The 288,358-nt window shown below is 35.4% G+C and overlaps 2 protein-coding genes across 4 annotated transcripts in view; one reads left to right on the top strand and one right to left on the bottom strand.

Moving 5' to 3' along the window:
- Positions 1 to 113,002, bottom strand: part of ValRS (Valyl-tRNA synthetase) — a 464,082-nt gene extending 351,080 nt beyond the window's left edge. The window contains exons 1-6 of the mRNA XM_090401956.1: positions 112,633 to 113,002; positions 88,517 to 88,589; positions 62,371 to 62,471; positions 53,036 to 53,163; positions 22,756 to 22,920; positions 3,551 to 3,632 (exon numbers count right to left, since the gene is read on the bottom strand). Coding sequence (XP_090258082.1) covers positions 3,551 to 3,632; positions 22,756 to 22,920; positions 53,036 to 53,163; positions 62,371 to 62,471; positions 88,517 to 88,589; positions 112,633 to 112,839 — 756 coding nt within the window. The 5' untranslated portion in view covers positions 112,840 to 113,002. The remainder of the gene's footprint in view (positions 1 to 3,550; positions 3,633 to 22,755; positions 22,921 to 53,035; positions 53,164 to 62,370; positions 62,472 to 88,516; positions 88,590 to 112,632) is intronic.
- A 26,976-nt stretch (positions 113,003 to 139,978) lies between these two features.
- On the top strand, positions 139,979 to 272,091 carry LOC150100838 (serine/threonine-protein kinase Nek7-like). 3 transcript variants are annotated; one of them, XM_090401141.1, is made up of 9 exons: positions 139,979 to 140,085; positions 152,140 to 152,326; positions 164,417 to 164,479; positions 167,709 to 167,819; positions 174,725 to 174,833; positions 194,575 to 194,682; positions 248,322 to 248,416; positions 268,218 to 268,331; positions 270,811 to 272,091. In XM_090401141.1, the coding sequence occupies exons 2-9, from the start codon at positions 152,162 to 152,164 to the stop codon at positions 270,991 to 270,993; spliced, it is 948 nt and encodes a 315-aa protein (XP_090257267.1). In that variant the 5' UTR covers positions 139,979 to 140,085; positions 152,140 to 152,161; the 3' UTR covers positions 270,994 to 272,091. The 3 variants fall into 3 exon arrangements, with proteins under 3 accessions (XP_090257267.1, XP_090257269.1, XP_090257268.1); XM_090401143.1 differs by lacking the exon at positions 139,979 to 140,085 and adding an exon at positions 140,105 to 140,179; XM_090401142.1 differs by lacking the exon at positions 139,979 to 140,085 and adding an exon at positions 140,484 to 140,609.
- The last annotated feature ends 16,267 nt before the right edge of the window (positions 272,092 to 288,358 follow it).

The following is a 288,358-nucleotide window of genomic DNA, read 5'->3' as shown; positions in this document are numbered from 1 at the left end:
GGTGCGAAATAGTGACCAACGCAACCAAACATACAGTTGGATGCTGCTATAGGCCAGGGAGTACGGGGGGAGATATTGAATTCATGCATCAGCAAATTAGTGCAATGAGTGAAGGCTTAGTGATTATTATGGGGGATTTTAATTATGGTGATATCAATTGGAAGGAGGAAATATCACGTAGCAAAAAGGAAATGGAGTTCATACATCTTCTACGAGATAATTACTTGAAACAGCACGTAACTGACGGGACATGTGGTGTGAGAGTGTTGGACCTGGTTATTGGTTCAGAGGTCATATGCATAAGTAAGGTGTCCTCGTTACCTCCAGTTGGTGAAAGCGATCATGTGGTATTGACTTGGGAGGTTGCAAAATCTGTGGATTTTTCTATTAAGAAGGGGTATGTACGGAACTACAGGTTAGGCAATTATAACAAGCTTCGGAGTGAGCTTGCAGCCATCCCATGGCAGAACATATTGCAAGGGAAAGATGTTAGCAGTGCTTGGGATAAAATCAGCGGGTATCTGAGGAAAGCAATATCAGATTGTGTCCCCATGGTCAGGAGGTCAAACAAGGCAGGCATTAGATGGATGAGCAGTAGTATCAAGCTTGAACTGTAAAAAAAGAAAATGTTATGGAGAATTTACAAGGAGAAAGGCGATCAGGACACCCATGAGCAGTACAAGGCTCAAGCTAGGAAGGTTATCAGCATAGTAAGAAAAGCTAAATCAGATTATGAGAAGACCTTAGCCAAAGAGATCAAGGGTAATCCCAAAGAGTTCTTCCGCTATGTGGCAAGTAAGAGGAAGAATGACTTCGGAAAGATAACCTTAGTGGGTGCTGATGGTATTGAGGTGACAAAATCAGATGTAATAGTCGAGTTACTGAGTGATCACTTTTCAAAAGTCTATCACCCAAGCGAGGATATCTCTATACCTATAGCAATACCTAATGTGAGAATTGAAGCTAAAGAATCAGAGGTATTAAATATATTGCAAAACTTAAATGCAAACACTGCGGTAGGCTTAGATGGAATATCAGCTCGGGTGTTGCATGAATGTGCAAATGAATTGTCAACCCCTCTTACTTGGATATTTAATTTAAGTTTGAACTCTGGTATGGTCCCTAGGGAGTGGAAGTTAGGCAAAGTGGTTCCTTTGCATGAGGGTGGCTCTAAAACTGCGGTATTGAATTACAGACCAATCACCATCTCAGGAGTAGTGGTAAAAGTATTGGAAAAGTTGGTTAAAGACAAAATTCAAGAATGGGTGGATCAGGATATGATACTCTATAGAGGCCAACATGGTTTTGTTAAAGGTAGATCCTGCCTTAGCAATCTCTATTCATAATAGAATAACATCTGAGTTGGACAAAGGAACTGGCTACACAGTGGTACTTCTGGATTTTGTTAAGGCTTTTGACAGGATACCCCATAGAACACTGTTACGCAAATTGGAGCAGATGGGAATGGATATTAAATTAGTGATATGGATAGGAGAATGGCTCAGAGAGAGATACCATAAGGTGGTGTATGGAGGAGCCGAGTCCAGAATGAGGCAGGTGACCAGTGGTGTGCCTCAGGGCTCTGTGCTTGGGCCAATGTTGTTTAATTTGTATATAAATGATATAGGAAACGGCTTAAAGGGAGATATTCAGTTGTTTGCTGATGATGCAAAGTTGTGTAGTGCAATAAAAAATCAAGCTGATGTTGAAAGTTTGCAGGAGGATTTAAATAAGCTGGTAAAATGGGCAAAAGAAAATGGATGTCAGTTCAATGTGGAAAAGTGTAAAGTCATGCATTTTGGGATTAAAAGATTACCAGCTGTGTACTACATTGATGGAAAGGTACTCCAAGAGATTGATGAGGCTAGGGACTTAGGGGTATTGGTAGATAGGGCGATGAAGTTCAGAGGACACATTGCTAAGGTGTCCAAGATTGCACATAGGATTACTTGGTTGTTGAGGAACACACTGACATCCAGAGATAAAGAGGTTATTATTCCCCTTTATAAAGAATTGATACTTCCACATTTGGATTACTGTGCTCAGGTCTGGTCACCTGGATTCCTTGGAGATGAGGAGGCTGTGGAGAGGGTTCAGAGAAGAGTGACCAAGTTGGTGAGTGATATAAAAAATGCTCCCTACATTGATAGATTGAGAGCTTGTGGATTGCAGAGATTGGTTGATAGGCGAAGAAGAGGGGATATGATAGAAACATTCAAATTACTAAAAGGTTTTTATAGGATTGATGCAGGGGAAATGTTTCAGCTGTGTGATAGTGATGGAAGAACAAGAGGTCATCTCTGGAAATTAAAGAAGAGTGTGGTTAACAAAGGTGTCAGAACAAGGTTTTTTGCCTGGAGGGTGGTGAATGAGTGGAATTCATTGCCTGACTTAGTTGTGAGCTCTTCGTCTGTAAATGAATTCAAGAAGAGATATGATAGATATTGTTTTGCTAGTTTGGGTCTCTCGCGATGAGTCTACTGACTCCATGGAGATACCCGTAATAATAATAAAAAAACTGTTAGACAAGGCCATGTTGGCTGGGACATTGTCGCAGTGCAGCAACCAATCTCTGCTATTCCACATTTCTGGCCATTTTCATCACATGCTATCATGCATTCTTCTCATAATGTTAAGATAAAAATGTTTGTTCACTGTCTGTCCATGAGGAAACAGTAATCAGTAAAAAATTGCCAAACTTGCTTGTAAAGAATTAACAAAAAAGGAGCCAAAACAATGAACCAGTTCACACAGGATGACAATTGCATTGACTGGCACAGAAAACTGCACATAATGCCTAGCTGCATCATCCATAACTAGAAAATGTGCAGGTGCCAGTTCAGATTGCAGTTATTTTTGGGTACCCCATTGTATGTATATATATATATCTTTTATATATCTATACTGGTCTGAAACATACAGCAGCAAAATTCAGTGAAGAACATCAGTGTACAATGGACCTCTAAGAGGCCTGAATGCAGTTTATATGTTACTTGGTTAAGGAAGTCCAAGTAGCAGAGATATTGTTGTGTGTGTGGGTGGGAGGGGGGTATGACCTAAGGTATAAACTGGATTTGAAGTTTGAGAAAAAATACCGAGATGTTCTGGGGCTAACTGGGAAATGGATTTAGACACCATAAATTTATCACAATCATAAACAGGGAGGCATCTAGCAAGTCAACCTGGAACTGGAAATAATCTGAAGGTTGTACATTAAGATCACTGATTATTCATGTGTAACAACCAACCGATTATGAGATTTCTGAATTAGCAGATGCTTGGTCTGACTACCATCAACAGAAACTACTCTGGAAAATGATGTCAAAAATTCCAGGAATGACTATTTAGATAAAAATGAGTAAACAATAACTGTTTGGTTTCTGTAAACATAAAATAACACAGTAGTCATCTAAAGCGCCATTACACAAATATAAATTCCCACATAATCGATATTACAATAAATGTAAGGATTTTTATATCAAAGAATACTATGATTACAATCCATATAAATACCCTATAACAAAATATATATTTATTAACTATAACTTACTGGATCCATGGTGAAAGTTGCTCTATCCCAATCAACTGAACATCCCATTAGCTTCAGCTGTTCATAAATACGATCACCTTTTCTGGTGGGAAGAGAGAGAGAGAAAACAAAGGTTAAGCAGATATTAGCTCAACAAATGTAAAAGATGCAGACAGTCAGGTTATGTGATCTAATATTACTGTCGTAGTATTAAGAATAAGAACAGAGAGTGGGTTGGTACCTATGAACTGAAGAAATTCATTTAGGTATATGGTAATTGGCAAAGGTGTGGATTCCACCAGTATCTTGACAAATACAAACGAAAGTTAAAAAAAAAGCAGATGACTCAGATTTGAAGAAGTGACCAGGCAAATAGATATTCTGAAAGTTTCTGTCAATTCTCAGTGTTTAGACAGAATTAAGATAAAAAGGAGTAATGACAAGGAGAACCAATAAGAAACTCCAATACAAGTTAATAATAAGGGAGCAAAACATTAGAAAACTGTAATTAACCTGATAATAAAGCAAAATGAAGAGATGGCAAAGTACAATACACAGATTCTACCCTTCAAATGTTAATTCACTTTTTCATTTTTCTTTTTTTTTCTTTTCATTGCCTCAAAAATGAGGCAATGATGAGTGATTATGACCATTATAACTTTAATTTCACTAATAAAGTGAAATGGCGTTAAAAATGTCTGTCTAGAGCAGGGAGGCATAACATATGGAACACGAGATGGATGCAGTCCATTCAATAATTTAATGTGGCCTTCAGCATAAACTTGGGTGCTTAAGGGTCAAAGCTATATAAGTGAGAGGAGACCTCCACATAGCTTTTAAAGGAATGCGGAGAACCGACCAGGGCTTCAGACTAATGTTCAATCTTCACCTTCCCGTGGTGCACCCTGTTGGGTATCAACCTGGATATTGAATGATCGAGGATGGGCTGGCAATTTGGAATTTAGCTGATCAAATTGTATTCTTATTGGTTAAACCAAAATACAAAATGATGGTACAACATGACAAAATTTCATGCCGCGTGGGGCATCGCCCAGTTCAACAAGGCCACTGTTGTTTTCGCCAGGGAACCAGGGCAAACAGCGAAAAGTCAGCTACTTGAACAAATCTGAAAACACACCCCAACTCAACATCATCAGAGTTAAAGATCGGTACTATCAACATAAGAAGCCTGAATGGCAAAGAAATGGAGTGAGCTGAGGAATTAGATAAGTACCAGATCGACATAATAGGGGTTACTGAAACAAAAATGACAAAAACTGGTGAGATCTTTCTGAGCAATAAATACAAAATGTTCTATTCAGGCAATGACAATCAAGGAAAAGAAGGAGTAGCCATAGTATTCAACACAAAATATGAGAGTAATCTTCTTGAATGGCAGGCAGCCTCAAGTAGAGTGATGTGGGTAGATATCAGAATGGGGAACTGGACAATGAGACTTATTTGTGCCTATGGTCCCACAGAAGGTTCTACTAAGGTAGAAGTGGAGGAATTTTTTGAGGCTCTAGAGAAAGCTACTGACACAATGAAACAGGAAAAGTTGGTCCTTGTTGGGGATCTAAATAGCAGAGTAGGAAATGATTGTGAGACATACAAAAATATTTTGGGAAAATTTGGAGAAAAGAGCAAAGCTAATAATAATGGCAAATATCTGTTGGATTTCTGTTCAGGACATGGACTGGTTATTACTAACACCATGTTCCAACATAAAAATGTGCACAAATTCACATGGAGAGAAGAGGCTAGGAATAAGAAAAGTCTCATTGACTATGTTATTGTTGATAGCGATGATGTTTTCTCCCTGAGCGTACAGAGGATTTGAAATTGGAAGTGATCACTATTCAGTCTTGAGCAGGATAAAATTGAATTTCATATTCAAAAGAATAACATGTAAGAAAGTTTTAAAGCGAATAAAAGTTGAGCAGCTCTCATATGTGAACTGTAGACTAAAATACAGAAAGATTATTGAAGAAAAAATGAAAGTGTTAAAGAACAGGAAACAAACCTTGGAGATTCAGTGGAAAGCCTTGAAGAAAACATTGATTGATTGATTCAGCTAGAAAGGCATGTGGTGAGGTTCTCTGCAAGGATAGAAAAAATCAGAACACCATGGTGGACACAGGAAGTTAAAGAGGCAGTGAAGGAAAAGAAGAAAGCATAACAAAAGTTCCTGGCAAATAAGTCTGCTTGTGCTGTTAGAGAATACAGAGACAAATGTAAGAAAGCTAAACACCATGTAAAACTAGCTAAGCAAAAGTCGTGGGAGGACTTTAGCAAGAACATGGGAAAAAAATATATGAAGAAGGTGGTACGATATTCTGGAGGTTGTTGAAGAAGCTTAGAAATGGAGGAAAGTGTGCTGTAAAAGGAGTTAGAGATGATAAAGATGACATGAAAAAGTGAGAAAAGATATCCTTGAAGTATGGAGTAATTACTTTGAACAATTGCTAAATGAAACAAGCAGTGATAGCATAGTGGTAAGAAACACTCAAGAAGCATATAGTCAGGAATACTTGAATAGCAAAAGCCATCAAAAACTTGAAATGTGGAAAGGCAGCAGGAGTTGATGATATTAGACCAGAAATGCTGAAGTATGGTGGTATAAAAGTCTTACAGTGGCTGCACTGCATAGTTTAGAAAACCTGGACAGAGTAACGAATTCTCGATGATTGGAGTAGAGTTCTCATAGTATCCATATTTAAAAAGTGAAATAAAACTGAATGTCAGAATTACAGAGGTATTTCCCTACTGAGTGTTCCTAGCAAGATTTATGCAAGTATACTTGAGACACGGTTGAGAAGAATTGTGGAAGAAAAGCTTGGCGAAGAAGAAGCTGGATTCAGGCCAAATAGAGGCTGTCAGGATCAGATCTTCACTTTACGACAAATAGTTGAGAAAGTATGGGAATATAACAAAGATCTATATTTAAGTTTTGTCAATCTGGAAAAGGCATATGACAAGGTGCCAAGAGAGAAGCTATTCAATATGCTACGGTTATATGGTGTCAATGGGGCATTATATCAATCAATACTTAGTCTTTATTTGAGTTCTAAGTCAGCAGTCAGAATTGAAGGAAGTACAGGAAGATGGTTTAATGTTAAATCTGGTGTGAGACAAGGATGTACATTTTCCCATCTGTTATTCATTATCTATATGGATCACATTATGAAGGAAAGTGGTATTAAACATGATATCAAAATTGGAGATGTTAATGTCAGCTCTTTGCTTTATGCGGATGAAGTTATACTTCTAAATAAATCCACTACAAGTCTGCAAGATTCCCTGACTAAATTGAATAACTGTTGTAATAGATATAGTATGAAGGTCAGCAATAAAAAGACAAAGACAATGAAAATAGGTAGATTCGTTGAAAATATCAGCTGTGTTGTGAACGGAGAACCTTTGAAACAAGAAAACATTTCAGCTACTTAGCCACAATTTTTAGTGAAGATGGTAAATTAAATATGGAAATAGACAACAGAATCAACAAAGCTGGTATGGTAGGAAGTCAACTGAATAAATTCATATGGAATAAGAGAGAAATTAGTCAGAACACTAAATTATCTGTATACAAGACAGTGTTCAAACCAGATTTAACTTATGGATCTGAGAGCTGCATCAGAAGTAAAACACTTGACCAAAGACTAGACACCGCAGATATGAGAGTCCAGAGAATGATTATAGGCATGAACAGATGCCATCAATGGCAATATCATATTAAAAACAAGGATATTAGGAAAAAACTTGACATTGTCAGCATCCAGGAATGTGTTAGGAGAGCTAATCTCAGGTGGTAATGTCACTTAAAACAGAATGGGAAAGGAAAGATTAGCAAAAATAGTATTTTGTGCCAGGTTTATAAAAAAGACCAAGATATAGCTGGATTGATATGGTAAAAAGTGCCTTAGAAGATAGAAATATAAGATCTGATAATGTTGGAGTCTTGTCAAGTAACAGACTGATTTGGAGTTAAATTGTAGATAGGAAGTTAGTAATGATGCAAATTTTTCATGTTGTACTATCATATCCTGTACACCTCTTGAGGGTACGTGGCAGGAATTTGATGATGAAAAGCATAAACTGAATAAATAGAAGAAAAAATATTAGCACAATATTCAATGATTTAAGAAATCAGTAGATTCATATATTGTTATTGTTAATACAAATAAATACTTTTATTATGGAGAGTTTGTTTACATTCTCATCATCTTAACAGAAATCAAATATAGCATGTGTGCTAAACAAATACTAAAATTTGATTAGTCAGTTTCTCATCTTTGTACCAATGATTCTCACATGAAAACGATTCAGTATTAGTATGCAGGTACTCTCGTTGCCACCACATCATATGCTTATTAGATGCAAATTTGAGAGACATATTGATAACAGCAACATGTTATCCAATATCCAATTTACCAGTGGATATCCAAAAAATTGTTGATTCAAAATATATTGTAATATATCAAAATAAAATGCTATTTTCAATAAACATATCTATTGAACTTTATATATATTTTATTTTTCTGAAAAAGTCGAGTTTTAAAAATGTCTCCTGCATAAGTATAACAATTACATGATTTAGCCCATGGCAGCATTTATGTTGTGCATATCTGGTCTAGAGAATAAGATAGTAAGAGACTATCTAAGGTAGCTAGAGACTATCACTGCACTTATCCAGTGACAGGCAAGTAACTTGTTCCAGTTAGTTTTCAATCATTTCCCAATCTCAGTCAAACAAAAAACAGATAGCTTGTAATAAAATGAAACTGTCCTCTCCATAAAAGGTAAACAAAACTGGAAGATGCATAATTAAAATGGCAACCTGAAATGTAAGATTATATTGCATATGAAGTGAAATAGAAGAAATAAAAAAAGCTAAAAGATACAAAATAAACTAAGTATATATAAATTTATAATGAGTTAAAAAAAAGGAGGAAAGAGCAAACATTGACACTCTATTATGATATACAAAACCATAACGTTCTGTATACCTGATTACTGGAATAAAAGAATATTAGATGTAAGAAATGAAAACGTTATGACGCAATATAAAATAAATGCTTGTTATATGAACTTTTCTCTAAAAAAAATGCAGAAAGTGATAGTACAGTCAATAAAACATTACATATCATTTCAGGGGATCAAATGCAAGAACAGGAAATAATGTTTAAATCGAGTAGGTAATCCTGAAGATGGCACATGAAATCAAAATAGATACAAAATGAGATTGTGTAATATACAATAATGATAATATATGGGAATAGTGGATTCAATGTTTAAAAATAAAGACAAACAAACACATATGGTGAAGTCAAGGATATACAAGGATATATCAGTTTAACATAATACAGACTTTACTTACATAAATATGTTATGGGTATAATTTTGCCCCAGTCAAGGGCATCCTTTAGTATGATTTTCAAATTAAATCACTAAAAAGAAACCAGTAGATTCAACAATGAAAATGTGTGAACTTTTCGTTGCGAATTTTAATAAAAAATAAAATAAATAAATAAAATGGCCAAAATACAATAATTCACACTGGCAAGGAATTTGATATGCTCTAGGGTGAGCCAAAGTCAGAAGCTTATCTTTAGCTGAGCCTAGAATATTATCTTGTTAACAGAATTGAAGGATACTTATAGGCCAACAGATCTAAATTGTTGGGCTATATCTTCTGAGACACTTTCAACATAAGTAATGGTAACATGATGGACCACCTCTGTATCACTATCATAATGAGAGGCAGATCTGCACCCTCAAACACAGAGCCCTAACAATTTGCTCTAATGAACAAGCTCTCAACCAAGAATTCAAAATCATTAACCAAACATTTGTAAAAAATGGCTACAATAAAAAAATGGTTCACAAGATCCTCCATTATAATTATCAGTTATCTTGTTGACATAAGATTTGGTAAAGTCACTAGCAAGGAAGGTGGAATGATGTGATTTATTTCTTGAAAGAGCAGCATTTCAGCAGAGCAGATAGTGTGCTTGATGTACCAGAGTTTTAATGTCGCAGGATTTTTGACAATCATGGTGATGTGGAAGAGGACGAATGTAAACTCCAGTAAGTGTTTCTTTATTTCCAATCCTAATCGTCTAGATTAGGATTGGAAATAAAATTTCCAATCCTAATCTAGACGATTCGGAGATTATGATTAGTCTAGATGCTGTTTCTCTATTTACGAATGTTCCGTTAGTGGACAGCATTGAATTACTGCACCAAGAATTTCCTCCACGCACAGTCAAATTATTTGAATTTGTAATAAAGTCCGGTTATTTTTACTTAAAAAACCGGTTATACCAACAAATCGAAGGAACAGCAATGGATAATCATATTTCCAGCTACTGCCAACTACTTCATGGAGCACTTCGAACAATGTGTCTTTGACAACATTTCACTCAGACCTAACCTCTGTTTCAGATATGTGAATGACATTTTTGCCATATGGAAGGCACTTCAGAAGAATTATAACAGTTTCTCTCAAAAATAAATGCACTTCATCCAAGAATCCAGTTCACCCTAGAAGTAGAAGTAAATAAGCAGTTAGCCTTTCTAGACCTCTTAATTCTTCGCCAACCAGATGGTTATCTACAATTCAGTCTATAGGAAGGAGACTCATACAGGCCAGCACATCCATGCTGAATCACATCACCACTCCAGTCAAAAGGCAGGTACTATAAAAACACTAGTTCATAGAGCCCATTCCTTTTGTTCTTCAGAAGAACTATTACAAAAAGAATTACAATATAGTAATTCCTCCTTCATATCCAATGGTTATAAGAATTCCTTCATAAAAAGAGCTTTAAGTAGTTGTGCTTCAGCATCCGCTTCAAATACAGAAGAAACAACATGTATACCTATCCCCCATGTGCAAGGCATTAGCAAATGCATAGCTAAAGTGTTAAAACCACTAAATATTTGTGTTGCCTTTCGATCCATCAGAAAAATCTCTACATTCCTCACATCTCCAAAGGACAAGCTCCCACATCTCAGCTATCCAGGTGTCTACCAGATTCCCTGCTCTTGTTCGTTATCATATTTCAGACAAACAGGAAGATCTGCTCTGATCAGGTTAGAAGAACACAAGTCGTATATTCAGTACCTTGAACCTGAACAGTCTGGACTTGCAGAGCCTACCATCAACACTAGACAGAGTTCAGTGGAACAAGATAAAAGTCATTCAGAAAAGTCGTTCCTCATGGAACGGCTTTACAAAGAAACCTGTGAAACGTCACTTCACTCCCCTAACCTAAACAGATCCGATGGTCTACGTCTTTTCCCCTTGTGGAGATAGTGCTCTATAAATCAGTAAATCTTTCCTAACTTTTGTAATTGTATGCACATATATATATATATATATATATGTTTACTTTATTAAAACATTGCATTCATTCTGGTTACTTCAGATATCAGGACTCCGTTTACCAACAAAAACAAGGCCTGGCAATGGGCAATCCTTTGTCCCTAGTTCTAGCTAACATCTTCCTTGAAGATTTTGAAACGAAAGCCATATCTTCCTTCTCATTTAAACCAAAAGTTTGGAAACGATATGTTGATGATATATTCATTATTTGGAATCACGGGCACACATCTCTCACAGATTTTCTTCATCATCTAAACATCCAACATCCTAATATAAAATTTACTGCTTATCTAGAAAATAATAACTCTTTAGCTTTCCTGGATGTCATGCTTACACGATGCTCTGAAAGATTAAAAATCTTTATGTACAGAAAACCTACTCATACTAATAGATATCTGCATAATCTTTCTCATCATTTTCCACCACAAAAACTTGGAACTGTATCTACCTTAGGACACAGAGCACGCTCTCTCTTGAATGAACAAGATGAACTACAAAAAGAAATAAATCACCTCACTCTTATCTTTAAACAAAATGGATACTCTGAAAAAACGATTAAGAAATTTCTTCTGGATCCTCCTAGGCAGTGCACAACAGAAACTATTAGTTTTAAAGGTAGCATCTCCATTCCATACATTAGCACAGTCTCTAAAAAATTAGCTAAAGTCCTTAAAAAATATAATATCAGGACATTCTTCACCACACTTCCTAAAATCCGTTCTCTAATCAGCCATCCAAAACCTACTCATCACAACCTAAAATATCCAGGTGTATATAAATTATGGTACGACTGCAATATCCCTTATTTTGGGCAAACTAACAAATCTATTGAACAACGTATAGAAGAGCATAAAAGAGACATCTCTTACAAGAGATGTCTCTTGTAAGAGATGTAAGAGATGTCATAAAAGAGACATCTCTTTTGTAAGAGATGTCTCTTTTATGCTCTTCTATACGTTGTTCAATAGATTTGTTAGTTTGCCCAAAATAAGGGATATTGCAGTCGTACCATAATTTATATACACCTGGATATTTTAGGTTGTGATGAGTAGGTTTTGGATGGCTGATTAGAGAACGGATTTTAGGAAGTGTGGTGAAGAATGTCCTGATATTATATTTTTTAAGGACTTTAGCTAATTTTTTAGAGACTGTGCTAATGTATGGAATGGAGATGCTACCTTTAAAACTAATAGTTTCTGTTGTGCACTGCCTAGGAGGATCCAGAAGAAATTTCTTAATCGTTTTTTCAGAGTATCCATTTTGTTTAAAGATAAGAGTGAGGTGATTTATTTCTTTTTGTAGTTCATCTTGTTCATTCAAGAGAGAGCGTGCTCTGTGTCCTAAGGTAGATACAGTTCCAAGTTTTTGTGGTGGAAAATGATGAGAAAGATTATGCAGATATCTATTAGTATGAGTAGGTTTTCTGTACATAAAGATTTTTAATCTTTCAGAGCATCGTGTAAGCATGACATCCAGGAAAGCTAAAGAGTTATTATTTTCTAGATAAGCAGTAAATTTTATATTAGGATGTTGGATGTTTAGATGATGAAGAAAATCTGTGAGAGATGTGTGCCCGTGATTCCAAATAATGAATATATCATCAACATATCGTTTCCAAACTTTTGGTTTAAATGAGAAGGAAGATATGGCTTTCGTTTCAAAATCTTCAAGGAAGATGTTAGCTAGAACTAGGGACAAAGGATTGCCCATTGCCAGGCCTTGTTTTTGTTGGTAAACGGAGTCCTGATATCTGAAGTAACCAGAATGAATGCAATGTTTTAATAAAGTAAACATATATATATATATATATATATGTGCATACAATTACAAAAGTTAGGAAAGATTTACTGATTTATAGAGCACTATCTCCACAAGGGGAAAAGACGTAGACCATCGGATCTGTTTAGGTTAGGGGAGTGAAGTGACGTTTCACAGGTTTCTTTGTAAAGCCGTTCCATGAGGAACGACTTTTCTGAATGACTTTTATCTTGTTCCACTGAACTCTGTCTAGTGTTGATGGTAGGCTCTGCAAGTCCAGACTGTTCAGGTTCAAGGTACTGAATATACGACTTGTGTTCTTCTAACCTGATCAGAGCAGATCTTCCTGTTTGTCTGAAATATGATAACGAACAAGAGCAGGGAATCTGGTAGACACCTGGATAGCTGAGATGTGGGAGCTTGTCCTTTGGAGATGTGAGGAACTAACAAATAAAAACCTACTCATCACAACCTAAAATATCCAGGTGTATATAAATTATGGTACGACTGCAATATCCCTTATTTTGGGCAAACTAACAAATCTATTGAACAACGTATAGAAGAGCATAAAAGAGACATCTCTTACAAAAGATCTCATGCAACTGCATTATCCAGTCATGTTCTTTTTTCAAATAATCCTAATGATGATCAACAAAGCCACTCCGTTTGCTGGGATAGATCAGAAAATATCTTCGCTGTGATGATGAGTTTGAGAGGAAAATTGTAGAATCAAGGGAAATCCTGCTGAACCCTGTCCACTTAAACAACAATTTGAGTTATAACATCCCAGATAGCCATGCTGCAGTTATTCAATATTGGCGTTCACGTGAGCCTGCACGCACACTTGCAATTAACAATGGCACGCCTGTTAGAACAACTTGTAAAAATACGTTTTTTATGTATCAATTATGTGTGGCAATTTTTACCAGTAATTTCCAGTTTGTTGAGATACTTCAATGTTTATTACTATTCTTTTCCTTTAAGAATACCTGTTATAAGCTGAAACTAGTCGTATTATTCTTATTAAAATCTTTATAAGTTATGTCGGTTTTTAGTCATTAAATCTATGTTTTAAAATATATATATATAAATTTTATTTAATTATTTATTTTTATTTTTTTGTTGACATAAATTTAGGAAATTTAACCTTAGCTACTTAGGTGGTGCTTTGTGAATATATCAGTTATTGTTTAATTAGCCTTTGTACTTGTACTGATGGTGCCTGTGATACTCAGGTGAAAATTCTACTAATAAAGAATATTTTACATCAGTTAATTCTGTTATTATAATAGTAAGTAATATGTCTACTCACGGTATTTCCTTACTGAAACTGAAGATGCCCTTGATATGGGGCAAAAATTTTATACCAATAAAATATTTACAGAAGTAAAATCTGTATTATGTTTAACTAATAAATCAGCTTGCAGATGTGGTTTGTTGACAAATTCTGTTATATAATGTAAACAAGTTTTTTCCTAACTTTACAGGTTGTATCCCTAGGTTTATATGTATCTGGCTTTTCACTGTGTATGTATGTAGCATAGTGAATTTATATATATATATATATATATATATATATATATATATATATATATATATATATATATATATATATATTAGAGAGAGAGAGAGAAAATTGAATTGTATATTAAGAATATTAATGACTTTCTATTCACTTAACAATTAGAGACTGTCTCTCTGCTCTCCAGCCAAAAGGCTGCAGGTTCGAATCCTGCCATGGGCATGGATGTTTGTGACTGTCTGTGAAAATAATAGTGGTGATGGTGGACAGTAGAGGGTGTTGGTGTAGATGAGGTGGTTTGTGGATGAGGTTGAGTGGTGGAGACAGAGAGTTGTAGAGTAGGTGCCCTCCCTCGATGAGTCTTAGGACTCCCTAGAGGTGTCAAATAATAATAATAATAATAATAAAAACAGGTAAAAAAAAAAAAACCATTCAACTTTTACTTCATGAAATCAGCTATCCAGCACTGAAATAGAGTACAACTATTCTGGAATATTCCTGCATTTTTACTTGACAACTATTAGTTCCACAAACGCAGAGAATAGTTTTTATCAAATTTTCAATCAAAAAACCAAACATTACAATGGTGAAGATACATTAACTTCTCAACAGAAACTTGAATAATAAGGAATCCACAAAACACAACTATTCATTCCTTGTATTTTTCTTTATTTCTTAATGGGAATAATTCACAACTCTTTCTTTTTTTTATGTTTCTATCTTTAAATGCATTCTTTTTTATGTCCATCAACTGTTCATTTCATATCACAGTACAGCATGCATATGTATTGCCTTATCTATGATTGTGTGAATGACATCATGCCAGCTAGGTCACAGATAGCAGAGGGAAGCTTTAAGCAATGAAAAACTGAATACATTTCTGAGTGATGTGATGGAGTTTATTTTCCACGACTATTTCAATGCACTCAGTATAAAAAAACTTCTGAAGGTATTTATTCCATGACATAGGAATGGTATGTACATTTTGCCAATTCTTGTTGTTGTTGCTGCTAAACTGGAAAACTAATTCCACTAGTGCTCTTATATAAAATTTGTGTCTTATTCCCTAGGTCTCTGTGCTTAGTAGAGGTGGCATGTTCAGAAAGGCCAAGTTTAGGTTCGAGACCCTTGATATAGGATTTATGTTCCACATGACTGACAAAAGCATATCTTTCATTTTATCCAAAATAAGATAAACCACATAAGGGGATATAGTGGCTACCTAGAAAATGAAGTGAAGGAAATTTTTTTGGTGATGAGAGGAAGGTGAAGATTTTTCTGATAGGATGAAATGCCACATGATGAAATGACAGGATGAAATGCTGGGAGGCTTTAAAATTTTTGCAGTACATTCAGATATTCCTTTAACATAGGGCAGCAGAATATGAGTAATTTCTTTCTTCTTGAGCAGAAGAAGAAGAAGAAGGAATCCTATAGCTGTTGAAAATTTTGTTAGTAACGATTTCAATGAAACCATTTGTCAAGATGGTTGATTTAACATAACCACAATTCTTACGTTTGTGGTTATCATCTGTTGTGGTGAAATCATCTGTCAAACATAAAGCATGGGCATGATATATTAAAGTCTAACATTCCCAATTTTTTTAATAGAATTAATGAACATTCAATACTACACTGAATACATGAAACCTTCAGTCTGGTCTGGCACAGCATAGTATTGACATTAAAAGCATCCTGTGAGATGAAGCATACCTTCGCCATAGAAGCAGTTTAAAATATTAAACCTTCTAGGTCTGGCTCCCACTGAGACCTCAATAAAGATCAAAACCAGTCTGGATAGTGGCCCTTCCCATGATGCACAGCATTATACACACTCAGATGGATGTGTGCTTTGCATTGTAGGATACCATGGCAATTGATGTTAAGTCATTAGCCTCTATAAACAAGTAGCCCAGACATGAAGATACTTCATGTGCAAACTTTGTTTGCTTACACTTGGATAAAGGATTAAACCAGGATGTGATTTCTTGGCATCTTCAATTTATAGTATAACCAAGTGCACAAAGCTTTTAACATCCATCTCAGATCAAGAGTAATTTAATAATAAGGTGCTACACCTTTTCACTACTTGTATGTGGGTAATATATGACTTCTACATTACTTCACCCTTGGTATCCCTTCTGGGTCTGGCTCCCACTGATGAGACCTCAATAAAGGCCAAAACCAGTCTGGGTAGTGAATGAATGTGTGCTTTGCATATGGGCTATTAAGACAATTGATGTGAAGTCATTAGCCTCTATATACAAGTAGTCCAGTCATGAAAATACTCCACGTGAAAACTTTGTTTGCTCACAGTTGGATAAAGGATTAAACCAAGAAGATGATTTCTTCTAATCTTTAATTTACAGCTTTAAATATGAATGCTTTTTCAAAAAAAATTGTTAAGACCTTTTGCATCAGCCTAATCTGAATTGGAATGATTGTGTCTCTCTCTATCTACCAAAAGCTTGGGAGACTCATTTTATGTAAACATCAAAAGTAGTTTTAATATTATTTATTAATAATCATTTCTAGCACACACCAACCATTTTTAATTTATTTCAATTTAATTTTTAATACAGTTTCATGTATACATGCAAACTAACAAGATTTACACAAAAGAATGCAGTATTTTAAAAGCAAATTTTAAGAACAAAACTTCAGGTGATGGATGACATTTTTGTTGCCCAGAGCAAGGCCAAAATTTCACTTATTAGAAACTTGAAGTGGCTTAATTGTGAAGTGGCTTAAAGTGACAGAATTACAAAATTTATTTTTTACAAAGGTCACATGTACAAAAGTCAAACACCTACACCATTGAAGAAGCAAGTAAAAATGTTTTCATTCTGCACATGCATAAGATACACTTTTCACTTTTGCCACTAGACTAAGTACTGCACAAATATTACATGACAATTCAATCAGTAAAAAGATTTTGTATGATGTGCTTTCCTAAGAAATCTGTAAAAACTGTCAAAGACATTTCACAGGAAATGTTTGGAAAAAAGTCGCTAAATATAAGGTTGAACTCAGAAAAGCAGTGCAGAGATTAATTTCAGCATTGCCTTCAAACCTCATATTAAGCTAGCTGCTCTTATCCACTCTCCTAAAATTAACTGCATCACCTCTCTGTTCCAGATGTATACAAGGTTCCTTGTTCCTGCAACTTATATTATTATTACAACAGTCTTCAAAGGAGTCAGAAACTTATTGAGGAAGGCTACATATCACCCACACCATGTCATACCTTCTCTTAAATTTATTCACACTACCTGCACTCACCACCTCCAAAGGCAAAGCCATTCCTGTCACGAACTGCTCTATGATAAAATAATCTATCTCTCGCCTCTTTCTTGAATGTGTTTGTTCCAGCACTGTAATTATCCTCTGAGATGTGTTTGCAATTTTTGCTATATATGACCACTGAATTTCAATTTCCTATCTACTAAAACTCCAAGGTCCATAGCCTGCTCAGTTTCTGGAAGTATAATCACACCAATATATATACAAAACTGAATATCTCATTACACCAAAGAGCAAAAATTTACATTTAATAACACAGAACTGACAGCCATTCTTGCATACCTACAATTCCAACTTATTCAAATAATTCTGCAAGTACTGCAGGTCAGTTGCATTCATAATTACCCTGATTATCTCTGCATCATCAGCAAATAGCTGTGTCACCTGTTAAATTCTTCCCAATATCATTAATGTAAAGACTGAATAACAATTGACCAAGGATTGATCCCTGAGATCTTGCAGACTTACATTCCCCCATACGCCACTTTTCGGTATGTCACTCAGCCATCCTCTTCTCGAAATTATAGTATTTTATAATCCAATCCTATATTCTGCAACTTATGCAACAGTCTTCAATGCTGAACCCTGTCCAAAGTTTTAGCAAAGTTCAAAAGTATCATGGCATAACCATTCCTGGTGTCTAACTCAACACTGACATTATTATAAAATAAGTTACTCAAACATGACCTTTCCTTAGTAAACCCATTCTATTTATTGCAAAGTATAGATTCTCTTTCAGCCCCTTTCTGTATGTGATCCCTTACCAACTTTTCCGAAATATCACTACCACTCTCCAGAGATACTGATAAGTCAATAGACATGGAATAAGCTATTCTAAACTTGTGTTCCCGCATTTTTATCGTTATTGTGAGTGTTTTTCATCAAAATTAATCAAACAGAAATCTTAACAGCAGGTACTAAGGAACTAAGGATTACTTCTGCACAACCTGTAAGTACTTATTGTGCATTAAATCAGCTATCTTTCCAATTCTAAATCAGCCACGTGTAAGTGCCCACTATACCTACCATATGCAGCAAAGATGGCGGAAACAAAAGCCAACAGCGAATGAGCACCCCATGTCATGCCAGAACAGTGGCATCGATCGCAGCCGACAAACCCACTACACGCCGCAGCTGTAAAACTGGTGTCACAGATAAAAAAAAAGTATATTCTGCGAGTTCTGTTGCCACAGGTTGAATGCTTCCTGCGCCAAAATAGATGAATCAGTGCAAAAGCTATTTATTGAACTCAACCAGCCGTTTTTCTAATCTAAATAAATAAACATTCAAAGATTTGGGAAAAATTAATTCTTAGACCTCCCACGATACAGTCAAAGCCAACTACCAACATCCAAAGAGGATGCTCCTCTTAAGACTTTAGGCTTCTAGTCTAATATCTTCCAGTTATTGTATGTTATCGCAACTTTTATATTGTAATAACTGTGACAGACACAAAATACTGAAACTACTGAACCTGTGTTTAATAATTTATTGCACTGTGTTCATTCTAGTAAACCTAATGAGGGTTCATATAAAAATGTGGTTTTTCTGCAAAAAATTGTTTCTAGCATTTGTGCTTCTAATATTTATAGCTAAATGAAAATGCTAATTTTGAAAGGTAAGAGAAGTTATTTTAGTATACTATCAATTTAGTATCAATTTACAATGACATTTAGAAACAAATAGTATTGCAAAAAATGACTACTGTTTTTATAGTAACCAAACCCATGAAATTGCAGAGCCTATAGCACATCAGTGTCAAGTGTGGATAAGTGATTAGAAGACAGAAAAAAAAATTAATCGTGTTTTTAATCAGTAGTTCTGTCCACACAGGACATTAATCTGCTATAGATGTTGTAACCTCTTGAGTGGGTGAAGAGGAGTTAATATAAAAAAAATGCTGTAGAACAGAGGTACATGGAATGAAACAAGAGGCTAGCTGGCAGGCTTGAAGCTGAACTGTGAATTAATGTCAGCAAGTATTAATATTTTTACAGGCTTATAATGAAGTGAAGGAATAATGGAAACCAGTTCAAAAGAGCTGGTTCCTATGAAAATACCTACAGAAAATTCATAAGGAAACAGAATGTTTGTGAAAGACTGAGCGGGGGTAAATCTGTCAAATTCAGTTTGTTTTGACTGGAATTATATACAAGGCAACTAAGGCTATGAAGCCAGTATACTATGTTTGTTAACTGTATCTGGCATCTAACTGGTTTGCAAGATGAAAAATCCATGTTTCCAGGAGGAAAGACTGTGATTCTTCTATATAAGACTCAACAAACTTCAATTGAAAAGGCCTTATAAAGATTCCTACATCTTGTTGCTAGAAAATTATAACCAAGATTTTTCCAACTGAAGAACAAGTGTGGAGAGGGGGAAAGGGATCGTCAACTACCTTTAAAACAAACGAAACAAAAAAAAAAATTTGGGGAAGGCTTTGATGTACACTTCAAACAAGAATAGTTACATATGTAGAAGTATGAAAATTAATCAATAATTATATTTTAATACATTAAAATTACAATATTACAAATAGAGATTAAAAGTCTGTATAATCAAAATTAAACTTTGAATACATAATCTATGGGTGTTTTTTTTTTTTTTTTTTGGTAATCTCAAACACATTATAGGTTGTTTAACCTGTAGTTTAACACCGATTAACATGAATGGGCAAAACAGTAAAGAGAAAGGTAAAACCTGTTAAGAATGGATTTGAAGAATTAAGGGTAGCTGTTCTGAAGAATAGGAGTAAAAGAATTGAATGAAGAAACTAACTCTGCAACTTGTTTTAAGAAATTTAGAATAGAATAGGAACATTATTGATGATTGAAGAACTTATTTGCAAAGTGACTTATCTCCATCAAATACAAAATTTCAGAAAACAAATTTTGATAATAAGCTTCGATATCAAGAAATAACGTCAACTTTTTCATTCTGTTTTCAATGAGATTTACACCATTTTGAAAATAAAAAACAAATTGTGACAACATAAAGCAGCATCTTAGCAATGTGATGATGTAATCAGCTCATAAAATTAAAAATTGGAGATATGCCACTTTGGAAATAAATTCTTCGATTATGAATGGAAATTCATAATTGAAGAATTATGCAAAAATAGACATAGCAGAACTGACCGAAATATGTATAAGAGAGGAGTGAATTGCTCTTAACTGAAGAACCTGTGCAAATACAAGAATTTTTAGGGTGCCCTCAAAAACATAATTGTGAGAACTGTATCCAATGATTCAATGGATTGTGATTTCCAAAGAGTTAACGATTGTTTAGAGATTAAGTAATACCTGGAGCAAAAGAAAAAGAAACCTAATTTCTTGCTTAGGTGATATTTGCAATATCTTTATGCCAAGAAAAAGTGGAGATTAGTCATCAATGAAAACAAAATTTCATTTTGTTAGATTTTGATACCATCAACAGTAAAACTAGACGAGAAGTTTTTTTATGTGAAAAATAAGACAGGAATGAGTATCTCTGGCAATGAAGGTACGATTAATAGAATCTTGCTGAAGAGGGTTTGGAAATGAAAACTGTAAAAGTAGATATTCTAGAATTTCTGTTAATTTGTGCAGCATTACAGTTTATCAAATAAGAGAGAAGAATACAAGATACTATCCATTCAGCTAATCTGGAAAAGATGGTAGTATCCATTTGCAGCAATTTATGAGATTGCTTGATAGTTTGGTAAATTTCCAATAGATGCCGACACAATTCATTCATTCATACCAGTGTTGGCACATATCATCTTTATCATGATCCCTGGCAAAATTTTAGCCACGTGCGATGTGTAGTTCCCATTTGGCAATCGTTTAAAATGACCGTGTTCGCATTTTTCATAAAAATGGAGAAAAACGAGTTTTGCACAGTGATAAAACACTTTTATTTGAAGAAGTGGATGGCCGTGCAGATCAAAGCCAAGTTAGATGCAGTTCATGGGGGACTCTGCACTAGCATTAAAGACTATTTATTTTTGGATAAATGAGTTTAACCACCCAACCGGCCAAAACATATATATACGTCCAAGTAACCATGGATGCGAAGTGCATAATAAAATTGTAATACCATTCGTATTGCATGAAAATATATGATCGATACAAAGTGTAGAGGGGGTGATGTATTTTATCTATATTGAAGGCGACGTGATTAAATGTAGTCGTAAGTTTATCAAAGATGAAGCATACTCCGGACACCCGACGGAAGTGACTACAAAGGAAACGATTGACAAAATCCATGGTATTGTTATGGAAGTCCGCCAAGTGAAAGTGCATGAGATTGCTGAGATCATAGGCATCCCAACTGAACAGATGTATAATATCCTGCACGAAAAATTGCACATGAAAAAGATGTGTCCACGATGGGTACCGTCAAAAACACATGCGAAAAGACATTTTGATGCAATGTTTAATCACAATTTGCAGGATTTTTTGTGTCCATTCATGACTGTAGACGAAACTTGGATTCACCACTACACACCTGAGTCCAAGCAGCAGTCAAAACAGTGGACAATGCCTGTTGAAAGAGCACCGAAAAGCAATGACCGTTTTGTCAGCTGGGAAAATGATGGCCACTGTTTTCTCGGATTCCCAAGGAATTATCATGATAGATTATTTGGAAAAGGGTAAGAGTCCGTAATGCATCATTGTTGTGTTGGCCCATTTAAAAGAAGAATTGAAGGAAAAAAACTGACAAGATTGCCACACAAAAAAGTGCTCTTTTATCAAAACAATGCATCATCCCATACATTGGCCGTCGATGGCAAAATTGCACAAATTGATTCCACATCCACCGTATTCTCTGGACTTGGCCCTGTGTGACTTCTTGTTCCCAAATTTAAAAATTTGGCTCAGTGGAAAAAATTTTCTTTGAATGAGGATGTCATCAAGGCTGTCAATGACTATTTTGCACAATCTGACAAATCCTACTTTTTAGATGGGATGAAAAAATTGGAAACTCACTGGACCAAATGTGTAGACCTCGATGGAGACCATGTTGAGAAATAAAGGTGATTTTTTCCAAAAAAAAAATGTGTTTAACTTATTTTTTTACCAAAACCTTTCAAACAACCCTCGTATATATCCAAGTGAATGTGTGTGTGTCTGTGCTGAAACCTTACTAAAACCATTACTCATAAGCATCTATTGACCTCTAATTCAGAATATTGGCAATAATCATTTTCTTTGTTGATTTATAGATCATTCATTGTACTGGACAAATTCTGTACAAATAACTGAAACTTACTGATTTTTCCATTTCCATATTTCCTCAATGAATTTCTGTCTTCCTAAGTCATGTCTTGATTTTTTCTTCTCCTTCCATAACTTTTTTTCTACAACAACTTGGGTAGCAATTCCTGCATGATCACATCCAGGATTCCACAGAGTAGTTCTACCTTTCATTCTATTCCTGAAAAAGTTTAGCACAGTAAACAAAAATGCTCTTATTTATAAAAATCAAGTGGATATTAAATCCAACATTATTTCAAAGCCAAATACAGAAACTATAGAAGTTTTGTATGAAATTTGACCAGAGAGCTTACGGGAATACACTCTCTGGCATTTATGAGTTGCCCTAGCCAGACTTTATAGAAGACACGGACGTTACTTAAGCATCCATATATATTTGCCTCCTATTGGTCCATTTTGATAAGATTTCATTATAACAAATTTAGTTTAATCCTTTTATCCAAGTGTAAGCAAACAAAGTTTGCACCTGAAGTATCTTCAGGACTGAGGCAACTCGTAGTAAAGGTGGACCAAGCTCTCATCACTCCTTGTGTCTTAGTATAAGGTTTCACTGGCCTGACAGCTGTTTCAAACTGGTTGGTTTTCGTCAGAGACCAGGCAGAAACCTTAAGAGAGCAAAACTCTCTTCCACTATTAAGGAACTTGAAACATCGGAGAGGTATTTTTCGTAAGCAAACTCTCAGTCGGTGTATAAAAGTATTTACTAAAATAAAGAGCCAAAGGCTTCACAGTTCAGCAATGCAAAAATTATAAAAATCGAGTAGATATTAAATCCAACAAATCCCGTAAATGTCGGCAAGTGTATTCCCTAAGTCAGCAGTTCCCAACCTCTTTTGGAACGTGCCCCACCTCAATGACTCAAAGATTTTGATGCTCCCTCTAGCATGATAGTCACACAAGTACTGAAAAAGCATAATATAAATAGGTACTTCAAATAAAAAAGGAACATAGGTAAAACTGCTTTTAATTTGACTTTCTTCAATGAATATAAATTTTATATTACACTTTGTATATAAACATAAATCAAAACTCAACTCAGAAAAATAAAATCCAAGTTAATGTGATCCTTGAGCTTGATGTCTGCTGCACAGTTTTTATTTGAGATACTAATTTAGTCGATTTCAATCTCAAATCCCCACAGTTTGTGATATCCAGACGATCTCTTTTTTTCAGTAACAAGTCATTTACAGCACTAAAGCCACATTCAACTAAATATGATGACGGGAAGGGTAACAGTAATTTTTGTGCAAAACTAGTTGAATTTGGGTATTTCATTTCTGTCTCGTCACAAAGCCATGCCATTGTTCATTTTATGTTGAATAAAGACTCATCATTTTGCATTTCTGAGATTCTTCTTGATACTGCATGGCCACAACAATTAGGTTCACTAGTTTTGGCTGAGTTATTCAAGATGGAAAATAAATTTCTTTTAAATCAGAATATCTGTCATTTAAATCACAGGCCATTTTGCTCAGGTGATCAACAATAACAAGTACAGCAATATCAATTACCTCATTATTTAGCAAATAAAATTGGACAAATTTTTTGGCTGAAACATTATTTTGACATAATTGCAGAAACGGAATGAACAAAGTCATCAACAAAGGTCTTATTTGCTCCTTGCAGTTGTATATTTAACATATTCAGCTTTTCAAAGTTATCTTTTGGAGATACTTAATGAGCAGTTCATAAAGATCTTTCAATCTTGTGAATGTGATTTCATGGAGAGATTAAGAGGCAGTTGATGATGGGGAGGAGAGACTGACTGTAAGTGAGCAAGAGGTATTTGGGTAGTTGAGTAAACTAGATGTAAATAATGCTGTGGGACTTGATAATATATCACCGCGTATTCTGAAGGAATGTGCCAGAGAGTTGACACCTGCCTTGACATATTTTTTTAATACGAGTCTTGCACTTGGTCAAGTTCCTAAAGAGTGGAGGGAGGGCAAGATTGTGCCACTTCATAAAGGAGGTGATCGAACTCAAACAACAAACTATAGGCCTATCTGTGTGTTAAGTGCTGTGGTTAAGTTGTTGGAGAAGCTTGTGAGAACGAGGATCCAGAGTTGGGTTGACAACAATGGTATTATCTTTGATGGACAGCATGGATTTGCTAAAGGGAGGTCATGTTTTAGTAATCTACTTACTTATTACAATAAAGTGACTGCTTCCTTGGACAGAGGAGAAGGATACACAGTAATATACTTGGATTTTGCAAAAGCTTTTGATAGAGTACCTCATGATAAGCTGACAGTCAAACTAGAGCAGATGGGATTGGATATTAGATTAGTGCATAGGATTGGAGACTGGCTATCTGATAGGTATCAACAAGTTGTGTATGGGGGTGCAATATCCAGGAAAAGGAAAGTCGCTAGTGGAATGCCTCGGGGGTCTGTTTTAGGGCCATTACTATTTAACTTGTATATTAATGATATTGGCGAAGATTTGGATGGAGATTTCAGTTGTTTCCAGATGATGCAAAGTTAGGACGAACCATAAAGAGTAGCGAAGATGTTGTAGCCTTGCAAGAAGACTTGAATAAATTGAGTGATTGGGCAAGCAAATGGGGATGTGAGTTCAATGTTGCAAAATGTCATCATCATCATCAAATTCCTGCCATGTACCCTCAAGGGGTGTACAAGATATGATAGTACTACATGAAAAAAACTACACCATTACTAACTTCCTATCTACAATTTTCCTCAAATCAGTCTGTTACTTGTCAAGACTCCAACATTATCAGATCCTATATTTCTATCATCTAAGGCACTTTGTACCGCATCAATCCACCTATATCTTGGTCTTCCTCTGGGTCGTTTTGCTGCCAAACTGGCAGAGAACACTTGTTTTGCTAATCTTTCCTCTTCCATTCTGTTTAAGTGACCATACCACCTGAGATTAGCTCTGCTAACACATTCCTGGATGCTGACAATGTCAAGTTCTTTCCTAATATCCTCGTTTTTAATATAATATTGCCATTGATGCCATCTGTTCACACCTCTAATCTTTCTCAGGACTCTCATATCTCCAGTCTCTAGTCTTTGGTAAAGTGTTTTACTTCTGACCCAGCTCTCAGATGCATAAGTTAAAACTGGTTTGAACACTGTCTTGTATATAGCTAATTTAGTGTTCTGGTTAATTTCTCTCTTATTCCATATGAATTAATTCAATTGACTTCCTACCATACCAGCTTTGCAGATTCTGTTGTCTATTTCTAAATTTAATTTACCATCTTCAGTAAAAATCGTACTAAGTAGCTGAAATGTTTTACTTGTTCCACAGGTTCTCCATTCACAACACAGTTGACATTTTCAATGATTCTGCCTATTTTCATTGTCTTTGTCTTTTTATTGCTGACCTTCATACCATATCTATTACAACAACTATTCAATTTAATCAGAGAATCTTGCAGACTTGTAGCGGATTTATTTAAACATATAACATCATCCGCATAAAGCAAAGAGCTGACATTAACATCTCCAATTTTGATATCATGTTAAATACCACTTTCCTTCATAATGTGATCCATATAGATAATGAATAACAGAGGGGATAATGTACATCCTTGTCTCACACCAGATTTAACATTAAACCATCTTCCTGTACTTCCTTCAATTCTAACTGCTGACTTACAACTCAAATAAAGACTAAGTATTGCTTGATATAATGCCCCATTGACACCATATAACTGCAGCATATTGAATAGCTTCTCTCTTGGCACCTTGTCATATGCCTTTTCCAAATCGACAAAATTTAAATACAGTTCTTTGTTATATTCCCATGCTTTCTCGACTATTTGTCGTAAAGTGAAGATCTGATCCTGACAGCATTATTTGGCCTGAATACAGCTTGTTCTTCACCAAGCTTTTCTTCCACAATTCTTCTCAACCGTTTCTCAAGTATACTTGCATAGATCTTGCCAGGAACACTCAGTAGGGAAATACCTATGTAATTCTCACATTCAGTTTTATTTCCCTTTTTATATATGGGTACTATGAGAGCTCTACTACAATCATCGAGAATTCGTTCCTCTGTCCAGGCTTTCTGAACTATACAGTGCAGTAAATGTAAGACTCTTATACCACCATACTTCAGCATTTCTGGTCGAATATCATCTACTCCTGCTGCCTTTCCACATTTCAAGCCTTCGATGGCTTTTTCTACTTCAAGTATGGATATGTATTCCTGACTGCATGCCTGGTCAGTGTTTTTTACCACTGTGCTGTCATCACTGCTTGTTTCGTTTAGCAGTTTTTCAAAGTAATTACTCCATACTTCAAGGATATCTTTTTCTCCCGTTTTCATGTCACCATTATCATCTCTAACTCCTTTTACAGCACTCTTTTCTCCATTCCTAAGCTTCTTCAACAACGACCAGAATATTTTGCCACCTTCTTGATATTTATTTTCTATATTCTTGTCAAAGTCCTCCCATGACTTTTGTTTAGCTAGTTTCTGTCTCTATATTCTCTAAGAGAACAAGCTGACTTATTTGACAGGAACTTTTGATATGCTTTCTACTTTTCCTTCACTGCCTCTTTAACTTCGTGTGTCCACCGGGGAGTTCTGATTTTTTTATCCTTGCAGACAACCTCATCACATGCCTCTCTGGCAGAATCAATCAATGTTTTCTTCAGAGTTTGCCACTGAATCTCCAAGATTTGATTCCTGTTCTCAAACTCTTTCATTTTTCCATCAATAATCTTTGTGTATTTTAGTCTACAGTTTACATCTGAGAGCTGCTCAACTTTTATTCGCTTTAAAACTTTCTTACATGTTATTCTTATCAATATGAAATTCAATTTTATCCTGCTCAAGACTAAATAGTGATCACTTCCAATTTCAAATCCTCTGTAAACTCTGGCGTCCTGCACCAGGCAGAAAACATCACTATCAACAATAACATAGTCAATGAGACTTTTCTTATTTCTAGCCTCTTCTCTCCATGTGAATTTGTGCACATTTTTATTTTGGAACATGGTGTTAGTAATAACCAGTCCATGTCCTGAGCAGAAATCCAACAGATATTTGCCATTATTATTAGCTTTGCTCTTTTCTCCAAATTTTCCCAAAATATTTTTGTATGTCTCACAATCATTTCCTACTCTGCTATTTAGATCCCCAACAAGGACCAACTTTTCCTTTTTCATTGTGTCAGTTGCTTTTTCTAAAGCCTCAAAAAATTCCTCCACTTCTACCTTAGTAGAACCTTCTGTGGGACCATAGGCACAAATAAGTTTCATTGTCCAGTTCCCCATTCTCATATTTGCCCACATTACTCTACTTGAGACTGACTGCCATTCATGAAGATTAGCCTCATATTTTGTGTTGAATACTATGACTACTCCTTTTCCTTGATTGTCATTGCCTGAATGTAACATTTTGTATTTATTGCTCAGAAAGATCTCACCAGTTTTGGTCTTTTTTGTTTCAGTCACCCCTATTATTTCGATCTGGTACTTATCTAATTCCTCAGCTAGCTCCATTTCTTTGCCATTCAGGCTTCTTATGTTGATAGTACCGATCTTTAACTCTGGTGATGTTGAGTTGGGGTTTGTTTTCAGATTTGTTCCAGTAGCTGACTTTTCGCTGTTTGTCCTGGTTCCCTGGCGAAAACAACGGGGGCCTTGTTTAACCAGGCGACGCCCCAGCCGGCATGAAATTTTGTCATGTTGTACCATCATTTTTTATTTTGGTTTAACCAATAAGAATACAATTTGGTCGGCTAAATCCCAAATTGCCAGCCCATCCTCGTTCGTTCAGTATCCAAGTAGATACCCAACAAGGTGCACCATGAGAAGGTGAGGATTGGACATTAGGTCAGAAGCCGTGGTCGGTTCTCCGCATTCCTTTAAAGGCTATATGGAGGTCTCCTCTCAGTTATACAGCTTTGACCCTTAAGCACCCCGTTGCAAAATGTAAGGTTTTAAAATTTGGAAAACAAAGATGGGATGCAGAATTTATGCTTGGTGAGAATATATTGTTGGAAGTAGAGGAAATAAGAGATCTGTGGGTGATAGTGGATAAGGATCTAAAATTTAGAGGACACATTCCCAAAATTTTGAAGACAACACAAAGGCTTCTGGGAATGATGCGGAGGACACTGACATGTAGAAGTAGGGAGATTCTTGTTCCGTTGTATAAGGCTTTGATTAGGCCACACATGGACTATTGTGCCCAGATTTGGTCATCAGGTTTTTAGAAAAATGAAGAGTTGTTGGAAAGGGTCCAAAGGCGACTGACTAAGGTAGTTTCTGACCTCTGGAATGTTGAGTATGAAGACAGAAAGAGAAGATGTAATTTGCAGAGTTTGGTGGAGAGGAGGAAGAGGGGAAATATGATAGAGACCTACAAGTTGTTATGGGGTTGTTATAAGATCAATGGTAGAGAAGTTCTACAGAGAATAGCGGGAGATCAGGGGAGAACCAGAGGTCATCCCTGGAAACTGTATAAAGAGGGTGTGAGTAGGGGAGTGAGAGGCAGGTTTTTTTCATGCAGAGTTGTGAGTGATTGGAATGTTTTGCCTGAGAGTGTGGTGTCTGCAAGGAGTTTGAATGTGTTTAAGACACGGTATGATGAGATGTGTGTGTGAGATAAAAGGACCTCCTAGATGAGTCTTTGACTCCAAGAGGTCTTGTTTAATAATAATAATAATAATAATCTGTCAAATAGCTCACAAATGCTTGACAATCAACTGTTTTTGTAAGAATTTCATTTCAGGTTTGTCATTCAAAAACTCACTAAGAATATCAAATAGCTCCATGAATCTCCTCAAGCAATTCCCCTGTGACAGTCAGTAGTCTTACATGGTCAGCAGTTTTATCCTTGCAAAATTGTTTGAAGAGACGCTCACATTTGCCATTAGCTTAGATACTGTTGATACATTTTATAACTGAATTCAATATCTCATTTAGAACAGGTGAAAGTTTTTTGGAAACTAAATTTTCTCTGTGAATAACGCAATGGACAAGTAACGTTTCGGGATTGTCATCCTTCATTAATTTTAAACAGCCATGTTTCTTGACCATCAAAACAGGAGCACCATCTGTAGCACAAGATGTAATATTTTTCACTGATATTTGAGCTTCATCTAAATCATTTTTGAGTTATTGAGATATATATATATATATATATCAGTAGCAGTAGTGATGGTTTTCAATGTTTCACAGAACAACATCTCTTCAGTAAATTCACCATTGTCAATATATCTTAAATTGGTTTAAATCATAGTTCACATAAGCGCTATGTTTCGCCTTCAAATGTGCTTCAAGATGACCTTTTTTCATTGATTCGTTGATCAGTGTTTGCAGAATAGACAGAATGGTGATCATTCATCCTGAGGAGGGAGTATGAAACCGAACTTCAAATACTCATCAAATACTTAACTGAATACTGACAAACTTTTTTCTTGCTTGCATTACTCAATTTTATGCATGGGATTAGCAACTGAAAGGAAAAAAATAATAGGTTTATAAATATACTGTATTGTATGCATGTGTGGATTATACAAGGAAATTAATGGCACATAACCTGTATTTATACTTCTACCAACACATATAATAAATAAAAAGTTAAAATGATGATTCTATGTTATTTTCAACCATCTAAACGTAAAAAAAAAAAAAGTTTGGCTTCTTTAGGGTGAATAAAAGAGATACAAAACAACTTAAACACTTAAACTGTTCATGAAGGAATGAACCGAATACAATTGTATTTTTTACAAATACAGAAGAACGCATACATCAAATGCATGGAGCGTGTATGATGTTAACTAATGTTATGCAGGAAAGTTCTGTAATTAGCAGCGAAATTTAACTCTGGCATGCTTAATGATGTTATGAGGGTCTTTCAAATATCAGCTAAAATTAATCCTTGGTTTCTATTGAGGTTGTGTTTAGAACAAATGACTTATGGCTTCTTTTATGTATCGGGAGCGGAAATTTTCCTCTAAATAGGGCATGGAGCTTTTGTCCCATTCGATGGCATGGTTTCTCCTCAAGAAATGAAAGGCTAACCCATAATTGTCTTCTCTGTTATTGTTTACATCTCCTACATGTTCTTTTTTTCTAATTTCCAAACTTCTTGAGGTCTGGCCAATGTAATTTAATCCACATGAACAGGGGATGTTATAGACACCGGCATATTTGAAGAAGGCATGACTGTCTTTTGGAGATCTTAAAAAATGCAGATAGTCTTTAAAGGTTTAAAAATCACTCGTATTTCATGTTGCTTGAGAAGCATAGCAATCTTTTTAGAAACTATCCCAGCATAAGGTATGGCGATGGTGAATTTGTAATGCATTTCCTCAGATTGTTGTTGTGGGGGGGGGGTCACAAAAAAGTATCTTGTGGATCAATTTTTTTTGGATAACCATTGTCTATCAGGGTTTTTGATATGTGAGATAGTTCACCTTTGAGATCTTTATTATCTGTAGTGATGTGAGAGGATCTATTTATTAGCATGTGAACGATGCTTAGTTTTTGAGAAATGTGGTGTGAAGATGTGAAGTGCAAGTATCGACCTGTGTTGGTTGGTTTGCGATGGACTGCAAGGCTGATATGTCCATCCATTTGTTTCTTAATTAAAGTATCCAGGAATGGTAATTGTTTGTCCTTCTCAAATTCCAAGGTGAACTTTATTTTGTGATGGAAGGAGTTGATCTTGGTAAGAAAATCATAAAGATCTTTTTCTGTGTTTTTCCATACATTAAATGTCATCCACGTACCTCCACCACACTGTGGGTTTAGGGTCTAATTGAGGCAAAATGTCATTTTCCAGTTTCTCCATAAAGAGATCTGCACAAGGAGGTAAAGAGGGCTGCCCTTTGCGAGGCCTGTTAATTGTTCATAAATCGTTTCATTCCATAAGAAAAAATTAGATTTTAGGCAATGATGGAAAAGAGAAGTAATATCTTCGGGGAAGAGGTTTCTCAAAATGCTGATTACTTCTTTTACTGGAACATTAATAAATAAGGATATTACATCCAGGCTTGCAAGAATGTGTTTTGGAGATCGAGATGTTCTTCAATTTATCAACGAAATGTTGTGAATTTTTTTTTTTTTTTATGTAGGTATCCGAATTATGGACGTGTGCCTTAAGGAGACTTGCGCGGTGTTTCGATAATAAGTATATGTAGAAGAATTAATTATATCCACTATAGGGTGCAGCAGTTGGTATTTCTTACTTAGTATCAATTAAAATCCTTCGGCCAATAAAACCCAGTTTATGTCAATTTTTTTTTAAAGTTAAATTAATAAAAAAGTATAATTTTAAAACTCTACCATCACAAGCAACAACGAAACAACGAAATATGAGGCATTATGTTTATGTTTTCAGCTGTCAAACAAATCTAATACAATTGTAGCAAAGTGTTAATTTTATTTAAATTGATAGTAGTGCAATTTTTGGGTAACCGGAAAACTTGAAGCTAGTTATGAAATTTCTTTGCTCATAGCTAAGTCAGGAAAAAAATCATACTATAGGAGAGGATTTAATTAAACCAGCGATATCAACATTTCCCAAAACAATTCTAGAGAAAGATGTCAAAGGAACACTGTTAGCAAAAGAATAGATGAGATGGCTAAAGATGTGAAAACGCAACTTACTGAAAAGTTCAGATGAAGGAAATTCTCAATACAGATGGATGAATCAACTGTAAGAGACAGTGAAGTTGTATCGATGGCCTATGTAAGATATATTGACAATGGTGAATTTACTGAAGAGATGTTGTTCTGTGAAACATTGAAAACCATCACTACTGCTATTGATATATATATACACATCAATAACTCAAAAAGGATTTAGATGACGCTCAAATATCAGTGAAAAATATTACATCTTGTGCTACAGATGGTGCTCCTGTTATGATGGGCAAGAAACATGGCTGTTTAAAATTAATGAAGGATGACAATCCCGAACCGTTACTTGTCCATTGCGTTATTCACAGAGAAAATTTAGTTTCCAAAAAACTTTCACCTGTTCTAAATGAGATATTGAATTCAGTTATAAAATGTATCAACAGTATCAAAGCTAATGCCAAATGTGAGTGTCTCTTCAAACAATTTTGCGAGGATAAAACTGCTGACCATGTAAGACTACTGGCTGGCACAGGGGAATTGCTTGAGGAGATTCATGGAGCTATTTGATATTCTTAGTGAGTTTTTGAATGACAAACCTGAAATGAAATTCTTACAAAAACAGTTGATGGTCAAGCATTTGTGAGCTATTTGACAGATATCTTCGAAAAGCTGAATATGTTAAACATACAACTGCAAGGAGCAAATAAGATCTTTGTTGATGCAAAGGCTAAGAATATTGGTTTAATTGCATTTCTGCAATTATGTCAAAAGAATGTTTCAGCCAAAAACTTTTTTGTCCAATTTTATTTGCTAAATAAGTGTGAGGTAATTAATGTTGCTGTACTTGTTATTGTTGATCACCTGAGTAAAATGGCCTGTGATTTAAATGACAGGTGTTCTGATTTAAAAGAAATTTATTTTCCATCTTGAATAACTCAGCCAATACTAGTGAACCTAATTGTTGTGGCCATGTAGTGCCAAGAACTCTTAGAAATGCAAAATGATGAGTCTACGAGTCTTTATTCAACATAAAAGGAACAATGGCCTGGTAGCATTGCAGCTCAAAATACATTGCTACTACATGAGCACAAACAACACAAATTAACATCATCATTGTTGTTGTTGTAGTAGGGCTTTGTGACGAGACAAATGAAATACCCAAATTCAACTAGTTTTGCACAAAAATTACTGTTACCCTTCCCGTCATCATATTTAGTTGAATGTGGCTTTAGTGCTGTAAATGACTTGTTACTGAAAAAAGAGGTCGTCTGGATATCACAGACTGTGGGGATTTGAGATTAAAATTGACTAAATTAGTATCTCAAATAAAAACTCCGCAGCAGACATCAAGCTCAAGGATCACATTAACTTGGATTTTATTTTTCTGAGTTGAGTTTTGATTTATGTTTATATACAAAGTGTAATATAAAATTTATATTCATTGAAGAAAGTCAAATTAAAAACAGTTTTACCTATGTTTCTTTTTTATTTGAAGTACCTACTGACTTAGGAAATACACTCGCCAGCATTTACAGATTTGTTGGATTTAATATCCACTCAATTTTTAATTTTTGCATTGCCGAACTGTGAAGCCTTTGGCTCTTTATTTTAGTAAATACTTTTATGCACAGACTGAGAGTTCGCTTACGAAAAATACACCTCTCCGACATTTCAAGTTCCTTACTGTTGAAAGAGAGTTTTTGTTCTCTTAAGGTTTCTTCCAGAATTTCGCTCCTGGGTAAGAGAGGGGGGGGTGCCTTGAGAGAGCAGTTTGAGTCTCCGGGGAGAGTGTTTTCCAGAATAGCCCATGTCAGGCTTTGTCGGTGGATGCTTTTCCCTGGAATATGAGTGGTTCTGATCAGTGGTAGGGTGAGCCTGTCACTGAGTGGAACCAACACTGAGTTGGACAATCTTTTGGTCACTCGTGGGGAGTTGTCTGGGGGATCACCTAATTTTTAGAGAGGGCTTTACTTAAGTATCTGCCTGGTCTGTGATGAAAACCAACCAGTTTGAAACAGCTGTTGGGCCAGTAACTCTATGGGAGTTACTGGTTTAAATTAAAGTACTATCTCCCTTTATGGGAGATAGTACTTTATAAATCAGCTAATCTTTCCTAACTTTTTATTGTATATATAATTTTTTTTTTTTAGTTAGGAAATTTATTGACCTTTTTAGTTATCTTACATTAGCTACTTAGGTGGCGCTTTTTGGAATTGTCAGTTATTGTTTAATTTTAGCTTAAAATGTACTGAAGATGCCTGTGACATGCAGGCGAAAATTATACTATTAAATAATCTTTTTTACGTGAGTTTTTCCATTATTAATTTTGTATTTATATGTCTGCTCACGGTATTCCCTCAGTAAAACATATGCACGTGAATGTGTATGAAATCACCAATGAGGCGAGTGAGTGTAAGAATGACAATGACCTGTTTGTTAGATAGTATATTTGCTATCCAACCAACAGGATATGGATTTAAATCTTACCATGAGCATAGATGCATTATGATAACATTCATCTGTCACTTTAATAAAACCACTATTCTGCATATTGGAGAACAGTATGGTGTCAATAAGCCACTTATGTTTAGTCTCTAGACCAGGGTTTCTGACTTTCTAACACTTGGCTCATTCACAGCATTAATACAAATGTTCCATAATTAACAGCCTTTAATGGGTGTGATTCACATAAAAAAATAAAGAGATATGTCAAAACTGATAATTAGACAATAGGCTGCAAAGAAAGGTACTAAATAATTATGAAAAATATGATGAATTTGTGCTGAAAGGCCAAGATTTTTTTTTTGCCATAATGTTTTAAAATTTCTTAGAAAGAAATTTTTGCAACAGTATAGAAAAGGGAGTCCATGTAGATTGAACAACAGACCTTAAGAGACAATGTTCTTTATGAATCTTTGTCAAGTCACAGAATCAAAAGGTTTTCAATGTGCATAATTTTTTTCTTTAAATCATCATTCAGTCAGCTAACATCTAACAAAGTTTTTAATTATGTGATCTAACTATATTTAGGATTCTAGCTGATCTCCTAAGTGGATATATCCCATAGAAGTTTAATTTTCCTGCTTTAATCAGATCTGTCCATAACAGCTTTTCCTTCATATGTTTCAGAAAAGTGAAATAGTTGTTACATCTGAGTGACAAAACTGCAAAGCATGAAAACTCACAACAGGTTTCGGTTGAGGAAGCTAGCCTTAAAACACAGATGATAGTTAAAGTAATTTGTGGGATCATCATTAAGAAGACAGATCAGATGTGCTCAATAATGCGCATAAATTCTTCTAGCATGCAATACCAGCCCTGAATGGTTAATGCAAAGTTGTGTGTTTGGCATTGTTTTGAATTTGCCTAATTTATCACTAACAACAGATGGTTATTTTCTATCTATTCTTTCTATCTGGATGTATGATTAATAAACACTGTACAGAAGTAATTCTCTTGGGTTTACATGTTTATGTCAATGTAAATAAAGATGAGGAGACTTAGTGGTCTTTTTTTTTTTTTTTTTTAACTGTTGATAACACCAGATATCCAAGTGTATTTCACACAAACATATTTTTAGTAGTGGAATAAATAGAATTACAAAAGTATTTCAACAACATTAATCATAATGCAATTTTCTAAAACTGAATGGACACATGTAAAAGTCTGTTTGATTAATCAAACAGACTGTATATCTATCTCTAAGTTTTGGAAAATATTTGCTACTCCCTGGAACTTTGTTTCCTCCTATTTGCACTGTATGACTCATTCTTATGTTCATAATTTAAATGTTGTAGCCAATTATTCTGCTTTCTCCTTGAACAATACTCATGATATATTGAGAGAAATATATAGGAGTATAAATTCTAGTTTCTTTTATATGTGCGAAATCGTAATTTAAAAAATTATATTATGTCTTCCACATGTCTCTATTAAATGTCTAGTAATATTATTATATTGAATAACATGAAAACTGTATTTAGAAAACGAAGAATGTGGGGGGGGAGAGAAAAGAAACAACAAAATCCTTCCATAAGTATCATTTTCAAATTTCCATCACTCATCATTTTATCAGGTCTATGAAGCAAACTGAATGTTATGTGTGCGAAGGTTTCTTTGGGTCAGTAGTTTGAGAGATAGATTCCGGTATTGAGACCCCATGTTTATTAAATACGAACAGGATACGTGAAAACCCAACAAGTTCGTAAGTCGTATGACTTACATCATCAGAGGTATTGGTGTATAAAAAAGTTAAACACAACCAACAAAGATTAAAAAATCGTAATTTTTTTAGATTACGATTTCGCACATGTAAAAGAAACTAGAATTTATTAAATACTCCTATATATTTTTCTCAATATATCATGAGCACTGTTCAAGGAGAAAGCAGAAGAATTGGCTACAACATTTAAATTATGAACATAAGAACAAGTCATACAGAGCAAATAGAAGGAAACACAAAGTTCCAGGGAATAGCAATTATTTCCCAAAACTTAGAGATAGCTATACAGTCAGTTTGGTTAAATTCAATGTTCAACAAACATTCACGATGAATGTTTCAATTTTTTCAATGTTACAGTTGAAAACATATAATAGACTATGAAGTTAATCTTTGTTAGTTGTGTTTAACTTTTTTATACACCAATACCCCTGATGATTTAAGAAACTCGAGTTTTCACGTATCCCGTTCGTATTTAATAAACATGTGGTCTCAATACCAGAATTTATCTCTCAAACTGAATGTTAATAAATGAGCTAAAGCTTCACTACAAATAAAAGACAGAAAAACATCTGTAACCTATTTTCTTAATTTTGGTCTAAATCACAAAATAGAAGAAGAGAGACTGTCCTGCCTATTAAGAAAACAATACCAACGCATAGATAACACAATGAAATAATGGAAAAGTATCAGAATAAATCTTCAAAAAAGTAAGAGAAAACAAGTCTGATAGTAAAAAATCCTGTACGCAAACCAAATATTTGAATAGCTACTAAAATCATAGAAATTCAAAATAACGTAAATGATACATTTTTTCATTCTTATGAATGATCCCAAAATTTTATGCAAATTGGAAAATAAATTTAGACAAAAATTCAACTTCCAAATAAATTTATGAAATTTCTACTATGTACACACACACACACACACACGCAGCAGTTCTACTAATCAAGAAAGACAAAACATACATATTGTCTAAGTAAGAAAATTAGTTTATTCTCACTGCAGTGATCCTTATCCTTACATATTGTGCCTATGGTAAATAAGTAGTTTCAGTGGAACATGTACCCTAAACATTAAAATAACTTTCATGGTTTATACATGTAACAAATATTGCATTCAAAAACTCAAAAACATTCATCCAACGTTACATTGACATCATCATCAGGGAGAGGCCATTAACTACATTCAATACATCAGTCAAAATAAATGAGTCATAAATCATTTGTATATTAGCTTGTCTCAGTTGCAGCTAGAGTATATGATATCACACTATTAAAGTTCAAAGGAACAATTGTAGAAAATTGTAGAGATAAAAAATAATTTTAATTAATTATTAATTAAAAAAACTTCATCATCATCATCAAATTCCTGCCATGTACCCTCAAGGGGTGTACAGGATATGACAGTACTACATGAAAAAATTACATCATTACTAACTTCCTATCTACAATTTTCCTCCAAATCAGTCTGTTACTTGTCAAGACTCCAACATTATCAGATCTTATATTTCTATCGTCTAAGGCACTTTGTACCGTATCAATCCACCTATATCTTGGTCTTCCTCTGGGTCGTTTTCCTGCCAACCTGGCAGAGAACACTTGTTTTGCTAATCTTTCCTCTCCCATTCTATTTAAGTGACCATACCATCTGAGATTAGCTCTGCTAACGCATTCCTGGATGCTGACAATGTCAAGTTCTTTCCTAATATAATCATTTTTAATATGATATTGCCATTGATGCCATCTGTTCACGCCTCTAATCTTTCTCAGGACTCTCATATCTGCAGTTTCTAGTCTTTGGTCAAGTGTTTTACTTCTGACCCAGCTCTCAGATCCATAAGTTAAAATTGGTTTGAACACAGTCTTGTATACAGCTAATTTAGTGTTCCGACTAATTTCTTTCTTATTCCATATGAATTTATTCAATTGACTTCCCACGATACCAGCTTTGCTGATTCTGTTGTCTATTTCTATATTTAGTTTACCATCTTCAGTAAAAATCGTGCCTAAGTAGCTGAAATGTTTTACTTGTTCCACAGGTTCCCCATTCACAACGAAGTTGACATTTTCAACAATTCTACCTATTTTCATTGTCTTTGTCTTTTTATTGCTGACCTTCATAACATATCTATTACAACAGCTATTCAATTTAGTCAGAGAATCTTGCAGACTTGTAGCGGATTTATTTAGAAGTATAACATCATCCGCATAAAGCAAAGAGCTGACATTAACATCTCCAATTTTGATATCAGGTTTAATACCACATTCCTTCATAATATGATCCATATAGATAATGAATAACAGAGGGATAATGTACATCCTTGTCTCACACCAGATTTAACATTAAACCATCTTCCTGTACTTCCTTCAATTCTAACTGCTGACTCACAATTCAAATAAAGACTAAGTATTGCTTGATATAATGCCCCATTGACACCATATAACTGCAGCGTATTGAATAGCTTCTCTCTTGGCACCTTGTCATATGACTTTTCCAAATCGACAAAACTTAAATACAGATCTTTGTTATATTCCCATGCTTTCTCGACTATTTGTCGTAAAGTGAAGATCTGATCCTGACAGCCTCTATTTGGCCTGAATCCAGCTTGTTCTTCACCAAGCTTTTCTTCCACAATTCTTCTCAACCGTTTCTCAAGTATACTTGCATAGATCTTGCCAGGAACACTCAGTAGGGAAATACCTATGTAATTCTCACATTCAGTTTTATTTCCCTTTTTATATATGGGTACTATGAGAGCTCTACTCCAATCATCGGGAATTCGTCCCTCTGTCCAGGCTTTCTGAACTATGCAGTGCAGCCACTATATGACTCTTATACCACCATACTTCAGCATTTCTGGTCGAATATCATCTACTCCTGCTGCCTTTCCACATTTCAAGCCTTCGATGGCTTTTTCTACTTCAAGTATGGATATGTATTCCTGACTGCATGCCTGGTCAGTGTTTTTTATCACTGTGCTGCCATCACTGCTTCTTTCATTTAGCAGTTTTTCAAAGTAATTACTCCATACTTCAAGGATATCCTTTTCTTCCAATTTCATGTCACTTTTATCATCTCTAACTCCTTTTACAGCACTCTTTCCTCCATTCCTAAGCTTCTTCAACAACCTCCAGAATATTTTGCCACCTTCTTGATATTTATTTTCTATATTCTTGCCAAAGTCCTCTCATGACTTTTGTTTAGCTAGTTTTACACACTGTTTAGCCTTCTTACATTTGTCTCTGTATTCTGTAAGAGTAAAAGCTGACTTATTTGCCAGGAACTTTTGATATGCTTTCTTCTTTTCCTTCACTGCCTCTTTAACTTCCTGTGTCCACCAGGGAGTTCTGATTTTTTTATCCTTGCACACAACCTCACCACATGCCTCTCTGGCAGAATCAATCAATGTTTCCTTCAGAGTTTGCCACTGAATCTCCAAGGTTTGATTCCTGTTCTCAAACTCTTTCATTAAAACTCTTTCATTAAAAAAACTTATGAACAATTAATAGTGATCATTTCCCAAAACCTGGATATTGGTATGCTGTCTAATCAGTTGAGGCTCAGATGATTTCGTAGTTTCACATGTTTAAAAAAAGAAAAAAAATAATTGAATTTGAACTTGACAGACTGAAGAAGCTTTGTGTGATTCCAAAGAGTTCTTTGGAATCGCACACTCTGTGCCTAGTGTCAGTAGTGTGGGAAGCAAGGCCAATCCCTGTTGGATTCCAAAAATGTAGTTCTTCAGTTCTAATCAAGGCAGAATGGCTAGTTTGTCCAATTTATCAAAGATGACATCAGTAGAGTACTTGATAAACAACTAGTAAGGAAAGAGGTGGTAATGTATCCTTCATAGATGGTAAGAAAAAAGACAGTTTCTGAGCTGGTTTGAAGGAAACATATAGATTGAATTTATGAAGAATCCTTGCTATCTATTCTGAGGTTCCTTTAAGGTAGGGCATTGAAATTCTTTTCACATCAGAATGAAGTCTGGTAGAAGGATGATAATTATCAATTATTATATATTAGACTGCTTTTAATTTTATTCAGTTCAACTAACAAAAGGGAATCAGAAGAGGAGATCGTATGAGCACTTCTATGTACAAGAGTCTTAATTACACCATTTTCTGTAATGAATGATGGTGAGAGAATGAGTGAATGTACCCTTTAGTCTATCAGAAGCCAAATCAACCCAGTTTGGCTTCTGATAAACTGAAAATTCAACATGACTTATTGGATTAAGAATTATTAAGGTATCCAAAAATTTCTTTAATCCATCAAGTCAAATTCGATCATTTTTTTTTTGAAATAGGTGAAACTATGAAATCATCTGAACCTCAACTGATTAGACTGCATGTGAATATCCAAGTTTTGGGAGGTCATCATCATCAAATTCCTGCCATGTACCCTCAAGGGGTGTACAGTATATGACAGTACTACATGAAAAAATTACATCATTACTAACTTCCTATCTACAATTTTCCTCCAAATCAGTCTGTTACTTGTCAAGACTCCAACATTATCAGATCTTATATTTCTATCGTCTAAGGCACTTTGTACCGTATCAATCCACCTATATCTTGGTCTTCCTCTGGGTCGTTTTCCTGCCAACCTGGCAGAGAACACTTGTTTTGCTAATCTTTCCTCTCCCATTCTATTTAAGTGACCATACCATCTGAGATTAGCTCTGCTAACGCATTCCTGGATGCTGACAATGTCAAGTTCTTTCCTAATATAATCATTTTTAATATGATATTGCCATTGATGCCATCTGTTCACGCCTCTAATCTTTCTCAGGACTCTCACATCTGCGATCTCTAGTCTTTGGTCAAGTGTTTTACTTCTGACCCAGCTCTCAGATCCATAAGTTAAAACTGGTTTGAACACTGTGTTGTATACAGCTAATTTAGTGTTCCGACTAATTTCTCTCTTATTCCATATGAATTAATTCAATTGACTTCCTACCATACAAGCTTTGCTGATTCTGTTGTCTATTTCTATATTTAATTTACCATCTTCAGTAAAAATCGTGCCTAAGTAGCTGAAATGTTTTACTTGTTCCACAAGTTCTCCATTCACAACACAGTTGACATTTTCAATGATTCTGCCTATTTTCATCGTCTTTGTCTTTTTATTGCTGACATTCATACCATATCTATTACAACAGCAATTGAATTTAGTCAGAGAATCTTGCAGACTTGTAGCGGATTTATTTAGAAGTATAACATCATCTGCATAAAGCAAAGAGCTGACATTAACATCTCCAATTTTGATATCCGGTTTAATTCCACTTTCCTTCATAATGTGATCCATATAGATAATGAATAACAGAGGGGATAATGTACATCCTTGTCTCACACCAGATTTAACATTAAACCATCTTGCTGTACTTCCTTCAATTCTAACTGCTGACTTACAACTCAAATAAAGACTAAGTATTGCTTGAAAAAAAAGCCCCATTGACACCATATAACTGCAGCGTATTGAATAGCTTCTCTCTTGGCACCTTGTCATATGCCTTTTCCAAATCGACAAAACTTAAATACAGCTCTTTGTTATATTCCCATGCTTTCTCGACTATTTGTCGTAAAGTGAAGATCTGATCCTGACAGCATTATTTGGCCTGAATACAACTTGTTCTTCACCAAGCTTTTCTTCCACAATTCTTCTCAACCGTTTCTCAAGTATACTTGCATAGATCTTACCAGGAACACTCAGTAGGGAAATACCTCTGTAATTCTCACATTCAGTTTTATTTCCCTTTTTATATATGGGTACTATGAGAGCTCTACTCCAATCATCAGGAATTCGTCCCTCTATCCAGGCTTTCTGAACTATGCAGTGTAGCCACTGCAAGACTTTTATACCACCATACTTCAGCATTTCTGGTCGAATATCATCTACTCCTGCTGCCTTTCCACATTTCAAGCCTTTGATGGCTTTTTCTACTTCAAGTATGGATATGTATTCCTGACTGCATGCCTGGTCAGTGTTTTTTATCACTGTGCTGTCATCACTGCTTGTTTCATTTAGCAGCTTTTCAAAGTAATTACTCCATACTTCAAGGATATCTTTTTCTACCGTTTTCATGTCACCTTTATCATCTCTAACTCCTTTTACAGCACTCTTTCCTCCATTCCTAAGCTTCTTCAACAACGACCAGAATATTTTGCCACCTTCTTGATATTTATTTTCTATATTCTTGCCAAAGTCCTCCCATGACTTTTGTTTAGCTAGTTTTACACACTGTTTAGCTTTCTTACATTTGTCTCTGTATTCTGTAAGAGTAAAAGCTGACTTATTTGCCAGGAACTTTTGATATGCTTTCTTCTTTTCCTTCACTGCCTCTTTAACTTCCTGTGTCCACCATGGTATTCTGATTTTATTATCCTTGCACACAACCTCACCACATGCCTCTCTGGCAGAATCAATCAATGTTTTCTTCAGAGTTTGCCACTGAATCTTCAAGGTTTGATTCCTGTTCTCAAACTCTTCCATTTTCTTTTCAATAATCTTTCTGTATTTTAGTCTACAGTTCACATCTGAGAGCTGCTCAACTTTTATTCGCTTTAAAACTTTCTTACATGTTATTCTTTTCAATATGAAATTCAATTTTATCCTGCTCAAGACTAGATAGTGATCACTTCCAATTTCAAATCCTCTGTACACTCTGGTGTCCTGCACCAGGGAGAAAACATCACTATCAACAATAACATAGTCAATGAGACATTTCTTATTCCTAGCCTCTTCTCTCCATGTGAATTTGTGCACATTTTTATGTTGGAACATGGTGTTAGTAATAACCAGTCCATGTCCTGAGCAGAAATCCAACAGATATTTGCCATTATTATTAGCTTTGCTCTTTTCTCCAAATTTTCCCAAAATATTTTTGTATGTCTAACAATCATTTCCTACTCTGCTATTTAGATCCCCAACAAGGACCAACTTTTCCTTTTTCATTGTGTCAGTTGCTTTTTCTAAAGCCTCAAAAAATTCCTCCACTTCTACCTTAGTAGAACCTTCTGTGGGACCATAGGCACAAATAAGTCTCATTGTGCAGTTCCCCATTCTCAAATTTGCCTACATTACTCTACTTGAGACTGACTGCCATTCAAGAAGATTAGCCTCGTATTTTGTGTTGAATACTATGGCTACTCCTTTTCCTTGATTGTCATTGCCTGAATATAACATTTTGTATTTATTGCTCAGAAAGATCTCACCAATTTTTGTCTTTTTTTTGTTTCAGTCACCCCTATTATGTCGATCTGGTACTTATCTAATTCCTCAGCTAGCTCCATTTCTTTGCCATTCAGGCTTCTTACGTTGATAGTACCGATCTTTAACTCTGGTGATGTTGAATTGGGGTTTGTTTTCAGATTTGTTCCAGTAGCTGACTTTTCGCTGTTCACCCTGGTTCCCTGGTGAAAACAACGGGGGCCTTGTTTAACCAGGCGATGCCCCAGCCGGCATGAAATTTTGTCATGTTGTACCATCATTTTTTATTTTGGTTTAACCAATAAGAATACAATTTGGTCGGCTAAATCCCAAATTGCCAGCCCATCCTCGTTCGTTCGTATCAAAGTAGATATCCAACAGGGTGCACCACGAGAAGGTGAAGATTAGACATTAGGTCAGAAGCCCTGGTCGGTTCTCCGCATTCCTTGAAAGGCTATGTGGTGGTCTGCTCTCAGTTATACAGCTTTGACCCTTAAGCACGTTTTGGGAAGTGATCACTATTAATTGTTCATAAGTTTTTTTTTTTTTAAATTAACAATTATTTTAAATAATGTTTATCTATGCAACTTCTACAAATGTTGCTTTGAACTCTAATAGTGTAATATCATATACTTCAGCTGTGAATGAGACACGAGCTAAGACGCATGATTTATAACTGATTATATGACTGAACAGTCTCTCTTCCTGGAAATGTAACATGTAACATTGGATGGAATTCACTGATTTACTGAATTTACAAATCCTAAATAACTGAATAAAATTCTATATAATTTTTGCTACATATGTAAGCCATGAAAGTTATTTTAATATGTCTAGTGCATATGTTCAATTAAAACTATTTATTACAAACCCTTTACTAAAAGGAACACTGGAAATCTGTGAGAAGAAAGCTAATCTGTATAATAGATAATAAACGTGCTTTCTGTATGCACTACTGCACTGTGATGTTGTTCCTAATTAGGTTAAAATTAAAGAAACTATCCAGCTGCATTCTGCATGAAAGAGTTATCAAAAAGCAAGCAAGGCTTTATTAATACGAAGGTGATCTGAAAAGTTCTCGGCCTCGACCATAGATGGCAACACTATTGGCAAGCCTAAGTTGGTACATATGTCATAAGCATCTGTGTGAAATTGCCAGTCATTCTATCAAGTAGTTTGTTTTATACAGCTGTCTGAAGCAAAGTGTTGTCTGTATCCCTTGAAATGGATAAAACTGAGTATCGTGTAGTTATCAAATTCTTTGTAAAAGAAGGTTTAAATTCATTCAAAGTTCATAAAAGTTTATAGGCACTCTTCTCCTTCGTTTTCGACAATTAAGAAATGGGCTGCTCAGTTTAAATGTGGCCATACCAGCCTTGAAGACGATCCAAGTGAAGGAAGTCCAAAAAGTGTAACACCACCAGAAATCATTCATCAAGTGCACGATATGGTATTGGATGACTGGTGAGTCAAAGTGCATGAAATTGCTGAGACTATAGGCATAGGATATATTTTGCATGAAGAACTGCAAATGAAAAATCTTTACACAAGATGGGTGCAACGCTTGCCAGCAGATCAAAAACGCACTCACATGAAAATCTCTGAACAGTGCTAGGAGCATTTTAACAAGAATAAAACTGATTTTGTGCGTTGATTTATTACTATGGATGAGACTTGGATTCACCATTACACACCAAAATCCAAACAGCAGTCAAAACAGTAGACAGAAGCCGGTTGTTCAGCGGCAAAGAAAACAAAGTCGGTTCCATCAGTACGAAAGGTGATGGCATTGGTGTTTCTGGATGCTAAAGGCATTTTGTTTATTTATTATCTTGAAAAGGGTAAAACAATAACCGGGAAATATTATTCCGATCTTTTAACCAGGCTAGACAAAAAAATTCGTGAGAAAAGCTCCGATTTGCAGAAGGAAAAAAAAAAATCATCTTTCATCAGGACAATGCACCTGCTCACAAAGGTGTTTTGGCAATGGGAAAATTAAGGGATCTGCACTATGTATTATTGGAACATCTGCCCTGTCCCCAGTTTGGCTCCCTCTGATTTCTATCTCTTCCCAAAACTAAAACTTTTCCTCACTAGTCAGCATTTTTCTTCGAATCAAGAGGTGATTGCTGCTGTAGAGGGGATATTTTGCAGATCTTACTGAGAACTATTACAGGGTGGGATAATGGCGCTGGAGTATCGCTGAATAAATGTATTAGTCTTAAGGAAGATTATGTTGAAAAATAAAAATAATTTTGAAATTATAAATTCGTTTTTTCATTGTTAGGCTGAAAACCTTTCAGACCACCCTCATAAATCAAATACGTGAAATGAAGAAACATTTTTATTTCAATAATGCTTAACTTCTGGAACTTGAGAGTAATTTAAACGACATTCTCAATCAAGACGAGCCCATTTCATTCATAAACGTGGATTAATTCTAAGTTTGAAATATTAGAAGCAAGAAACCGCTACAATATTCAACTAATAACTAAGTTTAACCATCAGCTTGGTTATAAATTTAACCAAAAGACTCTTAACAAATGATGAACTAAATTTTTTCTCTAAACGTCCTGATTTTGTGTGGTCTCTTTGACGTATACCTAACAATTCATGGTAAATGTGAAAAATGAAATTCGATTATTACACACAGATGAAGCAAGTAAATTACATTTCGAGATTGCCCAAATTTCATACAAAGCAAAACCACCTCCTTTAAATATATCCTTTTCAGAAGTACAAGCTCTTTGCACCCTATGCCACAACACCAATATTATCACCAAAAAAGGCTGCTGACAAAGGTAATACTAATGTTGTCATTAATATCACTGAGTATAATCATAAAATATCTTATTAAGAGATAGGTCAACTTACAGTGTTATCAGTATGGATCCAACAAAAAAGTCAAATTAATAAATGAAATAAATTATTAGACAATATACAATCGTGGGATACCACTACTCTTGAAAGGTTACAAATTCATCATGCTGGGATCCATTTCGTCTCTATCATCATTGGCTTGACAGCCCCAGATGGGTCAAGGCCTTCTTCAGATTTCACCAGCTACCTTTATTTTTGGCTTTGGCACACCAATTTTTTGCATTTACGACTTGAAAATCCTTTTCAATAGTATCTTCCCATTGTAATCTTGGTCTTCCTCATTTTTGCCTTCCTTCGGGTTTTGCAAAAAATAATTGTTTTACAGGATTGTTATCATTCATTCTTATTAGATGTGCAGCCCACATCTTATAAGAATGAATGATAACAATCATTCTTAAAATGATGGATTTTAAGAAATTCGATTATATCTGGTTCTTTAAAATTTCTATAGAGTTCAAAATTAAAGAGTTTTCTCCACTGATCATTTTCCTTAATACCACCAAGGATGCTCCTGCGTATAAATTTCTTTCAAAAACGGCAATTTGCTTTTCCTCGTTCTTTGTCAATGTCCAAGTTTCAGAATCATATGTCAATACAGGGCGAATCAAAGTTTTATAGATCAGGAATTTATTATTTCTGGATATAAACTGTGATTTCATTATTTTCCTAAGACCATAAAAGCTTTTATTAGCAGATAATTCTTTTCTGTACTTCTAGTGAAGTTTTATTTTGGCAGTTCAATTCAGATCCCAAGCAGATAAAGCTATGGACACTTTCAAATGTGATCCTATTTCAATAAAAGGAAGATTTTTTTTGGTATTCATGTTTTATCTCGATTTATTTTCAAATACATTTTTGCTGCAGCAGCCTGAGGGGCAAGAAAGGCTTTCTTAAGAGCACTGATTGCCCTTGCAACCAAATCAATGTTGTCTGTGCAGGCAAAGATTTGTACAGATTTATAGAAGATGTTTCCTTCTGTATTAATTCCTGAGTCTCTTATGGCTTTTCCTAGAGAGATATTAAATAGTAAACATGATAAAGAGTCTCCTTGACAAACTCCATTTTTTATGCAAAGTACATTTGAAATGCCTTCTATTTGAATTTTGGATACTGTTTTCTCTATTATAGCCTTAACTAACTTAATGAGTTATGGAGGAATACAAAATTCCTGTACTGAATGCTGTCAAAGGCAGCTCTAAAGTCTACAAATAAATGCTGAGTATCAATACCATATTCAATAGTCTTTTCAAGTATCTGTCTTAAACTAAATATTTGATCAACTGTAGATTTTCCTTTATGAAAGCCACATTAGTAATCTCCAATTTATTGATCAACATGTGGCAGTAGCCTTTCAAAGAGTACATTTGAAAAAATTTTATATGATTTACAGAGGAGGTTAATACCTCTGTAGTTAAAACAAATCATGGGATCTCCTTTCTTTAGTATTGAACAAATAATGCTTGTGTTCCAGTCTAATGGAAATTTTTCTGTATCCCAAATTTTAACTATCAATTCATGTATCTTTTTAAGTAGTTCAAGCCCATAGTTTTTTTTAGCAATTCTGATGTTATTCCATTAAGTCCAGGTGATTTGTTTTGGGGTTTTTTGATGGCTACCTTAACTTCACCTACAGATAATGCCTGTTCATTAGGTTCTTCATCAGTGTTAGGTATAATAAAATCTAACTCTTGTGCTTCATTCATAAGTCATTAAAATGTCCATTTATTGAGCATGGGTTGTTTGCAACTAATAATTTCACCATTTTTACCTCTACAGAAAGTTAATCTAGTTAAAGTATCTATAGAGTATAAAGTTAATCTATAGAGTTAAAGTCTCTTTGACTGGAATTGATTTTTTGATAGAATGCTCTGCATTCGTTAACCCCTCTAAGATGTTCAATATCTTTAAAAAATCTCTGCTCATATAACTGTTTTTTTTTTTTTAGCCGCTGGAGCTTCTTTTCTAGTTGTATGATATTCATAGATACAGTTCTGGTGTTTCTTCGCATCTTTTTATATGCTTTATTCTTTTTCTTTGCGGCCACGGCACATTCTTCATCAAACCAATCTCATCTCTATAGTCTTCCTAAAATACCGAAGGACATTATGCCCAATAGTGGACTGCATTGGCTCTCTTACTAACTAGCTTGCAAAACACCCTCTTGTCATCTTCAGAATCTCACTGGCCACACCATCTCTTATATCAAAAACAGTCTTGACCTTAAAGAGAAAATTAGATCTATATCTGTACAAGATTATGGTTTCTTTTGATTTAGTTTTCCTATTCACCAACATACAAGAGACTCTTCAGTTTTTGCAATCTGATTTCCCAGAACACATTGTTAACCTATTTAAATTCACCATTAATGCAGGCTATTGTTGTTCAAGCAAATAGAAGGAATAGGAATGGGCAGTCTTGTCTCACCAGACCAGCCTTAGCTGATTATTTTATGGAACACCTAAAAAAGAACTCTTTGACACTATATTTCTTCAGCCTCATATATAGTTACATTTTGTTGATGATATATTTGTAGCCTGGTCCAACTGAGTCAGAATTACTTCAGTTCATAGAGAAAACAAACTCCTTATGCTCCCATCAAGTTCAATAGTGAATGCGACTCCAATAACCAACTACCCTTTTTGAATACCTTAATAAATTCGCAAGTTCACAGGTCATGTTGAATTTTCAGTTTATAAGAAGCCAACCTTCACTGGAAGATACATTCACTCATCATCCTCTATCGTTCATCATAGAAAATGGATATTATCAAAATCTTGTACATAGAGCTCATATGATCTGCTCTTGTGATTCTCTTTTGTTAGATGAACTGAATAAAATTGAAAGTAACGTATGTAATGGATTCGACCACCATTTAAAAAAATTATTGATAATTATCATCCTTCTACCAATGTGAAAAGAATTTCAATATCCCACCTTAAAGGAACCTCAGAACAAATAGCAAGGATTCTTCATAAATTCAGTCTATACACCTCCATCAAACCAGCTCAGAAACTGTCTTTTTTTCCTACCATCTATGAAGAATACATTACCACCTCTTTCCTTACCAGTTTTCTATCAAGTATCCTGCACATGTCATCTTTGCTAAATTGGACAGACGGGCCATTCTGACTTGATTAGAATTGAAAAGCTTCAATGCTATATTACATTTTTGGAATCCGACAAGTATGAGCTTTCTTCTCAAGCTACAAACACTAAGCACAGAGTTCTTTAGAATCAGACAAAACTTCTTCATTCCAGCAAGTTCAAATTCAATCATCCCCCCCGCCTCCTTGAAACATGAAATGCTACGAAATTGTTCATACCTCAACTGATTAGGATACATGCAAACATCCAAGTTTTAGGAAATGATCACTATTAATTGTTCATAAGTTTTTTTTTTCTTTTAATTAAAAATTATTTAAAATTAAAGTTATTTTAAATAATTTTTTTTATCTATGCAACTTTCTACAATTGTTTCTTTGAACTCTAACAGTGTAATATCATATACTTCAGCTGCGACCGAGACACAAGCTAATATACACGATTTATGATTCATTATCGTGATTCATGTTTTGAATACAGAATTCTATATAATTTTTTTTACATGTGCTAAGCTGTGAAAGTTATTTTAATAAGTTTTATTAAAATAAAATACGTGGTAAAATATACGGTATTACCGAGTATTATTATTACTGACAATTAACCTGACTGATTTTAGTTAACTAGTTTGTCTTTATGTGAAGATCACAAACTGGATACTGTGTAGAGCGAAAACTGGTAACTCAAATAGAAATGCATAAGATAAACCATAGGATGAGATTACAAGCACCAATCTTATATATTCATCATATAAGGTCACTAAATTTCACACAGTAACTGTTAATAAAGGGTTCAAATGCAGCTTCAGGTTTTGTAAAACCTGAAGCCTTTGTTAATGTGTCAACAGCCTTTTGTAAAATCCTGTATTAACTAAATATTTTTTAAATATTTAGTTAACTGTTATCCACTACATTTTGCCAAACTTCAGGCCATTTTGGGATCTATGATTTCAAATTTATATAGTTTTAGATCTTTAAATATAGTATAAGAAGGCAACCCACTGAAAAGGGAAGTCTAGGTAACATGTATGCCACTATTGGAAAGAGACTTTACTTTTGATGGTAAAATCGATTACTAGAAATTGAGAGATTATCTTTCTTATAATATGATTTTACTTTATTTTTCAAATGTAACCCTTTCGTCTTTTTTTAGGTTAAAAAAATAAGAATTGATATGAAACTAAATATGGACTTAACAGGTTAGTGATATGCAATATATATAACCTCTCCAGTCAAGTCAACTCCACCTTCTCATGGTATGGCATGTTTCCATAACATGCCTTATATGCATGTCTTCCCTAGTTGGTAGATGTCTTTCATCGCTTGGTGAGTGATTGGAGGAGTGAAAGGGCTTCTGACATGTTTCATCTCCAAGGTATTCCTCAGTTTCTGCTTCCCATCTTGCATGCAGCACAGGTGATGACTTTGTTGGGCATGCTAAACAAACACAGTATTATTAATGATTTATGGAGCCAGCACCTCTTCAATTTTACAGCAGTAAAGGCATTTCTGCAAGATGGCTACTATAGAGCACACAGACTGTACCAAATGATAACATGCCTCCTGGAGAATACTCCAGAAGACATGTTACCATTTGGAATGACAAATAATCCTACTACTGTATGCTCTGCCAGGTTGTGCCCAGGAGGAATCTGAGTTTAGCATTATGCAGGGATGCCATACTTCAATTGGAGCCTGGGCACTCCCCTCTAAGTTATGTGTGCAGCTTCCTCATCTCTGAATGCTCCTACTCTTTAAGCTTTAAGTTTCCTGCACCAACTATGCCACAAAAGATAATTGAACCAATGCTAACACTGTTGTGGATGTAAGACAATCTCCCATAAAATTTAAAAAAAAAAAAAAAAAAAAAAACCATAAATGCAACATAAGATAAATACAACAAAAAATAATAAAAAAGCAAAATTTCATCCAATAAAAAGCACTTCCACATCCATTCCACCAGTATTCAGGGAATCAATACAATCATTAATGATGCATATTCACTTAACAGGCATCAAAAGTGATCTGCTGTTCCTGATGAAATCCCAAATGGCATCAACCATGTCTACAGTCCACCTCAGCTATCCCAACCACATGTTATAGCATGATGTGTGCTGTAAGATGTAGTTGTAAATCAGACATTCTTTGCCAAAGTTTATCAAACTTGGAATCTCCTTTTCAATCTGCTCTAGATGATTATTTCCTGACCTTATTTTATAGCTTTAATTTGCTGCCTTTACTGCTCTCCTAATTTAAACACATGTTGCCCTTTCTGATTATCTCTAACAGTTAATTTCATACAGTCTAATTACTGAAACTGTGAGATTATCTTCCTAGGAGACTAATATTCATAATACAAACTGACTCTCCAACTTCACTCAATCTGTAAAGAAAGCCAAATCATTTGCCATCAGTCACACTCTAACACAAATAATCAACCTTACAAGATGATCCTCAGCATTCTTTCAACATTCCACACCTGCCTTTTTTTTAATCAACTCTCTCTCTCTCTCTTTCACACACACAAAATACACTGTAGATGTCTGCTCTCCTCTTAGAAAGTCTGATCATAATCTTATTAATGTCTGCTTTTCCACAGATTGATCTTCTCTCAGCCTAATACCCTAAGGCACTACAATGGTGTTAACTGGGATGACCTCTAGCATTTCTATGCTTCTGTTCCATGCTTAAGTTATTGTTTTTGCTCTCCTGATCCTGAGAAACTTTCACTTCGCTCAAGTTTGCCATTGTGGTGCCATTGCTGCTTTCCAGCATTGGACTTGAAACAACGAAGTTCTTTCTTCACAGTGAAAAAAAGTTTATTCAATTATAAATTCACAATGAAACAGCTAGAAATTAAAAAGCTCTTCATTTCACAATCTTGTGCACTAGGTAAGTTCATTTAATCACTTCCAAAAATATAGTGGTAGCCTTCCTTTCCCTTCCCTCATCATTTAACATTTTGTAAACAATGTTCATTTAGACAAACAACACTAACATTTCAATGTTTGACAGCAGATGCAAAATTACAATTAAGCTCTAATAATTAACTTAAATAGATTTATTTTATATCTAAGCAAGACTTCAGTAATTAGAGATAAAAATAACATCTCAAATAGTCTTGCTCGTGACATATAAAAAGAAACAAACATTTAATTTACAACTTTACAAATACCGCATTACTAATTTCTTAACTTTAATTAATTTTTATATTTTTAACTTGTGGGATATCTGAATTTTAATACAGATATTCTACAATACACAAATATTTTATAATAGACTCACCATCTTGTTATGCTATCTTCAATAGCATTTGTAAGGGCATGTCCAAGATGAAGGCTGCCTGTTACATTAGGCGGTGGAATTACCATTACAAATTTTCCATTAGGATTTGGCTCGTTAATATGGATCCTCTGAAAGTAGCACTGATTTTAGTCCAAATTATGATTTCAAAAATATAAGATTAAAAAATAAATAAATAAAGAGTATTAACCTCAATTGTATAAGAGTGACCAAAATCACACCATCATTAGTTTAATCACACAAATTATATTATAAAATATCAAGTCAGCAATCTACATTAATATCTAACCACAATGTCTCTTTCATAGAGATGGCAAACAATGTATTATTCAGAAATAAAGCTACTATAACAAAAAAAAACATGTTATTTGACTTATGGCATTACTGAAGTAATGATCTTGAAACATGAATCCTTTGAACACTACAAGATTGGATGAATGAAGAATATAAATGCAATATATTGTCATCAGCAGACTATGAATACCATGTGGTCAAGTGAGAAAAGATGGTTAATAAAAGAAAGGGAGGGAGTTGCCATGGGATATCAACCAATGTTATAGGAAAGTGCAAGAGAAATGGCAGTGCCCCTAAGCAAACTGCTTATCTTAAACTCTTTCTTTTAAGGTTACACGGTGATCAGCATTCATATTTATGAATTTAGGGACACAAAACACGTGTTGAAAAGATTATTTTGCCGATTAATAATAAAATAATAACTTTACGTTTCAACCCCCGTATTGAGGTCGTCTTCAGAAGGATACATGTGTATAAGAAACAAGCTACATGCTGTTGCACTCTATACAGGTAAGGTACATCTACGTTGTTAACTAATCTTATTTCTGAGCCTGCCCTCTAGTGATTAAAAATAAATAAATAAAATAAAATAAAATAAAAAAATAAATAAATAAAAAAAACTACAATAAACTCTGCTAAAGTCATCACGTGCTAGGATTCTTCTGAAATTATAGTTTATATTGTTATATTACGATTATCTTCAATACAAGAAAACTTGGTATAGTGTTTTTTTTTTTTTTCCTGAACATTCAATAGCAACATGTACTGTACAAATCCGGAAGATAATTGTAATATAACAATATAAAATATATAATTCCAGAAGAATCCTAGCACGTGAGGACTTTAGCAGAGTTTATTGTAAATTTTTTTTTAATTTATTTATTTTATTTTATTTTTTTAATCACTAGAGGGCAGGCTAAGAAAAAAAGATTAGTTAACATAGATGTACCTTACCTGTATAGAGTGCAACAGCATGTAGCTTGTTTCTTATACACATGTATCTTTCTGAAGATGACTTCACACTACTTGCACACACAACATCCAATGGCAATCCATTCCAATCATGCACTATTCTATCAAAAAAGAAATCTAGCCCTAATCCCCTTGTTGACAAAATTCATTCTCACCTTCCATAGATGCTCTTGCATCCTTTCCCCACCAACCATAAAATGAAAAATTCCATTTACTGAAATTCTGTATAACCCTTTCAGAAGTTCGTGAGTTTTAATCTTACCCCCCCCCCAATTTCTCCTTTTTGCTGGTGGCTACAAATTCTCAATCTGTTTACATAATCTGTATTCCATAATCCTGATATCATTTTTAACACTTTCTCCACTGTATCAGAATCATCATGGAAACCAGGAGACCAGACCTGTGTTCAATAGTCCACGTGAGGTCTTTATCAAGGCCTTATAAAGAGGCAAAATGATATCCTTATCTTTACATGTGGAGGGTTCATTTCAGCATTGCCATTATTCTCTGAGTTGTATTTACAATTTTTGCTATATGACCCTTAAACTTCAACTTCCTGTCTACTAAAACTCCAAGATCCCTAGCCTCATCAGTTTCTTCAAGCATAATTCCACGAATATAATACAACATGGATATCTAATCACATCAAAGTGATTGACTTTACATTTATTAACATTGAAATGACAAGCATTTTCACATGCCCACAAGTCTAGCCTATTCAAATCATTCTGCAAGTACTGCATATCAGCAGCACTCCTGATTATCCTACCTATTTTTGCATCATCAGCAAATAGCCATATGCCAAATCCTTCCCAATGTCATTAATGTACAGACTGAATAACAATGGACCAAGAGGACTGATCCTTGAGGCACACCACTAGTTACCTTGAATCTTGCAGATTCACACCCTCCATATACCACTTTTTGATATTTGTCAGTCAGCCATTCTCTTATCCATGCCAATAGTTTATAATCCAATCCTATATTGTCTAATTTATGCAGTATTGTCAAAAGCCTTAGCAAAATCCAAACTTTTTTATTATTTATTTTATTATTATTATCATTTTATTAATTATTAATATTTTATTCATCACATTTGTTGTCGTCTGAGCAATTTAGGTATAGGCTTTTTATGTCCTGCCTGTTCTGCAGATGAAGTTGATTGTTCTATCTTAATCTTGGACATCCGTGGTCTTTTCTTCCTGTAGGTTTATATTCTAGTTTAGGAATCCTATTGTTATTCATCCTTTCTATGTGGTGTAGCAAATTTTGCTGGTATTCTTCTATTTCTTGTATGATGTTTTTTTGTATCTAATCATTCTCTTATTTCTGTGTTTTTCTTTTTATCTAATCTAGCAAGTCCCAGGTCTTAGAAACTTCATCTGTGATGCTTCCAATCTTTGTCTGTTTGTCCCTCAAGGGCTCACTTTAGTAAGTACAGGAGCGGCAAACACAAGGTACCTAATGCTGGATCGTGCTTTCTTCATGTAATGTACATATGTATATTATCTGTAGACCAGTCCCTAATCTTCTTTCTTTCCTCTTGCTCCCCCCCCCCAATGTTATTAGAGTAGTCCTAATTAGGGCTAGGGGTAAATCTTTCCTATTATACTATGTTTTTTTGTCTCATGTAGTGGGAGTCTGCTTTCCCTCCCAAAAGGCAGGTTCGGAGGCCTTAAGGTGGTAGCCCCCACCAGTGAATTCACCCTGTGAAAGGTTGGTAGCCTATCCAGGGGAAATTTACAATTACTTGCAAAGCTCTGAAGAAGAAAAATAGAATGGATTTAATCGGAATTGATCTGGCTAATGGACAGGGACTTCTCTTTGAAAAATTAAAAATAGCTACTTGGAATGTGTGTGGAATCACATACAAAATTGACAAGCTAAACAGAGAACTAAAAACTATTTTATTATTTTTATTAATATTTTATTATCTTTAATTATTTTATTAGTAGTAATAGTAGTATTTAAAGTCACAAAATTACTTCCAATTTCTTTTCTTCAAAATCACATGAAGTTGATGAGAATGAACAATCAAACATAGAAAAATAGTTATTTATTTACACAAATGAATATAATGTGCACAATTATTTCTTTAATGTCTCTCAAATTATTTTTTCTCTTCTTTAAATATATATTAGTCCTCTTCTGTGTCCTTCGAGATGCAGCACAAAGATAATTTTTTAAAGTTTCCTTTTTCTTTTGAAAGCCTCTTCACTATCCTTGAGAGCATAAAAATTATTTCTTTCATGTAAAACTAACCAGAACAAGTTTGCTGCTCAAAGCATTTATAAAAGGAACTGTCTATCACTTTGGGAAACACTATATAATTCCTTTTTATCAATTTTACCCATATTTCAACTTAGCTTTGAAAGCTAAGTTGAAATATGGGTAGAACTGTTTGCTTCCCTCTTAACAATCTTCCATCTTTCTAATTATAAAAAAAAAAAAAAAAATAGTCCTCTCCTATATACTATATTTCTCCCAAAAACTTCCAATTTCCAGAATGTATTCTATTCTAATTAACAGCTATTCTCTTTTCTCTTACTACTTACTATATGAAACTTCCTATTTAGAAATATAAACTTCACATAAGCACACTAGTGCACATAGCATTGCAAAATACTACAACAGTGAAACCAAAAGCAAAATCATTTTGTTGTTAAAAAAAAATACAGTTTTTAAATGGCATGACAACTTAGCGAAGAAGATCAATAGTTTCTTCTCCTATTAATATTTTCAAGTTCTAGAAACAAAAGCATCCAGGAATGAGTTAGCAGAGCTAATCTCAGGTGGTATGGTCACTTAAATAGAATGGGAGAGGAAAGATTAGCAAAACAGGTGTTCTTTGCCAGGTTGGCAGGGAAAAGATCCAGTGGAAGACCAAGATATAGGTGGATTGATACAGTAAAAAGTGCCTTAGAAGATAGAAAGATAAGATCTGATAATGTTGGAGTGTTGACAGGTCACAGACTGATTTAGAGGAAAATTATAGATATGAAGTTAGTAATGATATAATTGCTCGTGTACTACTATCGTATCCTGTACACCCCTTGAAGGTATATATATCATGAATTTGATGATGATGAGAAATAAAAGCAATTCTAGGTTAGTCCTTTTTACTAGCTCAATACCAACAAATATCAAATCAACAGTTTGTGACAGGCCATAACTATACAAAGATTTCTTTTATACAAAATGTATACATTAATTACTAAAGAAATACTAATTAAAAGGAAGAAAACATTATTATACATGTTTTCTTCCTGTTTACATTATGTTTACATTTAGTTAAATGTAAACATTCAACTAAATATATAAATAATTTTGATTTTAAATCGATTGTCACTACCTTTAAAAGATATAAAAAAAAATCTGATATTGCTAAATAGCAGACATTCTACACAATAGCTTACTAACTACTCTATCTCTCTTCTTTCATCTAGTTTTCCCTACAGCTTATGGGTCTGCTTTGAATATATACTTTATCAAACTTGAACACCTCACAACTCAGACTAAATGATGAGAATCACCTGTTATTCTGCTTGGCAGTTGAACAATTTGTATTACAACTTTACTAACAGCATATCAGAATTTCTTCCAGTCTGATCTGAAGTTAGACAAGGGAAGCCAGTTTGAATTAAGAAGTCTCTAAGAAAGACGATCTCACTATTTGGATAGTCATCCATCCATCTATCTTCAAGGCCCACCTTTCCTAATTGAGTTGTGGGGGAAGCAGCTGCAAGAGAAACTTCCAATGGTCACAATCCTCTGCCACCAAGCTCAGGTGTTCTGGTGGGACTTCCAGACTTGTCCACCCAAAGTTTTGGATATAATCTATCCAGCAAGTCCTTGGCCTTCCACCGCCCCCCCCCCCCCCACTCTCTGGCTTGGCAAAGAGGGTCTACTGGGGGAGCCTCTCTTGTGGCATTCTGACCAGGTGCCCACATACCATCATAACTGTAATCTCTCAATATGGAGAAGCAGCAGTTGAGTATTGAGGGTTTCCCGAATTGACTTCCGACTCTGTCGTCGTCGTCAGCCCTGCAATCCCTCGAAGGAACCTCATTTCAGCCGCTTGGATTCATGTCCGCATTCTTTCAGTCATTACCCAGCTCTCGTGACCAAAGGATGGGGACATAGACTGTATTGAAGACAGCCAGCTTTGCCTTCTGGCTTAACTCCCACTTCAATACTACCGAACAGCCAAGTTCCCACAATATTGCTCTTGCTGAGCCAATTCGAGTATCTAGCTCTACGTCCCACTTTCCATCACTAGTGAATATGGACCCAAGATATTTAAACTTCTCCACCTGCTTCAGTGGGACGCCACTCACATGTAGAGTGCACTGGGACTTGTCTTGAGACCAGAAATATTTCTGTTTTGGCCACACTGATCTTCATCCCGGATTTTGCACAAACAGCTACAAATCTATCCAGGGTCTGCTGGAGGTCATCTGTGAAAGAGCTAAGCAGAACGAACTATGTCATCTGCAAAAAAGCAGATGTCCAGTGCTACATCTTCCAATTCTGACACACTCACTGCCTTGGCTGTGCCTATCAATCCAGTCCATAAATATTATGAAAAAAAAAAAAAGGCGGGGAACAGAACCCACCCTTGGCAGAGATCAATGGAGACTGTGAAAGGTTCAGACTTTGTGCTGTTAACCCTGACACAAAACTCCAGGCATTCACATACATGGACTTGATGGCAGCTAATAGCTGGCCATCCACTCCATACTCCTGTACTACTTGCCAAAGCTTATTCCATGGAAAATCCGGTCATATGCCATATCCAAGTCCACAAAACAGGTGTAGACATTCTTGGCATATTCCCAAGATTTCTCAAAGACTTGCCTTAAAGTGAAGATTTGGTCAGTTGTGCTTCTACCAGGATGAAAGCCACATTGTTCTTCCTGAACTTTGACTCAACTATGCTTCTGCACCGTCTTTCCAAGCACCTAGCATACACTTTCCCAGGCAGGCTGAGCAGAGAGATGCGACGATAGTTACTGCAATCTTTCTGGTCTCCCTTCTTGAAGACTGGTATTATTATGCCTGTCTGCCATTTCTTTGGTGCTCACCCAGATATCCAAGCAGCCTGACACACTCGAATCAGTCAGAGAACACCGTCTCGATTTAAGGCTTTTAGCATTTCGGGCCGAATTTCATCATCACCAGCAGCCCTGCCCAATTTTAGTGATTTTATTGTTAAATGGAGCTCTTCTGCTGTGAGACTAGTCATTGCCCCGATTTGCACCTCTTGGATGTCCACAGTTGCTGGGCCATCTGGGTTAAGAAGGCTCTCAAAGTATTCCCTCCATCTGTAAAGGATATCCTTCTCAGTTGTTAAAAGTGCACCATCAGAGGCCTTAATTGCCCTTGCTGTGCACGATTTCCTCCCTCGAAGGCAGGGATGATCTGTCAGAATACTTTGTTTGCATTTGCATAGGATGAGTCTAATCTTTCTCCAAAGGATTCCCAAGCTTTGCTGTCTTTACTGCCTCAGCAGCAGCAGCTTTTCACGCCTCAGTGTACCAGAAACACATCTCAGGTGACCTGATCCTAAGCCATGTTAGGTAGGCCTCCGTTTTTTCCCAGACAGCTTTTTGGACCTCTTGGTTCCACCAAGAGGTCATTTTCTCACTGCCCATCGCCACGGTGAGCCACTTTTTGCCACAGCATGAGAGTGCAGAGGCAGTGCCAGCTGTCTGCAGTATGTTTGGGAATCTCTTTGAACCCGTTATCTGTAAATTTCTTCCTCACAACCTGATTTTCCAATGCCTCCCACTTCACATGGTATAGCTGCTTAGGTCTGCATTGATGTGTGTGCAGCATTTGGTTTCTGTAGCCGTAGAGTGTAGACAACAAGGTGGTGGTCAGTTGATAGTTCTGCCCCCTGTCCAGCACTTAGGAAAATAGGTCTGCTGAGACTATAAAGAAGCCAATCAGAGACCTTTGTCCAAGTGTATCCCTGTACCAGGTATACTTATGGACTTCTCGGTGCTAGAAGACGGTATTCATTATGGACAAGCTGTTAGTACAGCAGAAGTCCAATAATTTCAACCCATTCGCGTTAAGGTCAGGGTCTCCATTCTTATCAACCACACCCTTCCATGTCTGATCATCTGTTCCAACATGTGCATTGAAGTGCATAGAAAATCAGCTTTTAGAAATAATTAAAAAACAGTCAGGAATGGTAATGAGAATTTGGAAAGTAAGTAAGTAAGAAACTGAAGGCAAGCAAACGTGCAAAGAAATTTTGAGCCAGAACACATAAAGAGAGGATTTTAAACTTGAGTAACGTCTGGTATATGCAAAAAAGACCCAAAAGACATGAATGTACCATATCTTACAGAAGTAATCATGAAGAATGTGATTTGGATAACTGAAATCGTTGAGTAGTTGAGGCTGCCAGGTGAGATGAAGTGAGAATTAAGTGATCAGGTTTTGATGTAATTAGGTGTATTACTGAAGTTTTAACTGAGGCCACAAATAGTACTGAAATAAATGAGAAAGTGCATTTTTTATACAGATTTCTATAGGAGCAATTGTTGTGTGCAATTTTTTTTTTAAATTCTTGTGGGTAATTTTTTTATAATCACAGCATTACTTTTATTTCTTTTAGAATCTTTCAGGATTGTTAATGTCAGAAACTTTTAGTGCAGGAGCATGCAGTGAAGATGAAAGATTCATCTCAAACAAGCAATGCCCAGTCTCATCCATGTATGGCAGAGTAAATGACACCAGGAGTATAATCCAGCCAGCTTAGGAAGCCTCCTGATGCATTATCATCAAGTTCAGTCCTGTTACTATATGGTGGACAGCCTACAGAAATGCTTTATTGTGATACCCTTGAATAGAGGAGACTTTGGATTCTCATAGTATGTTTGGCATGCCTTCAAAGAGTATCATCATAAGGAAAAAGGGGGGGGGGATGAAACCATAATCTCAGCTCCGGTGACCAAACATGGCATTAACTACTTTAGATCAATAAGAGTATTTCAATTGGAAATTAAGACATCTACCACATAATAGGTCTAGCTGAAATTTTCCTTAACTAGGGAGCATTATTATCCTGATGTATTATCATTAGGTTTGTACTATCTAGCAGCTGGTTTGCAAAGGTGTATTACTACTGTATTCTCAAAATAGAGGAAATACTGGAGCTCTGTTTAAATAAGGTTTGTAGAGAAGTATCTCCACTGAGATATGTCACCTGCACTACAAGTATAAAAGGGAGAGTGGAGAGGAGAAAATACTTCACTAAGTACATTATCATTCTGTATAAGGTTCTATTTATGCCACACAAACTATTTCTGAATGATACCTTAGTAACCTATCATATGCCTTTTCATACTCAGTTAAACTTAAATAGCGATTCTGATCACATTCTTAAGATTTTATGATTAGCTGTAAAAGTAAAAATATAATCTGGCAAACCCAATTTGTCTCAGTCTTTGCTCAAGTATGCTCGTGTAACTTTCCTGCATGATCAACAGGGAAATTTCTTTAAAACTTTTTTTTTTTTTTTAATAACTGGAATCATGAGAGTTCAGCATAATTAAAAGCCTTCTGAATTATACACTATAATCATATGTTAGCATTTTAGTATAACCATTTTATTCTCTACATGCTAGTATTTAGGGTTAAATATAATTTACTCCACCATATAATGACTCCTACCTCTAATGAGTGAAATGTATACATGATTGTATTCTTGATATTTTGCATTACAGCTCTATCACTGGCTATCTCATTTAATAATTTTCAAGGTACATCCATACACTTAACATGACATGTAAATTTCTCTTTACGCTAATATTGGCAAATTGACAATAAGGTTTTTAAGTCATTCAAAGAGAAATCTACAATCCATACTACAAAATAAAATATTTAATTGGGCATATGAAATAATAACTTGACTTAACAAAGTTAAAATGTTCATCTTTTATAAATGGCCTGCAGTAATATTTTTCTACAGTTTATGGTGCAGAGAAATGAATGGATTTTTAAGGAGCAAACAGAATTCTAAAACTATTCGTACTTACCCCATATTCAGGTTTAAAGAAACCCATTTTCATCCACCAATCATACCAAGCTGCTTCCACATATTTGGGACTATAAGCATCTGGTATCAAACCTGAGACATCTATCAAAATAATCATATTTCATTAAGAACTCATTAACACACTATGAATATAATAATAATATTAAATATTAGTCTTTAGATATATCAACTTCACATAAGAAATTACAAAAACTATAACCAGGGGACAGCTGACTGGTTGAAATGTCCACTCTCCAATAACAAGCCTGGAGAGTGGACATTTCAAGAACGGCAAGGATTAGGTCTGTGTTAAAGGGCATAAATGTTGGGAAAAGTTTTTATTATTATTATTATTGTATTCTGCCAGATTTTTTCTAATCCACAGTATTATTAGTAAGAGAGACTTTGAATTCATTCACAACTTGTGCACTCACCACCTCCTAAGGCAATCCACTCCAATCACAAGCCACTATGAGAGAAAAATCTAGCTCACACCAACATCTTGCCTGCATTCATTCTCAACTTCCAGAGATGCCCTCTTATCCTCTCAATCCTTCATAAAATGAAAAATTCTATCTACTGGATCCTGTATGACCCTTTCAGAAGTTTGTAAATTTTGATCATACCACCTCTCATTGTTTTACTAGCATGTGCAGCTCACAAATTCTCAATCTGTCTTTGTAATCTGTATTCCATGATCCTGATATCCATTCTGCACTCTATGCACTGTATTAATCTCAATTAGACTATTGTGTGCATGTCTGGTTTCTTGCTTGCCAGGGTAATGCTCAAGGCACCTTGTAAAGAGGCAAAATGACTTCCTTATCCTCATCAAGGTTTATTTCAGCATTGCAGTTATTCTCTGTGTTGTATTTGCAATCTTCACTATATAGCCTATCTACTAAAATTTCCACGATCCCTAGTCTGATCATTTTCTTTCAGCATAATTCTACCAATACAATATGACAGTGGACATCTCATTATACCAAAGTGCGTAACTTTACATTTACTAACATTGAACTGAAAGTCATTTTCACATGCATACAATTCCAGCCTATTGAATTCAAAACTACAAGTACTGCATATAATCGGCATTCTTGATTACTCCTATCTCTGCATTATCAACAAACAGCTGTATATCACCTGTCAAATCCTTCCCAATATCAATAACGTAAAGACTGAATAACAATGGATTAAGAAAAGATCCCTGGTGTATACTACTGTTACCTTAATCTTGCAGACTCACACCCCTCATATATCACTTTTTGATATATCAGTCAACTATCCCCTTATCCACTAATATTTTCATCTCATATTCTCCACTTTATGAACATTCTTCGATGCTGTATCCTGTTAAAAGCTTTTGACACAAGATGGCACACAGTGTAAGTTAATGAATATTAGCACTACAGAAAGATAAGTCATTTTTTCATAATTCAGTTTCATTGTAGTTTTTGTTTTATATGTGTGCATGACAGACTAAGTTATTTAGTATGAAATAAACCTTGCGTGTTTATTCAAATTAGATACTGTCGATATGGCAGCAATGTGTGGTAGAACAATGGCAGCCAAGTCTTCCTAAGATATCCTTGAGTGAATTGAATTTGTGTGATTTTGTTCAGTGTGTGTGTGTGCGCGCGCATGAGATGTATTTGTTGTGAAAGTTGAAAGATTTATGGGAGATGGAAATTGGTGTGTGAATGTAGTGTTTTGAGAATGAATGTCAGATGGGTGGAGAGAACAAAGCATGTATTAACAGACAGTATTGATGGTAGAATGGAAAATGTTAATGTCAAGCATGCAGTGGTGGACGGTCAGGAGAATGAAGTGGACCTCAATAAGGAAACAGCATGCTTACATGTTATTCTTCACAGAAATAAACATGAAATTGAAAAAAAATAAATTCAGAGACATTAAGAGATTAGCACAGCTGAGAGAAGAAAAAAAAATCAGGTCTGTGGTAAGAATCGAGATCAGATGAATAAACAAGACAAACAGGACATTTTATAGAGAGATTCTATGAATAACACTACTATGTGAATTTGTGCTAGGCTAGCCAGTTCATAAACATGATGGGCATTGGCAGAATGCAACATAATTTTAATTTTGACAATGTTCAGGATGGTATTAGCATCATGATATCTTTTTAAGAAAGCTAACCTGTTTAGTTGGTGTGGCAATTTCAATTTCCACTTACCAAATTGCTGTGTTCTGTGTATGATATCATCTCTGTGAAGAAATCCTCAAATGGGTAGAATGTGTGTCGGCAGTTCATAATTATTTTATTTAATGGTTTTAATTTACTATGTGAATAAATTAGCACTACTCGAGTGAACCTGTCAAAAATAAAGCTATTAACACCTCATACCTCCAAAACCGCAGCAGATAAGGATTTAAAAAAAGTCAAAAGCTCGAATCAGAAGATATTCGAAATACTCCATCGTAACACTACAGGATGACCATAGTTGCAACAGATTCGTGTCCTTGTAAATTTATCATCAGTAGTCTTAGCAGAGGAAGCTCAGCATGTTAAGTCAAGGCCATAATTTTGCCATTACACCTAGGCAAGCCCAAAAAAGTGGAAATAAAGCCATATGTTGAACATGGAGCATATGCCCGGCCTCAAGTTATACACAGTCTTGTCATAAATACTGTTACAACTTCTGCACGCTCCTGCACTGCCCACAGAATTGCACAAGTCTGGTTCCATTAGTGGTGCTGTGCACAGCCAACATTCGCATATTTATCAGTAGAGAGAGAGTTGTCTAGCTGCAACAGTACTTCACAAGGTTGGAATGCATCCACCTGTTATTTTCAACATACTTAAAACACTCAGGATCAGTAGGATGTTTATGTATTGGACTATTAACAATTATAATGTTAATAGTCCAATAGATACAGAAGATGCAGGTGACCACCAAAGAACAAGTCAATCATGCTGCATTAGGACAACACAGAAAAGAGATGAGCATTTTGCAGAGCATGATGTCACATGTACTAACTGATGATTTGGGGATGATAGCCTATCTTCATTTTACTGGACACTTCCTAACACCACACTTATGCAGCAGAGGGTAATAAAATCAAAAGGTACTTCTACTTCTCTGGAAGTATATGCAAACAACAGACACAGAGATATCCTCTTCACAGATAGGATTTTCATCATTGAAGATTTGTTTAACTGCCAAAACAATTGGTTATGTGCCCTGGATGGTTGCAAGATTCAGAGAGGTCATCACCCTGCGTCAGTGATGGTTTGGTGTGGGGGAAGGGGAGGGGATGAATTAGGGGGTATCCAAGTTGCATTTCTGTGAGAAAGAGGCCAAAGTATATCAAGACACCAATCAGGAACCTGTGATATGGTGCCTGAATGACACCTTGTTTCATGAAAGGCAGTGGATCTTCCAACAGGACTCAGACCCTACATACAAGGTGAGGACCACACAACAGTTGGAGACAAATGTGCCTGACCACATATCACCATCTGAAAGTCCTGATCTGAATCCATTGTGGTTGGAGCTTATGAAAGTAGTCTGCAAGAAATGACCTAGCATCGTCAGCATGAAGGTGGATTTGGAGTGAGCAGTGAAAGCATTTCCATTGGATATTGTGTGCCACCATCAATGTGGCCTCATAGACTTCAGGCATGCATCAAGGCAAAAAAGGGGACATTTCTAACATTGAGTAGTAATGTATAATGTGCTAATGTGCACATTATATGTGATTATATGTATGCATATATATGTGATGAAAGATGTAAATGATTTACTGATAGATTAAAGGTTATGCACTGTTCAAGTTGTAACAGTATTTATGGCTAGACTAGGTAAGTAGCTAACATCTTAACCAAATCCAAACCTACCAAAAGCAATATGCAACAAAAAGAGATCAATGCCTTAAAGAGCTCTAGAGTAATAACCAGTGTCTGCTAATTGTATGCTATATAACACCAGTTCTCTCCTTCAAGCCTGAAAAGCTTTTTAATAAGGCACTCTGCATCCTAAACAGGATTCAAAGCCAAAAGGGCATTGCTGATAACAAATGAGCTAGGGAAGATCAGAAGAACAAGCAATGTACATGATGAACCAATGTTTTAACTGTGCCAAATTTTTAACACAGAGTGGCAAGATTGTTTATAGATGTAATGACTATCAAGCTGATGAGAAATCTAGGATATCTAAGAAATGCAAACAAAAGTTTGCCTCTATTTCTGAAGTGATGTATCTTTGGACAGACAACATTGATAGTGGCAGCAAAAGTATAGTGCTCTAAGAACTCATCCAAATAATGAAGATATCAAGCTACTCAAGCAGCATTTATCCCATTCACAAATTATCCACTTTTTTTTTCATCAGTTAAAGAAAACAAGTCTAGTCTATTATACCTTGACCAATCTGAAAAATGTGTCTCTATTTGGTATAAAGAATAAAAATTATATCCAGTATCATGAACCCCCAATATTCATTAATATACAAATTGAACATCAGAGCCAAAGTACAACGCCCTGAAATCTGGTTTCAATAATGACCTGTTGTTGAAAAGATCTGGATGTGAATCTCATCTAGGGCATGAAGAACCTTCATTAAAGCTTTCAAATGAAGGCGAGTCATGCAAATCAGCCAGAACAACACATATGGATAGGACTGACCACCTATCAGAGCACTGAGTAAGTTTTCAAAGAAGCCAAATATAAAACCTTTGAAACCTTCATCTAACACATGAAGGAAAATGGGAATACCAACTTCAATAATAAGTGAGAAAAGATGAATTGGACTCTTATCACTAAGTCTGATATGTGTGTATATCAATGGAACTATCTCCAGCTGTGGCATCAAGCAAAAGAATATAAGGATGTGGCAAACCAGTTGTTGTATAAAAAATATAATGGCCAGTCAGCGGACATCAAGAAGGTAAAAATGTTTAAATGTGAAAGAAGGAAGCAAAGGAGCTACAACAGTTTTTTTTTTTTTTTGAGTCACAAGTATTATGGATAAAGAACCATAGTAAAGTAGTAGTAAACAACTGATATGATGGATAGAGACTAATTTTTTGTGCATTATGTGATCACATCAGAAACATGATCAGCAAATTTTATGAACAACAAACTTAGAATCTGCTAAGTGATTAACCAGTGGCATTATTTTCTGATGGATAGTGTAAGCTAAAAAAAAAAAGTTTGTTGTAGTAAGAATAACTGTAGATGAAAGGAATGAAGTATTATTTATTTTAATGGCTCTTGAATGTGGTGTGCTAAATTATTTTGTTTCTTAGTTTATCCACTTCAAAAGAAGATGTGCAGCATCAACTGGATTCAAAGATATAATGTTTGGAAGTGGGAGCAATGCATTTTACCACTCAACTACTAAAAGTAGAATCTATGCTGTTACCATCAAAACATGTATTACATGTCATACAAAACTATTGTGTAGAGAGAGAAATTTCTTCCCCTTCCTCCCCAAAAAATCCCTTACTAATCCAACTTTTCTTCTTCCTCTTTCATTCCATCAACCTTGTTTATAATAGCCTCCCTCAATCTGTCTTCCTCAGACTAAACCATCAGCTGTTCAAAAACCATGTTAACAAATGTTTATCTTCTCACTTAGTGAAGTCATTAGCCTCTCTATACAAGTAGCCCTGTCGTGAAGATACTTCACACACAAACTTTTGTTTGCTTACACTTGGATAAAGGATTAAACTAAGAATATAATTTCTTGGCATCTTTAATTTATAGTATAACCAAGTGAAAAACTTTGATATTCTTACTTAGATATTAAAAAAAGAGATATTTACTTACTCCCCCTTTCAGGGTGTTAGGATAAACATAGGTCAAGCAGCAAAAGGTCTTCATTTCTTAGAAAATTTTTTCCTTAATATGTATTAGTACTCGTGTTTAAAATCTGCTTGTGATATGTATTTTAGTTTACATTTCATGTGTACTAATCTACATAAAAGCGTGCACAGGATAGGTAAATATCATTGATGATGATGGTAATGATGTGCTGCACATCTGGCCAAAAAGAAGTAGTATGCAACTCAGGAGGTGAGAGACAAGTCTGTTAACCAGGAAGCAAAGAAGCTACAACAGCATTTATTTATTTATTTACTTATTTTTTTTTTTTTTGAGTCACAAGTATTATGGATAAATAACAAAACACAGATCCTGGGAGCAGTAATGTAACAGGAAATGTGCTTTTTTTTTTTACTAATTTTTACTAATTAGATTTTTATTAATTCTTTTAAGCACAGATCCTGGGAGCAGTAATGTAACAGGAAATGTAATTACACCCAAATTACTCTGAAGAAGCAAACACTACTCCACATCCTTCTTTCTGCCTAAAAGAATTAGTAAAAATCTTAATATAAGTGGTCTGCTATAAATGTGTGGTAGCTATCTAATGTATTTAAGGAACATTGTATGCAGAATTGAAAACTGCAAATGGATTTGTTAATTTTCATTATCTTTGCAACTTAACTTTTCACTCTGGAACAGAATATATATTTTGACTATTACTGCAGACAAGATGCTAATAATTAGAACTGGGATGAATGCTCACTTCTAATTTTATGCCTATTTTTCTCTCTCTTTTCCATCCTTCTCATTTTTCTGTTAGTAATGTTGCATAGAGAGTGAGAACCACTGTAAGGAATTACAGAAGTGTATCTTTTACATTTATGATAATCTCTTGATTATCCACTCTTATGGACTAATATACCTTGTTGTGGTGAAGCAACTTGAATGCTCCTATGATCATGAGAGCAACCATTGGCTCTTGCACACTGGTAACAGTGTGGCAGCAAGGTCAAGACCAAACACAATCCAAAAAGATCTCAATTGCAGAAATGACAAAAGACCATAGCAGTACAGGAATCCTTAATTGCCTTGCTATTCAAGTCACAGGAATTAGATCACTGCACACTGTCAGGTGTGCTAAGTCAGCTGTAGTACAACTTTTCCACACAGGCATCTTCCAAATAGGTAATATACCATTCATTCTTCTCAATATCTGCACAACTCTGGTAATTGGTAAATGGTAAGGAAAATGGGAATATGAATCTAGTAGTCATGAACTGACACATGGGTGATAAGCATTTGTTTCAGTCATCAAAGTAACTTGAAGATCGAAGAAGACAAGCATATCAGCAGTTTCACCTGCAACTTGAGCAGCCCTTTACAGGATTTCTTATCCCCTCCCTTCCAGGTGAAGACAAAGCTTGGTAAGGTGTCCTAAAAATAATCTAGCTTATTAGCCCCTAAATAGATAACTAACTATAGCTCAGTGGAATCACTATTCAGCAGTCAAAAACACTTTGGAACTTGGAAATGTTTACAGACATGTGGTTAACTATAATTGACAAATCTGTTGCCCATGAACTGAAGTACGTCAATAAAGCTTCCTCCCAGAAGCAATGCACATTGTTTCTGAGAGGAATAGATGAAATGCTTTTGGAAAGAAAGAGCAAAAGAAGAAAAACATTCCCAAAGTCAGTTTTTCTATTAAATAAGGAACTATTAGTCATCTGTCTGAAGTATGAACTAAAATAAGTGAGCATCTCATGTACATCTCGAGATGACCAAGAAATCAGCAGGCTACAGTTATCAGCATCTATGCTTTAATCCTTGATGTCAAAGACGCAAAAGATTTTATGACAAATCGGACACAATCTTGTGCAATATCTCAAAATAAGGCATTATTCTTCTTGGTTCTTCTTGGTGACTTCATCTGCATGTGCCACTTTGCCAGGTAACTATTGGGAAGAGAATCACAAAACATAAAACTCAAATGAAATTCTCATATTGTAAAAGCAAGATAAATGCAATATTTTTGTTAAAAGAAGAAATTCAGACATTGTGGAAACACCCTTACTCAGATCATTTGCACTTCATTAGCAATATCATTATGTATGAACATAACAATGTCCTTTTCACAAGAGTCATGATCAGCAATGATAGTTATGGGACTAATAATCTTTTATCTGCTCTCTCTACCACAGTTACTAATAATACACCTAAGAAATCCCACAGATTTATGCTGATGTAGTGAAAGATCCTGCAAAGTAAAACCAGTTATAGTAATATCTAACAACAAATTGGCTGGAGATTTAAGTGTCATTCTTGTTGCCAATGAAGAAACTGACTACCAATCTAAAAAACATGCCTGCTTTAATGAATGAATTGGTCTTTTCCACTTTGTAGAAAAAAAAAGTATACCTGTGAGAGATTATATTCTTGTTTTTATCTTTTCCCAAGCATAAGTGAACAACTATGTGTGAAGCACCTTCATAACTAGGCAATTTGACATTGAATTGCCTCAGTATCCCATAATGCACAGAACACCTTTCTGGACAAGAATAACTTGTTATAACTATTTCTCATCCAGAGTATTTTAATAATATGTTGATACACCATTTTGCTGCTTGTATAACATAAATGACTTCTGTGTTGATTAATTTCTTGATATCTCCATCTAGCTCCCACTGATGACTTCAAAGATTGAACACTGGACTGGATGGCGATGACCATTCCCATAAGCAGCAATACATATATCTGAAAGGAAGCGTATTACTGTGCATTATGAAATACTGAGGTAATTTGAATTTAAGTCAGCTGCCTTTACGTACAGAGTAGCCTAGTCATGAAGATATTTCACATATACAACTTTTGTTTGCATGCTTGGATAAAGGATAAATAAATAAATAAATAAATATATATATATATATATATATATATATATATATATAATTTCTTGAAAATATAAGTTACTTTGGTTTAATAAAAATGCCAGGGAATTCCAGCTTCTAACTGATAAACAGAAAATTTTCTTCCTGGAAGAATGAAGAAAATAAGCCTTTAAAATAAAAAAGAATATCAAGAAATAAAAGCAGAGGAATCAAGAATGGTCTGAAAAATCAGTGAAACAGCAATAATCTAAAGCAATACAGTGCTTTGTTGAGACAGTGTAACTTCCATGTATTTAATGTCAACGCATTATATGAAACCCCCCCCCCTCTACTTATTGGCTCAAATCCCACCCAAGCAAATCAATGCTGTTTGTCTTCTGGAACATTGCTTCTGTCAATGCTGGGTAGAAGGAACAAGATTCCCAAAGAGCCTATTAGACATGGTTGAATATACTATCAAGAATATAAAATCCAACTAAGGTCTGATGCATTCCCCGCTTAGATACTTGAGGAATGAGTGTTGACTCTAGTATCAGTTTTATGCTTTGTTTGTTCAGACTCCAATGATAACTTTAAAAATGCCTTCATTGTAACTATAAAATAAAAAGCTGTAACAATTATTAAAGTATTTCTTGCTGGAGAATCTTTGCTATATTCTTGCTAATCAATGTCTCCCTATTAACAAAAAACTCTTCCAGAATCTCAGTTGTTTCATTCATCCTTTGGAACAACTGACATAACTTCTCTGCATGGCAACCTATCTCAATGGCTTTAACAGGCCTTTAAGACCCACAACCCTCCAAGCATGCTTGGATTTCGTAACCGAAATACGAGGATAGAATGGTCACCCCTATGCCTCGAAGTATTCCTGGCTGTATCCTGTGTGTGTTCACGAGGCCGGTTTGCCTGCTTGTGGGATGAAAAACGCCAGATAAACAGGCGGAAAAAAACCCTGCTGTCCATGCCCAAGAGGAAAAAAGAGGAAGGGTTAGACCATCAATGAGATGGATGGATAGTGTGTCTAGAGCAATTGATCTCATGATCTTCAGAGTTGAAGCCTATAGAAAGGCATACAACAGGACGACCACATGGTGAGGATTGGGGAAATATGTAAAGAGAAAGAAGTGCAATATGTTAATGTGTGGAATGAGTTTGAAGGACAAACTGAACTGTAAAAGAATGATGAACTGCATTCAAATAGTTTTGATAAGTCATTTGGGGAGATTACTGCTGGGAGAGAGAGAGTAATGAGTGCAGAGAATGAATCTGAACAAGTAAAAAGCAATGTGAAAGAGCAGGAGATGAAGGAAGGACAGATTGAAGCAGTGCTTATGAATGAAGTAAATAGCATGAGTGTAGAGAATGAGAGAACAAGTGTGCAAGATAAACAGGAAAATGGGAAGACTCAGGAAAAGGGAAACACACCATGAGAAAAGTTGATGCCCAAAGAGGATATGAATGCATGCATAGACAAAAAAGGAATTGGATGGTCTGGAAGATAGTGAAAACAGTTGGATTGAAAGTTTTTCTGGAATGAGTAAGGAGAAAAAGAAATGGCTCGAGGAAGCTATGAAATCACATTTAATAAGTGGTATCAGAGAAATTTGTTATAGATTCAAGAATGAGTTATGAGAGTGATGAGGCGATTCGTATTTTTGTATACGAATTTTAGAGGTATCAGAAACAAGGAAAATGGAATGGGTGCATTGATTGAATTCATTCACCCAAAAATGTTGGAATAAGTGAGACATGGTTGGATGAGGATGATATCATGACAGGAATAGAGATGGAAGGGTATGATGTATTTCATGAAGTCAGAAAGAGTAAAAATGGAGATGGAGTGCTCTTGATGACAGAAAAAGAGCTTTGTCCATACAAAGTAGAGATGCAAGGGAGAAATAATGACAGTGGTTTAGGCAGAATGGTGTGAGATAGAGGTAAACAGAATAAAATACTTAGTTGGATGTAGCTATCGACCTGGTAATGTGGAGGGTAGTGACCATGAAATTATAAGCATATTAGCCAAGGAAATAGGAAAAGGTTGATCATTATGGGTGATCTAAATTATGGCAATATAGATTGGGATGATGAGAAGGAAGTAAAGAGGATGAGTGTCTTGAGTTTTTGAGGAACAACTACCTCAAGCAGTATTTAACAGAGGGCTCTTGGATTTGATCATCTCATCAGAGGATGTTATAAATTTGGTGTCAAATCTCTCTCCAGTTGGAGAGTGATCATGAAGTGATCACTTGGATGGTTGCCAGCCATGTGAGGACTTCTGTTAGGAAAAGATACATGGAACTACACTGGTGTCTCCAAAACCTAAGGACAAACACTATTTCTGAATATTACAATCACAAATTCAGACAAATCGGCTTGTGGCAATTTGTATAATTGATGGATTTTGAGTAGAAAGCAGGTATATGTTCAAATTTTCGAATCACACATAAAGGGGTCACGTGATAGCACTCAACAGGATAATGACTGCACTAAGCAAATTGTGTTTGAAAGAAGCTCTTTTCATGAAGGAATAAAATTGCAAACTTGGATTCCTCGTAAAGTCTCAAAGACTAATTTGAAAGCTTGAAGAAGGGCACAGAATTATGGATATTGTCAGAAAATTCAAGGGATGTGAAATGGTCCCAATGATTGAATTTATTCACCCAAGAATTGTTGGAAGAAGTGAGGACTTGGCTGAATGAGGATGAGATCCTGATAGGAATAGAAATGGAGTTGGAATAGATTCATCTGAATCCAGTGACAATATAGATTGGGATGACAAAATACCAACTGAAAGTAAAGAAAAATGAGTTTTTGAGGGACAACTACCTCAGGCAGTCTGTAACAGAGGACACACAAGAATGGAGGGCATTGGATTTGATCATCTCATCAAAAGATATTATAAATGTGGTATCAAATCTCTCTCTAGTTAGTGAGAGTTACCATGATTGGTTAGACTATAATAAATTTAGTTTAATCCTTTATCCAAATGTAAGCAAACAAAGTTTGCGCCTGAAGTATCTTCCAGACTGAAGCAACTCATGGTAAAGGTGGACCAAGCTCTCATCACTCCTCGTCTTAGTATCTCCCATAATGCAAAGCACATCTCCTTGTGGACATGTATAATGATATGCATTAAGGGAAGGGCCACTACCCAGACCGGTTTCGACCTTTATTGAGGTCTCATCAGTGGGAGCCAGACCCAGAGGTGGTGATACAATTAATGAGACAAACTCTCATCAGAGGTGAGAGTTTGTTTTTAGGAGAAGATAAAAAGTTATAGATCTGGTTGACTGGTTTGTAGGTAGCAGCATGTTTATATTTCTTCATAATTTTTGAAAGTGTTCGGAGATGCCTTTGACATAAAGTATGGGAATCCTACAGGCTGTTCTTGTCTAGGTTGATGTGTGGGGAAGTGACTGATGATTTTTTTTTTTAATTGTTTTAGGATTGTATCCATTTAGTATGGCTGTATTTTTGATTATTTCTAATTCTTGGTTTAGAGATTCTTCAGAGGAGCAGAATCTGTGCACTCTGGTTACTAATGATTTAATCATTAGTAATCATTGTAATCATGCACCCTAACTATATGTTATTCCTATTGTTACACCCTGATACCTTTGCTATGTGGAATTTTCAGTTATCATGGTGTAACATGAAGAGAAAATAAAATAAAACTTCTGTAGAAGAGTTAATACATAAATTGTTTAAAGAAAGAAAAATATTCTTGCATCCAAGTTAAAATATATAAAACAAAAGTGTTTGTTGAACTAAATAATAAAAGAAGGAATATATTACAGTTGTGATATGAAAAAATTAGTTAAGTAAGACAGAAAAGATTAGTCATAAGAAATTGTATGTGAGAGGCTAGTTTTAACACTTGAAATGAGAGATTAAAATATTAAGTAAATTCTTAGAAAATTTTGGAAGGGGGATTAATTTGAGGCTAGCAAAAGTAAAAGACTATCGCTCAGGGTCAATTCCCGAATTGAGACGTCATCACGTGTGAGTCGCGTGCTCACCGACTGCAGGATGTTTGGCAGAAAAACACCACCCTAATTGGTCGGTGAAGTTGAATCCAGTAAGGGGCGGAGAAAAGAAATTAAAGAAGGTGCCATTAGGGGTCAAGGTATAAAAGGGTTAGACCCCCCCCCCCCGCACTAGGCTTTTTCCCAGATAGTTTCTTCACGAGCTTTTTCGTATAGGTTTTTCACGCGGTTTTCTTGAGTGGTAGGGTTGGAGTTAATCTCCATCCGACACAACAAGGGATGAAAAGTGAGCGGGATTTCGATTCCGTATTCCTATGGTAAGAAACGAGGAATGCCATTTAGCTAAAGGAAAGAAGGTATTGTCTATGTGTTTCATCATTCTGTGACAACAATGAGAGAGAGAAGTCCGTAAAAAAGTCAGCACCCATGTGGCGAGTTTCACAGCCATTGTATAGATGATTCTAAGTGTGTCCTTAATTCAAGTACGAAAAGTTAAGATTGCAAAAGCCCAGTTTAATGCCAAAAGAACATAGGAGTGACAGATTATAGAGGAATTCATCCCAGGATAGTACAATTGGAAAAATGGTAGAGGCCAATATAGAAAACACAAGTCAAAAGGTACTGCAAAAATCTCATGTTAATTGAAATCATAGGTAATTGTAATCATGGTTCTATTACTGAACAGTTGAAGAGACTAAGGAATATTATACTAGGACTATAGTACATGACTGACTGTAATGAAAGTATGCTTGTTATTATTAATTATATAACTATTCAAGTGTCCTGAAATTTATGCATGTGTATTGTAACTTATAGGAAAGTTTTAAATGTCAAAGTTATGTATTAGCACAGTGAAAGGATAGTTTAATCTATATAGTTTTAGATAGTTAAATAGAGTGAACTGATCACATATGTCCATGTGCTACAGCATATAGCGTATTCAGACTAATATAGGGTTAACTAAAGTGTTAATTAGATCTGGGATTATACATATGATTGTATATGTTGAATTTGTTATGGTGGCATGATCGCAATACCCATATAGGATCTTAGCCAAATACATGTGATTAGCTAATGTTATTTTGTAAACGTTTTCTTAGTATTGAATTGAGTTATATATATTAGATATTGAATTGTACCATGCTAATGAGTTTAATAAACATTTGTTCATTGATAACACAGTTGTCTGAAATTGCTGCCCAATGCACCACTTGAAAACGTACGAACCTAATCACGCGGGAGGGGAGAATATTTAGATGAGTTACGAAATAAAGTGTCACGACTGCAATATTGGTTTTCATACTCAGACATATATTTGTAATTGCTCCTTATTTTTGTATTTTATATCTCAAACTAAATGTCCCAAAAGGCGCAGTATAATATAAATATTAGGGACACTAAGGGGAGAAATAGCTTAAATATTTGTATTTTGGGGTGATATCTCATACATAGATAAAAGTTAAATATAGATAAACAGAATTTCACTAGATGGAATAATAATCATAAATTAGGACACAACACTATATTGTTTAAATTAACTATATTGATGATGTCCTATGATTCTTAGGATGAAATATTTACTTATTAAAACTTATTACTGTGGTTACGTGTTTGTTTAGTGACTTTTAATTTATGTTTTAATTGTTTTAATTTACATGTAAGTATACACATAAATTAAAACAAAGCAGTATGGATGGTGACCAAAAAAAGCTGAAAAATTGCTTTGAATCCTAAAAGATTCAAAGCAGCTGAATCTTTTAGGATTCAACTGCTTGAAGAACTAAGTGGGCTGTATGTCTGCCATCCAAATTCTTGGCATTTTTATGTCACCATTATTGTTAAGATTAGGATTTTTTTTTTCCACTAGAGGTCAGTGAAATAGTTTTAACGGTTGACCAGTAACTTTAGCATACCATGTAGATTGTAGTGCAGCTTGTTTCTTTATATATAAGTGTATACTCCAGATGATGACCTTTAATGTAAAGGTCGAACCGTTGAGTGATTATTTTGGTTCATATTAAACTGATGTTTTGCACTAACACGGTAACTGTTTCCATAATTTTCATGATGCTTCATGAAGCATGAAGGAAAGGAATGTTGTTGAAAATAGGGCTGATATGGCAATGCTGAGGGTTATGGTGTGGGGGAGATGTTATGCTTAATGGATGCACCAAATTACAAGTGCTGGAAAAAGGGACTATGACTGGTGAACAATATTGCAACAAAGTTCTTCAACATCATGAAGAACTGTTCCGTGATTGTTCCGTGAAGAATTCATTTTTATGGATGACAATACCACACCATATCATACACAAGCAGTGGAGATACTTCGGAGACTGAGGATATTATTCGAATCAAGTAGCCAGCAGGCTTCTCAGAACTCAACCCCACAGAACACATTTTGGATGTAATAGGGAAATGCACTGCTGCTCAAAATTTCCCTCCAGAAAACAAACAAGGCCTTATCCTTGCTCTGAAGGAGGAGGAGTGGGCCAGTTTGCCTCAAGAACTCCTGAATCACTTGGTGCTAAGATGGCGAGAGCAGCATTACAGTTCAGGGTGGACATATTCCATACTAAAATGTCTCTTTACTGCAAGTACTGTACTTTAATTTTGTAACTTTTTGCCAAAAACACATTGCAATTTAATTTGTACAAAATTTATAACACATTTTTTGTGTAATATAATTTATTAGTATGCTAGCAATAAATTTACATCTACATTTCACTGTAGTCAGGAAAATTTTATCATATACAGGTAAAAATGCAGTTCATCCTTGGACACCAGTGTACAAGACTGGTGATTATGAGGAGCTCAGGAGACAGCTTGCAGCTGTAGCATGGAATGAGGAGTTGGGTGGAAAAGAGATGAATGCTATTTGGGTGATCCTTTCTTTTAGTGTTACACAGTGATCAGCATTCATTTTAATAAAATTATGGAAACTACAATTGTGTTAGGAATAATTATTTTAATTTCCAGACATTTCGACCTATATATTAATTAGGTCAACATCTGGAGTACACACACACACACAAGACAAGCTACATTTCTAACAGTAAGCCAAAATGACAATGATTTGATCAATCATTATTCTCCTGACCTGACCTCTAGTGAAAACAAAAACAATTATATCAAAGCTATATTCTATTTATACCATTGTCAGAGAACAAATTCATATAGATAGTTTTAATACAACAAAATAGTGGCCTAATCCATAATTTAACAAGAGTGTTATATTAGAGTTATGATCCTGAATTGTCTACAGTCCTAATTATAATTAACTCTTAGACCAAAAGGTTAATATGTGCCATCCATATTCTTGGGATTTTTTGACCACCATTATTGTTAAGATTAGGATGCCTTTCCAGTCAATTCTATGTAGAATATTTAGGGCATGATCAGAAAGGCCAGATTTATCATAGTTATTATATTTATCATATGATTTAATATGGCATTTTTCTGATAGGAGTTGTGTGTCCTGTTTCAAAAAAAAAATTATCAGCAATACCTTCTTGGAAAATACTATCAACAAAATTCTTCACAAAACTCCACTTAAAAACAAAAATAAACTAGATTACAATAAAATTGTAGCCATTCCATACATTAAAGGTATATCAGATAAAATAAAACAGAATACTACAGAAATACACCACCGTTAAACCTCCTGCAAAATTAAAACTTATTCAACTCGTCCAAGGATCCAATTCCTCCACTAGCCCACCCTGGAATATACCATATTCATTATAATTAACTTAGACCTTTCGGTCTAAGAGTTAATTATAATTAGGACTGTAAGCAATTTAGGATCATAACTCTAATATAACTCTTGTTAAATTATAGATTAGGCCACTACTTTGTTGTATTAAAACTATCTATAGGAATTTGTTCTCTGGTGATGTCATAAATTGAATTTTTGAAATTTGAATAGCTTTGATGTAGTTTTTTTTTTTTTTTTTTTTTTCACTAGAAATCAGGCCAGCAGAATAACGATTAATCAAATCATTGTCACTTTGGTTTACTGTTAGAAATGTAATGCAGCTTGTCTGTGTGTGTGTGTGCGTGCGCGTTCCAGATGACGGCCTTAATATGAAGATCGAAACATTGGGAAATTAAAATAATTATTCCTAACATGGTTGTAGTCTCCATAATTTTACTAAAATGAATGGTGATATTCAAGAACTATCTAGTAGAAGCAACGTGTAAATGTATTCCAAAGTCAGAAGGTTAAATAAGGCAGGTGTGTGAAATGGAAGAACAAATAGAATAAGCATGTAATGCACAGAAAGAAGGCATTATGGAGCCAACATAAGATGCGCAGTGATAACCAATTCCATGAGGAGTACAAAGAACAGGCAAGGAGGGTGACTTGGTTGGTAAAGGTAGTAAAAGTGCAGTATGAGTAGCAGTAAGCTAATGAAGCCAAAAAAATTCTACGGAGTTCTTTTGATATGTAGGCAGCAAAAAAAAAAAAAAAAGATTATGGTAGGATGACACTGGTTGGAGAAAATTGTATAAAGACAACTGTTGCACAGGATATAGTGGAGATATTTAATGAGCGGTTCATAAAAGTATTTCTTTCTTGTGAATCATGACATCATGGAGATGTTTGAAAGCAGTGGATGATGATAAAGACTAACTGATGATAAATGAGTGAACAAGAGGTATATGGGAAACTGAGCAAACTTTATGTTAACAAGGCTATGGGACTTCATGATATATCACCATGTATTTTGAAGGAATGTGTGAGGGTGTTCACATCTGCCTTGACATATTTGTTTAATATGAGTCTAACATTGGGTCAAGTTCCAAAGGAGTAAAAGTAAGGAAAGACTGTACCACTTCATCAGAGAGGTGACAGAACTCAAACAACAAATTATAGGCAAATATGTGTCACTTTGCCTATAAAAATGTAGTTTTTTTAGAGATGACAACAGTGGTATTATCTTTGATGGACATCACAGATTTGTTAAAGGGAGGTCATGTTTTATTAATCTATGTACTTATTACAATAAGGTAAGAGCTTCATTGGACAAGGTAGATGGATTACACAACAGTATACGTAGATTCTGCAAAGGATTTTGATAGATTACCACATGATAAGTTGATAGTCAAATGAGAGTAGATGGGGTTGAACATTAGACTAAGGTACTGGACTGGAGATTGGCTATCTGATAGATATTAGCAAGTGAGTATGGGAAAGCAATATCCCAGAAGAGGCAAATCACTAGTGGTGTGCCTCACGGGTCTGTTTTAGAGCCATTGCTGTTTAACATCATCAAATTCCTGCCATGTACCCTCAAGGAGAGTACAGGATATGACAGTACTACATGAAAAAATTACATCATTACTAACTTCCTATCTACAATTTTACTCCAAATCAGTCTGTTACTTGTCAAGACTCACATTACCAGATCTTATATTTCTATCATCTAAGACACTTTGTACCATATCAATCCACCTACATATTGGTCTTCCTCTGGGTCGTTTTCGTGCCAACTTGGCAGAGAACACTTGTTTTGCTACTTTCCTCTCCCATTCTGTTTAAGTGACCATACCACCTGAGATTAGCTCTGCTAACATTCCTGGATGCTGACAATGTCAAGTTCTTTCCTAATATAATCATTTTTAATATGATATTGCCATTGATGCCATTTGTTCACAAAACTTAAATACAGATCTTTGTTATATTCCCATGATTTCTCCACTATTTGTTGTAAAGTGAAGATCTGATCTTGACAGGTTCTATTTGACCTGAATCCAGTTTGTTCCTCACCAAGCTTTTCTTCCACAATTCTTCACAACCATTTCTCAAGTATACTTGCATAGATCTTGCCAGGAACACTCAGTAGGGAAATACCTCTGTAATTCACACATTCAGTTTTATTTCCCTTTTTATATATGGGTACTATGAGAGCTCTACTCCAATCGTCTGGAATTCGTCCCTCTGTCCAGGCATTCTGAACTATGCAGTGCAGCCACTGTAAGACTTTTATACCACCATACTTCAGCATTTCTTGTCGAATATCATCTACTCCTGCTGCCTTTCCACATTTTAAGCTTTGGATGGCTTTTTCTACTTCAAGTATGAATATGTATTCCTGACTGCATGCCTGGTCAGTATTTTTTTTTTATCACTGTGATGTCATCACTGCTTGTTTCGTTTAGCAAATTTTCAAAGTAATTACTCCATACTTCAAGGATATCTTTTTCTTCCATTTTCATGTCACCTTTATCATCTCTAACTCTTTTTGCAGCACTCTTTCCTCCATTCCTAAGCTTCTTCAACAACCTCCAGAATATTTTGCCACCTTCATGATATTTATTTTCTATGTTCCTGCCAAAGTCCTCCCATGACTTTTGTTTAGCTAGTTTTACACTCTGTTTAGCTTTCTTACATTTCTCTCTGTATTCTCTAAGAGCACAAGGTGACTTATTTGCCAGGAACTTTTGATATGCTTTCTTCTTTTCCTTCACTGCCTCTTCTTCCTGTGTCCACCATGGAGTTCTAATGTTTCTATCCTTGCAGACAACTTCACCACATGACTCGCTAGCTGAATCAATCAGGGTTTTCTTCAAGGCTTGCCACTGAATCTCCAAGGTTTGGTTCCTGTTCTCAAACTCTTTCATTTTTCCATCAATAATCTTTGTGTATTTTAGTCTACAGTTTACATCTGAGAGCTGCTCAACTTTTATTCGCTTTAAAACTTTCTTACACCTGGATGCGTTAGCAGATTAGCTCCGCTAACGCATCCAGGAATGCGTTAGCAGAGCTAATCTCAGGTGGTATGGTCACTTAAACAGAATGGGCAAGGAAAGATTAGCAAAACAAGTGTTCTCTGCCAGGTTGACAGCAAAACGACCCAGAGGAAGACCAAGATATAGGTGGATTGATACGGTACAAAGTGCCTTAGATGATAGAAATATAAGATCTGATAATGTTGAAGTGATGACAAGTAACAGGCTGATTTGGAGGAAAATTGTAGATAGGAAATTAATAATGATGTAATTTTTTTTTTTTCATGTAGTACTATCATATCCTGTACACTCCTTGAGGGTACATGGCAGGAATTTGATGATGAACTTTCTTACATGTCATTCTTTTCAATATGAAATTTAATTTTATCCTGCTCAAGACTAAATAGTGATCACTTCCAATTTCAAATCCTCTGTACACTCTGGTGTCCTGCATTAGGGAATAAACATCACTATCAACAATAACATAGTCAATGAGACTTTTCTTATTCCTTGCCTCTTCTCTCCATGTGAATTTGTGCACATTTTTATGTTGGAACATGGTGTTAGTAATAAGCAGTCCATGTCCTAAGCAGAAATCCAACTTGCCATTATTAGCTTTGCTCTTTTCTCCAAGTTTTCCCAAAACATTTTTGTATGTCTGACAATCACTTCCTACTATGCTATTTAGATCCCCAACAAGGACCAACTTTTCCTTTTTCATTGTGTCAGTAGCTTTCTCCACTTCTACCTTAGTAGAACTTTCTGTGGGACCATAGGCACAAATAAGTCTTATTGTCCAGTTCCCCATTCTGATATCTGCCCAAATCACTCTACTTGACACTGCCTGCCATTCAAGAAGATTAGCCTTGTATTTTGTGTTGAATACTATGGCTACTCCTTTTCCTTGATTGTCATTGCCTGAATAGAACATTTTGTATTTATTGCTCAGAAAGATCTCACCAGTTTTTGTCTTTTTTTGTTTCAGTCATCCCTATTATGTCGATCTGGTACTTATCTAATTCCTCCGCCAGCTCCATTTCTTTGTCATTCAGGCTTCTTATTTTGGTAATACCGATCTTTATCTCTGGTGATGTTGGGGTGTGTTTTCAGATTTGTTCCAGTAGCTGACTTTTCGCTGTTCGCCCTGGTTCCCTAGCTAAAACAACGGGGTGTTAAGTTCTGAATAAAACAAAAATTAACTTAATTTACGTTTCCTACAGGCTTAACATGGGCTTGCAATTTTGAATCAATTATTGATATATCAGAATATACTAAACACTTGTAAATTACCAAAATATTACTAAATTGAGAATCTTTCATTTATATGTTATAATGTAAAGTATTGTGAATTGCTAAATTGCTTAAACCTTACGGCTTAAGTGTAAGTACTTATAAATTGCTGGGAGAAAAAGATAATCCAATTAAATAAAAGTGGCTGGATTCTGAACATGTGCAACAAAGAGTACAGGTGCACCCTTTTGATAAACAAGAAGCTCCCCCCCCCACTCATACTCTCGGAAGAATACGCTAAAAATTCCATGTGTGGCGCTCAGTACTGGGTGACGTGAGGTGACACTGACAAATCTATGACGTAGTGTGAATGTGTGGCGCGCAATTTAAAAGGTCGTTCAGTGCCATAAAAACGCTCTTACCTTATGCTCTCTTACGCTTGGAATCTCTTGCGATCTTGCTGATGTGTGTGGAGCCTCCTCGTAGCATCCCCTCGTTCCCTGCGGATTCGAGACAATGACTGAGGAACTTTGCCATGGATTTCCCGAAAATTTACCGGTTGGCGCCCAGCCCAGCAGAAAATATTCACCGATGCTTGTGGAGATATCGTTACGATGTTGAGCCAGTTCACCAGAGAACAATGTCTATCTATTTTCAGCAACAGAAGTGCAGCTCAAACCCTTGAAGAATGCCTCAGAAAAAGCAGAAGGAAAGTGGAGTCGAAAGTAATTGTCCAGATGAGATATGTAAGTTGGCCAGATAGTTCCCCAGCATTTGGTAACGTACAGTCTATGTTTTTTATATATATATGTCTATTAGAAGGATATCTGTAAATTTTAGGAAGGACTCTAGAGAATGTTTCTTTTAATGATAGAGTAAGTTATGAGAATTTTGAAATATTTGTGAAGGAAATAGTGCGAGAGCATGTGGAGCCTAGGAATTGTCTCTTTTAATGATTGAATAAGTTATGAGGATTTTGTGAGAGAAATTGTATGAGAGCACATGAAGCTAATTTAGTAATTCAGCTAACAAAGTATCTTTAGTATTGATGAATAAGTGTGATCTTTCAAGTATAAGTTGTAAATCATAAATCAAGTTCTTTGTCATGCATGCTAAGATAGATATAGAGAATCTGAGAAATTAGTGGTCATTCATTAGCAATTGCAGATTACTTAATAAGAGTGAATTCGTAATGTGTATAATGTTTCAATTGAATTAAATGTTTTGTTCTTTTTGTTTAACTGATGACTTGCTTGATTTTATTCTCTACTGCACTTGCTCATAAAATAGGAACCACAGCGGGAGATTAATTTATAGAGAGGCTACGACTGCAAATGTAAATTATAGTAACTTAAGATTGTATGCTAACTGTGTTCTGGTTCCTTGATTCTACATTCTTTGTTAATCTAGGATTCGGGGTGGTGCAGTGAAAAATAAATTTTCCCTGAATCCGCAAAAAGGAATTAGAACCAGTGTGGAGACAAAGGAATTGGCATTAACCATTAGTATTCCCTTTGTCCCCCAAACCACTAGCATCGTTCTTATAAGTAAAGATCAGCCAAGAGAGATATTGAAGTTAAGAGAAATAAAGTTTTACTATAGAAGGATTCTACTAGGGCACAAAAATAAGTGCAATTAAGAATTAAGAGTACATTACGAAGAAGAATAAATAAGAGAGATAAAATTTTACAGGGAGCCTTGTTTAACAGGGCAATGCCCCAGCCAGCATGAAATTTTGACAAAGGGGTGCTTAAGGGTCAAAGCTGTATAACTGAGAGGAGACCTCCACATAGCCTTTAAAGGAATATAGAGAACAGACCAGGGCTTCTGACCTAATGTCCAATCCTCACCTTCTCGTGATGCACCCTGTTGGGTATCTACCGGGATACTGAATGAACGAGAATGGGCTGACAATTTGGGATTTAGCCGACCATATTGTATTCCTAACATATATGTTAAACAGCCATCATTTTGTATTTTGGTTAAACCAAAATACAAAATGATGGCTGTTTAACATATATGTTAATAATATTGGGAAAGACTTAAATAGGGATATTCAATTGTTTGCAGATGATGAAAAGTTGGGATGAAGTATGAGGAGTAGAGCAGATGTTGTGGCCTTACAAAAAGACTTGAACAGGCTGGGTGAAAGGGCACAGGAGTGGAAATGCCAGTTAAAGTCTTTGTGATATTCAAGTGTTATAATGTGTTACATTTTGTGAAATGTAAGGTTTCAAAATTTGGAAAACAAAGATGAGATGTAGAATTTACTCTTGGTGATTTTGGAGGCGAAGGAAATAAGAGATCTTGGGATGATGGTAAATAACGATCTAAAATTTAGAGGACACACCGACAAAATTGTGAGGACAACATAAATTCTGACAATCATGCAGAAGACACTGACTTGTAGAAGTAAGGAGATTCTAGTTACATTGTATAAGGCATTAATTAGGTCATATAAGGACTACTGTGCACAGATTTAGTCACCTGGTTTTCAAAAGGATGAAGAGATGTTGGAAGGGATCCAGAGACGACTGACTAAGGTAGTTTCTTCTCTGGCATGTTGAATATGAGGAAGATTGACACAATACAATTTGCAGTCTAGTAGATAGGAGTACGAGGGGTGATATGATAGAGATGCACAAGTTGGTAATTAATCCTTGTTATAGGATTAATATTGAAGAGGTTGCATAAAATGGATGGTAGGAGATGAAGAGTTGGGGAGAGAACAAGAGTTCATTCCTGGAAGCTGTATAAGGAGGATGTGAGCAAGGGGTGAGAAACAGATTTTTTGCATGGAGAGTTATGAATGATTGGATTGCATTGCCTGAGAGCATGTTGTCTGCAAAAAATTTGAATGTGTTTAAGGCTCGGTATGATGGTGTGTATGACAAAGGACTAGATGAGTCTTTGACTTCATGAGATCTTAGGATGATAATATAATAAATGCCTCACCAACCTCTCCAGTTTATTCAACACAGGTGCCTGTCATTCAGTCCGATAGAGTCAACACTGGAAAATGTCAACCATCTTCCCCAAGTTTAGTTGTCATCAATCAGTGAATGCCATTCACTGAGGAAATTCAGTGTTATTAAAAACACACATCAGTGCAGCTTTTGGACATTTGAGGAAATGAGTGTACGATGGCCAATATTGTGATGTGTCTGCTAGATGCTTTTTTAACTACAATTTGACACTGATTATAGTGATATATGAATTATGGTTTTGCTACATTTTATATATGTGAATTTTATATATGTTATAGAAGTGTAAGTTGTGAAGCTTGGTCTGCCTTTCTTCATTTTGTCCCCCCCCCCACCAACACACACACCATCTCTCTCTCTGTAACTCTCAAATTCTATTTACTGGGTCTTGAATAGGCTATTTGAAATACTCTCATTTCATTTGTTGTTTATGGATGTCACAAAACAACTTTTTATATGTTATAGGTTTTTTTTGATATTCTGTAACAAACTTATATAGGAGGTCCAGCACAAAAAAAAAAAACGAGACTAACTCTATAACATAGGAACAGAGAGTGGGAGGGGAGAGACAAGGAGGTGGTTATAGAGCATGTTCTAACCTGTCACCATGAGACAAGGCTCAACTCTATTGCTTTACTCAGTACAAGTGGACACGTTTTCAAATATAGATGTTTTCTTACAATCAGTCAGAAAATGTTGGAGTGCAAGAGCAAACAGCAAGTTAACATCAAGTTTCTTGTAAAACTGAAGAAATCTCTTATTGACTGAGGCTTATAGTGAACAGTGCATATCTCATGCATGCGTTTTTGAATGGCACAAACGATTTTTGGAAGGCAGAGAAAGCTTTAAAGATGATGATCATCCAGGCCGCCCATGCACAGCAGTTTCCGATGACAACATTAAAAAGGTGCAAGATGTGATTTGAAAATACAGAGGGTTGGGTGTTCGAGCTGTAGCTGAGAAAGTTCATTTGGACAGGGAAAGTGTTTGACGCATTTTAATGGAAGAATTGAACAGGAAAAAAGTTTGTGCAACAATGGTTCCAAAAATGTTGTCAGATGAACAAAAAGAACTTTGCAAGAAACTGTATGAATATTTTGCAATGTATTAAGGATGAACCAGATTTTTGAATTCGATAATTACTTGTGATGAAACTTGGCCGACAATCAATGCAGTGGAAGTCAGCAACATCTTCAAGACCAAAAAAGCATGCATGAGTCGTTCAAAGCCATATTGATTGTTTTCTTCAATATCCAGGGTATTGTAATGGGAGAGCAGATTCCCAGCAGTGGGATGGTAAATCAGCAGTGTTACCTTAAAGTCTAGACAAAACTGCCTGAACGTGTGAGAAGGAAACAACCAGAATTGTGGAGAAACAGACTTTGCACCAACACAATGCGCTAGCCCATAACCTTTTGTGAAGCAGTTTTTAGCTAATCACAACATCACTGTGCTTGAGCACCCACCCTATTCGTCAAACCAGACTCCTTGCGACTTCTACCTCTTCCCAAAGATCAAGTTGGTACACAAAGGAACCCATTTTTTGTCGGTAGAAGATATGAAAGCAAAAACAACGGAGATCCTCAACAGCCTTTCAGAAAATGATCTGCAGAATTGCTTTGAACATTGGTAGCATCATATGCAGCTGTGTGTCAACTCAGAAGAAAACTATTTTGAAGGAGATCGTAGTTGATTTTCTCAGTTTGTTAAATGAAAAGAAATATAGGCACAGTCTTGTTTTTCCTGTGTTAGACCTCGTATATATACAATTACGTAAATATTTTAAATAATTTAATATTTACGTTTATAGAATTTTATAGTTTCTGTAAACAGTTAGCAAACTAGAGAAGTAGCTTCATGTTTTTTTTCACTTAAAAAATGCAAATACAATAAAAATATACAGTCAACTCTCACTATAGCAAACTTGTAGGGGGGATCACAGGAAGAGTGTTATCTGTTTCAGTACTTTGTTATGGAGTGAATATTTTTGTTATGTTAGTTTACACACACACACACACACACACACTTCAGTTAATGTTACCTCTGGTAACGGCGCCTCGATATAACGAAGTCCGCAATTTCAAGCCCCATTTTATGTAAAAATATTAAAATTTTAAGGTCAACTCTCCAGCCAAAAGGCTGCAGGTTCAAATCCTGCCATGGGTATGGATGTTTGTGATTGTCTATGAAAATACTAGTGGTGGTGGTCAGCAATAGATGGCATTGGCGTAGATGATGAAAGTAGTTGTGGTTTGTTATAATTTGTGGATCGAGTCATGGAGACAGAGTTGTAGAGTGGGTGCTCTCCCTCGATGAGTCTTTGGACTCCCTGGAGGTGTCATGTAATAGTAATAATAATAATAATAATTTTCAGTTATCCAAACAGTGCCATTCTTCAGATCAGTAACTGTAACTCTGATGATCTAAAAAAGTAAAATAACACGTAAGCAAAACAGAAAAGCAGAATGAGTTACTTTGATAGTGTACAAAATACACAAAAAATTGCACATGATTTTGAAAAGCATGCTACCTTTTTTCTCTCCTGAAATTGTTGTCTTGTCATATATTATAACTTCTTTTTCTTTTTTCTCTTTAGGCTTTTTCTAAAATAAATAATGCCAATTAAAACTCCAATTTCAAATACAACTATAAAACCATTACTATATCTTTTACTTTATTTACATTTCATGTATGTGTCAAAATCTATAATTTTTATATATTATAGGTTTATATAAACATAAGTTATATAACTTTTATTTATATAAAAATATAAAATATAATATCACTATGACCTTAACGAAGAGTGATCAATAACTATGTCAGCACTTAAAGAATTTATTCCTGAATTCTCAGTCAGAAGTCATATGATGATCTGATTCTCAACAGTTACAAAACTACGAGTATTCGATATGATCAGACAGCATTAGTACTGTTTGTAGGCAAGCCAGTGCACCAATACTACTTCAGACAGTAAATAATCTTGTCTGGTTATGCAGTCAGATGTGTCAGATTAAACTCTAATATATGTATTTTGCATACATATTTTATGATGATAATTTAATTACTTCTGAGTGATAAAGAATCTCAGATTGACATCTGTACAGGGCTTGGTAAATTATGCAAAATCCTACTTGCCATGAAAAAAATGCACCTGCCCAGGACCCTTCTCCCCACCCCACCTAATTTTTGTAATATGCCCAGTAAGTCAACAGAAATTCCATGAAGTGATTAATAGCACTGTATCATTGTTTTGAGCACATTTCCATTGTGTGAGAACCATTCCAAGAAGAAGTTAATAAATAACAACAGGAAAAAACAGTAAAAACAACATTAACTTTTTAAATATACACACATACACATTACATTAATTTTTGTTACTAAAATGGCCCTTTATATTGTATGCATTCTTCTATGTTTTCTTAAAGTTAAATAAACAGTTTAGTTCACAATATGTTTTGTTACAAGGGTATTTGTTATTAAACAAAAAATAGTCTATTTTGTCCAGTCTACAGATACTTGCCAGCTAACAAAATCTGCTCACCAGGGCGAGCGTATTTGTCAAGCCTTGCATATGTACAATAATTTTTAACGTCAGCTACTTAGTTTGGAGTATGTCATCAACTAATGAACATCAATAACATAACATGGATAAGAAGAAAAACTATTTAAATGGCACAGCAATCCACATACTTGTAATAAAAAATTTCTGTCCATCTCCACATTTGGTGCATGACAGCCTAGGGAAGCAATACATAATGAAGGATTATATCTATGCCAAACAGCAATCAATATCCTAATGAATACTACTACTCTCATTGATACATTTTAACCACTGATGAAGTTTAATTTCATTCATAATCAAATCAGCAATAATAAGAATACCAGAAATTGTTATTATTATTAATATTATTATTAATGAGTAACTACATGGAGTCAAAAAATTCATCATGGGAGGCCCACAGTATACTATAGTTCACAATATACCTATCATACCATCCACAATCCAACTAGAATTCCACATGGTAGGTAGGAGGTAACCATTATTCACATAGTACCTATCCTTAGGCATCAATAACATAACTTTTGATTCACAGAAGAACTAACAACCACGGCAGGCAACCCTCCACTCATTCACCATCCTGTTAGCAAAAAAAAAAACACCTCACATCCTTGCTGAAGATTTATTCAACTTCCAATGATGATATCTTGTTCTATCCCCACCTGCCATATACTGAATAATTTCTACTACTTCCATTTCATAAAACCCTTTCAATTACTTGAATGCTTCTATTATGTCACCTCTCTTCCCTCTATCTGCAAATTTTGGTAACCCACAAATTTTCAATCTCTTCATACAGAACATTTCACGGGTCGAAAATCATGTTAATTACCTGCCTCTGAATCCTCTCAACCACTTCCACATCACCAAGAAACTCAGGCAATCAAATCTTAGCATGATAGTACAGATGTGGATGTATCAGAGAGTTATAAAGAGAAACAACTTTTTTTGTTCCTACTAGTCAACAAGTTTCATATTTTTGAGCATCCAAGTGATCTGAACTGTTTTGCCAATTTTTGCAATATGTCCTCTGAACTTCAATTACCTATCAACCACCATAACACCCAAATCCCTGGCTTCATCAATTCAAGCAATGAAACCTCATCAATAGAATACATAGACTGAAACTTTTTCAATCCAAGGTAAATAACTTTACATTTAGCACATTAAAAGAAAAGCAGTTATCCTTTGACCACAGTAACAGCTTATTCAAATCATCCTGCCAGATCATGATATCATCTTTATTTACTATATCTCTTCCCAATTTAGTCATCAACAAACAACTGGATATCACTCTTCAAAATATCTCCAGTATCATTAATATACAGATTAAACAACAATAGACCATGAAAAGAGCTTGTGGCACACCACTGGTCACTTTCCTAATCTTTGACTCCACTCCACTATATGCTACTCTCTGATGCCTGTCTGATAACCATCCATCTGACTAATCCAGCATCCATTCCCGTTTGATAACAGATTTGAGCGCAGTATTTTGTCAAATGCTTTTGCAAAGTCCATCAATATTACAGTATAGGCATTACCTTTATCCAACTCTAGCATTACTTTATTATAGAAACAAAATAAATTGTTAAAGCAAGACCTCCACTTAATAAAGCAATGCTGACCTCTAAAAAGAATCAAATCCTCCCATTCTTGATCTCCGGCTTTCTCCAACTTTTCCAAAACTTTAACTATCACTCCACTCTTGAGATAGTAATGGGTCTGTAATTTTCAACCACTGTTTTCAATCCATCTTTATGCAATGGAACTAACATACCTTCCTTTCATCTCAGGACTCTACCTAAGCAGAGATTTAATTTAATTAAAGTCTAGTCAAGAGTAAGGCCGATTCCCTTGCACATTCAAGCAACACATGAGCCGAAATCCCATCTAACCCAATGAAAAAATTCACACTGAGATTTTTTAGCATCCCAAGAACCTCCATGTTCATCAAGTCATTTTTCTTTCTACTCGCTATATGGTGAAAGAATTCTTTAGGATTCACTTTGGACTGTTCAGTCAGTTTCATTTCAGAATGTTTTTGCCTTCTGTATAATGCATGTTACCTTTCTTGCCTGTGCCTTGTGCTGTTCATGAGTTTGTTGGTCACATCTCAGCTTATAAACCCCTCCACAAAAACTTCTTTTGCAGCTCGTGCTTGATGGTAATACTTATTCATTTAATCCCAACTTTTTTTTTTATTCTCCTCACCCTAGGAATGCAGTCTGATACTGCTACCTTCAAATACCTTGAATTATTTCCCATGCTTCACTAACATCCTTTTCTTGCAGTATAATATGTGATGGCACTACTCCTAGTTGTCCCCTCTAAGCTTTACAAAATCACCAGATTTATAATTCCACAACTATCCATTCTTAACCAAGGATTCAATATGACTAAACACCTTCCAAGATAACACAGAATGATCACTCTCTACAATTCAAGGCAAAATGAGACGTGGATAAGGACAAATTCTCAGATGTTATCACCAAATCTAATATTCTCAATCCACGAGTTCCCTCTAAAACATGTCTCAAGTTATTGTCTCTCAGTAACTGCATAAATTCTAATTCCCTTCCCTACATGACATCTCCTCATTCCAATCTATATTCCCATAATTAAAATCACCCATAATAATTACACTGCCCTTACTCATAGAGCTAACTAATCTGCTGATGCATGTAATTTAAATCTACCCTTACACCCCTAGGTTTATAGCAGCAACCCTCAACAAACATGATTTTGTTGACCTTTTTATATGCAATAGATTCAAATACAATGTCCTTCTGACAAGGACATTGTATTTGAATCTCAAGCTTAGTTGGTAGCAACTCATCTGCTATCGTTAACAACACCTCACTATCCATTTTGTTCTCCCTGTGTTCTCTAAAAATAGAATAACCCTTACACTCTGCCTCAAACTGTATCATCCTTTGTCAACCAAGTGTCACTGATACCAATTATACCTGGCCAAGATGTACTAATCAAAGATTCACACTTGTTTCTGATACTTATAGCATTTGTATACAAACACCTGAGATAGCTAGACAACACCAGAAGCACTCACCCCTGTGACCCTGCCCAAAATTTTCCTGTTTCTGCATATCAGACCACACTTTACTTGATGCTTCCTTCAAGCACTGAACTAATTTATTTTGATGAACTGTTCCTCAAATATAATTCATTTTTTTCCTCAAATTCAATCCATAAATCAATGAATTGTGCACCATTCTTCCTACACAACTTATGAACTGATTTATCTGTGATCATGGCTCTTCTGTTCAATTCTTTACATCAGAAGTGGTAAAACTCTTCACTTTCTCTACTGCTTATTTCAACAATAGTTTCACATCCTCTCTCATTCCATTTCCCCCCCCCCCCTCCCTTCAGATCATCTGTACCTGCAAACACTATTAACTCATTCGATTTCAACTTGTTTTCTAATAACACTAATATCCTTGATTTTTGCTCCAGGAAATCATGAAAACATTTTGTCACATTAACATCATATACAAATTTATCATAGAATCCCCTTATAATATTGACCCCTTATTCAACCCTTACACAATTTTCCATATTCTCCTGACTCCTTCCATAAACCTTCCCTCTCTTATTCATCTGTCTTAGTCACTCAACCTTGCACATTAGTTAAACCTTCACACCTTTGACTATCTATCTGTTTCAGGCACCCTTCCTCTTTCATTCACCTGATTGATTATCTCTTGCTCTCACATCTGATCTAATGGCAACAGTTAATCATATATGTCATCATGTACTCTAATCAACTGAGACCTCACGCATTCCATCTCTATTCTTACCACTTCCAGGTTTCTTTCTAAATAATGAATCCTAGATAAAGATTTACCAGAAACTAATAATGGTTTGTCTTTATAGGACACTATATCTAAATTGAAAGTTGTTGAAACTGTTAAATCATCACCATCAGGAATGATTAGACATGTGGTTGGTACAATCTTCCTCTTCAATCTCTCTCTAGAAAGGAATTGAGACCAAGATTTGGGGATAATGAAGATCTGCTGACACAACTTCCTCCTTATAAAGAGATGATTCCTTCAAAATGTCAATGTCCTTGGGATGTAGTTCCAACCAAGAATGTTGCTTGAATAACTGAAAATTATTAGTAACTGGAATTACAGATGCATTCTCTCATCTATCATTTGACAACTAGTCTTGACATGAAGAACCAGAAACAGATAATATCAGAGAACCAAAGTTGGATTCTAGTGATATGATCTAAGAGGAGAGAAAGAAGATCTGATGTTAATGACTCAAGCAGTAACAGAAAAGGATGAAACGAATAACTGTCTGTCTCCAAAAAAATTCTGAGTGACAGCTGTTTCAGTATTTACAGGAATAGCGAACTGACTAGTAACTGGAATTAGGAGCATGCAACATGCTATCTGAAATCATATTTGTAGATTTAGGGACTCAAAAACACACATGTTGAACAGATTATTTTATTAATTACAAATAAAATAAAACTTGACGTTTCAACCTCTATATCGAGGTCATCATCGGAAGAATACAACTGTATACAGAACCAAGCTACATGCTCATGCTTTCTATACCAGTAAACTAAATCTACGTAGTTAATAAATCTTTTTTTCTAGCCTGACCTCTAGTGATAGAAAAGAAAAGCAAAAATAAATAAATAAAGAAATAAAATTATTAAAAAAAAAAAAATATATATATATATATATATATATATATATATATATTATAAATAGATAAATGCAACTACAATAAACTGTTAGCGTCCTCATGTATTAATATTCTGGATGGTTACAAAATGATTTCTTTCAGTTGCTATTGAATGTTCTAAACACTTCACCAAGTCACCAGGTTGTCTTCTTGTAGTGGGAATTTTTCTAATGCTAGTTTAGGATGTTATACAGGTTGTAGATGGGTCCTCCACATTCTTGAAATGGTGAGGCCATCATTTTTGTTGAGATTTGGCAACTTGTGTTTGAGCATTTCACAAGATTCTTTAAATTTTCTCTCAAACCAGGTTTTGGTGCGGTGTAGGGACTTGGTATTTTTCCAGTCAATTCTATGGTATGTTTGGAGTGCATGGTCAGAAAGGCCTGTTTTACCGAAGTGGAGGTATTTAATGTGTCGTTTGTGTTCGTCTTGTCTGATTGGGATAGTTCGCCCTGTTTCCCCTATGTATGGTATGTTACATGTGCAGTGTATTTTGTATACCCCTGGGTGTGCTAGGTGTGGAAGAGGATCTTTAGAGGAACTGAGTAGGCGTCTTAGCTTATTTGGGGGTTTAAAGGTAGTTTTAATGTTGTATTTGCAAAGTGTTCTGTCTATTTTTTCAGAAATGCCTCTAACATAAGGAATGGCAATAGCATTCTTGAAATCTTTTTTGTTCTTACTGGTATCTTTATGGAGGATCTTGTGAATAGTTTTTTTATTGTATCCATTTTTGATAAATGTTTGGTTGATGATTTTGTATTCTTGGTTTAGAGCCTGTTCATTCGAACAAATAGTTAGGGCTCTGTGTTTAAGGGTGCTTATGACACCTAATTTTTGTGTTGGGTGGTAGTAAGAATTTTTGTGTATGTATTGGCCTGTGTGTGTAGGTTTGCGGTAAACTGAGAAGGAGAGACAGCCAGAGGGAAGACGTGTGACAAGTGTGTCTAGGAAAGGAAGAGAGTCGTTTTTTTCCATTTCAATGGTGAATTGGATACGTTTGTGTTGTTTGTTTAGGTGGCTAAGGAATGTATTTAGAGCTTCGCGGCCGTGGGGCCAAATGGCGAAAATATTGTCGACGTATCTGAGCCAAATTTTGGGCTTTAGACATGCTGTCTCTAGAGCACGTTGCTCAAAGTCTTCCATATAAAAGTTAGCTATTGGGGGGAGAAAGTGGTGAGCCTATGGCTGTACCTTCTTTTTGAAGGTAAAAATTGTTTTGCCATACGAAATATCCGGAGCGGAGTACGTGGGCAAAAAGGGCCGTGATGTCATGTGGAAATATGTTCTGTAGGAGCAAGATCGTGTCATTGATTGGGACATTGGTGAAAAGGGAAGTTATGTCAAAGCTGACTAATAAATCTTGGTCGGTGAGTGTAATGTTTTTGATTTTACTGATGAAATGTTGTGTATTTTTTATGTAGGAAGGGGATTGACCTACCAATTCCTTGAGTGTGGCAGCTAATTTTTTTGCTAAGTGATAATTTGGGCTGTCAATTCCTTCAACGATCGGGTGAAGTGGTGTGCCAGATTTGTGTATTTTTGGCAGGCCATAAATTGTGGGTGCACGGGCATACTGAGATATTAATTTTTTTGTCGTTTCTTCTGGCCATGTTTGGACGGATTTGATTAATTCAGTTGTTTTCTTTTTGTTACGTTTTGTGGTGTTGTAGTTAACCTTTTGGTAGGTGTTATGGTCCGATATTAACTGGTTCATTTTTTCAATGTATGTCGTACGGTCTAACAGGACGGTGGAATTGCCTTTATCGGCTTTCGTTATTATAATATCCTGGTTATTTTTTTAAGGATTTTAAGGGCTAGATTTTCGGTTTTGTTTATGTTGATGTTTAGTTTTTTGTTAGAATTGAGTATACACGATGTTTCCATTCGTATTTTATCAGCCAGAATGGTGGGGAGGGATCGTAAACCTCTCTCGATATGATACACGATATCAAGCTTGTTTACTGACCTCGGAGCAATGCCGTAGTTCAAACCTTTCTTTAGCAGCAAGAGTCCACCTTCGGTGAGAATGTGGTTTGATAGGTTGATAACTGAGCATTGATCAGATGGTGGTTGGTGGCTCCTAACGTTGTTTGCAGGCGATTGGTTGCTCCTTATGACGTCGGTTCGTGGTTGGCTGTTCCTTTCGTAATGGCGTCTTGATGATCTTGTGCTTTTCTGTTGTTGTAGGGCTTGAAATTTCATTGTTAGTTTTTCTTTATTTTTCAGTATTGAGTGCTTGGCCGAGTCGTCAGTGATCCTATCTAGAATCTCCCAAATTTCTGGAATAACGTAGTCAGATAATACAAATTTAAGTTGCCGAACTTTGGTTTGGGTGGATGCTAGATTTTTACGTGCCTCGTGGATTTGTTCTCGTAACAAGGCTTTTTCCAACCGGGCATAAATACGGAGCGCTTTGGCTGATTTAAACTTCTTCTTTAGTTTAATGCAGTTTGGAATTATGTTGCTGTTTCTGCATCGTTTCAAAAAGGCTAGTCGATTCGTTAATAAAGAAACACGTATCTTCAGCTTACCGTAGAGGCTGCACTGCTTGTGGGTCACATCTCCATGGATTATGATGATTCTTTCTTTTAGGGTTACACGGTGATCAGCACTCATATTTGTAGATTTAGGGACTCAAAAACACACGTGTTGAACAGATTATTTTATTAATTACAAATAAAATAAAACTTGACGTTTCGACCTCTATATCGAGGTCATCATCGGAAGAATACAACTGTATACAGAACCAAGCTACATGCTCATGCTTTCTATACCAGTAAACTAAATCTAAATAAAAATAAATTAAATAAAAATTATATAAAAATAAACTAAATAAAAATTCCCACTACAAGAAGACAACCTGGTGACTTGGTGAAGTGTTTAGAACATTCAATAGCAACTGAAAGAAATCATTTTGTAACCATCCAGAATATTAAAACATGAGGACTCTAACAGTTTATTGTAGTTGCATTTATCTATTTATAATATATATATTTTTTTTTTATAATTTTATTTCTTGATTTATTTATTTTTGCTTTTCTCTTCTATCACTAGAGGTCAGGCTAGAAAAAAGATTTATTAACTACGCAGATTTAGTTTACTGGTATAGAAAGCATGAGCATGTAGCTTGGTTCTGTATACAGTTGTATTCTTCCGATGATGACCTCGATATAGAGGTCGAAACGTCAAGTTTTATTTTATTTGTAATTAATAAAATAATCTGTTCAACACGTGTGTTTTTGAGTCCCTAAATCTACAAATATGAGTGCTGATCACCATGTAACCCTAAAAGAAAGAACGCTATCTGAAAAACTATCTATTTATCTTTATAATACCTGATCTTGCTTCTAAAGAAATATCTTCTCTCATTTGTGGTCGACCTATACTTGGGTGTTCAACTGCTCCTTACCAAAATCTCAAATATTTCTGCTGAGCTTCAATCTGTGCTTTTAGCTAACATTTGATAACCAGTGACAAGAGTGTTAGAATTCCAAAACTTCATAATCTTTCTCCTGTGTAATGTGTAATTCTTCACTTCAACACTAGTTGACAAAACTTGAGTATTTGGGTTCCATCTGGACATATTCTGTTGCATAATACCGACACTTAAATGTTTAGATATGACTTTTGTCAAATCTTCCACTCTTAGCATCTTGGCTGTTTCCAGAAACATAGAAAGACAATCGTGTGAAATATTCATTTTACCACTGTACGTGAAGTCAAAAACTATTTTCATTCCTTTCTTTTAAGATTACACGGTGGTCAGCATTCATAGTTAAGAATTTATGGAGGCACAACATACGTTAGAATATTTACTTTACTTAACATTAAGCAAGTAACAATCAACGTTTTGACCTCTGCATTGAGGTCATCATTAAGAAAACATGCATATGTACAATATACAAGCTACATGCTGCTGCACTATACAAAAGTAAAATGAATCTAAATGTTTGTTAATCATTTATCCTAGCCTCTGACCACCGGTGAGGGGGGGGGAGGAACTACAATAAGCAATTTCTAAAGTCCTTTTGCATTGAGATTTTCTTCCGTCTGGGGTTGTTCTGGATGCTATATGGGTTGAAGATGGGTCCTCCACATTCTTGGAATAATTAATCCATCATTTTTGTTCAGATTTGGATGATGTTTCAGCATTTCGCAAGCTTCTTTGAATTTTCTTTCAAACCAAGTTCTGGTGCAATTTCCAGTCAATTTCCACAGAATTGACTGGAAAGGCAATTAGTGCCTTTCCAGTCAATTCTGTGGCATGTTTGGAGTGCGTGGTCTGATAGGCAGGTGGGCAAGGGACTGGATTTTTTCTTGATACACAATGGCTTTTACGTAGCCCCAAAAGAAGAAATGCATTGCAATCAAATCTGAACTGCTGCGCAGAGGCCAAGCAATGGGACCTCCTCTGCCTGTCCATTTTCCTCGAAATCAGTTGTTGAGCACAGTCTGCATAATGTGTGGGGCTCCATCCTGTTAAAAAATGAGGCCCTCCACATTCTTAATCTGGGGAAACACAAAGTTTTCTAGCATATCTTGTATGCCACACTTGTAATAGTCTCCTTGTGGAAGAAAAAGCGCATCAACAATGCAATCATGCATGATGCCTTATGAACAAAATCAACCAGTTCATGCAGATTTTCTGATCCCCAAGCTTGGCAATTATGGCCATTCATGACTCCATGCACATAAACATTATCTCATCAGTTGTATTTCAGTTTGTGACCTATCAGTTGGCTGGATACTGATGAACAAGCTGCAGTTTATAAGCATGAAGTTTCACTCTCTTGTGAACAATGGCATGCATTGTGCTTTTAGGAATGTTTAATAGACGATTCACACCACGACCTGAACATTTCAGGCTATGCTGGAAAGACAGTTGAATTCGTTCCACGTTTTCTGCACTTGTTGTAGGCTTACCTGGCGAGTGCACTTTTAAAACACTTACTGTTTCCAAGAACTGTCGATGCCATTTACAGATGCTTTTGTCACTCAATGCATTCCTACCATACTCCCACCTGAAGTTCCTTTGGACAGCTGTCACTGACTGTTGCAGCCCCACCACATTATACAGCAACTGCACAGACTGTGCTCAACAACTGATTCCCAGGAAAATGGACAGGCAGAGGAGGTCCCATTGCTTGGCCACTGCGTAGTCCCAATTTGACTCCAATGCATTTCTTCTTTTGGGCTACGTAAAGGACACTGTGTATCAAGAAAAAATCGTCCCTTGGCCACCTGCACTATAGAACAACAGCAACCATATGTCATTCCTATGCACATGCTTACCTGAGTGTGATCTGAGGAGGTGGAATTCCATTTTGACATCTGTATAGCCATCAATGGTGTGCACGCATGAGTTACACTAAGAGATAATCAAACTTGTGACATTGTACTTTAATAATATACGCTACATACATTTCTGCTTCAAAATGTCATAAAATAAATTTCATTGAAACCATGGAGTTCTTTTTTGAATACCCTGTACATATATAGAAAAACCTTGCTTAATGCGATTAATTAATCCATCAATTAATTGCACCAAGTGAAATCGCATTAAGTGAATACAATAAACAATAGGAATAATTATAATTCATCCATTAGTTAACGTAAATTTCAAAAAAAAAATTTATAAGTTATATTAGAGGATAAAATTATTGAAGTTAATAAAAATCAATTGCATAAATTTTTATTTAATGTCTAAACATTTGATGGAGCTACATTTTACAAAAAAAATTAAGTAAAGATGTCTGAATAGTGCTCGACTTTTTCATCCTGTCATGCAATTTGTGATAGCTGGTGATCGCTTTATCAAGATTTTGGCGGACTTCGAAACTTCGTTCCATATTCGTATCCGCATCAAACAAAATTTCCTTAGCATGCTCAATATGCATGCACTCCTTATCTTCTTCTTATTCATATGCACACTGTTCCTCTAGTTGAAGGAGATCATTCTCACTTAACTATTCTGAATGGAAATCAAGTTTCTCACATCTTCATTATCCAATTCATTAAATCAAAGTTCTTTCCCGATTGCGCTGATTTCTTCAATAATGTTATCAGCTGGGTTATTAAAACCAATGAAATCATTTGCACAGCCAGGTAAGACCTACCACACGACTCTCATATTGTTGGTGGTGACTTCCTCCCATGCTAAATGAACATTTTTTACTGCTTGTTGATATATTTTTTCCAAAACTCAGGTAAAGAAATTGCATTCTCTTTACTTGTTGCTTCAAGGCCTCGGCAATGGTTCTATGAAGATAGTATGCTTTAAACAATGATATGACCCCTTGATCCATCAACTGAAGTAAAGAAGTTGCATTTCGGGGGAAAAAAACAAACAATCTTCACATTTTCATTAAGATCAGCAAGCTCCTAGGATGACCAAGAGCATTATCCAATAGCAAAAGGGCTTTAAAGGACAAAAATAACAGTTGAACCACTCCTCGAAAAGAGTTTTGGTCACCCAAGCCTTCTTAATTGTTTTCCAAATTACTGGAAGTTTTTGTTGGTTACATCCTCTTAATGATCTTGGATTTTGCACACAATAAACTAACATAGGCTTGAGTTTAAAGTCGCCTTCTGCATTGCCTCCTAATAAAAGTGTAAGATGATCTTTAGATACTTTGTATACTGGTTGAGATGCTTCAGTTTTAGCTAGGAAAGTTTTTGTTGGCATACGCTTCCAAAAGAGACTAGTTTCGTCGACCTTGAATATTTGATGGTCACCATAATCATCCTCCTGAATTATCCTTTACAATTCTTCAGGAAACTTGGCCACAGAATCTTTATCAGCACTATCAGATTATCCAGTTACTCTTACGTTATGCAGTCTGGCTCGATTTTTAAAATGGTCAAACCATCCTAAACTCGCAGTAAAGCTTTCACATTCCTCTTGAAATTTGGTCTCTTTCAATGATGTAAAAATATTAAGAGCTTTTGCCTGAATATTCCTTGTATTAAGAGGTATTCTTTTTTGGTTACAATCCTCAATACGGAGTGATAGAAGACGTTCCATCTCGATCATTAAAGGCTTCTATTTCGGATGATTTGCATGCTTAAAGAAGCAGTAGCAACTTTTCCTTGTTCTTTGTATTCTTTGCTTTTATTTAATATAGCCCGAACTGCAGGCTCGCTGTATCCCAGGTCTCGCACAATCATTCTATTACTAGCACCACTTTCATGTCTCTTAATGACTTTTAGGTTTTCTTCTCTTTTTATTACTGCCCCTTTCTTTATCAGTCTTTCTCTTTTCCATATCAGGGATTAAATATAATAAAGTCTTATAGGTATCTAAATTAAAGTAAAATGAAGGAAAAGTGACTGAGCAGGAGAACAGAGTTGCACATGTGCCTGTGATGACAGCTTTGAGTCAACTGCCAAGTGTTGCCGGCCACTGCTGCTACATTGACAAGTGCCACCGCTCACTGCAGATTGGTGAGAAAAAATTTCACGTAATGCAAAACGATGCATAACATTAAAAAATTGAGGTAATTAATTAATCACTCATTTAAAGTGGGAAATAGTATCATTTCACTCAATCGTGCTGATTATCACACATATCAAATTCATGTTAAGCGAGGTTTTCCTGTATATATATAAAGACAGTTGCACTTTATTGAAAGGATCATACTGCTTTATAGTAATCTCGTTTCATTTTCCTTAATGTGTTAATCTAAATGGTTCTTTTTCCTCCCATTTTTTGCCTCAAACTATTTTGCTAATCTTTCATCTCTCATTCTGTTTAAATAGATACACCATCTTAGATAGACTCTGCTTACATATTCATGAATATTAACGATGTCAAATTATTTTCTTGTAACCAGAATACAAAAACAGATGGTCATTCATACCATCTATTTCTATATCAGTTTTTAATCAATGTTTTATTTTTAACTTAAATCTTTGATACAGATATGAATGTTGGTTTGAACAGTTTTGTATACTACTAGTTTTTTTGGCTGACTTATCTCTTATTCCAAATAAATTTAATCACTGGTTTACCACTATACCAGCTTTTACTTGGCATCACAGAAACCTTTCAGGACAGTTAATCTTATCTACATAGTATGATAGAATCTGTCATATGTAAGTATTTTCTGGCAGTTTATCTTGCAAGACAAAATATTTCTCCTCTAGAACAAATAATTCACACTCATCTGAAAGGAAACTGTTGACATGATTATTTACGTCCATGTGTATAATAAAATAATTAAAAACTGAAATGTAAAGTAGCATGTTTATTATTTCAGCTTATTTTGAGGGATATGAATGTATGTATGTATGTGAATCTATTTATGATGAGCTTATTATTCATTTATGTGTGTATATATACACCCTCAAACAAACACACTTTTTTTTTATTTATATCAGTCCCACACACACACACACACAAGAGAGAGAGAGAGGTCTCAAGACCTATGACATGACAAAGCCATGTGTAAGCAAGTGGTTAGAAAGAAAGGAAGGAAGAAAAATATGCTGATGTGTTTCTTGAAGATCTGGGGGTTGTAATCATTAAAAAAACAGCATGAGGAAGACTGTTCCAAAGAGGAGAGATGTAGAGAATGAAGGAGGATGAGAAGCTAGTCCAATAAGTTTGGAACTGAATTGTAAATGGGTATTGACCAGCAGCTGCTCATGTTTGTATATGATTAGAGGAAAGTGGTTGAAAGATAAGTGGCCAGTTCAGTGGAGAAGAAGAGAAGGAGGATAAGAAGTTGGTCTGATAAGGTTGGAACTGAACTGTACATGGGTGTTGAGCAGCAACTGCTCATGTTTGTACAGGATTGGAGGAAAGTGGTGGAAAGGTAGTGGACAATTCAGTGGAGTAGAGTCTTGTTACTATGTTACTAATTACGTCTTTCCAGTAGTTCATGGAACTACTGGAAAGCCGTAATTAGTAACATATCATCGATGCAAAAGCAACTGTAGAAAGAGAGAGAGGGGGGGGGGATCAACAAGTGGGTGTGCTGCTCTCTTCTGAATGCAATCAAACATTCTGAGGGAGGTCCTAGGCACCACTCCAAAGGTGAAAACAATATTCTAAGATTAGGCAGATCTGAGCTTTATAAGAATCAGGAGTTCAGCAGGAATGAAGTGCTATTCAGAACAAAAAAAAGAATACAAAGCTTTCTGGAAGTTGAAGAGTCTATGGACAGGATGTTCTTGTGATAGGATAGACTAGATGTGAAAGTCAACCCAAGAAGAAATAACTAATCTTGGTTTGCAGAATATTATCAGAAGTGAGGAAGAATGAAAAATAATCATTCTTCTGGGAAATGAGACAATGTGCTTTGGTGGTATTAAAATTCAATTACTTGAGCAATACGAGGTTTTGAAAATGAAAAAGAAGAGTGGAGAGTACTATCATCAACAAAAAAACAGAATTGGATGTAAGAAAGAGAAGATCATTTATGTATAGGAGGAAAGGAATAGGAAATCACAGAGCCCTAGGGAACACCAGCATTGACCAAAAAATTTGATGAAGGGACACAATCAGTCATGATCAGCAACAATGAACAACAAGAGGAAGATGGAAAATCAATTCACAAAAGGAAGGGGAGAATATCATAAGATGGTGGCATAGTGAGAAAGCCACAATGTTAGACTCAATCAAATGCCTTAAAAATATCAAGAGCAACACTTCAGTTTCTCCAAACTTTAACATGGTCTGAGTCCAAAGGTAGGTGGGGTTGGGCAGGAAATCTGATATTGAATGAGATAGAAATCAATACTTGACAGTTTATTAAGGAGTATTAAATCAAACACAGAATATAAGAAAATAATTATTTATTTAACTTATCTGCTAATATTTCACTGGTATTATATCTAGCATCTTCAGAGCACAAACACAGTTTGTCACAATACATGAAACTGAACAATTTGGCATAACAGTGGGACTAGTTTAAAAAAAATTGTAATGGACAATGCAAGGAACTAAAGTCCTAATTGGCACTACTTATTATTGGATAAAGAGAGAAAAAACAAGTATTAATATGATCTTAAAATGATTGTCTCCCAAATTTTTGGTAAACTGAAACAGCAATACTTGTTGAGGTTTAGAGAATGTTTAAAAGCTGCTACTGATTCCAAAAACAATCTCTCTGGGTTACAGTGACTTCTGTATAGCACTTTTGCTTTCTTCCATTTGATCCTGTGCAAAGAGGTATTCAAGATATGGCCTGCTAGTCCGAACTTGTGGTAAGGAGAGTGATGAATGTATTTTTTATGTTCTCCAAGGATGATATCAACAATTCTTCCTGTCTGTTCATAATAAGTCAGGTCACAAATACAGGGCACTTCATATACTCCTGGATGTGATAAAGGAGAGAGTTTGTGCTTAGGTAAACAGATGAGAGTTGCCAATTTGACATATGATTTAAATGTGGTGTGGAGCTGATATTTATTAAGCACTATAGATGCAGGACATATCTTTTCAGATGTGTCCTGAATGTATGGGATGGTAACAGTTTTATAGTAACCTTGTGTATTCCAGGGAGCAATTGGTATTTTTTCTATTCTTTTAAGGATTATAGACATTGGCTAAAAAAAGTGTAATACAAGTTTTATTTATTTATTCTTATGGCAAAAGGAATACAGAACAGCTTACATATCAATGTCCAGTATGGAAAGCCAATCCAAGGCCTCATCCGTCGCCTTGTGGTCTTGTAGGCCATCCACCGTGAAATTTGCACCTTGGGCAGTCGTTCACAATATGAGTAATCATCTGAGCCATGGGAGAACAATCACAATAAGGTCTAACAGCCTCCATTTATGTAGTAGGTAGCCAGCCACATCTGCCCTGGTTAGTTCTGATCCTGTTGATAGACGACCAAATCTTCCTAGGAAGAGCATAACCAGGTTGTGGAGCATAGGGATTTTCTACCAGGAAGCCGTCTGTTGGAAGATTGTTGGACCAGTATTCTCTCCACGTGTGAGGTGTTGATGGCAGGGCAGCTGAAGAGAGTTCATCCATGGACTAGAAAGGCTTTCTAGATTTTAGGCAAAGACTAGGTGGATTTATGAGAGTCTGGTGCAGGGGCAGGAGTGGGTTGCTCATTGCTTTATTAAATTCTTTAATCAAGGCTTGTCTTCTCCGTATGTTTGGTGGAGCAATGTTAGATAGCGTAGGGAGCCAGGAGAAAGGGGTGCTTCTCACTGTTCCACTAATTGTGCACATGGCAGAGTTTAGCTGGGTGCCTATAATGTTAGCGTGTGCACTTCTTTCCCAGACAGGGGCACAATACCACTCCCGAATGTTTAAAGAAGCAGCTACAGTTGCTCGCTCTGTTGATAATCTTAATAGGAACCAGGGCTTAATACTCTCAGAGATATGGAAAAATGGACTTCAATGCAAACTACAGAACGTTCCTTAGCAACAACTAGTTAATCATGTACATGCGATATGTGTATCAGTCACGTTCAATGCTATTTTAGTTTGCAACTATAATCGTTAGAATTTTACAGTTATTCATATTTGTGTAATGTTAACCTAAGTGCTTGTACCCTGAAGATGCCAACAGCTAAAGTTTGGTGAAACTAGTAGGTTTAATAAATATTTATTAGTTAACACTTGATCTATTGTCCAAATAATTACTCTAGTTAGATGATCAAGAAAATAAACATTCATTATGATATTATTTCTTGTTTTAATTTTGTTGGGCAGGTTGGTGATGTGCCTTTTATAGGCTAGGCTTCTGTCCAGGCTCACACCGAGGTATTTTGGGTGAGGCTCATGTTCTACCATTTTTCCACAGAAAGAAAGGTTGAGGTGTTGATTCGCCTCTGCATTATTCAGGTGAAATACTGTGGACACAGTTTTTGTTGGATTTGGCTTTTCAAGTACCACTGCTTGAAGTACTCTTCCAGGATGTTCAGGTCTGTGTTCAAGGTTGATTCCAGGTTGACAAAGGAGGTAGATTGAAGTAGGATCGCTAGGTCATCAGCGTACATACAGGGTGTTCGGGATAAATTTGACATATTTATAATTAATTATATTTTTCCGTAAGTTACATGTATTAACACACACTTCTCTTCATTTAAAAGTTTGGACCCTTCTTCATTCATATACAAGATGTCAGAAAGGATGGATAGCTGGAACCCACCTGAATCATGGAAGAGAATAACTTGTATCATGATGATTCGTGCCCGCCATCAAAATAAGGATATTACGACTGCTGCCCAATGCTCCCTGAATACAGTAAAAACAATCAGGCATGAACTAGAGACTTGCAATGGTGACTACGAGGATGTAGCAAGAAGAAAGATCCCTAGCAGACGATCTGATTGCGTTCGTACAGCAGAATTCCTCGCAAATCTGCAGGAACAGGTGTTGAAGAACCCTGGCATTGGAATTCGGGCTTTGTTCGTGGAGTTGCTAACTGTAGTCAAGCCCTGGATAACAAGGGTAGCCAATGGTAGGCCGTATGTATGGCAGCAGGATTCGGCCCCTTGCCACACCTCTGGGAAAAGTCAAAAATGGTTGTCTGAAAATTTCTACGACTTCACCAGTCCAAATGTTTGGCCTCCAAACTCCCCAGACCTTAACCCCATGGATTATTTTGTATGGGGCGCAGTTGAAAAAGACACCAATCGCACTTCCAGTAATACAAAAGCCCAGTTAATGGATAAAATTAAAACAGTTTTTGCGGCCCTTCCCAGGGAGACTGTAGCATCAGCTTGTTCGAGGTTCCGAAGCAGAATTGAAGCTGTGATCGATGCTAATGGTGGTTATTTTGAGTAAATCTTGTTGATAGTATTGTAATTAACTCTGCCTGTAATGTTTTTTTGTCAATTCATTAAATTTAATAGATACAAAGAAGATTTTCTTTTTCCTTACGAAACTGTCAAATTTATCCCGAACACCCTGTATATGTCCATACCACCTATCTCTTCTAATTTTGATTGATCTAATTAGCCTTCTTGTTTTGCTTATCTCTCTCTCTCAAGACTGTTCATTTGATTTTTTTTCTGTCTATTTCATTTTGTTCATGCAGTGCCAGCACCACATTTCAAAAGCCTCCAATCCTCTTATATCTCCTCTGCCTAGAATCTAGGTTTCACATCCATTGAGTGTATATTCCATATCAATGTCTCTATTAATTTTTTTTTCAAATGTAGGTTGAGGTTTCCTAAAATGCTTAAAGAATTGGGCGCTTTTGCATTATTTATTCTTGACCTTATGTCTTCCTTGCTCTGCCATCTTCTGTTATTAGGCTTCCTAAGTTTTTAAAGTTTTTTACTTGTTTTATTTGTTTCCCATTGATGTCTATATGATCTACATTGATAGGGATTTTAGTCTTATCTGTGATGATTTTCAGTTTATATTTTTCAAGGTTATTATTTAGTAATTCTAGAATTGTTTTTAATGTTTTTCTGTTTTCTGCTACAAAGGCTATGTAATCAGCAAATCTTAAACACATGACTTGCTCACCATTTATCTTTATTTTATCTTTAGTTTCCTAAATGGCATTTTCAATATGTAAATTAAATAAAAGTGGTGAAAGTATACATCCTTGTCCTACACCACTCTTGATATTTTTTTATTTTTCCTTATCACTGATTTTCCAAGTTTTAATCTGTCCATTTTGATTTTTATATATTTGACAAATTATTTTGCTATCCCTCAAATCTATACCTATATTAGTTAGGCAATTAAGAAGTATTTGCTGGCTTACTTTATCAAATGCTTTCTCTTAATCAAGGAAGCAAAAATGTAAGTATTTTTACTAAGGTCTATTCTTCTTGACCTTATGTCTTCTTTTGCTCTGCCATCTTCTGTTATTAGGCTTCCTAAGTTTCTTATTATTATTGTTCTTAAACAGAGTATTGCCTCACGTGTTCCTTTATTCTTTCTGAATCCAAATAGGTGTTCATCTAGTAGACAATTATTTTTGAATAAATTCCACTTTGAGTAATTTTCAGCAGAATTTTGCTGACATGTGGGATTAAAGCTATTGTTCTAAATTGGCTGCATTGGTATTATAGTTGATTTCATAAACTCCTTTCGTATTTCTCCTCTATAACAGATCTGGGCTATTGATTGATAAGAGTAAGATTATTGTCTCATTGCCTAGATTTTATTATTATTATTACCCCAAGACCTCATGGAGTCAAAGACTCATCGGGGAGGTCCGTTTATCACACACACATCTCATCATACCATGCCTTAAACACACTCAAACACCTTGCAGACACCACACTCTCAGGTAAGGCATTCCAATCATTCACAACTCTGCACGAAAAAAACCTGCCTCTCACTCCCCTACTCACACCCTCTTTATACAGTTTCCAGGGATGACCTCTGGTTCTCCCCTGATCTCCCGCTATTCTCTGTAGAACTTCTCCACCATTGATCTTATAACCCCATACCAACTTGTAGGTCTCTAATATATTTCCCCTCTTCCTCCTCTCCACCAGACTCTGCAAATTACATCTTCTCTTTCTGTCTTCATACTCAACATTCCAGAGGTCAGAAACTACCTTAGTCAGTCGACTTTGAACCCTTCCAACATTTCTTCATCCTTCTAAAAACCTGGTGACCAAATCTGGGCACAATAGTCCATGTGTGGCCTAATCAAAGCCTTATACAACGGAACAAGAATCTCCCTACTTCTACACGTCAGTGTCCTCCGCATCATTCCCAGAAGCCTTTGTGTTGTCTTCAAAATTTTGGCGATGTGTCCTCTAAATTTTAGATCCTTATCCACTATCACTCCCAGATCTCTTATTTCCTCTACCTCCAACAACATATTCTCACCAAGCATAAATTCTGCATCCCATCTTTGTTTTCCAAATTTTAAAACCTTACATTTTGCAACATTGAACTCACATCTCCATTTCCGTGCCCAATCACTCAATTTATTCAAGTCTTCTTGCAAGGCCACAACATCTTCACTACTCTTCATGGTTCATCCCAACTTTGATTCATCTGCAAACAACTGAATATCTCCATCCAAATCTTTGCCAATATCATTAATATATAAGTTAAATAGTAATGGCCCTAAAACAGACCCCTGAGGCACTCCCCTAGTGACTTTCCTTTTCCTGGATATCGCACCCCCATACACAACTTGTTGATACCTATCAGATAGCCAGTTTCCAATCCAATGCACTAATCTAATATCCAACCCCGTCTGCTCTAGATTCACTGTCAACTTATCATGAGGTACTCTATCAAAAGCCTTTGTGAAATCCAAGTATATTATTGTGTATCCTTCTCCTCTGTCCAAGGAAGCAGTCACTTTATTGTAATAAGTAAGTAGATTACTAAAACATGACTTCCCTTTAGCAAATCCATGCTGTCCATCAAAGATGTTGATGGACAGAAATACCATTGTTGTCAACCCAACTCTGGATTCTGGTTCTCACAAGCTTCTCCAACAACTTAACCACAACACCTGACACACAGATAAGCCTATAGTTTGATGCTCGAGTTCGATCACCTCCTTTATGAAGTGGCACAATCTTGCCCTCCTTCCACTCCTTAGGAATTTGACCAAGTGCAAGACTCGTATTAAAAAAATATGTCAAGGCAGGTGTCAACTCTTTGGCACATTCCTTCAGAATACGCAGTGATATATTATCAAGTCCCACAGCCTTATTTACATCTAGTTTGCTCAACTCCCCAAACACCTCTTGCTTACTTACAGTCAGTCTCTTCTCCCCATCATCAACTGCTCTCAATCTCTCCATGAAGACACATTCACAAGACTGAAAGATCTTTATGAACTGCTCATTAAGTGTCTCCACCACACATTCTGCAACAGCTGTCTTTATACCATTTTCTCCAATCAATGTCATCCTTCCATAAACATTCTTTCTTTTGCTGGCTACATATCGAAAGGCCTCCCTATGATTCTTTTTGGCTTCATTAGCTAACTGCTGTTCATACCTCTCTTTAGCTACTCTCACTAACCAAGTCACCCTCCTTGCCTAGTCTTTGTAGACCTCATGAAATTAGTTATTTCCACTTCTCTTATGCTGCATCCACAATACCCTTTTTCTTTGTATCGCATGCTTAATCTCTTTATTCATCTATCTCACACCTGCCTTATTTAACCTTCTCACCCTTGGAATACATTTAGACATTGCATCTACTAGATAGTTTTTGAAAATCCCCAAGCTGCATTGATCTCTTTTCCAGCTAACTCCTCATTCCACGCTACACCCGCAAGCTGTCTCCTGAGCTCTTCATAATCACCCCCCCCCCCTTGTACTTCCACATATACCCTTTTCTCACAGTGGTCCTCGCACAATTTTGTAGTAGTTTTATAGGAATATTGTCTACACCTGGACTTTTTCCCTTACTCATTTCTGACAGTGCTTTATCAAATTCTTCTTGCATTACTGGAGGTCCTAGATTCTCTTCATTTTGATTTTCTATGTAAATATCAACATGTAGTTCATCACCATTACAGAGATTTTCAAGATAATTCTTCCATTCCACTAATATGTCCTCAGATTCTATGAGTAATTTTCCATTTTCATTGTCCAGTACCATGTATCATATTCATGGTACTGGATAGCAGGAAATTGATGAGGCTAGTGACTTAAGGATAATGGTGGACTGATAATTGAAGTTCAGAGGGCATATTACAAAAGTTGGTAAAATGGCTACAAGAATTACTTCATTGTTAAAAAAAAATGTGTTAACAATTAAAGATAAGGAAGTTATTTTTCCCTCTTTATAAGGTTATGATTCAGCCTTATCTTGACTACTTTACCTAGAGTTGATCACCTGGGTTTCTTGGAGACCAGGAGGTGGTACAGAAAATTCAGAGATGAGTGACTAAACTGATGACTGGCTTGTGGAATGCTCCCTATGAGGATAGTTTGAAGGTTTGTAGGTTTACAAAGTTTAGTTCGTAGGCAGTGAAGAGGAATCATGATAGAAATGAAGATATTCAAGGGGATTTATAAAATCAATGCAAAGGAAATTTTTTGATATATGACAAATAGAGAGGTGGGGGCCATCCATGAAAGTTGTGTATGAGTGTGGTTAGTAGGGATGTGCAGACCAGATTTTTTGCATAGTGGTGAATGAATGGAATAGATTGCCCAAATCAGTTGCGAGTTCCGTAATAGTGAATGAGTTTAAGGAGATGTGTGATAGGTTTTGTGTATATAATAGTTTTAGTCTCCCACAATGAGTCTCCAGACTCCATGGACATATCATAATAAATTATTTTTTGAGCTGGATGATGGTGTGACTATTTGTGTAAATATTTCCCTGCATGTGTTGGTTTTCTATACACAGAAAAAGATAATGAACTATCAAGAAGGCATGTGATTACTGTATCTAGGAAGGGCAGACAGTCATTAGTTTCCTGTTCCATTGTGAAGTTGATTTTAGGGCGTTTGCTATTTAAATGCACTAAAATTATGTCTAATGTGTCTGGACTATGTACCCAAACACAATATCAATATAGTGCAGCCAAACCTCCGGTTCATGAGTGGCTGTATTTATAGCTAGATTTTCTAAGCATTCTATCTGGAAATTGGCTAAAGGTGGAGTAAGGGGGGAACCCATTGCTGGCCAATTTAGTTGCTTGGATATCTTCCATTTTCATGCAAAATAACCTGCATGTACTGCAAATTTAAATCATTTGTACTCAATTTAAGAATCCATACTGGTGATCACTAAAAAATTGGTAAGTATCCTACTGAAGCAGATGGCTGCTGATGATCTTTGATTATTTTCAAGTATACCGAAATCAGATCAACACAGTGACAGTTTGATTGTTGACTTTTACTTCCTTTTTTATATATTTATTTTATATAATTATATCTGCTTATCCAACTATTCACTAAATTTAATAGTAACATGTTTTCAAAAGTACATAAAAACATTTTAATAATGCTTCCAAGAATAAAATAAAATTACTGATTTCCTACTCTTGAACAAGTGGTCAGCATAATAGATTTAGTTTAATCCTTTATCCAAGTGTGAGCAAACAAAGTTTGCACCTGAAAGTATCTTCAGGACTGGGGTAAGGTGGTACATCACCAGAACAACTCGTTGCAAAGGTGGGGAAAGCTACCAACACTCCTGTCTCAACATCTCCTATAATGCAAAACACATCTCCTTGCGGATATGTCTAATATTATGCATTAAGGGAAGGGCCACTACCCAGACTAGTTGATGTACCACCTTACCCCAGTCCTGAAGATACTTTGTTTGCTCACATTTGGATAAAGGATTAAACTAAATTTATTATACTCTAACCAAGTGAAAAATAAACTTTCAACAAGTGGTCAGCATAAAAAAAAAAAAAAAAGGGGGGGGGGAGATGCTATACTGAGGATAAATGAAAGTGTAAAGGAGGAGGGGTTGAAATTCTCGTACGACATACCTCTGTTTTATTCTGCGATTGAAGTTTTTCTTGCTTCTGTTTAAACTTTTCTAACTTTTCTTTTTTCTTTGCTTCCTTTTTTAATTGGGCAGCACTTTTCTGCACAACAGGTTCTAAAGGAGAAGGAACATTGCCAGATAACTGGTCTGCTATGGAATTACAATCTGTGCCGGCATTGAAATTTAAATTACCTTCGCTGCTAGCCATAACACACGATTTATTATAAATGTCCTACAGATACCGCTATTTTAGATTAAATAACTGAGAAATGATGAATAAAAAATGTAACCAAATAAGCCAAACGCATCAATTACTCATTTCATATCAACTATCATGATACCACATGGCATGAACGTAAACCTGACATACATATGAGACAGACGACAGAAAAATTTCGTCAGCCAATATTAATACTAAGTCGGCAAAAACTTATTGAAAAAAAAAAAATAAAATAAAATAATAATAATAATAAATAAATAAAATGAAATTTTGAAATTAAAGAAGAAAAGAATCCAAAAGGCTTCAACTTTCTCTTATAAACTTTTTTTTTTTTTTGTAATGCATGATAATAGCTGTGTTCTTTATTCTTCTTCATCATTATTACTTTATATAAAGTGGAAAACAGTACATGCACTGAAAGCTCAAATAAATTATACTTCACAAAAGATTATATTATTGTATTCATCTTTTATCCAGGCGTGAGCAAACCAAAGACTGAAGTGATCACGACTAGACTACTTGTATATAGTGGCGGATGATTTCAAATTAATCATAATTAGTTAATAATGATAATCATTATTATTATCATTACCAGATCTCCAGGAAGTCATGAGATCATCGAGGGAAGCCAGCTGTCCTTCCTTTTCTTGAACTCCTCACACTACCTGCACTCATCACCTCTAAAGGAGCATTCCAATCTGTCTGTGAGTGTCCTATTAGAGAAAACATCTTGCTTTCACTCCATTCTTAAGTGTATTCATTTTCAACTTCCATGGATGTCCTTTCACCATCTTCCCACCTCCATGAAATATAAAATTCCACTACTGGTATCTTGAATTACTCCTTCAAAAGTATGTTAGGGACCCTATCATATCACCACTCTTTTTCTTTTTGCTAGAATCTCCAGTCCATCCATTCTCAATCTCTCATCCCAATCTCTCTATACACAGAAAAAGATAATGAACTATCAAGAAGGCATGTTTTTACTGTATCTAGGAAGGGCAGACATTCATTAGTTTCCTGTTCCATTGCGAAGTTGATTTTAGGGTGTTTGCTATTTAAATGCATTAAAATTATGTCTAATGGGGTGGCTGTATTTAAAGCTAGATTTTCTAAGCATTCTATCTGGAAATTATATATATATTAACAGTTCTAGTACCATATTTTGGAGAAATCACTGACCACCAGATAAGTCATATCAATAAGGAAAGCTGGACCACTCTTAAATCTTAGATATTTTTGTTAAGAGATTCTAGAAAACCAGTAGCCAGTTAATGCAATAAATAGGCTGTGCTCGAAAGTTACGTAATATGCTAATATCATACCTAAAGAAGTGGAGGTAGTAGTCCTTTAAAAATATTTCATGGTGAAGACAGTTCAACAGAACTGAAGTAGATGAAAAATATTACTGTGAGTAAGAGATTCGGATTGCATTTTAACAGTAAACGAAGTTACCAGCGGCTGCATGTGTTCCAGTAAGTTTTGAAGAAAATTAGCATAATCGATGCTGATACTGTTCAGCAACTTCCATGAAAATATCTGTAGGAACCATATGTTTTAAAAATTACAGCTGCGCTCCTAAAACTGTCACTGTTTTGCGAACGTATTCAAGAAAAAAATCCTTTAAAATACTTTTACTTCTGGAACTTTCTTTCTGACACCTTGTATTCTCGAACGGGAATAGGCAGAACGCTTCCCTAAATTGATAACATAAATGAGCAGCCAATTTCCATCCTCGATTTTGTTCATTTTTTGAATACTATACTTGGAAAGTATTCTCCTAGGCAATGCGCAATTTGTATAATATTAGTCTTGGCAGCCCATTCTTTCCTCTCGGAGGAAATTAGCAATTCTTTCATTGTGCATTAATAGTCCCTTGATGGAACACGACCTAATAGTGGCGGTAGGGCTTGCATGCTTCAGTTATGTTGAGAGCTATTCTGGCGGTAGCACGGCTGCCAGCAGTGCCACCCTTGTCAGACAGGTCCCGACTGAGGAGCCAGCCTGACAGTGTACCATCTCCCATCTTAATGGCGAAAAGTAAGGAGAAATCAATACTGGATCATTCGACACTTGGGTCATCAAGGACTGCGTCAGATGTTGGGCGATCCTGGGTATCAGCAGACAAGTGGACTACAGGAGCCAGCTCTCCTTGCTAGGCAATCAGGGTAGGAAGCTGAAAAGCAAGAAGAAACCAAACGTAAAAAATGGACTGTAGAAGAAAATAGAACGTTATGAAATGTTTTTAAAGATCAACGTCAAAAAATCGAGGTTTTAGAAAGCGTATGCAGTTAATTTGGAAACAAAAATTCCCAGAATCTGCAATAACAGAACAAAGATTTATGGACCGAAGAATTTCATTTTCCGTAACAAAATATTTACTCAACTTGAGCTACAAGAGTTATGTAATAAACCAAAAACTCCAGTAAAAGAAATCATCAGGAGACAGCTACACCAAACTTTTGAATGCAATTCGATAAACATCAGGTTAATGACATACCTCAGAAAGTTTTGACAGAAGTGCAGTTTAAAATGAAGTCAAGGATATTGGAACAAACGAACTCCATAAATGACCTTATAAGACTGCTACCATTAAAGGTTTTGCAAAAATCTAAGCTAAAACAGCTCCTCTTAGACACAAATGCCCTGATTAAAACCATCACAACCAACAGCATAAAGGAAACAAACCAACTCCTGTACAACATAGTCTATATCATTAGAGTGAAGCTTGGTTTCAAACCGAAAGAGCAAACGCCGAGGATGAAACATTCTGCACCATGGAAAGAAAATTCAACAAACTTCGAGCTGAATTGAGTAACTTAAAGAGTTTTAAAGAAAGACGGCTGAAAAATAATAAGATCAAAAGCAGATTGATTAACACATAATTTGGCCAACATAATAATTGCTGAAGTTACGAACGAGGTAAAACAAAGAATTATAGCGACTGCAAAGAAAATTAAAAGATATGAAGCAAAAATAAACCAATCTGTACAAACTATGCAATTTCGACAGCGCCTCCATAGCGCAATTGGAAGGACAACAGTACATTCCGCCCTTCGATTGGAATAGGCCTAAGTTCGATTTTCGTCGCGACAGGAGGAATCTTTATCTGGACGATTTCAATCGAAGGTGAGTTAGCCGATCTCATACGGAGGTAGCAGGGTTTTTTCTCCCGGAAACTCGGGTTTTTCATCCCGCATACAGACAAATCGGCCCTTCAGAACACACACAATTTACAGACAAAGAATACTAGTTGTGGTAGTGGTGGAGGTGGGCAGTAGATGGCGTTAATGGAGATGATTCGTAGTAGAGGTTCGGTGTAGTGATTGAGACAGTTGTAGGTGTCCCCCCGCGATGAGTCTTCAGACTCCTTGGAGTTGTCACGAATAATAATAATAATAATAATAATAATAATAATAATAACGACAGTTCTTTCAGTGTCTCCAGAGAAATACAAATGCTAACAATCATTCACCAGAAAAAGAAGAAACACTCAAATTTTGGAAGTCAATCTGGGATAATCCTGTTAAACTCTCATGGATTAAGGAAATAAATCAAAAATGAAACAAAAAACAAATGCAAAATGTGATTATCACTAAAGAAATGGTCACCGCACAAGCTAGAAAATTAAAAAACTGGAGTGCACCTGGCAAAGACGAAAAACATGGATATTGGTTAAAGCATCTAGCTAGTCTACATGATCGATTGCAGAACAATTTAATTATTTGTTGCAGTCAGGCTCAGTAGAGGACTGGGTGATATCTGGGTGCACTTTTCGCTTCATTAAAGATAAGGATAAAGGTGCAGACTCAAGTAACTATCGTCTAATAACATACCTACCAACTATGCTTAGGCTGATCACTGCAATCATAGCAAATTCCACATACCACTATTTATCAGATAATCAGATTTATTCGATTGAAAATAAAAAGGCAATTTTCAAAAATCCAGAGGAACAAAAGACCAAATCCTTATTAATAAAATTATTCTCAGAAATTCAAAAAGACGAAAAACTAACTTAACCATGCATGGATAGACTATAAGAAAGCATTCGATTCCATCCACACTAAAATCACTAAAAACATATTACTACAAACATTTGGAATTAGCAAAAACATATGTGCTACTTTCTGGCTGCTGCTATGAAATCATGGAAAACAATTTTAATATTGAAAAATGAAAGATTCGGAGATATCAGCATTAAACGTCCAATTTTCAAGGTGATTCATCATTGCTTTTCAACATTACTTTGATAACTTTGTCTATGATTCTGAAGAAAACAAAATTTGGATATGAAATTCCTAAATGAAACATTAAAATTTTTCATCTGTAGTATATGGATGACTTGAAGTTATATGGAAAATCGGCACAGCAAATAGACTCTTTACTGAACACAACTCGTATTTTCAGTCAGGACATCAAAATGGAATTTGGTTTAGATAAATGTGCAATTTTAGTTATTAAATGAGGAAAAATTAATGCCACCAGCAAGTTTAATTTTGATCAAGAGAAATAAAAGAAATATTAGAAGCCAGTGATATTCTCCATTTGAAAGTTAAACAACAGGAAGCATCAGAGTACATCAAAAAAGTTAGAAATATTCTGAAAACAAAATTATATGGATTAAACACAATTAGAGCCATGAATTCTTGGGCTATACCAGTGATCCGATACCCAGCTGGCATAATAGATTGAACAAAAGAAGACCTGGACAAAGTGGACCGCAAAACTAGAAAATTAATCATTATGCATCATGTATTACATCAACTTGGTAGGTACAACCGGTCAAAAAAAATGTTGATCGGTTGTACCTACCAAGGAGACTTGGTGGAGGCGGTCTACTTCAAGTGAGACAGACTACTTCACTTGGAAAGTATTCTCCTATGCAATGCGCAATTTGTATGATATTAGTGTTGGCAGTCCATCCGTTCTTCTCTGAGGCACTTAGCAATTCTTTCATTGTGCATTATTATTATATTATTATTATTATCTTTACAGTTGCTCAAGGGAAGAAATGTGAGTCATGAAATGCAGCAAGTGCCTGAAGGATTTATCGTCCAACGGAAGTCATATAACCTGCAGGAAAGGCCTTGGAAATTTTCACTTCGATGTTTCAGATTTTCAGAAACAATATGGCAACTCAAATTCCATGCTAAACGAGAGGAATGGGTGTGCATATACTGCAGAGAGAACAAAGAAACGCCGCCACCCACGGCGCAACCGATTACACCAGAGGGAGAATCTGACGATTAACTGAACAGACAAAAAAATAATGATGAATCTTGTCATTTGATTTAAGTAAATTTATTACTAGAAAAAGGTTTAAGAGAATAAAGCCAAGAGCTTAGTAGATCTTGTCCAAGAACTCTTTGATACGTAGAATAAACATATAACGAAAAAATTAGCGATTATGAAGAGTTTGTTGAATATAATAATTCAACAGTCGAGAAATCCTACAAACGGTGAAAGACATTAAAATCAGCATTAACGACTAACTGAGAGCAATACAAATTGATGAGAGACATACGAACTCGACAAGAACTTAATTCCCAAAAACTACAATACGAACTTTTAAATCAACAACATAATGAATACCTTATCATAAACGGTCTTTCAGAAACTGCATCCACAGAAAATCTCAGAAATGTAGTTTTAAAGTGTTAGGCCATGCAATTTACATCCCCCTACAGCATTATAATATTCAGACCATAAATCAGATTCCCAGGTAGAACAAAAAACAAGGCTTCCCACGACCTGCACCAGTCATAGTTCGTTTGACAAGCAAGTTCACAAGAGACAATCTCATAATTGCTAACGGACTTAAAAAATAGTTGCATAAGACTTACACGCATCACAAGACAATACACAAATCTTTCTATCTGAGTATTTAACACCATTCAATCAGAATCTGTTGTACTAATCAAGAAAAGTTAAAACAAAAAAAGTAATCAACTTTTGTGGATCAAAGACGGCAAGATATTCTTCAGAAAGTCACAAACTTCAAAGTCGATACAAATAAAAAGCTCGGAAGACAGAAATAGGCTGCAGAGTGAAACAAAAGACTCCAAATTAGTTCAAAAATAAGAACTCAACATAACAAAAATTAATATGAACCATCAGTAGATGTAATTACACCAGAATACATCAGCAATTGTATTTTTGACTCGCTTGATGCATGGAAACAACACACAGTACAAGCAAGAGGACTCTCCATCTTGCATATTAACATCAGAAGCATCCGAAAACATTGGTTATTGTTACAGGCTGAAGAATTACACCGGTGTTATTGATATATTGGTCCTAACAGAAGTGTCTATAATAATGAAGAAGCGACTGCTTTCCAAATTCCAGGCTTCCAACAACATAAATCATGCCACCAAACAAAAAGGGGGTGGAATATTAATATTTATCGAACACAGATTAATAGGAAAAGAAACTGTCTATCAGTTTGAGCATGTTGAAACCCTTTGCATCGAAATCACTAATACCACCAATAGACAGCATCACATATTATTAAATGCTATTTACAGGACAGCAAACTTAAACATGATAAAATTCTTGCACGAACTCAATTGCTGGCTTTCACGTCAAGAAATATGCTCAACCGAATACCTAATCGACATAAACATAAATATTGCAAACAAAAACCAGAACAACACTGTACAATACCTAGACACGCTATTCATGTATAACACGATACCAACAATAACATCATGTAGTAGAGAATAAATATTCGGAAATACTATCACTGCTTCCTGCCTAGATCTAAACATCCGAGCACCACCAAACAGTAACACTGCATCAGTCATAAAGTGCAAAGTAGCAGACCACTATTTCACCGCTCTAAACCGAAATATCCACTTGTTTGCTGATGATGCAAAATTACGAAGAGCGATAATCAATTCAAATGATGTGGATATTTTACAGGATGACTTAAATAGGCTGACGCTATGGACTGAGGTAAATGGCTGTCAGTTCAACGTGGCTAAGTGTAAGGTGATGCACTTCGGGACGATGACATCGCATGTTGTTTACTATATTAACGGAACTGAACTGCAGGAAGTTGATGAGACAAGAGACTTGGGAGTTATTGTGGGCAGAGAACTTAAGTTTAAAGGGCATATTGTTAAGATTGCCAAAACATCACATCATATTACATGGTTGTTGAGGAACACACTAACAAGCAGGGATAGGGAAGTTATTATTCCACTCTATAAGACATTAATAAGGCCGCATTTGGACTATTGTGCACAGATCTGGTCGCCAGGATTTCTTGGTGATGCGGAAGTGGTAGAGAGGATTCAGAGGCGGGTTACAAAGATTGTTGCAGGTCTGTGGGATGTTCCCTATGAAGATAGATTGATGATCTGTGGGCTCCAAAAACTAGCTAATAGACGTAGTAGAGGAGATATGATAGAGGTATTTAAATTGTTAAAGGGATTTTACAGGATTGATACTGATGATATTCTTAAGACCAATGCAGGATGTGAGAGAACGAGAGGCCATCCCTGGAGATTGTGTAAGAGTGTGGTTAACAAGGGTGTTAGGACTAGATTTTTTACTTGGAGGGTTGTGAATGGGTGGAATGCTTTGCCATAGGTGGTTGTGAATGCTTCAACTGTGAATGAATTTAAGGAGAGGTACGACAGGTATTGTGTAAATAATGGTTAGTGTGTCAATGTCGGGTCTCCCGCGATGAGTCTTTTGACTCCATGGAGACACCGTTAAAATAATAATAATAATAATAATAATAATAATAATAATAATAATAATAATAATAATAATAATAATAATAAACCTGCACACCAAGACAATATCCATGCAATGTCCCACAGAAGAAAAGCGACAGAAAACAATAATAGACGAAGAAATAGTCAACCACGAAATACGAAAAACAGACTGGGAACACCTGGCATCAGATTCAGCAGATATCTTATACAACAACATTAAACTCACACTGCAGGAAATATATAAGAAAGCTGCAAAGAAATTCAGAATTCGTTCAAGAACAACCCAAAATCCTTTGATAACACAAAATTTAATTGTAGAAATATACAGAAAGGATGCTCTATGGAAATAATAAAGCGATATCCAAATAACGCAGCTTTAAAAACTTGATATAAGATAACAAGGAATCGTCTTACAACACAAATAATATATGCAGAAAGAAACTACTACAGAGACAAATTAACCTCTGCACAAAACAACATTTAACAAACCTGGCATCTGATCAATGAGATGCTAGATTGTGTACCCAACACCACCGCCTCCGAAACCATAAAACACAGCTTCATGAAAGACACAAAACCTATCAAACAACTAGCAAATGACTTTAACCAATACTTTGCAGACTCCATCCAACGATACAAGAAGCAGAACTTCTCTTTGTAATACATCAAATCAAACCAAACAAAGGCCCAGGAATTGATGCTATAAGACCTAAGGATATCAACCAACATGCAAGTAGCTTAGGTCCTATCCTACTAAAATTAATGAACAAAATATTTAAAATAGCACTGATTCCAAGTATGCTAAAGAACGCCATAATCACACCCATATGCACACGTGGAAAAAGAAATTTAATCAGAGATTACAGACCCATAGCAACATTACAAATTATCAATCAAATTATGCAGCGGTCATTCTGAAGAAACTCACAGCATACACAGAGACCTTTCATATTATCCCAAAAACACAATATGGTTTTCAGAAAAATAAGGGAACAACATCTCTCTTGGAAGACTTTACAGACGTAATTAATACCTCCTTAGACAAAAACAAAATTGTCATGGTAGTCTTTATTGATCTAACTAAAGCATCTGATACACTCACACATGAGACCTTATTAGAAAAGCTGAGGCATGTCGGAATAGATGGATCTCTGTGCAGGCGATTTACAAACTACCTTCAAAATAGAAAAGCATATCATACGTATCGCGTCAAACTAGTAGAGAGCTACCAGTAACCTGTGGAGTGCCACAGGGAGCTGTACTCTCCCCACCTCTATTCAACATTTATATGCACAATATTAATCTACCTCTCAAAGATGAGATCTTCCAATACGCAGATGTTACAGCAATAATAAGCATTCATAATAACCCAAGCATAGTCCAAACATATATGCAACGTGACATAAATCTGCTCATAGACTGGCTCACCAAAAACTCCGTACACCTAAACTCAGATAAGAAAAAATTAATGATATTCAGAAATTCACTGACTCGACCAGTTGATAACTCAGATATGAATAGATACATAAACCATCTACACAACAAACTCCGAACAATAACTGGCAAACTCTACAAGTTAAAAGACATAGTTCCCACGCGACTAAAGAACGAATATACAAAGCACTATGCCAAAATGTACTAAGATACGCTATAACAACGAATGCTTTCTGTGCACCCTACAAACTAAATAGATTAATGTCGTTACAGTACAAAATGATAAAACTGATCTTTTGGGAACAAAGAGACAATAACTACTTTATATACACTGCAATGCCACAACACAAAATACTCACAGCAAAACACTTATGTCACTATGCAGCTTTGCTAAAACATTATTTCCATGCCAACTACAGGACAGAAATACAAACCGTACGACAAGACCTCAGACAACTAATTATATCACATATATATACAATAATCACTACGGAATGGCCACATGAAACTTCTACATCCCAGACATGATAAACAAATTACCTTTTGAATACAGAAATCTTACAAACTACAACAGCCTGAAAAGAGCTCTAAGAACATACTCTGAACAAGAAGCACACGCCTTAAATACCATGCAAACTTAATGAAATACAATACATTTGTTCAGGCTTCCAGTTCAGCAATGCATCAAGACATTCCAAGTTATCCTGTGTGTGTGTGTGTGTGTGTGCGTGCGTGCGTGCGTGCGTGCGCGCGCGCGCGAATTTCTCAATCAACGGCTGCAGTGGAAAACAAACCTACTAAACATCAGTCTACTTTCCAACACAGCAAATAAACCAATAAATAACTAATTGGTGTCATCCTCAGATAAGCTTAACAAATGAGCTTCGCGGATGAAAGCTGAGAAATTACATCTCGTGCAAGGTCAAAAAATAAAAATATAAAATAAAATAAAAATTATTATTATTATTTTCTTCGCCTCCATGAATTCTGATGACTCTTCAGTGAGAGGCAAGTCCAGTTAATACAGAGTCTACTCTATCCCTCCTTAAACTTATTCACTGTTTTTTTACCATCCTCTGAGATAATTTCCTCCATGCTTCTACCACACACTGTACAAAAAACTCAACTTATCCCTTTTATTAATTACTTTCTTTTCAACTTACAGGAATTGCAGTTGACTTTAATTCTTCCCTCATTCTACCACATGAAAAATATCCCCTGAGTTAATCCGATAATAACCCTTTTACTGCTAAAATATCTCAGTCATGTTCCCACCCCCTATTGTCGTCTATCCGCCAAACTGGGCAATTCTGTTCCCTCAGTCTATCATTAAAACCGACATCATACAGTCTGATATCAATTTGTTTATCGATCTCTGTATTTCTTCAAAACTACTTCAACCCTTATAAATTCCAATTAACAGATCGGCACGTAGAACTTCAGAAGTGATATAATAAAAACGTTCCACAATGCACAAACAACCTTTTTATCTCTCATGCTCAATGTCTTTCCCAATATTGTTCCAATTCTCAGAGTTGGTTCCATAATTTTCGTAGTATGCAAAGGGTACTTGGAATCTTTAACCACATTCATCTCAAGAGTAAACTGATATCCCATTCATTTGTCCCCATTGATAGTATTGCACAAATCTTGAAAAGCCAAAACATCAGCACAAGAACTAATACCCTCTCAAGCTTGATAACATCTAAAAACAACCAAATATCCATGACAACAGCATTGAGTTAAAAAATGAACAATAATGCTTCCTGAATTTATTTTGACCTCCGGGATTAAAACCTGGTTTGTTTGTTTTTTTGCAGGAAAACTCCACTTATCTTTGTCAAAAATGAAAGAAAATCAGAAAACACCGTGTAATGGAAAGCTTAGAAAGGATTTCTTTATAGTCTAGTACTATGCAGGAAAATGTCATTATGACAGTGCTATTGGAATACTTTTTTTATGACTAATAATAGCTAAGAAATTCTATATCATCAAGCCCTGAATTAATACCATGCTCTAGGATAGTGAAAGCTAGGTATAATACTTCTCATAATGAATAACAACACATTCTCAACAACAATTGCTTTTTCTTGAGCAGGAAGTATTAGAACTGCTTTGTATTTTATGATGTTACCCTTCTGAAGGCATTGCTGAGTTAAAAGACTACCAAATTTCTCTTCAATATTCTTCAAATAATGACCATCGAGTGCTTTATTTTCTCAATACCTGATCTATTTGCAATTTCTTACTTCTTGTACTGCTCTTTTGAATGTCATACATTCGCTACCTTTTCTTCATAAGAAAAAGTAGCGAATAATTGAATGAATGTTTCAACCTTCACTTATATGCTAACTTTTTTGTCATTTCCTTGACGTAATTATTCAACGGTTGCTGCTGTTTATCTATTGATTACTTGACTTGAAAAAAAGTAAATGTTCGCTAATTTTTCTCGCTATGTATTTGGTCACACATTTGATCTTCTGGGTTTCTTGGGGATCAAAATTTGATAGGGAAGATTAAGAGACTACTTAAGCTGATGAAAAGTCTACGAAAGTCACCCCTATGAGGACAGGTAGAGAATGTGTGGGTTACAAAGTTTAGTTGATAGGTTGCAGATTCTCCTTGTGAGGACATCTTGAAGGTTTGTGGGTAATAAAGTTTAGTTTTCAGGTGGAAAAAACGGGTTATGACAGAAACTTAAGATATTTAAAGGATTTATAAAATCGAAGGAAAGTAATATTTTCAATACATGACAAAATTAGAGAACAGAACTTCCACAACTTCCACGGATGGTTCCCATCTTTGTGGGTTTTGCTTTGGCCGAACTTACAAGCGAGTGTAAGAATGTTCTTAGTAGGGCTATCGTGATTTGCATAAGCGTAAATGAGAATGGATTCCCAGAATTAGTTTTGTATTCCCTGACAGAGAATGAATATTAGATGAGATAAGATTGGATAAGATTGGGACACCTGCAGTGAGTCCCTTTTTCGAAAGGTACAGAACCATCTCAATTCCCTTCATATTTTGTACGTTCTTGGGACGGCATAGCTGACGAATCAGGCCTATGGCTGGACCAGTATTCCTGAGTGTAATCCGTTTGTGTATGCTGTAGATTTGCCTGCTTGTGGGATAACCCCCCTCCCCCCGATAAATTGGCGGAAAAAACCCTGCTGTCCATACCCACGACCATAACTTGGCTATGGCTGAGGAAGATCCTTAAGTTACTCACCTCGTCGACGGGAATCGAACCTAGCACGCTACTTCTCTAGGCAAATGGTTGCGAAGCGCGAAGCCACTAGGCCAACCGCGCGGACGATTGGTTTTGTGTATATATTAGTTACATTGGGCCTCCCCGATGAGTTTTCATTCTCCATTTAGTGTGAACAATATAAATGGAGTATCTTCTTCTTCTTCTTCTGCAGCTTGTTCCATTTAAGTGGCGTTTGGTTCTGATGAGTCTTCTCTACATCCTCCTGTCTTGGGCTGTAAATACATTCTAGTTCTTCATCCTAAAGTCCTCCTACACCAGCTCCCAAAATCTCTTCTTTGGCCATCTGTGCTTCCTACTCTCCTGCACATCCATCTGCATGACCTTTCTTTCCATATATTCGTCGTCCCTCCTCATCACTTGACCAAATCATCTCAACTGTGCCTCCTGTATCATCCTTCTAAGTTCGTAACTTTCACCGTTCCCTCTCACATAGTCATTTCTCAGACGATCCTTTCTTGACATGCCACACATCCACCAAAGCATTCTCATCTCTGCTACCTCCATCCTGCTGATGTTATTTTTACTCAGGGCCATAATTTCATAGCATACGTCATAGCTGGTCTTACTGCTGTCCTATACATTTTGTCTTTAGATTGATTGGCACCCTCTTATTGCATAGTACTCCAGCCAGCTCTCTATCTCTCCAGTTCCTCTGTCCCGCTTGTATCCTGCATCGCAATTACTTTCCAGTATCTCCATCCTCTTCCACTGTTGAATCTAATTATCTAAAGTCCCTAACTTCTTGATGACATTTCCTTCCAACTCCAGATCTATCTACTGGTCGCTGTCTTTTGCAACACATATACTCTATCTTACTTCTGCTCAGTCTCATACCTCTCTCTCTCTCTTCCAGTACTTCCCCCCATCTGTCCAGTTTAGCTGCCTCTTCTCTTGATTCTGCACACAGCAAGATATCATCTGCATACAACATTGTTCAAGACGTGTTTTCTCTCACCTCCTCCATTACCACTTCCATCACAATATTATACAGGAAAGTACTTCATGCTAATACTTGATGCAAGCCAACTGTCACTTGGAAACTGTCCGTCTCTGCCAAGTAGATCCAAACTCTTGTCTTCACATTTCTTGCACCAACCTCACATATTTCTCTGGTAACTTTTCTCTTTCAGACACCTCTAGACTTCTTCCTTGGCAATCTATTGTTTGCTTTCTCCAAATCTATAATTCTCCACTCAAAGATAGAATCTTTTGTTGATTGACCAGTCATGAAACCAAATTGCTCCTTTGCAATCTCCACCTCCTTCCTCAATCTTCCATCAAGAACCCTTTCTAGGATTTTCATTGTGTATGCCACCTCATTTATTCCTCTATAATACTTAGTCTTTTGCATCCCCGTTTACCCCTGTAGATGGGGACAAGTGTACTTTCCCTCCACTCCTCAAGTATATTTTCCTGTTGGCAAACTTTTATGAACAGGTCCCATAGCAGGTCAATTCCCTCTTCCCCCAGTGCCTTACATGTCTCCAGTGAGATCCTGTCAGGGCATACCAATTTTCCATTCATCATCTTCTTCATGGCCTTCTTCACTTCCACTCTACTGATGTTCTCAACCATCCCCTCATAAAGCTGCCCATCATTCGGAAAATCTATTGATTGATATATCTTATAACAAGATCATCTCGATTGTCTCTTAGAGTATCTGAGTTTTCCACGTGTTCATGTCAGGAGCTGGGAAATTTTTAAGGTTTTTGCTAACTCCAAAAATATCTAGACATTATCTAGTCAAAGAATGCAGCAAGGAGTCAAACGCTTTCAGAGAATCAATCAATGCCATATACACTATATAAGTTAGCTTTTCATCTTTTCGAAAAACACAATTTCATTTTGTGAATTAACAACTAGTCCTTTGTTCCTCTTGTCAATGCAACAGCTCAAGTGGAAGTTTCTGTCCTGAGAAATGTTGTTTAATAGAAGCTGCTAGATGTCCGGTGAATAATTTAAATGCTAATGGCCAGCAAGTTATTTCAGAGTAATTAGTTGGAACATCTTTTTCTTTGATTCTCCTTCCGATTATCAGATCCTCTTCAATTGGAAAAGTTTTCAATAGGTTTATAAATTACTAAATCAATTGAATATGATTACTAGGCAAAAAATTGAATGACACCTCATACAATTTAATTTTGCCCACAGCACTACTGTTCTCTAGTTTCTTTACTTAACCCTGGATCATTTTTGTAGTTATGATAAGGACTTCCATCTGAATTTTTTCAATTTTTTTTTTACTTCTCTGGCCGAGTGGTTATCATATCCGCTTCACAGCCAACAGGCTGTGGGTTCGATTCCCACGTAGGCACGGATGTTTGTTATGTCCTCTCCCAATATGGCCTTTGTCATCGTGGGAGCAGTAGTCCCAAAACCTCCCACAATGGGAGAGGCCTTCACCCGGTAGTGGGTAGAAAAAATAGTAAAAATATATTTTTTTTATTTTTAATTTAATCTAGTTAACATTTTTATTCATTTCTTTCAGATTATTCGAGTGGTCCTTCCAGAACTTCCTGTCTTTTCAACATTCAGGCGTTCAACATTGTTTTCAGATTTTCTTTCGTTATTTTTTATAAAAACTGATGTCTGTTATTCTTAATTTAACCGTTTTGCCTCACTTGACAGTTTGCTTCCTAGCAGAGCATTATTTTTGGTGAGGACACAATTCTTTTTAATTCTTCTTGTACTTTAATGATTGATTTTCTTTCAAAGTTGTATCGCTTTACTAGACTGAACCTAATCTATTTATTATTATAAAAAAGCAACTAATACCTTTTATTCCCGTATAGGGAGCAGGCAAGGCAGTTTTACCCCTATTTAACTTTTGAGGACTAAGTGGGCAGTTCAGTCTCCACTGGTATCCAATCAGAGATAACTGGTCAATGGCTATGAGTAATTAATCGCATGCAGTGAGGAGACGGCTCATCAAGTGCTGCCATATATATTATTAATTTATTATTATTATTATTATTATTATTCCTGATACCTCCAAGGAGTCCGAAGACTCATCGCGGGAGGACATCTTCAACTGTCTCTACACCTTACCTCTACTACGAATCAACGCCATCTACCGCCCACCTCCAACACCACCATAACTAGTAATTTTTGTCTGTAAATTGCGTGTGTTCTGAAGGGCCGATTTGTATGTATGCGGGATGAAAAACCCGAGTTTCCGGGAGAGAAAACCCTGCTACCTGCGTATGAGATCGGCTAACTCACCATCGATTGAAATCGACCAGATAAAGATTCCTCCCGTCGCGACGAGAATCGAACTTAGGCCAATTCCAATCGAAGGGCGCAATGTACCGTCGTTCTTCCAATTGCGCTACGGAGGCGCTTATTGAAATCATCAAAAGGCCTGTGCAGCTCAATGGAACTGAAATTTGCTTCTGTATTGGTAGGCAGGCCGACTAAAGAAAGATCTTAGGTCTATCCTAGTTGCCGACTAGAGGAACTCTTTCTAAGCTTTCCTTCGAATGTTTCCCTTGTTAGTCGATCTCTTTCACGGAATAACGGTTTGTTTCTGTCGGAAACTGGGATTTTGATCCTGTGAACTCAAGGGCATGGCCTGTAGAACCCATACTGTTTCAGACAATAATATATGCTGCTACGATATGGAGCAGGAGATGACAGTACTTTTTTATCCTCTCTTTGCTCGATGCTTCTTACTGCTTCCATGTAGATATTAAACTGTCCAATCAGTCTCCAAGACGAACAAGAGCCAAAACGACACTTGGCACATATCTCATAAAGGAATATTCGGCTTCAGCTGAATTTTTTTAAATCATTAAGCAAATCCGCTTCCACTTTTTTTCTTTTTTTTACCATGAGGATATTAGTTGGGGAAAGATAAAGCTGGCATGTATCTTTACTTTGGAACAAGCATTATCTATTGTTACCACAAAATCTATTGTACCACTCGTTAAACCGAGGTTGTGTTTGTGTGTGTATGTGCGCGTGCGTATCAGATACTAAATTTTAAAAAAATTACTGCCTCTGTTACTGAGCAGTTCTTCCATGAGTATAATGGAAGCTCATTGCCTTGCTCTTTCCTCTTATTATGCCTTTTCAGAAACCTGTTCCCTAATCCGTATCCATTGAGAGGTATTTATTGTTCCTTACATTCCTCTCAACAGCATAAGTGTCTACATGGTATGATTCCTTCGTTTTCTACGTGGCAGACTCTGCTTATTGCACCCTCAATCTCTCCTTATAATCATCGTTTTGCCTACGATTCCTTTTAATGCCTTCTTCTGACTGTCTAAATTTTCTTCTGTCCTGTAAATATTGGTAACTGGATTTAAGCACAATAATCAACATATGGTACAATCATGGCTATGCATAATGTAACCAATCCACCCTTAAGATTGACAGCAGGGTGACTCTTAGTATTGTAGCAATCCTTTCGACTACAGGTGAGTTTGCCGGTCGCATACGGCGGTAGAAGATTTTTTTCTCCAAGAAACGTGGGTTTTTCGTCCTTCAGATCAGACAAATTGGCCCTTTGAAAACATATGGATAGACAATCATAAAAGATACGCGCTTAATTCCTCATTAGCAGGGCTCAATCAGTCCTAAGGGATGGTGAGGATAGTGGAAACCCTATACAAAATAAATAGGCAGTCCTCTGGGATTACTGTTATCCATATTCTCTAATATCCTGTGTATCTTTTCGTCTCTATTCTTACTTCGTCATGAATTCCTGTCTTATCGCTTACATAATATAAGCACTTTGATGATACACTCATGCAAATGATTACTCAACAATTCACGTATGTCGTCTGCTTTACACATCCCCTACCTTTGGCATTCTTCACAACCATTCTATTTTGTTCATTCTTTTTTTTTGGTTGCCACATATTGAAATAGCTCTTTTGGATTAATCTTGTCTCGTTCTTTTAATAATCTCTTATACTCCAATTGTGCCTTCATTTCATACCAGTCATTTTCGGGCTTGTGCTTTATACTGCTAATGGTTTGCTTGTCACGTATATCTATGAATCCCTTCCATATACTTCTCTTTCTTTTTAATTCCTGCTTAATGCTGTAACTCATCCATTTTATTCCTAATTTATTAATTCTGTTAATTTATGCAGTTAGTAATTTGTTTCTTCAAACATTCTTTTACCACCTCTTACGCACTACTAACATCTTTTCCTGTAGAATCTCCTCCCATGGTATCGCTCCAACTAATTTTCTAAGTTTGTTGTCGTCCCAGATTTGTAGATACACATCAAACTGTTCTTTACTGACAATTCCACATGCTTAGCCACCTTCCAGGTCAATACTGAATGATCGCTCTTGCCGATTGGCGGCAATATATCCATGTCAGTTATACACATATCTTCAGTTGTAATCATCAGGTCCAGCACTCTGGATCCCCTTGTCTTGTACCTTCCATTACATGCTGCCTTGGATAATTATTCCTAAGAACCTGTACACAATTCTATTTCCTTCATCCCACATGACATCTCCATTTTCCAAATCTATATCCCGATAATTACAATCACCCATAATAATTCCCCTCGCTCTACTTATTGAATGTATTTGCTGATACAATCGCCCACATCATCCTTTGCATTCCTCAGTTATATAGCAGCACTAAATGAAATATTTTCTCAGCTTAACTTGTAGCTCAAACCGACAGCCTGAAAAGCATTGCTTTCTAATTTACTGATTTCCTGTTGTGCTAACACTCTTTTAGGCCACAGCTCATTTGAAATTGTCAGTTGTATACCTCCTCCCATCTTATTTGCTCTATCCGCTTTAAAAATACTAAAATCATAATTTTCGCTGCTTGTAATTACATCATCCTTAGTCAGCTGATTGGAACTAACCTGTGCTAAGAAATACGCCTTGTTCCTAATACTTATGGCATTAGTGTACATAAATGTTATAAACTTCTAGGTTAATAATTAACCTAACGCTATGCACTCATACTCCCATTCTTATTTACCGCCTCAGTGACTTAAGTCTGCATTTTCTCACCAATCATGCACCCATTTGCTAAAGCAAAATGGTGCATGATTGTGATTACACCCTCATCTGCTACCTCTCGAAGAACTCTGCTTTCCCTGATTTTGCACATCGAATCTGCTATAGTGTGCCGCACTAACTACATTTTGAATTACAGTGATACCTCGACTTACGAACTTAATTTGTTCCTGACTACGGTTCGTATCTCGAAACCCAATTTTCCATTATATCTTATGGGAAATCAATTAATCCGTTCCAGATTCAAAATTCAAAAAAAAATTCAAAAAATAAAAAGCTATTTTCAACTAAATGAATAAAATGCGAAGAAATGGAGAAGGAGTGAGAAGGAGCATTTTTACACTATAAATATGCATTTTCATACCATTCTATCTTAATTTTTATTTATGAAATCTTTGGTTTCACATGATTATCATGAAAATCACCTTCCATTAAATTGTAAAAAAAAATCAATTTCCTTGTGGCTGGTTTTCTGGTTCAGGAGTTTTCGATTTTTGTCATCGGTTCCTTTTTTTTTGTCTTTTAGGTGAGGGAGGTTTAAAAAACCTATCCAACGTTTACTGAATCTGTCGTTTCCTTAACATCCTTCTAAAGTGATTAATGGCATTGTCATTGAAGATATTGGTAGCTCTATAAACAACACCTTGATTTACGACAGATGATAAAGACCTCAAAGATGAACCCCCCTGATATCAAATAACCTCACAAAGAATGGTTATCCTAGAAAATTGATCAAACAAGATACTTTTCTGTGACCTCCCCCCAACACACAACGACAGCCTGAAGATATATATTATAATTCCACTCTCGTAATTCCGTATACGGGGATAGTTTCCAATAAGATTGCCAGACTCCTCAATCCAAATGGAATACGTGTGGCTTTTAAACCTTTAAAGACGATTCTTCCAATTCTTAAGATCTCCAACAGACAGTCGTCCTTTTTACAAATATGCTGGTGTCTTCAACATCCCTTGCTCTTGCGGCTTGAACTACATTGGCTAGACGTCTAGAAGTTTTGAAATCGGGAAAAAGAACACATAGGAGACGGAAACCATAATAGAGAAGACAAATCGGGGTTAGCCTCTCATTTCTGTAAGCCAAACCATACCATAGAATGGGACAAAAGCTCCATGCCCTACTTAGAGGAGAATTTCCGCTCCTGAATGATAAAAGAATAACTTAAATAGAAACCAAGGATTAATTCTGCCTGAGATTTAGAAGACCCTCATTAGAGCTTTAAACTTGCCAAATTAAATTTTACTACAAATTATAGAACGTTCCTACATAACAACAAGTGAGATCATATACGCTCTATGAATGTGATGTACACGTTCTTCTGTTTTTGTAAAAATGCAATTATATTCGGTTCATTTACAGTTTTAGCGTTTAAGTGGTCTTACATCTATATTTCTTTTACCATGACTAAGAAAACAGCTATAGTTGGCAAAACTGGTTGGTATAACTTAGTTTGAAATAAATCTGACCTACAAACACAAATAGAAGTCTATCTTCCTATAGTTCTTGTGGTAAAAATTAACCGTTTCATCACTATGTACGCTTTGATTTGGCTGCTACTTGTTAGCCAAATCTTGCAATTCACTCCAGTGCTGCAAGATATTTTTTACCCACTTGTTGGAATTTCTCCCTTTTTTGTTGCTGTCCGCTTCGTCCTCTGAAGCCATTTGCTTTTCTTTATCATACCTTTCTTTTTCCTGCTCTCTTCTTAAATCCTCCAGCTCTTCATTGGTTAGCTGAACGTTGTGCTCCTCTACGTCTGCTTCATCAACTTCCGAATGAATGATCTCACGCAGGGAGACAACTGTTCGACAATGTCAATTTCTCTTTCAGGTCCTTCCAACGCAGTTCCTTGAACACAATCTGTCCATAACTTTTTCCAGGCTGATTTCAGAGTTCTCGCAGAAAGATTTTCCCATGCCTGACTAATAAGACGCAAGCAGTGAAGAATATTGAAGTTTGTTCCAGAATTCCCTGAGGTTTAATTCTGTGTGTGGAAAAGAGCTTTGGTATAAAGTTTTTTGAAGTTGGAAATAACATATTGATCCATTGGTTGTAGGAGTAGTGTGGTATTAGGAGGCAAGAACTTCATTTTGATGAAATTAAACTCTTCATCCAAATCTTCTTCCAACTCTGGTGGTTGTGCTGGAGCATTATCCATTATAAGAAAAATTTCTCAGGTAGACTCTTTTCTTGTAGATACCATTTCACTGTACGAGCAAAGACCTCAGTTATCCACTCACAGAAGAATTACCTGGTTACCTAGGCTCTGCTGTTTTTTCTCCACATAACGCTGAGTTTGTGCCTGTTAACTTTCTGCTTTTTAAAGATTCTACGATTTTCAGAGTGGTAAACCAACAGAGGTTTTATCTTCAGGTCACCACTGGCATTTTCACTAAAAAGCAAAATTAATCTGTCTTTCATTGGCTGGTGTCCTGGAAATGCCATTTTCTTTTTAGTGATGAACCTTTTCGTAAGCATTTTCTTCCAGAAAAGCCCAGTTTCATCGCAGTTGAAAACTTGTTCTGGTCTGTAACTTTCTCACTCCATCAGTCTCTGAAATTTCTTTACAAACCTTACAACGGCTTCTTTGTCAGCACTAGCACCTTTTCCATGTCTGACAACACTATGGATACCGGTTTTATTCTTGAATTTCTCAAACCATACTTCGCTAGCTTTAAACTCTTCGCCAATGTCTTTGCTACTGCTGGCGGATGGCAAGTTCTGTGAAAGATCTTTTTAAATAGTTTCAGCTTCTTTAAACAGATCATGTTTTGAGATTCACTATCTCCGTTCAGTCGCATGTCATTAATCCAGACGAGTAGTAAAGTTTCCATTTTTTCCATAACTTTATTTCTTCGAGATGACACAATAGATACTCCTTTGGCCACATCCAGTTCCTTACAAAAATCTGCTTTCTTCACAATGGTAATAATGGAGAATTTGTATAAGTCATACTGCTAGCACAGATCACTTTGCATGACTACTTTCTCTTATTTTCCCACAATTTTTAATTTTTTAATTACTATTTCTTAATTACTATTGTGATTTTCTTCTTCTCTTCTCTTCTTTCTTAGTTTTCTTTTCCCCATGTTGAAAATAATATGCTGATCAGTGAAGTGACGTTTATCTGGTAGATTATTCAGAAAATAAACGTGAAGCTACAATAAAACACGTCACTTAGAAAAAGAAATACATACAGTACACATAATAAATAGAAACTAAAAAAATCTTCACGAAGTGTATTGTTGGTTTACACAAATACCGAAATAGATACAAAAAAAAAAAAAAAAACGAGGGTAAGCCTGTGTATCTCAGTAGAAGTGGCGTTTGCACTCTACAGCGCATGTCTGAACGAAGAAAAGATTTGTTGGTTCAAATCTAGTCCCCGACCAGAGGAAGTTTTTCTAAGCCTTTTTTCGACTGGTTTCCTAGTTAGTCGATCTCTGGAACAGGCTAACGGGTTTTTTTTTTCTCCCGGAAACTCGGGTTTTTCGTCCTGTTAACTCAAGGAAATTGACCGTCGAACCCACACTATTTTCAGACATTAAAAATATTGTATTAAGGTTAGGGACCACGAGATAGCGACACTAGCTTGTCGCCTTTTCACTATGTACCGATGAATCAATGATAGCATTGGGCCAGCTATCTCTCTGATTGGCTACCATTGGAGATTGAACTGCCCACTAAGTCTCCAAAAGTTAGATAGGGTAAACGGCCCCGCTTACTCTCTATACGGGAACAAATAGGCGTTAGCTGATTTTTTTTTCTGAAAAGTTCTCGGCTTAACAATGAAAAAACGAATTTATAATTTCAAAATTATTTTTATTTTTCAAATAATCTCCCTTAAGACTAATGCGTTTATTCCTGCGATGCTCCAGCGCCATAATACCGTCGCTGTAGTGGGTCTCAGTAAGATCTGCAAAATACTCCTCTACAGCTGCAATAACCTCTTGATTCAAAGAAAAACGCTGACCAACGAGGAAGAGTTTTAGTTTGGGCAGAGATAGAAGTCAGAGGGAGCCAAATCTGGGGAATAGTGTGGATGTTCCAACAATTGATTGTGCAGATCCTTTAATTTTCCACATTACCAAAACACCTTTGTGGGTAGGTGCATTGTCGTGATGAGGATGATTTTTTCTTCTTCAAACTGGGCCTTTTCTCACGAATTGTTTCAAAAAATGAAATAATAAATCAGCTAACGCCTTTTATTCTCTTATAGGGAGTAGGACAATTGACAATTGACATTTATGTCTTTAGGGGGTGAAGCAAGATGCTTTTCATATTCCCCGCTATCTGTCCTGGTAACAGTGAGGGTAAAATTTACGAGCAGTTTGCTCGCCCTGAATGGGCATGGAGATTATGTATCGCTATAGGAGGCTAATATAGTTTTTGGTCTTCTATATTTAAATATGTCCGTTGGCTCGTATGCTGCAGCTTGTTGAACCAAATCGTTGGGATGTGTGGACGTCTTTGGAAAAAATTTGGAAGATTGTAGATAAGAGAGAATATAGGGAATATTTGTGTCTCTGTGGAGTTGGCTGTTTCTAACATACCACAGGGCGTTCAAAATCATTCTCAAGCACTTGTTCTGCACTCGCTGTATCTTAATAATGTTAGTATTAGAGGTGTAGCTCCAGGCTGGAGAGGCATAGGTGATTATAGGACGAATCGACATCTGGTATAGCTGCAATTTGATTCTGTTGCTGAGTTTGCTATTTCTATTAATTAGCGGGTAGATCTGAGCTATGGCTTTAGATGCTTTTGCACATGCAGACTTGATATGTTGGTTGAAAGATAGCTTTTTGTCGAGAATCACACCCAGGTAATTTGTTTCTTTCTGCCAGGAAATTTTAGTATTGAATAGTAACACATCTCCAGCAGGAGACATTGGCCTTTTTGAGAAGAGAACCGCTGAGCTTTTCAGGGGATTGACTTCCAATCTCCACTTGGAGAACCAGCCCTCCAGCTTTAGAAGATTTTCTTGAAGCTTTCTAGTAACGAAGTGGGGTCTGAGAGATCTGGTTAGTATTGCCGTATCGTCCGCATACAGTGCTAAAATGGAAGTCATCGGATTGTGTGGAATGTCTGACATGTATACAGAAAACAGCAATGGAGCCAGTAGAGATCCCTGCGGCACTTCAGCAAAGATATGGCGCTGGGACGATGTAGAACCGTTAATTTTAACTTGCATTGATCTATTCTGAAGATATGAACGGATTAGATGAACCATTTTTAGTGAGATACCGGCTGAGATAAGTTTGTGCAGGAGTCCAAAATGCCAGATTTTGTCAAATGCTTTAGATAGGTCTAGGAATACCGCACCTGTGCACTGGCGCCAGTTGTAGCTGGTGGTGATATATTCCACAATTCTGTGGATTTGCTGGGTAGTACTATGGTGTTGTCGAAATCCAAACTGTTCTTTAGGGAGGATGTCTAGGTCATTTACTGAGGTTTGGAGTCGTGAGAGGATGACGTTTTCTGCGACCTTACCCAGATTGGAGATGAGACTGATTGGACGATAATTCTGCGGTAAGTGTGGGTCTTTGCCTGGCTTATGTATAGGAATCACATCAGCCATTTTCCAGGTGGAAGGAAAATAGTGAAGTCTTAAGATTGTATTATATTGGTCAGATGCACTATAGCTTTCCGAGGCAGCAGCTTGATCACCCTGTTTGAGATGCTGTCTGGTCTAGGAGCTTTATTGTTCTTAAGTTTTTTAATAATATCATATAATTCAACAGGTGATGCGGGTGCAATATGATCGGCGCTGGTGTCCGGGAGGTTTAGTGCATGCCTAACCTGTCTGTGGATTTTGTACAGATGATTGAAATCAATGTTGTTATAAGGTTTGCACTGATCCTCAAGATTTTTAAGTATGGCTTCTGCCTTATCTGCATCTGTGTGGACTAGGCCCTGGTTTGAGATTATAGGGGGGAGGGATCTGGTTTTATTTTGATATTTCTCAGTAGGCCCCAGATAGAGTGATCAATAGGTGAGATAGAGGCTAACTTTTTATCCCAGACTTCGTTTCTATGTGTTTTAAGTGCATCTCTTACTTCTCCATTCAATCTGTTAAGCACTGTCTTATCCTGAGGTGCGCGAGTGTTATGAAATCTCTTCCTAGCTCTGCTCTTCTCTCTGATCAGGTCCATAATGTCCTCAGGCAAACGATCAGGCTTGGGAACAGGTTTCTGGTAGGATGCAACCATTATAGCGGACTTAATCTGTTGGGTGAAGCTAGTCACTGCAGATTCCACATCTTCTGGTGTGCATATGGGAGGGACGGGTCCTATTTGATCCCGAAGTGCTATAGACAATCTCTCCCACGATATGCCTGAATGAGAAGGAGGAGGCAGGCATTCTTGCTCACCCAATTGCAGTAGAATTGGGTTGTGATCCGACGACAGCTCGTTTAGTGATGTAAGGCTGTACTGTAGTTTAATGTCTTGCAGGATGGCTATATCCAGGATATCAGCAGTGCCAGATGTACTGAGATGAGTTGGTTCGGTAGGTCCAGCCACAACAGCATGGTTTAATCCTGTGTAGCTAGAGAGGATGCGACCATTTTTGTTGGTAAATTTACTGTTCCAAGCAGGATGCTTTGCATTGAGGTCTCCAGCAATGATGACCGGTCCTTTTACTCCTAGGTTGGCATCCAGATCTGAGGTCAATAATGTCTTTAATGGAGGGTTGTATGCAGAAAAAATTTTGAGGTTTCCAATTGTGTTTGTGAGAACATTGATTCCTGTGATTTCGAGGTTGGTGGTAGTAGGGTTGGTTATTGAGTGATGATTGATATTGTTTTTGATAAGGGTGGCTGTACCTCCACCTCTATACCCAAGCCTTTCGTTTCTATAAATCTGATACCCTCTGATTTTCAGGGTGTCAGCAGGCCTCAAGTGAGTTTCATTAATTAGCAGTATACAGTATCTGGATTGTATCTATTATTAAATTCCTGGATTTCTAACAGTTTGTTTTTTATACCGTTGGCATTCCAACCGATAATCCTAAGAGAATTTGGGACGATTTTTTTCCTATGCATCAGAGAGTGCAGATAATATGGATTGGGTTTGCTGTAGGAATCTTTTTGTGACACTTAAGGATGGATTTGAGTTACTGAAATCCTGCAGCATGTTTGCAAGAGAAGAGGTGATAACAGCTGATAGATTTGAGTGTGGATTATTCAGGTTCTGGGTTTGTACTATCTGATTGGAGCGGGCCACATCAGCATATGTTCTTACTTGATGTTGAAGATTCGTTTTATTAAGGGACTCAGTTAATGATGGGCGAGCACCTGTTGTCATGTATTCACTCTTGGAGAACTGAGTAGCCTGAGCTTCAGGAACTCTCGCACTAGATGACGAGGTAGATTGATGACTTGTATCATTCCATCTGTTTTTGGGGTGATGTATACACCCTCTATAATTAGCAGGGTGAGGACCCCCACAATTAGCGCACTTAGCCGGGGTGGATTTTGGCTTGGCGCAGGTGTTTGTGGGGTGATTCTCGCCACATTTTAGGCATTTGAACTGAGCTTTGCATAGCTTCTGGGCATGGCCAAATTTTTGGCGTCGGTGGCACTGCCCAGAAGATGATTTCTTTCTCAATGGTTCTGGGGTGATTTTGAGTCCACAGATTGATTTTAAATTATAAATGTCTTTGTAAATGTTATGAATTTCTACTAAAACTAAAGGCATAGGTGTCTTATTTGATCCAAACATTCTAGTAACCTTTATGGGGGGTAGTTCCTGTAGGTTAAGGTCAGCAACTATTTCATAAGTGTCAATATCCTCGGAGACTCCACTTTCAGATTTTTTTCGGAGGCAAGTGAAAATGTGTGATATTGGGTTCCTCTAGTGTCCAGTTCCTTTGTAAGATTTCTATAGTCAGCCACCGTGGTGGACTTGATACGTATTCCCTCGTCTGAATTTTTAGCAGACGTGTAACGAATCTGTGAATTAGCCATGATGGTTCTGAGTGATGACCATCTCTGCTTTTCCCTCTGTATATATATACAGAGCCTGTGTAGCTCAGTGGATGTGGCGTTTGCACACCATCGCGCTAGCCGCACGAAGGAAGTCTTGGTTTCGAGTCTAGTCGGCGACTAGAGGAAATTTTTCTAAGCCTTTTTTCGACCGGTTCCCGAGTTAGTCGATCTCTGGCACGGGCAAGCAGGTTTTTCCTCCCGGAAACTCGGGTTTTTCGTCCTGTAAACTCAAGAAAATCGACCGTAGAACCCACATTATTTCAGACATGAAATATATTGTGTTAGGGTTAGAGACCACGAGATGGCGGCACATTTGAGCCGTCTCTCTTCACTGCGTACCGCTTAATTAGTGATAGCCTTGGGCCATCTGTCTCTGATTGGGTACCAGTGGAGATTGAACTGCCCACTCAGTCTCCAAAAGTTAGATAGGGCTAATTGGCCTCGCCTACTCCCGTATATACGGGAATAAAAAGGCGTTAGCTGATTTTTTTTTTTTTTCTGATATATATATATATATATATGTGTGTGTGTGTGTGTGTGTGTGTGTGATTTTGCGGTTTGAGTAGCTATTTCAATTAAAATTGGGCTATATTATTCAATTTCTGATTGTATCTATCGATACTCTTTGAATCAATTAGCAATAACAACAGCAACAAAAACATACTCTTTTGAGAAAATAATGAAATAAAATAAAGAGGTGCATTCCAGTTACGTAAAGAGGTGCATTCCGGTTACAGCTGTTATCACAACTGTGTTGAAATGAAAAAGTAGTAGGAAACTAAATGCGTTGAATTATAGTACGTATTATGTATTGGTGCAGCTTGTATTATTTTAGTTCTTCTATCATTACATTACAAATTCAGATTTTATCCCCTTCTGACTGAGAATTGGGTAGTTAAATTCCATTTCATCGGATATATTCAGCTTAGTTCTAGAAACATTTTATGTTAATTTACGGGTTTAATTTTCGAGTAGCGAAAAATAATGGTTTCATATGATTTATTTTCAAGTTAACTAGAGTTATATTTCCTGCGAATTTAAAATCTCGCTGTTGCTTTTCTAATAATGTAAAAGTATTAAGTTATGTCTCTCTGTGCATTTATAATACTCACTAACCAAATAATAACCGGAAAGATTTTGATGAAATATGGGTACTAAAAGTTGATCTATTCCAGTTTTCATTTGAAATGAATAACTTGCAGTTACTAAATTATACAAAGCTATAGAAATTTTAATCCGCCAGCATTTATCCAAAAAAAAAAAAAAAGTTTGAAATTCGATCAAGGTGGTGGACTAAGAAAGAAGAATGTAGCATTGATGAGTTAGTATACAAAATTTTGTGCTTTATTCAAGGTTGAATGTTACGTTAATGTATAGTAATTGGTGGTGGTGGTGTTAAGTGGAGTATGCTGATAGATATATAGAACCACATGCTGATTTATATATGTGTATAAATGTAATTTCCCAGAAGATAAAGGCATTGATGCAAACATAGAATAGTTCTCTGTTTTGCAAAACAGATAAACTGGCTAAAAAAACAGTTGACAGACATACAAAAGGCTAGTGGCTCTAGATATGGGAAATTGAAGTTGAGATGGCATATTGCAAAAAGTTGACACCACAAGGCAATGGATCACTTAGATTCTTAAGAACACTGATTAGTAGGGACAAGGCATTCATCATATATTCACAGAATGTTGTAATGTCCCAAATAAAATGTATCATACTTATTTTGTGTTATTATTATATGGATATCATTATGCAGTCTGAAGACTCATCAGGTGAGACCAATACAAACCATTGTACACAATATGTACCTCTCCTTCACTATCAAAGCAATCTCAACTAAATCTGGTAATCCATTTTACTCATTCACCACTCTTTGTCAAATAATCTAGTCTATACATCCTTGTAATCACACTCTGAGTTCTAAGGGATGAGCCTTATTTCTTTCTCTATTCATCATGTATTGAAAAATTTCTCATGTCACTTATAGAACTCCCTTTAATAACATAAATTTCTATTATGTCCCATCTTTTCTATCAACTATGCAACTCGCATACCTTCATCCTATCCTCATAGGGAGCATTCCTGTTACCAGTTTGGTCACTCAGCTCAGAGTTCTCTTTACTACATCCTTAAGAAATCAAGGTTTTAAGGACACAGTGAGAGAAATTACCTTCATGCATTGAAGAAGGAGCTCCCAAGTTCATCAGATATACCTTAATTATTATGGCAGCAATGTAGAAAGAAAAGCTATTTTACAGCTTGTCATGGCTTCTGAGATTCCTTTTTATGCTGCTATCTACATGGCATGTTTTGTTACTCAGTTAGTTTAGACTAGGTTGTGAATTATTCTCACTGTTTGAGGCACTTCACTCTGGAGTTGAATTCTACAATCACTCAAATAATTTTAACTGTATAGTTATATGGAGTATCCTGTTTCTCAAATTGCAGCAAATGGTAGGAAAAAGCAAAATATATTAATTTTGAAGTTCAGATTTTTACCTAGTCTTTTGAGAATGATCAGTATTGAAATAATCTAATGAAGACTTCAAAAAATATTACCAAATTATATCCAATTAGAGCAAAGTTAGACTTAACAGAAACAAAAGGAGAAAAGATTATTTTATAAGCAGCAACTGGGTCTGGTCTAGGGTGTCCATCCATCCCTTTTTAAGCATGATGTTCTGGTTTTCATAAAACTGTCCCAGCATCCCTGGACATGCTTCCAGGATGTCACTATGCGATGGTTTTTGGTTTCCAAGATTAAATATTTTCATGTAACATTCTAAAATATATAACTGTTGCAGAAATGAAATTATATTCTGATACTTTGTAAGATATGGATTTATTTCTATTATCATTTTTTTTTTTTTTTTTTAAATTTTATTTCCAACACTATCATGATGTCTGGTAGTCATCCTTATATGATGACTGTTCATTACTCCACTTTTCAGGAAATTACAACATAGACTAATGTTAACTATAATAAATTTAATTAATACTTCCAATTTTTTGGCAATGTCAAATTGTCACCAAAAACAATATAATAATATAATATAACAAAAATATAATATATGCACACAGGCACTGCACTAACTAATGAGGCCAAAGCATGTCACCTGAGTAAGTGTAAAATCCTAAATAGTGACCTCCTAATGGGCTGAAGTACAGAGGATGAGAGCTTCCCAAATTAGTTTCATGCAACCAATTTTATTGAGATTATGGTAGTTTTTTAAGGCAGAAGCAGAGTCAAGGAATAGTCTTTTGTATTTGTATTTGCTGCAATGGAGTAGAGTGGCCTTCCATCAAATCCTGAATGGCTGTAGTGGTGGAAACAGATATAGTCCTTATGTTCAGCAATTCTCATGTTGGCTGTCCTGCGTGTTTGGCCATAGTAGGATAGTTTACAACCTCCAGGAACTTGGATGGAGCAGATAAGGGAAGCCAGTTTATATGGTTTGTAAATGGTTGTAAGGTAATTTTTTTTTTAGGATTTTAGTTTTTCAGGTGTGCCTTGGATATATGGAATAGTGACAGCTTTGGTGTAGGCTCTGTTCTGGAGAGGGGAAAGGGTGTGTGGTTTTGGATTTAGTGGAAATTGGAGCCATTGGCTAAGAAAGTTTTGTGAATGTGGCCAAGTTCACTGGAGGGGGGGGGGGGCACTGTTATCTGAACTAATTTAGCCTTGTTATGTAGTTTTAATAATCCTATACTGTTGGAAGGGGAGGATGTCTGTTTCTGAATATATCTACTAGTGCATGTGGGTTTGTAAACAGAAAATATCAGAGAATGATTTTCAGAATGAAAACTTTCCTTCTGAGAATATGAAACCCATTGTTAAATTTATTTTGACTCTTCCTTCCACTAGTTAGTAGAAATTTTTCTCTTTACTGAATTTTATTATGGAGGAAGGAATTGATTGCATGTTGAGAGTAAAATCAATGATAATTATAAAACCTGTTTCAAAGAAATGCAATGAATTGATTTAGGAGTTTGTGCACGAAGAAAGATGAACATTAAAAATATACATTTTTCTGATAAGTATGTTAAGAGAAGAAAATGCCAGCTGCATCAGCCACCACAGCAAAAAATCTGGAGAATCTTCTAGGGACGTCAAATGCAGCAAGTGGGTAAATTTTGAGTAACTTAAAGAGCCTCTGTAGCTCAATCAGTATTCACGAAACCCTTTGGTCAGAAAGACCTGGGTTTGATTCCCGTCCATGACATGAGGAACCTTTATCTGATACCTTTCAACTAAAGGTTGAGTTAGCTGGTCTCATATGGAGGTAGAGAGGTTTTTCCCTCCTGGAAACTCAGGTTTTTTTTGTCTCTCACAACAGGCAAACCAGCCAGGAGAACACATGCAATTGACACACACACACACACGCACACAAAAAAAACATTATAACCAGTAGCTTCAAGTTGGTTTCATAAGATAGTGCTGTACTGTCCTTATGGGACTCATGGATGCTATATTATCATATGCTAATTAATTAATTGAGGAACTTGTTATGTATTTTAATCCTTTCCTTTTGTGTCAGGGTGATCAGTATTTATTTTAGACAAATTATGGACTCTACAACCGTGTTGTTATAAATAACTTTTAATTTCCTGACGTTTCGACCTTTATATTAAGGTCATCATCTGGAGACAGAGACAAGCTGAATTACATTTCACACAGTGTGCTAAAAAGACAATGATTAACGTTTATTCTACTGGCATAACTTCTAGTGAAAATAAAATAAATTAAGTTAAAAAAAAACTACATCGAAGCTATATTCTATTTAAGATAACATCCAAGAAACATTCATTTTAGACAAAGGGGGGAAAATGGCACTGCATAAAGTAGAATGCATAAAATAACCAAGAGTGTTCCAGAACTAGAGTTTTGAATACAAGTACAGATTAAGGGAATGTCTCCTGCATATGATTGAACCATATCAATTGATGAGAGGAGCTTATCAAAAATAGGAGAAATATCACATAGGGTAAATTATCGTGATGACCTCCCTCTATATACGGATTGTGTGAGAAAGGAAGTAAATTGAATTTTTATTATTATTCCATGACACCTCCAAGGAGTCTTAAAGACTCATGAAGGGAAGGCACCTACTCAACAACTCTGTCTCCACCACTTAATCCACTAACTACAGCAGTTCCCCCTCCCCAACCATGGGGGATACGTTCTAAGACCTTCAGTGGATACCTGAAATCATGGATTGTACCAAACCCTATATACAGGGTGTTCGGGATAAATTTGACAGTTTCGTAAGGAAAAAGAAAATCTTCTTTGTATCTATTAAATTTAATGAATTGACAAAAAAACATTACAGGCAGAGTTAATTACAATACTATCAACAAGATTTACTCAAAATAACCACCATTAGCATCGATCACAGCTTCAATTCTGCTTCGGAACCTCGAACAAGCTGATGCTACAGTCTCCCTGGGAAGGGCCGCAAAAACTGTTTTAATTTTATCCATTAACTGGGCTTTTGTATTACTGGAAGTGCGATTGGTGTCTTTTTCAACTGCGCCCCATACAAAATAATCCATGGGGTTAAGGTCTGGGGAGTTTGGAGGCCAAACATTTGGACTGGTGAAGTCGTAGAAATTTTCAGACAACCATTTTTGACTTTTCCCAGAGGTGTGGCAAGGGGCCGAATCCTGCTGCCATACATACGGCCTACCATTGGCTACCCTTGTTATCCAGGGCTTGACTACAGTTAGCAACTCCACGAACAAAGCCCGAATTCCAATGCCAGGGTTCTTCAACACCTGTTCCTGCAGATTTGCGAGGAATTCTGCTGTACGAACGCAATCAGATCGTCTGCTAGGGATCTTTCTTCTTGCTACATCCTCGTAGTCACCATTGCAAGTCTCTAGTTCATGCCTGATTGTTTTTACTGTATTCAGGGAGCATTGGGCAGCAGTCGTAATATCCTTATTTTGATGGCGGGCACGAATCATCATGATACAAGTTATTCTCTTCCATGATTCAGGTGGGTTCCAGCTATCCATCCTTTCTGACATCTTGTATATGAATGAAGAAGGGTCCAAACTTTTAAATGAAGAGAAGTGTGTGTTAATACATGTAACTTACGGAAAAATATAATTAATTATAAATATGTCAAATTTATCCCGAACACCCTGTATATATATACTATGTTTTTTCCTATACATACATACCTATGATAAAGTTTAATTTATAAATTAGGCACAGTAAGAGATTAACAATAACTAATAATAAAATAGAACAATTATAACCATATACTATAATAAAAGTTATGTGAATGGAATCTTAGCAACCTCTGCATACGATTTTTTTTTTTTCTTTCTTTATGAAGTCGAGAGCTTTCTTCACCTTTTCACTTAAAGGAAGCACTTTACGGCTTCTCCTTGGCATATCCGAATTGCCAGCATCACTACTCCTGCACTTTGGAGTCATTATTAAGTAAAATAAGGGTTACCTGAGCACAAGCATTGCGACAGTCAATCTGATAACCGAGACAGCTACTACATCACTAACAGGTGGGTAGCGTATGCAGCAGTGTCGATACGCTGGACAAAGGGATGATTCACTTCCCGGGTGGGACGCTGCAAGATTTAATCACACTACTCAGAATGGCATGTAGTTTAAAACTTATGAATTGTTTATTTGTGGAATTTTCCATTTAATATTTTTGGATTGGGATTAACCACAGTTAAGGGTGGAACTACGGTTCAGTGAAACTGCTATTACATCATCATCTGCACCAATGCCATCTACTGCCCACCGCCACCACCACTAGTATTCTTTGTTTGTAAATTGTGTGTGTTTGTTCTGAAGGCCAATTTGTCTGTATTCAGGATGCAAAACCCAAGTTTGCAAGAGGAAAAACCCTGCTACCTCCATATGAGATTGGCTATCTCACCTTCAATTGAAAAAAAAAAAAAAACCTATATAAAGATTCCTCTCATCATGACAAGAATCGAACTTAGGCCTTTTCCAACCAAAATGCGCAACATACCATCAATTTTCCAATTGCACTACAGAAGCACTTTTTTATTTATTTTTTTCCATGACAAGTGGCAAATGAGTGCAATGCATTGCTGGAAGAGGTGGTGAATGTCCGAATGCTAAATGTTTTCAAGGCAAGGTATGAAATGTATTGTTGCCTGTGATTTGAGTTCTCTGACTGCAGAGATCTGGAAATAACACTAGCACTAGACCTTGACAGTCTAACCAAGGGCAAAAGACTAGCAGTGAAATCCAATGAGCAACACTAATATTTTGATAGCTGATATTGATAATGCGAATACAACAGTTATACTTGATTCAAAATGGTGCTTAGAAAAAATGAATTTGTCAGTGTCAGAACTAGTACTTATAAATTTTGTGATCTAAGTGCATTAAAATATCATTAATTTTTTCATGAGTCATCTTTCACCAAGTTGTTTAAAAAGTAATAATAATAAATAAATAAAAAAAAAAAACTTACTCCTGAATCACTATCTTCCAGAATGCATATTCTGTGAAAAGTACATAAAAACATCCTCTGCTCTGTTAGGTATTAAACAACCTTACTTATTATTTAATCAAGAAACAAATTCAGCCAAGAAAATTTCTAAAAATCAACAATCAAGGAATTTTAAGCTCTTTTCCTATGTTACGATGACACACCTTTATTAACAAGTCCAAAGATTGCATACTCTGCTGAAGACATTTTGGTAACTTTTGATGTTATTGCCCTGTTTATTAATGCCCTAATTCCCTTGCAGAATAAATTTCTGCCATGGTGTTACTGCTTCTTCTTTCATATCTTGCAAAAAGAACTAGTGTTGCCAGTGAGATTCTGAAAATGATGATAAATGTTTTGCGAGGTGGTGAGTGGGAGAAGCAATACAGTTCACTATTGGGCATAGTGGATAGCCATCTTTGTGGACTCAGTCTCTAAGATGGACAGGCACAATGAATTCGAAGCTTCTCAACAGTAGTTGTTATATTAAAAATGGCCTTGACTTTAAAGGGAAAAGTTATTAGATGTGTGTGTCTCATCTGTTATTACATAACAGATCCATTATTCATTATTAGACAGATCTGTGTCTAATAATGAAATTATGGTTTCGTTGAATGTAGTGTCTGCTCACCAACATCCCACTACAAGGAACCCTTCAATGTTTGCAATCTGATTTTTGAGAAGACATTAGCTTACTTAAATTCATCATCAGCACAAGCTATTTTACATGGCGGAACAAGTTGTTCAAACAAATCAAAGGAACAGGAATGGGCAGTCCTATATCACCAGCTTTAGCTAATTATTTTAAGGATCATCTAGGAAATCAACTCTTTCACACTATTTTCTTCGATCTCATATTTTTTGATGTCATTGCTGTCTAGTCCCACTCAGATTCATAATTACTTCAGTTCCTGGAAAAAGTAAATTCTTTGTAGTATACTCCCATATAAAGTTTACTATTAAACATTTGACGCATGTGTAGACAGGAAAGGAATGGGATGACCTGGGATCAAGAGGAAACAGTTGGAATTGAAGAGGGTTATAAAATGAATAAGCAGAAGTCGAGCATGGAGAGATCACATCGAATGAGTGTTATCAGTGGAAATAGCTGTAGATCCAGGAATGAGCTGTTGTGTTTATATACAAATTCTAGAAGTGTAAGAAACAAGGCAGATGAAATGGTTGTACAAATTGTGTCTGTTCACCCAAAGATTGTTGGATTAAGTGAGACATGGTTGGAAGAGGACGACATCCTGACAGGAATAGAGAGGGAAGGATATGATCTGTTTCGTGAGGATAGAAGCAGTAAAAAGGGGGTGGGAGTGCTATTGATGATAGAGAAAGAGTTTTGTCAATACAAAGTAGAGATACAAGAGGGAAATAGTGCCAGCAGTTTCAAGACATTATGGTGTGAGATAGAGGTGAATTGGAAGGAAATATTTTGTTGGATGTTGTTATAGACCAGGAAATGTGGATGGTAGTGAGTATGAAATGTATAATCAAATTAGCCAAGCAAATAAGAAAAGTGATCATAATGGGAGATTTTAATTATGACAATATAGACTGGAATGATGAGATAGCAAATGGAAGTAAAGAAATTCAGTTTTTGAGGGATAACTATCTCAGATATAACTACCTCTGTTACTATGTAACAGAGAGCACACGAGGATTGAGGGTCTTGGATTTGGTCATCTCATCAGAGGATGTAATTATAAATGAAGTGTCAAATCACCCACCAAACAGTGGGTGTAACCATGAGGTGATTAACTGGGTGGTTGCCAGCTGTGTAAGGACCTCTGTTAAAAAAAAAAAAAAAAGGTATACATGGAACTACAAGGGCGGTGATTATGAAGAGCTCAGGAGACAGATTGCAGGTGTAGCATGGAATGAAGAGTTAACTGGAAAAAGAGATCAATGCAGCTTGGGGGATTTCAAAAACTATCTAGTAGATGCAATATCTAAATGTATTCCAAGGGTGAGAAGGTTAAATAAGGTAGGTGTGAAATGGATGAATAAAGAGATTAAGCATGCGATACAGAGAAAAAGGGCATTGTGGATGCAGCATAAGAGAAGTGGAAATAACCAATTTCATGAGGACTATAAAGACCAGGCAAGGTAGGTGACTTGGTTGGTGAGGGTAGCTAAAGAGTGGTATGAACAGCAGTTAGCTAATGAAGTCAAGAAGAATCCTAAGAGTTCTTCCGATATGTAGCCAGCAAAAGAAAGAATAATTATGGAAGGATGACATTGATTGGAGAAAATGGTATAAAGGCAGCTGTTGCAAAGGTGTGGTGGAGATATTTAATGAGCAGTTTCATGGAGAGTTGAGCAAACTAGATGTAAATAAGGCTGTGGAATTTGTTAATATATCACCATGTATTCTGAAGGAATGTTTTTCAATGCAAGTCTTGCACTTGGTCAAGTTCCTAAGGAGAGCAAGATTGTGCCACTTCGTAAAGGAGGTGATAGAACTCGAGCATCAAACTATGAGCCTATCTGTTTTTCGGGTGTTGTAGTTAAGTTGTTGGAGAAGCTTGTGAGAACTGGGATTCAGAATTGGGTTGACAAGAATGGTATTATCTTTCATGGACAACATGGATTTACTAAAGGGAGGTCATGTTTTAGTAATCTACTTACTTATTACAATAAGGTGACTGCTTCCATGGACAGAGGAAAAGGATGCACAGTAATATACTTAGATTTTGCAAAGGCTTTCAATAGATTACCACATGATAAGTTGATAGTCAAACTAGACCAGATGGGGTTGGATATTAGATTAATGCATTGGATTTGAAACTGGCTATCTGATAGGTATCAACAAGTTGTGCAATATGGAGGTGCAATATCCAGGAAAAGGAAAGTCACTAGTGGAGTGCCTCAAGGGGTCTGTTTTAGGGCCACGAGCTGTTTAACTTGTATATTAATGATATTGGTGAAGATTTTGTGGCCCTACAAGAAGACTTGGATAAATTGAGTGATTGGGAATGGGGATGCGAGTTAATTGTTGAAAAATGTAAGGTTTTAAAATTTGGAAAACAAAAATGGGATGCAGAATTTATGCTTGGTGAGGATATATTGTTGGAGGTGGAGGAAATAAGAGATCTAGGGGGGGGGGGGGGGATAGTGGATAAGAATCTGAAATTTAGGGGAATCCCAGAATCCTTTGTGTTGTGAAGACAACACAAAGGCTTCTGGGAATGATGCGGAGGACATTGACTTGTACAAGTGGGGAGATTCTTGTTCCATTGTATAAGGTTTTGATTAGGCCACACATGAACTATTGTTCCCAGGTTTGTTCGCCTGGTTTTCAGAAGGATGAAGAAATGTTGGAAAGGGTCCAAAGGTGACTAAGCTAGTTTCTAGTCTCTGGCATGTCGAGTATGAGGAAAGATTGAGAAGATGCAACTTGCAGAGGCTGGTGAACAAGAGAAGAGGGGAGATATGATAGAGACCTACAAATTATTAAGGGGTTGTTATAGGATCAATGCTAGAGATGTTCTACAGAAAATAGTGGGAGAACCAGAGGTCATCCCCTGGAAACTGTATAAAGAGGGTGTAAGTAGGGGAGTGAGAAGCATGTCTTTTTTCATGCAGAGTTGTGAATGATGGGAATGCCTTGCCTAAGAGTGTGGTGTCTGCAAGGAGTTTGAGTGTGTTTAAGGCACGGTATGAGAGATGTGTGTGTGATAAAGGGACCTCCCAGATGAGTTTGACTCCATGGGATCTTGGGTAATAATAATAATTAAAACATAAATCCAACACTCATCTGTGTTTTTGGATACCTTAATAATTCAAAATTCTACAAGTCATTGAATTTTTGGTTTATTGAAAATCAACCTTTACTGGTAGATATATATTCACTAATCATCATGCCATCATCACAGAAGATAAATATTAAAAATCTTATACACAGAGCCCATACAAACTACTCTTTTGACTCCGTTTTGTTAGATGAACTGAAGAAAATTAAAAGCAATGTGATGTCTAATGGACACAACAAAACTACTATTCAAAAAAATTATTGATAATTATCATCCATCTACCATACTAAAATCCAGAGTGAAAAGAATTTCAATATCATACCTTAAAGTAACCTCAGAACAAATAGCATGTATTCTTTACAAATTCAATCTGTACATTTCCTTTAAACCAGTTTGGAAACTGTCTTACTTCTTACCATATGCAAAGGATAAAGGATACATCACCACCTTTCTCTTTACCAGATATCTATCAATTACTCTTCTCATGTCATCTCTACTACTTTGGACAGATTTGCCACTCTGCTTTGATTAGAATCTAAGAACATCAAGACTGGATTACATTTTTGGCATTAGGCACAGAGAGTTCTTTGGAACCAAAGATCTTTCATTCCAGCAGGTTCTAATTTGATAGTCTTTTCCTTGAAACTTGTGAAATGGTACTACAGAATTGTCAGAATCTTAATTGGTCAGACTATGTTCCAGTCACAATCTTCAATGGGAAGTAATTACTATTAATTTTTTTTTAATCTTCACAAACTTTTTACAGTTGTTCCTTTGAACTTCAGGGGACACACCAAAACCAACACCTGAGCTAGATAACTAATTTTTATCATTCCTGTTTTGAATATTATTACCGTTTTTTCTTCCTGAAGACAGCCATGTTATATTGGATGAAATTAATATATTGGTGTTTTTGAATAAAATTCTGTATTTTTTTCTGCATGTGTATGCTGAATAAATATTTATAAATATAATGGTCACTATATTACAAGATTTATATCTATATATGCCTGAAAATAGAGGCTGAAACATGTAATTTATTACTTTAAAAAAATTTATCCTCTTTAATGAAAAAGATTAGAGTAACTCTAAAATTTACACTAACCTTTTGCAATAAATTTTATTTGGAGGAAAATTGTAGATAGGAAGTTAGTAATGATGTAAGTTTTTCATGTAGTGGGATGAAGCTCATCTTCTCCATAGAAGCAGGTTTAAATATGAACACCTTTTCAAAGAAATTTGTGAAGTTCTTTTACATCATCCAAATCTGAATCGGAACAATGTCTCTCTCTCCCAAAAGTTTGGGAGATTCTTATTTTATGTAACCATCAAAAATAGTTTTTAATAATATTAATTTCTAGCACCCGGCAACAGTTTTTAATTGGTAAATTACTGATTGTTGTACATACCTTGTGTTCCCATTTCTTTAATTTGCTTGTTTCTCTGCACTGATGATGATGTAGTGTTATTTTCAGTATGAAATATCTGTACTTTCTTTTCATTAAGTTAATTACTGTGGTTATCGTGTAATTTATTGATTAAAGCAAATAACTTTTTAATACTTTTTTTTTTTTTTCTGTTTCAGATATTTATTGTCAAAAGCTGTTATGGATATGGATTCAGAACTTTTCACTGTGGCTGCCAGTGATTCTATCTATGGCTCACTTGCAAATTTTGAAATTGATAAGAAAATTGGAAAAGGTCAGTTCAGTACTGTCTACAGAGCCAAATGCACAGTGGACAACCGATTAGTAGGACTTAAAAAAGTGAAGGTATTTCTATAATGTATTTCTATCTTTCATATATTTCTGTAATATATCACTCTCTTTCATATACAGGGTGGTTCAGAATTCCACGTACAGACTTTGAGGGGAGGTAGAGAACATCAAAATCAACTATATTCATATAGGAAAGCATGACCAGAAACTCCACCAGAAGGTACTAACAGGGATACAAAGATACAGAAATAACACAAGGCAGTAGGTAGTGTAAAAAACTTTATTAGGCATAACTGAACAGTTCAGTAGTAGTTAGATACATAATATGGTTTCACATCAGGTGCTCAGAGTTACGACCATTAGCAGTGATGCATGCCTGATACCGACGACACATTGATTGCTGTACATTATCGAAAATACCTGGAGTTTCCCCAGATATTAGTAGCACCAATGGCAATTCTTGCCACGCAGTCCATGTCAGAGGCAACAGACATTTCATACACCATGGCTTTAAGGGTCCCCCACAGAAAGAAATCAGTGCTCGATAAATTAGATGAGCATGGGGACCATTCGATGGGTCCACCACACCCAATCCATCGAGCCCCAAAGGACCTGTCCAAATACTGGCATGCAGAAATGCTAAAATGGGCTGGAGCCCCCATCGTGTTGGAACCACATCTGCCAATGCACAGTCATCGGAAAATTGTTCAGTAAATCTGGCAGAACTTCTTCCTGAGCAGTCCGATACTTCTGGGAGTCCGGTAGGGATGGTAACAGGTATGGGCTGACTAAACAGTCAGCGACGATACCTGCCCATACATTAATGGTGAAGCATTGTTGTGCAGCATGTGATCGCACATCCTATGGGCCCACACATGAGCATTGTGATGATTGAAGACCCCTTCGTGGGTAAATGAAGCTTCATCCGTGAATGAAACCCAAGTTGGAAAATTCGGGTCTACAGCACTTTTCTGCAGAAACCACTGCTTGAATTCCACACATCAAGGATAATCTTCGGCCATCAGTAACTGGACCTGTTGCAGATGAAATGGATGTAAGGACTCAGAGTGCAAAATGCGCAATACACTGGATCGAGATACTCCTATAGCAGAGGCAACGGCATGTGTGCTTGTTTCTGGATTATTGTACATCGCATGTAACACCTCCTCTTCCATGGTGGGATTTCGCGTTGATCGTGGCCGCCCACTATCATGCCTGCGATCTCTGAATGATCTGTAGTCACACAAATTCTGATGCAAATGCGCAAATATTTGGTGATGCGGTACACGTCTGTTTGGGTACCTTTTGCGATACATTCGTACAGCTGCTCATTTGTTACTGTCAGCTAACCCATAAACGAGGTGCATGTCTGCCATCTCGGTGTTCGTAAACGAACGCATGTTCTTCGTAAGACGTCGAAAGCTTGAATGAGGAAGCCACAATTGGTCACCTGGAGTGCTGGCAAACAGTGCAACCTATCACTTTCTGGTGGTGTTTCTAGTCATGCTTTCCTATGTGAATATGGTTGATTTTATGTTCCCTACCTCTCATCAAAGTTTGTACATGGAATTTTGAACCACCCTGTGTGTGTGTATATATATATATGTATATATATATATATATGTATGTATGTTTAGTAATTTTAATGACTACAACCAACGAGATAATTAATAATAAAAGTTTAATATGGACACAACTAGTTTCTTTGGTAAGCCAGCTTCTTCAGGTGTCAAAGTACAAAGATATATACACAAAAAAGATTGACAGAAACATTACACACAACAACAGAGCTGTCAAAAAACTATAGTTCAATTCAAATTGGAGTCCATGCTTCAGTTCTGGCTACCTTTATATGCATGCGAGTGATCTTGTGAGAATGCCAGCATCAAACAGCAACCCTATGTGAATCTGGCAAATTGTAGCTAAGGTTGTTATTCATGTGGGTAGAATCGAGGGTGATTTCTTCTGACTCCAGAGTACGTCTTTCAAGTTCATCATAACATTTGTGAATATTAGGAGTTTGAACCTAGTCTATTTATTGTTGGCAGCCTTCATCAGAATTTACAGATCTCTTATAACAGAACAAAACGGTTCGGATTCTGTTATAAGAGATGTCTCTTTTGTGTTCTTCAAGACGGAGAAAGATTGATTTTTTTCAGTTTGTCCATAGTAAGGTTTACCACAACTACAGATAATTCTGTATGCTCCTGGGAACTGAAGATGGCGATGTTTTTCTTTTGGCTGACTAAAGATAGATTCAAGAGTTTCGGAAGAGTAGAGAAGCACGTTTTGATGTCGAACTTTTTTAAAATTCTAGACAGTTTGGGGGAGAGGGAACTAATGTAAGGCAAGGAAATGTAAGCTTTGGAAGTAGTAGAATCACTGTGGTATGGCAACATGACTTGAACTCAGTGACTTCAAGAGAGGTGTCATTGTGGACTGTCGCATTGGTGGCATGTCTATACATGTCATTGCCACTCAACTGGAGCATCCAAAATCAACAGTCGGCAATGTGATCAACAAATGGAGATGTTCTGGCATCACTGGTGCAGGAAAATGCTCAGGGCAGCTGCTGAAAATGACTGACAAGGACAGGAAGGTTTTAAAACAGATGGCATGCAAAATCTGGCTGCAGTTGGCCCAGACCATCCGTGATGAGTTTCAGATTGTCAATAACACCATGGTGAGCACTACGAAAAGAGCTCCGTCTACTTGGTTTGCTCATAAGAGCAGTGGCACACAAGCTGAAATCACAACAGCAAATTCCTTAAGGATTGTACACAACACTTGGCAGTATCATCCATTCTGACAGTCTTATTAACATCTCACCCAGTCAACATCTGATACACCTGATTCTTTCACTTCTAGTTCTCCTAATCCTTGCCTCCTTTTTATATATTGCATGTCACCATTTACACCAGTATGGTATATGCTGATAAAGTGCTCATTCAACAATTCCACTATATCCTTTGCAACATCACTGCTGCCATGAATATCTGCCAGTGTCAACTGCCATAATTACTCTTTCTTTTGCTTGCCATATAGCAGAAGAATTCCCTTGAATTAACCTTAGCCTGACCATCCAATCTCCCCTTATACTGCATCTTTTCTTTCTTTGCCATCTCATCACCTTCCTAGCCTGCACTTTTTACTCTTCATGTATCTGATCGCCACCAACTGTCTTGTACCTCCTATATAGCATTTTCTATTTCAGCACAGCTTGCTTGATTTCATGATCATACGTTTCACTCCTCTGTTTACTCGCTTAACCCTTGGTATGCAATTATACATTGCTTGTGTCAGATACTGCCTTATGAATTTCCATGCATTGTCAGCATCTTTTCTACACTGCTCATCTATCCTGTGTATTGATGCTAGTTGACTACAGAGCTTCCCATAATCACTCACCCTATACTTCCACACGTCTATTTTTGGCAGTAACCTTTTCTTGTTTCACCACTTCCTATACAAGTTCCTCGTGATTACTCTCACCAACTGGTGAGAGTGATCATGAGGAACTACATCTTGTGAAGTTATCCCCAAATTCAAAACACTAAAGCCTGTAGTTGCTTCAGTCTAATGCTGCTTAAGATATTTATCCCCCAGAAATTCAACAAACTCACTCTCCTTGTTTCCTATATCTCCTCCTTCCATTCTGTATTCCTGTAATTAGTCTCACATCAGGATCATCTTCTTTTTTACATGCATAACTAATTTGCCTAAGCCTTTCACAATCAGTATTCTCTACATTCCCTGGCCTATAACAGCATCCTGTCAGATATACTAGCTTGTTAATTTCAACTTAACACTACACAGATTTAAAATCTGCATATGTATGCTATCAATGTTCACACTTTGTGGACACAGTTCCTCTGCAATCATTAACAGCACTCCAACCCTTCCTCTTTCCACCTTCCTGTCCTTCCATTTCTATTCCTGACATCACATCACATTACCCCCCTGACAACCATGTTTCACTTATACCAGTTGTCTTTGGCATACTGACTCAGTCAGTGCAACAAACTTAGCTCTCTCTTATTTCAGATATTCCTTACATTTGTATACAAACATAATAATCCTTGTGTCTTTTGAGGCCATTCTACCAGTACCAACATTCTCTGTTTCAGCAACTATACCGCATCTCTCTTTGGAGAAATTGAGAAAGTACAAGGCAATCATTTTTGTTGAGGTTAGGACTGTGAATGTGTGCTTTACGGCTTTTATTTTTTTATATATAATCTTTCAACAAGAAAACAACTTTGTTCAGGACTTTAGATTTATTCCAAAGAATTTTATGTCTAGTTGACAAGGCATGACTAGCTAAACCAGACTCATCAGGCTCTTGAACTAAAATATACTCTTGATGTTCCTCCAAACGAATCTGAGCAGAATGACCCATCCATCAATGAGCGAGGGATCCTGTAAACTCCAGGAAAAGAGAGAGGAGGATATTTGTCTTTGGAGAAACAAGAAGTTGTGTAAACAAGTCCCTCTCTCCTCCCACTACATTCCCTTATTTTATAAATTTTAACGATATTCTAACGTGAAAGACAGTATACAAAATTATAATGTTACTGCAGTTGAATATGAAAATTCTTTCATTACAAAAATTGATAATTCAAAAACACCCAAAATACAACAAAAAATGCAAAAAGAAAAAATACACATGCGCACTCCCAAAAATTCAAAAGGCCATGTAGGGGAGGGGTCGACGACTGCTACATAGACTTCATCATCTGGGGTCTTAATACCAACATTAACATTAGCACCATGAACATCACTTAGACATCCAAACCTGATCTGTTATTCATCACTGAACTTCAACTGACTTCCTCTATAGCTAAGCTAAACCTTCCTCAGTATATCATGTCTACTTTCATAAGACTTGGAAGAGTGGATCAAGATTCCCTTGCCTTCTTTTATTATCTTCATTTGCTGTTTTTACAACCCTTCTAATTCTGATGATTATTGACCTTTTTGGTTATCCATATCTGAAAGTTGAACTATGCAGTCTAATCACCAAAACAGTGAGTGAGATAATCTTCCTTGGAGATTTCGACATCTGCAGTTCTAACTGGTTGAACTTCTCTAACTTCATACACCAAGTTGGAAGACAGACTGAATTGTTTGTAATGACATAATGTAAATTGGTAACCTTCTTACATTTGCTGCCAGATAATCCTCATCATTCTCCCAACACCCTGGAACTTTTCTTAATCACTGACATTAGTTTTCCTCTTGGTAGCTTTGACCATGACCTTGTCATTGTTTCTTTTTCTACAAGAAATTATTCTTGCTAAGATGGATGCCTTTATTCCCTATATTCTAATTCCTTATATTTATTCTTTAGGATATTCTATATTCTCTGTTCCCTATATTCTAACTCCCCAGTTAGAATATAGGGAACATCCTTTATTCCCTATATTCTAACTGGGGAGTCACTTAGAACTACAAATGTTGAAATCTCCAAGGAAGATTATCTAGCTCATTGTTTTGGTAATATAAAAGCTAAAAATGCAGCATACACTCAATGGCTTAACTCCAGCTTCTCATTCATTTACATGACATCTAAAAAAATCATCAGCAAATCTAATGCTGCCTTCATAAGGGCTATGTGCACTAAGCTTGCCTCCTGCTGAAATCAAGCCTTCTGGTTCCTTGCCAAGGTGGTTGGGTAAAATCTGCTCTAGCATGTTTCCATCTCTCTAATGGAACACTGAGAACATCTATTAAAGATAAGGCAGCCTCTTAGTGGTGTCTTCTCCTCCACCTCTTGTTTAGGTGAACAACACAAGCCACTCTTTGTATGCTATTTCTGATCTTTCATCAAAAAACATCAGAAAAATACTCAATAGCCTTGATGCTAATAAGTCCTCTAGTTGTATTAAGTGAGTATGCTTTAAAATAAACACCATCCTTTACTACTTATAAACTATCGTACTCATCTGACATATGCCCAACAGCATGGAAGCAATTCTTTCTCAATAAAATGAAAAAAAAGTTGATAAAAATCAGCCATCAAACTATCATCCCATTGTTTCCTTTCTTGTAGGCTTACACGGTGATCCGAATGCATTTTTGAAAATTATGGAGACAACTACCGTGTTTGAATAAAAACTTTAGTTTAATATAACTAACAAAAATGTATCATCCCATTGCTCTCGCCTTAGTACTCTTGAAATTGATGAAGATGGTCATTAACCAACCATCTTCCAGCTTCTTCACTACTTAGAGACTCCTGGGTTAATTAGCAATTATCAATACTGATTCCACCATTCTTATTCTACTCAGTCCTTGCTAACCTATCCCACTTTTGAACACAGGCCATTAAGATGTTTAGAGAATCTCATGTAGTTGCATCTTGATATTTTCAAGACATTTGATAATCTGGCATCAAGGCCTTCTTTTCATGCTGTCATCTTATGGGCTCTTTCCCATTGCGAGTGGATTACCATCTTCCTCTCTTCGTTCTTTGTGTGTCATTGTGGATGGTTTCCTCTCATCTGATTTTTCGATCACTGCTGAAAGACCTCAAGAATCTGTGCCTTCACATGAAGTCTTTCTCTCCTGTATTCGTATGATCTTCTCTCATTAATATTGGATCCTCTTCATGGCTCTCCTTATTATAGGATACTCCCATTTTTCTTTGTCACTCACAAAACCTTGTACTACTCAGATGCCTCAATCTTAAAGATCTTCTGTGGCCAATGCTTTAAACAATGAGCTAGCCATTATCAAGGTGTGAGGGGTGAATATAATTTAGTAAATTTTAATGCTATCTAAAACATAATTCTGCCTTATTTCCTGAAAGAAAGACCATGCCCCCATCTCCTGCTCTCTTTCTCTCTCAAATCTGCTTGACCCTGGAATATATTCTCGCATTTGGAGTGGTACTAAAAATGTCTCTCAGAATTCTAGATTGTATCTAGAAGAGAGCTTTTTTTTTGTTTAACAGATTGCCCACCTCTCACCGACTCCATCCAGTCACTTTCCTATAATTGCTCTGTTTCTGGTAGTGTCTTTGCTGTTGGTATTTCCATGGATTTTGCTCCACTGAACTAGCCACAAATATTCCCCAAGTTCCCTCTAATCCATGTATAAGCACAAGCTGATCAACATGCATATGCTCTTTAGTCTGGACTCACTGAACTAACTTCTCTTCCTTTAGTCCACATGCCCTTTGAGCATTCTATTTTCTCCCAGTGCATATGACCTCCAACTTTTCAAGAATCACATTAACAGGATTCTTTCTTCTCTCTAATCACCTGCCCACACACACATCACTGTTATATTATAGGACTTGCGTGTGTGTGTGTGTTGGGGAGAGCAAGATATTCAAAAAACAAAAATGTAGGAAGAAAATTCACACTTGTTTCGCTACCTGATATCCAGCAGAAGTCAAGGATTATAAAAACACTTCACAGAACTTTTGTCATTTGCTCTACAGAAGCTTTCTCACAGACAAAAATTAGATTGGATCAGATTTTCATCTGTCTTTATTGGCTATAAGTCAGAGTTGACATAAAGGATTTTAAACAACTATAGACCTTTGCGGGTTCAAATGCACAAAGAAAGTATCCAGCATGTCTCAGTTCGTTATATCAGTGATGTCTACAAATATTTCTAGGATTCTTTCTAACAAAGTGCAATCTACATAATCCATTTTCTGACAGTATTAAAATTATCTTTACTCTTTTCACTTGTTAAAGATGGATATTTGACACATTCTTATAAGAATGCAACCATTCTTATAAGAATATGGAATTGAATTTGCTATGAAGAATGTCCAGACCTTTTAAAAATTCCTATTATCATCATGAACAGAGTTTTGTGGGGGAAAATTAAAAATAAATAAATTAATAATAAAAATCCTACTTAACAAATTTTTATATGAAAGGCTTTTAAAAGTAAGTTGATAGCTCTTCTTCAGTCTGTTAACCTTAAAAGATATGATTGGATAAAACTCATGTAGTTCTGGGAATTTAATCTTTTGTTTATTGCTAATTCATTTTTAATTAGTTCCAGGCTCATAGAGCAACTATCATTTTGAGTTTTGACAGTCTGTAGTTACATTTCTAAACACTTTAAGCACATTGTTAAATTTATAATTTTATTACTTCATCAAATTCCTGACAAGTACCCTCAAGAGGTGTACAGGATATGATAGTAACGCATGAAAAACTTGCATCATTACTAAAAGTATAACATCATCTGCATAAAGTAAAGAGTGGAGGTTAACATCTCCAATTTTGATATCAGGTTTAATACCACTTTCCTTCATAATGTGATCCATATAGATAGTAAATAGCAGAGGGGATAATGTATATCCATGTTTGGCACCAGATTAAACATAAAACCATCTTTCTGTACTTCCTTCAATTCTAACTACTGACTTACAACTCAAATAAAGACTAGGTATTGCTTGATATAATGCTCCACTGACACCATACAACTGTAGCATTTTGAAGAGCTTTTCTCTTCTCTCTAGATCTTTATTGTATTCCCATGATTTCTCAACTATTTGCTGTAAAGTGAAAATCTTATCTTGACAGCCTCTATTTGGCTTGAATCCAGCTTGTTCTTCACCAAGCTTCTCTTCCACAATCCTTCTCAACCGTTTCTGACGTATACTTGCATATATCTTACCAGGAACACTCAGTAATGAAATACCTCTGTAATTCTCCCATTCAGTTTTATTTCCCTTTTTATATATGGGTACTATGAGAGCTCTACTAAAATCATCTGCAATTCATCCCTCTGTCCAGGCCTTCTGAACTATGCAGTGCAGCCACTGTAAGACTTTTATACCTTCAAACTTGAGCATTTCTGCTCAAATATCATCTACTCCTGCTGCCTTTCCACATTTCAGGCTTTTGATGGCTTTTTCTACTTCAAGTATGGATATGTATTCCTGATTGCAAGCATGTTGAGTGTTTCTCACTACTGTGCTGTCACTGATTCGTTAGAAATTTTTCGAAGTAATTCCATACATTAAGGATATCTCTTTCATCAGTTTTCATACCTTTATTATCTCGGATTCCTTTTATAGCACTCTTTCCTCCATTTCTTAAATTTTTCAACAGCCTCCAGAATATTTTGCCGCCACCTTGATATTTATTTTTTATGTTCTTACTAATGTCTTCAAGTGACTTTTCTTTAGCTAGTTTTGCATAGTGTTTAGCTTTCTTACATTTGTCTCTATATTCTCTAAGAGCACAAGCTGACTTATTTGCCAGTTTTGATATGCTTACTTCTTTTCCTTCACTGCCTCTTTAACTTCCCTTGTCCACTATGGAGTTCTGATTTTTTTCTATCCTTGCCGCCAACCTCACCACAATGCTCTCTGGCTGAATCAATCAATTTCTTCAGGATTTGCCACTGAATCTCCAAGGTTTGGTTCTTGTTCTCAAACGCTTTCATTTTTTCTTGAATAAGGTTTATGTATTTTAGTCTACAGTTCACATCTGAGAGCTGCTCGACTTTTTATTTGCTTTAACCTTTCTTACATGTTCTTCTTTTCAATATGAAATTCAGTTTTCTCCTACTCGAGACTGAATGGTGATCACTTCCAATTTCAAATCCTCTGTACATTCTAGTGTCCTGCACCAGTGAGAAAACATTGCTATCAACAATAACATAATCAATGAGACTTTTCTTATTCCTTACCTCTTCTCTCCATGTGAATTTGTGCACATTTTTATGTTGGAACATTGTGTTAGTAGTAACCAGTCAATGCCCTGAGCAGAAATCCAACAGGTATTTGCCATTATTATTAGCTCTGCTCTTTTCTCCAAATTTTTCCAAAATATTTTTGTATGTCTGACAATCATTTCCTGCTCTGTTATTTAGATCTCCAACAAGGACAAACTTTTTCTTTTTCATTGTATCAGTTGCTTTCTCTAAATCCTCAAAAAATTCCTCCATTTCTACCTTAGTAGAACCTTCTCTGTGACCATAGGCACAAATGAGTCTCACTGTCCAGTTCCCCATTCTGATATTTGCCCACATTACTCTACTTGATATTGCTTGACATTCATGAAGATTATTTTCTTATTTTGTGTTCAATACTATAGCTATACCTTCTTTTCCCTGATTGTCATTGCCTGAGTATAACATTTTATATTTATTGCTCAGAAAAATCTCGCCAGTTTTTGTCTTTTTTGTTTCAGCCACCCCTATTATGTCGATCTGGTACTTATCCAATTCCGCAGCTAACTCCATTTCTTTGCCATTCAGGTTTCTTATGTTAATAGTACCGATCTTGAACTCTGATGATGTTGAGTTGGGGTGTGTTTCAGGACTTGTTCCAGGAACTGACTTTTTGATGTTCACCCTGCTTCCCTGGCGAAAACAACAGGGGGATGCCCCAGCTGGCATGAAATTCTGTCATATTGTACTATAATTTTATATTCTAGTTTAAGCAATAACAGGGCCTTGTTTAACCAGGCGACACCCCACTGGCATGAAATTCTGTCATATTGTACCATCATTTTATATTCTGGTTTAAGCCAATAAGAATACAATTTGGTCGGCTAAATCCCAAATTGCCAGCCCATCCTCATTCGTTCAGTATTGTGAAATCTTGAATGAAAGAGAATTTATAATGTATTACCTTTCATACAGATTTAACAAGTACCTAAATTCTCGATGAAATACTTGTATATTAATAAAAAGAAATTGAATATAAATGAAATGATAATCCTTGAATTGAAATTTGCTGAATATTGTATTGTCAAATGTCTTATGTGAAAAAAAAAAAAGGCGGGGGGCGCAATTTAGGAATTAAGTGTGTTTTAGTATGCAAACCTTAGGCTAAAATCCCAGACAAGATAAGAAGTTGTATAGGTCTTGGCATAGCAGAAGGTCAGCATAGGCCGAGAAGAAAATGCAGAACCTCTTGGACCAACATCGGCAGCAATGCTTCATGAACATCGTAGGCAACGAATCGTGATCGTATTCGCATATCTCCCTTCCAGAAACCTAAGAAAATAATAAGGGTAGAGTCTGTAAGATTTGTATAGGACAAAAATTTTAGAGTTGAAGAAATAACAAGTAAAATAAAATTAATACAACATAAGCCTAGATTTAAGGAAAGGATATAAGATTATAGAGGAGTAGACACAATCAAAAAAATAAATTCATACACATTATATATCATAAATATATAAAACATTTTACAGTATCCAGGTAGGTAGGTTGCTGTTTTAAGGATACTTGTGACATAAGAAGGTAGGTTGCTGTTTTAAAGATACTTGTGACATAAGACTGAATGATAAATGCACATAAACACAAGAAAGATATTTAATTAACCAAATATTTTGGTCTGGAAAGAGCAGACCATCCTCAGTGGTATTACAAGAACAGTTATAAAAAATACAAGCTAGAATATTAACAATAGATCATTTAAAATAGAACAAGCTGCGTGATGTTATATCACTAAGTATGAAACAGAATATTATGAAGTAGAGACATGATTAAAAAAAAAAAAAATTGATGAGTAATCTTGATTAGACTTTCCCAGATTTTTGATATAGATATACAGTCATCATTACGATTCACGTTGGGATGATGGAGCAAGGCCTCCACGCTTTCCTTGAACAAACATTCAAACCTATAACGGGATATTTGGTTAATTAAATATCTTTCTTGTGTTTACGTGCATTTATCATTCAGTATCCAGATAGATAAAATCATTTTAGTAGAAATAAATGATTAACTTTAAGCACTCTAAAAACGAACACCTTAACAGGTTAGAAGATATCTTCTAACCTGTTAAGAGTTAGAATTGGATGTTAAGGTGTTCGTTTTTCTGCTGTATGCTCTTCAAATAATAACTTAAAAAATTAAATTTTAATTCATATTAACTGCAGATATTGAAATTTAAAAGCATTCTGAAAACTGGTCATTGGCTGTTATTAATACGGTTATCTTGTGCAAACCGTATTAATGTTTTAATATATTTTATCTTTGGAAAAAAGGTGCTGGACATTTAGTTCTAGAATTGGAATGTATGAGAATCTTCAGTACTAAAACTATTGATAGTGTTTTTAAAATAAAATACAATAAAAATTTGCATCACTGGTGTTTTAAAATGTTTTCTTTTGTGTTTTGTTTACCTAACATTTTCAACCTGTTTTTTAATAGATTTTTGAGATGATGGATGCAAAATCCAGGCTAGATTGCATGAAAGAAATTGCCCTTTTACAGGTAAATAGAAAAACTTATAAAATAATAATTCTATTAATTGGGTATGGATGTAGAAAGTTTTTTACCTTAGGTGTACTATACGTTAAAGATACCAAGAAATTTTATATACTTGGTTTTAATCCTTTTTCCGAAGTAAGCAAGCAAGCAAGCCAAGTTTGTGCCTGAAGTGTTTTCGGGTCTGAGGCAACTTGTGGTAAAGGTGGCATAAGGTCTGATCACTTGCTTAAGTATCTCATAATACAAAGCACACATATCCTTTTGGACATGTATAATGCTATGTATAAGGATCACTACCCAGAATGGTTTCGGCCTTTATTGAGGTCTCGTCAGTGGGAGCCAGACCAAGAGGTGGTAATACCAAGGTTGAAGTAATGCAGAATTTATATTTACCTATATGAGTTGCCACAAGGTGCTTTGACCTTATTAAATAAAAAATCTCCAGCATCTTGTGGCAACTTGTATAGGTAAATATAAGTTCTGCATTACTTCAACATTGGTATCACCACCTCTGGGTCTGGCTTCCACTGACGAGACCTCAATTAAGGTCAAAACAGATATGGGTAGTGATCCTTCCCATAATACATAACATTATACATGTCCAGAAGGATATGTGCTTTGTATTATGGGATACTTAGGCAAATGATCAGAGCTTATGCCACTTTTACCATGAGTTGCCTCAGACCTGAAAATACTTGAGGTGCAAACTTGGCTTTCTTGCTTGTTTGCTTACTTGGGAAAAAGGATTAAAACCAAGTATATAAAATTTTTTGGTATCTTTAATGGGTATGGATGTTTAGATGTTGATTATCACTTATATTGATGCTTAGCAGAATAAATGCATGCCTGTATATAATTCTTAGAAAAAAAAAGAAATTGCTAACACCTTTTTATTTCCTCATATGGAGTAGTTGAAGTCATTTTAGCTTCATCTAGCCTTTGGATAGTGAGTGGGTTGTTATTTATTTCTATATGTTTGTTTATTCTGCTACACATCAAAATGAATTATTTGTTTATTATTATTATATGAGACCTCCATGGAGTACAAAGACCCATTATCAGTGGTCCACACTATTGTTTCATACAGTGCCATATCTCTCATTAAACTCATTTACTGACAACCTGTTTCCCCCTCATTCACCACTCTCTAGGTAAAAAATATAGTCCTGATACTCCTGTTTATCATCATATATAACGTTGCATAACTTCTAGAGTTGATCTTTGGTTCTCTGTTCTTATGATGTGTATTGCAAAATTCTATTAATATATATGTTTCTATCATGTTTGCACAAATCTTTACCTTGTCCTTATGGGAGGGGGGGGGGGGGTTCTTCATATGACAGTCATAACCAATTCAGAGGCAGGTGACCAGTGATTGTGGTCGCTTGCCTCTGAATTCTCTCCAACACTTCCATATCCTCACTGAAGAGGCAACTAGATCTTTCCATATATGGCTGTGTCATACCTAATAAAAAGCAAAAATAATTCCTAATTCTCTTTGTCATGTGTCCTCGAGTCTCTAAGTCATCATTTTATCTCTTTTGCCCAGTTTTGTAATTGGTTCTACAAATTTCAAATCCTTGTCCGTTATTACTCCCAGATCCTTAGTCTCATCAATTTTCTGCAGTCCATTTCCATCATTATTAACACAGTTTGTGCAATACACAGAGTTCAAGCTAAGAATAATTGTTATCATTTAACTAACAACTGTTATTCTTAGCTTGTACTCTGTTTAAATCATCTTGCAGGATCTACATCACTGTTATTAACTTACCCTTCCCAGTTTTGTACCATCAGCAACAGCTGGATATTCTCTCTACACATGCTGTGTCATTGTTGTACAAATTAAATGATTACAGCAAAGTACAGAGCCCTGTGACATACTACTGGTCACTTGTCTATTCCTGAATTCTTCTCTGTCCATCAGCCATCCTCTTATCTATGTCACCAGCTTCATATACATCCTCATTTGTTCCAATTTACATGATACATTTCCATCCTGTCAAATGCTTTTATGAAATCCAACAGTATCATAATGTAGCTATTTCCTTTATTCAACTTGGCTATCATTTTATTGTAAAAATTAAATTGCTAAGGCAAGACCTACTCTTTGCAAAGATGAGCTTCTATCCTCTCATAAAGTGTCATATTCATCTTTGCCCATTCCTGAATTCTCTCCATCTTTTTCATTCTTTTATTACTACTCTTATAATACTAAATGGGTCATACCAGAGCTCAGGCATGACTTCTGAAGTAATCAGAGAAGTATTAATATCAAGATTGTAGTTTCTTAACACCTCCACTCCTAGAGATGCATATGCTGCAGTTCTATAGATGATTTCCTTCCTCCTCTTGTATTTTATTTTGATAGAGTAGATGCTCGTCATGTGACTTTCCAGATCGAAGAAACAGTTTGTTATACCATATTTCCATAATTCAGTCAGTAATGATAATACCCTTTGGTTGGAAAGAACTGGGTTCAAATCCTGTCTGGAATGTGAGGAACTTTATAAGAGCTTTAATTGAAAGTAAGTTAGCCAGTTGCATACAGAGGTGGGCAGGCTAATGTGTTAGCTTCCATGTCTATGTTTATTAGAATATGCTGCATATGATTTTTCTGTGAAGTCACCGAACTTTTTGTTTTCTATGCTGACTTATCTGCTAGCTTTTGGAAGATTTACAAAATTATTTAAAACTTCCTAGTTCAGTATATGTACTGTAGTTTAATTCTAATCTAACTCCAGATTGTTGCAGTCCCATTATGTTTATTTGAATATTAATAGTGTTATTTGCAGAATGAATTAAGTTTACCAAAAGATCACTCTCACTAACAAAGAAATATCACTAAAAATTCATCCCTGTTCTGGAGAATAGACTTTTTTTTTGTTTTGTTTTGTTTTTTATGCCACTCTTTACTCCAAAGAGTAAAGTAATGCTATTACACACACACACACACACACACACACACACACACACACACACACACACACACATATATAATTATGAGCCATCTAAAAATAATGATTTTTATTACTTGGTGAAACATTCATGCGATGGAATGTGGAATTCAAACCCAGAAGCTTTATCTATAATACTTGGTATCCGAGGCTACCAAAGAAGTCATTTTATTTTTGTCACTTTTTTGTACATTGGAATTTTAATCATATGCAGTTTGATAATAAAATAACTCGTTAGCAATATCCTTTAATTTTATTTATTTATTTTTATATAGCAACTGGATCACCCCAATGTGATCAAATACTTGGCATCATTCATCGAAGACAACGAGTTAAACATAGTGCTGGAGCTAGCTGATGCTGGTGATCTTTCACGTATGATTAAGGTACATGTTGAACATTCTCTTTTTACCCTTAACATGTTTTCTGTGTGTTACTATTGTAAACTTTATACAGAAAAAATAACTCTAGAAATGAAATTTAAGAAAAGATCTTGAAGTCACAAATCATAATTTGTGATAATTGTGAAAATCATAATTGCTAAATTTTTTTGAAGTTTATATGCACACATAACTAAAAGGCTGCAGTAACATTATCAGAAATAGAGCAAAATATAACAAAAGCAATAAGGTCAAATTTGTAAATCTGTTTATTGCCATTTCTGTAGCTATCATAATAACATCATTTAACTCTGTCATACAAAATTGTTTTTTAATTGAGTATCTCAATGGGTCCTAGGACTGTTATGGGGAGCCTACCCTATCTTTTCATCTCTCTTTAACTTCATTCATAATTAGTGCACTCATGACTGTCACAACTCCACAATCAATTAATCAATCCATATATTCAGTTCTATACCCTTGCTACATCTCTACACTTTCATTCACATCTTCCTAAAAACCTAGGTATCTATGCATAATAGTCCAGATATAGTCCGATCAGTGTTCTTTAGTAGTTGTCTTTACCACTTTTGCAATGTGTCCCTGAATTTTCTCTCTGTTATCAAACTTAGATTCCTTGCCTCCTCAACTTGTGTAACACAATCTCTAATATAATATAGTCAACATCTCTTCAATCAAAGGTGTAAAACTGCTCTGTGCAGCATCGAACTGGTACCCATTAACCTCTACCCACAACCATTTTATTTCAAGTGACTTCCTGAAGAATACTATATCAAGCAACTTTCACAGTCTTATAATATCACAGTGTAGCCACTGTTATTAACCTACTCTTTTGTTTTAATAATCAGTTCTTGCTACATCAGACTTGTAAACACTGAGAAATAGTTTGTTATTGTGAATTCCCTTTCAAATGCCATTGGGCCTATGTGGCTTTGGTTAGTACTTTCTGGTAGTTCGTTATAGTGAGTTGAGTACGTTACTAAGTTAGACCATCCTTTAACAATGTGATATTGTCCTTAATAAAGTTTCTTAGTGTTAACTTTTCTCAGATTTGAACTGCCATTTCAGAAATATGTATTAAATGGATTATAATTTGCTGCCTTCATTTTATCACCACCACCCTGTACAATAGAATCATCATGCCCTTTTTCCACTGTTTTAAAACCATGCCAGAAACACGTAGGTTTTCTCTAGTTCTTTTTTTTTTTTATTTTATTTAACATTCATTAGTATGATCTTTGCATCAAGATTTTTGCCACTATTTTTAACACCTGCACTCTTTCATGTATTCCATTATTATATCTTTTACATTCAAATGTTATATGTTGAAGTTGTTGGAAGTTTTTCCACTTGGTTTTACTATAAATTAAAGATACCAAGAAAATATACCCGGTTTAATCCTTTATTCAAGTAAGCAAACAAAGTTTGCACCTGAAATATTATCAGGACTGGGACAACTTGCATATAGAAGCCAATGACTTCACATCAGTTGCCTTAGTTTCTCATAATGCAAAGCACATATCCTTATGGGTATGTGTGATGCTATGCATTATGGGAAGGGTCACTACCAGACCGGTTTCGACCTTTATTGGGGTCTCATCAGTGGGAGCCAGACCCAGAGGTTATACCAAGGTTGAAGTAATGCCGAAATCATATTTTCATATACGTAGCCAAAAGGTGTCACACCTTATTATTAAAATACTCTGGATTAGAGATAGTTGTTGGAAGTTTTTTTACTTGGTTATGGTTAAAGCTAATGACTTATAGTATAAGTCATTAGCTTCTATATAAGAGTTGCCCCAGTCCTGATTATGTTTCAGGCACAAACTTTGTTTGCTTACACTTGGATAAAGGATTAAACCAAGTATATAATTTCTTGGTATATTTAATTTATAGTATAACCAAGTGGGAAAACTTCCAATAACTTTCTGTAATCCCAAGTATTTTAATAATAAGGTGTGATACCTTTTGCCTACTCGTATATGAAAATATGGCTTCAGCATTACTTCAACCTTACAACCAAAATATACTCGGTTTAATCCTTTATCCAAGTAAGCAGACAAAGTTTGCACCTGAAATATTATCAGGACTGGGACAACTTGCATATAGAAGCGAATGACTTCACATCACTTGCCTTAGTATCCCATAATGCAAAGCACCTCTGGGTTTGGGTAGTGGCCCTTCCCATAATGCATAGCATTATACATACCTGTGAGGATATATGCATTATGGGATACTAAACCAAGTGATTTGAAATCATTAACTTCTATATACGAGTTGGCCCATTCCTGATTATATTTTAGGTGCAAACTTTATTTGCTTACACTTGGATAAAGGATTAAACCGAGTATATAATTTCTTGGTATCTTTAATTTATTATATGTTGAAGTGGTTCATCAGTAATTCGAAAATACTACTTTTTCTTGTTGTTCAGTGAACCTCCTTTGGTCTGTGCAATTAATATCCTCGTAACATTCATTTTAAAAATTTATGAAATTTACAACCATGCTAAAAAAAAACCTTTTTATTATCCTGACGTTTCAATTTTCACATCAAGATCATCTGGAGCATACATCAATATACAAGACAAGCTGAGTTACATTAACTGTAAGCTAAAGAAACAATGATTTGATCACATATTATTCTACTGGCATGACCTCTAGTGAAAAAAAAAATTACATCAAGCTAAATTCTATTTACGATGACAGGAATAAATATTCTTTTAGATCACCGTGTAACTCTAAAAGAAAGGATCCTCTTAACATGATTTTGCCTTCTTTGTTGTTATTAGTACTGTACTTATTGAGTTGATTTGCCTATATAGTGCATTTCATATTTTCTTCTGCACTCCTAAACCTATAACAATACTCAGCCAGCTGTTTTTTTTTTTCTAATTCTTCCATCTAATGCCAAATAGTTTCAAACCCACTTCCATAGCACTTTTCTCAAATCTTTCACTCTTAACATGCTTACAGTCCAACCACAGATGAGAGAACCCTTGACATTTCTACACATAATAGAAGACAAATCCATTCTGATAATAGACTAATCAATGCGTTTCGTGGGATGAGTGTTTGTTATTACACGATGGAACTATTTTGGTTATATTACAGTTGGAAAATTTTATGTATAAAGCATGATTTCACATGTTGGTGACAAACTCGTACATCACCTTATTCCTTTCTCTCCTTCAACATGAATTGACACTCTGCTAGCTAGGGTTCTCGCTGTTCTCACTTATATAGCAATTTTTGGGCTGCTCATCCTTCCTAACATCACAAACTCTTTCCCACTCCACTCAGTCAACTCATCAGTGTAACAGATAACCCCCCCCCCCAGTTGTTGGGAACCTAGGAGGAGAAGTAAAAATTATCCAATCCCACAGTGTCCAGGAGTCATTCATTCATTCATTCATTAGTAGTTTTAATAGTCAGTTAAGTGCCCATAGCCTTCCAAGTACCCTTGAATTTCCTAACCGTAATACAAGGATAAGGCAGTTACCCCTATGCCTCTAAGTATTCTTGTCTGTAAATTATGTATGTTCTACTGGCTGGTTTTTCTGATTTGAGGGAATGAAAAACTCTAGTTTCTGGGGTTTTTTCACTCTTTACCACCATATGAGACTGGCTAACTCACCTTTAGTTGAAAGAGACCAGATAAAGGTTCCTCACATCATAGACAGAAATCGAACCTAAGTCTTTCTGATCAAAATGCTTCATCTGTACCGATTGAGCTACGGAGGCAGGGGTTGTTCCCTTCATATAATAAGTCACTCTTCCGAATACCTTCATTATCACTTTTGCACCCATTTATATTATTACCTATATTTAAAAGCTATCTAGCTTCCATCCTAACAGTTTGTTTACTTGTCATAAAGGACTTCATCTGTACCGACTGAGCTACAGAGGCAGGGGTTGTTCCCTTCATATAATAAGTCACTCTTCCGAATACCTTCTTTATCATCACTGCCTCCGTAACTCAGTCGGTTTATATTATATTATCTATTATATTATAATATACCCATTTATATTATTATCTATATTTAAAAGCTATCTAGTTTCCATCCTAACAGTTTGTTTACTTGTCACTTAGCATCTGCCATTCAAGTTATTTTAAATGCCTGTTAAAGACATTCAAAATGCAAACCATCCGACAGATCTTCAAGGCTTGAAAAATATGCTTGTCCATGACAAGTGAGAATTTTTAGTTGACTAAGTAAAAATAAATTGGAAAAGAAGTTTCAGTTTAATTGTGATATCAGTTTCATGTTTTATTTCATAAATAGTTTTTTGTATGTTTTCCTTACTTATTAGATTACTAGCAGAATTGTGGTCATTACTAATGACCAACATTCACTATTTTGTTGATTATCACCAATTATGGTGATAATCAACAAAATTTGGATATTAAAACATGGAAAGTTGAGAAAGAGACATTTATTTTCTCAGAATATTTCTTTATATTGATTTTGAACTAAATGTTTTTTTGCTTGTTTTCTGAGTTGCATCCATGTCATATGACATCACTGGCCCTGTCCATCCAACAATGTTTTAAAGCTGATCAGAATTCAGAAATGTACTAATATGTGGAGACCTAATAGTTTTAATTTATTGAGAGTTTATGATGCTGAAAGTTTTCAGTGTTTGCGTTTTTCCATGAAAATGATTCAAGACATGCAAATGTTAGAAATGAAAACATAGTGAAAACTGGTATTATTTTAAAAAAATAATAAAATAATAATAAATGGTCTTTTATCACTGATAAAATGCATGAATTTGTTCTTTACAGACTGATAAACATACCAATACGTATGTAGCATTAATGTAGCAAGTTTACATTAATGAAGCTTATAAATTCACCAGATCCAATAATAAACACTTGACTGTGATATAATAGGTGACCATAGTGGAGTTACACTCATGTTAACATCTGACATGTGAGATATTTTTCTAATTCCTTGGCCAGTTAGTATGAATCAGTGCAATGTATATGCTCTGACATTTAGCTAGTACTACAAAACTTATTGCAATGATTAGTCACCTAAAAGTAAACTAAATCATCTGGACTAATAGTGTTTTTTTTTTTTTTTTCCTATTATAGAAACATGTAGTGATTCATTTCTGAGTAGTGCTTTTATCGTCTACTGGGTGAACTATATATGCTGAAACAGTCAGTTGAGCAAAAATTAAAAAAAAATGAGTCCCTAGTTGGTGACTCCCCACCACCGCATACCTATAAAGTGATTATATAGTACCATTGAAGTTGATGTCAGACTGCAGAACTCTGAGGATGCTGTTGTAGAACCAAACCAAATAAAATATTTATAGACAAACTCATTTTAAAAATAAACTGAATTAATTTTGTCATATACATGCATTTGCTGTCTGTTTTTTAGTGCTGTATACTGTAAATAATAGGTGTTGCTTTTTGTGTCGAATAATCTTATTTTGCAATACTCTGGCAGCACTAATTCTGAAAATTTATCACAATAATTAAATTACAGAATGTTTTTTTATTTACAAGTACTTTGTCATTAATTTTTCCATTTTTTTCCTTATGCTCAGCATTCCAACAAACTGCTTTTAATTTATTCCCAAAGTGCATTGATTATCTCCTTCAGTGCATCACATATATCTGATCTATCCAACCAGTCTAGTCTTTGAAATGTGGGGGTGAATAAAATTATCTAGTTTTTGATACAGGGAAATAAATTTATTTCACAAGGATTTAAAAGAGCTCTCTCTATGCATGTTTCAACAGGCATAATCCCTCAAAATGTTTGTATATCCTTCAGTGACAGCTATTGTTTTGCTGGACATCTAAAGAAAACCTGAAAAATTGAGAAATATATTAAAATATGACATCAAAACAGATAGTATGGTAAATCAAGTTTGGCAAACCCAAACACATGAATGGTGATCACAGGATCCAGTGAAAACAGACTAAAGTTATTCATGAAACCAAATACAAACTAGAAAGAATTGTTTGGGAATTAGCTAGAGCTTTTTTTATAAGATTGGTAAACTGATTAATCAACTTACTTTATATTTTATTTAATGTAAATTTTGAACTGTCCTCCAGTGGCAAGATTCCAGAAAATCATCACATATTTCCATTTAAATAATGTTTCTTTTTTACATGAATAACAAATTAAAAATTTGGCCATCTTAATTGGTTAACATGTGTTTTTTTTTAGCAAAGAAATTCACTTTCACTACATATATTATGCAAAAATATATCTGGTGTTTGTAATACATATCATGGTTTATTTCACCCTATTTGTCTGCTCTTTCCAACTAAAGGGCAGACAAATAGGGTGAAATTCCATCCAAGATATAAAGCACCTTTGGTAAAAACTTTTTGACTGAATGTGAGTCAGCTGTTCTCATGAGATGGTAGAAGGGTTTCCCTTCTGGAAAGTTTTTTTATCTTGCAAATGAATGACCAGCAGAGTATACACAATTTACAGGCATAATATACTAGACTCATATAGCATTAGTTGTCCTCCCTCCTATTCCCTCTCCAAAAGCAAATATCACTGCAAGGAAACTTGATGTAACCAGAGAGAAACATTTGCTTATTTAAATGACACTCCAAATATAAACAGCAGTACATTCATCTTTAAAAAAAGTATTAAATTCATTAATCGAGTTTTAGATGTCAATTATATACACTGTGTTAAAAATATGTGATTTAAGGTCATTCTTGTGATTTGTTAACTTAGAATTTTAAATGCTTGTATATCATTACAGAAACCAAGTTTTGTCATATATATATTTTAGTATGTATAGAATGGGAAGAAATCATAAAATTTAATCTCAACTATTTTCTTATTTTGTCTTAGATTTATTTAGAAATCTAATTAAACATACAGCTGTGTGTATTTTCAGCATTTCAAGAGACAGCAGCGACTCATACCTGAAAGAACAATTTGGAAATATTTTGTACAAGTCTGTAGTGGTCTGGAGCATATGCACTCGAAACGAATTATGCATAGAGGTGAGACTGCATGTAATCAGCATGTATGTATTCAGCATATTGTTATTCATTATGGTAAAAAAGAAGTAATATTTTTGCATCATATATCTAAAACTTTATATATATTTACTACTTTAAACTGATTTAGAATTAAGAATGAAGTGTTTACATTATGATACCACCTGATGACTAGAATCAAGCCCAACCATGAAGTTATTTTCAGCAAATGGATCTCTTGTGTGGAGTCATTGCAAGCTTATGTCTGTTTTTGTATAAAAGGTATTTTGTTAGATGTAAGATGCAAAATATATGAGTGCAAAGTATCTACTTAGCCATTTAGGCTCCCATCCATCAAGCTGCTGGTTTGAATTCCTCTGGAATGTTTGAAGTTGTAAATAATTTTCATTGCCCAGTATAATACCTTCGCCTTTCTAATTTGGATGTTTTAAATGGCTCAAAAATGGCTGTTTTTGTTCTTCAGAGCAGTGTTTCTCAGTTTTTCTATCAATTTTTCTATCCCAGTCCCAGCTGTAGTACACAAGTACCTGTAGTACTTGTGTACTACAGCTGGGACTGGGATAGATAAATTGAGAAACACTGCTCTAAAGAGCAAAAACAGCCCACACACGAGAGCTTCTAGAACCTACAGCACATGAATTATGTGGGTAGGGATTAAGAAAGAAACCTGCCAAAATTCTTTCTTGAATAGCTTGAAGGTTGCAGTACTTGAGAAACACTTAGGGGAAGAATGCTATTCCAGAGAATAGAGATAGATGAAACAAAGGAAGAGAATCAGGTTTGAAGGGTTTGCAGTTGGACTGTGAATAGATGCTGAGCCACTACTGCTTATTCTAAGATTAACAAAAAAGTGAGAAAATGAAGTATACTAGTTCAGTGTACAGTGTCTGTAGAAAACACACAGGACAGAAACAGGCTGCCCTTTAGACAACAGTTGGAATGCATCTGTGAGAAAGGGATCATTGATTATCCAAAGTTTAAGAAGGTTTTAAATGTATTACTAAACTGCAGAGTTAATGACTGGGCAAATGAAGAGTAGTGTCTTGAGCAGAAAATGATGCAAAGTATTTTGGAAACTAAAAGCTATGGATGTGATTTGTTTATGGCAGGAAAGTTTAGAAACATCAGCTCAAGAAAAGAAAGATTCACTGTTATCATAGATAACACAATATAATGACTGTGTAGTATTTGAGGTTAAAATTGAATACTGCCATGTGATCATCAGCACCACTATGCATAAGGTTTGAGGTTAGTATGAAGAAGTCATATATATATATATAGGGAAAAAAACAGGGCAAGTGATAGGACTGTGTCCTGGAATGCTTGCATTGTTCCAGGACTTTGTTGAAAAGAATCAGCCATCTACCAGGATACAGCGAGTGAAATAGGCTTCTGTGGTAAATGTAATCAGATTGCCTAGAAATGCCCAGAATGACTCCACATTTTTCTCCAAAACTTTCTGTGGAAAGTGTGATGCAACCTGCTCATTAATTAACTGGGAATTTAGATGGGGAAGTTGACTATTTTTGACCTTTATTATTTTAAAACTGCAGATAACAGGAAATGGATTGATAGTTTGATAATAGACTTATCTCCTGTTTTTAGATTATACTGAATATAAGCTTGTTTCCATGCTGTGTACACATATGTACCTTAATGGAGAAAGAACAGAAGTCAGCTTGAATACCTGGAATCACAGTATTAATGTGAAGAACTGCTAAAATCTGGAAGGATGGATCTATCTCCACAAGAAGTTTGAGAATTCTGGACAGCTGTTTTTTCAACAGCGACTTATAGATGTGAGAAGTCTGATAGGAAAAGGATAGTTGGTTTTGAGATGTGGTGTTACAGAAGGCTTGAGGGTATCATATACTGAAAAGCAGTCAACTGGATGGGTGCTAGGAAAGATGAGCAAAACTTTAGGCCTCCTTAAAGATATTGACAGAAGGAAGCTGAAATACTTCAGACACATTGAAAGGATGGAAGGAGGACTTACTCAACAGTAATAGAAGGTAAAGTTCCTGGAAAAAGAGGAAGGGGTAGACCTTCATTGGGATGGATGGTGTAGCTGCAGTGAACTGATCAGAAAGCTGAAACCTCCAGAAAACATACGACTGGACCACCTGGTGAGGACTGTGTGGAACATAAAAAACAAAAAAAGATGCAACATCTGACGTCCATTGAATTGATGGATGGATTCTTGCTGTTGGGTAGATGTCTCCTGAATATAAAAGAATGCAGAGAGATGACATTGGATGGGTACCATCAGATCAGGATCAAGACTTCTGACATTTTTCTGGCTAAAGATTACAGCAAGCATGTAATGTATTGTATCCTGATTGTCTTTTATGATCAGATGTGATTTGCTTTGATAAATCACATCTGATTTGTCAATGCTGGAGGTTCATGAAATTCCAGATATCTACCCTCAACAGATGTACAGAATACTGGGATAGTATTTCCTAACAGCAGCTTTATTTCAAATTCCTTTTTTGTTTGTCGGTTCCTCCATTATGCTTAACCTTAGATTTTGATCTTTAAAAGTATTAATTTAACTGAATCAGTCCACTTAGCCTTGCTCTTCTCCTGGATCTCTTGTTCTTTGTGCCATATAGCATCGGACACCTGTTTTGCTGACCTTTCCTCTCTCTCATTCTGTTTAAGTGACCAAAACAATGTTAATTACATGTTAATTTATTTTCATGGTATTGATTACGACACAGAATGATAAGAAAATAATTAATATTTATTAAATTATTTGTTGATATTTTGCTGGTGTTATATCCAGCATTTTCAGAGCACAAGAACAGTTCCTCACAGTACACGAAACAACAATTTGGTATAACAGTGGGACTAGTTTAAAATATCGTAATGGACAACACAAAGAACTAAAGTCTTAATTAGGCACCATCTATGTTGTAAAAAGAGAGAAAACAAGTATTAATTAGATCTTAAAATGACTGTCTCCCAGATTTTTGGTAAATTTATACAGCCATATTTGTTGAGGTTTGGAGTATGTTTTAAAGTTCTGTTGATTCCAGAAACAATCTCTTACTTATAATGACTTCCATTTGATCCTGTGTGAAGAGGTATCCAAGGCATGGCCTGCTAGACCTGACTTGCCATAACGATAGTGCTGGATGTATTTTTTTATGTTTACCAAGGCAGATGTCAGCAGTTTTTCCTGGCTGTCCATAGTAAGCCAGGTCACAAGAACAGGGCACTTCATAAACTAACTTTTCAAGTTATGGTTTTCTAAAATACTTTTTAGGCGAACAGAATTTTTAACAAAGGAGAATTGTTTGTGAAGTCGGCTAGTAATTTAGCTAAATGTCTAGCAAGTTTGTATGTGGGACTCTATACTCCACAATAGGGCATAAGGGTGTATCTTGTTTGTGAGGTTTAAGTACTCCGTATATTCTGGGTGTTTTAACATGAAAAGGCTTGAGTTTGTTAAATGTTTCTTTTGGCCAGGAAAGTGACTTTCTTCAATAATTTACAAACTTGATTATTTTGAGAGTTAGTAGTATCACAATCTATGATTTGGTATGTAGACTGATCTTGTAAAAATGTGCATTTTGCTTTCATATTCAGCTAAATTCATCACCACAGTTTCATTACCTTTGTCTGCTTAAGTTAATACAATGTTGTTATTATATAGCTCTTTTAAAGCACTGATTTCCTTTGTTGAGATATTGTTTCTTGGAGGCTTGGAATAGATTAAGACGTTCGCCTCATCCAAGCGAATGTTATTGGCTATTGCTGGAGGCAGGTCATATATTCCCCATTCAATGGAAGACATTATTTTGGCTTTTGGAACTTCCCTGGGAGTATGTGCTAACAGCTTTTATCCATTAGGGGTACCAATGATAAATTCACAATGACGCGATTTTGTTGTAATTGCAATCATTTTATACCACTACAATGTTTTAAGATTTCAAATTTTTTCTAGTGCCATTTTTTGACTTTTATGAATTTATCTGCTGTTGCATCAGAGATGTTGTTAAGGATGTCCCACAGTTCTGAGTTTAAAATATCACACAGTTCTTCATGTAGAGCATTGATAGTTTCATTTATTTTTGAGAATTCCACATGAGTAGTGCTAATCTGTTCACACGATAGTGCTAAACTTGCCTATTTGTAAATACGGCGGACTTTGGCTAAGTGAAACGTGCTCTTAGTTCTGACAGTTTGGTATTGTATTGGTGTCTCTGCACCTCTTTAAGAAGGCTAACCTGTTTAGCTGCCATATAATTTTTTTTTTTTAAGCCAATTTTAACTTCCACTTACTGACCCAATTTTTAGATTCTAAGTTATTCAGAAAAAGTCGTTCACCCATTGATCACCTTTTTATCTTGAGACATTCTAGAAAATTATTAGGAATACAATAAAGAAAGTCATAATCTCTTCATTGACTTCCAAAAAGCATACAATAGCATACATCAAGAAAATCTATGGAAAATCTTAAACGAATTTGAAATGGCAGAAAAATTAATCCAACTCGTTAATATGTGTGTACAGGAAAATCAATGTAAAGTCCTGGCTAACAACATATTGTCAGAGCCATTCAACATCAGCCATTCAAAACAAGGAGATGCGATATCACCTAAAACCTCTTCCGAAAAAATAGTTCTTAATATTAACTAAAATAAAACAGAATATTGAAAAGTATCTGGAGATAATGATCTCTATAAGCCATCAACTATTCAGTTTGCTGACATGAAAAACTCTATACAATTTAAATATCTAGGCTCTATAATAACTAAACATAATAAGATACAACAGAAATAAAGATGAGAATCCAAGCAGGTAATAAATCATATTTTTTGCTTCAGCACTTCCTCTCATCTAGAAATCTGTCATATGAATCTAAAATCTCTATCTACAGAATGCTGATTAGACCACTTGTATTATATGGTGCAGAGCCATGGAATACAACAAAAGCTGATGAAGATCAATTACAACGCTTCAAAAACAAAATCTTAAGAAAAATTTTTGGCCCATTTAAAGATTCTGTGACAGATGAATGGAGAAGGCAAACAAATAAAGAACTCTATGAACTTTATAAGAAGCCACTAATAATAAATGAAATTAGAGCTAGTCCGCATCAGATGGTTAGGTCACCTGGAAAGAATAGAGGATAACAGGCTAGTGAGGAGAACTTTTTACATCACCCAAATGGAAGACCCACAGAAGATGGATGGATAACATCGAAATGGACATGCAAAAGCTGAACCTGTGAAACCCGAAGGAGTTGGCTAAGGATAGAAAAAATGAAGAACTGTGGAGCTTGCAGCTAAGAACCTTAAGAGTTTGTGAAGCTTAAGAGGAAGAAATTACAATTAGTTTGAACACGATCTTGGATAGAGCTGCATACCTTTTGACTAATTTCAACCATAGTTAATATAAATTTAATTTCCTCTCATACTGATTTACTTATTTTCTTGTCTATTTCCATATTTAATTTACCATCATCATAAAAATTGTGTCTGAGTCAATGTTTCTCAACCTTCTTTCATGTGTGCCCCATTTTTTAATATTAGTTTTTGTGGCGCCCACCTTCCTCCCCCCTTACAATTCTTGTGTTGAGACACTAACAAAACCCATAAAAGTTAGTGAAACAAAAAAAAAATTGGGAATTAATTAAAATTTTTAAATATTCATACAAATTTAAATATGTCATCAAATTTTTCGAAAATTGCATAGATCTGGTATCACTGCACAGACTGTTGAATCATTGTGGCCTTTCGGAAACATTCACGATTTCATCACGGGAAGTCTCGATCATTCTGGAAATGTTTCTGTGAGTATAAACAATGAGAAGTCATTGTTGGCATTATTTTACTCCTATTCGCAATGACTGTGATACATGGTATAAAAACAATCTTTTCTAGTATAGGAAAATGGATAAATTTTTAATTAGACATAAGTGGGCATCTGACAACTGTGGAGCGTCAACACATTCAGGTTCATAAAATATCATCCGAAAGTAAAATCAGGGAAGTATGCAGCAGAATATTTAGATTCCGGTTTTACAAAGACTGAAGTAAAGGATGAAGAAAGACCACTGTGTGTGATTTGTTTGAAAATTTTGGCAGCTGATAGCATGAAACCAAATAAACTTAAGACATTTGGAAACACTTCATGAGGAGTATGTTAACAAACCTCAAGAAGTCTTTGCTGTTAAAATTAAATTTTTTGAAAAGCAAAGATCTAGCATTAAAAAAGCTTTGTCTGTAAATAAAATAGCTTTACTAGCTTCTTACAAAGTTGCATATGAAATAGCTAGGTGCAAAAAGCCCCACACTATTGGAGAAGACATAATTCTGCCAGCTGCAATATTGTGGAAGCTATGCTTGGAGAAAGTTTTCCTAAACGACTACAGTGGATACCTCTATCAAATGATACTGTTGCTCCACCTCTCAGATCCAGTGTTCAGCATGTCTATTTTAAAATACTTCAATGATCATCATTCCACTAAACTGGCTACCAATACACCAAACCTGTTTCTCCTCTTCCTCTTTTATTCCATCTATCCTTTTTATTGCTGGAACAGCCTTCCTCAAACAACTTCTATCCCAATCCCCACCTGCATCCCACACATGAAACTGATGTGCTTATAAGTGCTTTGAGATCCCTTCTGTATGGTATCATATTTAAAAAAAAAATTCATTAGATCTGTATCAAACCACTGTGTATTTGATCTTATTAGACTCTATACACCAGATAGTTTCAAATATTGTAGTCATAGCTTTCTACTCTAACTGGACTCAAATTCGTCATCATAGTCATCAGATAGTTGTCATAGCCAAGGATAGAGAGAGAGAGAGAGGATTCTCTCTTATCTTTTCTGTCTTTCCAAAAAAATACCTGTGTAAACTGCATGACCCAAATGGGAACAACTTTCAGATCTCTGTTCATATCTAATGCTTCACTTATACACTCCTGCACATACTGTAATAAGTCCAAATGTGAAAAACACACAACAATAATCTTTTCATCATAATCACCTCCATGATTAAGCATATTCATAACAACACCATTGCATAATTCGAGGTGCTTTTACATATAGATTATCACCATTCCTTCCATTATGATCTAGTTTCCTTGAATCTCTATATTAAGTCACATATTTTGTTTTTGCACACAATAATAATAATAATAATAAAATATTTTGCTATCAACTTGTTTATATAAACAACTTGCGTAGTAAGTTACAAGAGATTCTACCAAAAATTCTAGATTTGAAATTCTATGGAAAGATAATTTTGCTATTTATATTTTACTTTAATTTTTAATTTACTATTTATATTTATTATTATTATACTCATATAAGAAGAATAAATTATTGTATATTTGTTTTCATATTTCATTTTCATCCAAGTATTATGAGATCCAAATGAAGATTCAGCATGTATGTTACAAGAGAATTTGCTCCAGTTATTATATTAATTCCGGATCACTAGATTCACAACTCTTCATATAGCACTATTAATAACATTATCAGTTAGTAATTAAATTATTGAATATTTTAAGTTATTGAAGTATGAATTTTAGAATATGATTATTTAATTCAGGAAGTGCCACTGTAGTGTAAAAGCATCTGTATGTATTTATTAGTGGTTTAGTGAAACAGTTTGTATAATGCAATATGAATAAATAATTTCTTCAGACTCCTATCCTATCCTTTCTTTCAGTCAAAGTAGTATGTTCTTACCAAATGTATTCAAGTGCAGGCCATTCCCCATAAATAATCCATTCTTCTCTGAACTCTCTCCACACATCCAAAAACTTTAAATCATTTCTTCTACACAGTTTATGCATCAAATTATTTGCCATCATAGACCTTCTTAATTCAGTAATATCATGGTAATAGATTAATGATTTTTGGTAACAAACTAATGATTTCCATTTCTCATTCTGAGCTCTTGAATTTTCCAGTAAGTTCTTCCATGTCTTTTCTGATACTATATTTATTGCTAGTTGAATCATTAATACCTAAGAGAACTACAGTTTCTTTTCTGTTTTTCAATTACATTCATTAAGTTTTTGATTTGATCCCCCAGAAAAGTGTCATCAGTGGCATGTTTTGTAATAGAATTGCCATATATAACATCCTTTTTATATTCTGCTTTCTTACGTCCTCCTTTTGTTGTTTAACTTTCTTGTCCTTTCCCCCTCTTTAATCACTGCTCGACTTTTCTAACTTACACATTGTCTATTAAATAATTTTTTTTTATTGAGATTTTAAAAATAATAATTTTCACTATCTTCATTACTTTCCATACTGGCATGTTTCTGTTCATCGGGATAAGAAACATGCCACTTGTTTCTTATTCTGATTAACATTGCTCTTTATTGTTGCTCTGTTGTCCTTGTGTGTTTTTGGTGCTATATAAAAATCACCTGTTTTATAGGTGATTTTTATAGTACTTTAAATAAACCTCTCACAATATAGCCTTAAACACAAAAGCCACTGTTCTGTCACTTATTTCATTTAGCAGTAATTCAAAGTAATTACTCCAGATATCTAGAATATCTTCCACCATTTCTAAGCTTTGTTAGTAGCCTTCAGAACACTTTGCTGCCTTCATGATATTTATCACCTGTTTATTTTCTGATGCTTATTCTTATCTGTTTTCCCTTGATTGTTGTACATTACTTCACTTTCCTAAATTTTTCTCTATATTTCAGTATGCTGTCTTTTCCCACAACTGCATGTTTAACTTCTTTAGTTCACTATGTAGTTCTGATTTTTCTATCCTTGCAGATAACTCCACAAGCATCCCTGGCTGAATCAGTCAGTCATAGTTTTCTTTCTAATCTGCCACTGAGTATCCCGCCGACCAAATTGTAATCTTATTGGTTAAACCAAAATAAAAAATGATGGTACAACATGACAGAATTTCATGCCAGCTGGGGTGTCGCCCAGTTAAACAAGGCCCCCCCCCCATTGTTTTCACCAGGGAACCAGGGCGAACAGCAAAAAGCCAGCTACTGGAACAAATCTGAAAACACACCCCAACTCAACATCACCAGAGTTAAAGATCGGTACTAATAACATAAGAAGCCTGAATGGCAAAGAAATGGAGCTAGCTGAGGAATTAGATAAGTACCAGATCGACATAATAGGGGTGACTGAAACAAAAAAGACCAAAACTGATGAGATCTTTCTGAGCAATAAATACAAAATGTTATATTCAGGCAATGACAATCAAGGAAAAGAAGGAGTAGCTATAGTATTCAACACAAAATATGAGGCTAATCTTCTTGAATGGCAGTCATTCTCAAGTAGAGTAATGTGGGCAAATATGAGAATGAGGAACTGGACAATGAGACTTATTTGTGCCTATGGTCCCACAGAAGGTTCTACTAAGATAGAAGTGGAGAAATTTTTTGAGGCTTTAGAAAAAGTAACTGACACAATGAAAAAGGGAAAGTTGATCCTAGTTGGGGATCTAAATACCATGTGAGACATACAAAAATATTTTGGGAATATTTGGAGAAAAGAGAAAAGCTAATAATAATGGCAAATACCTGTTGGATTTTTGCTCAGGACATGGACTGGTTATTACTAACACCATGTTCCAACATAAAAATGTGCACAAATTCACATGGAGAGAAGAGGCAAGGAATAAGAAAAGTGTCATTGACTATGTTATTGTTGATAGTGATGTTTATTCCCTGGTGTAGGACACCAGAGTGTACAGAGGATTTGAAATTAGAAGTGATCACTATTTATTCTAGAGCAGGATAAAATTAAATTTCATATTGAAAAGAATAACTTGTAATAAAGTTTTAAAGCGAATAAAAGTTGAGCAGCTCTCAGATGTGAACTGTAGACTAAAATACACAAAAATTATTGAAGTAAAAATGAAAGAGTTTGAGAACAGGAATCAAGCCTTGAAGGAAGCCCTGATTGATTCAGCTAGCGAGGCATGTGGTGAAGTTGTCTGCAAGGATAGAAAAATTAGAACACCATGGTGGACACAGGAAGTTAAAGAGGCAGTGAAGGAAAAGAAAAAAGCATATCAAAAGTTGGTGGCAAATAAGTCAGCTTGTGCTCTTAGAGAATACAGAGACAAATTCAGGAATGCTAAACATTGTGTAAAACTAGCTAAACAAAAATCATGGGAGGACTTTGACAAGAATATAGAAAATAAATATCAAGAAGGTGGTAAAATATTCTAGAGGTTGTTGAAGAAGCTTAGGAATGAAGGAAAAACTGCTGTAAAAGGAGTTAAAGATGATAAAGGTGACATGAAAACGGGAAAAAAAGATATCCTTGAAGTATGGAGTAATTACTTTGAAAAACTGCTAAATGAAACAAGCAGTGATGACTGCACAGTGGTAAAAAAACACTTACTAGGCATGCAGTCAAGAATACATATCCATACTTGAAGTAGAAAAAGCCATCAAAGGCTTGAAATGTGGAAAGGCAGCAGGAGTAGATGATATTCGACCAGAAATGCTGAAGTATGGTGGTATAAGAGTTACAGTGGCTGCACTGCATAGTTCAGAATGCCTAGATAGAGGGACGAATTCCTGATGATTGGAGTAGAGCTCTCATAGTTCCCATATATAAAAAGGTAAATAAAACTGAATGTGAGAATTACAGAGATATTTCCCTACTGAGTGTTCCTGGCAAGATCTATGCCAGTATACTTAAACGGTTGAGAAGAATTGTGGAAGAAAAGCTTGGTAAAGAACAAACTGGATTCAGGCCAAATAGAGGCTGTCAGGATCAGATCTTCACTTGACGTCAAATAGTCAAGAAAGCATGGGAATATAACAAAGATCTGTATCTAAGTTTTGTCGATTTGGAAAATACATATGACAAGGTGCCAAGAGAGAAGCTATTCAATACGCTACAGTTATATGGTGTCAATGGGGCATTATATCAAGTAATACTTAGTCTTTATTTGAGTTGTAAGTCAGCAGTTAGAATTGAAGGAAGTATAGGAAGATAGTTTAATGCTAAATCTGGTGTGAGACAAGGGCCTGCATTGTCCCCTCTGTTATTCATTATCTATATGGATCACATTATGAAGGAAAGTGGTATTAAACATGATATCAAAATTGGAGATGTTAATATCAGTTCTTTGCTTAATGCGGATGATGTTATACTTCTAAATAAATGCACTGCAAGTCTGCTACATTCCCTGACTAAATTGAATAACTGTTGTAATAGATATGGTATGGAGGTCAGCAATAAAAAGACAAAGACAATGAAAATAGGCAGAATCATTGAAAATGTTAACTGTGTTGTGAATTGAGAACCTATACAATAAGTAAAACATTTCAGCTACTTAGGCACGATTTTTAGTGACGATGGTAAATTAAATATAGAAATAGACAACAGAATCAACAAAGCTGGTATGGTGTGAAGTCAATTGAATAAATTCATATGGAATAAGAGAGAAATTAGTCGGTACACTAAATTAGCTGTGTACAAGACAGTGTTCAAACCAGTTTTAATTTATGGATCTGAGAGCTGGGTCAGAAGTAAAACACTTGATCAAAGACTAGAGGCCGCAGATATGAGCGTCCTGGGAATACTTATAGGCGTGAATAGATGGCATCAATGGCAATATTGTATTATAAACAAGGATATTAGGAAAGAACTTGACATTGTCAGCAACCAGGAATGCGTTAGCAGAGCTAATCTCAGGTGGTATGGTCACATAAACAGAATGGGCGAAGAAAGATTGGCAAAACAAGTGTTCTCTGCCAGGTTGGCAGCAAAACGACCCAGAGGAAGACCGAGATATAGGTGGATTGATACGGTACAAAGTGCCTTAGACGATAGAAATATAAGATTTGATAATGTTGGAGTCTTGACAAGTAACAGACTGATTTGGAGGGAAATTGTAGATAGGAAGTTAGTAATGATATAATTTTTTCATGTAGTACTGTCATATCCTGTACACCCCTTGAGGGTACATATCAGGAATTTGATGATGATGAACTTTTTTTTTCTATAATTTTTGTTTTAATAGTTTTAGTCAATAGTTCACTTCTGAAATCTGCTTGATGTTTATTCTGTTTGTAGTCTGTCTTTTTCATTGTTCTCTCTGATTTTCTGAAATAAAGGAAAAAACAACAACAGTGGGTCTTGTTTACACTAGCAGTGGTTCAGCTGGCAAGAAATTCCTTCTTGTAGTATCATTTTGTTTTAAGTCAATGCAAATATAATTTTGTTAGCAAATCCTAAATTGCCAACTCATCTTTGTTCAGTATCCAGGCAGATACTTAGCAACAGGGTGGATTCCAATGTGAGGACTGGACATTATGTTAGGAGCCAGTCAGTTCTGTTCATTCCTTAAAAGGTTTTGTGGAGATCTCCCTCCCAGTTATCTAGCTTTTATCCTTAAGTAGTCCCCTTAAATGAGCAAAGCTAATGTGAATCACATATCTAAAAGTCAACTTCCGTTGTTATCTAAATTTAATCTAAGCTGATCTAAATTTCAGGTTTATTTCTAATATCTTCATTTTTAATATGATTATGCTATTGGTACTATTTCATTCTCCTGATTTTTATCAAAACTCTCAAATCTGTGGTTGTACTCTCTCAAATGTTTTATATTTCATGCAACTCTGAGATCCATAAGTTAAAATTATACAAGAAGTAGAGGACAGTAATAATGCAAGGCAAGCTTTGTCTTTTATATTTGAGAAAAATTATATTCTTGTTTAATCCAATCCTTTACCCAAATGTAACAAAGTTTTCATGACTAGGCTACCTTGTGTATAGAAGCTATTTGACTTCACATTAGTTGCCTCAGTATCGACCTTGGTATGTTCCGGGATCTGGCTCACGCTGACCAGACCTTAATAATGGTAAAACTAGTCTGGGTAGTAGCCATTCCCACAATGCTTTTCCATTATGGGATACAGAGGCAGTTGATGTGAAATCAATAATTTCTATATATACAAGTAGCCTACTCATGAAGATGCTTCACCTGTAAACTTTGTTTGTTTGCACTTGGGTAAAGGATTAAACAAGAATGTAATTTCTTGTCAAATATAATTTACTTTGTAACCAAGTGGTTGGCAGGGGTGGGGGAGCACTTTCAATGAGCATTTTATTTCTATAATCTCATGGTGATGCCATTTGGAGGAGCAACAGGTGGAAGTGCAGATAGGCAGAAGTTGGGTTTCTCTTTGTTGATAGTTGTTTTGTAGTTGTTTGCATGTGTTAATGTAGTTTGAAAATGAAGCTGGAGTTTTTGGCTCTAGCACACTTGCAGTGTGCTGAATTGTTTTCTTTGACTGCCTTGGTACTCCTCCCCCCTCCCAGGGATATTTTGTTGTGTGTTAGTGATGCTATCTTGAATTCTGCTGATGCTGAATTGGAGTTTGTTTCAGCATCTGACTATTTTCACTGTTCTCATGAATTTTTTGTTTCTGGTGAAAACAGCGAGGGGAATGAATGCAGTGTTTGTCACAAAAAAAACTTTGCACCATCTGGGTGCCAAGTTTTTTTATGCAAGATGGAATGAATAAGTCATGCCATCTTGCACAAAATGGAATGACTTATTCATTCTAAAATATTTGATGTTTGGAGGTAAGCAATAAACAGTATTTTCTGTTTATGTATACATATGTGTACTTAGACCATGTTTAAACCGCACTTATATGTTTAGAAATGTGAGGGGGTATTTTTACTGCTGATGTAGAAACTCCTTATGTATGAGATTACATTCATGTATTAGAGAATAGTTTGATATAGTGTGCCATTTAGTAACTGTGGAAAGTGTAAAATTAAGAGTGGGAGTATGTTACCACCACAAAGAAAATTTAGGATAAAATTAATGGTTAACTATTTAGTGAATGGAAGAAAAAGCAAAGTGAATGATAATAATGGATGATTTTAATAAATCATATTGACTAAGAAAATGAAACAGCTATAAATAGAAATGGTAGAATTTTTTTTAGTTAATTTGTGATAGTTTCCAGTTTGCATATATGTTGACTTTCTACACATCATAAACATACTTTGGCAGCAGGGTTTAATTAGTTTAATAATACACAGTGTACTAGAAATTCTTGACAGGGAATTTTAATCATTTTGAGGATTTGCTAAGAGAAATGCAGTTGACTTTCAATGGAATATTTTGGAAGTATGTGGTGAATTTCTTCAGTGTGTTAAAGAACTTGCACTAAAAGTTCTAGAATTGTCTGTAAGGCATTTCTTCTCTGGATACAGAGTACATGAGGTGAATTGATCATTATCTCAAACTTTGCAACTAATGCTTGGATATCTGCAAGTTTTGCAGATATCCAATTTTGCTGATCCCCCTCCCCCCCATTCCCCATTCTCTTCCAACTGCATACCAGTTATTGTCATAAGTTGATGGTAAGTCTAATTTGTTTTTGCTGATATTAGCATACTATAATCCTTTCTTGTTTTACACATCCACCACTATACATACCAACAAAATTCTTTGTCACGATCCTTAAACACTGATCTTTGGACCATTCTTCACTAGGAAATGAATAACCTTTTTAACTTTGATCGGAATAAATTTCAGTTCTAAATCTTTCCATAAATTCCTAATTCTGTATAGAGAAGAGAGAATTTACAAGGCTTAATTGATATCTTTCTCACTAATTTTCTCTGCCCCTTATTACAAAGGCAGTAAATTTCTCTTGAATTCGTTTTCTACATATATTTTCTGGTATTACTCATAGAATTTACATTTTTGATTTCCACATTTTCTGTCTTAAACTGCCATCTTTTAATAAGTTTTTAGTGACTCATTCATCTAACTTCCAACTGACTAAAATTTTTCATCCTGTTTGTTCTTCCTTCCCTCTGACCATTCTTCGCAACAATTTTTTTTTTTTTTTTAACTTAGATGGCTCTTCATTAGGACTTTAGTCTTGTGTTGCATGCTGCAATTACTTATACTAGCCCCACTGTTACACCAGATTGTGGTTGTCTCGCATTTGTACCAAACTTTGTTTGTGTGCTCTGAAGATGCTGGATATAATACCAGTGAAATATTAACTTTTAAGTTAATAAATAGTTATTTTCTTATCAATCTGTGTTCACATCAATACCGTTTAAATCCAATTCAACATTCTTTGCAACAGCCTTGCTTTATATCGTGTGTGTGTGTGTGTGTATTCTGAAACTTAGAATAGAGATATCATTCAAATACTTGCATCTTTTTTCTGCAGTCTTCATTGTAGCATATGGTCTAGTATTATACAATGCTATGTAATGTTTGTTGTTTGATGGAAGCATAAAAAGTGTCACTTCAATTTGAGTAAAACTTTTAGGTGCATTTTACAACAGAGCATCAGTTTGAATATCTGCATATCCATGTTTATACATACAACAAAGACTGGTTTGTTGAATGTTGATTAAGAAGCATTGGAAATCATCACTAAAATTTGTTCAACCATTTTAATTCTGGTTACATGGCATATGTAGCATTGGTTTTGCAATCCTTTGTATGCATGCATGTGGGTGGAACTGCTATTTAAAAAAGTGACTTTTTAATACCTAAATTTATGCATAATAATGCAGAATATAAAATAGGCCTGAAAGCATGTGATTGTTGCCCAGTAAACTATTAATGATCAGATTAATCTCAGCTTTTGAAAATAGTCTAATTGTTACTTCTCTAATATGCTTCGTGGGTCAGATCATGAAGTATTTTGGGGTAGCATTTTTATTATTTATTTAAACATTGCTCTAGAGACCAAACAGGGAACTTTTTCAAGCCACTTCAGGCCTCCAATAAGCAGGGAGGTGGTGGTGGTTTAACACCGGGTAATGAAATTCATCTCCTACCTTAAAGACTAAATATCCATGCCCACAGCAGGATTCAAACCCACGGCTTGTTAGTTGGACACCAGTTACACTAACTACTTGGCCAACCAGGCCTGCATGTAAAAATAATCATAGTTTACAATTGTGAATCTTTTTACAATTGTTTCTATCTTCTAATATATCATTAGTTTCATAACACATATATCAGGACTTGCGATGTGCCCGTTATTGATATTATTATTGTAAAAATGAAATGTAAAGAATTTGAAATTGATGTACTTACTAGATTCTGTTAGTTATGTTACTTTCAAACTTTTTTTTTTATTGTAAGTGTTGAGATATTTTGTTGTGTTTTGGAAAGAGATTCTCATTATACTAATGAAGAAAATGTGTCAGCGATTATGCGTAACTTCTCGCTTGCCATTTACATGGTGTGCATGCTCACTGAAGAGTTTGATGGGTGATTGATAGCTGACAGAGAAAGCATTCAGTATTGGAGTAATGAAGAAAACAAGGAGAGCTAATGGAAAATTGAGAATGGTAACTAGAGAATTTTGTTCTTAGAAAGTTTTTAAGTTTTATGTGACAGCCAGGAGAATATTAATAAAAGATTCCGAAAGGAATCATGGAACTGAGAGTCATTAAACTGGGGGAGTTGAGACTGTCAATACGTATCTAGTAAATAAAACAAGTTATTGCGATCAACGTTTTAATTGAATGTTCAAGGAAACACAGAATTTTCATCTTCTGTCTTAAGAACACCAGATGACTATGAAAAAAGCAATTGGTGAAATTTGAAACTGTAAAGTGGCTTAACATGAAGAGTTCAACTTAGATATCTTGCTTATGAAATACTAGAAGAAACTTCATTCTCTGGTACAAAAATTAGTAAATTGTGTGACAAATAGAACTACAAGAGGTAAGAATATTTATACTTTAGCGAGACAGGAAGAATAATATTGTATTCTACATAAGGGAAATTTAAAAAAAAATAATAATAAATAAAAAAAAGGATCCCATGGGAAAGAAGAAGAAAATTTTATATTTTTGGAAAGAGCCTAACAAGGAAACTGACTCCGGTGAACATTTTGTTGTTGTGAAAACAGGTGTTTACTTAATCACGTCTACCAGATCTCATTAAGTACATGTCAAACAATCCAATAATAGAATGAGTGTTAGAGAATGAAGAATTTAATATTTTTGGATAAGAAAATCCCTGAAATGGAAATTTATTTTAGGTCTTGAATCCAGTTAATTTTGTAATTTTTTATGTGATTTTATTTAAAATGTATATATTGTTTTAGTTTCATTAAATATATATGTGTGTGTGTGTGTGTGTGTATATATATATATATATATATATATATTTTTTTTCTTAATTTGGTCTTGAATCAGTGATTTTTCGGATTCTAAAATAAATAGTTAAAAGTCATTGCACCAATCAGAATTGAACCCTTGTGCAACTAATAAACACTCGGAGTATAAAACAATCTCTTTACACATGCCCACAGCGGGATTCAAACCCACGGCCTGTTAGTTGAAGAACTGGTATGCTAACTACTTGGCCAACCAGGCCAGCAAATATATCAATTCTCTTGAATCTCTTTTTATAGTGTTTATTTTTAATTTCTTAGCATTCTTTAGCCTTTGTTTTGATTAATTTACTGTATAAGATATGATAGTATTTACATAAAAAGTTTCCATTATTAGTAACTTCCTATCACTAATTTTTCTTCAAATTAGTCTTATCCGTCAGAACTCCAATATTTTCAGATCTTACGTTGCAGTCTACTAAGGTGCTAATTACTGCATCAAACATGTTGCTAACCTTTTTTCTCCCATTCTGTTTAATACCATCTCAGATGTATTAAACAGAATGCTCACATGTTTTGATGTTAACAATTTCAAGTTCCTTTTAAATATCTTTATTTTTAATATGATTGTGTTGGTTTTGTCTTTCATCCAATATTATATTTGCTAGTTATTGGTTGACCCCACATTCAAACATAAAGAAAATTTTTATTATACTGCACCACTCTATGTTTGAAATCACACAATTATTGTGAAGGAATCAAGCATCAAATAGCACAACAACAACAACGTAAACTTACTACAGGCCAAAATTTTCTTTCTTATACATAGGGTTTTCCACAAGATTCGTATTTTAATGAGCGGTGCAATGAAACTGAAATTAGGCAAGCACAAGAATCAAGTTAAACAAGATATTTAATTCTCTCAAAAAATTATTTTTACATAAGAAACAAGAACTCTATTAAGATCAATACAATTAGAAAATCATTTATGCATTCTATAAAGTATTTAGATTCTACTCAGCTGAGTGCATCATTTACTGCTAGAACATATATATAAGGCTTTCACAATTCTCATCCGTTAGGATTTCAACCTAGTTTCGCCTTAAACAACAACAAGATTCAGCAAAACACTTAAAAAGTAATTCTTTTTAGTCTCATAGAATAATCACAAACTGCAATTTTATCAAACACTTAGCTGGCATCATCAATATCTATCAGAGGAATAAAATAGTTCTTAAAAGGCTCAGTCTTGCATTTACATATACATTGTGAGATAACACATTCAAACACAAACTAATTCTTCAATGAAGTTTCTCACATTAGTTTCACAAGGACAATGTTTTATAATATCACTCATTCAAGCTTGACTAGCTGGCTCCAGCAACATGAAATTTGTCCAGGTTCTCCGGACACAAGCAACACTATCACACATTAGTTATAGAATAGATATTCTTATCGGTATGATCATCATAGCTTGCACATTATGGGAAAACTCTTACAGCACTTCTAGGCACTCGATAATCTTCCACTATAAGCAACACAAAACTTATAGTATCTCTGAGTTCAATAACTTATTTGTTAAGACTGGAAAATGTATTTTCTTGCTCATAATAATTTATCTTACAATAAATCTCGATCATATTATTATCCTTTCACTCAGGTAAATTCCTTTACGAGGTGACAGGAAATTATAAATAAATATGAGTTCAAAGTAAGATTCATTAAAATCAGAACATATTTCCAAATCTTTGTTATGTCGTACGATCCCAGGTTAGATCACATCTCACAACCTTCCTACTCTTTCTCCAATTTCCTTCTGGTTCCTTCTTCCTTTATCTCATAAAGGAAGAAGGAAAACTTGTTTTTCCTCGCTCTTTCAGTTTACAACGAAATTCCCACGTGATCGTTGTACAGTTCTCAATGCTAAGGCATGCGCTATCTCAAAATAACAGTTTTCTGGCAGCAGCCAATCAAATCACATTAGCAGAGTCCCTTAGAAATACTTTCACTTTCAGTAACAACAAATAAAATGCATATATTACAGTTCGCTAAGGATATATTTACAAGTTAATATAAAGAATTTATATAAGATAAATAACTAAAAAAAATTGCAATTATTATTTCAATGAACAAAAAACAGTAAGTGTTTAAATTACAATTTACTTAGGAGCAAACTTAGCTCAGGAAATGCAATTCATGTTAAATCATGAATGAAGTATTAATAATAATAAAATTCTTCATTCACAATTTAACAATTGTCATTAATGCTAGCTATTCATTTCCCTAATTTTTATCAGAAACCAAACCCAGAACCATTGGTCTCCAGTTTTTGATCAACTTTTTACTTCTAACCAAGCTAACTCTCAGATCCATAAGTTAAAATTGGTTCGAATACTCTCTTGTATATAAATACTTTAGTGCTTTGACTGAACTAGTTATAATTTAGTCAGCTGATCCCTACCATACCAGTTTTGCTTATTCTGTTGTTTATTTCCATATTTAATTTGCCCTCTTCACTAAAAACTGTGAATAAATAGCTAAACATTTTACTTATTCATTTAATGTATCTTTTTAATGGCATTTTGAAAGTAATATTGGACATAGATGCAGACTTTAACTAAGAGGAAATAATATTCCTTCCATATAGATATAAAGCCAGCTAATGTATTTGTCACAGCTAAAGGTGATGCAAAACTTGGTGATTTAGGTCTTGGAAGATTCTTCAGTTCTAAAACATTAGCAGCTCATTCCCTTGGTAAGTGATTCAACATCATATTTAAATAAATTACATTGATAATAGGGAGAAAAACATTATCTAATAGCTCAAACCCTTTGTCTGAAGACATGCCACTGAAGAACATAGAGAGGATTTTAATCTCAGTTTTACCTCTTATGCTCAATGAGCTCAAAATAGAAACTTAACAACTACTAATATCAATCATTACTAATTGCTATAATGGTACCATCTGTTAATAATAAAATTTGGAATAACTGATATTATAATGCTTCAATACATGCTATTGGGGGTTACCTAACACATGATGATCTCCATGATGAGGAAGAGAACTTGTATCCTAGAAAAGATCCCACTAGGGGAATCTGATCCAGTGTTTTCTCTGCTTCCCATTTTGTAACACTCACTTAATAAGTGTTCATTTATCATCTGTAACTTTTGTTTGATTTGCAACACAATTAGAAAATAAATGAGATATTTATTTATTTTGCTTGTTGATATTTTGCTAGTCTAGAGGTTACAGGGTCCCCCACATCCCCTGGGTGGTGGATAGGGGAGCCCACCATATATATATATATGTGTGTGTGGGGTGGTCTGAATATATTGAATAAGGACTCATGGACCAACAGGACCATACGGGACAATCATCTTGATTGTAAGGGAAGTGGCACTCTCATGGTCCCCTAGTTGGATCTATCCTCTTCTTCCTCTACGTTGAGGAAGATCCACTCACTTTAATATTTTCTATAAGACCTTATCAGCCAACTCTTCTTATTTTATGACCTTTATTATTATTATTTGACACCTCCATGAAGTCCATAGACTCATCAAGGGAGGGCACCTACTCTACAACTCTGTCGCCACCATTCAATCCACCAACTGACTGCAACTACATCATCGCCATCTACCACCGCCACCACTAGTATTTCCACAGACAGTCATAAACATCCATGCCCACAGCGGGATTTGAACCCGCAGCCTTTTGGCAGGAGAGCGGATACACTAACCACTTGACCAGCCAGGTTGACTAGGATTATGCTATTAGAGTACTCGAGGGACATAGGGTCTTTCCATTTCTGGATTATATCTATGTCCCTTCTATAAACTTCTACTATAATTCTACTCTTTCGTCTTCAATATACCCTATTCATCCTTATGGGTTTAAATTTGGAAGAAGGCTAGTCCAGAAGCCTTAAGGTAGCAACCCTACAACTGGACTATTCATTGCCAGGCTAGTCACCAGACATGGAGAACATTATTCTACTTTTAAGACGACAGAGAAAAGTAATCGGAATGAATCTATGGAAAACGAACCTGGAATGGAAAAGGTAAAACAAAAATGGAAATGACAAAATATAATCCATATAACAAACTGCAATGTAAGAGGAATAGCATATAAAGAAATAGAATTAGACCAAATGTTAAATGAAAGAAACTTTCAAATAGCAGTAATCACTAACAAAAAAGAAATTAGAAGGAACCATGAGAACTGAAAATTTTAATGTGACATATAGTGGAATTAACAGAGACCAAAAAGCACAAACAGGTGTTATGATTTGGATTTATAATTCTCTTTCAAAACAGTTAAAACATTATAAATTATGGAATGAAAGAATAATAGAAGCTAATAGATAGGGTATTTAACAATAATTGGTTTATATGCCTCAGAAGAAGGAAGAGAACAAGATAATATTGAATTTTATAGTCAATTACAAAATATATATATAATAAAATAAATAAAAATGATTATGTAATATTAGTGGGAGACTTAAATGCAAGAATTGGAAACACGAAAATTAATAATAATATAGGAATATATGGAGAACATACTCTAAACAGGAATGGTAAAAAATTGATAGACTTTGTAGTTTATAGTAACCTGAAAATAATGAATTCTTTCTGTGAACATAAAGACATACATAAATATACTTGGACTGGAAATCAATATTAGATTATTTTATCTTAAATGAAAAGACATCAAAATTTTCACTAGATGTTAGAGTTCACAGAGGATATGAAATAAGCAATGACCACTTTCTCATTAAAATAAAATTAAGATTACCACCTAAATGGCTACAAATAACAAGAACAGAAAGAAAATATAAAACATTGTTTATAAAAACTATAATATTAAATGACACAAATATACAATAGCTATATGAACAAAGAATTAACCAATATTTAGATAAAATAAAACAAAATGAAGTAATAGAATGGCTTAATATAAAAACGATACTAAATATAGCAGCAAATGAAAGCTTAGGAAAGACCAAAAAATTCAGTAAAGGAGAAAAAAACTGAAGATATGAAATGATGCAATTAAAGAAATGATCAAAATGAAAAAAGAAGCCTATCGTAAATGGTTAAGCAGTAAAAGATTTGAAGAGGAAATAGAATATATATAAATAAGAGCCATAGCTAAAAGAGAAGTAAAAAAAAAACATGTAGAGAATCATGAAGCAAATTTGTTTCTAATTTAGAACATGATCTGTATAAATGATAACTAATAATTAAGGAATTGACAGCGTACGCTAGAAATATAAATTAAAACAACTTTAATAAATATTTTCCGATATTTCGGCAACGTCACGTTGCCATCTTCTATGGGAACTTAAAATAAAGAACAGGTGCACGTAACTACTACATAACAGCAAATGAGAAAAAGAAGTGAGGAAGCTACCGTTAAACATTCATAACTGCGGTTTCACTTTTTTTCCTCCGTCGAGTATTCCTTCAACATTCTTCCGTTAAGTTTACTGCATTTAAAATATGGAGACGCAACTATTTTGATTTTTTTATTTTATTTTAACCTGTTGAAACTGCGGGGGAGAGGTGGAGTTTTTACTCTGTTAATTCTAGCTCAGAATTCACGAGTAATCTAAACAGATTTGTTGTATACAAGGAATAACTTCCAACGTTTATAGGTGAGTAAATGGGTCTGAATCTGGTGGGTGGAAATGAGATCATTTCGTTGGTCATCCGCCAGTAACCGTAGCGCTGCTGACTTTGCATGTGACGTAGTATAGTATTAACTTAGTAGTTTGTTTATTTTGTAGTTGTCGCAAGTATTATCAGAGCTTATAAACACCTTCGGAAATCGCTAACAACTGCTAATGGTTGCTTGTTGAATGAAACTTGCTGATAGCAGAAAGTTTTCACTGATCCAAACTGACTACTGAAGAAAATTAATAATTCAGTGTTGCATCTGAATTTGTACTACGTTCAAAACAATGACAGAGCTGTACTTACACTTTTCCCTGAAGTGGGCGAAGACGCTATCCTGTTCCGGGGTCCCCAAGCTACATCCACGGCCCTGAGCAATGGTGTGCTTCTAGCAGCATAACAATGCATTCCTGGAACTTCACTGATATTTTCACTCCTTCAAATTCCTAAAGGCTTATAATAATAACGAGTACTTGAAACCACGGTGCACTTTATTCACCAATGAAGCGAAGCTTGCTCGAGATTTTTAATATTGTTAATGGACGTTCATGGACTGGAGGAAACTCTCATTCAACTGAAATGAATTCTCAACCTCGGTTTTCATTAATTAAATGCATAGCATGAACATGACTCAAAGCATAAGTGCGCAACCATTATAAAAGCAAATAAAAGTTATGTTGGGAAATGAGCTTGCAGGCATTTGAAAAGTGACTGTTTACTAATGTGAAGATGTTTTTTTTTAATGATGGAACTCCACAGCATTTTTCCAAACACGCTTCTGGTTTATCCGAATGAGCACTGCTCCAACCGTGAATTGGTCAAGGAAGTTTAATCCTTACAGAAATGCGAATCCAATTAGCAGACAGACATTTTAATTTTTATGAGAGCTTTATTGGCACTTAATGTAAAAAATATAATTAGTTTTCCTTCTTAAGAGTCAGTTTTAAGATAATATGAAAACATACTGATATAACAACGTAAATACATTCAAGCTTGATCACAGTGCTAAATTCTATGTGGAGAAGTGCTGCTTTGGCCAAACAGGCAGGACAGCAAATATCAGAATCTCAGTACACAAGGACTACATCCGATTTCACCAGTATAGCCACTCTGGGCTTGCAGACCATTCTCTGGATACCCGCCACAGAATAAGGTGGAAAAGCCACAGTAATACACTGCAGCAAGTTCAAATATGAAAGACTATTCATGGAATCAGCCTCAGCCCTTAGGAACATGCCAAACCTCAACAAATTTGGGTGTATAAGACTTCCCCAAATTTGGGAAACATATATCAGAAGAACTTCAGCCCAAAGGCCAATAACTACCAATATAGCCTGCCAGGGGACACCATCAGGACTTTAGGAAAATGGTAGCTTCCTCGCTTCTTTTCTCATTTGCTGTTATGTAGTACTTGCGTGCACCTGTTCTTTATTTAAGTTCCCATAGAAGATGGTAACTTGACATTGCCGAAATATTGGAAAATATTTATTAGTGTTGTTTTAATTTATACTTCTAGTGTATGCTGTCAATTCCTTAATTATTAATTATCATGTCTAACCAGCGTATAAGCCTTTCAATAAGGATTTATATAAAATAAGACCCAGTATATATAAGATTTTGAAACACTTAGTACAGATACTAAAGAAAACATAAAATTAAACACCGAATTGGCTGTGTGCTTCACAACAATATTCCTGGGGAAAGATTGTCCTAGGGTTTGATTCCTGTTGAAGACGTGAGGAGCTGAAGGATCTTCATCAACCATAGCCAAGTTAGCCAGGCTTGGGTGCTGGCAGTAGGGGTTCTCCCCCCCCCCCCCCGTTTAGCTGGGATTTTTTCATCCCACAAAGCAGGCAAACCGACCTCGAGAACTCAACACTACAGACAGGATTCAACTGGTTGTAGGGCTGACCACCTTATCCTGTGGACGGTTTGAGGTCCGATGATTAATAAACCCTCGACACAACAAAGTAAAAGAGGGAAAAAAGGAAAATGAGATTGAAATTAAAAGAATTTCTATGCAGAATTGTGGACTGATAAATATTTTACAAAAGATAACTAGCAAACAATTAATGAAAATGAAATAACTAAAGAAGAATTAGAAATTAGCCTGAAAGAAACAAGAAACTGAAAATCACCTGATGAAGATAAGTTAGGTTCAGGATGAACCTAACTTATACTGCAAAGTGGATTTACAGAATTATATAAATACGAAGACTCCTATTACTTTTAAATAAAATCTCTTCAACTAGTAACCCCCCCCCCCCCCGATAGAATGGAAAAAAGCAATTGTGATCCCTATCTTCAAAAAAGGTAGTAGAGACGACCCTAAAAACTATAGAGATAGAAGTATACTAAATTCCTGTTACAAAATATATAGCAGATTTTAAATAACAAACTAATAAAATATTTTGAAAACTTTATTTTAGAAGTACAGAATGGATTTAGAAAACGACTATCATGTATAGTCCAGGCCTTCTGCCTAAAATTAATAATAGAGAAAAGAAAAGAATACAATTTAGAAACACATATTACATTTATTGACAAAGTTAAAAGAAGCATTTTATTTAATGTATTAAAAGAAATGCAAATATCAAATAATATTCTAAAAGTTATAAGTATATATGAAAATAATCAAATACAAATAAAATTAAATCATGAGCTATCATATAAAAGAAATATAAATCAAGGAGTCCAACAGGGATGTCCCCTTGCAGCAACTCTTTTTAATATTTATCTAAATGAAATAATAATAAAATGGAATAAAAATTTCCATCAAGTATAAAACTTTCTTCTACTGTGACTTTAACACTCTCCTTTTTGCCAATGACCAAATAATAATTACAAATTCTGAAGATAACTTACAGAAAGGTATTTTAAATTTAAATGAGATAGCCAAAGATTATGGTATGATGATATCAACAGAAAAATAAAAAACAATGGTGTTTAAAGGACAAGATCAAGTGAGAACTAAAATAGTAATAGATAACAAGATCTTAGAACAGGTTAATTCATTTAACTACCTAGGATGTATGATTACATGTGAAAATGAAAAAGATATAAACCTAAAAATTGCAAAATATTTAAAAATAACAGTTGTAATTAACTCTATATTTAAGCCAAACCTAGCACAAAAACAAACCAGACTAAAAGTATACAATACATTAGCCCTACCAGTCCTATTGTATGGAAGTGAAATCTGGACAATAAAACAAAAAGACAAAGATTAATAATAACTGGAATAAAGTTTATGAGAAAAACCAAAGTGTACTCTATTTGATCACAAAAGAAACGAAGAAATTATGAAAGAATTAAACCAAGAATCAGTAATAGAAAAAATTTAAAAATATAAACATAAATGGATGGAACATGTTAAAGAATGAAAACAGAAAGATTACCAAAACAAGCCTTAATTTACAAATCATTAGGAAAAAGAAAACTAGGACGTCCTTTTAAAAGATTCAACGATCACTAATAAGGCCAGAACAGGCCACTGTAGGTGTAAATCCTTGCTAGGCATGATGATGATGATATTTTGCTAGTTTACACCCAACAATCTTCCATGCATAAACAAAACAGTTTGCCAAAGTATGCACATAGCAACAATTAGATAATAGTGAGAATGGAGTTTACAAGTACAGTAAGTCCTTGAGCTGCACTGTTAATTCATTCCAAAGGTTTTCATTCAAGTTAAGAAAAACCATGTAAGTCACAGTCACATGCTGTTTGAATATGATGTAGGACAAAATGACACGTGAACACGAGGATAAGGATGAATAAAGTATTAAACCCTTTTAAGGATCAAAGCTGTATAACTGAGAGGAGACCTCCACATGGCCTTTAAAGGAATGCGGAGAACCGACCAGGGCTTCGTACCTAATGTCCAATCTTCACCTTCTTGTGGTGCACCCTGTTGGGTATACTGAACAAATGAGGATGGACTCGCAATTTGGAATTTAGCTGACCAAATTGTGTTCTTATTGGCTTAAACCAATATAGAAAATGATGGTACAACATGACAAAATTTCATGCCAGCTGGGAAGTCGCCCGGTTAAACAAGGTTCCCCGTTGTTTTCGCCAGGTAACCAGGGCAAACAGCGAAAAGTCAGCTACTGGACCAAATCTGAAAACACACACTCAACTCAACATCACCAGAGTTAAAGATCGGTACTATCAACATAAGACGCCTGAATGGCAAAGAAATGGAGCTAGCTGAGGAATTAGATAAGTACCAGATCGGCATAATGGGGTGATTGAAACAAAAAAGACAAAAACTGGTGAACAATAAATACAAAATGTTATATTCCATCTCATATTCAACACTAAATACGAGGCTAATCTTCTTGAATGGCAGGCAATCTCAAGTAGAGTGATGTGGGCAAATATCAGAATGGTGAATTGGACAATGAAACTTATTTGTGCCTATGGTCCCACAGAAGGCTCTACTAAGGTAGAAGTGGAGGAATTTTTTGAGGCTCTAGAGAAAGCTACTGATGCAATGAAAAAGGAAAAGTTGGTCCTTATTGGAGATCTAAATAGCAGAGTAGGAAGTGATTGTCAGACATACAAATATATTTAGGGAAAATTTGGAGAAAAGAGCAAAGCTAATAATAATGGCAAATGCCTGTTGGATTTCTGCTCAGGACATGGACTGGTTATTACTAACACCATGTCCCAACATAAAAATGTGCACAAATTCACATGCAGAGAGAAGACAAGGAATAAGAAAAGTCTCATTATGTTATTGTTGATATAGTTTGCCCACCATTTCTAGATCCCTTCTTGGCTTGGTGCCAAGAATAGTCGATTCATGCTGAAGGGGAGAAAGAAATGAAGGATGTACGAATTAGTCGCCAACATGCGAAATCACGTGCTTTCTTGTCTGTCGCTGTACTAGCTTGATTTTTGTTGTTCTCTTTTTGCATTATTTTTTTATTATTAATTTGTATGATGGATCCAGTACAGTCAACAAGTTCTATTGTTACATGTCAGTAGCTCTTGCAAAAGAATATTGAATAATGTGCTGACATTCTGCGAAAAAGAATCGTCAGAAGGCCGTCTTCTTGTTCCCCTTTCTCAAGTCATAAAATGCAAGTGCAATTGCGGCCGTATCAGGGTCGACTGTTAAAAGAATTCGTAGGGAATCAAAAGGTGAAGGTAAGCCAAAATTTAAATCTCCTAAAAAAAAGCGCCAGAGAAAGAAAACCATCGAAACCGTAGCTTTGAATGATTTTGATGTAGTCGTTATAAGAAGAGCTATTCACGAATTTTACGTGGTCGAGAAAAGAGTGCCAACTGTTCCGAAATTGATTCCTGTGCTTAAAGAAAAAATTAATTTTCCTTGGAAAAGAAAAACTCTAAGGAAAATACTTCATGAAATCGGATTTTGTTTTAAAAAGTCCCAGAATAAAAGGAAACTTATCATGGAGCGAAGTGACATTGTTTTATGTAGAACGCAGTATTTGCACGTATTAACACTCTACGTACATTTTTCCAACTGTTATACAAACAAAATAGTTACACTTTAAAAACAGCAATGTTCGTAAAAGAAAAGCTAAATTTTCCGACCTGTAATAATAAACAAACTCAGTTTGTTTATTATTACATCCCAGAAGACAGACTGATTACCCTATTATCGGAATGGATTCTCCTTTTTCTGACATGCGCAGAAAGTGTCAAGGGACCTCAAATCAGTGGGCGAACTATAGTGATGTTTTCTGTCTGGTGCAGGACACCAGAGTGTACAGATAGTAATTATTGTAGAAAGGCTTATACGCTGGTTAAACATGATAATTAATACTTAAGGAATTGACAGTGTACACTAGAAATATAAATTAAATCAACTTTAATATATACTTTCTGATATTTCGGCAACGTCACATTGCCTTCTTCATGAGAACTTAAGATAAAGACTTGTGCACGCAAGTACTACATAACATCAAATGAGAAACGAAGCGAGGAAGCTACGTTTTCCTGAAGTCCTGATGGTTCCATCAGGACTTTAGGAAAACATCTGGCTATATTAGGTGTTCTTGGCCTTTGGGATGAAGTTCTTCTGATGTATGTTTCCCAAATTTGGGACAGTCTCATGCATCCAAATTTGTTGAGGTGTGGCATGTTCCTAAGGGCTTAGGCTGATTCCATGAATAGTCCCCTTTCTCTGCTCTTGGCCAACTTCTTTATGGAGAATTTTGAAGAGAAAGCCTTAAACTCTGCCCCACAAAAACCTACCATATGGCTTCGCTATGTTGATGATGTGTTCGCTATTTGGCCGCATGGCCCGGATGCAATCCTCTCCTTCTTAACACACTTAAACAACCGATGCCCTAGAATCAAGTTCACCCTGGAAAAAGATGAAAACAATAGCCTCCCCTTCCTAGACACACTAGTCAACCCACCAACCTGATGGTACCTCGGTTTTCTCAGTTTTTAGAAAACCCACCAATACAGGCAGATATATTCACCAACAATCCTCCCCCCTCACAACAATATGGAGTTATTAAGACAATATTCAACAGAGCTAAGCTAATCTGTTCATATGACCAAGATCTAACCACTGAACTAAATAACATCCTTAACACTTTCTCAGCCAATGGCTATCCCACCCCCCAAAATACTAAAACCAGATATCCACAACCCACTTCCCCCTCCCCTCCTTCACAAAAAAGATTGCTTTAAATCCATCACCATTCCCTACATCCGAGGCACCTCGGAAAAAATTACAAAAATCCTAAAAAAAAAAAAAAACATGACTTGACCACTTGCTACAGACTATATAGAAAATTGGCATCCCTTATCTCCTCCACTAAAGACCAACCACTTCCCCTAGACCTACCTGGTGTATACACATGGTATACCAGGTCTTTTGCAGCTGTAAATTGTCCTACTTTGGCCAAACAGGCAGGACAGCAAATATCAGAATCTCAGAACACAAGAACTACATCTGATTTCACCAGTACAGCCACTCTGGGCTTGCAGACCATGCTCTGGATACTCGCCACAGAATAAGGTGGAAGAAAGCCACAGTAATACACTGCAGCAAGTTCAAATTTGAAAGACTATTCACGGAATCAGCCTCAGCCCTTAGGAACATGCCAAACCTCAACAAATTTGGAATTCATGAAACTGCTTGAGACAGCTATTGTTCTTGATGGAGATACCATACAGAAACTTAGCATGTATTTTGCTTCTTGCCCCCTCCAAATTTGGGAAACATACATCAGAAGAACTTCAGCCCAAAGGCCAAGAACACCTAATATAGCCCGCCAGGGGGCACCATCAGAACTTTAGGAAAACGTAGCTTCCTCGCTTCGTTTCTCATTTGATGTTATGTAGTACTTGCATGCACATGTCTTTATCTTAAGTTCCCATGAAGAAGGCAACGTGACGTTGCTGAAATATTGGAAAGTATATATTAAAGTTGATTTAATTTATATTTCTAGTGTACGCTGCCAATTTCTTAAGTATTGATTATCAGAGTGTACAGAGTATTTGAAATTGTAAGTGATCACTATTTAGTCTTGAGCAGGATAAAATTGAATTTCATATTGAAAAGAATGACATGCAAGAAAGTCTTAAAGTGAATAAAAGTTGAGCAGCTCTCAGATGTGAACTGCAGACTAAAATATACAAAGATTATTCAAGGTAAAATGAAAGAGTTTGAGAACAAGAACCATAGCTTGGAGATTTGGTGGCAAATCTTGAAGAAAACCCTGTTCGATTCAGCCAGAGAGGCATGTGGTGACGTTGTCTGCAAGGATAGAAAAATCAGAGCTCCATGGTGGACACAGGAAGTTAAAGAGGCAGTGAAGGAAAAGAAGAAAGCATATCAAAAGTTCATGGAAATAAGTTAGCTTGTGCTCTTAGAGAATACAGAGACAAATGTAAGAAAGCTAAACACTAAAACTAGCTAAACAAAAGTCATGGGAGGACTTTGGCAAGAACATAGAAAATAAATCTCAAGAAGGTGGTAAGATATTCTGGAGGTTGTTGAAGAAGCTTAGAAATGGAGGAAAGAGTGCTGCAAAAGGAGTTAGAGACGATTAAGGTGACAAGAAAACGGGATAAAAAGATATCCTTGAAGTATGGAGTAATTACTTCGAAAAATTGCTAAATGAAACAAGCAGTGATAGCACAGTGGTAAAAAACACTCTACAGGCCTACAGTCAGGAATACATATCCATACTTGAAGTAGAAAAAACCATCAAAGGCTTGAAATGTGGAAAGGCAGCAGGAGTAGATGATATTCGAATAGAAATTCTCAAGTAAGGAGGTATAAATGTCTTACAGTGGCTGCACTGCATAGTTCAGAAAGCCTGGACAGAGGAACGAATTTCTGATGATTGGAGTAGAGCTCTAATAGTACCCATATATAAAAAAAGGGAAATAAAACCGAATGTGAGAATTACAGAGGTATTTCCCTACTGAGTGTTCCAGGCAAGATTTATGCCAGCATACTTGAGAAACGGTTGAGAAGAATTGTGGAAGAAAAGCTTGATGAATAACAAGCTGGATTCAGGCCAAATAGAGGCTGTCAGGATCAGATCTTCACTTTACGACAATTAGTTGAGAAAGCATGGGAATATAACAAAGATCAGTATTTAAGTTTTGTCGATCTGGAAAAGGCATATGACAAGGTGCCAAGAGAGAAGCTATTCAATACGCTACAGTTATGTGATGTTAATGGGGCATTATATCAAGCAATACTTAGTCTTTATTTCAGTTGCATGTCAGCAGTTAGAATTCAAGGAAGTACAGGAAGATGGTTTAATGTTAAATCTGGTGTTAGACAAGGATGTACATTATCCCCTCTGTTATTCATTATCTATATGGATCACATTATGAAGGAAAGTGGTATTAAACATGATATCAAAATTGGAAATGTTAATGTCAGCTCTTTGCTTTATGCGGACGATGTTATACTTCTAAATAAATCCGCTACAAGTCTGCTAGATTCCCTGACTAAATTGAATAATTGTTGTAATAGATATGGTATGAAAGTCAGCAATAAAAAGACAAAGACAATGAAAATAGGCAAAATTATTGAAAATGTCAACTGTGTTGTAAATGGAGAACCTGTGGAACATGTAAAACATTTCAGCTACTTAGGAACGATTTTTAGTGAAGATGGTAAATTGAATATAGAAATAGACAACAGAATCAGCAAAGCTGGTATGGTGGGAAGTCAATTGAATAAATCATATGGAATAAGAGAGAACTTAGTCAGAACACTAAATTAGCTGTGTACAAGACAGTGTTCAAACCAGTTTTAACTTATGGATCTGAGAGCTGGCTCAGAAGTAAAACACTTGACCAAAGACTAGAGACTGCAGATGTGAGAGTCCTGAGAAAGATTAGAGGCATGAACAGATGGCATGAATGGCAATATCATATTAAAAACGAGGATATAGTAAAGAACTTGACATTGTCAGCATCCAGGAATGTGTTAGCAGAGCTAATCCCAGGTGGTATGGTCACGTAAACAGAATGGGCGAGGAAAGATTAGCAAACCAAGTGTTCTCTGCTAGGTTGGCAGGAAAACGACCCAGAGGAAGACTAAGATATAGGTAGATTGATTCGGTACAAAGTGCCTTAGATAATAGGAATATAAGATTTGATAACGTTGGAGTCTTGACAAGTAACAGACTGAATTGGAGGAAAATTGTAAATAGGAAGTTAGTAATGATGTAAATTTTTCATGTAGTACTATCATATCCTGTGCACCCCTTGAGGGTACATGTCAGGAATTTGATGATGATGACCTTATTAATCATATATTTTAACCTGAAAATTGCAGGTCATCATTGTTTGTATGAGGGTATTGATGTACAAGGTAGAACATGAATAGTGGATTATTTAAAATAGTAAGAGCTGCCTGATGGTATAAATAGAACAAAAGTGGTTAACAAAAGAAGCATTCATTTATTTTAAAAAATATATATATTATTAATGATGCCTGATTAGAATGAGACTTCTCCATATTTTCAGTAAGGAGAGCAGTCATTCCATTTCAGGTTTGGATGATGCAAAGCTTTGGCCCTCTCTATAAAACAAGCATTCAACCTTATGGCAGCAACAATGGAGTAAGCATGTTTCAGAACAGAAGATATTGTTGTCAGTATCAGTTCCATGTTGTGCTAGGCCAGCTTTCTCAGATTTCTTATTAATGATATATAATTTTGATGTTCATGTAATATTTTCTTCACAGAAGTCCACCTCATACTGTACCAGATAATTGGGTAGTAAACGTCTCAGGATGCCCTTCAACTGAAAATGAAATTCTTGTTTTTTACAAAGGTGCAAGTTTGTTATAGTTTCGAAGAAAATACTATGCTTGGATTTCTGCCACAACACTGAATGAATGTATCCACTCTCTCCAGTTGAGGCTAACAAACTTTGTTTCTCTTTGCTAATGAAAGTCAGACTCCTTTTGCAAACATTTTTCCAGCAGAAAAGTCATCTCATTATTAAAGGCAGACAAAGGGAAAGCTTCTGTTGTGATGAACTCCTCATAATACAAAAGAAAGATCTCTCGCTGTATGACAGATCTACTTACCAGAACTTGATCACAATCCACTAACAGCCAATTCAGAAAGTTAAACTCACTACTAGATGAAGTTGCCATTCTTGATGGAGATACCATATAGAAACTTAGCATGTATTTTGCTTCTTGCCCCCTCCACCCTACTTCCTAAGATTCACAAAAAAAAAGAGGGCATCTTCTTTGCCAATCATGGATTGCATAGTTTCTCTCTATTTTAAAATTCTTCAGATTTCCTGGATGAAGTGAAATATTTATCCCTTCTACCAATGATCAGCTTTGACATTGAATCTTTATTCACTTTTTCATCTGCTCTCACAAGCCTTTCCTCAGGATATAATCTAATTGTTTGACTGTCATAAACTCAGATTATTTTATTTGTCAAGGCAGATTTTATAGACAACTTTAAGTGGCTGCTATGGGGGAGCCACCCTGTTTTTGCAAACTTTTATCTCCAACATCTGGAAGAAATCATTTTCTCATCTGTACAACTTCAGCTTTCTTTTTCAATGTCTTTCTTTGCTGTCTGGCCCCACAAAGAAGATACTTTACCTGTTTTTCTAGCAAAAATAAACAATAAACAAAAATTGCTCTTCTTCAGTTGAAAACTAACTACAGTAAATCCTCGATTTAAAGGACAAAATTTCTGGTCCGTATGTCACTTGAAAATTGACACCCTGTTAATTTTAAAATGCTTTTAACCAAGATTTGCTTATAATTAAATTAACAGGTTATTTTTTGTTATTAATTTCCTGTTATTTTTAACAAATCTTGGCGAATAGGCCATATGTCGGAAAAACACTGTAGTAATTTAGCCGACATAAATGAGTCGCCACTCATAATCGGCGAATGATTAGGACACGAACACACCAATTGCACTGTAATTGATTCTTTTGTTGCGTGTCGTGACTTTCTGCGGCAGTTTTATTACACTCATTTTTGTAATTTTAGGGGGTTAATTATAAAAAAACAGCAGAATTCAAAAGTTAAAAAAAACTTGATAGTTTTTTTTTAAAGCAGGGTTACCTAAACTAAGCACCTCAACATCAAACACTAACTTCACATTAACTTATCTAAAAGTGTGTGTAAAACAATTTTTTTGTTATTACAGTGCTAATATTGATAAAATTGCAGTATAATGGTACAGATATTTTTATTTTAAAAAATTCACAATTTAATGGGCTTTCGATTTAATGGACACGCCTTAGTCCCATTAGTCCGTTAAATCGAGGGTTTACTGTACTTCTATTTATTGCACACATACCTTCACTGGATGCTACATGCCACATTAGTTGGCTCACTATCCTTCTCAAAAAAATGGAATCAAACAGTCTTTTATGAGGGTAGTCTGAAAAGTTCTCAACCTAACAATGAAAAAATGAATTTATAATTTCAAAATTATTTTTATTTTTCAACATAATTTCCCTTAAGACTAATACATTTATTCCAGCGAGTTTTATCCCGTCCCTGTAGTGGTTCTCAATAAGATCTGCAATCACCTCTTGATTCAAAGGAAAAGGCTGACCAGAGAAGAAGAGCTTTAGTTTTGTGAAGTCAGAAGGAGCCAAATCTGGGGAATAGGGTGGATGTTCCAATAATTCATAGTGCAGATCCCTTAATTTTCCCATTGCCAAAACACCTTTGTGGGGCAGGTGCATTGTCCTGATGAACAATGATTTTTTTCTTCTGCAAACCGGGTCTTTTCTCACGAATTTTTTCATCTAGTGTACTTAAAAGATCGGAATAATATTCTCCAGTTATTGTTTTACCCTTTTCAAAATAATTAATAAACAAAATGCCTTTAGCATCCCAAAACACTGATGCCATGACCTTTCCTCCTGATGGAACCAACTTTGTCTTCTTTGACGCTGAACAACCGGCTTCTGTCCACTGTTTTGACTGCTGTTTGGATTCTAGTGTGTAATGGTGAATCTAAGTCTCATCCATAGTAATAAATTGATGCACGAAATCAGTTTTATTCTTGTTAAAATGCTTCAAGCACTGTTCAGAGATTTTCATGTGAGTGCATTTTTGATCTGTTGTGAGCAAGCGTCGTACCCATCTTGCGCAAAGCTTTTTCATTTGTAATTCTTCATGCAAAATATATCCTACACGTTCTTTTGAAATGCCTATAGTCTCAGCAATTTCATGGACTTTGACTCGCCGGTCATCCGATACCATATCGTGCACTTGATCAATGATTTCTGGTGTTGTTACACTTTTTGGACATCTTTCACATGGATCATCTTCGAGGCCGGTACGACCATATTTAAACTCGGCAACTCATTTCTTAATTGTTGAAAATGAAGGAGAGGAGTGTCTATAAACTTTTATGAACTTTGAATGAATTTCTTTTGGCATTAAACCTTCTTTTACAAAGAATTTTATAACCGCACTATACTCAATTTTATTGATTTCAAGGGATGCAGATAACACGTTTGCTTCAGACAGCTGTATAAAACAAACTACTTGATAGAATGACTTGCAATTTCACATGGGTGTTTATGACAGATGTACCAACTTAGGAAAAAAAAATCCTATCAATAGTGTTGCCATCTATGGTTGAGGCCTAGAACTTTTCAGACCATCCACATACAATCTGCTCATATTTTATACTGTAAACCACAATAGCTAAGGCAAGAACGTCTGGACAAGTAAGCCTTTTATGCAAATGAATAGCTTCTCAGAACAAGCTATACAATGAATTTTTGATTCCTGCAAGCCTACCTGAAACAACCATGAAACAATATAGAGGGTTTCAATTCTATACATTTCTGGCAGCTCTTGAATTACACTTAAGAATCCTTTAAAAAAATACACTCTAGTGGCTACATTTATTCCTTTCAACAAATTTTCCTCTTGGTTCCCATCTTATAATGATAGTTTCCTCTCTTTCCCTTCCTGGAATCTGTCAAGTTCAGACCATTGCCATTCTGTGGGGAAAAAAGGTTACAAGAACACCAATCTTATATCATTTGTGAGAAATCTGGCCTATCACAACATGGAATTGATGCCGACCATAGTATCCTCTGATCAAACACATTTATTCCATCAGTGCCACCACAAGTTCGAATGTTTGTTTAAGGAGATTGCCAAAGCTTTGCTCTGTCATCTCTTCATGATTGAAAGGATTGTCTCTCCTTACTGGATATGGGAAAGTCTCATTCTAATCAGACATCATTAATAATTTTTTTAAAATAATATGATACTACTTCTGTTAACCAATTGCATTGTTCTATTTATGCAGTTACATGGCTCTTACTATTTTAAATGATCCATTGTTCACATTCTACCTTGTATTCGAGTAGCCTCATGGCACTGATGATGACCTGTAATTTTCAGGTTGAAATATCTGACTGGTAAAGTTTAATACTTTATTCATCCTTATCCTTTGTGTTTACATGTCATTTTGTCCTTCATTTATGGCACAAGTATCTCTAAACAGTCAGTTGAATATGATGTTTTTTTTTTAACGTTCACAGTATATTCGTTTTAAGAATAATTAAAGTTAAATGGTTTCTACTTATGAGGTGTGTGTGGGGGGGATTGAGAAAATATCAAATACACATATAAAAAAAAATGTATTTGTGAGAGAATGAATACATTATATACACTATGTACACACATATATACAAGGTGTTTAATATGGTCTTACTCTCTCTCTCTGCTGATGTTGATGGCATCTTAAAGTACTTTTCCATTGATGTCTGTACTGTAGCTCTTTTTCCCTTGTAAATCAGTTTATAACATGCAATTGCATCATGTACTTCTCCACTTTTGCAAACCATTCAGTGTTTAGATCCTGGTGGATTAAGTTAGCACCAGTCCTCATCAACCATTGTAAGGCATTCTGTGATCTGCTTAGTCTCATATTGTTTTTTTGGTTCAACTTCTTGTTTTTCCTCTGAAACCTGGTCTTCATTGCTTGATTCCTTTGTATGACTTTGCACGACAATTCAAGAAAATCCTTTCAGCTAATATTTTGAACATTACAGCATGTGATTGAGGGGACTTGAGGTGAAGAGTATTGGATGTGCATAGGATCAGAAACGCCATCCATAACTAAGATGGTCATGTTGCCTCTGACTGGAAAAAGTGACCATACGGTCTTGACTTGGGAGATTGTTAAAAAGGAGGAATATTCTGTCATTGTAATATGTGGAATTACAAGGCAGGAGATTATGACAAGCTTAGGAAGAAGCTTGAATCTATGCCTTGGTATAAAATACTGCAAGGAAAGGATATTAGTAGTGCATAGGGGATAGCTTCTGCTATATGCCTCTTGACTATATTAAATTGTATACCTAAAGTAAGGAGGGTTAACCAGGTAGGAGTTGATGGATGAGCAATATCATTAAGCATGAGCTTCAGAAAAAGAAAATGCTGTGGAAGGTATATAAGGAGAAAGGTTACCAATAAATTCATGAATAGAACAAGGGTCAGCAAGAAGGGTAATCAATGTGGTAAGAAAGTCAAAATCCGATTATGAGAAGAAACTAGCTAAGCAGGCCAAAGGAAATCACAAAGAGTTCTTTTGCCATGTGGCAACTAAAAGGAAGAATAGCTGTAATGAGTGCTGATAGTCATGAGGTGAGAGAAGCAGATTAGATAGTCGAGTTTACTACTTTACAATTGTATATCAAACACGTAAGGTTAATGCCTGGACATGTGACAGAGACATGTAGGAACAGAGGTGAATGATAGATGCAGCTGTGGAATTAGATGTGATATCAGCTTGTGGTTTGAGGGAATGGGCAAGGGAGCTGGCAATCCCTCTGACTAGGCTCTTTAAGTCTCAGCTGTGATAGTTCCAAGGGAGTAGAAAGAGGGCAAAATAATTCCCTTAAATCAGGGAGGTTCTAAGACTGAAATTGCAAATTATAGACCAATCAATATCTCTGAAGTGGTGGTGAAAGTAATGGAAAAATTGGTCAAAAAAGGTTCAGGAATGAGATGATAGAAATATGATATTCTGAGAGGCAACATGGCTTTCTGAAGGGTCATGCCTTAGTAATTTCCTAGCTTTCCATAATGGAGTGATAATTGAGTTGGATTAATGGCTATGTGATGATTCTGCTAAATTTTGCAAAGGCATTTGATTGAATACCACGTGAAACTCGGTAATGCAAATTAGAACAGATGGATATGACACTGGTTATGTGGATAAGAGGGTTGCTTCTGGATAGATATCAGAAAGTGATATACAGGAGCAGAAACCAGGCAAAAGCTAATGATAAGCGGTGTGCTGGGTTCAGTGCTAAGACCACTACTGTTTAATTTGTATATAAATTATATAGGAAATATTCAGTTGTTTGATGATGCATAATTAGATAGAATAATAGTGAATCAAGGTGATGTGGTGAGCTTGTAGGATAATTTAAATAGACTGTCAGTATGGGCAAAAGGTAATGGGTGTCAGTTTAATATAGGGATATCTAAACTTATGCAATTTGTGATAAGTGTATTACAATCTGTATAACACACTGATGGAGCTGTACTCCAGGAAATAGATGAAACTAGGGATTTAAGGGTGGTGGTAGACAGAGTTGAAGTTTAGCTCTTAAGATTACTTGGCTATTGAATAACACACTAACAAGTAGAGATAAGGAAGCTGTTATTCCTCTTTATAAGGCCTTGATACATCCACACTCTGGATTATTGTGCTTCATTCTGGTCTCCTGGGTTTCTTGGGGATGAGGAAGTGGTAGAGAGTATTAAGAGGTGAGCAACCAAGATCACTCCAAACAGCATAGTTATTTTTAACAGCTTTGTAAATGTCACTCTTTTTCCAGAACTGCTTCAATTATTTGGCATTCTGTCTTTCAGTAGTCTTTACTGCTTGTTTAAACATTGATCATAGGTAATACTTTTTGAGTGAAATGAAACCTTTATCCATGTGATGGATGCAGCATTTGCAGGAAAGAATTTTACTTTTAGAATCCTTTCCTTCATGCTTACATGGTGATCAGAATAAATTATGGAAACAACTACCGTGTTAGAGTAAAACTTTAGTTTAATATAAACCAAAATATACACTCGACATTTTGACCTTCACATTAAGGTCATCATATGGAGTACACACACACACACACACACACACACACACACACACACATATATATATATATACACACACAAAGAAACAAGCTGCACTACAATCTATTTGGCATGCTGAAGTTACTGACCGTTACAACTATTGGCCTGACCTCTGGTAGGAAAAAATAACCTTACTACATGAAAGCTAGAGTCCTATTATTATCCATTAGGTTACAAAATTAAATTAAGCTGGAGAGCAACATGTTTACAAAACAGGAGAAAAAATTAATAAATAATAAATAAAAATTATTATATATATAAGTATGCATATAAGTTACAGCCAACTGGTATGGATAGTGGCCAATAAAAGCTGAAAAATTGCTTAAAGTCCTAAAGTTATGGTATGGTATGGTATGCTGGAAACTAAGTGGGCTGAATGTGTGCTATCCAAATTCTTGGGATTTTTATGCCACCATTATTGTTAAGATTGGAGTGGTTAATCAAAATTTCACATGCTTCTTTAAATTTTTTTGTTCATACCAGGTTTTTGTATGATATAAGGAGCAAGCTTTTCCAATCAATTTGGTGTAGGGTGTTAAGAGCATGATCTGAGAGACCTGCTTCACCTAAATTGTGAGTACAAGTAAGTAAGATGAGGAGCGACCAACTACATGCAAGCAATAGTCATGTGATCAACCTATTTAGCCACACCTTAAATAACGGTCAACTTGCACTTCTTGATAAATGCCTAAATTTTGCAGTAGCACCTAGAACTATTAATAAATTAGATGTTATATAGCACTAGGCATTAAATCTCTTCCAAATAATATAGCTGATAAAATTCATTTAGAGACCAGCAATGTTTTGAATAAAAAGAAAACCATATGTAGTAATATTACAAAAACAGAACTAGCAGCAATCAAGTCATTAAAAGCTAATCAAGATATAATTATAACAAAATCGGACAAAGGCAATGCAATGGTTGTCCTTGACAGATCAATCTACATCCATTGACAGATCAACCTACATCCATCAGATGAACCAACTAGTCTCCAATAACAGCACCTATCAACTTGTGAACTATGATCCTACAAACAGGATAAAGGAAAAAACTGTCAACTTACTTAAGTCTGTCGCTTTTTGGCTGTCAGACACTGTTAAAAAAACTTATGCCCATTCTCCCGAATATATAGTGTTTCCAAGGTACGCAAGCATAACTTTCTGCTTTGGCCGATAGTTGAGGGAATAGACAGCCCTAATTATCACCTAGCCAAGAAATTAGTGTCAACACTCAAGGAGTTGATAGGTCATTCTGCAGGGTCAATTAATTCGTTAAATGAGTTTTTTATATCGGTTTTTGGGATACTGTTGAAGGCCGTTGTTTCTGCTGCTTGAATGTTTTCGAGCAGTGTCGTATCTCTTTAATTTCATCGGCAAATGAAGTCAGGGAAAGAGAAATAAATCACAGGGTGCTAAATCAGGTGAATATGGCAAGTGATCCAACACACAAACTTGGTTTTTGCTCAAAAACTGTCTCACAATGTTCGAACGATGAGATGGTGCATTATCGTGCAAAAGTGACTAGCAGCCTGCATCATGATATTCGTGCCTACATGACGAATTCTCACTATCAATTGCTTCAAAACTTCGAGATAAAACTCGCCATTGACCGTTTGGCCAGGCGGAATGAATTCTTTGTGGATAATGCCCTTGGAATCACAGAAACAAATCAGCAGTGTCTTTACTTTTGACTTCTCCAAACGACTTTTTTTCAGATGTCCCTCTTCTGGTGGTCTCCACTCAGCACTCTGGCGCTTTGTTAAAGGCTCGTACTCAAAAACACCTCGTTTTGTCACCAGTAACGATTGTTTCAAGGAAGTTTTAATTTGAGCAGTTTTAATGAGGTCCTCGGTGTTCATTTCACTACATTTTTTGGGCTGAAAGTTGCTATTTGGTCCTTTTCATTAAAATTGAAACAAACTAATTGATTTTTAAGACCGTGGATTTAATAAACATTTATACAAATTGTCTACTAGTTTCGCTAGCTGTAACTGTCTAGCTTTGTCAAGACTAGGGAGGTAATGCTAGTATTAAATGCAAAAAAAACAAAAGAATGAAGTAACGGTTTAAAAACAATTAGACATATTGAGTGCACGCGTGATATCACACGCATTAGGCATGAAGACTTAGTTATTGTTATTAAGTCGCCTTTTATAATTTTGGCGTAATTTAGTTCCTTTAAACTTAATGAATTTAACAGATTTTTCCACATGTCTTTTAATATTATTCCCTGGTTTCTATTGAGATTATTTCCTGTTCGTAGGACTACTGCAGCTTCTTTAAAGGTTCTACATCCAAAATCCTCTTTGATGTATGGCATGGAACTGTTATCCAAATCTATTGAATGGTTTGAAGTTGAGAAATGATGTGCTAACCCTGAGGTGTCTGTTCTGATTGACATCGCCGACATGTTCCTTCTTTCGAATTTCTAGGCTTCTTGAAGTTTGACATATGTAGGTAAGTTCACACGTATATGGTATGCTATAAACACCTGCATATTTGTAGAAAGCAACACTATCCTTAGTGGATCTTAATAACTGTCTTGTAGTTGTGGAAGGTTTAAAAACAACTCTGATGTTAAAAGGTCTTATGATTCTTGCTATTTTAGTGGAGACTGGTCCAGCATTTGGTATGACGATGGAAGATACGTGCTGGGTCGTCCAAGGCTGTTAGTGGAGGTTGTTTCTATATTGAATTTTGTTGATTATATTTTGAGGATAACCATTTTGTGATAGAGTTTTTGATATAAGGGAAAGCTCAGCAAGTACATCTGTTTCCTCTGTGATGATATTTTTGGCTTTGTTTTTTTAGCATATGTATAATGCTCAGTTTCTGTGCATAGTGATGATTGGATGTATAATGGAGATAACGTCCAGTATCTGTAGGTTTACGATATATTGTAAGTCTGTCACCACCATGTGCGGACCTACCTGTTCATGGAAAAATTAGAAAATGACATCCTAGCAAAAATAAATCCAAAACCATCAGTCTGGAGGAGATATGTTGATGATGTGTTCATTATCTAGAAAGTTAAGATAAGGAAGAACCTTACATGAGTTCCTCCAAAAAATTAACTCCTTCCATCATAAAATTAAATTCACATTAAAATTGGAAAACAATCATCAATTACCCTTTTTTAGATGTACTAGTTAAAAAAAAACAAGATAATGGAAATATCAAACTTACAATATATCGTAAACCTACAGATACTGGACGTTATCTCCATTTCACATCCAATCATCACTATGCACAGAAACTGAGCATTACACATATGCTAAAAAAACAGAGCCAAAAATATCATCACAGAGGAAACAGATGTACTTGCTGAGCTTTCCCTTATATCAAAAACTCTATTGCAAAATGGTTATCCTCAAAATATAATCAACAAAATTCAATATAGAAACAACCTCCAGCAACAGCCTTGGACGACCCAGCACGTATCTTCCATCATCATACCAAATGCTGGATCAGTCTCCACTAAAATAGCAAGAATCATGAGGCCTTTTAACATCAGAGTTGTTTTTAAACCTTCCACAACTACAAGACAGTTATTAAGATCCACTAAGGATAGTGTTGCTTTCTACAAATATGCAGTTGTTTATAGCATACCATGTACGTGTGGACTTACCTACATAGGCCAAACTTCAAGAAGCCTAGAAATTCGAAAGAAGGAACATGTCAGTGATGTCAATCATAACAGAGCAGACACCTCAGGGTTAGCACATCATTTCTCAACTTCAAACCATTCAATAGATTGGGATAACAGTTCCATGCCATATATCGAAGAGGATTTTAGATGTAGAACCTTTAAAGAAGCTGCAGTAGTCCTACGAACAGGAAATAATCTCAATAGAAACCAGGGAATAATATTAAAAGACATGTGGAAAAATCTGTTAAATTCATTAAGTTTAACGGAACTAAATTACATGAAATATTATAAAATGCTACTTAATAACAATAACTAAGTCTTCACGCCTAATGGATGTGCTGTCATGCGTGCACTCCAATTTGTCTGTTTTTAAACTGTTACTTCATTCTTTTGTTTTTTTGCATTTAATACTAGCATTACCTTCCTAGTCTTGACAAAGCTAGACAGTTACAGCTAGCGAAACTAGTAGACAATTTGTATAAGTGTTTATTAAGTCCATGATCTTAACAATCAATTACTTTGCTTCAACATTTTTTGGGTGTCGGTCAACTTGTGGGGAAAAAATCACGAATTCAATTTACGAAGGCCCAAACTCTCGATCAAAATGTTGTGCACAGTTGATTTTGGAATCCCCAATTCATCTTCAATTAATCTCACGGACGATTTCGGGTTTTCTTTGATGAAATCATGCACTTTTTGGATGTTAACTTAGCTCATTCCTGTTTTTGGATGGCCTGACTTTTTGTCATCCTCGAGCAGCTCACAACCACTTTGAAATCGCTTAAACCACTCGTAAACTTGAGTATGGGGATAAGCATTCATCACCATATGCTTTTTTGAAGCATTTGATGCATTTCGGTAAAGCATTTACCAAGTTTAACACAAAAGTCAGTCGCAGCTCTCTGTTTGAAACTTATTTTCCGACCGTTCGTCAAAACACGCTGTCACTCTTGGCACTATAACTCGGCTTCTAATGAAACAAATGTCATAAACAGTTGGCTCAACACTAATGAAGGTTGCTGCTTTCGACAACAAAAAGATACAACAGGTGGAGCCACTAGTTTCTTCTATTTTCGAAAAGTTTGGTTTCTTTTTGGACAGAGGGTGTATACATGCTAACTCATATCACCACCCTTTGCAAAAATTTGTAGTCATTAACACCCCAAAAACAGAGCTATAACAGTTTGCTCTAATAAAGAAACTCTTAAACAAGAATTAAAAATTATTAGCAACACATTTATAAATAATGGCTATAGCTAAAATACTATTAATAAAATTTTTTATAAAACTTCATCAAAATATAATATAGTTTACAGTAGAACCATAGCTATCCCATACATTAAAGGGTTATCAAAGAAAATTAATAGAATCCTACACCATTACAATCTTAATGCCACTTTTAAACCACCTTTAAAATTAAAAAACATTCAACTCCTCTAAGGATCCTCTCTCCCATTGGCACATCCTGGAGTTTATTGCCTATTGCACCTGTAACTTACCTTATATTGGGGAAACTGGATGTGCAATCCCTAACGGAGGGGGGGGGGATGACACATTAAATTTAACAATTTTGCTGAAGCAGGCCTCTGAGATCATGCTCTTAACACCCTACACCAAATTGATTGAAAAAGTACTTTCTCATTACATCATACAAAAACCTGGTATGAACAAAAAAAATTTAAAGAAGCCTGTGAAATTTTAATTAACCAACCCAACCTTAACAGTAATGGTGGCATAAAAATCCCAATAATTTGGATGGCACACATTCAGCCCACTTAGTTTCCAGCATGCCATAGCCTTAACGTCCTAACATTAGGACTTTAAGCAATTTACCAGCTTTTATTGGCCACTATCCATACCAGTTGGCTGTAATTTATATGCATACTTATATAAGTAATAATTTTTATTTATTATTTATTAATTTTTTCCTTTTTTGTGATGGATACAAACTCCAGCTTTGATGTAAGGTTTTTACCAGAGGTCAGGCCAATAGTTATAACGGTTGGTCAGTAACTTTAGCATGCCAAGTAAATTGTAGTGCAGCTTGTTTCTTTGTATATATGTTTATTCTCCAGGTGATGATCTTAATGTGAAGGTCGAAATGTCTTAGTGTCTATTTTGGTTTATATTAAACTGAAGTTTTACTTTGTCTGCGCAATTAGCCAAGTGGTTACGCTCTCTGCAACCATATGCCTGGGAAAGGAGTGTCCTGCCTTCAATTCTCGTGGCTGACGTGAGGAGCTAAGGAGCTTTCTCAGACATAGCCAAGTTAGCTGGTCTTGGGCTTGGACTGCGGAGTTTTCTCCCCAGTTTATCTGGGGTTTTTTCCCCTTCTGCAAAGCAGGCAAACTGGTCTAGAACACAATGCGTCACAGACGATTACACATGGTTGAGCATGTGGATAATGACCCTAACTCATAGTGAGTTATGAAACCCCTGAAAAAAAAAAAATGCAAAGCCAAGGCCCTACATGGGGCTGTAGTGCCAAAGAAGAAGAAAGTTTCTCTAACACAGTAGTTGTTTCCATAATTTGTATAACTTAATTTTACTTTTATGTTTTCATGATACTCACATAAGACTGTTGTAGGTAGGCAATCCACGTTTTTGATGATTTCTGCCAAGGTCTTGGAGAACTCCATAGTTGTTAGTGTGTCTGCACTAGCAGTCTTACCCGTCACTTTGATGTTATGCAGTTTAGCACACTCGCTTAAGTCTTTGAAACTATCCATGAGCAGCAGTATCACAAACAGAAAAGTGTTTTCCTTGCAACATAACCTCATGCACAAAATGGAGAAACTAGTCTTGAAACATTTGAGTCATCCATGCTCGTCGATTGGATTTTTATGAAACAGATACAAATGCCTTTGAAATATTTTTAAAGATCCTTGAGTTGTCGCTATGGTAAACTGACAGTGGTTTTAAATTAAACTTACCAAGAAATTATATTGTTGTTTAATTCTTTATCTGAATGTAAGCAAAGTTTGTGTGTGTGAAGTATATTCCCAACTAGGTTACTGGTATAAGTAATACAGTAGTCACATGACTCCTGTGTTAATTCAACTGTTATCTCTTTTGGATCTGGCTCCCACTGATGAGACTGCAATAAAGTTTGCAACTAGTTTGGGTAGTGGCCCTTCCCATAATGCATAGTATTATACATCAAAGGATGAGTGCTTTGCATTATATGATGCTAAGACAATTGATGTGAAGTCATCAGCCTCTAAATATAAGTAACCTAGACATGAAGATGCTTTATGGGCAAACTTTTCTTACACTTGAATAAAGAATTAAACAAGAAGATAATTTCTTGATAACTTTAATTTGCAACCAGGTGAAAAAGCTTTCTCTAACAATGGTTTTATTTTGCAGTCTCTAGCAGCATTTCTGCCAAAAAGTTATGTCCTTTAGTACCTTAAATCCTGATATAGTTTTTTCTTCTCATGATATGTAAGAACAATTCGGCATTGTTTTCCAAAATAAACTAGTCTTATCCATGTTAAAAGTGTTGGGGTAGGTAATTCTAATTTTTGATGATTTCTGCCAGTCTTGGAGAACTCCATAGCTGTTACTGTGTCTGCACTAGCAGCCTCACCTGTCATTCTGATGTTATGCAGTTAAGTATGCTCCCTTAAGTCTTTGAAATCCATAGCTTGCAACAAATGCATCACTAGCGACATTCTCATCACATTTATGCTTTAGTTCTTGAAAAACACTTGGGGCTTTCTCTTGCATAAGCATAACTTATTGGCATTTGTTGTTTCCTGTCTTCACTCTAAATCATCAATGATTTTTCCATTTCTACTATTAATGTTAAAATTTCTACTTGGAAATGATCGCAGATTGCATTGGCATAGATATCTTCATATGTTACATAATCCAAATTTTATCTTTTATGATAGTTTTAACTGTTGGCACATTCTTGTAAGCACATGCAATATCTACAGACTTATTACCTTTCTCATGTCATTTAATTTCTACCATATAATATGTATTCTCAGCAGACTCTCAGACATATGTAGGATTTATTTTGTTTACAGTAAGTAGTGCATAGGTTCACTGACATGACACAACTTGCACTCAAAGGTAGAAACACACTGACAATGACATTATCACCTGACATTGGCTAGCCACTGTAGCCATCTATTATGTATCTTCAAAGTAGAGCTTAATAAATGGTATTGCTGGTTGTAAGTTGTATTGCAACCACACACCTAGAATTGCATCATTCGAATCCATGTAAGTTGACTTGTTGTATTAATTCATTCTCAAAATGACAGTCTTCCATATTTTTGGTAAATTTATACAGCCATACTCGTTGAAGTTTGGAGCTGTTCATAGCTGCTGCTAACTCCAAAAACAGTCCCATTGACTTCTAACCACATAGATTTAAATGTGTTTTTTATAAAAAGGTTTGAACTTGTTAACAGAAAAATTTAACAAACTCAATCCTTTCAATTAACGGTTAATAAAGAAACTGTCAAGATCAGGACATCATTGATCTGACATATATTAGTGAGTTTAGACATAAGTCTTTCTACCTGTGTTGCCAGAGAAGACACAATATTACTACTAGAGAAGCTGTTTCCAGTGGACACTACTAACTTTTTTTTTAATAGTGACCACATTCCTTATTCAGGCACTTTGACAATGTCATTTTGACACCTTGTTTTTGATGATTGTCTTCATACCCATTTGTGGGTATGAAGACATTTGGTCTACATAACACCTTCCATTTTGAAAACTTACTGTGAACAGAAAGGACATCCATAGCAAATATGTATATGGAATAATCTTTTGATAAGATAGTCATTAAACAATACCACTCAAAGCAAAATATATGGCTGTGTTATGTCATTAATATTTTCCTTGTCTGACTGAGATCCAGTGAAACACTATCATTGTAAGAACTTCCTGAATATCTTAAACTCTGAAATCAGTTTCACAGAATGCTTTTACTTCCTTTTCTTGATGTGCTAGTCTCAGTCACCAAACAAAATAGACTGGCTTTCTGTGTATGTATATGGGGGGAACGGGGGGGGGGAATCACTACTGAGAAAGCTAGTCTAGTTTGTTCAGTTTACCCAATAAGTGCAAGAAAATATAAAGTTGTGTAGTTACTTTAATACGTCAAAAATGTCACTGATAAAATAGGTAGTGTAATCACAGTACAATCTCAGAGTTGCCTTCACACCTATAACAGAAATATCCATTAGATCATCTAAACAACCTCATTTGCCTTAAGAGGCCAGGTGTTTATAAAGTATTCTGCAGATATAGCATCAGTTAAGTTGGAGAAATATGATATTTGGAAGAAATTCACTGGAAAGAACAAACATGTTGAGAAAAAGAGAGCCCATAATCGGACCTGGCTTGCTACTAATGAAAATCATCAGGTAGTTTAGGAACCAACAAGACTGCTGAATATTGAATTTAACTATGTTCACAAGTTTAAATAAGCTCTGAAATGATCCAGTGTCCAATACGTTAATAAAAACCAAAGCCTTACCTTAAACTTACTGTGGCTGGCCTACAAGAAGGACCTAATATAGTCAGAACTAGGTTATGAGAGACATCGCATAGCACATGTTCACTGTGCTATGCAATGTGTATGGCATCTCAGCATGATATACTGTATGCCATCAGTTTTAACAATGATTATATAAACATTAATTTATGTATTAAAAACCATTCTGCTTCTACACTGGTTTCCATAAATTAAGAAAAAAGGAGAAAAATCATAACTCAAAAACTGTATAATGAATTTTTATGCAGTTTGGTGAAAAGCAGTATGATATGAGATATGAAAGAAAGACTCACAAAATTTAAATATATTAATTCTGTAACAAATAGGTACATGAAGATAGTGGTCAGAAACAAGAAGTCAAAATGAGATTGCCAAATTGCCCCAATAAAAAATGCAGTCACTCCTCACAGTAGTGCAATGATGTTTCATACCATTTATTAATGGTGTCCAGGAGCTCAGTTGGTAATAACAACCATTGCATCTGCAAAACTCTACATCTCTCGGGGTTTTGAGAGTAGCAACACATCTATCTAGTATCCCTGACATAGATGGATATATTGATTTGTATGTGCTTCCTAGCAGAACCATTAATGCTGCAACTTGTAGAGATGAGGTCTTGAACCCTATGTTCATCCATATGTGGGTGCTATAGAGCAGTGCTTCCCAAACTTCTGGATGTCAGAGGCCCCTTTGCAAAAATTAAAATATTTCACAGCCCCTCGAAAAAAAATCTAATAGAGAGATATATTAATATAATATTTATTGTATTTATATTCAATACAAAACATACATAGCGAACATTGCAAAAATCAAATGCATATGTTACATTTTTTGCCTCTTACCGTTTGGTTCTGAAGACGATGCAGGCTGTTCTGGTAAAATATGAAATACTGTCCTCTTTTTTTGAGTCTGTTTCTGCTTCTGATTGTTCGCAGGAATTTTTTTTTATTTTTTATCAGCCACTTATCCATCTCAGAGTTAAATTTTTTAACATAGAATAGATCAAATAATATCACCACTTACCGATATTGGCACACCACAGGCTGATAACATGAAATTAGTGAATATTACCTGAATAAGGGAATCCCCGGACCAGGAACATTTTTCTCTTTTGTGACTTTTCTCCCTTTACGGTAATTAAGCCTAACATGAAACAGACAGCAAAGGAAGGTTATTAAAACGTGCATATGATTGGTGCGGTATTAACAAAAGATCACGCAACTGAAAGATAAAAGCATAGCTGACAATTGAGTTGAAATGCTAACTCTCTTCAACCGAATTCCATATGTGAAGCTGCCATAGCATTCATTATATATATATATATGTATATATTACTTAGTTTTAACACTTTTACGAATTTTAACATGTTCGGTTGAATTTTATTGCTGCCTTGGGAAATCGAACTCACATCTAATTAATAACAATAGTTTTTAGTTAGATAATGTGTTTGCCCATGCAACAGTCTATACAGCATAGTTTCTGTATGAGGGGACATGTGATTCATTAATTAGTGTGTTTTTATCCCAGTTGTCTCTAATTGCACTATTTGTTGAGAAATATATTACACAGACTCCTCATACCTTATTCACTGGCATAATAAAAGTACTTGTTTTTATTGCCTCTGCAGTATAGTGGCTGTTAGGAGGGCGTGTTGTTTACCACTGCAAGCGAGTTACTATCTCCTCACATGAACTTGTTTAAGCTTTTTTTCATGTGTGAAATATATGCAAAACTTTTATTGGTAACAGAAAACTAGCTTGGATGACAGTGATAATATAAAACGAGTTTTTGTTGGATTCTGATTATATAGAGATTGGAGTAATTATTATTTGATTCAGAATCCAACATGATCTTCCATCACAAAGGCTAGACTTGTAAATAATATTTAATGTAAACAACTTATTTTACAATTTAATATTCATATAACCACTTTAATTTTGTCTAATATCTAATTATTTAATCAAAGATATATGTATTAATAGTGATAAGACTGTATTAAATATTATTAAGCTATTTTAATTATTACTATGTTAATATTATAAGAATTTATATTCAATATTTTAACTGCGCATTTATTGAAATATAAATATTCTTTATTCCTGTTTGTGAAAGTTTAACGTTATGTAATAGCTCAATTTTATTATATTTTGTTTTGTTGTCATGGAAACGTAAGTGAGTGAGCACGTTTTGGAACACCACGTGAGGTTTATTGAAAAGAGTTTTAGAAAGAGATGACGTGAGCAATTTAGGGGGGGAAAAAACAGATATATAAGCGACGAACGCTGGAATTATTAATTAGGAGATTAGAGATTGATTAGAGAGAGGTTGGCATTAGGTTGGAATTCGGCATTCGAAAATCACAGTGCGATAATAGCGAGTCGGCAAGTCACTCAAGCAACTAAATAAAGTCTATAAGTTGAGAAGCAGTTAGCTAATAAATTTCTGAATAACAAATAAAGCAACGGAAGATAGCTGAGTGACTACTGAATGACTAGCGATATTTTAGTTGAGATTTATTTTCAGGGCCGACTTTTCAAGGACACACTGAAATGTGAAGCATAGTAAGAAGTAACTAGAGAATAAATAGAGGCAACAGGGTTGTGTTTAATGATAGCGGTGTTTAGAATTATAGTGCCTAAAGAATTATTTGAATGCCGGAGGAATGAACATCTGTACATATAAAACCCAAGTTAAAGAATTATTGTGTATTGCCCTAATTCAAGAGTAATCAGTAGTGCTTCATACAAGAACATCTGATTATATGTATTGTGCCTGTAAATTAATTCAGTTAATGCTAGAAGATTTATTTTAATGAGTGCTGTTTATTGTTAAAAGTGTTTACAGTTATAAAAAGTGTTTGTGTGTATGTTGATGAAGGAAGAAGATTAACAGTAAGATTATTCCAACTTTAATATTTCTGTTCAGAGAAGTGTGTGTGTGAGTTTCATCTTAGAATTCCCTGATGTTAACAGTAACTATCGCGGAGAATTAAAAGCGTAAAATTAAAAGTGTCTGTTTATGAAGAGGTATTACTGCAATTTTTTAATTGTATTTGGAACTTAAGGAACTATGAAAAGACTGTGATATAGAGATAACAGATTTATCTTGTTAGAGTTTGATTGTACTTATCGGAGAAGCTGAAGTGATTGTGATATCTTAATTAGTGATTTGGAGTTTAAGTGTAAAATTTGTGATTCTAAATTAAATGTTTGTTTTTGTTTATCTAAAGTTGTATTTTGCCTGAATCTCTTTTACTGCACCATTCATGAAATATTCAAACCAAAGCGGGTGAATTAAGTTAGTTAAATATACTCAGCCAGTATATATAATAACATCATATAAAAGAGGATAGTTGTGAGTTGGTTTTTCTTCAATTCTTGAACTAATTCAGATATAGAGTGGCGCAGTCTATAAATATAAATTTTCTCTATATTGAATTAGAAATCAACTAGCAACTTATAATTTTGTACATCATAGTGACTAACATGTCGGATCCAAAGTATAAATTAAGAAGTAGGATCCAACATTTTGATATGTATATAAAGTCAATATCAACAGTTCCTGATTACAAACGCGTGATGAAAGGGACAAGAAGATTTGGAGCTTCCCTGGAGAGCATTCGAAGTAAATACAATTAACCACTGCTTTGAAATGAAACATATGAATAAGCAATATTTACTAATATTCATTAAGTGCCGAAATACGCAGGAAGCAAAGTTTGTGAACCAACACCAATGTGTGAATTTTTCCATTAAAATATAAAAAATAACAAAAAAGAAATAATATATAATAAAAGTTAAATACGTTTCTTTTAAAATAAAAAAAATTTACTTGGTCTTAAAACATTTTAAATTTGTTTTCATTATTTCATGCCCCCCTCAACAAAACCTACGGCCCCCAAGGGGGCCGCGGCCCACAGTTTGGGAAGTGCTGCTATAGAGGAGACATTTATCTTTTAATATGATAATGCCCATCCTCATTAAACACTGCTCATAGACCAATATTCAAGAAGAGACATATTGCTCATATATAGGACTTATAAGAGAGCTTTGCTATAGCATTGGTTGTTATTACCAACTAAGCTCCTGGACACCATTTTCAACAGTATGAAACATAATTGTGAGTGCTGTATTTCTGTGATGGATGACCACATTCCTTATTCAGGCACTTTGATAATGCCATTTTGACACCATGTTTTTGATGATTGTTTTCATACTCATTTGTTACTGAATTAAGCTATTTATTTACAATTTTTGTGGGTCTTTCTTTCTTTCATATCTCATATCATTCTTCTTTTCACTGAATTGTATTAACATTTATCATACAGTTTTTGAGTTACTTTGATTTATCTCTTTGTTCTTTCATTTATGAAAATCAGGGTATATGTTTTCATCAGATTATGGATATCTTTATTCTTGATGAAGTATGCCATAGTGTGTAAGTCACTAGAAAAATAATTAAAAACTTTTTTACTTCATAGCTTATATTGTGGTTATACAAGAATTATGGAAATTTGCTTACATTTTTTATGATGAGATGGTGGGAAAATATTCCAGGGTAATAGGTTTGTGATGTGATTCATTTGGATTTGAGCAAGCTTTTGATATCGTTCCACATAAGAACCTAGCCTAGTGATTATAGTGTGCCGAATAAGTACTGATAATCACTTATGGTAATCAGATGGTGGAGAGGAGTCTTCAAAGAACCAGATTTTTAGGAGTGGAATACCACAAGATACCTTGTTCAGGATTAGAACACTTTTCTTCGAGCTATTTAAATTTCTGCATCTGGAAAAGGTATATGATGAGCTCTTCAAAAGATTGTGCATATGAACTCATATATAGAGGTTAAAATATGTTCTAGTTAAAATGCATCTCAAGATTTGTGAAAATCTGAACTAAATGTTCAGTTAAGTAGAAAACATTGGCATTCTTATGAGCAAAACTTCAAACAACTAACACATTTTAGTTATGAGAGTTGGATTAAAAATCAAATATTTCAAAAACTGGAGATCACTGATATAAATGACCTCTTAAAAATTAGAATATCAGTACCAGAACTACATTAAAAATTAAGATAATGCTTGAAAGATAGAATTAATTATTGATAGGAAACTGATAAAGAAATCTTGATGAGTATGTTGATTTTTTTTCTGACCAAAAAACTAATGTAATAAAAAATAACTAACGTTGGGTTTATAGGTTGTAATAATTATTTAATAAACCCACTGATTTTGCCACTTAAACTAGTGGCTTCATCTGGGTTAAGGATGAACACACGAATATACAAGCATTAAATATGAATCATTATGTAAGTAAAAACTGAATGTGTACTAACCATTACACAAAAATACAAGTAAAACAAAAACACATGGAGCATGGAAGTTGGCACATGATCAGTCGTTGTTCAGCAGATGAGCCTGATAGTTTGCAGAAAAATTCAAGTCTAATGTGTTAAAAGATCTAATTAGTGATTTCCAAATGTCACACAAAATCATCCCTTGGTTTCTGTTGAGAGTGGCTTGTGAGTGGATTACCATTATAGCCTCTTTGATGTTGTGGGCACTAAAGTTGTGTTAATTGTGGGAGAAATGGAATTCTAAACCTTGAGCTGTCTTCTCTGTTGTTATTGAGGTTTTCGATATGCTCCTTTTGTCTTATTTCTAACCTTCTTGTTGTTTGCCCTGTGTAATTAAGTCCACGAGAACATGGAATATTGTAAACTCCAGGATGTTTGTTGAAAGGGTTGTGGGTCCTTCGGGTAAGCGTAACAGATATTGTACCATCATAATGGGTTTGAAGACCAATCTAATGTCATGAGATTTCAGGAGATTTGCAATTTTTAGTGAATGTTTGCCAATAAAAGGAATGGAAACTTGAGGCTCTGTAATTGAATGTCATGGATCTGTTGCGGAGAGGGATTACAGAATAGTATTCTTTGTGCCATTTTTTTTTGGATACCCATTGCTGGTCAAGAGTTGGAGAATAGAATGCAATTCTTCTGTTAGTGTTCCTTCATCTCTCATAATAGATTGCCTTCTTTTTTCAGCGTATGTACAATATCTAATTTTGTGAAATATAGTGCTACGAGGAGAAATGTAGATAACAACATTCGAGTTGGCTTACAGTACACACCAAGAGAAATGCTTCCGTCTGCTTCTTTTTTTCATTATTAGAATGTCCAGAAAATGTAATTTTCCTTCATTTATTAGTTGTAAAGTGAATTTGATTTTATGGTGGAAGAAGTTAATATACGACAGAAAATTGTGTAACTCAGCCACACAATGTTTCAATATTATGAATATGTTATCTACATACAAGGGTGGTCTGAAAAGTTCTTGGCCTTGACCATAGATGGCAGCACTATTGGCAATATTTTTTTTTTCTAAGTTGGTTCATCTGTCATAAGCATCCATACGAAATTGCAAGTCATTCTATCGAGTAGTTTGTTTTTTACAGCTGTCTGAAGCAAAAGTGTTGTCCTGTATCCCTTGAAATGGATAAAATTGAGTATCATGCAGTTATAAAATTCTTTGTAAAAGAAGGTTTAACACGAAACGAAATTCATTCAAGGTTCATAAAACTTTATGGGCACTCTTCTCCTTCGTTTTCAACAATTAAGAAATGGGCTGCCCAGTTTAAACATGGCTGTACCACCCTTGAAGATAATCCACGTGAAGGACGTCCAAAACGTGTAACAACACCAGAAATCATTGATCAAGTGCACGGTATGGTATTGGATGACTGGCAAATCAAAGTTCGTGAAAATCTGAGACTATATATGTAGGATATAGTTTGCATGAAGAATTGCAAATGAAAAAGCTTTATGCAAGATGGGTGCTATGCTTGCTCACAGCAGATCAAAAACTCACTTGCATGAAAATCTCTGAATACTGTTTGGAGCATTTTAACAAGAATAAAACTGATTTTGTGTGTCAATTTATTACTATGGATGACTTGGATTCACCATTACACACTAGAATCCAAACAGCAGTCAAAACTGGTTGTTTGGATTCTAGTTGTTTGGTGCTGAACAACCAGCTGGACAGAAGCTGGTTGTTCAGTGCCAAAGAAGACAAATTTGGTTCCATCAGGAGGAAAGGTCATGGCATCAGTGTTTTGGGATGCTAAAGGCATTTTGTTTATTAATTATTTTGAAAAGGGTAAAACAATAACGGGGAATATTATTCCGATCTTTTTAAGTACACTAGATGAAAAAATTCATGAGAAAAGACCCGGTTTGCAGAAGGGAAAAAACCATCGTTCATCAGGACAATGCACCTTCCCACAAAGGTGTTTTGGTAATGGGAAAATTAAGGGATCTGCACTATGAATTGTTGGAACATCACCCTATTCTCCAGATTTGGCTCCCTCTGACTTCTATTTCTTCCCAAAACTAAAACACTTCCTCGCTGGTCAACCTTTTTCTTCTAATCAAGAGGTGATTGCAGCTGTAGAGGGGTATTGGCAGATCTTAGTGAGGACCACTACAGGGACAGGATAATGGCACTGGAGCATCGCTGGAATAAATGTATTAGTCTTAAGGTAGATTATGTTGAAAAATAAAAATAATTTTGAAATTATAAATTTGTTTTTTCATTGTTATGCTGAGAACCTTTTGGACCACTCTCGTAGATGGTGTAATGCAAATCAGTACACAACAAATCAACTTGGTTCAGTTCTTACCTTGTGGATTGTATTCTCTCACATAACATAGCTAATGACAATTTTCATAGATCTGTTTATCTCTTCTGGAATGGAAACATTCTTTGAAAAGTAAAAACTTCAGAATGATATTATTGTTCCTACAATTTTTTAGAAATGTAAGTTGATTCAGAAGTTTGGCTTTCTTGCATTTTAGTTGTTCTAGTTTACATACCTTTCTTTTAACTTCCCCATCAAGTCTGTTCATGATGAATATGCTGATTTTTTCGACCAAAAAACTAATCTAATAAAAAATAACTAACACTAGGTTTATAGGTCGTAGTAATTATTGTGTGGTATTGTGTTAAGAGATAAAGTTGGTCTCTTACGATGAGTCTTTTGACTCCATGGAGTACCCATGTAAGTAATAATCAGTAATAATTATTCATTCATCATCAATTAGATGCTGCATGTACATGATTTGACCTAGCATATGACATTAATTACAATGTTCATTCTCACCCTGTGGTTTTATTACAGCAAAAATCACATTAAATGACATATATATTGATTTCTTTCTCCTTCATGTAATATCAAGCTCATTCTGATCATTTTGACATTTATGGTATGGAGCATTACTTATTGACTAAAATATTAAGAATCCTCACTTGAAAGCTTATCTTTCAGATAGGGGGAAAAAAATTTTTTTTTTTTTTTGAATTAACACAAAATATTATATGATGCCCATGGACATATTCTTAAATCTCTATTTTAATGAAAATTGAGTTATGATAATACAGTTCCAACTGACCTCTTGAGTGATTATTTTCTTGAAAGAACTAAGTAATAAGAAATTACTTTATAATTTACTCTTGAGAATAATCGCAGTGCTAATCCATTTGATCGTAGAATTTTTGGGCTGTTGCCATTTTTCCATTTTTTTTTTTTTTTATTTTTTTTTATTACCTGAACTGATATTTGTCATACAGATTCTCAGATTTCCATTTTTTGGGTATGCTTTGTTATAGGAGGGGGGGGGGGGGGAAACCCTAATATAATGCACATTTTAATGAGAATTATGTTGTGATATTGCTTCAAACCCCCTTTGGTGCATGTTGACCATTTAAGTTGGTCTTTAATTTTTTTAATTTTCAAATAAAACTTAGTGGAGTAAATTTTAGAAGTAAACCCTATTATTTTAGAGTTTTAAGTTATTTTTGTGCTTAAATCATTTGGACAACCAGAAGTAATCCTGTTGATCAAACTGCTTATCAGCTCACCCAGTTAACTTAGAAGAGAAGCATTTCATTAAAACTGTGAATAACACATCAGTTTTTTTTTTTTTAATCAGATCTTTATTTTTTGTCAATATAACTTTTCTTCCTTGATTTGCCATATTCTTTAAAAATGAAAGCAACTATTTTTATATGTGCCATACTGGATTAATAATACAGTAAGGAAAATCAACTAAAAGATCTCATGGAAATTATTACCATTCTACAGACATCTCCGTAGAATGCGAAGTCTCATCACAGGAGACTCGATTTATCCACACAATGTATCATGCCTCTCCTTGAACCCATTAACTGACAAAGTGCTAACAACTGACTCTGGCAAACCCATTCCATTCATTTGCAACTCTCCAAGTGAAAAATATAGTCCTCATCCTCCCTAATAACTGCACTTTTACTCAATTTCAAAGATGACCTCTTGTTTTGCCCTCTCTAGCTAAGTGCTGAAACATTTCCCCTGCATCAATCCTATAAAACCCTTTAAGTAACTTAAATGTTTCATATCCCCTCAGTCTGTCCTCATAGGGAGTATTCCACAGACCACTCATCATCTTGGTTGCTTGCCTCTGAATCTTCTCCACCACTTCCTCATCCCAACGAAACCCAGGAGATCAGCCCTGAGCACAATAATCCAGAGTATGGACATATCAAGGCTTTATAAAGAGGAATAACAGTTTCCTTATCTCTACTTGTTAGTATGTTCTTCAATAGCCAAGATCTTAAGAGCTACCTTAGTAACCTTGGCAATATCTCCTCTAAACTTCAACTCTCTACCGTCCCTAAATTCCTAGCTTCATCTGTTTCCTGGAGTACAGTGCCATCAATGTGATACACACTCATATTTATAAATTTAGGGACACAAAAACACACGTGTTGAACAGATTATTTTATTAATTACTAATAAAATAAAACTTGACGTTTCGACCCCTGTATTGAGGTCGTCATCGGAAGGATACAAGTGTATAAGGAACCAAGCTACATGCTCTAGCCCTGTATACCAGTAAACTAAATCTACGTAGTTAATTAATCCTTTTCCTTAGCCTGACCTCTAGTGATAAAAAAAATAATAAATAAATAAGAAGAAAAAAACCATGGGGTCACCACTTTCTCCCCAATAGCTAATTTTTATATGGAAGACTTTGAGCAACGTGCTCTAGAGACAGCATGTCTAAAGCCCAAAATTTGGATCAGATACGTCGACATTTCGCCATTTGGCCCCACGGCTGCGAAGTTCTAAATACATTCCTAGCCACCTAAATAAACATCACAAACGTATCCAATTTGCCATTGAAATGGGAAAAAACAACTCTCTTCTTTTCCTAGACACACTTGTCACGTCTTCCCTCTGGCTGTCTCTCCTCCTCAGTTTACCGCAAACCTACACACCCACAGGCCAATATATACACAAAAATTCTTACCATCACCCAACAAAAACTAGGTGGCATAAGCACCCTTAAACACAGAGCTCTAACTATTTGTTCTAATGAACAAGCTCTAAACCAGGAATACAAGATCATCAACCAAACATTTATAAAAAATGGATACAGTAAAAAAACTATTCACAAGATCCTCCATAAAGATACTAGTAAGAACAAAAAAGATTTCAGGAATGCTATTGCCATTCCTTATGTTAGAGGCATTTCTGAAAAAATAGACAGAACACTATGCAAATACAACATTAAAACCACCTTTAAACCCACAAATAAGTTAAGACACCTACTCAGTTCTTCTAAAGATCCTCTTCCACACCTAGTCCACCCAGGGGTATACGAAATACAGTGCACATGTAACATACCATACATAGGGGGAAACAGGAATTTAGAATAGCGGTCAGCAACCTCTGACTCTCTGAATGAATAATTGTGGCTCTTTTCATTATTAAACAATCTATATTTGAATAATGCAAAATGAATGTTATTTATTAAATTAGAAACTAAAAACCCTAAATATAGCATTTGCAATAAATTAAGGACATTTTACATTTAATCAAGGATATTTTACAATTGATAATAGTACATGCGATGCTGAAAAATTTTATACGTTCATGTTTGAACTCTTTGAAATCATAAGCGATAATCTTTCTTTACATTCGTCTTGCATTATCATGGATAATGCAAGAATTCATAAATTTGTTTTAATTACTCATGCCAATTAAAATTACTTAAATTGTGTTTTATGTTATTTTAATTTATTAAACCAAATACGTCACGCTAGGCTAGCACATGTAGCTCTACGGTAGCACTTGCCTGTCTGAACACGCCCATTGTCTTCGCATATAGTGCTGGTGTGGTCTGTAAATCTGCTCACTTTGTAAAAATAAGTAAAGGTTTTGTAGTGGACATTGCAGTGCTTTCATTTACTGGTGATTGTGTTAGGTAACATGAATATTGTAACATTAAATTAAATATTAACAAAATAAAAATATTTTTATAGTATTTAAAATGTCAGCAAAAAAGAGAAAGATAGAACAAGAAAATTGGGAGTTTAAAAGTGAATGGACCGAAACTATACATTTGTAGCAAATACAGCAGGATTTTCAATTTGTTTAATATGTCATTAAAAGCTTTCAAACAATAAAAAATCAAATATATTAAGACATTTTTTAAATAAACACAATACATTTGACAAAGCATATCCACGAGGAGATGAAAGAAAAAAGGCAAGTAGAAGAGCTGCAATGCAAAGTAAACCTAACTGAATGTTCATTTTCCAAATGGATAAAAGCATCAAGAAATACAACTATTGCTAGTTTTGTGGCCTCTCAAGAAGTTGTTAAACGAGGGAAACCTTTTACGGATGGTGAATATGTGAAAGAATGTTTTATTAAAATGTCCAAATTTCTCTTCTGTGATTTTAAAAACAAAGTGGAAATAATCACAAAAATAAAAGCCATGCCATTATCTGCTAAGATTGTAAGGGACAGAACTATACAAATGGCAGAAGATATAACAAATCAGCATTGTACAGATCTAAATTCAAAACCAGGATTCTCCATTGCCTGTGACGAATCATACAATGTGGATGACATTGCACAGATTGTACTTATTTGTAGATACATAAACTCTCAAGGACCTCAGGAAGAATTACTCAATATACTGCCACTTACACGACAGACTCGTAGAGAAGACATTGAATCTGCTGTTACCACTTTCTTGAAAAGTAAGTGTATAAATATTAACAAAATAATATCTATTGCTGACGATGGGGCGCTGAGCACAAAAGGTACAAAAAAAAGGTTTTATTTCTTTATTTAAAAAAACAAAGTTTGCATGATTTGTTTTCCTTTCACAGCATAATTCATCAAGAAATACTTTGTGCACAAACTTTTCCAAAAAGAAATAACAGTGGTGATGGATTTGGTTGTAGAAATTGTTAACAAAATAATGGCAAGACCGCTACATCATCCGCAATTTTGTGAACTTCTTAAAGAAATCAATTGCTAATATTCCGATCTTTTGCATAACAGAATAGGATGGCTTTCCAGAGATGCGGTGTTGATGCAATTTGCCTCCTGCTTTGAAAGGTTAAGTTGTTTCTAAGACAAAAAGACCTTGAATATGCACAGTTAGAAGATACTCATTGGTTACAAAAATTCTACTTTATGGTGGATATGATTTCCCATTTAAACGCACTAAATAAGAAACTACAGGGAAAGGGAAATTCAGCAGTTTTGCTTTTAGAAGAAGTGATTTCGTTTGAACAAAAATTATATTTGTTTGCGACAGACGTAGAGAAAGGCACATTATTACATTTTCCTATGTTGAAGAAATATCAACAAGAACAAGCTGATAATAATTCCATAAATTTAACCTTTTTCAAAGAAATTGTGGTAAATATGGATCTGAATTTAATAGGAGATTTGAGGAGTTTAGAAAGAACAAGGCAACTATGTCATTTTTATTGCGACTACTTGAAATTAATCCTGCGGAATTAAATTTTTCACCTTTTGCTGGAATTGATGAGGCTGCATTTCAACTTGAGTGAGACGACCTGAAAACCAGGGATTTGTGGAATTCAAAATTTAGAAATCTTGGGCTGACCTGGAGGAGTTGGAAAGACAAAAATCTACTCTTGCAATACAACCCAAATGGTTTGCAATAGAAGATCTTAAAAAGCAAGATCAGATTGTATTTGACAAGTCATCATCATGCATTACAAGGATTTAGGCCTAGCATAGCCTGTTCCGGCCTTAGAAGTCATCGTTTAAGAGGACGTCCTGGTTTTCTTTTTCCTAATGGCTTGTACTTTAAGGCTTGTTTTGGTGATCTTTCTGTTTTCATTCTTTGAACGTGTTCTATCCATTTATGTTTATTTTTTTTAATTTTTTCTATTACTGGTTCTTGGTTTAATTCTTTCATAATTTCTTCTTTTCTTTTGTGATCAAATAGGGTATACTTTGCAGTTTTACTTCATTTCTGCTGTTATTAATCTTTGTTTGTCTTTTTGTTTTATTGTCCAGATTTCACTTCCATACATTAAGACTGGTAGGGCTAATGTATTGTATACTTTTAGTCTGGTTTGTTTTTGAACTAGGTTTGGTTTAAATATAGAGTTAATTACACTTATTTTTAAATATTTTGCAAATTTTACGTTTATATCTTTTTCATTTTCATATGTGATCATACATCCTAGGTAGTTATTTGAAAAGTTGAATTGTTTATCGGTGTTAAGTTCTGAATGAAACTGAAACTGTTAATTTATATTTTCTTCAGAACTTACCATGCATTTTACATTTTTGCATATACTGTACTGATATATCAGGTGGATAATATTGCTTGTAAATTACCAGAAACGTTAATAATTTAAGAATCCTTTTATTTGCCCATAGTGTTGTAATATATTTACTGTGATTAGTCCATTGTTTAAACTTTGCTAAATTTGTATAAATAATTGTATATTACTGAGAGAAGGCTAATCGGATTAAGTACAGATAGCCAAGAGCAAAATACGTACGCCAAAGTACACGTGCACTGTGGAAGGAGAGCACGCATTCCCCCCCCCCCTACACACACACACACACATGCCACCACTAAAGAGTATGCTAGGGGAGATTGTGATGCTAAGTGCTGGGAAATGTAAGGTGACGTGAGCAAAGAAGGAGAAATTTAATGACGTAGTAAGGGAGGTGTTGGCATGGAATTTAAAAAGTGAAGCAGCACCAGCTCAGAGTCTCTTTTTGGCGAGCTTTTCTTTAGTCGTCCTCTTTGCTTATCGATGTTCGCCCCCGTTTTCCTTGGAGGGATCGTCGAAGCAGAAATCGTGGGAGAATGCCGAGAAGTCCTTGGGAGATTGCTGCTTAAGGATTTGCCCAGCAAAGCTGAGTTCCTGTTTACTGCAGAGACAGCTAAGCCTTGCCGAGCCAGATGACCAGTGAATGGCGAGCACGTGTCTTCGTCGCCAGAGATATATCCAGTCCGGATCATTCAGTAAGGTTATGCAGACCAAGCAGAACAGAAAGTGGATCTGGAGGTGATGTTATATCGTGATATGTATGATATTCTAATGGTTCCCCAGCAATTGATAAAGTAGAACTTTAATCTGTGTAGAGAATGCATAAAGGAAGAAAGACTGTAAATTTTAGTTGGACATTAAGTTTAGAAGGTTGTGATTTTTATACAAGGACTTTAGAGATGTAGTTTAAGAGGGCAGTGTAACTCTGAGATATGAATGAAGAAATTAGAGTTAAATTAATGTCTATGAATGAATAACCTTTAGTTTTGTGGAGTTCTAGCTTATGATTTACCTTTGATAGAATGTTTTAACTGTACTGATATTACTAAGAGACATGCTAAGAGAGAGTAAGAAGGGTTAGATAATTATGTTTTTTCATTGAAATTAATATTGAAGCTAACATGTGCCAGAGTTTATTCATGATGTGTAATATGACTAGAGTGTAATTAAATGTTTTCTTTAAATTCAATACTTGCCTGATTTCATTTTCTATTGCACTGCTCATAAATAATCGAACCACAGTGGGAGGTAATTTATGAGGGAGGCTACACCTGCAAACTAAGTTAGAGATAGACGAGATTTGAACTACTTTATATAGTTTAAGAAATTAGGGATGGTGTGCTATGCTAAGTTCTGGTTCTTTGATTTTCATTGTTCAAAAATCTAGGATTCAAGGTAGCGCAGTATAAAATAAATTTTCCCTGAATCCAAAGAGAGAACTAGCACCAGCACTGAAACAAAGGAATTGCCATTGTTTATTGGCAATCTCTTTGTCTTCTACCGACATGCAATATCCTTATAGTTGTTAACGGCCCAAAGTAAACGTTAAGACTGCACACATTAAAGTGTTAATGAAAGATAATTAAGGTTCTAACAGAAAGTGTTGAATTAAGTAATTATTAATGATATAGACACGAAGTAAACATAAGCAAAGTAAGAAAGAAATATAAGGAAGTAACAATGTAACATCGGACACTTACATTCAGTTAAAAACATACGCATTTGGACTTCTATCAATTTTCGGATCGACATATTTTTGTGCGCAAATATTTTCTAATATGAATTTTATTAAAAGTAAGTTGAGAAACCAACTAAACAACGTGAGTCTTTCGTCATGTTTGAAAATGAAAATTACTGCGTATTCACCGCATATTGAGAAACTATCCGAAGAAGTTCAACAGCAAAAGTTGCACTAAAAAGATATTTTAAATTTAAAAAAATTAAAGAAATAGGTATGTTATTGGATTTTATACATATGTTTTTGTAAGGAGGAGAAAATCTTTGTTTTATTATTTACTATTTACAAATATCATATAATTTCGTGTGACATGCAACCCCCTGTGTTTTACAAGGCCACATCATCTTCTCTACTCTTCACGGTTCGTCCCAACTTTGCATCATCTGCAAACAACTGAATATCTCAATCCAAATCTTCACCAATATCATTTATATACAAGTTAAACAGTAATGGCCCTAAAACAGACCTCTTGAGGCACACCACTAGTAACTTTTCTTTTCCTGAATATTGCTTCCCCCATACACAACTTGTTGATACTTATCAGATAGCCAGTCTCAAATCCAGTGTACTAATCTAATATCCAACCCCATCTGCTCTAGTTTGACTGTCAACTTATCATGCGGTAATCTATCGAAAGCCTTTGCAAAATCCAAGTATATTACTGTGTATCCTTCTCCTCTGTCCAAGGAAGCAGTCACTTTATTGTAATAAGTAAGTAGACTACTAAAACATAACCTCCCTTTAGCAAATCCATGCTGTCCTTGAAAGATAATACCATTCTTGTCAACCCAATTCTGAATCCTAGTTCTCACAAGCTTCTCCAACAACTTAACTACAACACCTGACACACAGATAGTTTGATGCTTGAGTTCTATCACCTCCTTTACGAAGTGGCACAATCTTGCCCTCCTTCCACTCCTTCCTTAGGAACTTGACCGAGTGCAAGACTTGCATTGAAAAAATGTCAAGGCCGGCGTCAACTCTCTGACACATTCCTTCAGAATATGTGGTGATATATTGACAAGACCCACAGCTTTATTTACATCTAGTTTGCTCAACTCCCCATACACCTCTTGCGTACTTAGTCAGTCTCTCTTCCCCATCATTAACTGCTCTCAATCTCTCCATGAAGTCACATTCACAAGATTGAAAGACCTTTATGAACTGCTCATTAAGTATCTCCACCACACCTTCTGCAACAGCTGTCTGTATACCATTTTCTCCAGTCAGTGTCATCCTTCCATAATCATTCTTTCTTTTGCTGGCTACATATCAGAAGAACTCTTAGGATTCTTCTTGGCTTCATTAGCTAACTGCTGTTCATACCACTCTTTAGCTACCCTCACCAACCAAGTCACCTACCTTGCCTGGTCTTTGTAGTCCTCATGGAATTGGTTATTTCCACTTCTTATGCTGCCTCCATAATGCCTTTTTTCTCTGTATCGCATGCTTAATCTCTTTATTCATCCATTTCACACCTACCTTATTTAACCTTCTCACCCTTGGAATACATTTAGACATTGCACCTACTAGATAGTTTTTGAAAATCCTCCAAGCTGCATTGATCTCTTTTTCCACTTAACTCCTCATTCCATGCTACACCCACAAGCTGTCTCCTGAGCTCTTCATAATCAACCCTCTTGTAGTTCCACATATACCCTTTTCTCACAGAGGTCCTCACGCTGCTGGCAACCACCCGGGTAATCACCTCATGGTCACTCTCATGAATTTATGGATGATTTGACACCTCATTTATAATTACATCCTCTGATGAGATGACCAAATCCAAGACCCTCAATCCTCGTGTGCCCTCTGTTACATAGTAACAGAGGTAGTTATCCCTCAAAAACTCATTTTCTTTACTCATTTTCTTTACTTCCGGTTGCTATCTCATCATTCCAGTCTATATTGCCATAATTAAAATCGCCCATAATGATCACCCTTTTGTTATTTGCTTGGCTAATTTGATTATACATTTCTTTATCACCACCATCCACATTACCTGGTCTATAACAACAGCCCACCAAGTATTTGATTCCATTCACCTCTATCTCACACCATACTGTCTCAAAACCACTGGCACTATTTCCCTCTTGCATTGATGATAGAGAAAGAATTATGTCCATACAAAGTAGAGATGCCTCTTTCTCTATCATCAATAGCACTTCCCCTCCCTTTTTACCCCTTCTATCCTCACGAAACACATCGTACCATTCCATCTCTATTCCTGTCAGGATGTCGTCCTCTTCCAACCATATCTCACTTAAACCAACAATCTTTGGATGAACAGACACAATTAGTGCAACCATTTCATCTGCCTTGTTTTTTACACTTCTAGCATTTGTATATAAGCACAACAGCTCATTCCTTGATGTACAGCTAGTTCCACCGTTACCACTCATTCAATGTGATCTCTCCATTCTCGACTGGGGCCATTTCCCTTTCTGCTTATTCATTTTAGAACCCTCTTCAATTCCAACTGTTTCCTCTTGATCCCAGGTCATCCCATCCCATTCCTTTCCTGTCTATACATGCGCTCACATCCTCTTGGAGCATCCACCTTCTCACGCTGTGTACCCCTGTCTACCACGAGCCTCCCTGTTTCCCTGCTCCTCTTGCACACCCATTCTCTCATTTTCTATACTCATCCTTTCACTTCCCCATTCATAACCACCTCTTCAATCTCTCCTGTCTTACTCTCCTGCTCTTCCTCATCACTTCTCACTTGATCTGATTCATTCTCTCTACTCACTCCTCTACCTTCCAGCAGCAGTCTTTCCAAGGGACTTGCACCATAACATCCTCATCTTACCACAGTAATACCTAGGCAACACGCTGACTACCCTCCCTGTTCTGAATTACCAGTAAAACAACATATCCTGTATGTTTATTGCACTTTTCATACATACGTAAGCCAGATAGCCCAAAGAGTGAAAACATGTCATGGTGATGTCTAACATAATAGGCACATAACAGGTGGCTGAGGACAACCACCTAGAAAATTTCGATATTCAGCTTTTGAAAAAATCCATCAAAGTTGTGTATTCTTACGATTACTTGAATAAAAATCAAGCATGATATATGTTTAGAAATCTTTGGGTTTGTCATATTTTAAAATCTGAAACAAAGGATAAGTGTGTATGTTACTTTTTTTAAAATCAGAAAAGAGGATACTGACTTTTTCAGTATGGAATTTGGTAATATATGAAATAATAATGGGAGACAACTTTATTTATAGAAGAAAAATGTAAAGAAATTGACAATATTTTACACATCTCCCCACATAGTATAAAGACATCTCTTCTCTTCTCTAGTTGCCCTGGGGATACATTTTATATATTATCTGAATTTACATTAACTTTAGCTAAATTTGCATAAACTTTAATGATAATTTGCAGTTAGCACTATTTCTGCATAGTTTTTTATCTGTCTGCAAAGTGATTTCATTTTTAAACCCAATAGTAAGATTTCTTTTGATGAAACTATTTTTGCAGCTAAAAATTATTCTTTGTATAATTTATTTCCAGTGATGTTTTCTGCATTTAGTTGAACAGCTAAATATAAGTTAAATCATATCAATTCACCTTTCAGAGAAGAAACTGAAAATTTTCACGAAGTTAAACATTTTATTTTTTGAATTAAACAAAACATTTTCTTGAAAAGTGCAATTAAGATCAATCATAGAAGTGCTTAGTCAACAACATACTTTTATTATTTATGTGTGGTTAACAGATTTTTTTCCTTGTTTTATGTGGTCTTTCACATTCCACATTTTAGTTAGAAATAAAAGATCTGTTGTTATGGGTAACCTGCAACAAATTATCAAGACACTGAGAAAAGATAATTTTATTTAAAATTTTCTACTTCTATCCATACAACGACCACTGTATTTTGCCATATATTTTAGTGTGTGTGTGTATCCTTCTTTATGCAATGGGCATCTCCCCACATCAGGAACAGTTTCTATTGTTTTATCAGGTAACCAAAAAAATTCATGTGATTTTTGGTAATGTTCACTGACTTGTTTTATTTTGTAGTAGTTTGCACAGCAAAATTTTTATGTGCATCATAAGGCACAGATTTGCTTTAGTCGATTGATGCACTCTAACTTGGTGTGTACTCTTTTTCTGTGACTTTTAATCCTTTTAAGATGTCAGTTGAACCTGGTGTGATTCAGACTTGTTTCCTTTATGAATTAAACTCAGTTCAAAGGCTTCAGAAGTATCCCATAAGATATATATGGCATTTGGAAAAGGTGTGGTAGCAAAATGTATTGCTCAGAAATGGTTTAAAAATTTGTTTTTGGTGATGAATCACTTAAAGGTGCACCACATTCAGGAAGATCCTCCATTATTGATTATGAAGAATTACATGTCACTGTTGAAAATAATTCAAAATTAACACATCAAGAACTTTCACAAATGTTTAACGTGAGTGGTGAAACAATTCGTTTACATTTGCATCAACTGGGAAAATTATGGAAGCTAAGCAAATGGGTCCCACATGCATTATCAGATGACAGTAAACTTCAAAGATTATCAATTTGTTCTTCACTTCTTTCATGTCATAAAAACAAGCCATTTCTGGTTATTTGCTCACTTGTGATAAAAAAAATGAATCTTGTGTGCTAACAGGAAGCAAACTTATCATTGGTTGTCACCAAACGATCCAGTACTGCACACTTCAAAGGCACTTCATTCCCAGAAGGTTGTGTGGGTGGGTGGACTGGAGCCAGTATTGTCCACTACAAGTTTTTCACTGCAGACCAAACAATTATGGCCGAGATCTACTCTATGTGACTCAAGCATGAGCAGGTTGTTACTTCAGAAACAGCCAGGACTAGTTAATTGGAAGAAAGTGCTATTCTTACAGGACAACACCAAACCTCATTTCTCCAAGTGATTAGTACCTTTTTTGGTACTAGACAATCACATGTGAAACACAGTTCCACAATAAAATGGAGATTGAAGCAGAGGTTGCTAGGTTTATTACTTCTAAAGACAAAATGTTTTATAAGAGGACTTTATTTTGAGAGAGGACTTGAAAGTATTATTAAAGGTAGCGAAAGAAAAGAGTGACAGAGTTAGGATGGTGAGTCTGTTGCTGCGGTATGATAGAGAGGAGTTTAGAAGGAGGGCCATAATCGCAAATGACATTATGTGCAGGTTATGCAGACGGTGTGTGTGGAATGAGTTTGGGCAAAAGGATTTATACAAAATGGATGGCCTGCATTTGAATGGATTTGGTGTGCGGAGACTGGAAAAAGTGTTGCTGAATGAAGTGAAAATGGATGTGCAGAACCAGGGAAACTAGAACTACCAAGAGGGGGGGGGGTATGCAGACATCAGTGAGACAGTTGAGTGTAAGAATGTATATAATGTACCCAAGCCAGTACTAAGGACAAAAAATTGGAATGGGATATTTAGAATAATGCATCAAGATAGGGGTGGGACAAAGGGATCACTGCATTTCATGTATACTAATGCCAGGAGTATGAGGAACAAGAAGGAAGAATTTTTGGCCTTGATTGGTTCTTCCTGGCCACAGGTTATTGGCATTAGTGAAACATGGCTGACAGAAGATGATATAGTTAGTGGGATAGAATGTGTAGGTTATAGTGTGTTTAGGAGGGACAGAGAGAATAAAATAGGGAGAGGGGTGTTATTGATGATAGTTGATGAACGGCAGCCAAGGAGAATTGAAGTTGTATCGCAGGATAATGAAAAGAGCTCATTTGAGGCTATTTGGTGTGAGATTGAGACTGACAGAATAAAATATACAGTTGGGTGCTGCTATAGATCAGGTGATGGAATAGATGGTGGAGATAGTATGCATGAACAAATTGAAATGAGTGGAAGGAGGGTAATTATTATGGGAGATTTCAACTATGGTGACATTGATTGGAAGGAGAAGAGGACACATGTGAGGAAGGAAATGGATTTTATTCAATTATTAAGGGATAACTATCTGAGACAGCATGTAATTGAAAATACTAGGGGTGTGAGAGTGCTTGACCTTGGAATAGCATCTCAGAATTTGACTGTAATGAATATGACCATGTTCTCACCTATTGGTGAGAGTGATCATAAGGTCTTGACCTGGGATGTGGCTAAAGGTGTGGAATTTTCGATTAAGACAGGGTATATGCGGAATTACCGTGCTGGCAAGTATGACAAGCTTAGGAGATTGCTTGGATCAGTGCCATGGCATGTACAACTGCAAGGGTTGGATGTCGATAGAGCATGGGAAGTGGTCAAGGAGCATTTACAGGAGGTTATGGCTGATTGTATACCTAGGGTCCGAATAGTAAAACAAGTAGTGGTTAAATGGATGAATAACACCATTAAGCTTGAGTTGCAAAAAAATAAACAACCGTGGAGGGAATTTAAAGCAAGGGGTGACCTGCAGGCACACGAACGGTATAAAGTGCAGGCCAGAAGGGTAACGAGTGTGGTAAAAAAAGCAAAAGCAAATTATGAAAGGAAACTAGCTATGCAAGCTAAAGAGAATCCCAAACAGTTCTTTCAATATACTGCAAGCAAGGAAAAAGCTGTACACTGCATAATGATTTTAAGGAATGACGATGGTAAGGAGGTCACTGAATCAGTCGATATAGTGGAGTTACTCAGCGAACACTTTGCAAAGGTATATCATCCAGGTGGTGACATTGAAAAAAATGAAGGAACCATTAGTTTATACGGGAATTGTGATGAATGAAGTGGAGGTGAATAGTCTATTACAGAACCTTAATGTGAATACATCTGTGGGATTGGATGGTATACCGGCACGGGTCTTGCGTGAAGCGGCTAAGGAATTATCAGTGCCCTTGACCATGTTGTTTAATCTGAGTCTCGGGTCTGGTTTATTTCCAAAGGTGTGAAAAGAGGGGAAAATAGTTTCACTGCATAAAGGAGGATCCAAGACTATGGTTGCAAATTACCGACCAATCAGCATATCAGGAGTCGTTGTCAAGGTCTTGGAGAAAGTAGTCAAGGAAAAAATACAGGAATGGATTGATGAAAATAAGATATTTATGGGGGGACAGCATGGCTTTGTGAAAGGTAGATCATGCCTCAGTAACTTGCTCAAGTTTTATAACAAGGTGATGGCTGAACTGGATAAGGGTAATGGGTTTACAGTGATACTGCTGGACCTGGCTAAGGCATTTGACAGGATACCACATGGAATTCTAATCCGTAAACTGCAACATATGGGAATGGATATAGGGTTGGTGAGATGGATAGATGGGTGGTTGATGGAGAGATATCAGAGAGTAGTTTATTTAGGAGTAGAGTCCAAAAGACGGCCTGTGACTAGTGGTGTGCCGCAGGGTTCTGTTCTTGGACCACTGCTGTTTAATTTGTTCATTAACGATATAGGGAAAGATCTAAGAGGAACAGTTCATTTGTTCGCTGATGATGCAAAGTTGGGTAGGGCAATAATGAATGCAGAAGATGTCAAAATCTTGCAGGACGACTTGTATAGATTGGAGTTCTGGGCTAAGGAGAATGGGTGTCAATTTAATGTGACAAAATATAAGGTTATGCATTTTGGGATGAAAAGATTAGCATCAGTATACCACATTGGTGGAACTGTACTCCATGAGATTGATGAGGCCAGGGACTTTGGGAGTGTTGGTGGATAGGGAGATGAAGTTTAGGGGGCACATTGCAAAAGTAGCTAAATCAGCTAATCAACTCACTCGGTTGTTGAAAATACCTTGACGAGCAGAGACAAGCAAGTTATTGTACCTCTGTACCGAGCCTTGATAAGACCTCTTCTCGACTACTGTGCCCAGATTTGTTCACCTAGGTTTCTTCTTGATGGGGAGGAGGTGGAGAGGATCCAGAGGTGAGTGACTAAGATGATAGTGGGTCTATGGAATGAACCATATGTGAACAGGTTGAAGATTTGTGGGTTGCAGAAATTGGTTGATAGGCAGAAGAGGGAAGATATGATTGAGACATTCAAATTGCTAAAGAATTTCTATAGGATTAATTCAGAGGATATTTTTGAGATCAGGATTGGTGGTGGGAGAACTAGGGGACACCTATGGAAGCTGGGCAAGAGTGTGGTTAGCAGGGGTGTTAGAGCTGGGTTCTTTACTTTTAGAGTGGTAAATGAGTGGAATAAGCTGCCAGAGTCTGTTGTGGGTGCTATGACGGTGGGTGAGTTTAAGGCAAGGTATGATAGATACTGTGAGAATGTTGTATAGTTGTGTGGACATGATGTTTAGGGCCTCCCTCGATGAGTCTAAGGACTCCCTGGAGTTGCCCGTAATAATAAAAGCAGAATTTAGAAACTTGTATCTCGTTGGGAAAGAGTTGTAGATTGTAAAGGTGCTTATTTTAATGAATAAAACATTTTATGAAAATTTCTGCAGTTTAATTTTTATTATGAAAAACTGCATGAACTTTTTTGGTTACCTGATATTTCCTCATCTTAAATATCTTTCATTTGATCTCTTATCCTTAGAAATTTTTCATTCCATTTTTCCTCCCTCTTCTTTCCATTGAATAATTTTCACAAGTCACCATACCAAGTACAAGCTGTTACTTAAACATTTCTAAGGGAGGAGAAGAAAAGCTACATTTTTATGTGGTTTCCATCCACAAAAGATTATTAGCAAACCTATAGCAGACTTGTACCATGGGTGAAATAAGAATTTTTCTTTCAATTTTTTATCAATTTTTTAAAAAAAAAATTTTATTTATTTTTACATAGTCTGAGAACCCTGCTTTAGAGACCACATGCGTGGAACCTTTTCATACCACTTTAGTCCTCTAGAAAACGAGGCAGTGGTCTCACACCAGGCAATATATAAATTACAGAAAACAGAGATGGGTATCAAAATAAAACTATGTAAATAAAACTTGGCCGACCTGGTTAGCCGAGTGGTTAATGCACCCACTCTCCAACCAACAGGTTGCAGGTTTGAATCCCACCATGGGATTCAAACCTGCAACAAGTTTTATTTACATAGTTTTATTTTGATACCCATCTCTGTTTTCTGTAATTTTTGATCTAATTTTTATATTTTTACATTCTGCTTATTTAACTTGGCCTTGTTTCCACAACAGCTGAATTCTTAAAATGGCTTTTGAGTATTTTTCACATGTTTGGTACTTTTCACCTCACTTCTCCACTAAGTAGTCTTATTTAGAAGATAAGGGAGATGCAGAAGAAAAGAATTCTTAGCTTCTATAATTATCTTTTTATACCAATTACAAATTATAGAAGATGATCTTGAATAACTCTGTAGTAATAATTATGCCACTGCAAATATTGTCTCAAGTTAACAAGTTTTTCTGTATTAACAAGACACAGTATTCATTCAGATATGCAGTATTTTATTATAGTAACTGCAGTTTAACTGGTAACTAAGGTGTGACTAATAATTTTCATATAATATTACTTAATTGTTAGCTAACCTAAATAAGCCTTTCTTATTTAGGTTTTTCTTCTACAACTATGAAATTTGACCTCTATGAATTTTATATATAGTTGGAACTCCTTATTATATGTCACCTGAACGGCTTCATGAACACGGCTATGACTTTGCTTCTGATATCTGGTCCTTGGGTTGCCTTTTGTATGAGGTAAGTGGATTTAGTAAGTTTTTCAGTAGTTCTCGAAATTTCTGCATTCATTTCTTAAGGGTAAAAACAGCTGCTGAATTAAATGTCTATTTATAAGCCAAATAAAAAATTGATTCTGTTATGGACTGAATTTGTCTTTTTATTGCAAATTATATGGTACCTGTTTTTTTTCCACCAAACTAACAAATGATTTAATTCATACGACAATAATATAACAGGTATAGATGTAATTCACCTTATAGAAGTGATATCATCCCATCTTCCTTTGTATTAGGCCATGTGCAGTTTATTTGGTAATGATAGAGCAGTTAATCTAACCTTTGTACTATTTCTTATGTCTAATAATAGAAGGTTTTTATATTATATATATATATAGAAAGAGAGAGAGAGAGAGATATACACTCACACAAGGGCGAAAAAAAAAAAAAGCTTAGTTTACAAACGCATATCGTATTTCACCACTGTAGTGTGATCATGAGAACATTTCCTTTCACTTTTTCCTTCTCTTTTTTCAAGATTGAATCCAGTCAGGATACGCAAAACATTTTGTAAGAACTTTTCAGCTGAAGGTAAGTTAACTGGTCTACATTCAGGGGTGGCAAGTTTTTTTCCCCTTTCCAAAACAGATTTGGTTATATGAATGTTATAAAATACATTTAGCCTTAGTTGCTTTGACCATTACTCCAATAATTGCCATCTACATATAATTCTGCATTTTGAATGTTTCTTGCATCCTAAATGGAATTTGAACTTGGGTCTTTTTAGATAAAAGGCATTGTTGTTGTTGTTATTACTGGTGCAGTGAAGATGCTCATGGAAATGATTTACATAAATGTTTCCAGCCTTTTGACCCTAAATGCAGAAACCTTTCTGGTCTCTTAGTTGTTTTTGATTTTTATTTAAGGCAGAAGTTTTTTGTTGGAATAAATTAACATATTTCATTTGATATCTTTTGATCTTCTATGAATATTTGTAACCTTCACTATAGACATTAAAGCATGAAGTGAAATGGTAGTAGCTCTGCAACTTTACAATCATATAAAGTTGGATTTATAATGTGTGCTTTTGTCAAGTTGGGTTATATAAAAGACACATACTTTCATATACTTGCCTCTGATATTGATAATTTGCATGCTGGGAATTAAATGATTGTAGTCAGAACAATTAAAGATATTGATAACAAAATTCATTATATTTCTATTAATACAAAAGCCTCATACTGAAAGAAATATGCATAATGTGGTTTCAGATTCTACAATTTTCTCTGAATATATTAAGCAGTTATTTTACTTTTTGCTTAAAACATTAAGCAAAAAAGTAAAATAATAGTAGCTATTTCAGATCATTATTTTATTATGAATTCACTTTCATTTATATTCATAAAAGGTCATTAGATCTTAAAATATTTCATTTGGAAAAAAAAAGTTAGTAAAGCTGTTTTTTTTTTTTTTTTAAATATCAAAGTAGGCACATTCGATTGTTTTGAATAACAGTCAGTTTCTTATGGTTGATATCTGGAAACAAATGGTATGCAATATTCTAAATGTGAATATTGCATACCATTTGTCTTCTCTCTGATAATGTTTGAAATTGAAATGAACAAGAATATACAGAGGGCGACATGTACAGCCCACATGCTTAGAGGGGTGCAGAAAAATAAGTACTATTTTTGTATTTTTAATTAATAACATTAGTGATTCATTGTAGTTTTTATGAGAGTGTGTGGATCGAGTTGTTTAGATTTTAAGAAGTCAATGTGTAATAGAACAATGGCAGCCAAGATGCCTTTGTTTGGAGGAGGAGAAGGAGGAGTAATCAGTGAGGATTTTGTTAGGCGCAGTGCATGTGAATTGTATTCATTATGAAAAATGGAAAATTTGTGGAAGGAAAGTGAACCCAGTGAAAAAATATGTAGGAAATATTTTGAGAGAGTGCAGGTTGCATAGAGAAAGTAAAACACATGATAGCAAAGTAGATAAGGTTGATAGAAGTTGGGAAAATCTTATTATTATTATTATTATTATTATTATTATGTGACACCTCCAGGGAGTCCAAAGACCCATTGAGGCAGAGTGTGCCAACAGCATCGAACGATTGAAGCCTCGTCCAACTACTAACCATGCTCAAACTTGCTTAACTTTTTGCGTGAGCCATTAGTAGCAGAGGCTCTACCAATCAACCAACCTTTGCCAGCAAAGGTTGGTAACTTGGTAGGTCGATTGCCAGCAGTATTGTTGAAAATGCAGTAGTGAAATGTCAAGGGAACAAAGAACTCATGAAAGCAATATCATGCATATGTAGAGTTCTTCAAAGAACAAAGCACAAGATCCAACTATTGAAGAAACATTTGGCAATTGGTAGAACTGAGAATAGGGGAAAAAAAAATGAGGCGTGAAATAAGAATCAAGAATGTATGACTAAGTAAGAGAAGAAGAGTAAGGAGAAAAATTTTTATAGTGATTCTGTGATAAGAAGATTAAAAATTAATAACATTAGCGATGCTGTCAGAATGCAAGAAGGTAAGGTGAAAGAATTGATGGCTTTGGCTGGCACTAATGACTTGAAAGGTGAAAAATATTGTATGAGAGAAAATATAACAATTATTGGAAGAAGTAAAAAAAAGAAAGAAAGAAAAGAAAGTAAAGTAAAGATTATCTGCTGTCATGCTGTAATAGAGATGAGCTGAGCAGGAGGGCAGTAATTGCAAATGAATCAGTGCATAGATTTTTGCAGTTTGCACACTTATGGACTGAATTCGATGGATGAAAGCACTATATGTTGCTGATGGATTGCAGAATGGATATGAAGTTAGATATCTCCAGAAAGCATTGTTTATCGAGTATATGGAAGTACAAAGTGTGCGTGCGTGCGTGTGTGTGTGTGCCAGTGAGGCAAATGAGTGTGAGAATTACCAAAAAATGGGTAATCTTAGACCTTCAAGTAATAAAATCAAATACAGTAGTCAATATAAGGTGTAAAGGTGGTTGGAGCCTAAAAGGATATTACAGTTTATGTATACCAATTCTAGAAAGAAGTAAAAAGTACAAGCTTGGTATTAGTTGGTGCAACTTGTCGAAAGTTATAGGCATTATTGAGAAAATAAGAAAATAGGATATGGGAAGAGTGTACTATTGATGATAACAAATGAACTACACCCAAAAAAAAAAAAAATAAGAGTAGAGGTTTAAAGAGGTGGGATGTGGATGGCAGCTCATTTGGGGTGGTCTGGTGTGAGACCAATGGGACAGAATATATATAGTTGGTTGTTACTGTTCAGGTGCAAGGAATGATGTGGAAGACATTAGTAAATTAGCGCAGTGAGTGCCATTTGAGTAATTATTATTGGGGGGCGGGGCTTCAACTACAGATACATAGATTGGAAGGAGGAAAAATCTAATAGCTGGAAGGAAATGGAATTTATTCCGAGATAAAGTTCTGAGGTATTTGAAGTTGCATAAAAGAGGCTCCAGGACTGCAGTAGCATTATAGTCCAATCAATATCTCTCAGGAATGGTGGTAAAGGTATTAGAAAAGTTTGTCAAAGAGCCAATTAGAAATATGTGGATTAGAATATAATTCTCTTCGGGGGAGGCGAGTATGGCTTTGTGAGGTGTAGCTCATTCCTTAATAATTTAATTTTTTATAATAGTGACAGCTGAGTTGGATAAAGGGAATGACTGCATGATGATAATGCTATATTTTGCAAAGGCATTTGACAGGATGCTTCATGGCACTCTATTTAGCAAATTGGAACAATGGATATAAAATCAGTAATGTGGATACAAGAGTGACTGATGGACAGAAACAAAGAGTAGTGCATAGAGGAACAGAATCCAGGAAAAAGCAGGTTACTAGCAGTGTTTTGCAAGGTACTGTGTAATTTGTATATAAATTATATGAAGGAAATGATTTGAAGTGAAATATTTAGTTGTTTGCTGATCATGTAAAATTGATAGTTGATGTTGTTAATTAAGATAATAGAGAGCTTGCAGAGAATGGTTTAAATATTCTGACAGTATGGACAAATGATAATGGATTCCACCTTAATGTGAAAAAAAAAAAAAAAGTGTAAAGTTATTCATTTTGGAATGAAAAGATTACAAGCTGTACCACATTGGTGGAACTGTACTCTAGGAAATTGATGGGAGAGGATAGCGAGTTGAAGTTCAGAGGCCATATTACAAAGGTGGCCAGGGTTGCTCATAGGATTACTTGGTTATTGTAAAACACACTAATAAAATAAGAGAGAGAGACATAAGAAGGCTATCATTATTCATTTAAGGTCTTGATACAGCTAAATCTAAATTAGTATTCAAGTCTAGTCACCTGAATTTCTGGGAATGTAAAACTGGTGGACAAGATCCAGAGACAAGTAACAAGATAGCGAGTGATCTATGGAATGCTCTTTATGATGATAGATTGAAAGTTTGTGGACTGTAAAAGTTGTTTGATAGGCAGAAAATAGGGGATATGATAGAAACATCTAAGTTACTGAAAGGGTTGTAGAATTAATACAAAGGAAATATTTTGGCATTTGATTAGGGAAGAGGCAGAACAAGGAACCACCCCCTAGAAAGTGAGTAAGAATGTGGTTTTTTTGCTTGTAGAATTGTGAGAGCCTCCATATCTTGGTTGGCTTAAACATACCCTTTGGTCAGAAAGACTTTGCTTTGAATGCTATTTATGATGTGAGGAAACTTTATCAGGTATTTTTAATCGAATGGTGAGTTAGTTGATTTCATATGAAAGCAGAAGGTTTGTCTTCCCCAGAAATTCTGGTTTTTGATGCCTCAAAACTGGCAAACCAGCCAAAAAAAAAAAAAAAGTACTAAACAGACCTAGGATACTATGGGAATAAGGATTAACTACCCTATTAAGTTGGATTTCATTTTGAATGACTGCATACAAAGTGTGTGTCTAGACATAAGGATAAATCAGGAAGCAAGAAGAGCTGTGAATGAATGGAATGGGTTGGTCAGTGTACTCAACAAATGAAAAGTAAAAAAGATTTTGTGGAGAGTGTGTGGACCTCCTATAATGGGTCTTTGAATGGAGGTTCCATGCAATAAAATTCTGGTTTATGTTTTGAATGTTCTGTAAATGGTTATTAAAATATTGTATAGTTGACAAGATAAGAGTTTACAGTAACTTGAATGATGGGAAAAAAATGGTAGAATTTTTGTTGTGTTAAATTAAAATATATTTTCTGTGTTGTGTTTATACTTATTGGAATTGATAATGTTGAATAAAACAAATTCATTTCATATTGAATTAGCAGTGTTCTCTTTAGTCTGTTGTGTTGACCTTTGCATCCATTGGTTGTTACTTTGTGATTTATCTTTATATTTATGAAAAGAACTTATATACTCTGCTATACGAGTTGTCAAAAAGGTGCACCCATAAATTATTTAAAATCAAAAGCCAATAGGCTTCATTTTGGCGATGTAAACATTATTTAAATTACGGGGATATTAAATCCCACATTGTTTTAAAGCCGAAGAAGAAACTCAAAGATCGGAATCAAATCAAATGAAGCCTATTGGCTCTTTATTTTAAATAACTTATGGGTGCACCTATTTGACAACTCGTATAGCAGAGTATTTAAGTTCTTTTCGCTATACCCTTAGTATTATTTTGGTCTAGCTACTCGCTGATGAGATCTCAATAAAGATCGAAACCGGTCTGGGTAGTGACCTCCCACCATAATGTATAACATCATACATCTCCTAGGAGATGGATGAGCTTTACATTATGGAAAATACTAAGAATAGCAATCAGAACTTTCTCCACCTTTGCTACGAGTTGCCCTAGTTTGTACTACGTACTTGGACTACGTGCTTTAGCTTACGCAAGTAGTCGCCGAGACTTTTATAGTTACTATATTCGGTATGAAACTCTTTGATTTGATTCTGATCTTTGAGTTTCTTATTCGGTTTTAAAACAATGTGGGATTTAATATCCCCTTAATTTAAATAATGTTTACATCGCTGAAATGAAGCCTATTGGCTCTTTATTTTAAATAATTTTAAATAATTTAAATCAAATATTTACAGAACCTCCTATTATCATACCATAATCTTTGGATATCTCATTTAGATTTAAAATAGCTTTCTGTAAGTTATCTTCAGAATTTGTAATTATTATTTGGTCGTCTGCAAAGAGGAGAGTGTTTAAGTTAACTGTAGGTGAAAGTTTAATTCCTTGGTGTAAATTTTTACTCCATTTTATTATTATTTCATTTAAGTAGATATTAAAAAGAGTTGCTGAGAGGGGACATCCCTGTCGGACCCCTTGGTTTATCTCTCTTGTATATGATAGCTCGTGATTTAATCTTATTTGTATTTGATTATTTTCATATATACTTGTGATAGCTTTTAGGATATTATTTGGTATTTGTCTTTCTTTTAATATGTTAAATAATATGTTTCTTTTAACTTTGTCAAATGCTTTTTCAAAGTCAATAAATGCAATATGTGTTTCCAAATTATATTCTCTTCTTTTCTCTATTATTAATTTTAGCCAGAAGGCTGGGTCTATACATGATCGTCCTTTTCTAAATCCATTTTGTACCTCTAGAATAAAGTTTTCGGAATATTTCATTAGCTTGTTATTTAAGATTCTGCTGTATATTTTGTAACATGAATTTAGTATACTGATACCTCTATAGTTTTTTGGGTCATCTCTATTACCTTTCTTAAAGATAGGAATCACAATTACTTTTTTCCATTCTATTGGTGGGGATACCAGTTGAGTAAATTTTATTTAAAAATAATAAGAGTCTTCCTTTGAATCTTGTTCCTGCATATTTATATAGTTCTGAACCTAGCTTATCTTCTCCAGGTGATTTTCCATTTCTTATTTCTTTCAGGCTGATTTCTAATTCTTCTTCAGTTATTTCCTTTTCATTTTCGTTAATTGTTTGCCAGTTGTCTTTTTTAAAATATTTGTCTGTCCACAGTTCTGTGTAGTAATTTAGAAATTCTTCTAATTTTAATTCAGTGTTTAATTTTATGTTTTCTTTGGTATCTGCATTTAGGTGTTTCAAAATCTTATATACATTGGGTCTTATTTTATATAAATCATGTTCTAAATTAGAAACAAATTTATTCCATGATTCTCTGTCTTTTTCTGACTTCTCTTTTAGCTATGGCTCTTATTCTTTTATATTCTATTTCATCTTCTAATCTTTTACTGCTTAACCATTTGTGATAGGCTTCTTTTTTCTTTTTAATTATTTCTTTGATTGTATCATCCCAGATCTTCAGTTTTTTTCTTTTATTGAATTTTTTGGTCTTTCCTAAGCTTTCATTTGCTGCTGCATTTAGTATCGTTTTTATATTAAGCCATTCTATTTCTATTTCTTCATTTTGTTTTATTTTATCTAGATATTGGTTAATTCTTTGTTCATATAGCCATTGTACATTTGTGTCATTCAATAGTCTAGTTTTATAAGCAAATGTTTCAATTTTTCTTTCTCATTTAGATTTACAAATAATGCACATAATTTTGTCCTTTGTTTCAGTGTAGAAGTAATTCAATTCCTATATTTCTTAGAATTTTCTCCCCTCATCAGCAAAAATTTTCTTTTTTTTTTTTTTGTTGGCTTAGAAAGCAATATTGTCTGGGTAAATAAATACATTTTTATAAAAATTGTTATTAATATATAGTTACATGATTAAAACTAAATTTATTGAATAAAAACACACAAAACTGTAGATCAGTGCATGTTACTATTGCAAATAAAAATTAATAAAAAAAGAGATTCCATGACACCTAGATTATGTTGCTTGTGTCATTGGATCGTGTTTGGTGCATTGACATGTGCTTCAGAGATTGCTGATTGACTGTAGCAGGCAATTATGTACTTGCACAGCCTGGATTCTTTGCGTCACTTTGGTCATGTGAACAGACGCTAGCCAATAGAATTCAATTTTTTCAGCATGTGACCCTGAGCGTGGATTAAATTAACAATGAAAGCATAAATATAGTTTACGATTGATTAGGATCGGATTTAACATTGAAATTGCGATATAAATTTTTATTATTGCAATTGTATTATAGCAGGATGTTGCATCCGTATTGTAACTATAAATGTTGTATGAAAATGAATAAATTGAATGTTTAAATCGATATTTCTGTTTTATTGTAAAAAGCAACCATCCTTTTTTGTGTCTTTCCTTGAGGCGTCGTAGGCCACAAGAAATTGCTTTGCTGGCTGCATGTGGTCCATGGGCTGCCAGTTTGACCCCCTCCCCCTGCCTAAGCCAAGGCATTCAGAAAAACTTTTTTATTTGCCAAACTTATTCTAAATTTTCCATTTTTGTATCTTACATAACTAAATGCTTTATATACATCAGTCACTCATATATATATATATATATATATATATATATATATACATACATACAGGGTGTTCGGGATAAATTTGACAGTTTCGTAAGGAAAAAGAAAATCTTTTTTGTATCTATTAAATTTAATGAATTGACAAAAAAACATTACAGGCAGAGTTAATTACAATACTATCAACAAGATTTACTCAAAATAACCACCATTAGCATCGATCACAGCTTCAATTCTGCTTCGGAACCTCGAACAAGCTGATGCTACAGTCTCCCTGGGAAGGGCCGCAAAAACTGTTTTAATTTTATCCATTAACTGGGCTTTTGTATTACTGGAAGTGCGATTGGTGTCTTTTTCAACTGCGCCCCATACAAAATAATCCATGGGGTTAAGGTCTGGGGAGTTTGGAGGCCAAACATTTGGACTGGTGAAGTCGTAGAAATTTTCAGACAACCATTTTTGACTTTTCCCAGAGGTGTGGCAAGGGGCCGAATCCTGCTGCCATACATACGGCCTACCATTGGCTACCCTTGTTATCCAGGGCTTGACTACAGTTAGCAACTCCACGAACAAAGCCCGAATTCCAATGCCAGGGTTCTTCAACACCTGTTCCTGCAGATTTGCGAGGAATTCTGCTGTACGAACGCAATCAGATCGTCTGCTAGGGATCTTTCTTCTTGCTACATCCTCGTAGTCACCATTGCAAGTCTCTAGTTCATGCCTGATTGTTTTTACTGTATTCAGGGAGCATTGGGCAGCAGTCGTAATATCCTTATTTTGATGGCGGGCACGAATCATCATGATACAAGTTATTCTCTTCCATGATTCAGGTGGGTTCCAGCTATCCATCCTTTCTGACATCTTGTATATGAATGAAGAAGGGTCCAAACTTTTAAATGAAGAGAAGTGTGTGTTAATACATGTAACTTACGGAAAAATATAATTAATTATAAATATGTCAAATTTATCCCGAACACCCTGTATATATATATATATGACTTCTTAAAAACGTTATTAAACCATTACATACATCTACAAGTCATTGGGGAGAGGGAGGCAGCAAATCTAACATATCATATGACTGGAGTATGCCTGTATCAGCAACATTAAGGAATGCGAGACATTGATTAGCAACTTGTGTTCAAGATTTTGAAGTTTAATTTATTCCGTGTTCAACATATTAGAAATTATAATAAATTTAGTTTAATCCTTTATCCAAGTGTGTGCAAACAAAGTTTGCGCCTTAAAGTATCTTCAGGACTGGGGTAAGGTGGTACAACACCGGGCAACTCCTTGCAAGGTGGAGCAAGCTACCAACACTCCTATCTCAGTATCTCCCATAATGCAAAACACATCTCCTTGCAGATATGTATAATGTTATGCATTAATGGAAGGGCTACTACGCAGACTAGTTTCGATCTTTATTGAGGTCTCTTCAGTTGGAGCCAGGTCCAAGTGGAGATACCAAGGCAGAAGCATTAGCAAGGTCATCTCCTCCTATAGTAGCTGCTAAACGGTGTGCCACCTTTTTATTAAATTACTCTGGATTTAGAGAAAGATGTTGAAAGTTTATTTTTCACTTGGTCAGACTATAATAAATTTAGTTTAATCCTTTATCCGAGTGTGTGCAACCAAAGTTTGCGCCCGTGTTGTACCACCTTACTCCAGTCCTGAAGATACTTTCAGGCGCAAACTTTGTTTGCACACACTTGGATAAAGGATTAAACTAAATTTATTATAGTCTGACCAAGTGAAAAATAAACTTTCAACATATTAGAGATTATGAAGACCTGCAGTAACTTTGATAATGAAACAACTGTTGCATTTAGTAATGCCTGTTCCATAATGAAGAAATATATATAAAACAAAAACTGTGTGAATTAAACCTTTCTTTTAGGGTTACACGGTGATCAGCATTCATTTTACAAATTTTATGGAAATTACAACCGTGTTAAAAAAAAAACTTTTTTTTATTATCCCAACGTTTCGATCTACACATCAAGATCATCATCTGGAGCGTACATAAATATACAGGACAAGCTGAGTTACATCATTAACTGTAAGCTAGAGAAACAATGATTTGATCACATGTTATTCTTCTGGCGTGACCTCTGGTGGAAAAAAAATAAAAATAAATAAAAATAATAATAATAATAAAAAAATAAATTTTTACATCAAGCTAAATTCTATTTTACAATGACAGGAATAAACATTCTTTTTGATGGTTTTCTTTCAGAAACAATTGGTGTCTTATTTTTAGTATTACAATTCTTATTTTTGATTTACAATCCTGGATTTTTCTACAGTCCTGTTTATAGTTGTTCTTGGTGAGGAAGGTCGAATATATACCTTCCATATGTTTGGGATTTTTAGACCATCATTGTTGTTCAGATTGGGGTGGTTGATCTCACAGGCTTCCTTGAATTTCCGTTCATACCATGTTCTAGTGTGATGTAGACAGCTGGTGGTTTTCCAGTCAATTCTGTGTAAGGTATTCAGGGCATGATCAGAAAGGCCTGCTTCACCATAATTATTATATTTAATGTGTTGTTTATGTTCTTTTTGTCTAATAGGAATAGTGCGTTCTGTTTCTCCTATATATGGTATGTTGCATGTACAATAAATCCGGTATACTCCAGAGTGGGCTAGTGGAGGGAGTGGGTCTTTGGAAGAGTTGAGTAAGCTTTTAATTTTGCATGGGGTTTAAAGGTGGCTTTGAGGTTGTACTTTTGTAGTACTCTGTTTATTTTGTCTGATATTCCTTTAATGTAGGGAATGGTTATAGTTTTACTGTAGTCTGGTTTGTCTTTGTTTTTTATTGTGGTTCTGTAGAGAATTTTGTTAATAGTGTTTTGGCTGTATCCATTTTTTTGTAAATTCCATAAAATTTTTAAAATGAATGTATGAATTAAAATTTTTAACTTTTTTTGCTTTCAAATTAGATTATTTCATTAAATAGTTTATTGGTTTCCTGTAATATTAGACCAGTGCACAATACTATTGCAAATAAAAAAATAAAAATTCTAATATAAATTCTAATAAATAAAAATAATAAATTAGCTGTGTACAAGACAGTGTAAAAAATAAGTTTTAACTTATGGATCTGAGAGCTGGGTCAGAAGTAAAACACTTGACCAAAGACTAGAGACCGCAGATATGAGAATTCTGAGAAAGATTAGAGATATGAACAGATGGCATCAATGGCAATATCATATTAAAAACGAGGATATTAGGAAAGAACTTGTCATTGTCAGCATCCAGAAATGCATTAGCTGAGCTAATCTTAGTGATATGGTCACTTAAAGAATGGCGAGGAAAGATTAGCAAAACAAGTGTTCTCTGCCAGGTTGACAGGAAAACGACCCAGAGGAAGACCACGATATAGGTGGATTGATACAGTACAAAGTGCATTAGACGATAGAAATATAAGATCTGGTAATGATGTTGGGGTCTTGACAAGTAACAGACTGATTTGGAGGAAAATTGTAGATAGGAAGTTAGTAATGAGGTAAATTTTTCATGTAGTACTATCATATCCTGTACACCCTTTGAGGGTACATGGCAGGAATTTGATGATGATGATAAATTCTAATCTGCTTACATTTTTTTTTTCATACTTCATCTTATAAATAACGAAATCAACAAGAAAATCTTAACAAAATTTTATTAAAGAAGGCTTAAACTTATTCATATATGTACCAAAGAAAATGGTCAGACGGGATGTTTTTCATAGATCTTGTTATTTTCAAACCTAAAAATTTAGCTCAAGATTCTACTGTATATCAAAAATGTTTAATTTGTATTGCCATTCTTAGGCCATTCTGAACATACATATCCCTGATGTAAATTGGCATGTACTTGTGGAGAGAGATTACCTTATCATTCAAAAATGATATGGTATAATTGTATCATTTTCTCATGTATATTATTATATCTTTAACCAACTGAAACTCTACCTCATTTGTGAATCTTTCATGTATCATTTTTCCACATTCAAGCTTTTGTTCCTTTCTGCAGCTTACTTTATCTTTCTTTTTAAGATTTTTTTTTCCTGCCTGATCTATTTGAATGTGGCTTCATATTTAATTGATTTCTAAATTAGAAATTCATTTTTGCTTTTATAAAATTGTTTTTATAGCAAAGGTGTAAGGTTTTTTGAAGATTGCTGTGCTATTGAAATAAAGCAAATTACAAAGGGTCAGAAAAATTCAGTTTTATTAAATAAATAGTTATTATGTTTGAATTATTAAATTTAATCCTTTTAGTGTATCCAGAAAGTAATGTATGTGTAATACAAAGTATGGCCCTAAATCCATATAAGATAGTTTAGATTTTTAATAAATTAAAAGGTATCTGAAAACTTAGTTTGGGTCCTGTGCAGTGTGAAGGCCTTTGTCCCCATAGTTATACCTATCTTATCCTTCCCATTTGTCCCTTAGGATGGGTTGATCCCCCCCCCCCCAATGAGGTGCTAACAATGAATTAATGCAGCCAGTTCGTCACTCCTCTGCTGCATCCCCTAGTTTGCCTGTTCTGGGGAATGAAAAAAAAACTCTACCTCCGTATGAGACTGACTAACTGACCTTTCGTCAAAAAAGACGAGATAAAGGTTCCTCATGTCACTGATGGGAATCGAACCCAGGTCTTTCTAACCAAAGGGCTTTGTCTGTATTGACTGAGCTGTGGAGGCTTTATAGTTATACCACACTATAGTAATAATCAGCATGATTCTGAAGAATACAAAAATAATATTAGCAGCAATAAAACCATGGACGAGCAAGTTTTTTCCAGCATGCTAATTGTTACCCTGGCCATTATCTTCCTAATATGACATTAACTTTGATCCATTTGCTAATATATTTTAAGATATATTGATAAATTAAGATTGTTTTTGATAATGATGCCAGAAACCACCAGAAGAAGAAAGCTAAGGATTGATGATCTCAATGAAGAAAAATTAATATATGAAATTTCCAGATTAAAAGGAATTATTTCGAAATCAACCAGGGAGGTAGAGAAAGCAGAAAAGTGTTTATAAGGACTAAGATATGAAAAGAAAAATATGGAGAACAGTAAGAGGAAGGAAAGAATGGCAAATTTTATTATTTCATCCTTATTATATTATAATGATGATAATAATATATTATAATTATAATCCTTCTTATCATTTAATAATAATAATAGGGTAAGTAAATTAGAATACATCAAAACAAAGTAATATGGTCTGGTGATTCGATAATTACATTTTTGCACTTGACAGTGGAGTCACTGCAAACTCACTTGCTAACGTGTGATTTTGCTGTCATTTGCTAGCAAGTGAGTTTGAATAGAAAATACTTGTGTACATGGGATGGCTTGCACTTGAATAGATTTGCCATCTGACACCTAGAGATAATTTATTGGAATCGGGCTTAATGCAGAGAAAGAAAGTAGATAATCTTTGAGGAATGCTGAGGAGGTGTATTTCAGTTCAGCTAGGATGTGCAGACTTAATAATGATGTGAATCTCAATGAGCATAGCTGAAGAATTTTGGTAAGAATAGTTTGAATGTGCCTGGGGAGGGAAAAGAGAAAAGGTTCATCAACTAGGCCAAGATTTAAGTAAGAAAAAGCAAGGGGACTAACATGTTATTGTCTGTACACTAATGTAGCATGCATTAGGAACAAAATGGTCGAGTTTGTTGCTTTGGTGAATATATTATGGCCAAAAATTGTTGGCATTGGAAAAACCTGATTTTTGGAGTCAGATGTGGTAACTGGAATTGAGTGTAAAGAGTGAAGTATTTTTGTGAATGACATAAGAGAGAGCAGAGGAGGGAGTACTACTAATGATATCAAAAATTAAAAATACAGCTTGGATGATAATTGTGATGTTGAAATGAACATCGGCATGTAAGGATATGTAAGACCATTTTGCCTCTTTACAAGGCCTTGATATGAGTGTTATGTGCAGATTTTGTCTCCTGGATTCCAAAGGGATAAAGATGCCATGGAAAGGCTGAAAAGAGGAGTTACAAAGATAATATTGAGGTTATAAAATAAAATCATCCTCCTAATCTATATGAATACTTATTAAATAACTTAAGGAAATTACGACATACCAAAGATATGAATTAAATTAAACTTTAATCTATATTTCCAATATTTCGGCAACGTCACGTTGCCATCTTCACAGGAACTTAAAATAAAGACATGTGCACGCAGGTACTACACACAGTAAATGAGGACAAAGCAGGAAGCTATTGTTTCTCCTAAAAGTTCTGATGGTGTCCTCTAGTGGGCTGTGTAGGTATTCTTGGCCGTTGGGCTGAAGGTCTTCTGATGTAAGCCTCCCAAATTTGGAGCAGTCTCATGCAACCAAATTTGTTGAGGTTTGGCATGTTTCTTAGGACTGAGGCTGATTCCATGAATAGCTTTTCAAATTTGAATTTACTATGGTGTATTACCATGGCTTTCTTCCACCGTATTCTGTGGCGTGTATCCAGAACATGGTGTGCAAGACTAGAGTGGCTGTACTGGTGAAACTGGATGTAGTCCTTGTGTTCTGAAATTCTGATATTTGCTGTCCTGCCTGTTTGGGCAAAGTAGGACAGCTTACAGCTGCAAGTGACCTGGTATACACCAGGTAGGTCTAGGGGAAGTTGTTGGTCTTTAGTAGAGCAGATAAGGAATGCCAATTTTCTATATGGTCTATAACACGAGGTCAAGTCATGTTTTTTTAGGATTTTGGTAATTTTTTCCGAGATGCCTCGGATGTAGGGAATGGTGATGGATTTTAAGTTCCTGTGAAGATGGCAACATGATTTTGCCAAAATATTGGAAATATAGATTAAAGTTTAATTTAATTTATATCTTTGGTACGTTGTAATTTTCTTAAGTTATTTAATAAGCATGTATAACCAACGTCTAAGCCTTTCTGTGAGAATTATTGTCATCCACGGAGATTCCATCACACAGAAGACCTGCCATTACGGTAAAATGAAGCTGAAGCTATCAAGACAACTGAATCGTCTGACCTTCCTAAAACGCTGCAGGGATAATCAGGTAATCCCAAATTGTGTTAAATTCAAGCACTGTTTCTTTTCCCAAAAGGCTCTCCAAATGTATAACCTCGCCAGCCAACCTCTGCTACAAGAACAAATTGCCGCCACTCACTTTCTCCTAACTGACGCAAACTTAGCTATTCGGGCGCTTGAATAAGAGCTTTGGTCAATTTTATACGACATCTCATGCACTGCTGTGGATAAAGAATTTTAAAAAATATGAGTTCGACATATCAAGAAATTTGAGAATTTAAAAAAGTATTCAACCTCCGAACCAAAACTTCCTACCGAATAGTAGTCAACCTTTCCTCAGTTAATTTGAAGCCTGAAGCACTCAACGCTCTCTCACATGATCACAACTTCGCCATTGCTTCCAGAAAATTACCAGCCAAGGATATAATGATCCGAATTGAACGCGGGATCCACTACCTTCCAAACCCCGTCACCAATAATATTAGACTGGATGTAAGGTGTGTTCTCACCAAAGCAAGACCACCAAAAACTAACATATCCAATAACTCTGCAGGAATTGAAGAAAAACAAAGAAATAGTAATCACCAAAGCAGATAAGGGAAATGCCACCATAGTACTCAACCAAACGGACTACACAGGTTAGCTTTTAACTCCTATATATGGACTCCCAAAAATACATAACGAAAATGTGCCATTACGTCTCATAGTGGATGGCATTGATTCCCCCACATACAAATTAGCTAAACATTTGGCCAAAGCGCTCACACAGTATACTGGCAACACACTATCACATATAAAAAAAACTCAGCCCACTTCAAAGCCAGCATAGAAAACCTTACACTCCAACATACTGACACAATGGTCAGTTTTGATGTCTCTTCCTTATTCACAAATATCCCACTCAAAGAAACCTTACAGCTAATCCAAGCTAAATTTCCTCCCGATATCTCAGCCCTGTTTCAGTTCACAATGGACTCAGGCTATTTCGTTTTGCAAGGAAAATTCTACAAACAAATAGAGGGGACAGCCATGAGTTCACCACTCTGCCCACCCTTGGCCAACTTCTTTATGGAGACTTTTGAAGAGAAAGCCTTAAACTCTGCCCCACAAAAACCGACCATAGATTTCACTATGTTGATGATGTGTTCGCTATTTGGCCACATGGCTCTGATACACTCCTCTCCTTCCTAGCACACTTAAACAACCAACACCCCAGAATCAAGTTCACCCTGGAAAAAAAGAAAAACACCAGCCTCTTTTTCTTAGACACACTAGTCACCTGCCAGCCTGATGGAACCTTGGTTTTCTCAGTATAGAAAACCCACTCATACAGGCAGATACATTCACCAACAACCCCCCCCCCCCTCTCACAACAATATTGAGTTATTAAGACACTACACAACAGGGCTAAACTTATCTGTTCAAATGACAATGCCCTAACCACAGAACTAAACCACATCCTCAACACTTACTCAGCCAATGGCTGCCCCCCTCCCAAAAAAAATCCAAAAAATATTGAAATCAGTAACCCACTCCCCTTCACAACAAGGATTACTCTAAATCCATCACCATTCCCTACATCCGAGGCACCTCAGAAAAAATTACAAAAATACTAAAAAAACATGACTTGACCTCGTGTTATAGACAGTATAGAAAATTGGCGTCCCCTACCTGCTCCACTAAAGACCAACCACTTTCCCTTGACCTACCTGGCGTATACCATGTCCCTTGCAGCTATAAGCTGTCCTACTTTGGCCAAACAGGCAGGACAGCAAATATCAGAATTTCAGAACACAAGGACTACATTTGGTTTCACCAGTACAGCCACTCTGGTCTTGCAGACCATGTTCTGGATACATGCCATAGAATACGGTGGAAGAAAGCCACTGTAATACACCATAGTAAATTCAAATTTGAAAGGCTATTCATGGAATCAGCCTCAGTCCTAAGGAACATGCCAAACCTCAACAAATTTGGTTGCATGAGACTGCCCCAAATTTGGGAGACTTACATCAGAAGACCTTCAGCCCAATAAGAATACCTACATAGCCCACTAGGGGGAACCATCAGGGCTTTTAGGAAAAACAATAGCTTCCTGCTTCCTCCTCATTTACTATGTGCATGTGTCTTTATTTTAAGTTCCTGTGAAGATGGCAACGTGATGTTGCCAAATATTGGAAATAGATTAAAGTTTAATTTAATTTATATCCTTGGTATGTTATAATTTCTTTAAGTTATTTAATGAGTATGTATAACGAACGTCTAAGCCTTTCTACAAGAATAATCTATATGAAATATAGATTAGGAGGATGGATTGAGAATGTGTGGGGAGGGAAAATATGTTAGGTCTGTAAACTTTTGAGAGGATGTTATAGGATAACATCCTCTCAAAGTTGATCAAGTTTTTCATTATGTGGAAGGTGGGGAGAGAACAGGAGAACATTCATGGTGAGAAAGGCATGAGAGTTACATTATTTTCTTACAGAACCATGAGTGAGTGGGACAGCTTCTCTGTTGAAATAGTGAGTGCATCTGGTGTAACTGAGTTTAAGAGAATGTATGATAGCTGGTTTAAATATTCTATGCCCTCCTCCTTGATGAGACTGCCTGGAGATCTAATAATAATATATGGTCGTGAACAAATTAATCTTAACACTCAGATTTCAAGGAAAATTTTAATTTTGCAAGAAAATAAATACAAAAATTAAACTCCAACTTTTCCTAATAATTTATATGTACTCCTCTGTTCCTAATAAGCTCATTAATTCGCTTAGGCATGGATTGTATTAAGTTATCCTTTGTATTGCAATTTAATTTTCCAAATCTCTTTTGCACTGTTGCCCACAAATTTTCTATTGGGTTAATGTCAGGAGAGTTACCTAGCCACTGAAGCAATTGGATGTTATGATTTTTGAGGGATTCTTTCACTTTTTTTAAGTGTGGCATGGAGCAAAATCCTGAATATCTTTTGATCTGAGTGTTCAGGAGCATGTCGAAGGTGGGCAGGAGAAGTCTTCTCAGCCGCTAATTTGAAAACATAGGTTACTCACTCTCCTTAGAACAAAGAAATGGCTGTCATCTGAAAATATGACCTTCCTCCACTTTGTACACTTTTGCTCAATGTAAACTCTTTTTCTGCATCATAGCCTTTGTCAACAATTGTTTCTTTTTTTGATTTGCGGGCAGTTCTCCTTGCTTCCAACAATCTTTGATGGACTGTCATTTGATAAACATTAATCCCACTAGCTGCCAAGTCTCTATTTAATTCTTCAGCAGACAATCTTGGATTCATTTTGTTTTTCCTAACTAGTAAACAATCTTGAATGTGTAGTTTTCCTTTTTCACCCACATTTTCCTTTTGTCAGAAGAAAAGGTACCTGTCTCCCTAAGCCTCTTTAAAATTGCATTAACAGTTCCCAAACCAACACCACACTCATTGGCAATTTCTCTTTGAGTTATGGATGTGTGATGAGAAAGAGTACATCTCCAAGAGCACTTTCTTGGAGATGTATCCATGTTATATCTGCACAAAATGAATAATACTAGGAATGTCAAGTTGTTCACAAAATTAAAAATGCACAACACTATTAATAAATATCATAGAGACAGTTAAAACATGCAGCACTCACCCAAAGTATTGTACTCAAACTTAAACTGAAACAAAAACCAAACCAAAAACTTGGCAAAAATTCAGCTTGTTTGGATAAATCTGTTACTACTGTATATCAACTCAGCACACAAAAGGTTGTGGAAGCTATAGCTCCTCAGTGCTTTGTATGTGCAAGAGATGAAAAATGCAAAATGTTGATATGTTTTTTGAACAACTTTTCCATAAATTAAAATTTATGGAAAAGTTGTATCCTTGCCTTAGTATCCCAGAATGCAATGCATATATCCTTACAGACATGTATGGGCCATTAGCCAGATCTCATATTTCCATGTACAAGTAGCCAAAAGATGTCACGCCCTAATACTAAAATACTCTGAATTAAAGATAGATATTGAAAGTTTTTCTGCTTGATTATGTTATAAATTAAAGATACTAAGAAATTATATTCTTGATTTCATCCTTTATCCAAGTGTAAGCAAACAAAGTTTGCACGTGAAGTAACTTCATTCACACACACACACACATAGCTATTAAATAGTTCAAAAATTTTATTTTGACACGTGAATTTCATTCATGTTGAATCGTTCTAGTTGGGATTTTTTTTCATTTCCAGAAATAGATTATGTTCAAATTCCTCTAAATTAATCTAGAGGAATTATTTGAAGAGCTTGCTGGTATCATTTATTTCATTTTGATTTTAATCAAAATGAAATAAATGATACCCCTCCACACACACACTTATATTTTTAAAGAATTTTATTTTTAGATTAAATTTTTTACTGGAGCTCCTTATCTGTTTTAATAGAGCTATAGCACCTTATCTATTTTTCTGCAGATGGCAGCACTACAATCACCATTTTATGGAGACAAAATGAATCTGTTTTCTTTGTGTAAAAAGATAGAAAAGTGTGAATATCCTCCACTGCCTAGTGATCTATATTCAGAACAGGTAGGTAGCAGATCCTAGATAATTGATCATATCAATTTTAATATAATAATAATTTGATGTGGTAATTTGTGGTTTGTATCATCAAGTGAAGAGCAGGATAATACGATAGTACTGCATAATTACGTTTGCATTCTTACTGGTTATATATATACATAAATCATATATGAGAGAGAGAACCTATAACACATCAATGCTGTATATGTGGGGTGCAAGTGAGGATTGGGAAAGAAAAACCTATTGACGTTATACTTTTCTTGAAGAGTTGGAAATTATAATTGTTGGAGAAGAAACTTCAGAAGAAAGGCTGTTGCAGCCTTTCTTTCTTTCTTTCTGAGGTTTCTTCAAACCTGCTTGTTTCTTCTGTGAGAAACAAGCTGGAGGCAATACTGCATTTTGGTAGCATTGAAGGTGATCAGGTTATTCTCTTCTCATGGAAGGATGGTATGGAGACCAGTGTTTAAGACAGTGGTTGCAGACAGCTTTGAAGGTAGGAATACTTGGCATTGTATGGTTTGTTGAATAAGCAAGTTGAATGGCGGGTACTGTCATCAGTTAAGTTATAGATAGGAGAGAGGGAGGGTAGGTGATAGAACAAAACCTTGTAGCACGAGGAAGCACTCTCTCTAATTACAGAATGGTAGTTAATAACAGGTCAGCAATTTACATCATATGTTGATGCCAGACAGTTAAATGTTCTGAAATGGCAAGAGCAATAGCATGTTTCTCCCAACTTTTGTTCATTGTTAGACGATGTAGGCTTGACAGAGTGGCTGTGGATCTAGAGAGACAGAATCAGTACTGGTGTGTGTGTCTCTCTAGGTAGTGGAGAAATTGATTGAAGGTTCATTGTTTTAAAGAAGATTGAGGTCAGTAGCTTGATGGTAGACATTAATATATTAGTATTAACATCTGATCTTCATGGATTCAGACTCTTCGTGAGAAGCACACATTATCACATACACAAAACTTATCCAAACATTCCTTAAACTGATTCAATGTGTCTACATTCACAACACACTCAGGCAATGCATTCCACTTTCCATGTAAAGAACTTGTATCTTTCCTCTTCTTATACCCTCTTTATACACTTTCCAGGGATGGCTTCTTGTTTTGCCCCCCCTCCCCATGCTATGAAAAATCTCTTCCATGTCAACCTGATAACAACCCCTGACCATCCTTGTGAATTTTCTCTGTACCCTTTGTAACATATCCTCATTCACAATGAAAACCCAGTGACCAAATCTGTGCACAATAATCCATGAGTCCTGAGGCACTATACAATGAAATCGTAACCTCTTTATTTCTGCATGTCAAGATCCTCTGCATCATTGTCATTTATCCGATGTGACAACTTCACAACTTGTGCAATATGGCCCATGAATTTCGTGTACTTGTCCATTTCTACTCCCAGATCTCTCATCTCCTCCACCTCCTTTGAAGTTTCTCCATGAAGTGTATACTTTGCATCCCATCATTGCTTACCAACGAAAAAGATTGTGTAATTGCTCCTGCAATTACTTGCTCTTTCATTCCATCCACCAGTTACTGATTTATCTTTACTAATGACTCATTGAATATCACACTTTCAACACATCCATATCTCTCTAGTCTCCTGTTTATTCTCTCCACAAACACTCTCACATTCTGCCATGCATGCGTGTTGCATTCGTGACAACATATCATTCTTAATTAATCATATTTTTAGTTTTACACCAATACAAAATATATAAGTGGAAGTGCTGAAGAAATGCTTATAAATTCCCACTTGAAATGGTTTGGACATAATAAAGAGAATGAATTCAGAAAGAAAGCCAAGAAGAAGAAGAATGTATGAATTGAAAATTGAGGAGAAATGACTGAAACAGACATGGAAAAGGCAGAAAGACACCAGATAGAGAAATTTTGAAAAAAGACAAATTGGAACCCTGTTCATGAAGAAAGAATATGGAAGGACAGAAAGAAATGGAGAGCTTTAATCTGCCTGACCTAAGAGTTTCTAGTAGAGCAATAATTGTGGTTGACAATGACAAAATATAGCTTGGTTCGCTAAATCCTATATTGCTAATTAATCTTTCTTCTTTTTATATCTAATTAGATTTCACACTGCCTATATGGATTAATGGTCAGAAGACCATTAATCCATATAGGCAGTGTGAAAGTTTCATTTTGATTATTTTGATTTTGAACCATCAAACGATAGAAATGATTGAATGATATTTTATATGATTGATTCATTTGTGTTGCTATACTTTTTCTTTCTAGCTTGTTGAACTCTGGAGATAATTCATAACTAGAAGTTTCTCTGCTTTTTTTTTTTTTTTTTGTAACTTTGATGCATATTAATTCTTTACAACTAAAATATGTTCTGCAAAAGAATTTTATTTCATTATATAAGTCAAGTAGATATTAGATCTAGCATTATTTCTGCATTTCAGCATTATTTTAGTAATTAAGTAATTTTATTTCATTTTGTTCCCAGCTTCGAAGCCTTGTTGATAGTTGTATAAGTCCTGACCCTTGTGATCGACCAGATATAAAATATATTCACAAACTTTCACAGGAGATGTACAGAATGTATTCTACTGGTTCAGCTACATCAGTGGCACCTCCATCATCACCTGCTCCCTCTACTAATAGTGAGCATTCTATTAGGTTGCCCTAATGAGGGGTGTTGTGATTATTAACTTTCACTTCTTTTTTTTCCAAAAAATCACATGGAGTCAGTTTGAACTAAATTTTTTGAATTACAGTATACTCTTCTAAGAACAGAACTAGTTCTTAATTCAAATTGTGAAACAAATATAAGAAAGTAAATGTGATATCTTTGTTTTACTCCTTTTTTATATATTTATATATTATTAGTGTGCATGGTGTGTGTGAGTGAGGGAGAGGGAGAGAAAGAACTCAAGTTCTGCAAAAATAAATTTTTTTTAATTTTCAAAAAAAATTTTTTTTTGCATTGAAATTTAGTCAGGAAAAAATCTAAAGATTTCTCTGAGTTACAATTTTCCTAAATAAATTTTTCTTTTCATCTAGAATGGAAAAAATAGTAACCTTTTTTATGTATTAATCTTGAAATTGTAAATATGAAAGATAATATCCAAAATTGTTACTCATAATGTAAAGTGGCAAATATTCTTTCAAGTCTTGAATATCATGATTAAGAGTTTTGTGTTTTATTTTTAGATGTTAATATTTTTGATTATGTGCAAATTTTACTCAGCACGTACAAGTTGTTCATACTAGTCATTTTTTCCAGATGTATATTTTATATATGTAAAAGGCTGCTAATTTATATGTTGTTTTTTGATCTAGTGATTTCAGTTTATTTATTATGTTAATATAATGAATATATTTACTCACTTTTTATGAGACAGTGAATATCATTAATTATTGCAGCAGTTGTAATCGTACCTCAGTTATTTAGTAAAATTTTATTTAAAATTCAAAGTATATACATATTTTGTGTTATATACACTAATGACAGTTCCATTTACAAAAAAAAAAAAAAAAAAACTCAGGAATAAAAAAAGCATTCCTGGTTTTTATGTAGTTTATTTTCTCTTAGCATATACCATGTATATAATTTTTTCTATAATGACTTTCTTAATTGTATGCTTATGTTTTTATTATATAGTCATCCTTTAGAATTTTGATTGCTCATTAGAATGAAAAAAATAGTAATTGAAGGAAGAATAGAATTTTGTGATCTGTTTTTATGAAAGAGTAAAGTGATCAAATGATATAATATGTGTTTATTGCTCTGAATTAACAGAATAAAATTATCACTGATCTTAACTGACCAACTGGTTGCAGTGAACAATCTATCCATCTTATACACTATATCCATGTTATTGCAATAATACACCATACATCCATGTTATTGCAATAATACACCATACATCCATGTTTGGTCCATTGATACATACTTTGTGGTGGTAGGAAGATTAATGTGCTGAAAATCATTATGTAAGAAAAGTTGCAATTTTTTGAAAGTACTTATAGCAATATCGAGAAAATAAAAATAAAAGAATGTGTGTGTGTGTGTGTGTGTATGTACCTGCAAGTCTGGATAACATGAATTTATAATTATTTCATTCTTATACTTGAAAAAATGTTGTCATTGCTTGGAATCTGTCCTGGATGACAGATTCCAAGGTTTTCAATAGTGACAACTTTTAAATACATGAAAATCTTCAATGCTTATTTCTGTGATATCACCCAAAGGATTCTCAGATCATACACTGGTGTCCAAAACCAGTGTACACTATTTCTGAAGATTACAACCACAAACCTTGGAGTTTAAGTGGCAAACTCTGAAGAAAACATTGATTCAGCTAGAGAGAGATATTTGGTGAAGCTGTCTGCAATGATAGAAAAATAGAGCACCATGGTGGATACAAGATGTTAAAGAAGCAATCTTGGGAAAAAAAAAAAAAAAAGCAATCATACCAAAGGTTCCTGGTGTAATATTTCCTAATATTCATGTTCTGTTTTTCTTTTAACTTATTTTTTCTAAATTTTGTTTGTACCTTGGGTTATTTCAGCTTTGTTCTTCCCTTACTTCTCAATCCCTTAGTTACAGCTATCTATCAAAGTTCCCAACCTTTCTGTGGCCTCATTCTAAATTGAACTCGTGTGCAAATCTTTCAGACAAAGATATTGCCCCAAGGTAGAGCCAAATTCTCCCTGGCTGAAAATCTGAAGTCCACTCTTTTTCGGAATTAAGAAAATTGATTTGTTTAGCTGCGGCATCTTAATTCTTATACAATAGAATTAATATTGTCAGAGAGTCAGCCCACAAACTATTACATGATTTAGCAATCTAATACAAACAAACTCTTATGATATTTATATTAATATTGCAGTCGTAACCAGTTCCCACGCTTTAACTTATACAGGTTCTATTCATAGCAAGTGGTGCATTGGCTTGAAGGATTAGACACGTATTTTGGGTAAAGAAAACATGAAAGTTTATTCATTCTAAATAATGGTACATATTAATCAAACACTTAATTAAATAAAAAGTATCTATAAGTAATGCTACACTAACAGACAAGATCTATAATACAATCGGCATTTCACATTAAGGGGCATTGGCAGAGCCAAGCTGTCTTAATCCCGCTCACATACTACAGTCATGTATATGAATATCGTACTCTCTCTCCTCAAATATTAAGATATCATCATGATCATTATCAAATTCCTGCCATGCACCCTCAAGGGGTGTTCAGGATATGATAGTACTATATGAAAAATTTACATCATTACTAACTTCCTATCTACAATTTTCCTCCAAATGAGTCTGTTACTTGTCAAGACTCCAATATTACCAGATCTTATATTTCTATCATCTAAGGCAATTTGTACTGTATCAATCCACCTATATCTTGGTCTTCCTCTGGGTCGTTTTCCTGCCATCCTGGCAGAGAACACTTGTTTTGCTAATCTTTCCTCGCCCATTCTGTTTAAGTGACCATACCATCTGAGATTAGCTCTGCTAATGCATTCCTGGATGCCGACAATGTCAAGTTCTTTCCTAATATTCTCGTTTTTAATATGACATTGCCATTGATGCCATCTGTTCAAGCCTCTAATCTTTCTCATCATCATAATCAAATTCCTGCCATGTACCCTCAAGGGATGTACAGGATATGATAGTACTACATGAAAAAATTTACATCATTACTAACTTCCTATCTACAATTTTCCTCCAAATCAGTCTGTTACTTGTCAAGACTCCAACATTATCAAATCTTATATTTCTATCGTCTAAAGCATTTTGTACCGTATCAATCCACCTATATCTTGGTCTTCCTCTGGATCGTTTTGCTGCCAACCTGGCAGAGAACATTTGTTTTGCTAATCTTTCCTCGCCCATTCTGATTAAGTGACCATACCACCTAAGATTAGCTCTGCTAACTCATTCCTGGATGCTGACAATGTCAAGTTCTTTCCTAATATCCTCGTTTTTAATATGATATTGCCATTCATGCCATCTGTTCATGCCTATAATCTTTCTCAGGACTCTCATATCTCTGGTCTCTAGTCTTTGGTCAAGTGTTTTACTTCTGACCCAGCTCTCAGATCCATAAGTTAAAACTGGTTTGAACACTATCTTGTACACAGCTAATTTAGTGTTCTGACTGATTTCTCTCTTATTCCATATGAATTTATTCAATTGACTTCCCACCATACCAGCTTTGCTGATTCTGTTGTCTATTTCTATATTTAATTTACCATCTTCAGTAAAAATTGTGCCTAAATAGCTGAAATGTTTGACTTGTTCCACAGGTTCTCCATTCACAACACAGTTGACATTTTCAATGATTCTGACTATTTTCATTGTCTTTGTCTTTTTATTGCTGACCTTCATAACATATCTATTACAACAGCTATTCAATTTAGTCAGAGAATCTTGCAGACTTGTAGCAGATTTATTCAGAAGTATAACATCATCCACATAAAGCAAAGAGCTGACATTAACATCTCCAGTTTTGATATCGTGTTTAATACCACTTTCCTTCATAATGTCATCCATATAGATAATGAATAACAGAGGAGATAACGTACATCCTTGTCTCACACCAGATTTAACATTAAACCATCTTCCTGTACTTCCTTCAATTCTAACTGCTGACTTACAACTCAAATAAAGACTAAGTATTGCTTGATATAATGCCCCATTGACACCATATAACTTTAGCGTATTGAATAGCTTCTCTCTTGGCACCTTGTCATATGCCTTTTCCAGATCGACAAAACTCAAATACAGATCTTTGTTATATTCCGATGCTTTCTCAATTATTTGTTGTAAAGTGAAGATCTGATCCTGACAGCCTTTATTTGGCCTGAATCCAGCTTGTTCTTCACCAAGCTTTTCTTCCACAATTCTTCTCAACCATTTCTCAAGTATACTTGCATAGATCTTTCCAGGAACACTCAGTAGGGAAACCTCTGTAATTCTCACATTCAGTTTTATTTCCCTTTTTATATATGGGTACTATGAGAGCTCTCCTCCAATCATCGGGAAATCGTCCCTCTGTCCAGGCTTTCTGAACTATGCAGTGCAGCCACTGTAAGACTCTTATACCACCATACTTCAGCATTTCTGGTCGAATATCATCTACTCCTGCTGCCTTTCCATATTTCGAGCCTTTGATGGCTTTTTCTACTTCTAGTATGGATGTGTATTCCTGACTGCATGCCTGGTCAGTGTTTTTTACCACTGTGCTGTCATCACTGGTTGTTTCATTTAGCAGTTTTTCAAAGTAATTACTCCATACTTCAAGGATATCTTTTTCTCCCGTTTTCATGTCACCTTTATCATCTCTAATTCCTTTTACAGCACTCTTTCCTCCATTCTTAAGCTTCTCCATCAACCTCCAGAATATTTTGCCACCTTCTTGATATTTATTTTCTATATTCTTGCCAAAGTCCTCCCATGACTTTTCTTTAGCTAGTTTTACACAGTGTTTAGCATTCTTGCATTTGTCTCTATATTCTCTAAGAGCACAAGCTGACTTATTTGACAGGAACTTTTGGTATGCTTTCTTCTTTTCCTTCATTGCCTCTTTAACTTCCTGTGTCCACCAGGGATTTCTGATTTTTTTATCCTTACAGATAACCTCACCACATGCCTCTCTGGCAGAATCAATCAATGTTTTCTTCATAGTTTGCCACTGAATCTCCAAGGTTTGATTCCTGTTCTCAAACTCTTTCATTTTTTCTTCAATAATCTTTGTGTATTTTAGCCTACAGTTCACATATGAGAGCTGCTCAACTTTTATTCGCTTTAAAACTTTCTTACATGTTATTCTTTTCAATATGAAATTCAATTTTATCCTGCTCAAGACTAAATAGTGATCACTTCCAATTTCAAATCCTCTGTACACTCTGGTGTCCTGCACCAGGGAGAAAACATCACTATCAACAATAACATAGTCAATGAGACTTTCCTTATTCCTAGCCTCTTCTCTCCATGTGAATTTGTGCACGTATTTATGTTGGAACATGGTGTTAGTAATAACCAGTCCATGTCCTGGGCAGATATCCAACAGATATTTGCCATTATTATTAGCTTTGCTCTTTTCTCCAAATTTTCCAAAATATTTTTGTATGTCTCACAATCATTTCCTACTCTGCTATTTAGATTCCCAACAAGGACCTACTTTTCCTTTTTCATTGTGTCAGTTGCTTTTTCTAAAGACTCAAAAAATTCCTCCACTTCTACCTTAGTAGAACCTTCTGTGGACCATAGGCACAAATAAGTCTCATTGTCCAGTTCCCCATTATCATATTTGCCCACATTACTCTACTTGAGACTGACTGCCATTCAAGAAGATTAGCCTCGTATTTTGTGTTGAATACTATGGCTGCTCCTTCTTTTCCTTGATTGTCATTGCCTGAATATAACATTTTGTATTTATTGCTCAGAAAGATCTCACCAGTTTTGGTCTTTTTTGTTTCAGTCGCCCCTATTATGTCGATCTGGTACTTATCTAATTCCTCAGCTAGCTCCATTTCTTTGCCATTCAGGCTTCTTACGTTGATAGTACCGATCTTTAACTCTGGTGAGGTTGAGTTGGGGTTTATTTTCAGATTTGATTTTCAGATGTTTATTTTCTAATCTTTCTCAGGACTCTCATATCTGCGATCTCTAGTCTTTGGTCAAGTGTTTTACTTCTGACCCAGCTCTCAGATCCATAAATTAAAACAGGTTTGAACACTGTCTTATATACAGCTAATTTAATGTTCTGACTAATTTCTCTCTTATTCCATATGAATTTATTCAATTGACATCCTACCATACCAGCTTTGTTGATTCTGTTGTCTATTTCCATATTTAATTTACCATCTTCACTAAAAATCGTGCCTAAGTAGCTGAAATGTTTTACTTGTTCCACAGGTTCTCCATTCACAACACAGTTGACATTTTCAATGATTCTGCCTATTTTCATTGTCTTTGTCTTTTTATTGCTAACATTCATACCATATCTATTACAACAGTTATTCAATTTAGTCAGAGAATCTTGCAGACTTGTAGCGGGTTTATTTAGAAGTATAACATCGTCCACATAATGCAAAGAGCTGACATTAACATCTCCAATTTTGATATCATGTTTAATACCACTTTCCTTCATAATGTGATCCATATAGATAATGAATAACAGAGGGGATAATGTACATCCTTGTCTCACACCAGATTTAACATTAAACCATCTTCCTGTACTTCCTTCAATTCTAACTGCTGACTTGCAACTCAAATAAAGACTAAGTATTGCTTGATATAATGCCCCATTGACACCATATAACTGTAGCGTATTGAATAGCTTCTCTCTTGGCACCTTGTCATATGTATTTTCCAAATCGACAAAACTTAAATACAGATCTTTGTTATATTCCCATGCTTTCTTGACTATTTATCGTAAAGTGAAGATCTGATCCTGCCTCTATTCGTCCTGAATCCAGCTTGTTCTTTACCAAGCTTTTCTTCCACAATTCTTCTCAACCGTTTCTTAAGTATACTTGCATAGATTTTGCCAGAACACTCAGTAGGGAAATACCTCTGTAATTCTCACATTCAGTTTTATTTCCCTTTTTATATATGGGTACTATGAGAGCTCTACTCCAATCATTGGGAATTCATCCTTCTGTTTGTCCAGGCATTCTGAACTATGCAGTGCAGCCACTGTATGACTTTAATACTACCATACTTCAGCATTTCTGGTTGAATATCATCTACTCCTGCTGCCTTTCCACATTTCAAGCCTTTGATGGCTTTTTCTACTTCAAGTATGGATATGGAATCCTGACTGCATGCCTGGTCAGTGTTTTTTATCACTGTGCTGTCATCACTACTTGTTTCATTTAGCAATTTTTCGAAGTAATTACTCTATACTTCAAGGATATCCTTTTCTTCCATTTTCATGTCACCTTTATCATCTTTAACTCCTTTTACAGCAATCTTTCCTCTAGAATATTTTGCCACCTTCTTGATATTTATTTTTTAGGTTCTTGCCAAAGTCCTCCCATGACTTTTGTTTAGCTAGTTTTACACACTGTTTATCTTTCTTACATTTGTCTCTATTCTCTAAGAGCACAAGCTGACTTATTTGACAGGAACTTTTTGATATGCTTTCTTCTTTTCCTTCACTGCCTCTTTAACTTCCTGTGTCCACCATGGAGTTCTAATTTTTCTATCCTTGCAGACAACTTTACCACATGCCTCTAGCTGAATCAGTCAGGGTTTTCTTCAAGGTTTGGTTCCTGTTCTCAAACTCTTTCATTTTTCCTTCAATAATCTTTGTGTATTTTAGTCTACAGTTCACATCTGAGAGCTGCTCAAGTTTTATTCGCTTTAAAACTTTCTTACATGTCATTCTTTTCAATATGAAATTCAATTTTATCCAGCTCAAGACTATTGATCACTTCCAACTTCAAATCCTCTGTACACTCTGGTATCCTGCACCAGGGAGAAAACATCACTATCAACAATAACATAGTGAATGAGACTTTTCTTATTCCTTGCCTCTTCTCTTCATATGAATTTGTGCACATTTTTATGTTGTGACATGGTGTTAGTAATAACCAGTCCTTGTCCTGAGCAGAAATCCAACAGGTATTTGCCATTATTATTAGCTTTGCTCTTTTCTGCAAATTTTCCCAAAACATTTTTGTATGTCTGACAATCACTTCCTACTCTGCTATTTAGATCCTCAACAAGGACCAACTTTTCCTTTTTCATTGTGTCAGTAGCTTTCTTTAGAGCCTCGAAATATTCCTCCACTTCTACTTAGTAGAGCCTTCTGTGGGACCATAGGCACAAATAAGTCTCATTGTCCAGTTTCCCATTCTGATGTTTGCCCAAATTACTCTACTTGACACTGCCTGCCATTCAAGAAGATGAGCCTCGTATTTTGTGTTGAATACTATGGCTACTGCTTCTTTTCCTTGATTGTAATTGCCCTGAATATAGCATTTTGTATTTATTGCTCAGAAAGATCTCACCAGTTTTTGTCTTTTTTGTTTCAGTCACCCCTATTATGTTGATCTAGTACTTATCTAATTCCTCAGCTAGCTCCATTTCTTTGCGATTCAGGCTTCTTATGTTGATAGTATACTGATCTTTAATTCTGGTGAGTTGGGGTGGGGTGTGTTTTCAGATTTGTTCCAGTAGCTGACTTTTCGCTGTTCACCCTGGTTCCCTGGCGAAAACAACAGGGGGGGCCTTGTTTACAACCGGGCAATGCCCCAGCCAGCATGAAATTTTGTCATGTTGTACCATCATTTTGTATTTTGGTTTTAACCAATAGAAATACAATTTGGTCAGCTAAATCCCAAATTGCCAGCTCCTCGTTCGTTCAGTATCCAAGTAGATACCCAACAGGATTCACCACGAGAAGGTGAGGATTGAACATTAGGTCAGAAGCCCTGGTCGGTTCTCTGCATTGCTTTAAAGGCTATGTGGAGGTCTCCTCTCAGTTATACAGCTTTGCTGTATAACTGAGATAACTGAGATTAAAACTACTCCACCTTTACTAGGAGTTTCCCCAGCATGTAGCAGGTGTTAGCTTATGCTTGGACTCACCGAACTTTTATATAGTTTTCTATATTCAGCATGAAACTCTTAGATTTTCTATCTTTGAGTTTCTTATTCGGCTAAGAAATAATGTTGGATTCAATATCCACTTAATTTGAATAAACTTACTTTGCTTAAGTGAAGCCTATTGGCTCTTTATTTCAGTAATGAAGTGCTTTGATTTCTTGCTAGTGACTGAGAGAAGGTATAAGCATCAATACGAAAGAAAAAAATGCAGGCATAAGTTTTGGCCTGTCTTGACATTTGATAATTCTCATGGTGAAAATGTTTGGCAATGGCTTTACAGGATTTAATGTATCACAGAAAGAAGTTGTTCTTGAGAAATAATTATCGATCAATTCCAAGGAAGTAGGTCACAGGTAGGCTTAATGAAGAAAATCTGGCTAAGTGGATGAACATTGTCAAAGAAATGTCTGTTATTTATTGCTGTAATGACTGAAATTATACATATTGTTCTGAAGCCTGATGCATTTAATTTTATACCAATGTATTTCATTTAATCACCTCCTTTAAATATAATCACCTGTTTGATTTTATTTAAATATTTAACATAAATTAAATGACATTTAATTAATGTTAAATATTTAAGCTTCCAGTTACATGGCTCTTTAGAGACATGGGAGAGGTATAATTAGTTAGTGTGGAGTGTACTAATGCATTATTATCACAGAACCTCAGTCTAGCAAAATGGCTAATCCAGGAAGGCTCTGGAACTGAATACCTCTCTACAACCTAGTGACAATATCATTGACATAAAGGTTATAAAAGCAAAGATACCAGTACTGATCCCTGTAGAATTCCCCTTGTGATCTTCCTTTTCCTTTATCTGCTTCCCTACACACAACTCTGATATCTATCAGACAGCCAATTTTCAATTCAGTCCACTAATTTGATATCTAACTCCATGTGTTACAACTTAAATATCAGCTTATCATATGGCACCCTATCAATCTTTTACAAAATCAAAAAATGGAAGTATGTACCTTTCCCCTCATCAATGGCTATTGTCACTTTATGATAAAAAGGCAAGCAAATTACTAAAACAAGAGTGCCTCCTTTACAAATCCATAATCTTCACAGATAATTTTATCCTCATCTGCCCAATTCTGTATACGATCTTTCAATAATTTCTCCAAAATGTTAACAGCTACAGAAGAAATATACAAACTAGTCTGTAGTTGAGAAAAACAAATTGGTTTATGCCTGCATTTTACAACCACCCTTGTGCAATTGCTGTTATCCTCCTTCCACTATAAAGTACTTAATATTTGAAACTTTTGGACTTATAAACCTTCAACACTTCTTATCATTCCAGGAATAAAACCTACTTTTCCAGGATTTAATGCCTCAAAATGATCAAAGAACAGCTCCACTGCGTTATTTGCATTAGCCACTTGAACCCTATTTCCTTCTAACAGAGTTATTCATTCACATCATGAAAGAATTCCTTGGAATTTTTCTTCGAATGTGATGCTAACCATTATTATGTTCCATTTTTGCCTTTCTTACCATACTAGTACTTTCCTGGCTTGAGTCTTGTATTCCTCATGCATCTTCTTCCCACTTCTCTCTTTATACTTTTTCCACAACTCCTTTTTCATCTGCCATTCCCGTGTGATTTTATTGGTCATCCACCAAATCATGTTATCTTTTCCCTTAAGGAATGAAATTGCCATTGCTATTGGTAAATATTTCTTCACTAGCCGATGCATTGTTTATCTCCCTCTTGCAATTCTTCCATCCAGGGAACTGCTGACATCTGCTTTCTAAGATTATTATGAATTGCAAATTTTGATTTATTTTTAATTTATATTCTTATATACCGGGTGATTATAAAATAACGTCAAGTGTTCAGAGCCCTCTAGTGAGTAATATAGTGGACGAAACACCAATATTCGATAGACGTACACAGTGGAACATGGGGATTCGATTTAACGGAAAAAAAATAGTACCAAAAGTCGCCAACAGGGGGAGTTTTGTCGCTGCCAAATTAATTTTAGTAGGTGTGACTGATGAATGACTAAATGGCAAATGAGAGACAGCACACATCATTTCATGATGTTTATTGTTAATTACAAATGAGGTTCAATATGACCACCATTCTGATGTTCCAGGAACTGCATATGGTGCACAACATTTTCCACAGTGGCTTGCAACATATCAGAATGAATTGTCTCACGTGTAACGCTATTCAATCTTTCAAACTTGGAATATCGGTACATGTAGGACATGTACCGATATTCCAAGTTTGAACAATGCTTTTAAGAAATCCTAACAGCCAAAACTCTCAAGGATTGAGATCAGGCAATCTTGGTGGCCATGCCGTGGGAAATGCATGACTAATGATTCTTCTGTCAGAGAAATGTCGCAAAACACGCTGTACCTGAAGTCCAATGTGGGGTGGTGCACCATCCTGCATGAAGATGGTCGAATCGAGACGTCCTCTTTGCTGCAGTTGTGGAACTACAAAGTTTTGTAGCGTATTGGCATACCTGTCAGCATTGACGGAACAGGTCACTGGTCCATTTTGCGATTTTCCTTGTAAAAGTATGGACCGATGATAAAAGATGCTGTAAATCCGCACTACACTGTGACTTTGGGCGAGTGGATAGGCATTTGCCGACACACGTGCGGATTAGTTGCAGCCCAAATGCGACAGTTGCATGTGTTAATATCGCCGTTCAAATAAAATTGCTCTTCGTCACTCCATAAAATCTGCCACAGCTATGCATCATCCACTTTCATGCGTGCTAAGAATCTCAAAGATAAGTCGATTCGTGTGGTCACATCACTAGGTCGCAATTCTTGAACACAACTGATTTTATAGAGGTAAAACTTCAACATTTGATGTAGGATTTTCCACACCATTGTGTATGCGATATCCGTTTCCTGAGATATTGCTCATGCACTGCTGGTACCCTGCACATTTGTCATCTCCTGTTCCACAATAGCAGTTGCAACTTGTTCAACTTGTTGGTGATTGATCGGTTTGCATCCCCTGCCTACCTTCACTGCTAAAGTTCCAGTAGTTTCAAATTGCCGAATCAGTTTTCATAAGTTTGTTACGCTAATCGGTCCTTTTCGTAAATTTTTCATACGCCGAAAATCATGAAGCCAAGCACTGGCATTATTGTTCCTCTGATAATAGAGTTTGACTAACAAAGCATGCTCACGTAAGGTAAGAGGCATCGAAAAGCAGTTTGTCTACGAATGATAAGAAATCTCACAGGCTTTTCTTTTATTGCATGATCACTCACAAGAAACGCGATAATGCAAATTAATGCATTTTACTCGGTAAACAGTGCCAAAATTTCCCCTGTTGGCGACTTTTGGTACTTCTTTTTTTTTTTTTTAGATAAATCGAATCCCCATGTTCCGCTGTAAATTTTTCATACGCCGAAAATCATGAAGACAAACACTGGCATTATTATTCCGCTGATAATAGAGTTTGACTAACAAAGCACGTTCACGTAAGGTAAGAGGCATTGAAAAGCAGTTTGTCTACGAATGATAAGAAATCTCGCAGCCTTTCCTTTTATTGCATGATCGCTCACAAGAAACGCAATAATGCAAATTAATGCATTTTACTCGGTAAACAGCGAAATTCCCCCTGTTGGCGACTTTTAGTACTTTTTTTTCGTTAAATTGAATCCCCATGTTCCACTGTGTATGTTTACTGAATATTGGTGTGTTTCGTCTAATACATTACTCGCTAGAGGGCTCTGAACACTTGACGTTATTTTATAATCACCCAGTACATTGTCAATTCCTTAAGTGATTTAGTAATGCATAACCAACGTATAAGCTTGTCTATAAGATGTAAGATTATTATGGTCATCTTCTTTATAATTCCACATAAACTCCTTTCTCTTTTACACTTCTGCATGTTTAATTCAACCTCCATGTCACAACTATATGGTCACTCTCATCAATGGAAGTATCTCAGTTACAATCGGATTCTCTGATGCAAGGACTAATCTAAAACTCTTGATCCTCATGTTTTCTGAGACATTTGTCCCTCAAGAATTCTAGAAATTCCATTCCCTTACTGCTATATGTTGTTTCCTCTTCCCAGTTTATACTGCTTTAGTTCAAATCTTCCAAAATGATCATTTGTTTTGTGCTTGCCAAACTGATTCGCCTAAATATTTCCACCTCATCACTCTCTGTGTTCTTTGCCTATTGCAACATCTCACTAAATATCCTGTCCTGGTCACTCTACCCCTCCCACCATGCACTTTCAAAACTATTGATGCCATTTCGTACAAATTTTTCACACTGAGAGGACTCGTCACTTATAAGTTACACTCCACCACGGTTGCACTTCCTACTATACTCTTCTATTTCTATTATTGTCAGGACATCATCCTCTTGGCAGTGCTTCACTGATTCCAGTAATCTTTGGAATTAGTGAAATTTCTCTCTCTCTTTAACATTATGATATGCCTTTTTCCAGAAAACAAAATTAAAATATTAAAATTCCAATCCTTTCCATTATTCACATGATTTCTTGGCTGTTTGTTTTAGAGTGAAAATTGGCCTTGACAGATCTTGTTTGGTCTGTCCTGAACCCAGCTTGTTCTAATACTCTTGCAACTAGGATTGTTATATAAAACCAATTGACTTCAAACCAGTGCCATAGTATCACATAATGCACACTAAAATCCCTTCTCAAGCCTATATAATGCCATTTGTTATGGGAAAGATTCACTACCAAGACTTATTTTGACCATTATTGAAATTTCATCATTTAAAAGCTAGGTCTGTGAAGATACCGAGAGCTATCTCAATTGCATGTGCTTTTAGTTTTTTGATTGTACCTTCCGAATTATGCGATGCAGATAATGTTAAATTTTTATACTCTAAATTGTCAGTTATACAATTTTTAGTCAAATATGGGTAACTGTTCCCTGATGAGTCCTTGGTGTTATATAACTTGTATTGCCTATCTTTCCTCATTTGACATGGATTTATAATAGCCTCTTCTACCTCCAGTATTGAAATGTACCCATGGCTGCATTCCTCCTAAATATTTCCTATGGCTGTTTTGTCACTGCTTTTATTAATTTTTCTCAAATTACTCCAGACCTTTGATTCCTTGTGCAGTACTTTTTTCACCTTAGCTTCTTTCATTAGCTTCCAGAATGTTGCAATCTTAATGCTGTTTATCTTCTATATTTTTTCTCAAATTCTTCCCATAATTTTTTATAGCTATATATATATATATATATATATATATATAGATAGATAGATAGATAGAAAGTTTTTTACCTTGGGTATACTATACGTTAAAGATACCAAACAATTTTATAACCTTGGTTTTAATCCTTTTCCCCCAAGTAAGGAAACAAGCAGGTAAGTCAAGTTTGTGCCTCATGTATTTTCAGGTCTGAGGCAACTCATGGTAAAGGTGGAGTAAGTGCTGATCACTTTCCTTAGTATCTCCCATAATGCAAAGCACATGTCCTTGCAGACATGTATGATGCTATGCATTAAGTTCTGCATTACTTCAGCCTTGGCATCTCAGGGTCTGGCTCCCACTGATGAGACCTCAATAAAGGTCGAAACCGGTCTGGATAGTGGCCCTTCCCTTAATGCATAACATCATACATGTCCACAAGGAGATGTGCTTTGCATTATGGGAGATACTAAGGAAAGTGATCAGAGCTTACTCCACCTTTACCACGAGTTGCATCAGACCTGAAAATACTTCATGTGCAATTGACTTACCTGCTTGTTTGCTTACTTGGGAAAAAGGATTAAAACCAAGTTTATAAAATTGCTTGGTATCTTTAACACACATATATATATATATATATATATAGTCAACTCTCACTATAGCAAACAGTGCTATAACAAAATGCTGAAGAGTCACAACTACAGTTCCATAAGTACACTATCTACTAGGAATTTACAGTTGAGACCAGCAGATGAACCCTAATATTGGGTATATCCACCTTTTTGCTTTTATCACCTCCTCCACCCTTTGAGGGAAGCTTTCCACCAATGTGTGGCAGAGATTGGTGGGATGAATTGCCACTCCAATTTGTCCCACAGGTGTTTGATGGGGTCAGGACTCTGCACAGACTAGGGCAGTTGTTTAACACCCATCTCTTCATACCATTCCTTAACAGTTGCAGTCTTGTGGCATGAGGTATTGTTGTCTTGATAGTAACATGGGTCTGTTCCATAAAAACTCCGCAGTGTAGGCAACACCTGATTATCCAGAATATCAATGTACTGAGCTGAATTCATGGAACCATGGACAATTACCAGTGTTCCCACTCCAAACCAGCTGAATGCACCCCACACCATTACTCCTCCACCACCAAATTTTACTATGGGTACAACACGCTGTGGTAACACGTTCACCAGCTGCCTCCACACCCTGCTATTAGACTGGAAACAGTTGAATCTTGATTCATCACTCCAGAATACCATTTTCCGCTAAGTCAGTTGTCCACTCCTCATGCTCTTTGCACCAGTTCTGACAAGCTGATTTGTTTGTTGTTGTGATGTTCAATTTGTGTGCTGCTGCTCTTCTGTGGAATCCCAGTAAATGGAGTTCTTTTCATACAGTATTAGTGCTCAGCATGGTGCTCTGGAACTCATCACGGATGGTCTATGCCAATTGTAGCCAGTTTTTGTGTGCCACCTGTTTTAGCACCACCTTGTCATTCATATTTGGCTGCAACCTTGGGTGTTTTCCTGCACTCACTAGTGATGCCAGAATGTCTCCATTTACTGATCACATTGCCAACCATTGATTTTGGATGCTCCAATTGAGTGACAATGGCACATATGGATATGACACCTCTTTCAAAGTTACTGAGTTCGTGTCATGTTCCCATACCATGTGTATTCAACTGCTACAATGAAATACTGCTTTCTACTATCTGTACACTGGTTTTTGTTATTAACAAACCTGGCATGTTCCATAACTTCAAATAACAGGCATGTCTCCATAATTATTAGTAGATATCGTACATTGTTATGTCAAAAGAGACGATAGCAAACTGTCCATTGTAATGAGGACATTTCTCAGGACTGCCTTTATTTTTTTGAGTCCACTTTAAGTTTAGATTATTCTGTTCCTGGCTGAATCAGTCAGTACTCTCTTCATCAATATTGTCAGTCTACAGCTTACATCTGAAAGTTCAGGATGCAACTCCAGTTTGATTCTGTTTTGCAACTTTCATACGTGGTTTTCTCTTCAATGTGATACTCTCTTAGCATGCTCAAAACTAAATGGTGATCACCTGTTTTTGTTATATATTTTAACATTTATCCACATACAAAGGTACAAGAACCTATAGCCCATCATTGTCATCTGTGGAGTATATACAGTGTTGTGCTGGAGCCAGCTTGTATTGGCTTGTGTGACCCAATTACTTAAATTTTAGTGTTGATTGTTAATGGCTGTAGAGTGGTATGCACTTCAGTCCACGATGGCTAGACATATTGGGACAATAAGCTAGTATATATATATATGGTGATACAAACAGTCCAGCTGGGGCACATTTATTTCAGCAGCCTGCCTGGAGATTTTCACCAGTACCAATTTTACAAGAATATTAATTTTCGGCAAACATCTGTCAAAGATCTCATGTTTATAGAATTGTTGTGAACTTAATAGGGTCATTATCCTAAGAAGAAACAGCCCAGGCAAAATTAAATGGATGTTTCCTTATAATGGAATTCGTTTATACTTTTGGGGATGAGGTGGGATATGCAATTCTCACAAAGAGAACCCATTGCATGGTTTTTGAGCCAATTGTTAAAAATCTAGCAGCACATCCCTGGGTGTGTGTCTGTACATATATATATTCTTTGTTTCCTTGAATCAGGCTGAAGACTGATCTTCAGACTTATTGAGTGAAGACTTTGTTGTCTTTTTGTGTGTGTTACCTTTGTGTGAATTTATGCACATCCTTAATCTCAGACAATCGTTTTAATAACAAATACTTACCATTAATTTTAGTTAGTCCTCCCTTTTCCTCTTGATAGTTCAACCTGATTATTACAGCTAATCATCAGTGGCTGTGACACTAATGAATACAAGGCAGAACGGTAATAATGGATTGTTTAAAACATAAGAGCCATAATGCCATTATGACATAAGGAACAATGTGATGTACTTGAGTTGACCAAGTGGATAGCTTACCTGCTCTCCAATCAACAGTTTGTGGGTTCAGGTCCCACCATGGACATGAGTTTTTGCAAATGCTCTGGACAAGCTTGTACAGTTCTTAAGTTTATGAGAATTGTCTTAAAGGGAAAAAAAAAAATTATTAACACTAATGTTACTCCTTGTATTTGTTAGATTAAAGAAAAATTAATTATTTACAGATATCTTAACCTGAATCTTAGAAATATTTATAAATAATTTTTCCCAGTGTCTGCATTCCAAATTTTCCCAGGACAT

This window comes from Typopeltis vanoorti, chromosome 12 (assembly GCF_054136105.1).
Source record: "Typopeltis vanoorti isolate ZY-2024b chromosome 12, IOZ_Tvanoo_1.0, whole genome shotgun sequence".
Taxonomy (NCBI): domain Eukaryota; kingdom Metazoa; phylum Arthropoda; class Arachnida; order Uropygi; family Thelyphonidae; genus Typopeltis; species Typopeltis vanoorti.
Note: the sequence above shows the minus strand (reverse complement) of the source record. Positions and strands in the feature narration are given on the sequence as shown.

Excerpts from the sequence above, each read along its gene's own strand:
- LOC150100838 (XM_090401141.1), top strand. The coding sequence starts at position 152,162 with ATGGATATGGATTCAGAACTTTTCACTGTGGCTGCCAGTGATTCTATC. Across the intron at positions 174,834-194,574 it reads GAAACGAATTATGCATAGAG|ATATAAAGCCAGCTAATGTA; the intron begins GTGAGACTGCAT and ends CCTTCCATATAG. Across the intron at positions 268,332-270,810 it reads GTGATCTATATTCAGAACAG|CTTCGAAGCCTTGTTGATAG; the intron begins GTAGGTAGCAGA and ends TTTTGTTCCCAG.